We start from the raw sequence: 288,358 nt of genomic DNA on the forward strand, positions 1-288,358 counted from the left end.
TTTTCTGCTGTTTAACAATACTTGTTGTACCTCAGTTGAACAGGAAGTGTCTATCCCTGAAAACCATCAAGAAGCAAGACCTGAAGTTGCAGAACTTCAAGATTTGGGTGAAGACTCTTATTGTCATTCTGAGAGAACAGATGGCAACTGATTGGAAGTCTCAGTGATAGAAGAGAAGCAAGTCAAATGAGGCAAGAATACCAAACTTAGCTCAGACAAGTCAGTGCAATTAAAATGACTTTGGCCCTGTCCTGTTTGATCTTGTTCAGTACTTTCAAAAGTAATGGTTTTGGTGTGTAAACATAAAGAAGACCCCTTGTCCATGAAATAAGGAAGATATTCCCTGGTGGTGGACAATCTAATCCCCCCTTGACCAAAATTTCTTGCACTTTGTGTTGGCAGGGGTTGAAAAAGCTCTACTTCTGGAAAAACCCCAGTTTAGAAATATGCTGTTGAGGACTCATGAATCCAACTCCCATTTGTAATTTTGAGAGAAGTAACTGCTGAGGTCATCAGCTGTGGTGTTCTGTATACCTGGGAGTTAAGAAGCTGAGATGACTATCTGGTTGCATATGTACCAGTTCCATAGTTTTATCGCTTTGGCACAAAGTAAGGGGTGGGGGGGGCACATACTGCCCTGAGAGTTGAGGCAGAACATGTAGATCACATTGTCTATCAAGATATCTACAGATTTGGCTCTGATCAGGTGAAGGAAGTGAATGCAAGCATTTCTGACTGCTGTCAACTCTAAAAGATTGGTAGACAACCATTTGCCCTGGGTAGTATGCAACTCTAGATGCGCCTCCCTCACCCTAAGAGAGATGTGTCTCCTGTTATAACAATGGTAGGAAGAACTTGAACAAAAGGGGCTCCTGCACAGACCTTGGATGGGTCCTTCCATCAGCTGAGTGAGTCCAGAATCCAATGGGTAACAGACATCTGCTTGTTCAGATTGTGCTTGTTTGGTAAATAAACTGTCCTGAGCCATCCCTGGAAGCATTAAAAATGTAATCTGGCATAATGTTGGATTATGAAGACATAAACTTCCATATGATCTAATAGCTGGAGACAATTTCTTGCTGAGGTTTGAGGTCTTATCTGAATCCCTGAAATGAGATTTTTTTTAGGATCACAAACTTGCCCATTGGTAGGCTTCATGGCTTCCAGAGACACTCCTATGAAATCTATCCACTTTACTGGTTTCAAAGCAGACTTTTTAACGTTGAATTGGAGTTCTAAAATGTGGAATAGAGACATTGTAATTTATACTGCTAACAGAACCTCGTGGTAAGATCAGCCACTAAGTCAAGATATGGGAAGAGGTTTATCCCTAGTTGGTGTGGGTGGATGGCTACAACTCCCATGATCTTTGACAATACCCTTGGAGCAGAGGACAGGCCAAAGGGGAGCACATGGAGCTGGAAGGGGTTGTGGTCAACTATGAAATGAAGAAACTTCTTGTGAGAGGGGTGAATTGTGACATGAAAATGTGTGTCCTGCAGGTCAAGAGTTGCAAAGTGAGGGAATTATAGCTGCCAGGATCACAATCCTGAATATCTGCTGTTTCAGGTATTTCTTTAGACACCTGAGAGCTAATGTTGCTCTTCATCACCTGTTTTTTTGTGGGGACCAGAAAGTACTTGGAATAGGATTCCTTTCCTCACTGCTGGACTGGAACTGGTTTTATGGCCCCTGAACATAGAAAAGAGGTGACTTTCTGTCTCAGCAAATGATTGTGAGGTGAGTCTCTGAAAAGGAATGGGGAAGGGGAGTGTGAAGGAGGGATGGAAGGAGGTGAAATGGATTCGATAACTGTATGTTATGACCCCCAAATGGGTGTTATTCTCTACTGTGCAGGCTGGAACTGGGAGAGACAGCATCCAAAGGGCAGGGGAGGCAGATGGGATAGTGCAGCAGTAGATTCCTGTGGAGCAGATTGCTTGCATTCCCAAACACGCTATCTGAACTAGCGTTCAGATTATATGGATAGCTGGGATGAGGTAGCTATGGGAGCAGCTGGCTTCTTTTTTGAGTATCTTAGTCCATTGACAGTTTATGAAAATTAGAGAAATAAGCTGGGTGAGCTCTCTGTGATGTTTGAGGCCTGATAAATTTTCATTTATTTGCAGGTGTATAGATCCCAAGGGATATAAGTATGGCACTGGAATCCTTCAGGGTGTGAAGCAAGTCATCTGAAGACTCTAAAAACAACTTGTGACCAAGTGGACAGTACTCTGTATTTCCTTTGAGAAGCCGGACAGCTGGAGCCAAGATTCTCATTGCATCACAATCGCAGTTCAGGTGTGAATGTAAAAGCCCTGAGTCGTAGGCCAGAAGCAAGTATTTCTTAACAGCACATTTGCAAGCAGGGAGTGCCGTAGCATGAGTCTGCCAGATGACTGTAGCAAGCTCTACTAAAGTCTCATTAACAGGGAGTGCCAGACATGCAGAAGGTGAGATATGTAAAATATCCAGGAGTTTATGATGGCTAAGCTGGACCTCCTCTAGAGTAATTTGAGATGTATTTGTGAGGTGCTTCATCCGTTTCTGGAACTGTATAAAGTCATCTGCCATGGAAGATGGAGACATTACAGCCTGATCCAGCAATGATGGAAGAAATATTAGTGTAAGGTGCTACCTCCTTGTAAGCCTATGCCACCTGCTCCTCAAAGGTCTTCTCTACAGGTTCTGGTTGGTGAGAAGGGAGTGAAGGCACAGGAAAAAGGGACTGTCTGTGCTCAGGGGTCCTTAGAAATTTTTGACAATACAGGGCCCAGGGATCCCAAACAGGCCTCTGAGAGGGTCCATAGAGCATAGGAGGAGGCAGACACCACCGGTCACATGTAGTCTATTCTCCATTTTCTCCGTATATGCAGGAGAGTAATGTCTCACTAAGTAGATAGGGGACGTGTGAACAGAAAACTGTGCTTCAGAGGAGTCCACAACCTGTTCCAAGGGAGGTGATAACTGTCCACCCTGGAGGATAGAAGTCTGTGAAATAGGACATCTCAACCAAAAATGTGGATTGGTGACCCAGAAAATCTTGGTACCGAAAGGGGCACAGTGCCAGTAAGTAAAGGAGGTTCCAGCTCATTTGACACAAAGAGGTTTCCTGAGTACCTAAACTCCTGCAGTACCAGAGGAACATAAGCAATTGAATGCAATCCTGTGTAGGTTGGCGTCAGTACTGAGGTAGGGACCTAGCTAGTATGCATCAGTACTGCAGGCACTGAGCACAGCAAATGAGTATGCCCAGACTCGGACTCAGATGCGGAGGTCCGGGCCACCGGAATAGGTACTGAGGGAATCAAAGTGTCTGTTGGTGCAGACCTCTTTCACATGGAATGTCTACTCAAACAGACATGACCACTTGAAGCAGAAGAGGTTTTCTGTACAGAGTTTCTGTTGGTAGAAGTGTGACTCTTACAAATAGCCTTAGGCATTTTTGTGGTACCAGATCCACTTGGAGTCTCAATATCACTTCCCTTGGGACCTAAGGTCTCTGGTAACAGACTTCTTGAAGAGCTGGCAGTCCTGCTCCCCTTGTCAGTACTCATCAACTTAATATGTGCTGGAAATGGCCCACCCGATGATCACTTTAGATAAGCTATTACCAGCAGGACAGTGGGGTGGGAGGAGGTATTGTTTCATATTCTCTGTGTATATATAAAGTCTGCTGCAGTTTCCACGGTATGCATCCGATGAAGTGAGCTGTAGCTCACGAAAGCTTATGCTCAAATAAATTGGTTAGTCTCTAAGGTGCCACAAGTACTCCTTTTCTTTTTGCGAATACAGACTAACACGGCTGTTACTCTGAAACCTGTTAATATGAGAGGCTCTCAGAATCACAGACATGGATGCAGATGCTGCATTCCCTGAAGCTTTTGGTGACCAAGATCCAGAGGTGGATGGGATAGCAACAGTCTTACCCTTGGACGCTCTTAGCAATCAGGGTCTGGAGGTAGACAGGGCACTAAGTGTACTCTGAAGGTGGTGTACAGGGGGGTTCTTGGAGCCTGGGTCAGAAGCTGATCTTAGTGCTTTCCCATCATCAAGAGCTTGAACTTTATTTCCCTGTTTTTTTAAGATTTGCTCTTGAATGAGACCAGATCTTACGCTTTGCTGGTATATGGGTATCCCCCAAACACCAAAGACACCAAGAGCGTACATCACAAACCTGGATAGTTTCCTGACAGGAAAGACAACGTTTAAAGCCTGGAGATCCTGGCATATCCCAGATAACGAAGTCCAAAATAACCCCTGAGATGGGAAAACACAAAATCCAAACTAAACAAAACTACAGCCATCTAATTATCTAATAACTCTGAATAAAGCAAAGAAGGCACGTTGGACATTCCATCTCAGGCTAAAGGCGGTTGAGACAGAACTGAGAGCGGTTCAACCATGCAGCCCCAAATATCCTCACTACAGTGCGCGAGGATGTGTAGAGTGCATGAGCAGGTTGACTACTGAAAAGCTCCAATCTAAAGCTCAAGGACACATGTGCATCTGAAGTGGAGCACCCACAGGGACATTACTTGAAGAATGAACAGTTCCTTAGAAACCAAAAAAAGACATAGAACAAAATGTGACACATGGTGGTATCCACAACAAACATGTCATTAATATTCACTCTCATTACGATCATTCTTATTTAGTGTAAACATAGGAATAAAACCTATTAAACAGAACAAGTTAGAGGCACACAAGCCTTAATCAAGTAACTTATTGTACTGCTGTAATATATCCTCTTCCTACAATTCTGTCATGTTCACATGTGTTGTGTAAAACCTTGATTGTAAACTCTTCTGGGCAGGGACCATATCTTTCATTTAAGTGCCTAGCACACTTTTGAGTGATGTAAAATATATAGTAAATTATAACAAATCCTGACTCTACTCTTCCTTCACCCCACCTCCCCAACCTCCTGTTACACCCCGCTTTCTCTGGTCTGTTTTAGATTTGAAGTCCTTGTGGCAAAGACCTGTTTTTAAATTGTCTGATCTATGCAGATCTATGAAACTATAGAAATAATCAAGTTGCTTCCTGTAGATGTTTTATGCATACTCGCTAGACATTTTATGTCTGATACTTCCACACTTTCCCCCTCCCCCCGCAACTTATTTTTTTATGGCATGTCTTCACTACTTTGGCGGAAAAGTTTGAGATTGATTAGGGCTTCCTTTCTTAATACACCTTTCAGTCCATGTTTTTATTTTATTATTCAATTTAAATTTCCACACACCAAAGAATGTCTAGCTACAGCTCTGGCCAGAGATTAGAAAGAGGAGAAAAAAAAAGTTTACAGAACAAAAACAATCAAAGTGGCACCACCCTGTTCTCTCCAGAACCTCTTATACAAATTGTGTTGTTCATTGTCTCTTATATAGTAAAATATTTTACCTCAAAAGCTTCACTCATTTTTGAAATCTCATTGTTAAACTGAAATTGCTCTACTGCCAAGTCAGTTTATTAAAATAAGTAAGGTTTCAATAGATTAAATAACATACAATGTATTGTTTTAACATCCATCATCTTCCACAGGCAAATAAACATCAATAGTACAAAGAATGGCTAAAATGAGGAGGGATGTTTATTAACTACTGGAAAGCTATGTAGATACTTGAAAATAGGCTTTATAACAATTTTTCATATCTAAAAATCTATCAGATCAAATGCATGCGTCTGCAGAAAGATTTGACTGCTTAGTAAAGCATATTTCAGTAAAACAGACATACAGAAATAGCCTTCCTATGGATACATTTCATGCTCTTTAAAAAGCAGATAGTGACATTAAGCTATAGTTTCAAGCTCTAGCAAAATTTTGTTAAAACGATCCATCACCAAACTTTGGGTCTTTGGCTGTGAGTGACAATTCATAGGAGCACTGGACAAGGACTTTTGTAACCCATTTTAATGTGCTGTTCGCACTCCACTTTACCTAGCAATATATTGTGACAGTTTTGCTCTCCAGTGGGTAGGTACCCGTGCTGAGAACATATGCACTAGTACTATTGCCAGTTACTGGAAATGCCCTTACAGCTCAAGAAATAGAGCTACTGCTTTTAATCCAATCTTCAGATTACAGCAAGATGATTTTCTTGTGCTTTAAGGGACTGATTTAATATTGCCTTGTGGATCACAGTGGTGCTGCAAAGAAACTCAAAATATATGCTGAGGTGTGCTTGAAGTTCCAAGAAAAACAAAACTCCTGTGTTGGTGTGTCTCTAAAAGAGATGACTCTGAAGCAAAACCCAACAGTAATTGAGTTCTCATCTAGAACCAAACTTTCTTCTCAGTTGTTCTTTAAAATGCCCAGCGATGTGTTCCCACCCCAGTTTCATTAGCCTGAAAGGCACCTGAACGTATTTAGCATTATCCTATTTGATTAAATAAACCCTGAGTGTTAATTTTTTAGCACCATTTGTTTTGCCTACCTACTATGGGATGAGTAATTATAAATGCATACATCTCTCAGAGACAATTCAGCTTGGGATGTCTTTGAGGCTTTGTAATGCATCAGGGTTAGGGGCCCCAGTCATGGACAATGCCCATTGCATTAAGCATTGATGAAAGTATACTGTTAAGGGCACTCCTGATTGGTGAAGCTTGCTGCCAGTTTTCATTCAAAGTTAAATAATGAACAGAAAAAAGATTGTATTTTAATACAGTCATAATCAACTGCTTCGTCATCACAGTGAATGGTTTGATAATGTATTTCCATTTGCCTTAACCAGGATTGTTTTTTCTAGATTTGACTATTTCACCTAGTATAGAATAAGTTTTCCTCTTTTGCTTATTTTTTGGTTTGCATTAATACCTTATTTTCAATCATGTTTAATAATTCATTACAAAACCAGATTTCAGTCAACTTCAGATAGACTATTTTCAGATCAATAAGGACTACCTTTTGTGCCTCACTATATTGGTGTTATCCTAGGGAGACAAGGAGTTTGAGAAGATTTTTGTTTAGAATCTAGAATATAAAATGCAGTCCAAGCATGATCTTCAAGGGGTGTATATGCTGTAGCAAGTTGTAGCCTTGAACTGTCTCTTCAGTTATACTTAATGAGGACCAGAATTCTCTGCTGAGCAGAGATCACACTTGCTGCAACTGAGGAAAGGGGTCTTTCCTTTCCTGGGCTTGTAAAAACCCACAGAATAATTTAAGGTAGTCTGAAGGCTGCCTTAAACTATTCCAACTCCAGTAGTCTCCTGTTAACTGCAATTGCAGAAGATCCTCTGGAATATTGTACACCCTGGCCCTGCACCTTCCTATCCCTTATGGAGCAAGAATGTGTGTCACAGAGCTGGCTATGATGACTGATTCATCTCAGGGATTCCATTTCACTATGTCAGTCTGCAGCTGTCCTGTGGGTAAGTCTTCTGGCCTTTTTGGACAGCTCAGGTAGCCCAAAAACCAGAACAGAGGCAAACATGTGGCCCTAAAAACTCCCAATTGCCATAGCAATGGAGGGGTATGGAAGCGGATACATCCTTAGCAAGATATTTCTTGCTAAGCTGTTACCTCCATCTTTTGGAAACTACAAAGAGTGAGCATCTTTATATAGGCAACATCTAGGAAATAAAAAAAAGGGAGGGAAAATTACAAATAGATAAAAAATTAAAATAGCCTAAAATTTTAAAAATGAACAGTGATGTGTTATGATACAGCTGCTATAAGGGACGGGGGGTTGGGAGAGAACTGGGTCCTTACCTCTGCAGAAAGCTAGATTTCTAAATGGAAGATTGTCACACTTGCACTGTTCTCTTTTCTGGACGACTGACGTGAAGCATACAGAGGTATCCAAAAACAAGAAAAGCCCTCTCCCTCCTGAAAGCAAAACAAAGAATAGTTAAATGTATTTAAAAAAAACTACAAAATCAGTCCAATTGCTACAGAAAGAAGTTTGTATAATACTGTGTATGTATAGCAGCAATTAACACAGACATTCCATGTGTCTTAATTAATTTAGGAGTAATCAGAAAGAGATTAGCCCTTTACATGAATAGCAGACTATAGAGTTATATTTGCTAGGACAGACAGTTGTTATACAGTACAGCCACATGGGGATAAAAGCCCAGGGCACAGCTCTGGCTAGCCCATGTCTGCTGACTTGGGCTCACAGGGCTCAGGCTGCAGGACTAAAAATTTCTTTGTAGATGTTCAGGCTCAAGCTGGAGCCTGAGCTCCAGGACCTTCCACTCTCACAGGATCCCCGAGCTCAGGCTTCAGCCCGAGCCTGAACGTCTACACAAATTTTTCAGCCCTAGAGTCTGAACCCTGCAAGCCTGAGTTAGCTGACGCGGGCTAGCTGCGGGTTTATCATCACCATGTAGACATGCCCTTAAGTGGTGCAGATAGGGCCACCTATTATTAAAGTTGCCTGAGACTTTCTATTTTAAGACCCTGATTTCAGTTACTTATAACATTATCACACTAACTGTTTGGGCTGAAATTTTTTGATGCGGAGTGTATGCACCAGGCTGGTGTTTTCTTTTCTTTTTTATTTCAGGCACAGCAGTTCAACCACTTCTCAGAACAAGGTTAGAGAAACACATTGTTTTCCTCATGTTAAAATATTCTTATAGCCAATATTTCCAAAATTAATTTTGTTATGTGCACTAATATCAAGGTAATGAATGGATGTGTACCACCAGCAGAAACAAAAAACCTAGATATGATATATATTTTTAAAAAGTTACCATCGGAATAATTACTTCAGTCAGGACAGGTTAGGCATTTTAGAATTTGCTACTCAAAGAATTAAATTTAAGCATGAGAGAAATAAAAATGATGAAATGCACAGACCAGTCAAAAAACTAAAATAATATTTTGAAAGAATACAATTACGGAGAATATATGTATATTGCTGGAAATATCAAGTAGTAACAATACAAGTACGTGTTGGGAAGTGAGTGAGACACACACACTATGGGCATGTGCAAGACAGAAACAGACACACTGTGTGTGAGAGAGATGTGCTACCCTTTAAGTAGAGCCCCACTCAGCAGTCTGAAACCTACTTGCTCAGACAGCAGCAGTAGCCAGCAAGCTCCAGCCCACTCCTGAGCGCTGTTGTGTCCCTCTCAGTGGAGATGGGGTACTGGGGGGAAGGGGAGGGAAGGAGGACATCCTGGCATAAGCACCCTCTCTCCCTGCTGCTCAGCAAGCAGGAAGGGTCTGTGAGCAGTTGACCAGGGCCCAGGGGCTCCAAGGCAGAGGAGCGCGGCAGTGGGGGGAGGGGCACCTGAAGTGTGCAGTACTTGATAGCCTGCTGGGTGGCTGCGCAGCTTAAAGAGAACGTAGGTTATAGTTATCATTGAGAAACTTCAGCACCTCCGTGCTTTGTGGCACTGATGTGAAATTTGGCCAGGAGGAAGGTGGGATTGTACTGTTATAAGGGATGTGTCTTTTGCCTTTCCTGTGAAAACCTGCTCAAATGTGGCAAAGTTATGAGCCTCTGAAAAATCTTTTTAGCACATGCTCAGTAGAGAGAGTTTGACAGCTAAGTTCTCCTAAGATACTGTTTTCACTTAGCACAGCCCAAGCCAGGAATGCAGAGGCTGAATAGGACTGACCATGTGGTTGCAACTCCTTGCAGGCAGCAGTCACTATGAGCACAGGAGAACAGGAGCTGATGCAGGGAAACCAGGAGTGGAACAGCCTGGAGAAGCCAGCAGTAAAAGTGTATAACCACGAGAATGTTTTCCCCTCAGAACCTGGATTAGAATCCAGGCTTGCGGAGTCAGCACTCATCTGCTGTCAACAAATGTCTGTGAAACCCACTGGCAAAATGTGTGCCTTATCTCCCTCTAGTACTTGGCCCACACAGAGGAGGACAACCTTTTATTGCTATTACTCCATTAGCTTGAGTGGCAGAGGTCCATGCTCCGGATCTAAATGTTCCACTGGTGAACAATATGGAAGTCAGTAGGGTTCACTATGACAGAACTGGTTTTTTTCAGTTTGCTTTTTTTAAAACCTAGGAAATTACAGGCAAAAAACAGTATCTTGAAAGAACATTAAGTTTGCAAAGTCAAATATCCAATAGTTACAAAATGCCAGAACTAAGGTTGCATGTGCAAGCTTAATTCGCTCCCCTTGTGTGTACACATAAGTCTTTAATCACATACTCATATGCTACTTCTGTTGCTAGCGCATGGAACTCTACATCTTTCAGTGTACAGGATGAACACTGCCCACTTAATGAGCAGACATTCAACATTTTAATTTTATTCTCATTGTTTCTATTTGTGGCCCCAGGCCTTATTCACTGCATACTATTCAAACCCTGCTCTGAAGAGAGAATTAATTTCCACATGTACTTTTCTAAGGTGCTCATCCCTGCAGCAACTTAGTGCTTCATAAGAAATGACAGGTTTCAGAGTAGCAGCCGTGTTAGTCTGTATTCGCAAAAAGAAAAGGAGGACTTGTGGCACCTTAGAGACTAACCAATTTATTAGAGCATAAGCTTATGCTCTAATAAATTGGTTAGTCTCTAAGGTGCCACAAGTCCTCCTTTTCTTCATAAGAAATGAGTAATCTTCACAACACCTGTGTGAAACAAGGAGATGGTATTATTCCCATTTTACAAATGAGAAAATGAGGCACAGGTATCTTATGTCAAAAGTAAAAGGGAAAGCTGACAGGTGCGGAGGAGCATGTGGTTCAGACAGAGATATCCCTTAGGGGAGGATCTATTAATGGAGATTTTCTATGCCCTAGTGAGGAGGAGAGGATGGAAGATAAAATACAGCTAGGATCTGATGAGAAACAGTCAAATGTAAAAAGTCCTATTCCATTACATTTACATTCAATTACAGACAGATTTAAAGTTTTTAAAGTGCTTATATACCACTGATAGATGTCTAAATAATAAGATGAGTGAGCTAGAGTACCTCATATTAAATGAGGATATTGATATAATAGGCATCATAGAAACTTGGTGGAATGAGGATAAGCAGTGGGACACAGTAATACCAGGGTACAAAATATATCAGAAGGACAGAACAGGTTGTGCTGGTAGGGGAGTGGCATGATATGTGAAAGAAAGCGTAGAATCAAATGAAGTAAAAATCTTAAATGAGGAGAGGCAATTCTTGATTTAGTCCTAAGTGGAGCACAGGATCTGGTCCAAGAGGTGAATATATCCGGACTGCTTGGTAATAGTGACCATAACATAATTAAATTTAACATCCCTGTGGTGGGGAAAACACCACAGGAGCCAAACACTGTAGCATTTAATTTCAGAAAGGGTACAACCCCAAAATGAGGAAGTTAGAGAAACAAAAATTAAAAGGTACATGCCCAAAGTGAAATCCCTGCAAGCTGCACGGGAACTTTTTAAAGACACCATAATAGAGGCCCAACTCAAACGAATACACCAAATTAAAAAACATTAAGAGAACCAAAAAAGTGCCACCATGGCTAAACAAAGTAAAAGAAGCAGTGACAGGCAAAAAGGAATCCTTTAAAAAGTAGAAGTTAAATCCTAGTGAGGAAAATAGAAAGGAGCACAAACTCTGGCAAATTAAGTGTAAAAATATAATTAGGAAGACCAAAAAGAATTTGAAGAAAGCTAGCCAAAGACTCAAAAAGTAATAGGAATTTTTTTTTAAAAGTACATCTGAAGCAGGAAGCCTGCTAAACAACCAGTGGAGCCACTGGACGATCGAGGTGCTAAAGGAGCACTCAAGGATGATAAGGCCATTGCGGAGAAACTAAATGAATTCTTTGCCTTGGTCTTCAGGGCTGTGGATGCAAGGGAGATTCCCAAACCTCAGCCATTCTTTTTAGGTGACAAGTCTGAGGAACTGTCCCAGATTGAGGTGTGACTAGAGGAGGTTTTGGAACCAATTGATGAACTAAACAGTAATAAGTCACCAGGACCAGATGGTATTCACTCAAGAGTTCTGAAAGAACTCAAATGAAATATAAGAACTACTACTAACTGTCATCTGTAACCTATCATTTAAATTAACTTCTGTACCAAATGACTGGAGGTTAGCTAATATGACACCAATTTTTAAAAAGGGCTCCAGACGTGACCCCGGCAATTACAGGTCCTGACTTCAGTAGCGGGCAAACTGGTTGAAACTATAGTAAAGAACAAAATTGTCAGACACATAGATGAACATAATTTGTTGGGGAAGAGTCAACATGGTTTTAGTAAAGGGAAATCGTGCCCCACCAGAATTTTTTGACAGGGTCAGCAAACATGTGGACCAAGGGGATCCAGTGGATATAGTGTATTTAGATTTTCAGAAAGCCTTTGACAAAGTCCCTCACCAAAGGGTCTTAAGCAAAGTAAGCTGTCAAGGGATAAGAGGGAAGGTCCTCTCATGAATTGGTAACTGATTAAAAGATAGGAAACAAAGGGTAGGAATAAATGGTCAATTTTCAGCATGGAGAGAGGTAAATAGTGGTGTCCCCCAGGGGTGTGTACTGGGACTGGTCTTATTCAACATATTCATAAATGATCTGGAAAAAGGGGTAAACAGTGAGGTGGCAAAATTTGCAGATGATACAAAATTGCTCAAGAAAGTTAAGTCCCAGGCAGACTGCAAAGAGCTACAAACAGATCTCTCAAAACTAGGTGACTAGGCAACAAAATGGCAGATGAAATTCAATGTTGATCAATGCAAAGTAATGTACACTGGAAAACTATACATATAAAATGATGGGACCTAAATTAGCTGTTAACACTCAAGAAAGATCTTGGCTTCATTGTGGATAGTTTTCTGAAAACATCCACTCGTGCAGGGGCAGTCAAAAAGCAAACAGGATGTTAGGCATCATTAAGAAAGGGATCAATAATAAGACATAAAATATCATATTGCCCCTATATAAATCCATGGGACACCCACATCTTGAATATTGTGTGTAGATGTGGTCGCTTCATCTCAAAAAAGATATATTGGAATTGGAAAAGGTTCAGAAAGGGCAACAAAAATGATTAGGGGTATGGAACAGCTGCCATAAGAGGAGAGATTAGTAAGACTGGGATTTTTCAGCTTGGAAAAGAGACGACTAAGGGGGGAATATGATTGAGATCTAAAATCATGAGTAGTGTGGAGAAAGTAAATAAGGAAGTGTTATTTACTCCTTCTCATAACAAGAACTAGGGGTCACCAAACGAAATTAATAGGCAGCAGGTTTAAAACAAACAAAAGGAAGTGTTTCTTCACACAGTTCAGAGTCAACCGATGGAACTCTTTGTCAGAGGATGTTGTGAAGGCCAAGACTATTTAACAGAGTTCAAAAAAGAACTAGATACATTCTTGGATAGGTCCATCAATGGTTATTAGCCAGGATGGGCAGACATGGTGTCCCTAACCTCGGTTTGCCAGCTGGGAATGAGCAACAGGGAATGGATCACTTGATTACCTGCTCTATTCATTCCCTCTAGGGCACCTGGCATTGGCCACTGTTGGAAGACAGGATACTGGGCTAGATGGACCTTTGGTCTGACCCAGTATGGCCATTCTTATGTTCTGTTCTAAGTATCTACTTATTTTTGATACTCAATTTGATATATCTACAACCTGATTTTTCAGAATACTTACCAATATACAGCATATTATTTCTTCAGAGCACAGGCCTCACTGAGTTCAAGTGTAGCTGTGAGTGCTCATCATTGTGGAAGTCATATTCCAGGTTTCTTAATTTGGGCACCCAGAAAACGAGGAACACAATTTAGTGACCGCCTGTTAATTTCGGTTAAGTGACTTATTGAGCATCACAACAGAACTCTGTGGCAAAGACAGGGATAGAATCTCCAAGTGACTGATCTAAAATTATTTTGGTTGGTTCAATTTTAAGTGACTTGCAAGGGTGACCATTCTAAAATAGAATTTTAATTTGGATTTCCCCTGCCATTGTATGTTACGATCAATGCAAAACTAAAGAACTGTAGTCTACTCTAGCAGGAAGTCATCACAACCACAGAGAAGCAGTTTGATACCACACTTACATGAACATCTGTAGACCACCATGTATTTTTCTGAGGCTCCTGAACACAGGGAATATTTAGTTAAATGTACTTGATTAAATTAAAAACAGCATGAAATGAACTTGGGGAAGATTTAGAGCATTAAATCGTGAACACGCTGAACTAGATCAGAACTAAGTGTTTACACAATTTAATGAGAACTTTGCAGATTATGTTTTGTACTATTGGAGATATCCCTGAACAAACAGGAATCAGAACATTTTTGTTCTCCAATATTTCCTGTTCACTCTTCATGCCAGTGGCTACTGAAATATCTTTCACCACCTGAGTCTTGTGCTGAGAAATCTTGACTTCTGCTTTAAAAAGGGACAGTTTAAAAAAACAAAAAAACAAAACAATTAAGCATTTTCATTTTGAAAGCTGGTGCAGAAATTATACCCTCTTCCCAATATAAATAGAAGCAAACTACATTTTAGACACTTACAAAGATAGAAAGGTTTATTAAACAAATCCAGAATTGACAGATATTACATAAATTAAACAGCAGTAAAATTTTACTAAAGTTTATGTACAGATCACAGTGATTTTAATTGTGCAATGAGGGCTGACTTATGACTTTGAACAGTACTTATACATTGGATTTAGGACAAGCAACCAACAACATATAAGATTTGTCTAAGTTAACCTTGGCAGTCTAGCAGTTCAAATTGGTTAAGTAGTACACGGATGCCTGCTGCAACTACCACTACTTACTATGCAAGTATTTATCAAGCAGTTAGGTTTGCCACAGAAAAGTGCAATACATGGAAAAGTCTGTACACAGTACAGTACAAAAGGAATCATGCTATAGTTCTTGAAAGCTGAAAAATAATTGTATAGCAGAGGAAGCACTGCATCACAAGTCTTCTGAATGGCAAGCAGATGGACTGAATAGTAGGCATATTTTAATTGCTTTCAAAATCCACAAAATCCCTGTTCATCCATTTAAACATAGTTTAGTACCTATATTTTGATCAATTAACAATGACTTTTCTACAGTGGAAGATCACATTAGTTAAAGCTCAGTAGCACAAGTATTCATCAATTAAGCTAATTTACAGGAAAATCTACAGCATGTTCTCCATCTAAATCATGAAGCATTTTAATCATTTGGTTACAAGGCAATTTAGTTTACAATGCAAGTTCATTCACTTAAAAGCTCATATTGAGCAGTTTAAAAACAAATATATAAACACAAAAATAAAGATAATTTTAACGTTTCTTTTTAACGTTCTTGTTCACTGAAGCTGAAGAAATAGAAAGGTCTTATAGACTGTTGTGGGAAACAGCACTAGTTTATATGCAAAATACTTGTTAACAAAAGCAACCATTATAAAAAGAACTTTAGAGAATAACACTTCAGTCAAATAAAAAAAAATGAAAAAAAATGTTTTAAATTACTGAAGAAATCAGAGTCATTCATGCAGCGTCTGTCTGCGAACTTCTGGTTAAGCACTGATATATAGTTGCAACAGTGTGGTGTGAAATCCCAATGAGCAAAGAGGTAAAATGAAACTGACCCAGCTATGCAAATAAATAAAATGGGTAGGCAGTGGTGCCTCTTAAATTCTATATTGTACAGGAAAAAACTGCTCATAATTACAAAACCGTTTTCATTTAAATAATGTTCTGAAAGTGGTCTATGGTTAATTATAAGTTACCAAAATGTGAAATAAGTTTTATACTAGAAAGCACATAAAGAGATTATTAGTCTGTAATAATTAGAGATCAGCTATACATGCACACACAGTTCCAGAAAGAATGTAAAGTCAATCTATCAACTTAATTTACCTGCCTGATTAGATTTCTTTACTCTCTGGCACAGAGTTTCAGTGCATCCATTGCCAACAATGGATAAATTTCACGGACAAAAATCTAACTTCTGGTGTGAAAACATTCAAGATCAATTACCTCCAATGTGATACGTGTGTTCAAATGTAATGTTATTCCCCTCTTCTGGCTTTGAAGATGTAAATGAGGTCTTAGGCAGTTCAGTTTTTAAATCTGCAAACCTAGTTCTTGAAATTCAGCACGTTCGTTGCAATATGTATATTTTGTAATAAAAAATGGGTTTTATAGTTCTCCATGGAATACTGTAAGCTTACACATTAGAAAGAACTGTACTCTTTTGAAAATACAAGCTCTGTGTGCTGTGTACTTAATTATTCTATCAAATCAGCAAGAGAAAGCTATCTCACTGCATATAAATACATGCCAGACCAAACATTTTACAGAGATTGATATATTTTTACCAAGTAAAATGACTGTTTCTTATGCCAGTTCTGTATCTTTTTATTTATTACCAATTTCTACACAGTATTTAATGGGAGTGGCATGTGGGGCCTATTAATAATCAGCGATATGTGGCACTTGCATAAAGGTATCAAGTTGTCAATAGCAACACAGAATTTCCCCTTCAGTGTCCTCAGTTTACTACCAGATAAACACTGTCTGCATTTCCGCAAGACACTTATGTAATCAGTCACACTCCGGTATATAGGTCCAGGGATATATGCCATTAATTTTTCAATATAAAGCAGAAATTGGAGTTTGACGTATGATTAATCATATCTGTCAGCTCACTGCACTTGTGAACTGATGAGAACTAGGTGGGTACAGATGTCAGCAGCTTTTTACTGCTAGAGACTCCTGGCTGAAATTTGACTGAAGTCAGAAGCAGAATTATTTTACTAACTTGGTTTATGAGCCAAGTGACCATTTGAATATCACACACTGTACTATATTGCATTTAGCATGCAGTTCAGAACAATTACCCAACTTAGGCCTAGATTTCAACAATACCTAGGGCACTGCAGGTTATGACTGAGGTGCAGAGATCTGTGGAGAAGTGTCCACATCATCTGTTTTGGTATTCTTAAACTCTACTTAGAGCCATCAGTATAAGTAGTAAGACTCCAGGGCACAAATGTGCCTTTTAAAAAAATACTTTTGGCCTAACTACAAATTTATCTACAACACAATCATTGGAAGCATGTATTTTTGTTTTGTTTTTAAACCCTGATACTTCAAAATCAATTCCTTATGTTAGCGCAAATATCACAGTGTGAAACATGAAATCAAATATTCTTAAATTATATCTAAATCTACCTCTGCATATATGTGTATACACACATCACCTGCTAGTATTTGGTATTACTTAAAATGAAGCATTATTGCAAATATTCCTTAAATACAGTGCGCTCCACTTATAAACGGATGTGGTCCACCTAGAAAACTGATCAGAGTAGATAAAAAACAGATTAGGTTTAAACCTGAAGTCCAATCCTGCACATGTTTAAAGTCCTAATGGTGAGGACTTATAAAACAAGACCCGCATAAATTTAGCCCTGGATTTTCAAATATAGGAGCACAAAGTTAGGCATCTAAACGCATATTTAGGCACCTGTCTGATTTTCAAAAGTACTGAGCACCCAACAGCTCCTACTTAGGTCAATAACAAAAATAATTTCAACTATGATCAAAGTATGCCTGACACTGCTTGTACTCAACTTGGGGAAAATAGAGCTGCTAGGGAGAGCCAGGAAGTTTTAAAAAAATGGAGCTATTGTACAGATAATTTCCACAAAGTTAAGAAATTCCATGATTTTTAGGAAAAATATTCAAAGATAATTCCATATTTTGCAGCATAACCAAACAACAACGTTTAGTAGTTTTTGGTTGATTTTTTAAAATCTAGATTTTTTGTTAGGGAGGATTGTGTACTCTTCACTAACACGTTCACACTGTTTATACTACTGTTCACATCTTTTAGATTACACATTTCTCATATTTTCTTTGAGTAACTCATTCTCCTACTTAAATATCAGAAATTGGATAAAGCAGAAACACAGTGAGAGCAACAATAGATCTACCCCCGCCCCTCATTAGCAGCATGCACTGCTTTATTTGCCCTACAGTGATTTCACATATAAGGGAAACCCACTATACACAGCGTGTAGTCACCAAATATCATGTCATGTAAAAACACAATGCATTGTTTTAACCAAAGTTACTTATGAAGTTAATATGTTTTTGAAATGAACAACAAAACATGTCCTTTTTCTTTCTGCTTTCAAGTATTATGGTTGCAAATGTGAAGCACTGGAAATTTTAGGTACAAATCTTTTTAAACTTAATTATTTTTATTTTTTACAAAGAATTATAAAATGCATATAAGATGATGAAAAACTCATTTATCCTTTTACGATTTTCCCCCAGAGAACTTCTTGAAAAACATTATTTGAAAAATAAAAATCATAGACTCTGCAAAGTACAAAAATTTACATCTTTGCACAGTTCCTGTGCTTTAGTTGTATTGTATTCATTATATACATATATACTAATTTGTGCTTTTAATTACACAAGTTTAGTATAAACTTATAAAATTAAGACTATGAGTTAACTATGCAAAAAGGATCTGGGCATAGCAGGAAACTAACACTAAAACAAGTTAAAAAACTACAACATAGAATTTTTCATGAGTCTACTACAGAGTAGACTTTCAGTATCATAATTTGCTAAACTAATGCCAATTCTATACAGTTAAAATGAGTCTCACCTGCCTGCCAATTGTTAAATATTTATCTACTAATGTGCACATATGAATGTGATAACACTCTCCTATATGTCAAAGAATGTCTTCATGTATGTACTTAGTTCTTCTTTGCAAACCTGCGAATATCACGTCAATCTTCTTCCAGTTTCCACCATAAAACTAAAAGAAAAAAAAACGTTTTAAAAGAATGCCAAGTTCCAGACTATTATAGTTAAGATTACAATGCTGTGAAAATAGGGACACACAAATGCTTGGACCACCTCATCTGTAAACTTAGCTAGTATCTCTTCATCTAGTATACTTCATATTATTAATATATTTACTATACATTACCCTTCTCCATTTTTCTCACCCTAACTGAATCTTAAAAAGAGCATGGTGAATTATATAGCAATGTGATTAAATAATCAGAAGCTGTTGTTACCCGTCAGCTCTGTGTTCTTGGGGAACCAGGGAACAGTATCCAGCCTGTCTGTCTCACGAAAAGACCTTCCCATCCCCAGCCTCTGCTTGAACCAAAACCGATCAGAAGAAAGACTTACGAAAAGGCAGTGGAAGACACACCTAAACCCCTGGGATAAGGGTGACAGGATAAAGGAAACTCCCCTAACCTCATTTGCATCAAGGATGGGACAGGGAGGCACCCTCATTAGCATACTGAATGGAGAACAGAGATTCCAAGGGAAGAACTGCACTGAATCCTGGGACCAGAAAAGCAGGGAAGCACTGCATGATGGGGGATCTCTGCTCCAGATGTTAATGAACCCACGCCTGCACACATCCAGCGCAGTAGTTATCAGACCAATTCTAGTAATAAATCCTTTATTGGTATCCAAAGTACTGAAGCTGCCTAATTGTATTGTGAGCTCCCTCGAAGGAACATCACCCATGGCCAGGAATGATCAGTTCCTATTGTTTAGCCTGAACAATACAACTTTCGTATACTCCCTTGAGCCATCAGTTTAGCCATAAACAAATCTAGTGTTCTCCCTTGAACCACTGTTCTGTCCCTACAAAAACCCCACCCATGCTCAAGTAAGTGTTCTAATGCTTGGTTCAAAAATCTGCATCAGTTCCACTGGGACTTCATCTTCTCCTGACTGATCATGCTGAGGGCTCTGCCTGTCTCCAGCACTCCGGACCCTCAGCTACCACCACCACCTGGAACCCGATTGAGTCCAGCTTCACGGAGTGGTGAGAACCCAGCTCTCTCTCTCTCTCTCTCTCTCTATAGGTATAGCCTTCTGACCCTGACTTGTGTGATCAGTTATAGTTTTCTAAACCTGACTTTCATAATCAAATTTAAGTTAGATTTAATATTATAACTGTTTTGTTTGGCTTCCCTACGGTCATTACATGGCAATACATAACTTTCATGGTTAAGCTGGTTGCTCCTCTCTTGCCCCCTCCATCGTAGTTGTTTTTTGGCTCTCTCATTCGCTCTGCAGCAACATTCCTCGTTCCTAAGCTAAAGATCCCTGCAGCACCCAAAAATCCTGTGGAGTTTGTTCACCAAGTGGGTTACTACCAAAGCAACTGTAATGTAAAAGTGGGGATAGGGATGTTCTGAACCTGGGACATAGGAGGGTGGCAGCTTAAAAGTGCTGCTCAATCCAGCCTGCTCAGGCGTACTCTATTCCGGTGCAGTGCCCATGGCATATCAGGGTGACAGTTTGGAGGTGCTGTTTGACCCAACCTGCTGAGTCCAAGGGCCTATGAGGGTGACAGCTTAGAAGTGCTGCTCGATCCAGCCTACTGAGTCCAGGGACATATAAGGGGTCAGCTTGGGAGTGCTGATTGTCCCAGTCCTCTCAAATACGTGTGTGTTCGTTTGCCTGATTCCGGGGCTGGAAGAATCCAGCCCTGGGGAACCTAGGTCCTGTAGGATAGCTCCATTGGGAGGGAACTTGCAGAAGTAGAGCTCTGTACGAGAACACAAGTGACACAAACAGTACATTGATAGAATTACAAACCCCACCCCAGAAGAGTAACTCTAATAAATGAGCATACCCCACAGTAACAGGCAAATCTGGTAGCACTGTTTCTTCTGCACAAGGCTCTGTTGTACAAACCGACATTTCCTACAGAATTTCAACATACATATTACATGCTGCTATTTTACTAAGGTTACAACTGACAAAGATGAAGGTCAAATACCTTGCCGAGTTTGGCTGTCCCCCCTCAGAAGTTCTGGAAAATTTCTAGATCTTTAGGGGCTACAGGAGGGGTTTTGTTCCAGTCATCTTCAGGATAAGCTTCAAAATTAGACGTATCTCCATCATTGGATACCTTCGGCACTATTGGAGGCTGACCAGAAATAAACAATACAAAAATGAAATAGATGTTTTCATACCACAGTAATTATCTCTTCATCATCATCTTTTTGAACACATACTGTAGTAGTGCCTAGAGGCCAATCAGGTTGGTTCCCACATTGTAAACGTTGTACAAACAGCAAGTGACAGTCCCTGCTCAAAGAGCTTGCAGTCTAAAATACCAGGCAACAGGAGGACAAGAGAAAAAAGCAGGTTAGTGGGGCGGGGAGGGGTGATGAGGGGAACAGGATAACAAAAATAAGATTGTGTAATTTTTAGCAAATCAGGGGCACTATTTACAATTCCCACCTGCATACTGTTATCAGGGTGCAATTTGCTCTATGCATTATGGAAGAAGTGATTTTTGAGTAGAAATTTGCAGGACAAGATTTATGGATTTAACTAGGAGTTTTTCTCCCATTCATGAAGAGTTGGGATGCGAGTGGGTGAGGGAGAAGCAAGTGCTCTAGGCTGCTATTACTGGTAGAAGGAAGGCAGGAATCAATGGCTCAACAACGTAGTAGGCCTAATAGGTCCAGGCTAAATGCTGAAGGACCTTAAAGACGACGACCAGGAGTTTGTCTAGGACAACGGGACAGACAAGAGGGTGGAGGGGGGCTTATGTGGTCTGTGCGATAGACAGGAAGAGGTTCCTGACAGCAGTACTTGGAATGATTTTAGTGGGGGCATTCATATTTTCAGATATGATGGCTCTATTAAGACATAGAATAAAATTTCTGTGATTTAATTTTTGATACAAGGATGAGCAGAGCTAAGAAAAAGGCTTTGGAATAATGTTGACTCTGGATTAAACACAAAAGAGAGTACAAAGATTACATCAAGGCTGAAGCTCCATCCTTAACTCATCTGTTTTTTCCTAGAGATTTGACCATCATCAATAGTCACATCTTAACTCTCTCTAAGGGTCAATGGACATCTTAGCACTGACTCTATGCTGGGCAATATCCATAAATAAAGTAGGACCAATTATTACACATGGCACAAGGACGTGCCCCGTGGTGGTAGTTCCTTAACATTAATGGGGTAACAGGGAAGGAAAAGCAGGAGACAAGAAGAAATTAATAAACACCATGAGAGAAAGGATGAGGTAAAGAAAGTAGTAAGAAAGGATAAAAATAAATAAATACTCTCCCGTACCCCATTTTATAAAATCATCTCCCCTAATTATTTTATCATTTGTAGGCATGCTTAAGGCTTCTCAGTTGTTGCACAGTGCTTACATACTGTGGTGAATGGCACTGTAGTAATACAGTAAAGATATGAGATTGAAATTTTAATCACTAAGCAATTAGTCAGAAGCTTCAAGAATGTTCTGTTACAGAGAGTTAAATATAATCAGCAAATGACTTTTTCCTGCTGAGCATCAAGAAGTAATTTGGTCACATTAAATATTAATGTCTTTTTAATAGTCTTTGCCATGATGACATCAGTAGGTCCTTTTGCTGGCAACAAAAGTGTCTCTTTCCAACCCCTCCTCAATAGTGATTTGCATACTTTGTTTTTTGGCTCAGAAAACACCCCAAACCTATCAAACTGATTGCTTGTAAGTGCATTAAAATGTTTCACTCAGATACTTCACGTCGTTAATATCCTATGTTTTTTCTAGTCTGGCAATAAACCCATGCAGGAGAAAAGCATTCAGCACTTAAAATAAAAAGTAATTTGAACTGCTGTAATTTGAAGAAAAAGTAGCCACATCATAAAATGCTGATTTTACAATGTTATATTAATAAAAGTATTTCTTTCACCCCAGTAGATCTTTTAAAGCAAATGTGGAGATATTGTGAGGAACCATCTGTTCTTGGCTTCCCCTGAAGGTCCTTTGCATTTCTAATATTGTCCTGGGGATTCCCAGTCTCCATAGCCTTCCCTGTCTTACATCTAGCACATAAATCACCAGTCTACTCTCCCTCTGGGCCTGAAGTACAGAATAGGGTTCCCTTTGTATCTTTCTTTCATTAGCCAGTTTGGTTTGCCTTCTCTCACACAACCTCCATGCCCTACTACCTAGACAGTAAATTTAGCATTGTGAATCAAACCTGCACCGTCTGCTTGGTATTGCAAAGGCACTGGAATATCAAATTGCCTAATCTAAAGCTTTATTCATATAATTTGCTATAAGCCATTAACAGATCAGAACATTACTATTAATTCCTTCAGGAAAAGTATTGAAAACATTTTGAAATTAAGATTATTCCTGTTAGGTATGGGATATAGATGGTTTTCCTTAGTTATTTTAGTTACACGTCCAAAGTCATGTGATCAATATGGAACTGGGGGAAAAAAACGGTGGTACTCTCATAAGTAAGGCTACGTTTTATTCACAAGTATTTTTAGTAAAAGTCATGGACAGGTCACGGGTAGGGTGACCGGGTGTCTGGTTTTTGACCGGAACACCCGGTCAAAAAGGGATCCTGGCAGCTCCAGTCAGCATTGCTGACCGGGCCATTGACTCTCCTCATGGTGGTGCTGCGTGGTGGTGCTGGCAGGCTCCCTGCTAGCCTCCATGCCATACAGCTGCCAGGAAGCAGACAGCAAATCTCCCCTCCGGCTCCTACACATAAGGGCAGCCAGGCGACTCTGCACACTGCCCATGCCCTAATGCCACCCCCACAGCTCCCATTGGTCGGGAACCATGACCAATGGGAGCTGAGGGGGCGGCGCCTGAGAACAGGGCAACACGCAGAGCCACCTGGCTGCGCCTCCGTGTAGGAGCCAGAGGAGGGTGTGACAGGTTCGGTCACAGAGACCCCATTAGGACTGTCACCTGCTATGCTGAATTTGCCTCTGAGCCCATTTTCCCTGCCAGCTTGGGACTCCAGAACCCTGCCTGGTTGAGCCAGACACGCTAGCCAGCTGCAAACACAGATCCAGGTCTGACACGTCCCCCAGAGCTGCAGAATTTAACCAAAAACTGCTCGGCAGGTCACCTATCTCCAGCACCCAGACACCCAGTTCTCAATGGGATTCAAACCCCAAATAAATCCGTTTTACTCTGTATAAAGCTTATTCAGGGTACACTCAAATTGTCCACCCTCTATAACACTGATAGAGAGATATGCACAGCTGTTTGCTCCCCCAGGTATTAATCACTTACTCTGGGTTAATTAATAAACAAAAAATGATTTTATTAAGTATAAAAAGTAGGATTTAAGTGGTTTCCAGTAATAACAGACAGAACAAAGTAAGTTACGAAGCAAAATAAAACAAAACATGCAAGTCTAAGCCTAACACATTAAGAAACTCATTACAGATAAATCACACCCTCAGAGATGTTCCATTTTACAGACTAGACCTCTTCCTAGTCTGGGCCTAATCCTTTCCCCTGGTGCAATCCTTGTACAGCTCAGGTGGTAACTAGGGGATTTCTCATGACTGGCAGCCCCCTTTGTTCTGTTCCCCCCCTTTCATAGCTTTGGCACAAGACGGGAATCCTTTGTCTCTTTGGGTCCCCACCCCTCCTTCTAAATGGAAAAACACCAGGTCAAGATTCCAAACCACCATTAATGGCCCACACTTTGCATAATTACAATAGGACCTCAGAGTTATAGTTCATATTTCTAGTTTTAGATACAAGAATGATACATTCATACAAATAGGATGACCACATTTAGTAGATTATAATCTTTGTAATGATACCTTACAAGAGACCTTTTGCATAAAGCATATTCCTGTTGCACCATATTCACACTTATGAACATATTCTATAAAACATATGGAGTGCAACGTCACAGGGGAACATGCTGCTGCTTCTGGGACCACCCGAGCCTGAACCCCTCACCCGTCCTGTGCCCCAACCCCCTGGCCCATCCCTGATCCCCCCTGCCACCCTCCAAAGCCCTCAGTCCCAGCCCGGAGCACCCTCCTACAGTTCAAACCCCTCACCGCAAGCCCGGAGCATCCTCCTGCTCCCCAAATGCCTCATCCCCAGCCCGACCCCAGGGCCCGCATCCTCAGCCAGAGCCCTCCCACCCCTGCACTCCAACCCCCGGCCCCACATTGGAGGCCCTTTCTGTAACCCAAACTCCTTGGTCCCAGCCCGGAGCACTCTCCTGCACCCCAAATCTTTCATGCCAGGCTTCTCCCCAGAGCCTGCACCCCCCAGCCAGAGCCCTCACACCCCCCCTGTACCCCAAACCCCTGCCCCAGCCCAGAGCCCCCTCCCACACTCCAACCCTTCGGTTCCACCCCGGAGCACCCTCCTGCTCCCCAAATCTCTCATCCCCAGACACACGTCAGAGCCCACACCCCCAGTCCAGAGCCCCTCCCATACTCCACCCCCTGGCAATGAACTCCCTCCTGCACCCCAAACCCCTCATCCCTGGCCCCACCCCAGAGCCCGCACCCCCAGCGGGAGCCCTCACCGCCTCCCGCACTGGAGCCCAATGAAAATGAGCGAGTGAGTGAGGGTGGGGAGAGAAAGTGAAAGAGGAAGGGGGGATGGGACCTCAGAGAAGGGGCAGGGCATGGGCGGGGACCTTGGAGGAGGGGCAGGGCAAGGGTGTTTGGTTTTGTGCAAGTAGAAAGTTGGCAACCCTGGGCATGTAAACAAAAATTCATGGGCTGTGACCTGTCCATGACTTTTACTATATAGCCCTGAGTAAAACCCGGGAGGAGGGGAAGAACGGTGGCTCAGGGGGGGCATCCCATGGGGATGCCACGGGTGTGGCTAGGGGGACGCTGCAGGTATCTAGGGAGGAGGGGCGGCCCCGGGTGCTGGGTACACATTGTAAGGAGAATGATCACTTTAGATAAGCTATTACCAACAGGAAAGTGGGTTTGTGGGGAGGGGGGTGGGGTGGAGAGAAAACCTGGATTTATGCTGGAAATGGCCCAACTTGATTATCATACACATTGTAAGGAGAGTGATCACTTTAGATAAGCTATTACCAGCAGGAGAGTGGGGTGGGGGGAGAGAAAACCTTTTGTAGTGGTAAACACCCATTTTTTCATGGTTTGTATGTATAGGAACATCTTCTGTATTTTCCACATTATGCATCCGATGAAGTGAGCTGTAGCTCATGAAAGCTTATGCTCAAATAAATTGGTTAGTCTCTAAGGTGCCACAAGTACTCCTTTTCTTTCTTCAAATATTGGTATCTCTTATATACATTTGCTCCTCTATACTGGCTGAATTTAGTGCTGCTGTATCTGTTACAATTTTAATAATAAATTCATTTTCCCCCAGATGCTTCAAATTTTATTTAAAGATTTCTCTGCACTGAAACTTAGCAGCGAGACTCAAAGCCAGAATAAAATATTTCTAATTATTTTTGAAAAACAGCTATTAACTAGCTCTTGTGAAATGAGAAATATGTATGTAATACAGGATATCATTTTCAGATTATTTTAGGGATTTTGTAATGTAAACCCACACCAATTTGGCAGATGTTAAATTGGACTAGTGAAAAGCATATCTTTTTAAAGAATCAATATTTGTAAATGCATCATATGACTATACATTTCAAATTATTCTGCAATAGATCTTAACTGAATACACATGCAACATTATACCCCTATATAGTATGAGAAGAAATTTTGCATGGATGATTTTTGGTTACCATAGTCTACATAAGATTTTTGTACAAAATACCTTTAGTTTTCTTTGAGGTACAGCATCCCAGTCTATAGACCTGAACCACCGATGCCTTTTCACATCATCTGCTCCATTCTTTAATAAAACCAAAAAACAAACAGAAGATAAGATAATGTATACGCAATAAAACCTTAACCTATGTATTTCATTACAGCTGTTCTCCTGCCCTCCTCAATTTCAAACTTTATATTAAAAAAAGTCACAGAAGTCCAGAGGTCATCCATAACCCTATAATATGAAGGGGGAGAGAGAGAGAAATATGAAAAACATTTCAAAGCTTTCATAAGGGCATTAAATAACCAGTGAGCATAAAAAATTAGATACTACACAAATTCACTCTCATTTATAACATAAGCATCTATTTTATTTCTGAAAAGCTTTTAACCCCAGTTATACACCTTGGACAAGATTTCTCAGTGGCATGAAGGGCCAATGAAAAGCCCTCTGGACCACATAAGCCACCTCCTTGGTCTGCAAAGGACAGTGGTGAGAGACAGATGGAGTGGTGTCTGTACCCACAGAAACGGTCATGGCCTGGCTCTACATAGAGTATTAAGGTAGTCCAGAGAAGGGATGAGGGGATCTGCATTGTCACAGATCCAGTGACACCCAAGATCTCATACATGTGGTACAAGGACATGAGAGAGTGTGGAGCATCCCCATACCCAGGTTTTGGTTGAGTGCGTATATTCTCTCCAATATCCTCTCCCACCTGGCACTTTACCACTTGTGAAAGGCTAACAGAGAAAAGTGAAGTAATGTTGCTGAAAACCCCCACAAAACAGGATGGATAAAAATCAATCAGATTTTGTTTTTATTTAAATCTGATTTTTTGATAAAATGCTTTTGAAGAAAAAAACCCATCTAAAAATAGTTGTAATTAAACTACCTTTGAGCTACAATGTATCTCATCACGGAATAGGGATTATAAATTCTAATTCTAGTATGAGACAATTTATTCATGTAATGTTTAAGAAAAGTTTTGTAAATGAGTTCCAATAGTTCATGGATTAGGGAACCAATCTTATGGGGTTCCAGGGGCTTCTGTATAGATTATTTAGCTTAATCTTTCTATCTACCCAATGTGACTCAGTGCTCAGTCTAGAAGATACCATCAGAGATGCTTAGTTTTGCAGTTCTCAAACTGTGGATTTGTGTCTCCAGAGGTAACATGCTTGTTAACAGCAAAAATGTTTTAAAATAAATAAATATATAGAGGTGAGAAATAAGACCTCGACTCTATTGTCCCTCTGCAAATTTGTGTACACAGAGTTAATCCCTTACCTCTCTCTAAAAGTGCAAAGTTTCAAAAAGTTTAATGAAAAGATGATTGTTGGGGACAGAATAGATATGGATAAGGAGAAGAAGTCTGGAGATAAATGTGCAAAACAAGGGACATATGCTTGTTTTGTTAAAATATTATATGTTTGCTCTTGAAGAAAAAAAAATCCAGAATACTTAACGTTGTTGTTTTAGTTAAATAAAACAATTTAAATGTCTGTCTGGTGATGTTCTCCTCCTAATACAGCATGGCAAGAAAATCTTCCAAATATTAATGATTAACCTGTTGAATTGGAGATAGTTCACCTCCCAATGACTTCATAAATATCTGCTTCAATTACCTTTGGTAAATGAAATAATCAAACAATCATTCGTTTTCTGATATAGCTGTAAAATTAATCTGAAAAGTCTTCAAAATAAATCACTATTTAAAAAGGTATAGTGTGTACCTTCTAAAAATGAAACCTTCATCTATCTGAGTTGTGAAGAATATGTATTAAGCTTATAACAACCAACAAGAATGCACTTTTATGTAGAAAACCATGATTAAATTGAGTCTTCCTGAGTATGATTTAAATCATGATTTACATCAATTTGATTTAAATCAAATCCACCCTGAAAAAAATCATTAAGAAACAAACATTAAGAACTCTGAAAATATTTTTTTCAGATATACAGTAAAGAGATAGCTATGCAAATGATTTTAATGAGGGGTATGTACTTCACCAATCAGCAACCCTCACACTCTGGCCTGCTAACCCACTGGTGGTCTAATGATCTGATAGTCTATGGAGAGCTGTCTGGTGACATAGAGCCAGCCCTCATTTCCAGTTGCTAAACTGCAATAACAGCAGCTAAAAACACATTAAATACTGTCCTAATATGACTTTTTCCTACAGGCAATTGCAACATGTGTTTTGTGACTGTGACCTGAAGGGGATATAATCCACAAGAAAATTATTCTAATAAATGCCTCACTATGGAAAAGTCAAAATCTAATTGCAGTGGGCATTAGTCTTCTTTATATTAGCACCTTGAGTTTCATGTATCTATGGCAATTTCATTAGAGAGAAGAAAGAAAATAAATCTGTTAGTATATACCAAGACAGAATTGTAGAAGACAAGACAACAGGCTCACTAATGTGCAAGAGTACTAAATGAATATTTAAAAGTGCTGATTTTTCATTTTTGTCTTAAAGTCCTTTAAGCTTTACACAGGAAGATGAGTTATTAGCGGAGCACAATCCTTAACATTTTTCTGGTTTTAGGTTTTGTCTCTAACCATCTTCCTTTACCAATAGTTTGCCCTAAACACTGCAAAAGAAACACACACACACACACACACACATCCCCACACACCATTTTCACAATTATGGTGAAATTAGTCCTAAATTAATTAAAATTACAGAAGTAGAAAATAATCCTCAAGTCAGGCATTTCTTGCAAGCTAGGATTTGGGGGAACCATAAGAATCCACTCAACCGTACATGGAATCAAACCAGTGTGGGAGTGGCCCATCTCTTGGATGAAAGATCATTGTCAGGTGAAAGCTCATCATTCTCCAAATTTCGTATTTTTTCTAAACTACATGGAAGAATCTCTTTGCTTGGTTCCTAACTGCACCAGAATTTGGAGACCACAAGACCTCACACACTGTTGGTCTAAATTTCAATCCGTCTATCTAAACTTCTTCCAAGAATTATCCACCCCTAGCAGGTTGCTTCTTTGACACTGCTGACCTTATATCAGTGACAACCTTACCCTTTCCAGAGTCTGATTTGTCTTGTGTACCCCCAAGTTTCACCTCACTTAAAAAATCAGACATAAAATACAGTGTCACAGCACACTATTACTGAAAAATTGCTTACTTTCTCATTTTTACTGTATGATTATAAATCAATTGGAATATAAATATTGTACTTAAATTTCAGTGTATAATATATACAGCAGTATAAACAAATCATTGTCTGTGAAATTTTAGTTCGTACTGACTTTGTTAGTGCTTTTTACATAGTCTGTTGTAAAACTAGGCAAATAACTAGATGAGTTGACGTATCCCCCTAGAAGACCTCTACGTACCCCCAATGGTACACAAACCCCTGGTTGAGAACCGCTACCTTATACCACTATCCAAACAATTCAAGCTGAAAGTGCATTTCCAAGACAAATATTCAAACATCAAAAGGAGCAAGTTATCCAGCCACAATTACACTGGGCAGTCGTAACAAACTTCATGTTTTCTCCAGAGAAAACCTTGTTGAACCCATGAGGTCCCTTCCCATTGGACCGTTAACATCTAATATTGCATCTAATCACAGGAACTGGGGGCTAGAGATCTGAGGAGGTACTTTGATTGGCTTAGACCAATGGTCCATATAGCTCAGTATCCTGTCTTCTGACAGTGGTCAGTGCCAGATAACACATAGGGAATGAACAGAACAGGGAAATTATCAAGGGATCCATCCCCTGTCATCGGGTCCCAGCTTCTGGTAGTTAGAGGTGTAGGGACACCCAGAGCATGGAGTTCCGTCCCTGACCACCTTCGCTAATAGCCATTGATGGATCTATACTCCATGAACTTACATAATACTTTTTTTAACTCTATTTTTACCTTCACAACATAAGAACGGCCATACTGGGTCAGACCAAAGCTCCTTCTAGGCCTGTAGTCTGTCTTCCAACAGTGGCCAATGCCCGGTGCCCCAGAGGGAATGAACAGAACTGGTAACATCAAGTGATCCATCCAGTTGTCCATTCCCAGCTTTTGGCAAACAGAGGCTAGGAAAACTATCCCTGTTCATTATGGTTAATAGCCATTGATGGACCTATTCTCCATGAACTTATCTAGTTCTTTTCTGAACCCTGTTATAGACTTGGCCTTCACAACATTCTCTGGCAAGGAGTTCCACAGGTTGACTGTGCGTTGTGTGAAAAAATACTTCCTTTAGTTTGTTCTAAACATGCTGCCTATTAATTTTGTTTGGTGACCCCCAGTTCTTGTGTTATGAGGAGCAAATAACACTTCCTTATTTACTTTCTCCACAGCCGTCATGATTTTATAGACCTCCATCATATTCTCCCTTAGTCATCTCTTTTCCAAGCTGAAAAGTCCCAGTTTTATTAATCTCTCCTCATATAGCAGCCACTCCATAACCCTAATAATTTTTGTTGCCCTTTCCTGAACCTTTTCCAATTCCAATATATCTTTTTTGAGATAGGGAGACTACATTTGCACACAATTTTCAAGATGAGGGCATGCCATGGATTTATATAGAGGCAATATATGTTCTATCCCTTTCTTAATGATTCCCAACATTCTACTTGCTTTTTTGACTGCTGCTGTGCATTGAGTGAATGTTTTCAGAGAACTATCCACAATGATGCCAAGATCTCTTTCTTGAGTGGTAAAAACCAATTTAGACCCCATCATTTTATACATACAGCTTGGAAAACATAATCCCATGTGCATTACTCTGCATTTATCAACACTGAATTTCATCTGCCATTTTGTTGCCCAGTCACCCACTTTTGAGAGATCCTTTTGTAGCTCTTTGCAGTCAGCCTGGGACTTAACTATCTTGAGCAATTTTGTATCATCTGCAAATTTTGCCATCTCACCATTTACCCTTTTTTCCAGATCATTTATGAATATGTTGAATGGGCCTGGTCCCAGTACAGACCCCTGGGGGACACCACTATTTACCTCTCTCCATGCTGAAAATTGACCATTTATTCCTACCCTTTGTTTCCTATCTTTTAACCAGTTACCAATCCATGAGAGGACCTTCTTTCTTATCCCACGACAGCTTACTTTGCTTAAGACCCTTTGGCGAGGGACCTTATCAAAGGCTTTCTGAAAAATCTAAGTCCAATCTATCCACTGGATCTCCCTTGTCCACATCCTTGTTGAACCCCTCAAAGAAGTAGATTGGTGAGGAATGTTTTCCCTTTACAAAATCCATGTTGACTCTTCCCCAACAAATTATGTTCATCTATGTGTCTCACAATTTTGTTCTTTACTATAGTTGCAACCGGTTTTCCTGGTACTGAAGTCAGGGCCTGTACGTCACGTCTGGAGCCCTTTTTAAAAATTGGTGTCAGATTAGCTATCCTCCAGTCATTTGGTACATAAGCTGATTTAAATGGTAGGTTACAGACAACAGTTAGTAGTTCTTACATTTCACATTTGAGTTCCTTCAGAACTCTTGGGTGAATACCATCTGGTCCTGGTGACTTATTACTGTTTAGTTTATCAATTTGTTCCAAAACCTCCTCTAGTCACACCTCAATCTGGGACAGTTCCTCAGATTTGTCACCTAAAAAGAATGGCTCAGGTTTGGGAATCTCCCTCACATCCTCAGCCATGAAGACCGATGCAAAGAATGTATTTAGTTTCTTTGCAATAGCCTTATCGTCCTTGAGTGCTCCTTTAGCATCTCAATCATCCAGTGGCTACACCAGCTGTTCAGCAGGATTCCTGCTTCTTATGTACTTAAATTAAAAAAAAAAAAAATTTTTTTTGCTATTACTTTGAGTCTTTGGGTCACTTGTTCTTCGAATTCTTTTTTGGCCTTCCTAATTATATTTTTACATTTCATTTGTCAGAGTTTATGCTCCTTTCTATTTTCCTCACTAGGATTTAACTTCCACTTTTTAAAGGATGCCTTTTCCCCTCTCAATGCTTTTTTTCACTTTTGTTGTTTAGCCAGGGTAGCACTTTTTTGGTGGTCTAGCATCCCCTTGCAATGAGCTCCAAGGGTGAATCATGCATTGTGTGAAGAAGTACTTCCTTTTGTTTGTTTTAAACCTGCTGTCTAATAATTGAGTTACCCCTAGTTCTTGTGTTATGTGAAGGGGTAAATAACAAAGTATTCACTTTCTCTACACCATTCATGATTTTACAGACCTCTTTATATCCCTCCTTAGTCATCTTTTTTCCAAGATGATGAGTCCCAATCTTTTTAATATCTCCTTGCATAGAAACTGTTCCATATCCCTAATCACTTTTGTTGCCCTTCTCTATACCTTTTCCAATTCAAATATATTTTTTGAGATCAGGGGACAAGAACTACATGCAGTATTCAAGGTGTGCCCACACCATGGATTTATACAGTATCATTATGATATTTTCTGTATTATCTATCCCCTTCCTAACAATTCCTAACATTGTTCGCTTGTTTGACTACTGCTGCACATTGAGAAGATGTTTTCAGACAACTATCCATGATTCCTCCAAGATCTTTCTTGAGCAGTAACTAATTTAGACCCCACCATTTTGTATGTATAGTTGGGATTTTTTTTTCCATTGTGTAGTACATTCTGAAAAGTCAATGTTTACCCCCTTGTCAAAATCATTTCTGAATATGCTGAACAAACAGGTTCCATACTGATCCTTCTGGGACCACGCTATTTACCTCTTTCCACTGTGAAAACTGATAATTTATTCCTACCCTTTGGTTTCCTATCTTTTAACCAGTTAGTGATCTATGAAAGAACCTTCCCTATTCTTCCACGACTGCTTACTATATTAACTGATCATCCTTGTCCACGTGCTTGTTGACACCCTCAAAGAATCTAGTAGACCAATGAGGTACGAGTTCCCTTTACAAAAGCTGTGTTGACTCTTCCCTAATATATTGTGTTCATCTATGTGTCTGATTGGTTGAAACTATTTGTCTAGTACTGAAGTTAGGCTAATCAGCCTTTAATTGCCAGGGTCACCTCTGGAGCCTCTTGGGAAAAAAAAAAATCACTGTTACATTATCTATCCTCTGGTCATCTGGTACAGAGGCAGATTTAAACAATAGGTTACATACCACAGTTCAGAGTGGCAGCCGTGTTAGTCTGTATCCGCAAAAAGTGATGAAGTGAGCTGTAGCTCACGAAAGCTTATGCTCAAATAAATGTGTTCGTCTCTAAGGTGCCACAAGTACTCCTTTTCTTTATACCACAGTTAGCAGTTCTACAGTTTCATAGTTAAGTTCCTTCAGAACTCTTGGGTGAATATCTGGTCCTCATGACTTATTTCTCTTTAATTTATCAAATTGCTCCAAAACCTCATCTATTGATACCTCAATCTGGGACTGTTCCTCATATCTGTCATCTAGAAAGAATGACTCGGGTGTGGGAATCTCCCTCGCATCCTCTTCTTTGCAATGGCCTTGTCTTCCTTGAGTGCTCCTTTAGTAATTTGTTCATCCAGCGGCCTACTGATTGTTTGGCAGACTTCCTGCTTCTGATGTACTTAGATTTTTTTTTTAATTTTGTTTTGCACTTCTGTGGTTTTTTTGCTAGTTGCTCTTCAATTTCTTTTTTAGTCTGCCAAAAGGAGACAAAACTAAAATCTTCCAGCGCTTAACTCTCCCTATGAACACCAGTCTTCCAGTCTCTGTAGCTTGAATTTGACGGAAACTGATTGGTGTAAATCCCTGAGACCTGACACTGCAATAACCATTTCTGAAAAGTGAAACTACAGAATTTTGCAGTTTTATGTAAGGAGCATTAGTGAGGTTTCCAGCATACTATGCAAAAAAACAGAACATTTCCCTTTCTCCAATTACCACAGCAATTCTACCAGGCTGGATCTTCACTGCTCGCCCCGAGAAACTGTGGTAACCTTATACTATATCCAAAGCTTCTCAATTTCACAATGCAGTACTGTTCAAACTGTAACTTGTGACATTTATGAAAATGAACTGAACTTCAGATGTACTTTATATCCTAATAAAGAAAATGATTGTAATTGTCTTGCCCAGGACTGATTTTACTTGGCCCAATCTCAGTACCCACTCACATGCTCATTCCCAGCAATGGCTAAAGCAGAGATTTAGTGCTGACCGCAACAAACTGTCAGTTTTAAGTGTCTGGCCTTATAAATGTATACAATTTTAAATCAATTAAGCTAGAATTATAATAGACTATTGCATCTGCAGTTTCAAACCTTTATACTTTTTCCATCACAGATAAATTATATTAAAATGCAAATATATGGCATTATTTCTTACACCTACACATTGGCACCAAAGAGATTTCTAGCCTACTTTATATCCTGGACATGAAAACTCAGCCTATAAATATATAGTACTTGATGGACTGAAGAGTTGTCTTCATTCCTCCCTGAAGGCTAAAAGGAATGCAGTGTTCCAAAATGTTTTTAGCTCTAACTTCTTCCATCTTTTGCTATTAAAACAAAATCTTATTTGAGGTTTTCAAGACATCTTATATTGGACATGCTTACTTTCCTAAGTATTACCTTCCACTGGGTCACTCCCACTGCCACCCTCAGCTCAAGTGCTCTATCAGATCAGTCCCTTGGGTCTCTATAGATGTCCTGATTTGTTTCTGTGTACTCTATGTACCTGATTTGTTTCTTTTACTTGCAGATATGTCTCTATTTTTAGAGCATATACACCATATAACTTGCTTAATTTATCACACTACTAAATAATTTCCTTCTGGGGAAATACGGTGCAAAACAAGGTTTGAAATATTGTTAACTTACAAGGACTTCTTCAGTTTTGAAGCCCTAGGACACTGCTCTTTATTATTCTTACTTGATGTCATGCTAGGCCTCTTTGGCCTTTTACACTAAAAGATTGTGCTGTGAATAAAAGGCAATACGTACCATGTACAACAGTGTTGTTTTGTTAATGCACTTGCACAGATGTCCATGGTTTCCCCATCAACAGTTGGAAACCAGATGGTCAATTTTCTAATGTAGACTGGAGACTTCTTATTTAGAAAATAATTGCTCTTAAAATGACCTTTTAAAATGTTTTTAGAGCTGCGTTTCTCAAGCTTTTAATGTATGTTATATTCTACTTACACAAAATTATTACTCTTTCCTGTAAATAGACTTATTACAGATTAACTCTTTTGGTTGTGTGTACAAAAACAGAAGTGTCACTTTCTCTCTTTAGAATAGTAGTTTGTTTTTACACAGATTTCATTTTCTTTTTAAGTAAATATCATGAGCAATAAGTATGGGGAAAAAAACCCAGCTTCTCTCTATCTTGAAGCTGATCCAGCAAAACATGGATCTATATGCTTAACTTTAATCCTCTGAGTAAACCCACAAATGTGGATTTGGGATTGGTACTGATATTACTGGTACCGTGAGCTGATAAAATTATTTAAATGGGACTATTCACATGTAAGAAGTTAAGCACAGGGTAAGGACTAGGGTTAGGATCAGAGCCTTTTACAAAAGAAGAGTTATTTATCCTAGAGTAACTGTGGTTCTTTGAGATGTTCTAGTCAGTGTGGATTCCACTGTAGGTGACTGATAACTAGCATCCTCCCTGGACAACGACAGTGAGGAACTGCAGCAGGATTAATCAACTGACGATTGAAATTCTGCTGTCCTGACCTTGGCATCAGATCTATCTGGCACATCAACTGCATAAAATTTGACAAATGTCTGCGGGTTTGTTCCACATTGGTACTTTGCAAATCTTAGATAGGGGCACATTTCTGAAGCAGGACAAAGATGGTGCCCGTGTCCTACTAGAGTATGCTTTGATGTTCAGAAGAGGCAATATGAAGAAGCTGGGTGGAAGACTGTTTCCTTTTGAAAAAAGGGATCCATATCCATGAGATTTAGAATAGTAGAAAAATGGCAACAAAGGACATTTTATTGGAGGGATACTATATGTCTGAATGAAACTTGCTGCTAGTTACCTGTGTGGGCAGCTGACAGTACATATTTAAATCTACAGGAATTTCTAGGATGCTCACATCTCAATATATGATTTTTATTCCACTTAAACACAAAACAGGATATGAAGTTATTAGGATCACACCGTGATGTTATTTTCTATTCTTGTTCTATATTTAGAGGGTACTCTGTACAAGGTGTACACACCCACCCACCCACACACACCTTCTTCTGAAAAGCTGCACATTCACCTCTTTATGGACATGGTATTACATTCATTCCACAACAGATTGGTGACAAGCAGGGGGATCTAAGATCTCCTGCTTGTGAATTATCACTGTAACAAGAATGCTGACACCATTTCCTTTGGCTGTGGAGGACCCACAACATTACGGGAGAATCAATTTAAACTGGGGGGGGAGGGGACACACTTTCTAAATGAAGCCAATTTAGTATTGGGTACCTTTGCCTCCAAAGAAAACCTCTTTTTAACATGTAGTAGTAGTAGTAGTAGTAATTTTCCAAATTTTCGTAACATTAGAACAAAACAACTTGAAAATATTTTAACGTTCAGTCATTTGTACGCTTACATATACAGTTATAGGATGAGGTTGTTCCCTTCAGGGGGGGGGAAATCATTAAAACCGTCCAAGGAAATAGAACCACAGAGGAAAGGAGTGCATCTGGACAAAGTGTCAGATGGCAGCCCATTGCAGTAGGTCACCCCATCACATACATACACACACCCCCTCTCCTTCCTCACTACTACTTTCTCTTTTGCTTACATTGAACTGAAAGTATGGTGCAATTATATATTCAACACCAGTAACAGCAATCAAGTGTAACAGAGGTACTTTTGTAAAGTTTAGGACAAAAATCAACTACAGCATTCATCGAACTAGTACAAGAATGAAAAAATTCAGAACACAAAAATGTAATATTTTTCATATACTAATTTAGATGTTCAGTCCTAAGTAACAGAACAGAAGCACAAGTGGACCTCAAAATTCATGTGTACATTTTTTAACATATTTAACACAAACCTTCATATTTCCCAATCGTCTTGTCCTGTCAACCACTAGAAGCTTCTTAATAAGGTCCCTGTAACAGAGGAAAAAAATGTCATTGTTTTATTTCATTAGGATATGCATAGTACAGACCACTGGAAGCACTTTTATTTTACCAGCATAAACATTTTGTGCATTTTAACAATTCACGTTTTCCATATTTCAGAACGTTTTACATTCAAACAGTTCAAGACTGGTATGAAAACAGATAACCGGTCTCAGAAGAACACAGGGGAACAGAGGTGGGCAAACTACGGCCCGCAGGCCACATCCTGCCCACAGGACCCTCCTGTCCGGCCCCTGAGCTCCTGGCCCGTGAGGCTAGCCCCTAGCCCCTACCCTGCTGTCCCTCCTCCCCCACAGACTCAGCTCACTGCGCCACCGGCACAATGCTCTGGGGGGCAGCGCAGCTGCAGAGCGGTGGCCTGACCCGGTGCTCTGTGCTGTGCGGTGGCGCGGCTGGCTCCAGCCGGGTGGCGCGGCTGCCTGTCCTGGTGCTCTGGGTGATGCGGCTGTAGCGCAGCCAGCCACCAGTGCTCCAGGCAGCACGGTAAGGGGGCAGGGAGCAGGAGGGGTTGGATAGAGGGCAGGGGAGTTTGGGGTGGTGGTCAGAGGTGTGGATAGGGGTCAGGGCGGTCAGAGGGTGGGGAACAGGAGGGTTGAATGGGGGTAGGGGTTCCGGGAGGGGGCAGGAATGAGGGGGAAGTTGGAGGGGCAGGAGTCCCGGGGGGCCCATCAGGGGGTGAGAAGCAGGGGGAGTCAGATAGGGGGTAGGGGCCGGGCCATGCCTAGCTGTTTGGGGAGGCACAGCCTCCCCTAACCGGCCGTTCATACAATTTCGGAAGCCTGATGTGACCCTCAAGACAAAAAGTTTGCCCGCCCCTGCTATAGAGTGTCGTTTCTTAAGAAAAGATTTGGGATACAAGTTCCTTGCTCTCCTGAAGTGTCTAACCTTCCTTTTCATGTTGTTAGGCATTCCAAATCTTAAGTCAAAACTGAACTTCCTTCAGAGCATGGTTTCAGACTAGACCTCATAGCAAATTAAAAAAGATACATAACTTTCAATCGTTAGGTTTCAGCCAATAATATATTGAATTCTACCTCAGTTAAAAATAGAGAAAATGTGGAACAGCAAGTTCTCTATTTAAAATATAGTGGGGACTAGCTCGCATTCATAAGTCCTCCATAGAAAATGAAATGTATACTTTGAGACCCTAACAATGTTTTATGACTTTTGTATAAAGCTAAATTAAACTTTTTAAAAGCTGAGACAACGCTTAGAAAATCAAAAGTATTACATAAATACATTTGTAATACTATGTTAACAACAAAATCAAGGATCACATTTTGTTTGGCTTTCTAGTGTAAATCCAGAATAACTCCATTAAGGCCTGGTCTACACAAATCATCTTATGTTGACCTAAGTATGTCAGTGTACACACTACAACCTTGTTGCGCCAATATTAGTGCCCTGCTACACCTACATAACTACTCCACCTCCATGAGAGGCATATGGCTTATGTTGGTGTAGTTAGGGAGATGCAGTGTCTGCGTAAACACTGCATTACTTATGTCTTCTGTTGGCTGTCTTAATTTCACGGGTCCATGCTGGAGCCGTGAAATTGACAAGAAAGCCAGGCATCTAAAGCCTGGCTGCCCCTAGGTATCTGCTCCCAGCCGGGCTGCTGCCTGGAGGTTCTTCTCTTCGTGAGATGAGGAGCCCAGGAGGCTGCCCCCCACTCCCAGCCAGGAGCGGGGCGCCAAGAGCCGGGGGTGGGACGGAGGGAAGCTGTGTTCCCAGCAGAGAGCTGCATGGAGGGCTCAGCACCTCACACTGCCTCTCTTCCATCGGTGAAAGCGCTTCTGGTGAGGACGTGCACTGCCGACAGGAGGAGGGTAGTAATTACTGTGGTGGCTGTAAGTCGACCTAATATAGGTTGACTTAGGGCATGTCTACACTAGAGCCCTAAGGCAGTGAAATTACCCTGGACATGCACTGGTATCACAGAGACTAAATTCAGCAACAAATTTCTACAGTTCTCTCAATGGCTATATTCTTAATTATCTACAACTTAACCTCTTCAATGAAAGCAAAGTAACAGTTTTGTATGTTCCACAATAATCAATGTCCAAGACAAAACATACAGCTTAGCCATCTTCGCTGTTCTGCAGCCTAAAGAAGAAAGAGGTGCTATTGCAATCTTCCTCAGATGAATCTCCAAGGGACTTCAAAACAGGAGTTTCTCACAGAAAACTTGTAAAAAAAATAATCATATCTATATTTATCTAACCCAGCAAATAAATATTTTTTTCCTTTGAGAAACCAGGTTTCATTACAGCAAGAAGGCAAATACAAGGGTCAGGGACAGGATGAAATAAATCATAGCTCAAAAGACCAGAGAAGATTATATCAAGTGTCCTAGAAATCTTAGTCTGGCATATTGAGAATAGTGAACTGAATAATAAATTTGCTAAACAGCTTCAAAACTGTCATATGGGCAGAGCAAATATTTCTAAAACTCAGTGGAAAAAAATACTAAGCTGCCAGCTATACGGGAATACAAACGTGAAATTGGAAGGAGATTTCCTAATCTCCCATAAACATTTCAGCCAGTAAGTGGCAAGATTTAGATTCAGTCCTGTGATTCAGTCATTTGTAGTCATTCCTGAAGGAATTTCTCCACCTCCAAGGGCATCCCAGAGGACACTTAAGGAAGGGTGTGTGTGTGTGGGGGGGAGGCGAGGGGGGAATCCAACGTTTCTTGTTCTAAACAAATAGATACCCTTTCAAATAGAATAGTGAAAAGTAATTCATATTAGAAATGAAGAGCCAGATCTATTGCTGGATCCCACTGGGTTAGAAACAAGCTGTGTAGCCGCTTACTGTGTCATTTAAACCAGCATTGTGCTATTTAATTGATGACTCTTAAAAGTTGTAGAGCTCTTCCTTTGACTGCTCCTCAAACTAGCCTTGGAAATGCAGAAAATACACAGCTGAGACACGAACTGACTCAATGATGTTGAGTTGTCACTGAAGCTGTGAATGTGTGTTGCATTCAAAGAGAAGGAGTATCCAAATTAACATCTGCATCAAGAGAAAGCGTAGTGCCTCCTTAATGTCCTTTATACACAGGATTAAAAAGTCAAGTGTTCTAACAGTTCATTACATATAGTGTTGAATTCAAGTAGGTGCCGACATCCTAGATCAAACCTGCTCAATAATAATTATTTAGACTGCAGTGGCATTGTTATGCATTATCCCCATTGTTATGCATTTCCAAAACACAAAAGATGACATCTTTGCCCTGGAAGAGTTTACTCAAAAAACAAAACCACACATCATGCACACTTCAAAACAGAGTGGTCAGGGAGGTGGCTGACACACCTATTAGTAGTTCTACTTTTCGAGGGGGAATGGGGTGTGGGGGTACAGCTACTGACAAATATCTTCAAACCAAGGGATTATTAGATGGCTAAATTCTCTTAACTTTTGTCAGAAGTGGGTCTTGAATATAGATTTGAATTAGAAAAGGATAATAGTCAGGGCATGCAAGTTCAGGAAAAACATTTCAAATGTAGGGGATGGGAAGGAATGAAGCACAGAGACTGTGGCAGGAAAGTCAGATAAACTGGCAACAAAGATGACATCAGAGGCAGAGTGAAGGGCGATGTGAAAAAAAGACTAGGTTAGAAGTAAATAGAAAAGGCAGAGAGTAATGCAGAGCCTTACTGGCAGTAACAAGAAACTTGAACTTGAAACAGTGGAAGAGGAGAAGGTGGTGTGACAGAGTCAGATCAACAGTCTACAAAAGCAGCTGTTTTCTCTATGGATTATAAGGAATGGTATGGGCATCAAGTGGGACAGATAGAAAGAAGCTGTGGTATGAAATGGTATGGGCATCTGCGGTGACAGATCAAGGCCTTGCCAAGAGTCTTTACTGGCTAGACATTATGGAAATGTTGTGGAGAAAGAGTTATTCAGGCACAACCTGGATGAGAGAGGGGGTAATGAAGGGAGGTGTCAAAAATGAAAGAATAGGGGTTGAGTTCATAGAAAAAAAAAAAAAAAAAACTGTGCCAATATCTCAGTTCAGTAGGTTTAATGAACTGAATTCTGGACTCCATGCACTTCCTGGAATTCCGGACATCCACCTTTCTAAAAGTTACGCAGGGGAATATTTTTACCAAAAAAAAAAAAAAAAAAAAAAAGAGTTCTGTTTAAACTGATGGTGAGAAGTCAAGGAAGAGATGTCAAAGAGGTAGGATGAAATACAGAATTGGATAGCGGGAAACAGGTTAGGAGTGAAGTGATAGATTGGTGAGTCAATAGTATAAAGCAGCACTGGATGAGCTCATCCAAAAAGGTGTAAAAGGAAAAAAGTGAGGGGTGAAGAATACCGCTCAAGAAAGACACTACAAAAATACCTAAAGAAGTAAGAGGAGAACCAGGAAAAGACAGTACTCAAAGGGTATGATACCTAAAGTAGCCTAACTGCTCATTGATGGCCATCTTTCTCGACTTACAATGGAACCTGGAGACACTTGCCGAGTGCAGTGACTAGAACGTCTTTCATGGCATGAGAAATTTACTGGATGATACAAGTCAATGATTACTGTGTGACTGAGAAATACAAACAGATGTTGACAGTACCCTAAGTTTAACTGCTTTTCATCATGATGGCCTAGTCATCAATGACAAAAAACAACTTTGTACTGTTCACCTTCTGGCCATGTGCCCAGAAATTACTGCAGACAGTACATGTGGAGATGTATACTCTTTGTTGAGAAAGATTGTATTAAATACAATAGACAAGAAGAAGAAACTACAGGAAACTGGTAGCAAAGCAGCATTTCGAGGGCAGCCAATGTTCAGAATATGTACAGGTATGGGATACCAGGATCAGTCAGCATAAGCACATATATTAAGCTGGAGCACACTCATGAAATCTGCTGATACAGCTTTAATAATGGTCTTGTGAGAAGCCTTGTGCCTGAAGAGGCATTCGAGAGAGAGAGAGAGAGATTTAAATTATATTAAGTATGTTTTCACTTTGATTTCAAGACTAAATTTAGTCCAAAATATTTTCCAACAAAGCATTTTAGAATACTGCAAGAAGGTATCCTCCTATGCAGATCCTTTCAAACTATGCTAAAGAGGTAATTAAAAATAAACATGTCAGTGATGAAAGCCAGTATACTTACTTCACATACAAATCCAAATGTCTGGGGAAATCTATTTTGCCAGCAAGAATCTTCTGATATATACCAAATGGGTTGTCATCAAAAAATGGAGGAAACCTATTTGAATAAAACAACCAAAACACAGCTTTCCTTAGCAATCTGCAAAAATGTATAATGGTATTATACTGAAGTAATTTATCTGCTGACCAGACTGTTAGGTACATAGTTATTCTCTATGCACCGAGGCACTGCGTACTGAAGTCAGGGTTAACCACACCTGTGTAACCAAATTAAGGTAGCTATTCTCCAAAACACAGAATGTACTGTGCACAGAACAAATTCAGAATATATTAAAAACAAAATACTGAAAACTATTTTTAATATTAAAACAGAAAGATCAGTCACATATAGTGAGGGAAGATTTCCCTTAGAAAGTCTGTGATTTGGCTTGTTCCCTATTGGTGAAATCTGAGAGGCATTCACCAAAACCAGCTCTTCCCTTCTAGTCTGGACACTACTGACTGTCCCTTCACCTTGGCTGCTAATTCCACAATTAAGCAGGTGTAGTTCCTTACCTTTAAAAGACAATATAAAAATAAGGAGCCAGTTGCCTCTATCATTTTTTTGGGAGGGGGGAGGGGGCTACACCCTCTTGCAACAACTAAGAATTTGTATCCTCTCTTGGGCTTCTCTTTCTACAGGCTGACATATTTGCTCACCAGAAAGGCGACATGTATCACTGTGCCAATATCTCAGTTCAGTAGCTTTAATGAACTGAATTCTGGACTCCATGCACTTCCTGGAATTCCGGACATCCACCTTTCTAAAAGTTACGCAGGGGAATATTTTTACCAAAAGAAGCTACTGTGCAGCTACTGCTCTCACGACCACCACCCTTGGCCTCCGTACATGGCACGTGAAGTCACTGTTAGCAATGCTTATGACTCAAACTGAAAAGGGTTGCAGCTCCTCCTCTTAACTGGAGTCAAGGCTACTGGGGGAAAAAAGCCACCACTAATTTTTACTTCACATCGAGTCTTTCGTAGTGTAAGGCCTGTGTAGGCTAGGAAGAAGGCTGGCGTTTTTAATGTATTAGCTAAAATATTTTAAAGAAGTGCTGAATAAAACCTTGTTAAATCCTATCTACATTAGGTTCTAACACCCTTAAAAGCTAGCTTCCTCCCTACTGTTTTAACACGCTTAGCTCCTTTTTTAAAAAATGTGTTGAACTCTGTATACATTAGGTGCTAATACTTTGCAAACCCTTGCTGGTCTAGACAAGACCTTAGTGCCAGAACAATAAATATTTTCCTCCTGTGTGATTTTTCTTTCTGCAGCCTTGTGTTTTTGTTTTTTTAAATTTAGTCTCTTGTTCCACAATTACTGTCTATCAGGTAGATACTAACAGGACAATTGTTTCAATATACCAGATTCTTCATGAAAGAGGCACAGTAACTGGATTAACATTCCTCTTACACTGTAGTTACCAAACCACAGTCACAGGCAACAACCGAGTTCAGAGTTTCCCTAGATGCTGTTTGAGTGTCCAAGAAAAAAAACAAACAAAAACAAAACAGCCATACGTTCACCAAAGAAACGAATAACAACAAATATTTTTGGTAGGAGCAGACAAGGGGATGGAACTTTATTTTTGTTCATAAAGGTAAAAGTAACAATGAACCTTGTTTGGATGATCTCACATGAAACAGCGGAGCTATTCACCCAGGAAAACAGGGGGAGGGATAGCTCAGTGGTTTGAGCACAACTTCTTAAACCCAGGGTTGTGAGCTCAATCCTTTAGGGGGCCATTTAGGGATCTGGGGCAAAAATTGGGGATTGGTCCTGCTTTGAGCAGAGGGTTGGACTAGATGATCTCCTGAGATCCCTTCCAACCTTGATATTCTATGAAACTTCAGAACATACAATCAACGTGTTTTTCTGAAGTCTAAGGCACAGATTTTTAAAGGTATTTAGTCACGGCTATACTCATTGAGTTAGGAACCTAAGTCTCATTTTCAAAAGTGATTTAAGTACTTCAGAGTCCAGATGTCAGTGGGCTTTAGGCTTCAAAGTGCCTAACTGGCTTTTAAAAATGTGCCTAAATATCTTTAAAAATCTGGGCCTAAATTCCTATCTCGGACAACTGCAAGAAAGAACAAGAAAGGTAGCGAGAGAGGGTATTAAATTTTGGATGTGCTCAATTTATTCCCCCTTATATAGCAGAGAGACTGAATGGATGTCCTGTTGCTTATTTAGGACAGTCTATAGAACTGTGTTGCATCTGTATAATATTTTTATTCATCCAAAGGATATTAAACATGAAACTTTCAATTTTGTATTTATGATTAAGATTCAATCCTATTTTTGACTTGGTGCACGCATTACAAATAGGACTGTTAGGTGCCTGAGAAATCTATCAGGAAATAATGTAAAAGGCAAGTTAAATGAATTTTATACAAGAAGATTTTTTTGATGGAAGTTATTTCCATCTTATTTCTCTCAAAAACATTTTTTTTTTTAAAATGACTGGATTCTCTCCCAGGGAAAAGCCCAGGTGAAACCTTGAGAAATATGATAGACTCATTCATTCCCTAACAATCAATACAAGTTATTACACTGCCACAAATTAAAAATGCAGTTTCTTTCTGCAAAAGTATGCCATTCAAGTCCAATTGTAATTGTTACATAGGACAGATATGGGCTCCATCAGTTGCTTAGAGAGCTTCTGGAGCAGGAAGCAATGCTGACATCTGGATTCCATTCAGTAAAATGATGGTATTGGAATGCAAGTTTGTGCTTCAAGAGTTCTCTGCTGTTGACAATTGCAGAGACATTTTACAAGCAGTACACTATTGCTGGAGTATACATTTGTTTTCTCTTCCAAGACTTAATTGCTTAACACAGCTTTGACCTTTAACATTAATCTCAGAGAAAAACCAAAATGGCAGCATCTTGGAAAACTGGTCCTATTTATAAACTGCTAAATGCTCAGTCAGGGTTATAAAGCACTCCACTGTATTGTGTTCATTTTATAGGATACTACTTTGATCAGACTTTCCACTCATATGCACTAGTGATGTGAATAATCCCCATGACTAGCAGTGGAGCAGGGATTTTGTTTGTGACTATATATCCACTTTTATTCAACTCCTACATATCAAATACATTCCCAGAGGCAGAGTTCTTCATCCATTCTTGAGACTATTGACATCTCAGAGCAATTGACATGGGGACTATTAAATGCAACCATATTCTGCATAAGAGGAAAATCTGATAGCACCCAAGTGGAACTATTAAAAGAAAACAAAAGAAAGACTAAGCAACATATGATAGGACAGCAACTGTTAAGGTGGTTAGCATGTTCTCCTTGAAAAGCTGGTTAGCCTTTAAAAAAAACTGCAAAACAAAAAAGTTAATATTATAGTTATCTGATGAATGTCCCTAATAAGTTTAAAAGGAGCAGACAGTAAAGTTAAATTGGACCACACCAACTTGAAATTAGTCATTTTAAAAAAAAGATGGAGATACCAAACCTGCCCCTGAGTGTTCATCAAATTTGTGATTTTACAAATATCTCCCCCTCTTCATTTTTTTTTTAAAGTTTCTCTCCCCTGTTGCTGTGTTAAAGACTCAAAGGTAAGAAAAATCAGTGAAATTGATGATATAGTTATGAAACGTACAAAATGAAAGAAACAACAACTCTCTTCTTTTTCAGCTACGTAATCTAGGTGTGACCTGTAACAATAATAGATTTAAATAAATCTCTCTCCAGACTTTTTATTAATTATTAAAGTTGACCGTGTCCCTTCACAGTGTAGGCCTGGCCAGAATTTGAACCCACTGCAGATCACTGTTCACCTGAAGTTCTCAATGCTTCTGGATACCCCAGCAGCCACAGACATGGTAGGCACCTTTTCCATGTATGTCTGGCAAGCAGGCTGTGTCCCTTCTATTGTGTTCAGACTTTGTTATGATGATTCACATATTCATGTTCTCCAGGCTTGACCACTCTAATAATCCTCTAACTATTAATGAAGCCGACAATCTTAAATAAATATATAAATAAAAAGCGACAGTTGACTTAGCACTGTCTGCTTAAGAATGAAGGCTGACAAAAGTACATCCCCTGGAGTGCTCTCCTCACAGCCTCCCTGCAAAATACCACGTTTCCGTCTTAAACTTCAAAGCCACATAAGGGGTAGGTCACATTTCCCGGGGACTGCCTGACCCTGCTTCATGATGACTTCACATGGTTTCTGTGTTCCACTATATGCAGGAGTCAGAACTTTCTGCACAACTGCTTCACACATCTGGAGTTAACTCCCAGAAGATATTAAAATGACTACAAACCACACTGATTTCAGATGAAAATTCCCAGTCCACTTTAAATCATCAGCCTTTCCAACTTAATGTAAGAAAAAGAAAAAAAGGATTCAAAGTAAAGTCTCTTTCAGTCAGCTAGGCATAGAAGAAACATTTGTGTGTTTGGAGAGGCACTCGTATCTCAGCAATGGGGGCCATTTAAGAACCTAGATGAACAGATGAAGCCAGTGACCACAGGCTCTGACAGACATGCACTTGCAGGTACTGTGGTAGGACATCACATCCTTTGTGTAAGTCTGCCTATGCCAGTATAAGAAATACGTACATCTTCCTTACATGAATAGTTTTTGTAAAATCGTGTGTGTGTGTGTATATGTGTTTCTTTTGCTTAAGTTTTTCACATTTTCAGGTCATTAGAGCTGGTTGGGAATTTACTGTTATAATATTTTTCTGATGGAAAAAATAGATTGCTACTGAAGCAGTTTCCCAGCCTCTAGTTCACTACTGGAAAACAGAGATGTACCTTTCTTCTTTCCTCTTCCTGTATCTGTGGTAACGTAAATGAGCCAACTATACCAATTACTTATGTTGTAGAAGATCATTTTTATAACTTTGTCATCATTTACACTATAGTGTTAAAGATTTGCATGGAAAATGAACATCCTAGCTATATAGCATATATATAAAAATCAGGACAATTATGATGGAAATTACATTCTTATTTTAGGAGGTTAACCTCTCCTCTTGCAGTATTCAATTCAATTCTAGGAAAGGAATCAAAGTGAGTTTGCCAAAAATTCTCTATGTTTTTTTTTTATGAAGTGGTAACTTTCATAACCTGCACTTCCCACCTTAAATCCATCTAAATTAGAAAAATGTGATGTTAAAATAGTTATGGAATATTTTCCCCACTTTAAATTACATTAAATCAAGTGTTAACAGATTTTCAAAATGTATGAATTTTGATATACAAACAAGGGCTTTTAGAATTTTATTTTTAATACGATAAACAAAACAGACACCAAATTATGTCTAAGAGCATGTCTACCCTACAGGTGCTGCAGCTATACTGCTGTAGTAACATAGTGTAAACACTTCCTACTTCATAGTTTCATTCAAACAGTGTTTTGGAGCTTATTTAGATCATATCACTAAAGGGGTGGTGGAGACAGTTGCTTTGAGACCCGTATTCTATCCTTTCATTCATGAAATATTACATTCAGACCTGGCTTGAGGCACATATTAAAGAGTTTGATGACCCTAGCTGTATAAAACTGTGCAGTGATTTTGCAGAGTGAACAGACTTTATGCAAGAGAACAAAGGTTTTGTGCTAGGAAACACCTTATAAATTTACATTTTAGACTGTGTTTAGCACGAACACAAATGAAAACACAACTGCCTCCTTCCCAGCTTATAGATTATAGGTAAGGCTATGATTTTGTCACAGAGGTTGCCGAAGTCACGGAATCCATGACTTACAAAGACCTCCAGGACTTCAGCTCTGGCAGCTGGGAGCTGCAGGGCCCTACCGCCTCCCGCAGCAGCAGGGAGCGGTAAGGTACCCCTGCCGTCATGGGCAGTGGGTGTACCCCAGGAGCTCCCCGGCTGCTGCCGCAGGGAGTAAGGGGGACCCCGGCAGCACCTTCAGCTGCCGCCGCATTTCATCATTGATATTTTTAGTAAGTGAGAGACAGGTTATGGGCTTCTGTGAATTTTTCTTTATTGCCCGTGACCTGTCCGTGACTTTTACTAAAAATATCCATGACAAAATATTAGCCTTAATCATAGGCATGTTGTGGTGCTGAAAATTTCTGTAGAAAGACAGTGGTGAACCACTCGCTTTGTTGACTGATCCATTGGATGGCATTGAAATCAATCTCATAGGATTAAATATGGATTTTGTCACTAAAAAGGTACTATAGACACATCTGCCTCTCCCCCCCATAAAAAAAAAGGATAACAAATCCAAGTGCTGACAGCTGTAGGAAAAAAGAATGGTAGATAACCTACTGCCCTGTCTATTTAGGTAAGCTCCAGTATCATGTCGAGCTACCCAATAAAAACAACTCAAAATTCATGCCAATATCCCTTCATTAAAAGGGAATTTTCATTTGGCAACATAACTGATGAAATGACTACAGATTGACACATCTAACTTGTTAAAGTAACCAATATTTGACATTAGGCAGAAGAGGTATCACCTATGTCTGTTCCTGAAGGGGATCAATCCATCGCAGGATAGGCAGGGTTTGAATCCTGAAGTTTTAGATTCCACCATGAAGGCAAGGCAGTTGGTGTGACGTGCCTCGCCCTGCTAGAATACCAGGTTGTGTCTTAGTTTGGATTTTCTTTATTTTTTTTTTTTCATGGGGGAGCTGTGGAATGGAAGTATGAGAAGATTTTGTCTCCTAAAAGGTTGAAAAAGAACCTGTTTAAAGTCTCGGAAGACAGTGGTAGGTCTGATGCTCGCTGGGTTCAGTCCTGCTGCCACAGGTGGTAAATGGGAAATAAGGGTGGGTTACAGCCATTCTACTCTTCATACCCTTGTACAGGAGCACAAAGAGGCACAAGACACATGTGCGGCCCAAAGAGAGACCCTTTTATACTGCTGTATGGCAGCATTAGTCATAAAATTCCATCAGTCCTCACTTTTTTTTCCTAGTACACTTTCAGCAGACATGCAGCGCACATACCAGGAAAGGTATAGTTTTTAAAAACATTTTTAAAGTCTTTACATATAATATACAAGAAATACTCAATTGGGCTTTTATTTTCAGTGTAATCAAATAGCTGTAACAGGAAGAACTATATTCATTTTCCTTTTTTATTTTTCATTTTAAAAATTCCATTGATTAAAAACCCGACAACATAAGAGTTTTAATTTTTCTAGTTAATATTTAACTCAAATACTTAAATGAATGTATTTGAAATGCCAAGAAATCTTTCTTTAGTGGCAAAGATTTTAAGTTTGTCTACTGAGAACACTGCCATCTAGTGAATCCCAAAATATTGCTGGAAATAAAGTTGATAAGCATATGAACTCAAGAAATAATCCCGATGGCTTTTGCTTTTTTACCCCTCTTCTTATTCCCCTGCACCTTTTTGGAATTTACTGTGCTTGTAATAAACATTTCATCCAGAGAAATAAAGAACCATAACAGAGTGAACAAAATAAAATAATGCAGAATCTGCTTTCCATTCTCCATGTTCAAACTTCAATAAGATAGGAGAGGTTTTTGATATAGTAGTTAAAGTCTCAGTCTTAAAGTTATACCAGGCTCTTTAGAGCAAACTAGTAGCCTCTCTCTGCGCAAGAACAGTCCATGCACAAAATCTAAACTTCTGTCAAAAAAACTAAGCCTCCAACTGAAATATAAGTTGGAGTGAGAGGGTAGAAAATAATTAAGTTTGATCATACCACTGTTTTTTTTTTTTTTTTAAGGAAAAAAGAGAAACATGTTTAAATATATACATATATTTTCTTAATTCTTGAACTGTGAATCAGGTGAGTTACCCTTTATGAAGCTTGCTCACTTCTCTTCAAAGAATTGCCAAACAGACAAGTTACAGTGCTAGTTTGCAGGATGCTCAACCTTTGAGAAAGGTATAACAGATTATTAATATTTTACAGAGGTTCAAACTGAACTCCATGATGGGAGAATATATAATTGCAGAATTTTGAGCAGAATATTTTCATAACTGTAAACTGGGATTTTGCTGCAGAATCTCCAGTCAGGTTACTGGGAGTTGTATGGCTAAATTATTTTGCCTTCCTAATTGGGTACATCTTTGCGGTCTCTCTCATAGGCTCTCAATTCTTTTCTTCACAGAAAGACAAGATAATCTAATTAGTAATAGACATAACATATACCCAAGATATTTCAAACTTGTTATTCGGAATACTGAAATAGAGTGAAAGTTATGTACTTAGTATCACTAGAGAAACACTTACCCCGACAGCATCTCAAATATCAGAATTCCTAGAGCCCACCAGTCCACGGCTCTTCCATGACCTTTACTCTGTATCACTTCTGGTGCAAGGTATTCTGGTGTGCCACACAAAGTCCATGTTCTAAGAGAAATGAACCAACAAAAACATAACATCTAAACTTTCACTTACTGTTTTAAAGGGCTGGATTGCAACTATAATTAAAATTAATACTGTAGGCAAACTAACGTTTGGAACAGTCAAGTTCACAAAGCTCTAAATGTATATTACAAGTGGCAAGTCAAGAATACTGCTGTTCTTAATCATTTCATACAAAGTCAGGAAAGGCCACTGTAAATTATCTACTCTGAACTCCCATAACAGAGGCATCGGAAAGTGAAATGACTTTCTCAGGGTCAAACAGGAACAGGAAAATGAAATGTCTTTCTCAGGGTCAAACAGGAGGTTAGTGATAAAGATAGGAATAGAAACCAGGTTTCCTGATTCCCAGCACAGTGCTCTATTCACTAGACCAGTGGTCACGAACCCATCGATTGCAATCGACTGGTTGATCCTGGAGCCTCAGACAGTCGATCGCGATCTCCGGGGCTAAAAGTCCAGCGGCGCAGCGGGCTCAGGCCGTCAGGCTGCCTGCCATGGCCCCATGCTGCTCCCGAAAGTGCCTGGCTGCGGGCATGTTTCTGCGCCCTGGGGAAAGGGAGTGGGGGGGGGGGTGCGGTGGCTTTGCACACTGCCCCCACCCCTGTAGCTCCCATTGGCTGGCTCCCGGCCAATGAGAGCAGTGGGACGGTTCTTGCAGGCACAGGCAGTGCACAGATACCCGCTACTCCCCTCACCCCCGGGGGCCGCATGCAGAGACGTGTCAGCAGCCAGCCACTTCTGGGAGCAGCATTGGGCCATGGCAGGCAGTCTGTCTGAGCCCTCTGAGCTGCAGACCAGGAGCCGCCTGTGGTAAATGCCTCCAAGCTGGAGCCTGCACCTTGCACCCCTGCCTGCACCCAAACACCCAGCCCAGAGCTGAAGATTTTTAGAATCATGTTGTTCATTCTATCTATCCATTCACATTCCTATGTATGCATCTTATTTTCATGCTAGGACATTTCCAATATTTATAATTAGAATTTAACATATTTTGTAAGAAAAAAAGAGAGAAATAGGCAAAAAAAAAAAAATCAGTAAAGTACACAGCTTTCATCTACTCCTGAAGACTGCATCCACCATGCCAACCCACAAAGCTTGCAGCTCATATAGAAATGCATCTTTTGTAGTTTTCTCAAAAGCCAAAGTTCTCCAAATTAGCTTAAATATGCAGTAAATAAATAACTTTTTAGACAATTTAAAATTATGTTCCTTATAGTGTGCTGTAGTCCTGAGTCCGAGTCACCTGTACAATCATAGAATATCAGGGTTGGAAGGGACCTCAGGGAGGTCACCTAGTCCAACTCCCTGCTCAAAGCAGGGTCAATCCCCAACGAAATCATCCCAGCCAGGGCTTTGTCAAGCCTGACCTTAAAAACCTCTAAAATGCAGGCACTTTTGGTCAGTCAAGAATAGTATTAGTAATACTAAGAATAGCAATAGTAGTAACTTCAGCATTGTGCATGGCGGCAATGAGTTGTTTGTGTAATACTGCTAAAACCTCCAGTAAGCTCCAGCCATTGACAAAACCCATCTTGAATCTTCTGATTCAGTATTTAATTTTGTACTCTGATCTCTGCTAGTCATCAGTGTGCTACAACCCTACCCCTGAGGCTATTTAAGGCTCCCCGTGTGTCTGGAAATGACAACTTTCAGCAGAATCCCAGCCCTCCCTTTTAAACACATCTGAAGGACTCGTGCCAGAGCTCCCTCCCATACCCTGCACCCCCTCCCACACCACAACACCGTGCCCCAGCCTGGAACCCCCTCCTGCACACAAACTCCCCCCAGAGCCCACACCCCTCATCTGATCTTGCACCCCAATACCCTGCACCAGCCCGGAGCCTGCTCCTGCAGCCAAACTCCCTCCTAGGGCTTGCACCCCTCACTCCTGTACCCCAGCTCCCTACCCCAGGCTCAGCCAATGCACACCCCACAGTTGAGAATGTTACACTGATTTGCAACAATCCCGAAATCCGAAAGGGTTTTGGATCTATAAACCATAAATGGCACTAATAAAAAGTAAAACTCATGAATTGTCCAGTGGATTCTATGAGATTAGGTGCAGTGTGACCATACGATGCCAGCACCCAAAGCCCCTCCTAGAGCTTGCACCCCTCACTCCTGCACCCCAACCCCCTGCCCCAGACTCAGCCCAGAGACCCCTCCCACACTCCGAACCCCTCGGCTCCAGCCCAGAGCCTGCACCTCCTCCTGCACCCCAATGCCCTGCCCCAGCCTGGTAAAAGCGAGTGAGGATGTGGGAGACAGAGTGACGGAGGTTGGGGGGAATGGAGTGAGCAGGGGCGGGGCCTCGGGGCAGCGGCAGGGTAGATAGATCCTGGGTTGATCTTAAGTTCGAAAAGTGATCTTGTTCGTAAAAAGATTGGAAACCACTGCACTAAACTATACTGCTTTGAACTTTGTTCCAGTCTAAAAATCAATAGGGATCCATCAAACTTGTGTTTGATTACTTTTTAAAGCTCAGTTTACTTAGAAATATTTATTGTCGCAAGAATTATTGGAATATCCTCTCTCCGCAGATACACAGGTCTGCTAAAATTTAAACGCTCTGCAATGTAATTCAAGCAAACACTTATATTATAGTATATTACATATACACACACATTTAACTTTCTGCTTTGACTCAGGGCTCATTTATTGTTTTGTTAGGATACATTTCTAGCCATTCAAAATGTATCTTTACTATCCAAGGTTACGCACTATTATTAAGGAATGTTATTAAGTGGTAATTCAGCTGTCTATGTTATATACAATAGATAACTAATTGTTGTAATGAACTAGAACGCCGAACTGTTCTCTGTGAAACATCGTTGCCGCATCTCTTTCAGAGTTTCACTGGCTTTACTATCTTGAGATTCTTTTTAAGTGTGAAAATAAAAATCCTGTTTTCATTTTTGAAGACCTGCACTTCCCTCAAATGAAGGAGTCAAAAGATAAAGCCTTAAAGAATATTCTTGAGTTGAAATGGGAATAAGGGGCATCTGCATCACAGAAGAGGTATGTAGTCTTACTCCTTGTCAAATTTTGACAAAAAGTACTCCTAGAATTAATGAGAAAAATCATTTCAAAGCTTTGTATCCCACCACTATAGCTGCATTTGATATAAAAAAACATATCTCCCCCCCCAAAAAAACAAAACAAAACAAAACAAAACAAAACTATACATTGGCTATATCTCGGGGCCGGGGAGTGTTTTAAGAGTCAGGCCTGAGATTTTAAATTGGGTGTTTATGAGAAAGGAAAAAACTGTTGAGGCAATCCTTTAAAAGCAGGCTCCTACTGTAGGAGTTTAAGTTTGATATTTTTTTAAATGTGGCAAAAGTTAAAGATGTTTTGCTCCAACAGAACTGTCAGAATACATTTTCAAACACACTCCTCTACATGCCCAGCATTTCTTGAAACTGTTCATTAGCCTGAAGGTACTCCTTCAGTTTTTACCATAAGAAGCTTGGGGTATTATTTTTAAAATTTGGAAAATGTCTGATGATTAGAAAATACAATCTAATACATACAAATACCCAGACACAACCCTGCTTTACACACTAGTGCCATCTAGCAGTAGCCTGAAAGAGGACTATAAATGCATTACAAGGTATGCAATCAGTCTTAAAAAATGAAAATTTCAAAACAAATAAAAAACAGAACCATATCATTTTAGGGTTTGATTTTTCATTCACATTAATTTGTCAAGTGCTACTGAGCCAGATTCTAGCCTCTGGCTATGGACTTTATGGACAGAAAACAACGCATGCAGCACAGAAGGGAGCTGGAATCTTCTTGGATTCTGACCTTCACAACTTATTTGTGGCCAGATTTTTCAGATAGAAGAGGCCTTATGAAATATTAGAGCATTGCTTCCAGTGCACAAAAGATTACATATCTTACTGCTAACAATAAGATTAAAATGAGCTGTTTCCTTAACTACTTGACAGTTTAGTAATGGATAAAATTACTCAACTTGCGAAAGGAAAATGACAAGTGTAGGGAAATATAATTAGGGAGTACCTGGTCAAACAGGACTATTGGGTTTTACTACTACCTAACAGGCCACCTGTTTTGACTGCTAATTTTATCACAAACTACTTATGTTAACTGATTGCCCACACACATTTGCAGGCGAGTGTGTTAACTCTTCGTCCCACTGGAATCATTAGCGTATCTATTTTTCTCACACGGCATTCTTCTGGATATACTTGTGCTTTTACCTTTTTATTTTTCTAGATTTATAAAATACATTCATTCCATGTTTCAGGAACGTAAATAATTTGATAATTTTTAAAAAAAACTCAAGTTGCTCTGCTGAGATCAATAATAAAGTTCACCAAGTTCATAAATGGAAAGCCCCTCCCCCACACAAAAGTTCTGGGAAAAGTGACCAGCCTTACAGAATATTTATTGACTGCATGCTTCTGTTTTCTCTGAAAATATAACTGAAGCAGAAAGGCAATTAATCTTTAATGGAGTAGACAAATTATTTTAAAACACTACAAGATTTTTTATATCTTAGGTTCACAAGGTAGGAATTAAAATAAAGCAGGAAACCGAAGGGCATGGAAATTGTCTTGTGTAGGATTGTAGCTTAAATTCCCACTAAGCTGTGCAGTGGCGCAGCAGGCTATCAGGGGGCCCTGCAGACTTGCCCTGGGGCTATGGTAGGGAGAGAGGATTTCCCCCAACCCTCTCTTACCCCAGTAGCCCAGGGCTGGGGGGAGAGGCACCTCTTTCTCTCTCTCCCCCATTCATCCCTCTTCTCTCTCTCCTGCCATTGCTGGGGGGGGGGGGGGGGAAGGAGGGAGGGGTTGGGGAAGAGAAGAGAGAGAAAGTGGTGCCACTCCCCCAGCCCTGGGCTACTGGGGCAAGAGAAGGTTGGGGGGAATCCTCTCCCCCCTACCACAGCCCTGGGGCAGCCTGCACCCCAAACCCTGCCTCAGAGCCTGCACTCGCAGCCAAAACGCTCACCCCCTGACCCTGCAACCCTCTGCCCCAGCTCTGAGCCCCCTCCTGCATCCCAGCACCCCCAGCCAGAGCACTCAACACCCCACACACACCGCAACCCTCTGCCCCAGCCCTGAGCCCCCACCCACACTCCAAAGCCCTCAGCCCCACCCCCGCCACACATCACCTCCCTATTGGTGCACATAGCAAAATTAATTCTGCACACGGATATAAAAAGTTAGAGGGAACATTGATTGCAGCTGTATTTTCATAACAATGTGCATCTAGTCTTGTTCTTAAAACTTTAAGCTATCAGAAAAGGCTTTGCCCAGCTTGTCTAAGCAAAATGTATTCAACTAGAACTAGGGCCGACAAGTGATTAAAAAAAAATCACAATTAAACACACTATTAATAGAATACCATTTATTTAAATATTTTTGGATGTTTTCTACATTTTCAAATATATTGATTTCAATTATAACAGAATACGAAGCGTACAGGGCTCACTTGATATTTATTTATTACAAATATTTGCACTGTTAAAAACAAAAGAAATAGTATTTTTCAATTCATCTAACACAAGTACTGTAGTGCAACCTCGATCATGAAAGTTGAACTTACAAATATAGAATTATGTACCAAAAACAACTGCATTCAAAAATAAAACAATGTAAAACTTTAGAGCCTACAGGTCCATTCAGTCCTATTTCTTGTTCAGCCAATCGCTCAGACAAATAAGTTTGTTTACATTTGCGGGAGATAATGCTGCCTGCTTCTTGTTCACGTCACCTAAAAGTAAGAACTGGTTTTCGCATGGCACTGTTGTAGCCAGCGATGCAAGATATTTACATGCCAGATGCGCTAAACATTTGTATGTCCCTTCATGCTTCAACCACCATTCCAGAGGACATATGTCCATGCTGCTGATGGGTTCTGCTGTATAACAATCCAAAGCAGTGCAGATCAACGCATGTTCATTTTCATCATCTGAGTCAGATGTCACCAGCAAAAGGTTGATTTTCTTTTTTGGTGGTTCGGGTTCTGTAGTTTTCGCATAAGAGAGTGTTGCTCTTTTAATACTTCTGAAACCATGCTCGACACCTCATCCCTCAGATTTTGGAAGGCACTTCAGATTCTTAAACCTTGGGTCAAGTGCTATTGCTATCTTTAGAAATCTCACATTGGTAAAAATGTAAAACCCTTCTTTACATTTTGTCAAATATGCAGCGAAAGTGTTCTTAAAATGAACAATATGTGCTGAGTCATCATCTGAGACTGCTGTAACATGAAATATGTGGCAGAATGCGCTTGAGAGAGAGCCAGAGACATACAATTCTCCTCCAGTTCTCCCCTAAGTTAGTCACAAATTTAATTAACACATTATTTCTTTAATGAGCATCATCAGCATGGAAAAGTGTACTCTGGAATGGTGGCCGAAGCATGAAGGGGCATACAAATGTTTAGCATATCTGGCACGTAAATACCATGCAATGCCGGCTACAAAAGTCCCATGTGAATGCCTGTTCTAACTTTCTGGTGCCATTATAAATGAGAAGTGGGCAGTATTATCTTCTGTAAATGTAAATAAACTTGTTTGTTTTAGCGATTGACTGTATACGTAGGAGGACTGAATGGACTTGTAGGCCCTAAGGTTTTGTATTGTTTTGTTTTGAGTGCAGTTATTTAACAAAAAAATCTGCATTTGTAAGTTGCACTTTCACAATAAAGAGATTGTACTAGAGTACATTTATGAGGTGAATTGAAAAATACTATTTCTTTTGTTTTTTACAGTGCAAATATTTGTAATAAAAAATAATAAAGTGAGCAGTGTACACTTATTCTGTGTTGTAATTGAAATGAATATATTTGAAAATGTAGAACAACATCCAAAAATATTTAATACATTTCAATTGGTATTCTATTGTTTAATAGTGCGATTAAAACTGCAATAAATTGACAGCCCTAACTATAACTAAACAAGTCAAAATATTAGATAATTAAGATTGTAGGGTTTTATGCTGGCTCCCATCACCGTAGTATCCGAATGTGTTTACTGAAAGTCAGCAGAGGAATAGCCAAGTCCTCAGTGGATGTCAAGGTTTACTTGGGTGGGGCTGTATAGGAGGAAGGGGTTTGGTTTATTTTATTTTTGGGGGGGAGGGAGGGTCGGGTGCCTAGGTGGGGTATCTATATTGTTAGTATCATTCTTGCAACAACGTAAAGGATTTTTCAAACCCTTCAAAAAGAATTTAATAGTGTTTCCTGAAGATGGTCAGACACTGGATTTACCGAATGTCCTTTGGAAGTTCATTCCATACCCAGATTCCCTCAGCTGACAATGCTTTATCCCCAGCTCTTATATACTTTGCCCTGTAAGACACTCATTTCTACAGTGAGAGAGCAAGAGCACTCATTTCTACAGTGAGAGAGCAAGAGCACTTTACAGATAGGTAGAATAGTAGTCCCTAACCCAATGAATTTAGAATTCAGTTAATTTCATGATGAAGTCAATGGGAATCTATCCATTGATTTAAATGGAAGTTTGATTGGGTCCTTTAGAGGATTGGGGTCCTGAGTTATAACTGTTCTGCACAGGCAAATCATGTCCATGTAGAATTTCATTGGTCTGTATTTGTAGCAGGATCAAGGTATGTGCAAACAATAATGATTGAGATATATTAAACATATCCTTCACCTCAACTCAGGCAGATACATTATTCTTATTGTGGTGCTTCCATCAACTGAGAAACAAACTGCTAATTGTAATCTACAAAATAATAACTTAATTTTGCACAGAAGTATTGTGTGGGTGTCTCCAAAAACATCTTAGTAGTATTAATATTATTTTCACCGGTTTCAAACAGTATTGGAAATTAAAGTTGTTACAAAAGTTCTGCTCAAATAAATCACATTCTATGGGCCAGTTGTGGCTTGGGATTAAACATCTATTGTGCTGGAGCAAGAATACTCCAAAAACTTTAATGATGCTGACTTCACCACACTAACTGAAGTACCTTGACTTCCCTGAACGCTTTCCTCACCTTTAACTTAGGTTAAAACACTAGAAGGAAACAAATAGCTAAATTATCTAAAATTTCTACCATGTAAAACATTTCCCTACACCTTGAAATGTTGTGATGGCTTGCTCCAAAGCCATTTCTTAAAATCTTGAGTGAAACCCTGCATTGGATGGAGTATTAGCAGTCTTTTCCAAAACTTAAGCTCATTTTCTCCATGTTTTCAGGGAAGGCATCTGAGGGAGAGCAGTACAGAAAGGAGTGAGACAGCAAGAGAAATAGGAAAATGGTGTATAGAAGTAATAGCTTAAAATAGGTGTTGTGTCCACTAAAAACCGCACATGAATGAAATTAAAACCAATATGGGACTTTTATATGCTCATTCTCTTCTTCAGGCTATTGCTGATGCTTCTGTATCTTCCTCTCTTTTCTCCTTTTATCTCTTCCCATTTTCCCACTCTTGCTTTTGAGGTAATTGGAATATATGTTCCTAATCACATGCCTGTTGATATCTAGGCACTTAATCTCAAAAGTACGTTTAGTCCTGGGTGAGAGAACAAGAGCGAAAAAAAGATAATCAGGAAGTGAAGTGAGGACACACTACTTTGGAGGAAGCCACCCACATGAAGCGGAAAATTGGAAGAAAACAGTGAGTGATAGAGAAGGAAGAAAAGAGGACAAGTAAACATAAAAGAAGCAGAAAAGAGATAGCTCCTTGTTTTCTAAGGACGGTTGGAGAAAAGAAGCAGGAGAAAATAGAAAACTAAAGAAAAATCTTACCTGTCAGAAACCACCACCTTATCATTCACAGACTGAAAAATTGCTATTTTAGGGAGAAAGCGTAATATGGAGCTGCCTCGCTCCATGGAAAGCTCAGGTAGACCCGAGAAGCTATGCGTACAGGAAGGACAGTGCAGATTGCGCAATCACGGAGACTGGCACAATTTGCTCCCTTACACGTTGTGACCTGACAATCAGTGAGAGGATTTGGGAGGGTTTAACCTGGCCCACGTCTTCTTGTTATTTCCTGGGATGACATTCTCCACCCTTTTCGGCTTACCAAAGCAGCAGACCTTGTGCTCATTTGAATATAGAAACTGCAACTGTTTAAACCAAGGCACGGTGGGGAACTCTGTGTGGGCTCATTTATCTTCTGTATGCTGCACATGGGCTTGTTACGACCTGGCCTGTGGCAGCCAACTCATTCGGCCAAAGGTAGGAATGACGGGGAAAAAAAAAAAAATGAAGTAACCCACAAACTAAAGGGAACAGAAGAGTGAGAAATCGTCACATTTCATGTTAAAATGATACCCTCCTGAACCATTAATCTTAATTACTCCTTTTTTAGAATACTTTGACAGCAATTTACTTCAGGCATTTAAGAGGAAATATCAATAAACTGACATTTTTGCCATTTTTGAAAGGGAATAATCTTTACATGCAAACATTATGAAGTGTGAACCAGTGATACACAAGCTTGTCATGTTTTATAAGGCATTCTAATCCTTAGAAAGATGTCAATGTAAGTAATAGAATAATCTAAAGGCCAGGGTACAAGCACTAGGAATGGTATAATTCTGTTTAATTCCTTTTTGAGGGAGGAGAGAAACACCACAGATAATCTTGAGGTACTTCTGCTTTGATGTATAACCTGGCCTGGGCAGTTTCTTTGTAGCAGCTGTGTTAGTTTTCAGAGTTTTGAATGGTTGTATTTATATTTTTGTACAGCTCCTACCTTAGGGTAAGTGCTCTATAAATTTAAAATATTATAGCTATGTAGCCACTACGTCTCTGCAATTGTATTAGGAAAGCTCTCCCTTTTTATAGATGCACAATAATACATAATACATTATATAGCTATAAAGCCACTACTTCTCTGCAATCAACTGTGTTACGATAGCTCTGGTTTTATAGATGCACACTAATATATAGCAGTGGTGGGCAAACATTTTGGCCGGAGGGCCGTATCTGGGTAGGGAAATTTCATGCAGGGCCATGAATGTAGGGCTGCGGTTGGGGTGCGGCAGGAGGCTCAGGTCAGGGGGTTGGGGTGCAGGAAGGGTGCAGTGGGGGCTCACAGCAGGGAGTTGGGGTCCGGGAGGGGTGCGGCAGGGGCTCAGGACAGCGGGCTGGGGTGCAAGAGGGAGTGCGGTGTGCGAGAAGGGGCTCAGGGCAGGGGGCTGGGGTGTGGGAAGAGGCTCAGCGCAGGGGTACAGGAGGAGAGGTGTGGGGTGTGGCAGGGGGCTCAAGGCATGGGGTTGGGGTGCGGAGTGCAGGAGGGATTGGGGTGCAGGCTCTGGCCTGGCGCCGCTTACCTTGAATGGCTCTGGGGTGGCTGTGGCGCGCAGCGGGGCTAAGGCAGGCTCCCTGCCTGCCCTGGCCCCTTGCTGCTCCTGGAAGCTGCCGGCACCATGTCCCTGCAGCCCCGGTGGGTGGGGGGGCAGAGGGCTCCACGTGCTGCCCATGCCTGCAGGTACCTCCCCCGAAGCTCCCATTGGCCGCAGTTCCCCATTCCCGGCCAATGGGAGCTGCAGGGGGCGGTTCCTGCAGGCGAGGGCAGTGCACAGAGCCTTCTCTCTCCCCCCCCAACCCCCCAGGGCTGCGGTGCCAGCCACTTCCAGGAGCAGCGCAGGGCTGGTAATCCCACAGGCTGTATCCAAAGCCCTGTCGGGCCAGATCCAGCCCATGGGCCATAGTTTGCCCACCCCGATATATAGTAAAAGAAATTGTAGTCATTTTAAATTCACAATAATACGAAGGGAGAATAATATTTAACCACCAGAAGGAGATTACAACTAGCAGCATGGGTATGATAAATTACTATTTGTGGCTGGTAAATACCATCCCCCATTGCTGAAGAGCGTACTTTTTATTACTCTCCTTATCTCTTTTACAGTTGGAGTAGCTATAAATTACACACCACTCTACCATACTCAAGTCCAACCTAATGCAAGGTGCCAGACTATAATCTTATCAACTACTTTTCTGAAATAGGACAGAAAATGTAAACAGTATACAAAATACAGGAGAGGTATTACAGTATAATATTACAGAATATATTTAAATTAACCCACTTTCCCTTTGTTCTGGATTTTAAATTGCTAAAATCAATGTATATTGTTCAGTCACACTGTTGATGCTGAGTTATATCCATTATACTTAACCACCCCAAACACCAAATTTAGATCAGTCACTAAGTGGCAGTATCTACATTTATAAACAAAATCATGGGAATTAGTGCCAAATACAATAGTGCCAAATAATTTACTACATGCAATAAAGGTTTGTTTCTGGTTAGTTAACAGAATTCAGTGAATTGAAGTTTTATGAGTTTCTGAAATAAGAATCGCCACCGGGTTATAATCACTTGTGTAAATCAGGTACTGTCTCCATAATGTCTATTAAGACAGTCATTAAAGATCTTCCATTCAAAACAATGTTTAAGTTAAATTTATTCAGGCAGGAAAGGAGCAATCATTTCTATATTATTAATGTAAAACAAATCCAGACAATCCAGTGAAATGTGGTGCTCAGAAATTAAAATTAACCTCACTTTATCACAAACCTGACCTCCAATGTTTAAGAACCTTTACTATTTCAGGACAACCTCAACACATGAGATTCATTCATTTTTTACAAATAAGAGCTACTAGATTTCATATATGCCCAGCTTTAACTGAATTAAGACAGAATCAAACACATATTTGATCTTTAGCCTCAATGTGTTTTAGGTGTTCACAAGAGTTGGAAGAATCTTTTATAAATAACAAAACACCAGTCAACTGAGGTTATGCCCAACCAGCATCATCTTTAGTCAGCACACGATTGGAAAGATGCAAGCAAAAGTTTGTTTCCCAAGTGACCTTGCTGTTTTGATTCAGCCTGCCATGTCCTGTTTTTGTCACTTTAAAGGTATATGTTAGGGTAGCTGCAGCTGAGCCACTTCCATTTGGGTCCCCTTTGTAAAATCCCCACATATGCTAAAGTAGAAGAAAAGTGATCATAGAGATCAGCATAATCTCTCATCAAGTTTGTGTAATATTGTTAGCATTAGTATATGATCCAGTCTAGTTTTTAGCATCCAAATCAAATGGGGTTTCCCTTACCCTGCAGGCCAACAGAGTCCTCATTGTCATGGATTTTTCTCTAATATTCAGTTTAAGTTGTTCCTTCTTAAATTCATCCTCACATGGCTAACAACCACCTCCCCTTTCCTCCCAAATAACACCTAAATATATTCTTTTACACTGTGCCCATTACCATCTTTCCAAGGTTTATGGATAGACCAAGAGATACAAGATACACTATTCAGACTTCACCCTTACATGATCAGCAAACAACTACCCCTTTCTACCAGAGAAAGGCAATAGATGTGTTTCACGAAACATATACAGCAGCATATCTACAGGGGAGATGGTATGGGCCATAAGATTTTTCAATGAAACTGTCATTATGCCTTCAGTCTAAGCTTTTTCGTAATTGTATTTCAATAATACAATATGCTAATGAATTACCAAATTTTCTTTAATCCAAACTGAAATGCACTCTGACCCCTCTACTTTCAAAAAGTCTCTCAAAATGTAACAGTAACAAGAAAATAAATTATAATGCATTCCAAAGTTAAACAACTTTTACTTCTAAATCTGAATGGTTAATATCACATTTTAACAATGATGTTCATATATTAAGGTTTGCTCATTTCACATGAGTCACTTGGCATTTTGCAGTGCAAGTACTGAAATATCAAGTGCACAAAAACATCCATAATGTTTTGTAGAAAACTATTCCTTAGCCACAGTGGAGCTACTTGCTATAAATATTGCTGAATACTATCTACTGTACAGTAGTTTGTTTCAGTATTACTTTCCTCCTGGTAGTAAGGGTGTAATGTGGTTCTCTTAAATGTCAACAACGCTAAGAGTGAATGCAAAACTGAGCACTGAAAGTAAACATTACTTCTCACCCGAACTTGTTTTACTTTTTAAGTGTGATTTTAAAAATCTTACCTATCCACCAGCTTTTTAGCAAATCCAAAATCTGTAAGCTTGATATGCCCTTCTTTATCTAATAATATATTTTCAGGTTTTAAGTCTCTGTAAACGATTTCTTTGGAGTGCAAATATTCTATTGCACAAATAATCTCTGCAGAGTAAAACAGTCCTGTGCTGTTGTTGAAACGCCCCATGTTGCGCAGATAACTAAAAAGTTCTCCTCCAGGTACATATTCCATTAACATGTATAAAAAGCGTTCATCATGGTAGGTCCAAAATCTGTAACAAAAAAGTCTTTATTAAATATTGAGCCAATAAATCATTTGTAAAACAAATAAAATATTCTGTAAGATGGTGTTGTTCCATAGTCTCAAGGAAGGAAGCGTTCTAAAATAATGCATAGTTAACTTGTGGATTTCATTGCACAAGATATCTCCAAGACCAAGAGCTCAGTAGGATTTTTAGGTGCATTTGACTGGTATATGGATAAGATTTCCCAGAGTTAAATCAGGTAGGGGAGAGACACCCACCCCTGCCTTAGACAAGATATAAACTTTCACTCTTCAGGGCACAAGCCAACAACTAACTGGCCAAGCTTAGAAATAAAGCTTCACTTTGTAGGTAGGTTTTCCCCATAATTGTCTGTAATAGGGGTTCTTGTGCATTCCTCTGAAGCATCTGATACTGGCCACTATTACAGATTCAGCGAGCCACTGTTCTTTATCTTTATCAGGACAATTCCTGTGTTCCTATTTTGTATTCAACATAGTGCAGTCCAAATGAAAAATAAACAGTGATCTAAATTTGGAAAACTGCTTATGACGAAGTGTCTAAATGAAGAAAAATACACTATAGTCAAACCATTTTTTTCATTATTTAAGTCATGTCTTAATAGAAGTTTCATATCTCATCATCTTGCACTTCTATAGTGTCTTCCATTCAAGGTTCTCAAAAGGATATTTCACAAACTGGAATGTGAGCTTGTAAAGGATTATCGTCCTAATTTTAACTTTAGGGAAAGTTGGGAAGAGAAGTTTAGTGTCTTGCCAGAAGTTTGTGCCATAGCCAGAAACAGAACTCACATCTTTTGACACCCAGTCCTATGACTTAACCATAAGACCATCCTGACTTGCACAACAAAATTATGATGTGGATGTTGGTAGCTGCTGCACCAATGACAAAGGGACTAGCTTTAACGAGACCCTCAGTCTTGACTAGGGCCTCTAAGCACTACTATAAAGAAACATCTGCTCCCAAATATTAATCTGACAATAAATACACCCATCCTACCGATACTCTTTCCTCTTTCAATTGAGAAATACTGCTTTTTCAGTAGTACTACTACACCCAGCAGTCAAAAACAAGCTATGCAACATGAGGAAATACATTCCAGCTCATTTAAGTCAGAAGGAAGAGAGAGGTTGATCAAAACATGCTGGTACTATTAAGTACAAGTCAACAACAAATAATAAAGGCCGAGAGACAGAGAGTTTGTGTACATTTGTGTGTGTCACACACATACATAAGCATGCTTAGCACAATGGGGCCACAATCCTCAATCATGGGCTCATGGCATTAGACTAACGGTAGTAATAATTAATAAAATAGCAAGTATAAATTAGAAATACTGTCTCACAAAAAGTTTTGTACTGAACACAAGATCATTATCTAGCATATCCTAGAAAGTGAAGATACATTTGTTTCCACCCATAGTGAGCAGACCAAATACCATACTGGTATCCAACCTGTGGGCCTAAAGAGCAAATGTGTTAAAAAGAAAGTTTGTATTGGAGTATCAACTGAACATGTGTTCCGAGAGACATCCTGCAATTTCTAAATGGAATCATTCCCTTACTGCTTCTGCTGCATCAATACCACCCTACCCCCTGCCCACTGCATTGTAGGGAAAGGGGGAGAAAAGCAGAGTTGGATGGAAAATGGAGATCCCTACCCACAAAAAAATTCAGAGACAGCTCCGCCTCTTAGCCTCCACACCCTAGCTCCGGGGCCAGAGAGGCAGAGAGCTTGGGCACTCAGCCTCCCTGGCTTTAAAACTGGGGAGGGGTGGGGGGAGAAGGAGGAGGGTGCACAAGAAGTGGAGGGCTAAGAGGCAGAACCAGGGTGCACCACCACATCAGCCCTCCAAGAAAAAGAGCTTTTGTCAAATTCACAGGCAGAAAGTAAAATTGACAAATGCCTTCTAGACAGGCAGCAAAGAAGCCCTCATTTCATTATTCCCTATGGGAAAAAAACATTTCAGTTATGTGAAAAGGGTATTCTCCTGTCATAAATATTCTAATTTTTTAACTCTAAAAAAATAGCTTTTGCTGCTCCATTACATCTGCTTTTCAGACGGGCTGCGGGAGCCCCAGGAAGAGTAGGATAGTAGCTCATCTAGTTCTTCCTAAGTCTGTGGGAGACTTGAGCAAAGTAAGGCTTCATTCCCTGACACAGGAACCTGAGAAAGCCTAGCAGAAGGAAAAATTGAGACAATGAGAACTAAACCAGTACAGCTCCCAGTTCTCAGTCCCAGCACAAGTTAGCCTGGGTGAACAGGGCACAGAACTCTGGGCCATGCTTGATGATGTTAATGTCTTTTTCTAACAAGGATGTGAAGGGCTGCCATTGACATCTTTTCTCCCAAACAAAGTAAATCCTAATGCCATTGTTCTACCAATAAAAATCCCTGATAAACCCTTTCCACACCCAGTCAAAGAAGAACTGTGCTATGGAACATTGTGAATAAGTCAAACATGTATAGTCCGGAGTTGAGAGATGCATTTTAAACAGGGCTGTTAATTATTTGCTCTTAACTCACTTGATTAACTCAAAAATATTTAATCACACGGTTTAATAAATTTCAATTGATATTCTATTGTTTAATATTTTGGATGCTTTTCTACAATTTCAAATACATCAATTTCAATTACAAGACAGAATACAATGTGTACAGTGATCACTTCATATTATTTGATTACAAAGATTTGCACTGAAAAAACGATAAACAAAAGAAATAGTATTTTTTAATTCACCTCATACAAGTACCGTAATGCAATCTCTTTCTCATGAAAGAACAACTTACAAATGTAGGGGTTTTTTGGTTACATAACTGCACTCAAAAACAAAACATAAAACTTTGTAGCCTATAAGTCCACTCAGTCCTACTTCTTTTCTTGTTCAGACAATTGCTTAGAGAAACAAGTTTGTTTACATTTACAGGAAACAATGCAGCCCACTTCTTAATTACGTCACCTGAAAGTGAGAACAGGCGTTCACATGGCACTGTTGTTGCTGGCGGTGCATGATATTTACGTGCCAGATGTGCTAAAAAGTCATATGACTCTTCATGCTTCAGCCATCGTTCCAGAAGACATGCTTCCATGCTGATCATTATACCAATAAAATAAAAACCAGCAGGATCTTATTAAAGGGGAAAAGGCAAAATACCACATTTATTGTGAATACAGAAAGAATCATAGTAAGCAGTTATAGCTATAATATTCCATTCAATTTCATATTTATTCACACATTCATTCATACACACACAGGTTCTGCAAAGTTGTTATCATAGTTACCAGCCTTTAGAGTTGTTCAGGCTAAGCCACTGGCCAGGTGGCCTGGACATGAGGAGGGAGCAGTGTCCTGTCAGATGCTCATCTGATGCTCCTGGAAGTTGGTTTGCAGAATCAGACCCAAAAGTTCTCACTTTCTAGAGTCCATTTTTATAGGAATTTCTTCCTATGCCAGTCTATGGGAATTGCTTCATCATGGTGTTGCTGAATCAATCAGCAGACAGCACATTCCTGATGGCTCCGTGCTGCCAGATGTTATCTTCTTCTTTGGTTCTCCCATCCTTGAGGCTGTTGGGTGGATTCTAGTCTGCCCTCCAGAGGTCCTCTGGTTATTTCCACTTGACGTCTTCTTCAGCCGATGGACACTGGATTCTTAGGCTGGCACCTCCCTGATCATTCAGTTATTATCCACACCAAGCATCCATCCACATACATCCTCTATCTCTATTTTAATTACAATTGTTAAAGTGAGATGAATACAACAAAAGGGCAGGGAGTCTCTGGGTGCTGTTTCTGTTATTACAGAGTATTGCTTTGAGTCTCTCTCTGTGTGAGTAGTAGTTGTTACAAAGAATTGCTTTGAGAACAGACTCTGACTTAGAATGTACTAACACAATTAGCAGCTTGCAAGTTTCACACACAGAGGGAAGAGAAACAGTACCAAAAACCAAGAGACCTCTTAATTAGTAATACCCTAGAATTTAAACTATGGGGAATTAAACTCATTTGTGATTTTAATACAGAATTACTTTAATATGATTCAACATGATGACACCAGTTCAAAAAAAATAATGTGTTAATTAAATTTGTGACAACTCCTCGGGGAAGAATTGCATGTCCCCTGCTCTATTTTACCTGCATTCTGCCATATATTTCATGTTATAGCAGTCTCGGATGATGACCCAGCACATGTTGTTAGTTTTAACAACACTTTCACTGCAAATTTGACAAAATGCAAAGAAGGTACCAATGTGAAATTTCTAAAGATAGCAACAGCACTCAACCCAAGATTTAAGAATCTGAAGTGCCTTCCAAAATCTGAGAGGGATGAGGTGTGGAGCATGCTTTCAGAAGTCTTAAAAGAGCAACATTCTGATGTGGAAGCTACAGAACCCGAACCACCAAAAAAGAAAATCACCCTTCTGCTAGTGGCATCTGACTCAGATGATGAAAATGAACATGCCTCGGATCTCACTGCTTTTGATAGTTATCGAGCAGAACCCGTCATCTGCATGGATGCATGTTCTCCGGAATGCTGGTTGAAGCATCAAGGGATATATGAATCATTAGAGCATCTGGCATGTAAATATCTTGCGATGCCGGCTACAACAGTGCCATGCAAATGCCTGTTCTGACTTTCAGGTGACATTATAAACAAGAATCAGGAAGCATTATCTTCTGCAAATGTAAACAAACTTATTTCTCTTAGCGATTGGCTGAACAAGAAGTAGGATTGATTGGACTTGTAGGCTCTAAAGATTTATATTGCTTTATTTTTATTGCAGGTTTTTTGTACATAATTCTACATTTATAAGTTCAACTTTCATGATAAAGTGATTGCATTACAGAATTGTATTAGGGGAATTGAAAAATACTATTTCTTTTGTTTTTTTACAGTGAAAATATTTGTAATCAAAAATATAAAGTGAGCACCATACACTTTGTATTCTGTGTTGTAACTGAAATCGGTATATATGAATATGTAGAAAACATCCACAAATATTTAAATAAATGGTATTTATTTTTTTTAACAGTGTGATTAATCGCACAATTAATTTTTTTAATCACTTGACAGCCCTAATTTTAAGAAATTAAGCAAAACAGCAGCCATATAGACAAGAGTAGCAGCTCAGCAGTAGGAAATCGTCAAACCAGACAACTCATCTTTAAAGAAATTACTGGTGATGTGAGGCAAAATGTGGCCAAAAATGGAAGACCGGGATGATCTGAATGTGAACACCAGTTTGTTTTTTGTAGGCATCTCTTAAATAATTTAGCAAAAATTAAAATAAGTGCTAACAACTAATCCATAAACTAGTGAGGCTGGGAGTGTTCTTTATTAGTTCTTAAACTAAGGTGCCACTGACTATGAAAAAACAGTACATACTGTAAGACTTAAAGAAGTTTATTTTCACTTAAAAGTTATTTTTTCTTTAAACGAATGCAGCATCAATAACTTAATTGGCTTACAAAAGTTGAGGCCAAGACAACATGCACTATTTTAATATGAAGTTAGCTCTTGGATCTTATTGCGGTTACTGAACCAACTTAAAGACGCCTATTCTGCATTCTTATAACCAAGCAACTAGTTGATATTAATGGGACGATCAAACATAGGGCTCAATTTTATTCCTAATAATTATTTTTCTGAAAGCCATAAATACATAAAGTTACAGTCAAATTCACTTAGCACACATTCTTGTTTCTATAAGATTAATTTTTATCTTAATATGCCCGCTGAAGGTAGCATACAAGACTACACTGTCTGGCTGTTGCAACAGTATAAAACAAGCATTTCCTAAACAAATGTCATATTTGAGCATGTAAATGGAGACTCAGAAGCACAAATTGTTAATTGTGCACTCAAGTACCTATCCAGGTGAAATTTTAGACACACTCTACAAGTTGAATTCAGGTACAAGAAGGAACAACAAAAGTAGATGTGGTATTCTTTTTCATTCAACACACCTCTTTCATCCATCAAGTAAACATCTTGCAAGTGCACAAGCGCGCGCACACACACACACACACACACCCTCCATTTTTCTCTCCATAATTAAATTGGCTATTAAAAATTATTTTGCTTCTGAGAATGATTATTCAAGAAGCATATTTAAATGTATATCCACACCAAGTTCTAATACATTTCGGATCTGAGAGATGATACAGCCAGTCGTCACTGTACAGTATTTATTTTGTGTAAATAACCAATATTCAGATCCCATTCCACCATATTACCAATGTGAGGGCTGTAAGTTTTACCTGTTTTTTAAAGAGAGAAGAAGATCAAATTCTGCTCTCTCCCTATGGTTAAACACATTTGCTCACATTCATTCCCTAGTACAGTGGTTCCCAAACTTGTTTCGCCACTTGTGCAGGGAAAGGCCCTGGCGGGCCGGGCTAGTTTGTTTATCTGCTGCGCCCACAGGTTCAGCCGATCGCAGCTCCCAGTGGCCGTGGTTCACTCCTCCAGGCCAATGGGGGCTGCTGGAAGTGGTGCGGGTCGATGGACGTACTGGCCACCACTTCCAGCAGCCCCCATTGGCCTGGAGCAGCGAACCGCTGCCACTAGGAGCTGCGATTGGCCGAACCTGCGGACACAGCAGGTAAACAAACCGGCCCAGCCCGCCAAGGGCTTTCCCTACACAAGCGGCGGAACAAGTTTGGGAACCACTGCCCTAGTACAAGGGTTGGTGTATTCTCTCTCCAAACTACCATGGGATATTCCTACTAACTTTATATATTGCAGGAACATTCAGCGATCCCAATCAAGATTAGGTCCCTTATGTTCTAGACACTGTGCAAACATATACTACTGCTGGGGGAATTCTGTGCCAAAAAATTAAGAATTCTTCACACAGTATTTTAAAATTCTGCAAAATTCAGCATACTTTGTCAAAACAACAATATAATCATGCCTGGGGCTGACAGCAGGAGTCCCAGTGACCATGCTAGGCATGGGCAGGAGTGCTGGGGGTGGGGGAGAAAAGGGATTACCAAATTCTGTGCGGAAAAATAAAATTCTGCAGGGAACATGAATTCTGCATTGTGCAATGGTGCAGAATTCCAGAAGGAAGAACATACAAGTACCTCCTCACCTCATAGTATACATTTTAAGACAAGTGACATTCAAAGGGGGAGGGGGAAGAGAGAGACAGGGACACATTTTAATGTACAAACTGCTTTTTAAATTATTAAATAAAATGTCCGCTATCCTCATCTGCTCCTCAAACTCTAGTCACCATTAGCATTTCCAGTCTCATTTTAAAACTTTAGCTCCCTCAACCTCTCTAAAAGCAGAAGAGAATAATTTACCTGTTAACAGTAGCACAAGTTTGATTTCACCCCATAGAGACCAGATGCATTAGCTCTGCCACACTTATTTTCCATCTGATGCAAAAAGTCCTGGCATCGCACCATGCTAATGAGCCAGCCGTAACACTTTAATGAATCATTTTTTCCCTGTTTGAAAATTTCTCTAGAGCAAAGAGTATTGGTGTAAAAGCAAGAGAGACTTATTTCAGCTGCAATCATCCATGATCAATTAGTGGCTGAATGTTTAAATTATGCTCTTTGACCTCAAATGTCTAATGCTTTTAAAAGTAAATAATTGAGCCCATATGTCACTAGCAGACCTGGTTTCTGGAAAACTAAATTTTGGTTCTGCTTATGGATTCAAAGAATTCCAGTCAGCCCCTGCACCTGATTTGGATTCATTGCTTTGCTCGCATCATATATATCAAAGGAAGCCAAGAAGTGGTCTAGTTTGACTGGAAGTGTGTAGAATTAGTACAGCAATGCTGAATTATATTATGCTTTCAGAAAGAGGCAGATATGGATGGCAAACAAATACAGATTAATGAGGACTTCAGCTGCATTCATGTGTACACTCACTGGGAGCAGCCTGGCTATACATGTGATTTTGCAAACCTGCAGTTTAAACAAAAATCCATCATTCAGACATTATGTATTTGCACTATTCCTGGAGGACTTGAGGTCCATAAATCAATTTAAAATAACAGTGATAATCATTATGCTGTGAAAGATGGCAAATTTAGTCTCCCATATGTGCTTTCTCCACAGTAAAGGTATATTAAAGGCAGTAATGCAAATTTATTCTATCCCATGCCTGTTCTGAGGAAGTTACTACTGGATGTGTAGTAACTTATTGTGGCAATGTAAACTGAAGGGACATAAATTGTAGAGTGCTCTAAAGAGTTGTGCTTTTACAGCCCTTGGTGGACCCTGCTGACATGCTCCAGAAGGTAGAATCATCTAATTTCACAGATAATGGAAATGCAATACAATGGGAACAGCTTGTAAACCTCATACCTTAAAGCAGGGGTGGGCAAAATATGGCCTCCGGGCCGGATCCAGCCCAACTAACATTTCTGTCCGGCCCACCAGGCTCTTTCGCTGCCCCCTCACGACCTCCAGGCCGCTAAAAGTCCCAAGACGCTGCGGGGCGTTCAGGCAGGCTGCCTGCCATGGCCCCACGCCACTCCCGGAAGCAGCCGGCTGCTGCTGGCATGTCTCTGCATGCCCCTGGCGGAGTGTGGCGGGCAGAGGCGGCTTTGTGCATTGCCCCCACCCCCAGCACCATCCTCACAGTTCCCACTGGCCAGAAACCAGCCAATGGGCGCTCTGTGGGTGGTGCTTGAGGGTGCAGGCGTCGCTCGGAGACCTGCTGACTCCCTCCCCATAAGGGGCACACAGATCCGCGCCAGCAGCAGCTGGCCACAGCCACTTCCGGGAGCGGCGTGGAGTCACGGCAGGCAGCCTGCCTGAGCCCTTCTGTGCTGGCAGCCGGGAGCCACCTGTGGTAAGTACCTCCCAGCCAGAGCCTGCACCTCGCACCACCTCCCGCATCTCAACTCACTGCCCCAGTCCAGAGCCCCCTCCTGCACTCAAACTCCCTCCCAGACCCCGCACCCCTCCATTAATATAGTAGAAACATGCGGCCTGAAACCCCAACGCGGGCAGAAACCTTGAGCCCGCGGGCAGAATTGAGAGGACACAAGGATGTTGGGCCCCCAAACTACAGTGTCTTACCCACAGTGGGGCCATCCTGCAGGCAGCTCCACCCCCCCCCCCGCCACATACACACACCACCTCCTCTCCCCCAGCCCCTCCCTCCCACCCACTATCCAGGTCCTAGACAGGAAGTTGGAGCCAGGAGGTGTGGGGCAGCTGCTCCTCTGGCTGGTGGTTCCATGTAGTGGGCAGCCATGGCATTCCCCTGTCTGCTGCTGGTTCCCAGTGTTTGGCTGCTCCTCAGCTCCCAGCCCCCTTTGACTGCTCACGCAGCCGGTCAGAGCTGCCTGGGCAGCTCCAGGCCCAGCAGAGCCCTCGGGGAGTAGCCACCAGCACGCAGCCCCAGACTTGTGGGTGGCTTGCTGAGGTGAGTCAGGGGTGGAAGTGGTGCTCCCTCCCTGTACCCTGCTGTGCAGAGTTGGCCAGAGCCCCGCCAGCCCTTGCTGCTCCCTCCCTGCAAAATAGAAGTCAAACTACACCTATGCCCAACAGTTCCCACCCCTGGCCTGGAGTGCTGAGACCCTCCTCCCCAGGGAGCCCTGGAGTTTTCTAGCATGTTGAGGGGGGCCTCAGAAAGAGAAAGGTTGAGAACTCCTGACTTAAAGGACACTATTTAAGCTAATTTAAAGTTTGTTGTTACTGAATATCTGATCCAAAAAATAATCACATCAAAGAAAAAGCGAAGGCAGAAGGAAAACTTACAATCTGATCAGAAATGGGTGATTGACCTCTTTCAAGACTGACTTCTCATTGTGTACATGTTGTTCTTGTTTTAGCCGAATGACATCCGGAATGCTCATTACTTTCAGGGCAAAGTAACGTTTGGCCATTTTTTCTTTCACCAGATGAACCCGCCCAAAAGTACCTGTGCCTGAAAATTAAACAACAAACGTCAAATGAACCAAACTTTTCTACAATTGTACATATAAGAAATGCACAAATGCAATAAGTTTGTCAAAGTAACAGTTCCTGCCCATTGAACTGGGTAACTGAATTCCAACTTATCAGTATTATTTTTTACTTCTTCCCAAACAAATTGTTTCCTTAAGCATATCGATTTACAGTCAAATTTAAAAGAAATAATAATAAATAATAATAATAAAGATAATGAAGTCTTGGCCTGTTTAAAATCCACTCATCCTTGATTGTAGAAGTACTTCAATTTACTTCAGTGTCTTGTTTTCTGTAGGTAACTGAAGAAGGGAAAAGTAAGCACTAAAGGGAGCCAAGAAAAGGTGGTCTATACTATTAAGGACATAAATAAAGTGATATGAAAAATAAAATGAGACAAAAGAAGTACTAAATCTGAATTTAAAATATGGTACAACCGTGTGTGGAAAAATTCTCCCAAATTTCAGAAAACAGTATTTATTTTGGGTTAGAAGCAAGTAATATTGCATATTTTATTTAAAAGCAAGACCCTTCTTGTTGTCTTACTTCCATTCCATCAGGTACGGCACATGACCCTGATTGGGAATTCTGTTTGCAATTGCAACACAGCCCGTCCCTCACAGATTTAATGACATCTTCAAAGCAATTTCTTATCACCCAAATATCATCAGTTCAACTAACTTGCTTGCTATGTATAAACAAACACTTCAGTTGTATATTTTGTTCCAAAATCCTATTGAGGTCTCTTCCAGACCTACGCTTCTATGATTCTACAAAAATAAATGTTTTTAGATAAATGTCATCCAGTAAAGGTGATTTTTTCTTGGTTTCTCCCTTTCAGCATCATTACATTTTAGCACATTAGAAAAAGTATATAAAATGAAATATGTTTTACACAAACAAAATAGGGGTAAAAAAAGAAAAGGAGAAAATCAAATCTCAAAACATTGGCAGAATTGCATAGTGCAGGTAAAATATAAAACATGGTCAAACTCAACAGATTTAATACTAAATTGTTTGTGGTCTTGTGTCTCCAGATCACACACCAAAAAAGACCAACTTTTCAGTGGCATGTCCTCTTTTACAGACAGTGTATGCTAGCAATGAATCAGGGGTGAGAAGGAAGGACTCCTGTAGAAACACCCTCCAAAATAGGCTGCACTTATCATAGAATCATAGAATATCAGGGTTGGAAGGGACCTCAGGAGGTCATCTAGTCCAACCCCCTGCTCAAAGCAGGACCAATCCCCAATTTTTGCCCCAGATCCCTAAATGGCCCCCTCAAGGATTGAACTCACAACCCTGGGTTTAGCAGGCCAATGCTCAAACCACTGAGCTATGCATTGACCTCTGTTATTTACTGTATACCTTCCATTACTTCCTTATTAAAATTCATAGCATAAAAAGTAAATCCATCATGAAGTGATTTACATCCACAGATCTTTTTGCCATTACACACTTCAAATACACCTTACGCAGTATTACAACAACATTCTTAAAAAAAATTATAAGGTTAACACCAATGTACGCAGATGAAGAGCTTTACTTTGCTTATGAGAGGAAGTTATAATTACTACACAATACTTGTGCTTGTACTGTCTGTTCAACCATTTTACAGCATTGATTAATTAAAGTTAACTTAGGACCTAAGTGAAATGACAAGTAAATATCTTAACATCGCAAATTATTTTAAAGAAATCAAGTTAAAAGGTAAAGGCATTTGCAAAAATATTCAGTCACATGCCAATCTTGCAAACCTCTCTCCATAACTCCAATCTCCCTTTGACAAATTATAGTTACGGGAGAAATTAAGAAAGAACAAGGCAAAATGACCAAAGTTAACACTTCAAACTAGTGTACTAAAATTAGTAATGACAAAATTCATTTTTCCCAAAGCTGCTCAAACCAAAGAATGGCTTCAGAGTATTACCTGTCAAATATACTAATTGTTGATTCATGTTTATGTACACTGTACCAAAATTTGAAAAGGCCATGATTTTGCATGGGCACGTCTTTAGATAAGGCTATAGTTAGAATTCAAGGATTCGATTTTTGTTGGCAAGCATCCATTATACCATATACGCACAAACTGTAACTAAATATCTCCATCGATAACTGAAATGCAGAGATAGGGAAAGTAAGAAAGACACTACATGAGAACTTATTGGAGTTTGATTTAAGGCTTTTTACTTTTGGGAAAAGAGGAACCTATACAAGAAGGATGGACTCCACCTAAACCAAAATGGAAACAGATGTCTGGTGTATGTAAAATTAAAAAGGCTGCAGACGATGTAAGGGCTGGTGGAAAGCAGAAAGGTGCGCAGGAGCACATGATTCAGGAGAAGACAACCCTTAGGGATGAATTCATTATAGACTAGTAAAGAAGTTAGGAAAGACATTAGTAAACTACAGGTAGGAGATAGTGAGAAACAGTCAAACATAAAAAAGAGTCCCATTTAAATAGTACAGATAAAGGCAAGCAACTGAACATTGACAAAATACAACTCCCACAAGTCTAAATACTAAGAGGGTAAACTAGAGTGCCTGGCATTAAATGAGGATATTGATATAACAGGCATCAAGGAAACTTGGTAGAATGAGGATAATCAATGGGACGTGCTAACAACAGAGTACAAAATATATAGGAATGAGAGTAGGTTGTGCCGGTGGGAGGAGCGACACTACATGTGAAAGAAGGTAGAGTCAAAGTAAAAATCTTAAATGCATCAAACTTTACGATAGAATCTATGGATAGAAATTCAATGCTTGAACAATGAGCTTATACCAGTATAAATATATTACCGAGCACCTGACCAGGGTGGTGACTGAAATGCTCAGGGAGACTAGAGAGACTACAAAGGCAGAGCATGCAATAATAATGGGGGATTTCAACTATCCTCATAAGTGACTTGGTATGTGTCACCTTAAGAAGGGACGCAGAGAAGATTTCTAGACTGCTTGTCCTGGAACACAAGGCAGAGGCAATTCTTTTTTAAGTCCCAAGTGGAATGCAGGATCTGGTACAAGATGTAAACATAAGTGAACTGTTCAGTAATAGCCATCCTAACGTAATAAATTTAACATCCTTGTAGAGGTTAAAATGGAAAAAAAAAAAATAAAAGCCCACCACCATATTAGCACTTAACTTCAAAAGGGGAACTAGACAAAAATGAGGAAGCTAGTTAAACAGACATTAAAAGGAACAGTCACAGGGTGAAAAAGTCTGCAAACTGCATGAAGACTATTTTAAAAGACCATAATACAGACTCAAACTAAATGTGAACCCCCAACCAAAAACAGTAGAAAGACCAAAAAACCTTACCTTGGCTAAACAGCACAGTAAAAGAGGTGATTAGAAGCAAAAAAAGCATTCTTTTAAAAGTAGAAATCAAATTCTAGTGAGGAAAATGGAAAGGAGCATAAACTCTAGCAAGTCAAATGTAAAAATACACTAAGGCAGGCCAAGAGAGAATCTGAACAGCAACTAGCTAAGGACACAAAAACTAAGAGCACAAAAAACAACCCAAGGGGATGAATCACTCAAAATTGCTGTGTTCTGTTCATTTCCTCTGAAGCATCACTAGTCACTGCCAGAAGACATACTGGGATACTGGGGTAGATGGACCGTTGATATGACCCACTATGACCGTTCTTATGTTCATGTGATGTTGACAAAGTATTTTAACTGTTCAAACAAATTAACTTTTTGAATCTCATTGTCACTAAATTATAGTCCAATCCTCCCCATTGTCTGCATGACCTCCACAAAATAATTTCTTGCAACCATGAAAATTTAAAACAAAAATTTAAAAATGTTTAAAACTAATTGATATTATCCATCAAAATTATAAAAAGTAACAAAAACCAAAATCTTCCATGACTAGCTACAGTTCATAGAGACAGGTTTCAGAGTAACAGCCGTGTTAGTCTGTATTCGCAAAAGGAAAAGGAGTACTTGTGGCACCTTAGAGACTAACCAATTTATTTGAGCATGAGCTTTCGTGAGCTACAGCTCACTTCATCGGATGCATACCGTGGAAACTGCAGCAGACTTTATATATAAACAGAGAATATGAAACAATACCTCCTCCCACCCCACTGTCCTGCTGGTAATAGCTTATCTAAAGTGATCATCAGGTTGGGCCATTTCCAGCACAAATCCAGGTTTTCTCACCCTCCACCCCCCCACACACAAATTCACTCTCCTGCTGGTGATACCCCATCCAAAGTGACAACTCTTTACAAATTCCAAGACCGGAAGGACCACTGATCATTAGTCTGATCTCCTTTGTAACACAGGCCATAAATTTTCCCTGATATAATTCTTAGAGCATATCTTTTACAAAAAAATGGCAATTTAAAAATGGTCTGTGACGGAGAATCCACAATGACCCTTGGTAAACTGTTCCAATGATTAATTATTCTCGCCATTAAAAAGTTGCACCTTATCTCCAGTCTGAATTTGTCTAACATAGACTTCAATCCATTGGATCATGTTTACCTATCTCGGTTAGATTGAAGAGCCCATTGTTAAATATATGCTCCCCATGCAGATATTTATACACTAATCAAGACATCCCTTAGCCTTCCCTTTGTTAAGCAAAATAGATTGAACTCTATCATTATAATGAATGTTTTCTAATCATTTACGCATTCTAGCACAAGTTGATAAGAAAATGGCTAATTGTGTGATTAGCAAAATGCGTGTTTTGTGCATGCACCAAAACCGAAGCTCATTTATATATTTCAGTACTATCAGCAAGTTGAACTGAACTTGCACTACACTGATCTCCCATGAATGGCCCACTGAAGACAGTTGCCTACAAATGCAAAAGAGCCTTTATGGGATAAGAACTGAGTTGTCTGTGCAGCTTACCAGCAACAAATGGTAAAATAAAATGCAGAATACTTTGGCCTTTTGTTTGAGCTAGAAGCCCCAGTTTACCTTCCACACCACGAATGCAAGTCATTTTCAAAAATAATTAAGTATTCTCTGTGTGTTTACATACTTAACATATTTTTCTGATTCATTTAGCTATTTTTTCAAGTGTTTCTAACTGAGAACAATAGAGACAAAGCATTTGCTAAAACAAGCAACAATCTGTAAGTATTCAGTTTGTTTTTAAAATTATCTTCAAGAACATGAAGTGCAAGTCACTAACCCAGTTTATAGCACCATAGGGGAGTTCAGCTGTACTCAGATACAAGTTTCAGAAATATGCAGACAAATTCTGTAGCAGAGTAAACCCATGAAAGGCTTTTGTGTCCAAACATTAAAGATTTTAACAAAACAAAACAATTTGTGGTCACACCTAACCTGAGTTACAGTGCTTTCATTTAACCACCAAAACTGTAAACAGAGCTCAGAGAAAGCGCCGTAACATATTGCAGTAGGTCACCAAGTTACCCTGGGAAATTTATCATGTGATTAAATCCCTTAATGCGGTCACATTACATGACTATACCTGTAAACAACCTTGTTTTCAGGTGGGCTTATGCAAGTAAAATATGATTCTAATCAAAGCACCATTATCCCCAATATATTTGAAATATTAATGATCTGTGTAGTATTAGATACCTTAGACAGATCTAAAAGCAATGTGTTTGTTTTTTTTTAATATAGCAGCATGTAGTTTTAAATATATGCATTGGGAGCTCAAAGAGACACAAAAACTAAAGTTACAAATGCCCAGAGAACTGTTGACCAAAAGTTTTCATATTAGGTTTCTAAATTAGGTCAGTGACAACTAGAAAAAGCTATTAGAAATTAATCTGAAACAGACATTTACATTTCCAAATATGAACTCAGCATAAATAAATAAAAAATGGCATTAATACAATACAAGTGAAGGCTATTGTGTGTGTAAGTTAGAAAAATTTGTATTCATTTGGTAAGAGAAGGGAAGGGAACTTGAACCCGGTGGCATTTCTGATCTCATGTTTCACAAAACTGTCATAGTTACTGTGTTGAATCTTTTATTTTGGATTTTATGATTTTCCATACTCCTGCTAGTTTAACTTTACAGATGATGGGACTCAAAACAAAATCAATCAGTTTCAAGACATGGTCTCATGGACTCAGGAAGAAGCTCACTCAAGTAGCATTGCCTCAGTTGTAAAAACTGGCAGGTTATTCCAGACCTGTGGCAAGTATCTAATCTACAGTGCCCCAGGGGAGAAACAAAAAAGAAAGAAAAAAAAAAGAAAAGAAAAAGAGATGCACCCACAGATAGGCAAGAATGCACAACCTCCCTAACCAGTTTTATTGTTCGACAAATGATCTCAATCAAGGTCTTTGTGTAAACTAATCCATCAACTGTTGCAAGAAAGAAGTTATGATCCAATCAATGATCCTTCCTCTTTACTCAATCAGGGAAACATCTAATGTTTGTTTTTGAAAAGCAGAAGTCTTTTTTTACGGTATTAATTTTCTTCTATTAGAATTCCTCCAATTATGTTCAAGGCTTCTCTGTCAGAAAATACCGAAGAAAGTGAAAATGCCTAAGGCAACTACCAATGACAAATGGAAGTACACACACTTTCCAGGCAGGACTTGTGATGAATAATATTCTGTTCTGGATACTCCAAACGAAAATATTCACTGTTTTGAATTTGAACTGAAGTTTTAGTTGCACATTTTAGATTATTCAACATTCCTTAAATTAGTTTGCTTTCTTCTAATAATTTTGCAGTCAAGAGCAATGATCATGGTGAAATTTCATGTAATAAGCAGTAAATATTTAGTATTTAGCAAATACACTGCTATACGTAGTACAGTGTGCATATACAAAGTGATATAGCTTAAAAGCATTGCTCAAGTCCTATGCTTTCAATTTTAGTTCATACGTTGGCCTCTCCATTATAGGGTACTGAAGGTCTTCCCCTCCAACTATCGAGAATTTTTGTAAGCATTAATTTCTCCATAACACAGTATTAAACATGAGAATTAATGCTGATTATTAAAATAGTCCTCATGCTAATTGCACTCAATGCAGACATATGAAACACTCTGGCTTGACTGCTGATTGCCAGGCCACCCTCTCAACCCTCTCCAGGCCATCAAGGACTAGAAGACCCCCACCCAAACTGTAGAGAGCAGAGATGTACCGTAAATAAAGTCTCCTTCAGGCCTATTCAGCCAAGGAGGATTAATGCAATATGCGGGAGGGAAGGAACGTCCTCTGTCACCATTGATAATTTTTAAAATGATTGTTAGTCTCTTGTGCACACATTATTGAGAAAGACTATTGTTTAATTTGTGCATGTGCACATGCATTTAGAGGAGTCTATTCTATATTTTCCTACTTACAGCATTCTTCAGGAGACATGACAAAGTGTATACACAAGTTGAGATACAAGTATTTGTTATTGCAGCTCAAACTTTTCATACTGTTCACCTTGTTAATTCTTTTCACACCTGTATCGACTATACATTTAAATCTGATCACACTCCTAACGGGCTCTTCCAAAGTCAAGAACTGTCATTTAGTTGTTGCTTAGCATAAGCTAAACAGGAGAGATAAAATTATGGTTGTAAATAATTCTCTTGTAAGTACATTTTGGCATTGTAATATTTACTTGGAGAGAAATTCTGGCCGTAGCTTCGAGGTGCTGAGAATCCCACAAGCTGAAACAGCAGGCTGTGCTGCATTGAGGAGAGGTAGGGGGTGGGATCGAGAAGGGACTGTGCATGGTATGCTTATACCGCATGCATCATGGAGAAATTGCACAGGCTCTCACTGCAGCAGAACACAGGAGTCGGGACCAGACTGCCAACAGATTGACTGGCTCTTGCTCTCTAAGAGGTTCTTGGAAGATACTGGAGGGTGTCTTTCTTTCATGTTAAGGATGATTCACCCCTTCCCGTTATCACCTCGGTGTCCAGCTACCCAGGCTGGTACAGGTTAGTAGACTTGGCCCTTAGCAATGTGTGCTTTACGTACTATTTTGATAAGTACAAAGCTAGGATTACTTTAAAATAATGCAAAAAGAAAAAGGAGTACTTGTGGCACCTTAGAGACTAACCAATTTATTTGAGCATAAGCTTTCGTGAGCTACAGCTCACTTCATCCGATGAAGTGAGCTGTAGCTCACGGAAGCTTATGCTCAAATAAATTGGTTAGTCTCTAAGGTGCCACAAGTACTCCTTTTTCTTTTTGCGAATACAGACTAACACGGCTGTTACTCTGAAACCTTTAAAATAATGGACTCTGGTCCTGTCCATGATAAATGCATTCACTTAGATCATGCAGTATTTGGAGATCTGCAGCCAATATCATTAAAATACCATATTTAGTTTGTACAGGACAACTTTAGTAGTCCCAAGTACTGTTCTCGATGAATCTTGGGAATGTTACAATGAGGTAATAATGTTGCTTCAGCAGGATAGTGACTATGCATGTATGTTGCTTGGTTACTGCAACTAAGTGTTGAATTTTTAGAATAACCAAAGGAGTTTATATATCATAAAAATGGTACTCAACTGAACAGTTTTTCTTGGAAGTCCCCCCGTTTTTGAACAAAAACATGAACCCATCAAAATAACGTACGGTAAATGAAGGCCCACAGATTCATGTAGGCGGAGAAGTGTGTTTCTTCAGGGAGTAAAGAGAATTTCTGCTGTTTGGGAAGTGGGGCAAGACAATTCCAGACTTTCAAAGCTGAAAGGGCAAATATGTGTACTCTAAGTACAGAAAATGCTAACCATTAATCCATTATCATTTGTTTCCATGAGAAGAACACACTCCTGGAGCCTTCTGCAAATTTAGTCAGATTGCAGAACTCTGAAGAATCTCAACTATTTCCTTGATCAGATAACCTTAATATATTAGAATCCACAGTACGAGTGAGTCCACAGGAAAGAGTGTAGAAATACTAGACCACCTTGGCTGAAGTGTCACAAATTGAGGAAAGGAAAGGATTATGTATACCTATTTGTACAAACTCCAAACCAGGCTGCCTTGGCCCAGGCCAGAATTACCAAATTTTGCCATCCTAAAAGTCTTCCTAGGAGAAAACAGTAAAGGAAGTGGGGGTATTTCTTTCTTTGTGCAATTTTATATAATTGTAGTGTAAAAAGTCTATATTACAGCTGTTGATCAGACAAGATGTTTACGTGAACAGTTTCCTACATTAATAGCAGGAGACAATATATTCGAGGCAGGGGTCATTGCCAGTAGCCTTTGCTTCCCCTTTCTGTTCACCAGAGCCAGTTGGCATTCAGATCACGTTTTAAAGTCTGGGAGCAGGAGGTTGAGTGTGGGTAAAAAAGAGCCATATTTTTGAGCTGCAAGGATTTGGGAGGTTCCATGTTTCAGAGAATTTGTGTTATATATTGTGTATTCAGAGATTCTGTACATGCACCAAAAGCATTAGGTGAGTAATTCTAAGAAAAAATAATAATGCAAGTGTATTTAAATATCCAGGTACAACAGAACAGATTTAAGAATGGATTCTCAGTTTATAGAGATTGGTATTTCGGGCTTTTACTGATTAAACGGTATACTCTGTGTTAATGTATTTACTTTCCAAAAATAGTTAGGAAAAAAAAAAAAAGTATTTTTCTCTACAAAAAACTGACAGGAAAAATTTTAGTTTTTGTGGTTGTAAATTTTTCCACAAGAGTTCCATGTAGTCAAAAAAACATCTTCAGTCAAAGTTCCAATGGAAATTTTTTCACCATCTGTTATATTATGTTAAAACTTTTACTTGGCTTAGCCAAAAGTCTCATGGAAAGACATATGTTATAAACTACATTTGTGTTTTACATGTGTATTTTTTTCACAGCAGCCCAAGAATTGTTTAGAATAGAATGCAGACAAACTACTGAAACAAAAGCTAACACTAAACATATATACATAAAACTTGTCTTCAGAAGTGTTTTTTCAAGGCAATTTCTGTGACATACAGAAAAATCAGGGTGGTGAGTTTGTTTTTTTAAGCCTCAATCACTCCACTAGCTCCTCCTCCACTATATCAAGTGTTAACTTCTTACCCCATCTTATGGCACTGAATAGCTGCATTACTTTATTCTTAGTTTACCTTGAGCTTGATGATCTGACTCATACTGTACCAGGTTGACTCTAATCTAACATTGACTTTGGTGGAGATACTTCTGATTTACTATAGTATGAGTGAGATTCAGACCCCCGTCTCTTGAAAGTCCCTCACACCGTTACTTCTCTAATGGCACCTCAGAGCTCCATCGTCCACTCATCAAGTTACCATCAGTACTTTTTCTCCCCACAAATCTCACTATACACTTTTTCTAAGCTGGTCTACAAAGTCATGCCCCTCAAGACCCACTTTGTCATAATAGGACCCAGTTCCAGAACCACATTCAAAACACACCAAGAGATAATCTATTTACAGGACAATGAAAAACCTTCATGGGGCAGCAGGGAGAAGAGAGGTCAGTTTAATAACAAAGCAAATACCCAATAAAACCCTCCCAAAAAAAGACCCTAAAAATTCACAGAATTAAAAAACAAACAAACTTCCTGGAAAGTGGAGAGATGCTGTTCTTTAGAGAAGCAGCCACCTACCTGTTCCGACTGCCATGACTGGGTCCAGCCCCTTCAGCTTCCTATGCTCTCAATCCTTGAGGGAACTACTCTTCTGGATATCAAGCTCCCCCAACTCAGACAGACATTGCCTGTTTTTAAATATGGGAAACTAGGACAAGCAACAGGACCCTGAGGGCTCCCGTATCACAGAAGCCTACACAAAGCAAGTCAGACATGGGCTTTATTTATGCTTTTTAAAAAAGCGTTCCCTACTGTGCTATGCGCTAGGCTTTGCAGAGCGGCTACATGCACTATTAGTGTAACTACACTCTACTATTTGGTTAACCCATTTGGACAAGAGGCAAATGTCTTCTCATTGTGAGGTGCTGTCAAATCAATACATACTTTTAAAGGATAATGCTCTCCTATTTTTTAAGTTATATATGAAAATGTACACACAGTGTGAGACACTCTGTACTGTGGGGGAGCACCCTGGAACCCCCATATTCCTCATTTTTATATAATTGTGATCTTACATATAAAGCATTCCTTGTAAGGTGTCAGGGGAAAGGTCATGATCTGCTGAAAGTCATTTTTCTACCCATATATGTATATCATTAATGCACATGAAGTTATGAGAATTGTGTTGTATGGTGGTCACTAAAACATGCTGTAAGTTCGGGAATCAGCCAGATATTAGCTCCCAAGAGGGAACAGCAAGGAAAGTAGCCAACGTCCAGGCGGGGTGTCAATCAATCCATCATCAACAACCATTGTCCAGCAAGGGAGCTACAATGCAATGACTCATCTGCATGAGGACACACCAGGGGAATTTCTCTACCTTGCCTGGAGACTCAGCAATGCACCCAGACATGCCTGGACTTCTGGTTTCCCAAGCACATGGACTGAAGGTATAAAACTGAAGACAAGGGGCCCATGCTGGGCCTTTCTTCTTCACCCACCTACGCTGCAAGCAACAAGGACACTCTGAAGACTCCAAACTCAGCAAACTGGCCCAGATTTCAAGGGTGAAATCTGTATACTATGGACTGCAATATCCAGTGGGGTGAGAAAAATTTCTTAATCTAGATTTGCCCAGTCTAATAGGGTTGAGAGTTTAGACTGCGTGGTTATATTTTCTTTTGGTAACTAACTCTGACTTTGCCTATCACTTGATATCTCTTAAAATCTACCTTCTGTAGTCAAATTTGTTTAACCTTTAATCTCTACCAGTGAGTTTGTATGAAGTGTGTGACAAATCTGGTCAGGTTTTGCAAAGGCTGGGGTATGTCCACTTTCCATTGATGAAGAGGTGAACCAATTAATAAATCTGCATTGCTCATCTTGAGCAGTACAAGACGGTATAATTCCTGAGGTACAGTGCTGGGAACTGGAGGGATTTGGCTCTGGTGCCTTTCTCTATGTTATTCATGAGTGGCTCTGGGAGAATTCATGCAATCTAGTTGGGTGTTGGTTCTCCACATGCTGTGATCACTCGCACAACTGCACCTGGAGGGGTTTGCTGCTCATCACTACCAAGGCATTGTAAGAGACAGCCTAGGCTGGAGAGAGTTCAGGGAGCACAGCGGCTCCCCAGTCCCAGGTTGCACCCCAGGGATCCCATCACACAGTAAATAACCTTACACTGGCTCTCTCTCTTTGCCTAAGCATTATCTACCATTCCCAGTTAATACTGTAGGTATTTTGGTGCAATAGTCATTTCATTTCTAGAAACGTAGAAGTGCAAAAAAGCATAGAATCATAGAATATCAGGGTTGGAAGGGACCTCCGGAGGTCATCTAGTCCAACCCCCTGCCCAAAGCAGGACCAATCCCCAATTAAATCATCCCAGCCAGGGCTTTGTCAAGCCTGACCTTAAAAACTTCTAAGGAAAGAGATTCCACCACCTCCCTAGGTAATGCATTCCAGTGTTTCACCACCCTCCTAGTGAAAAAGTTTTTCCTAATATCCAACCTAAACCTCCCCCACTGTAACTTGAGACCATTACTCCTTGTTCTGTCATCTGCTATCACTGAGAACAGTCTAGATCCATCCTCTTTGGAACCCCCTTTCAGGTAGATGAAAGCAGCTATCAAATCCCTCCTCATTCTTCTCTTCCGCAGACTAAATCCCAGTTCCCTCAGCCTCTCCTCATAAATCATGTGTTCCAGTCCCATAATCATTTTTGTTGCCCTCCGCTGGTCTCTTTCCAATTTTTCCACATCCTTCTTGTAGTGTGGGGCACAAAACTGGACACAGTACTCCAGATGAGGCCTCACCAATAGAGGGGAACGATCACGTCCCTTGATCTGCTGGCAATACCCCTACTTATACATCCCAAAATGCCATTGGCGTTCTTGGCAACAAGGGCACACTGTTGACTCATATCCAGCTTCTTGTCCACTGTAACTCCTACGTCCTTTTATGCAGAACTGCTGCCTAACGATTCGGTCCCTAGTCTGTAGTGGTGCATGGGATTCTTCCTTCCTACATGCAGAACTCTGCACTTGTCCTTGTTGAACCTCATCAGTTTCTTTTGGCCCAATCCTCCAATTTGTCTAGGGCCCTCTGTATCCTATCCCTGTCCTCCAGCATATCTACGTCTCCTTCCAGTTTAGTGTCATCTGCAAACTTGCTGAGGGTGCAATCCATACCATCCTCCAGATCATTAATGAAGATATTGAACAAAACCGGCCTGAGGACTGACCCTTGGGGCACTCCACTTGATACCGGCTGCCAACTAGAGATGAAGCCATTGATCACTACCCGTTGAGCCCAACAATCTAGCCAGCTTTCTATCCATCTTATTGTCCATTCATCCAGCCCATACTTCTTTAACTTACTGGTAAGAATACTGTGGGAGACCATGTCAAAAGCTTTGCTAAAGTCAAGGAACAACATGTCCACTGATTTCCCCTCATCCACAGAGCCAGTTATCTCGTCATAGAAGTCAATTAGGTTAGTCAGGCATGACTTGCCCTTGGTGAATCCATGCATCTTATTAATTTTTAAGTTCAAGTTATGTTTAGAAACGAAAAAAGAATGTAAAAAACCCTCTCATGAATGCAAGACCATTTATGCCAAGCTTCAACTTGAAGAATATTTTTCTGGAAAAAAGGAATGACTTTAAACACCCAATTGCTTTATGAGATACTCTGTCCCATTATACAAGTAAATGCTTTATGTGTTTTTGTTTTCCTTTTGGAAAACTGACAGTGCAATTATTTCCCCAAAAGTAAATTTGAGACCTAAAGACACTACTTTTTCTGCAACCCACTCAGATTTTGAGCATTAGCGATTTCCTAGTTTTCTAAAACCTAAAAGATTTAATTGACAAGAGAAGCAATTATGTTGATTTTTCTATAATTTTGCCTTTTACTTCCCACAACAGCTTTTAGTCTGGCACACAGCTCTGCTCACATAGATGGCTCCAGCTTTCACCAAAAACTATTTAACTGATTGTTACACTGTTCTTGTAAGCAGGCCACTTCGCAGGAACACAAGAGCTCCCAATGACTCAAACTCTTATGACCAGCAGCACTCACTTATTAGCCATCTTTATTTGCTTTCTTTTGTATATTGGGATCATCATCAGAATCCTTATCTGTCTAGCCTGCAAGTCTCCCATAACGAATGATGTCTATCATTCGCCTCAACTGACAGTGACAACAGGTAGTACAGTACTTGCATCTACAGTTCAGCTTTCCTAGCAGTCCTCTGACAGGTCCTTGAAGGTCAGCTCCAGTTTAGCCACAAGCCTTCACCTTTATGCAGTCCCCAGTTTCCAAAGACTTTGGAAATGAGGTCAATTTCTGCTCAGTTCCTTCTTGTCTCATTCAGCAAAGGATGTCTTTTCAGCCTTCAAGACAACTTGAATTGTCTAGGCTCTGCCCATTTCACATGCAAAACTTCACATGCCAGAAAAATGTAAAGCTTTTTTTTTTTTTTTTTTTTTTTTTTTTTAATTCCACCACCACTTATTCTCACATTGCAATTTTTAGGAATAAAGAGCATAAGACTACCAGACTAATCAGGCCAACTGTACATTCTAGTGCAACAGTCTTTCATTTGGTTCAAAGGAAGGTTATAGACTTCCATAATGGAAAGTGAGGTAACAAAAAGCCCACATGAGAAGTTTCTTCATAACCTGAAGTAATTAGTAGTTGGCTTATGACCTGAAGCATGATCTTTGTCACCTCTAGTGCTCCTTTAACAAAGCACCTTAAAAAAAACACAACATTATTTCTCCCTGTCAATTTTAGTTCAATGTCCTTGAAACGCCTCTCCAGCTTCCCCACCTATTTGTAACTCCTCTATGGAGATGACAGATCACAGCAGCCAGCTGAGGAAATTTTCCATCAAACTGCTTGTAGAAGCCCTTATTTACTTTCCATCACCAACATTTTCAGTGGTGCTTAGAATTTGAGCATGCACTTAAGTAACAATTTTACTGCATTATGAACACCCAGGTGCTACAAAACAACATGCATTGCAGAATTCCACTTAAACATTGAAGGGGCATATCTTGGCTTGAGTAGTACTTTAAGGACTCTTTCCCTCTCCCCTCCTGCCCCCTTCAATAGGGACTCAGTACATACATACACACATATACACACACAGTACAGTTTAAAAGAAAGGTTTCATCCACAATGGAAATAGGACACCCCAAAAAAACCCAAACAAACGAAAAACCCAAAACCTTACTGATCTGTTATTCTTACTTCAGCCATTTTACAGTTTATATAAAGTTTTGGTAGGCCTCCACTATACTTTAAATGTAAATTATAATTGCAAAATCTTGTAGAAATATGTAGTTAAATTAATACTTTAATATATAATTAGTAAGCTACTACTGCTTTACCTAGCAAATAAGCTCTGGACTACCTTATCTGAACTAAAAGGTAACTGTAAAAACAAAGGTGTTTTAAAGGATGCTAAGCTCAGGTTAATAATAAAATAAAATAAATAATAATAAAAGAATGTGTTACCTTAACATCAGGCAGACAAATACAAACTCAGCCTGCCACACACTAGAACCAAGGAAAATTAAACAGAGTAAACTAACAGTAATACAGGATGGTGCCTGGCTGGTTGGCAGTCCATCATTTAGCTATCTCAATTTAAAAATAATATCCAAAAGTAGCAATGGTATTTTTAGTTTGGACAGGTTTCAGAGTAGCAGCTGTGTTAGTCTGTATTCGCAAAAAGAAAAGGAGTAGTAGTGGCACCTTAGAGACTAAACTATTTATTTGAGCATGAGCTTTCATGAGCTACAGCTCACTTCATCGGATGCATTATTATTATGGACAGTTATTCTAAGAGTTTAAAAATATACAGGCAAAGCTTACACAAATTCCTTCTGAACATTTTCATGATTATTCCATATCCACAATTGAAATGAAATTTTACGTCTTCAGAATCACATAATTACTTTAAAATTAGTACTTGAATATTTCTCTCTATACACAGAAGCCAACAAGTTACTCAAGAACCATGTTACAGTGCAAGCCTCAAACGGATGTTTTCAAAAGACCCTACATCTAGACACCTATTTCCCATCAATTGGAAGTCCAACTCTGAAAATATCAGGCTCCGTATTTAAATGTATTTTGTGCTCAGTGATATGTTCAAGTGATAAAAAAGGACAATACTATCAGAATCGGACTTCTACATAATCAACCTCACACCTTCACTGCTATGAAGCCTGACATTTACCTCCATCAAAACATATGCTGGTCTCACAAATATACCTCAATCAAAAAAGTGTCCTAATCTATGGGAATTGTTATACAAAAGTGTACCACCACAGTACTCCTACACTGTACGCAAAATAAAGATGACAATGTGGGGGGACAGGAGAGATCAGGGAAGTTAGTTTTCCACTCTAGTCTGGTTGTAATTAGTCCCCAAATTTTAATGCCATGAAGTTATGTTTGGTTCTGGTATGCCGGATAATACTATGAGAAAAAGCAGCGTCTTAGAATACGACGCAAAGAAAGACTCCTTTGAAGTCTCAAGTCTTTGTCTCCTACACACTCAAGTCTGTCTGCTTTGGATTAACAAAATGGCCAATGGTTATAATTGCTGTTCAGGTTTCCCAGTGTATCCTTTGTAAATCAGAACTAGAACTTAGATTTGGATCTGGTAATGCACAAGGAACCAATGCAGGTTGCAGCATTGTGCAACAATAAGTTATTTTGTTTTTTTCCACTTAGGAAATGAGTACAGAGGTTTATGATTTTTTCCCCTCTAGGCTGACAGATAGGATATTGCTGTAGTCTACTCCAGAGGAAGCAAGTGGATGAACTGCCATGACTAGGGTCTGCACCCAAGTGGATGGTATAGCCTTCTTGCTTTGTTTTGTTTTATATTTATAGTTATTTTGTTGATATTTGTATGGCATATCTGTACTTTTGTCCCCTTGTCCCCACTGACAGGAGACATGGACTACTACTTTTATGTAGCTTAAGGAAAGAACTTTTCTTTATAGCAGTTAGCATTTTAATGATCACTAGGTATTCCTTTATGAGACAACCTTAAAAATTCAGTAAGTCACCCAGGATATTATTTGTTCCTATTTGTGGCAAGTGAAGTAAGTCATATGAACTTGCATATATGTACGATATAGTGTACATATAAACAAGCCTAGAATTCTTTTTTTAAAACCAATTCAGCACTTGGAAGATTTTTTTTTTTTTATTTTTAAAAAGGACTATCTGATGTGAATCATTAAGGTAAGGAAAGTATTTGGCCTACCATCCCTGACTCCTTTTAAAAAGCAAACATAAAAAAGTCTTATTGAAGTACAAAGGTTTATTATTGCTCGCTGAGTGCAATAAAAGCTACACTGTTTGTACTTGACTGATTTTCTCCTTCACCACCATTATACAGACACCTTCAAGGGACTGGTACTTCTTGCAATATAGTGCCTTACAATTACCTCTCATTTCCATCTTCATTTAATAACATACTGAAGGAGGAAGAAAATGGTGGTGGGAATCCACTTAGTGCAAAAAGAGCATTTACTGAAAAGACACAGATTACCTGTTAACTTCTTGATTAAATCTGTAGCACTTAAATTGTCCTAAAGCACAAAATTGAACAACAAAATATACTCAAGAGCATATAAACTACTGGATGAACACTCTTTGATGGTATGTAATGATCTAATTTTAGCTGTAGTTGAAACTTTCCTCATCCCCATCCAAATGTTTCACATACTTAAGAAACAGGCATGGTTATATGAAAATGTTCAACAGTAACTCCTTCCCAGAGTTCTATGTGCTGCCTTGGAAATATGACTGAAAGGGACAGAGACCCCAATCCTACAAACACAGATGCATGTGTCTGAAGTTGAAGACATGAGTTAAGTGTTAGCAGAATTGGGATGTAATTGAGCAAGACAAACCTAAATCCAAAGCTTTTCATGCCCATAAAGAACAAAACATATGGGAAAAAAAAAAAAACAGCCCTAAGTGTAGGACTAAAAAACCCACTTTCAATAAAGCAAAACAAAGGACCATGATAAATGATCCTGCAGGTTCCCAAATAATCAGATAAGTACATGGCAATATTTCTACTGATTTCCAACAGGAACAGAGTGAGGCCAATGCTGAGTACAGTACTTCTGAAAATCCCACCTTCAGGAAAAACAGTTCAGACTGCCAGACCAGACTTCTATCCTTCCACAGCATACAGCTCAATTTTTTACAGTTCACCAACATAGCCAGAGTAGATGGCCAAAAACAGATCTGATGAATTTCACGTATAACAAATTGCAGGACAGCAATAGTGTTCAGGATCAGCTTTAAGTTTACTATAATTCACAAAATATAAGAGCCAACAATAAATAATTAAAAGACTACTTCAATAACTTGAATTTAGGATTGCACCTATGTATTGAGACCAAGGGAAGAGACATTAAAAAAAAAAAAAAAAAGCACTGAGAAAGTTGAATTCCATCCTAATACAGGAGAATGGATAAGCTTTCAAATACACACATTCAGATACTTGATCTTCCTCTTATATACTTCTGTATTGCAAATATAGACCACAGTTTCAAATTATATTGCATATATTACACAATGAAAGAAACTGAGCAACTTTTTAACTACCAGTCACAATAAAGCGGAAAAAAGTTACCAAAAGTACTACTGTAACATACAAGCCTCTTTCAGTGAATACAATCGCACATCTGGAGCAGCAAATTGTACTGCAAAGAAAAATATTTTCAAAATTGATTAAATTGGGCAGGTAAGAACAATACACCAACTAATTCAGTTAATCACTGAAAATACATTTTAGACAATCATAACCCCAGTACAGCTCCGAAAAGTAGTGGGGTTGGAGGGAGGGAAGGGATGTTCACATTGTCCTTGTTGATGAAATAGTAATTCCTAAGAAGTGTTTCCACTTCCATTTTTATCCTTAAAAATTTTGGCATCAACTCACAAACAAATATTATGAACTTGGTTTGTTTTTTTCCTACAGCAAGTTAATCTGTAATTAAAAATATAAATCAGAAGTCTCCAATCTTAATTCATAGACCCATCAAACATAATTCAATGCTAACAAAAACCACAGAGAAAGACGTAAGCTAGAAACGGAAGAGGTTAACAGCTCACTGTAAGGGAGTACAGTCAGTGAGTTGGAGCAAGTGACCTCAGAGAAGCAGTCTGGGGCTGTGAATGAAGCCCATTCTGCAGACTGTGGTTTCAGGGGGCCCAACGACCTTTTGGAAAAAGCTGAATTGATTTCCCTCGTCCCACCGTGGTACAAAGGCTGTATATGTTAAATTCATGGTGGCTTCCAACCATCTTTGTACGGATGCATGTAGAAAGGCATGGTGGGAAGTTCAGTGGGTACATTCGTGGTCCTGTTGCAAGGCATAATTAGAAACTTTATAAAAACCAATCCTCTTTTCACAATACCAGGGAAGAGAGTTGGGGGAGAGAGAGAAGAGGTTGCAGGCAAAATTTATGGGAGTAGTAAGGGTGGGGCTCTCAAAAATCCATTTCTGTTCTTCTATTGCAGCTCTACTCTGTAACTGTACAGAATGTGGTATACATACAAAGAAAACAATCAGAAAATTATAGTCTTTCTAAGGCCTGGTCTACCCTTAAAATTTGTCAGCATAGCTACAGTGCTCAGGGGTGTGAAATATTCATACCCTTGAGCTACATAACTATGCCAAGCTAACCCCCAGTGTAGAGGCAACTAGGTCGACAGAAAAATGCTTCCATCTACCTAGCTACCATCACTCAGAGGGGTGGTGTTTCCACAGCCGGCGGGGAGGAGGGAGAAGGGTTGCTGTAGGCTGCATCTAAATGATAGGAATATAGTGACATAGCTATGATGTCAAAGTTATGTCACTCCAGTCCCTATAGTTTAGACATGCTAGAACTTTCAGATGACATTAGTAAGCCGTGCCAGTAGTCACTCTGAATGCTGTTTCTTGTACACCATTACTTCATCTCCCCCCCACCCCATATCAGTTTTAATCTCTTTGGGTCAGGGATGGTCTCATCCTATATATTTCTATAGTGCCTACCACATTTTGGGCACCAACACAATAATAATTAAATATAGTGTTATATACGCTCATGTTTGGTCTAGTCTAGTTTTAAGTGTCCCAAGCCACAGTATTTCCATCATGACAATTTCTATTCTGTGGCCTAAAATTCTCACTATAAAGGAAGATTGTTTTTTTGGACCTGTGGGCTTCTCTTAATTTCATCCCAGTACCCTTTAAAAAACCCAATTTAAACCTCCATCCTTAGTTTGTATCCTTCAAATATTTGTATCGCTTTTCAAACAGTTTTCAGAGTAACAGCCGTGTCAGTCTGTATTCGCAAAAAGAAAAGGAGTACTTGTGGCACCTTAGAGACTAACCAATTTTTTTGAGCATAAGCTTTTGTGAGCTACAGCTCACTTCCTCAGATGCATACTGTGAAAAGTGTAGAAGATCTTTTTATACACACAAAGCATGAAAAAATACCTCCCCCCACCCCACTCTCCTGCTGATAATAGCTTATCTAAAGTGATCACTCTCCTTACAATGCATATGATAATCAAGGTGGGCCATTTCCAGCACAAATCCAGGGTTTAACAAGAACGTCTGAACGGCTGAAGGTGACGGCTAGTGGCGTTCTGACATGCCTCCAGCTTTCACCCTGACCACACCACACGATCCATTATCTACAGCCAAGCTCTGCGATACAACCGCATTTGCTCCAACCCCTCAGACAGAGGCAAACACCTACAAGATCTCTATCAAGCATTCTTATAACTACAATACCCACCTGCGGAAGTGAAGAAACGGATTGATAGAGCCAGAAGAGTTCCCAGAAGTCACCTACTACAGGACAGGCCTAACAAAGAAAATAACAGAATGCCACTAGCCGTCACCTTCAGCCCCCAACTAAAACCCCTCCAACGCATTATTAAGGATCTACAACCTATCCTGAAGGATGACCCAACGCTCTCACAAATCTTGGGAGATAGGCCAGTCCTTGCCTACAGACAGCCCCCCAACCTGAAGCAAATATTCACCAACTACCACATAACACACAACAGAAGCACTAACCCAGGAACCTATCCTTGCAATAAAGCCCGTTGCCAACTGTGCCCACATATCTATTCAGGGGACACCATCACAGGGCCTAATAACATCAGCCACACTATCAGAGGCTCGTTCACCTGCACATCCACCAATGTGATATATGCCATCATGTGCCAGCAATGCCCCTCTGCCACGTACATTGGTCAAACTGGACAGTCTCTAAGTAAAAGAATAAATGGACACAAATCTGATGTCAAGAACTATAAGATTCATAAACCAGTCGGAGAACACTTCAATCTCTCTGGTCACGCGATTACAGACATGAAAGTTGTGATATTACAACAAAAAAACTTCAAAATCAGACTCCAATGAGAGACTGTTGAATTGGAATTAATTTGCAAATTGGATACAATTAACTTAGGCTTGAATAGAGACTGGAAGTGGCTAAGTCATTATGCAAGGTAACCTATTTCCCCTTGTTTTTACCTACGCCTCCCCCCCCCCCCCCCGACGTTCTTGTTAAACCCTGAATTTGTGCTGGAAATGGCCCACCTTGATTATCATACACATTGTAAGGAGAGTGATCACTTTAGATAAGCTATTACCAGCAGGAGAGTGAGGTGAGGGGAGGTATTTTTTCATGCTTTGTGTGTATAAGAAGTTCTTCTACACTTTCCACAGTATGCATCCGATGAAGTGAGCTGTAGCTCACGAAAGCTTATGCTCAAATAAATTGGTTAGTCTCTAAGGTGCCACAAGTACTCCTTTTCTTTTTGCGAATACAGACTAACACGGCTGTTACTCTGAAACCTGAAACAGTTCTGTTAACGCACAAGAAAGAATTCTACTCACTCTCTTAGCAGGGCTAGAAAGAGTAAAACATAGCACAAACTGCAATCATTAATAGAAGCAGACATACTACAAAGAAGAAGAAGATCTACACTTCAGAGTAGAAAATGCTAATTTTATTTCCTGATAAGCATTTAGTTATGGCCTTAATGCTCCATACATCACAACTTTATATAACACAAAGAAGCCTTAAACCTATAGAATCATGGGTACGTTCTAATATCTGATGTATTATGTTTGTGTGACTGAAAGCTTAGTTGTAGGCAGCTAAAGAGAAGCCATTAGAAAACGAGAAACTGGAAAACTACATGGTTAATCCCTACTTTCATAACTGAGCTCTTTTCCTTTAAATTTATTTAGTTTGATCTGTGTTATTGTTATTAGTATGGAGCATATGGAGAATAATACAAAGTCCTAGTTGAAAATTTCTGCATGACCTTTCAACCTCAATTAAAAAGCCCTTTATAACATGAAAAGTCTGTCATTGGCAAAGTGCACATGTAGAGAAAAATTCCTTAATCTTGTGTGCAAGTAGAATGGATGTATGTCCAGGAATTCTAAATGGCCTGTCTTTATTGTATGTATTGTAAATTAAATTCTACAAAACAAAGCAAAGGAAGGTGAACAGCTATCACAATCCTCTCCTAACAAGCTATTTTAATCTGGAACTCTAACTGCAAATGGGTTTATTTATTTTGGTTAACTGTTAACGAGACCACTGACAATTAGCCGATGGGACAAAGTATTCCTCAAAGGGAGGTTTTGTTTATGTTCATATGATAATATTATCAGATATTCCTTTGAGAATTTTGAGAGAGATATCAAGTGTCTAAAGTTTATTTCAGGTGCCCATTGCATTTCCTAGATTCCTCGTTAACCCTGCCACACAGAAGGATGTGAAATATTCTCCCAAGGCAAGTGATGGCAGCCACATTATTTAGAAGTTAAAATTAGAATCGACAACATCAATAATTTTATGATGTATGGAACAAAATCTGCAGGGGAAGAACAAGAAAAGATCTTTTTATTCTGTGTTTGTACACAGACTAGGCACAATGAGGTCCCGGGGGTTCTAGGCAATATAGTAATACAAATAAATAATCCCATTCTCCATTGAACTGGAATAAGTGCATGAACAAAAATAAAAAGGGTTCGGGAGGAGGCTTGGGACAGGGGGTTAGGGTATGGGAGACAGCTCCCCATCCCTGCTGCTCCTGGCGGAGGCGCGGCCAAGCGGCTCTGCAAGCAGGCACCTTCCTCCATCTGCAGGCGCCACCCCCTGCAGCTCCCATTGGCCGCGGTTCCTGGCCAACGGGCTGGGAGCCACAGAGTCATTGCCCGGGGGGGGGGGGGGGGGGGAGACGGGGGACGGACAGAAGCAGCGTGCCTGCAGAGAGCCGCCTGGCTGCGCCTCTGCCAGCAACAGTAGGGATGGGGAGCGGCTTGCGGGGACCCACTGGAGGTGAGCACCCCGCTCCCAATCCAGCACCCTAAGCCCCCTCCCACACCCCAACCTCCTGCCCCAAGCCTTCTCCCAGAGCTGTGCCCCACAGCTCCTCCCACACCCCAGCCCTGCACTATCAACCAGACTTTCAGTGCAGATCAGAAATGCTGGTTTATAAAGCTTGCCAGTTGGTGAAGTGTTGGATAAAAGAGCTTTTACTGTATAAATAAACAACAGTTAGAAAGAAACACTCAGAATACTTGGCTTAAGGAGTCGTTCCAAAAAGGTGCAGTAAATATCTACTATAACATAACTAAATCGTTTTGAGACAAATGATCTGATGAATGCGAAGTCTTTAAAAAAAAGATTTATAGATTCCAAGGCCAGAAGGGACAACTGCAGTCATCCAGTTTGATCTCCAATACAACACAGGCCATAAAACTTCCCCAAATGATTCCTAAAAGCATATCTTTTAGGAAAAAAAGTCCAATCTTGATTTAAAAATTGTCAGAGACTGAGAATCCACCATGATGCTTGGTAAACTGTTCCAGTGGTTAATTACTCTTACCATTATAAATTTATGCTTTATTTCCACTCTGAATTTGTCTAGCTACAACTTCCAGACATGTATTTTTTTTCTGCTAGATATAAGAGCCCATTATCAAATATCTGTGCCTCATTTATACTTACAGGTTGTAATCAAGTCACACTATAAACTTCTCTTTGTTAAGCTAAATAGACAGGGATCTATCACTAAAAGGAATATTTTCTAACCCTTTATTAGTTTTCCTGGATCTTCTCCGAATCCTCTCCAATTTATCAACATCCTTCTTGAATTATGGGCACCAGAACTGGACACAGAATTTCAGCAGCAATCGCACCAGTGCCAAATACAGAGCTAAAATAACCTCTGCTCCTACTTGAGATTCCTCCGTTTATGCATCCCAGGATCGGATTAGCTCTTTTGGCCAGTGTCACATTGGGAGCTTAGGTTCAGCTGATTATCCACCACAAACTCCCAATCTTTTTCCAAAGTCACTCCTTCAGAATAGAGTCCTGCAACCTGTAAGTATCGCCTACTTTCTTTGTTCACAAATGTATACATTTATCTGTATTTAAAAAACACATTGTTTGCACCCACTTTAGCAAGTGATCCAGATCACTCTGAAACAGTGACCTGCCCTCTTCATCATTTACCTCCCCCAACTTGTGTCATCTGCAAACTATCAGTAATGATTTTATGTTTGCTTCCAGGTAATTGATTAAAATGTTAAATAGTGTAGCACCAAGAACCAATCTCTTCAAGACCCCACTGGAAGATATCTGCTCCATGATGATTCCCTGTTTACAAATTACATTTTGAGACGTATCACTTCACTAGTTTTTAATCCATTTATGTCCCATGTTAATTTTACATAATTCTAGTTTAAACAAAATGTTGCGCAGTACCAAGTCAAATGCCTTACAGAATTTTAAGTACACTACGTCAACACACGATTACCTGTAAACTCATCCAAAAAGAGATATCAAAGTTAGTCTAACAGGATCTATTTTCCATAAACCAATATTGATTTGTATTAATTACATTTCTCTCCTTGAGTTCTTTATTAATCAAGTCCTGTATCAGCTGCTCTATTATCTCGCCCAGGACCAATGTCAGGCTGCCAGGCCTATAAATACCTGGGTCATACCATTTACCCTTTTTAAGAATTGGTGCACTAGCTGTCTTCTGCCTCACTGCCTTTAGCAAGACACTCATCAAGGCTTCCAGGGCTGACTTAGGGACCCACAACCCAGTTCTGCAGTCTATACAGAGAGAACGAATAAACCGACCGTCAAACAAAACTCAGACAGACCAAAAGCACTTGTCAAGGTTCCTCCCCCACTCTGAACTCTAGGGTACAGATGTGGGGACCTGCATGAAAAACCTCCTAAGCTTATCTTTACCAGCTTAGGTCAAAACTTCCCCAAGGTACAAAATATTACACCCGTTATCCTTGGACTGGCCGCTACCACCACCAAACTAATACCGGTTACTGGGGAAGAGCTGTTTGGACGCGTCCTTCCCCCCAAAATACTTCCCAAAACCTTGCACCCCACTTCCTGGGCAAGGTTTGGTAAAAAGCCTCACCAATTTGCCTAGGTGACTACAGACCCAGACCCTTGGATCTTAAGAACAATGAACAATCCTCCCAACACTTGCACCCCCCCTTTCCTGGGAAATGTTGGATAAAAAGCCTCACCAATTTGCATAGGTGACCACAGACCCAAACCCTTGGATCTGAGAACAATGGAAAAGCATTCAGTGTTTTACAAGAAGACTTTTAATAAAAAATAGAAGTAAATAGAAATAAAGAAATCCCCCCTGTAAAATCAGGATGGTAGATATCTTACAGGGTAATTAGATTCAAAAACATAGAGAACCCCTCTAGGCAAAACCTTAAGTTACAAAAAAGATACACAGACAGAAATAGTTATTCTATTCAGCACAATTCTTTTCTCAGCCATTTAAAGAAATCATAATCTAACACATACCTAGCTAGATTACTTACTAAAAGTTCTAAGACTCCATTCCTGTTCTGTCCCTGGCCAAGACGACTACAGACAGACACAGACCCTTTGTTTCTCTCCCTCCTCCCAGCTTTTGAAAGTATCTTGTCTCCTCATTGGTCATTTTGGTCAGGTGCCAGCGAGGTTACCTTTAGCTTCTTAACCCTTTACAGGTGAGAGGAGCTTTCCCCTGGCCAGGAGGGATTTCAAAGGGGTTTACCCTTCCCTTTATATTTATGACAGCACTGCTCACCAATTCCTACTATGTCCAAGCACTGAGTCTGCAGCTGGAGCTTCTCCCTCTTAAACTTTCCTGTTAGCTGCATCTGTTTGTGGCTCTGGAGTTCACCTAGCAAGTGACTTTTACAACAAGTCTTCCCTGCTTAGCTCAGCCCTGCCCCTCACCTCCAGGAACGGATTTACCGCTCAGAAACTTCAAACACCTGAACTGATTAATGCTCCAAGGGCAAGAACCCAGGAGAAAGAGAGGGAGGGAAGAAGGGAATCACTTCTTGACAATAACAACTTCTTCAGAAATTTCCTTGAGGATTATTTCCCATAAAGGCAATCTAGACACACAATAACTACACACAAATTTCCTTTTAAAAGAAGTAATTACATTCATTTTAAGGACCAGATTAAGCTCAGGAGTGTGTTTCAAGTCTTAAGGAATACTGCACACCCACCAAGTCAGCTTACTTAGCGATTAGCCAATCGTGCATAGCGGGTCTGATCCTATTCAAATGATTCTCTAGAATCAAACTGTTCTCAAGGAAAGACAGCTCAAAAGATGAATAAGCCATTGTGTTAACGTTAATATACATTTTAGAAACACCTGTATTTACTCTATAAATACTCGGATTCCCAATTACATTGAATCCTTTCACAACAGTACTGAGATTCCCTAACCCGTGGCTCACATGGGACTGTGAGAGTTTAAGTATGCTGTATCTATATAGTTTCTTCATTGTGGTTATAGGACAGTCAGTTTGGTTTTATACACAGCATTCTAGCACACAAATGGCAAGAAACAAGTGTACACAAAGTCATTTTATCATTAGTGTCAGACAATGCATTTGGTTTCTGAAAGGAAACTCTATTTTAATAAGGCAGATATAAAAATATGCAACTTTTATGTATGTGAGCAAAAATCACAATACTGAATATTTTCAATGAAGATATTGTTTCAGTAAACCTACAGCTAGATTTAAGCTCAATAAATTGCCAAAGTCAAGCTATTTTACAGTGAAATGAAACACGCTGTAAGAAGAAAGGCAACATTCTAGGTGAACCCACTCCCAACTCCAAAATGATTTCCTATAATAAATTATCCCTCAAGAACTCAAAACAAAAAAAAAGTCTTAATGCTAACAAGAATATGGCAACAAATCCCATTTTGGATAACTGAGCTGGTTTAAAGTAACTAGACATCTTAAAAAAAAAAAAAAAACCCTTTATTTAAAAATAGATTATAATCTATTAATTTAGCCAAGTGGAAAATATGGACAAAAGTCACAAACCAACAGAGAACTTTGGATGCTGTGAAACAGAGAATTCCCCAGATTGTTATGCAGCGGGGAAGAACAGAGGACTAGGCCTGGCACTAAATGTCAGAGAAATCTCATAGCCTTTAATCTTTCCATGAGTAGACCAAAACAGCTTTTAAAGTCTTTAAAAGGCAGTACCTATTGTGACAAATGAGCACAGTTTATCTTGCCTAGGTTAAAAATAACCTTCAACAGTGGAGTACCTCTGTACTCCAAGCTAGTATTGCGGAAAAGCTCACCTTTTGATTGTTCAGGTTTACCTAGGTAATTTACTTTTTAAACAAATTTAAAATCCATGATTACGCTACTTGTTACTAGCTCCACAGATAATACACCAGCTGTTCCTTCACCACAAAGACGCAGTGCTCAAAGTGAAAGGCATTAAATTAGATTTTATCCTCAAGCTTGTGTCTCAGATTCTAACCCTATACCGTAAACAAAGGATTACTAAAGGGGCACAGTAAATGCTCTTGGTCTCTTGTATAATCCTCCAAAATAATACAGATCTCAGGAGTCACTCAATGGCTACTTTTGACAAGATATTCCATCATTTCTAGACACTATAAGTTCTGCTTTTGGACGATGTGGAATTATTCAAGAAAATGTACTCTGCCACCTCCAAAGTAATAATATGAGATTTGGATCATACTATAGACATGCAGAGTCCTTCTTCTAGAAGGCGGTAAATTGGCATTTTGATTAATCAAGACAAAAACACTGATTAATGCAATTAAAAAAATAAAAACCCTATTGCATTTCTAACTTCCTTGGCAGAGTTTATAGTTTGAGTTCCCAGATTTCTTAAGTATTTTTAAATGAAGATTCTAATTGTTTTGTAAATGTGTTCACAGATGATTAGGCTTACAAACTTTGGGACAACGTAAGGGTAACTATCAAAGCTCTTTTGATTTAATGGGAGTCACAGGAGGTTTAAACACTAGATTTTTGGGATCCACGCCCAGTGTTCAGACCTTCACTCATCTGACAGAGCAGAGGGCGGCAGTAAGTGGCAATCTCAGGGCAGACTATGCTTACCGCCTGATAGACACAGAGGAGAAAGGACAGCTGAAACACACTTCAATACCATCCCCTTAGGTCAAGTAAACTTGTGATCCCCAGAGAAAGCAGAAGGAGCGGCAAGCAAAGGGTCTACCAGACAACTGCTGAGCTCCTAGAGCTGCAGTCAGGCTAAAAGGAATAGTGTACCATCACCATCCTCCCATCGGCCACATGATAGTATTATATGACCCGCAAAGGACTGGGTGGCAGAGCGAGCAAAAGCTGACACATGGTTTCTGCATCAGCAGCTTAGCCTCATGATCGAGTTATCATACTGAACGCACTGCTTTGACTGGGGGAGCATGGACTGGCTGACAGTTAAATAACCAGCACGAAGAATGACCATTCTACCAGCATCCAAGGACATGACTATCAAAGGCAATGTTTTTAAATTCCATTTCATGCTGAATAGTCAGAATCAAGGTGAGACCATCCTTGGGGACCTCAGGAACTAGTCTGTTCAGGGTGGGATGGATGGGAGAAAGTGGTTGGGCTGAAAGGTTATATTCAGGGTGTTTTTAGTCAGGGAAAAGAAATATATCTGTTGCAAGTGTCCAGGGGTCTCCAAACTCTTTGTATGGATCCAGGCCTTGATTAACCTTAATCAGCCCCTGATTAGAGTTGTTTGGCTACAATTGCACAATCCCCCCTCCCCGCCCCGATTTAAGGTTAGTGTTTTATATATGGGCAATTTACAAATGGATTCCATTAAAGTCAGTCAGACATTAGAGACTGATCATTTACTCCGTCCTTCTGGCCATGCAGGATTGTTCTCCACAGTACTTTGTGCAGTCTAGGTTTCAGAGTCCCAGGCAACAGGGTTTCCACAACTTCCTCTATTTGACAGCTTATTAAAGCTCATTGCCATGAATATAATTTTGACAGTCACCATCTTTCATATTTTGCATTACTACTTTCACCCTATTACTTTTAGTTACACCCCACAAGGCAACCATTTTCTTTCTCCTTTGCGTTAATTGTCTACAGTACTTGAAGAGTGTGATGTTATACCTGAACATTCCAAGCTTGAGAAGAATTTACTACTTCTGCAAAGACCCTAAAAACAACAAAAAACAATCCGTGTTTTCAGCGTTGTAATCACTTTTACTGATCTCCTATAAATTCCTTCAAATTTGACAACTTTCTTTCACAGAGGTGCTAGAACCAAAACATAGTATTTCAGATTCTGACTCCCCAGAGCCATAAGTAAGAACTAGTGCCCCCTCTGATGCCTGCAATGCTTCAAATATGCAGTTCAAAAGTTTTACATAACAAACCACAAGCTCACTTAGTTTGTTGTTCATTATCACTCAGATTTTCATAAATACTAATTCCTCCCAAACAAAACACAATTATCTGGCTTTATGTTTTTCACCCTATTAAAATAATGTCCAGAATGTGAAGTAAAATGAGGTTGGTGACCAATGTTCCCTAATTTTTTTTGCCCATCCATGTGCAGAAATAATTGTATGTGCACTAAAATTAAAGCTGGCTCCAACTCCCGGACTGCAACCATCATCATCTGGCACAATTTTGCTATTTGTTCTTGTAAACATGAATACGTTATCAGAGACCGCATCATCATTTTATTGATGAAGGGTGTGGTCACTGAATATTAAAGCTGATGTATTAATGCCTATAGCATTAGTTTTGTTTAACATCAAAACTACATGCAAAAATGAATATTATGTGGATAAGTTTAACATAAAACACAAATATTATAAATTTAAGGATTTCATTTTACAGCATGATTGTTTTACAAGCAAGCATAGTAGACTGGGGAAATGGTGGCTAAGAGGATAGGCAATGGAACATGGAGCCTATACACCCTAGGACAGGTCACTGGTTCAAACTCAGCCCAGATCAGCAGTGACTGAAAAAGGGATTAATGCTATTCTTATAATAGTTGACGTATGCTAAGTGTCCCACAGAATATATAAAGGACATGTTTTTTCTCTCTCTTTAGGGCAGAAGACGTGAGGCTCGTTCTAGACTATTCTCAGTGGTAGAAGATGACAGGACAAGGAGTAATGGTCTCAAGTTGCAGTGGGGGAGGTTTAGGTTGGATATTAGGAAAAACTTTTTCACTAGGAGGGTGATGAAACACTGGAATGCGTTACCTAGGGAGGTGGTAGAATCTCCTTCCTTAGAAGTTTTTAAGGTCAGGCTTGACAAAGCCCTGGCTGGGATGATTTAATTGGGGATTGGTCCTGCTTTGAGCAGGGGACTAGATGACCTCCTGAGGTCCCTTCCAACCCTGATATTCTATGATTCTATGAGAAGAGGCTACAACACAAAAGTCAAATAGGTGACGTGCTGTTAGATACATAAGATACTTTCAAGTATCTTAAGTGATTTTGTGTTCCGTTATAGTTCCTTGGAGACAGATGTCAATGAAGTACCCTTAGAAGACAGGACGGATTGAGAGAGATCAAAATGTTGTTTCATCCCTAAAAGTTGTCCTTCAATTTCACACACCGACAAGGCAGCATGAGGAAGCTAAATTCTGCTACTACGTGAGTGGTAAATCTTCTGTGGCTATATACGGAAAGGAATTCAACCACAAAGCACTATAATCACTTAAATTCATTTTATTCTTTGTATAGAACTATTTACATATTACAAAGAAGTTATTTTTAAGTGAACTGAGTTCTCAATTTGGATGAATGTCTGACTAGGGTGTTTTGTGTATTGTTATTTGGGGGGTGGAGGGATTTAAAGATGGACATTTAAGATTCCTTATGCCACAATCCCATCAGTACTGCTCCATAAATTCAAGACTTGAGTGAGAAGGGCAACTTAATCTTCACAACAGACAAACAAAACCTGTACCCAGATTGTAAAGTCCCCAGGGGGAAGACTATTTTTTTGTTTGGACAGCATCTAGCACTACAGGGCCCTGATCCTGCTTGGGAGCCTATGGGCATTAAAACAATACCAATAAGGTTTTCCATTTAAAAGAACTTTTGAAGCATGATGCTCAAAAACTGTAGTGACACAATATGGGAGGGGAGTTAGCATTTCCAGATTTTTGCATTATTATGTCAGTATCCAAATTAGCCTATGCCAGGAAATATATTTCAGAGAACCAATGAAGCAGGTTAGCAATAAGTGGAATAATGGAAATGTTCACAGACATTCTCCTCCGCCCCCCAATCCAGAAAAAGCAAGAAGTAGGAACAAATAATTTAGAAAAAACACTACCAGTCTGCTACAGGACCGAAGAGGTTTAGGTTAATCTGGATTTCTGAAAAAAGAAAAAAAGAGTACTTGTGGCACCTGAATATCTCACCGAAGATACTAGCTAGCTGCAACTAGGGACTTTCATTTTTCTACCGAATACTACTTAATGCCCGAACACATGACGATCAGAGAGTTTTATCAATAGACTTCATTATGGCATATAGATTGGCAACATTCCATATATCACTGCCAAGCTTTCCGATTATCGGGGAACCAATAGCTGGCTTATTTCCAGATGAAGCATTAATATAAAGCACTGACCCAACTCCCAATTAATACTAGCTAGCGGTCAATACAGGTTTGAATATTCCTACCAAGTCAAGTAATTGCAAAAATATAAGCCCTTTTCAAAAGTAACCTCTAACCACCACCACCACCACACTCTGCTACTTGCCCAAAACGCCATCTGCTACTCTTTACTACTATAGTTTGCCTTAAATCCAAAGGACCGAGTTAAAGTTTGTAGTCTCGCAACATGTTACTAGGAATGTACTCAGGACCAAGAGTTCTACATGTCCCAGTTAACGTTGTTTCATTGCTGACCAATTAGGGAACATTGGTCTATTAAAGTTGTGCAATGCTGCCTTCTAACTTCCTTTAGCAGCCCCCTTTAGCTGCTTTGTCCACTGCTTGCAGGAAGAGCAGCCCGTTGCACCTAGCTGGTGGGGGCCTGGAAACAGGGTGGACCGGCAGCCCCCTTTCAGCTCCCCGCTCCCCTAAGTTCCCTGTGCAGCAGCTGCCCAGCAAGCTATCAATTGCCCGCAGTTCAGCTGTCCCTCCCCCCACTGCCATGTGCTGCTCCTGCCCTCTGCCTTGGAGCTGCTTCCCAAGACTCCTGCTTGCTGGGAGGGGGGGTAAGAGGGGGCTAATATCAGGGTGTCCCCCTCCCCCCTGCTCCTGCACACCACTTACCCCATCTTCCATAGAGCAGGGGGACACAAGGACCACAGCCTGCTGATCTAATTAACAAGGCAGTGTACTTCTGACCTCACTCTTCATACTTAAAGGGAAAATGCGCATCTCTCTCTCAAAAAAAAAAAAAAAAACAACACAGAGTGTATGTCTGTCTGCCCTCCCTCCTTTCCCGCTGCCTTGTAGAGTATGAGAGTTAACCCGTGAGGGCTCAGCCAATCGCTAGTTCATCATTTAGCAGTACTGTAAGCCATTCCCTGGGAAATATCCCACCCTCTGACTCCTCCACCTCAACAAAGCTTCACAATCATCATCACTGTGTACCAGTATTAAGTTATTGGTTTAAAACTTATACGCTGTGTGTGCACGTGTAGTCTTTTGTCTGGTGAAAAAGATTTCCCTGGAACCTAACCCCCTCATTTACATTAAGTTTTATGGGGAAATTGGATTTGCTTAATATCGTTTCACTTAAAGTCGCATTTTTCAGGAATATAACTACAACGTTAAGTGAAGAGTTCCTGTATGCACTACTATGGAATGTTTTACCAGATACAAAACAAAATTGTGTAACAGGATTTTTGAGAGGCCTTTTGTTTCTCAATTCTTCTTGGCCTTGCATCAGGCTTAGCTCCCAGAGAATTACATCTCAGTTCCTTATGTATTCTTAGATACAATACTAAACCCTCACTTTGTGCGTGCAGAAAGAAGGTGTAGTGAACTTTTTTGGTTTCAAGGCCCCAACCATAGGCATTACAGGTCTTGGTCTTAGGACAAGAACAGATTTCTGAGGAGTAAGTGACATCAAAATAGGTTTTACAGCTTGTATGAGCAAAAGAACTTGTGGAAATGCTGCTACTCTATAGAACGTAGTATGTAATCCATCAGATTTTAATTTCACCCACTGCATCTTGAACTGCAGATTACTTAAAATTCTTCAAAATATACTTCCTACAATCCAAAAGTCTTTGTACTGCTACATTCTGTCAGCCTATTTCTTATACTGGTCAATAATGTCATTATTCTTTTATATTTACTCAGTTCTGCTGCACCAGCAAGTAGAGAAGTCAGGATGCCTTAACCACTTCATCATAAAGTCCACTTAATTTAGAAAATTCATTGTTACACATTTGGGCACGTGTTAACCATCCTACTCTGGGTAGTAAAAATGCCCCCTATAAACAGGGTGCCCCGTGAACGCAAGTTTCTTGAGAATAGGTCCATTGGTTTTTCATTACCACTATCCTTCAGTCCAGGTGATCAGCAGCAGATGTCCAGAATATTTTTTTTACATTGTTTCTTCCATTCTTTATACCTTTACAGTGATATGTGGTAGTGAAATTCTTTGGGTTGGCACTTTTGACATATTTCTCTTTATCATTAAGCAGACTGTACCTTTCTATTGATATTTATAAGAATGATTCCACTAAGCCTTAATGGGCATTATGACCTACTAAGCATTACTTTCACTTTTTCCCCTTTACTCCTTGTGTTTCATAAAAACTAATCTTATGTTTGTGTGTGTGTTCTGGAAGTACATCCTTTTATTTGAGCTAAGAGAAAGATTCATATCTCCAACTTTCCTGTTTTATGTAGAGCTTGCCTAACAAGTCATACCAACACAGGTTTTCATCATTTCATCTAAAGAGGAGACCCTCTACTTCAAAATCTCCTAATCACAGGGGACATTTCAATTCTTAGCAATCCCCAAATCCTTTTCACTACACCACTAGAGCAACCATCAGTTAATTTCACACATAAGTTTTTCACTCATGCTAGGAAACAGAAGAGACTCTGGGATCACCTTATCACTCCAGTCTTTTTTTCAGTTTCCAGATCCCTGAAGTCTGAGCCTAAAACTCAAACTTCTCTTCACTCGTATCATTTATTCCAATGTACAGAAGAATACTATTAATATTATAATCCATCTTTTCACCTGTTCATCCTGACACTCAAGAAAGCATAATATTCTGCTCTCTTCAGTTGAGTTCCAACTCTCCGGACAGGTTTTTCACTATAGAGATCGAGATTTCAGGAGTTTCCTTGTAGAGTAAATCTATAAGACCCTGTGTCATAAATATAAAGGGAAGGGTAAACCCCTTTAAAATCCCTCCTGGCCAGGGGAAAGCTCCTCTCACCTGTAAAGGGTTAAGAAGCTAAAGGTAACCTCACTGGCACCTGACCAAAATGACCAATGAGGAGACAAGATACTTTCAAAAGCTGGGAGGAGGGAGAGAAACAAAGGGTCTGTGTGTCTGTCTATATGTTGTTTCTGCTGGGGATAGACCAGGAATGGAGCCTTAGAACTTTTAGTAAGTAATCTAGCTAGGTATGTGTTAGATTATGATTTCTTTAAATGGCTGAGAAAAGAATTGTGCTGAATAGAATAACTATTTCTGTCTGTGGATCTTTTTTGTAACTTAAGGTTTTGCCTAGAGGGGTTCTCTATGTTTTTGAATCTAATTACCCTGTAAGATATCTACCATCCTGATTTTACAGGGGGGGATTTCTATTAAAAGTCTTCTTGTAAGAAAACTGAATGCTTTTTCATTGTTCTCATATCCAAGGGTTTGGGTCTGTGGTCACCTATGCAAATTGGTGAGGCTTTTTATCCAACATTTCCCTGGAAAGGGGGGGTGCAAGTATTGGGAGGATTGTTCATTGTTCTTAAGATCCAAGGGTCTGGGTCTGTAGTCACCTAGGCAAATTGGTGAGGCTTTTTACCAAACCTTGTCCAGAAAGTGGGGTGCAAGGTTTTGGGAAGTATTTTGGGGGGAAAGACGTTTCCAAACAGCTCTTCCCCAGTAACCAGTATCTGTTTGGTGGTGGTAGCGGCCAATCCAAGGACAAAGGGTGGAATATTTTGTACCTTGGGGAAGTTTTGACCTAAGCTGGTAAAGATAAGCTTAGGAGGTTTTTCATGCAGGTCCCCACATCTGTACCCTAGAGTTCAGAGTGGGGGAGGAATCTTGACACCCTGCTAATGATTCCAGGCTTAATTGTCCATTTTTTGTGTGTTCTGAGCCTTATGAACAGCAAGATATACCTGTTTGGGTAAACATGTTGAAATGGTGCACAATTATTCTGTTATGGAATAAGGTCAGTGAAAGTGCTCTTTCTGACATAATCTGGAGCCTCCTTCATGAAATTTGGAGGAAGGAGCATAGGCTGCAGGAGAGCAGAATTTGGAGACAACATCAGGAAGCCAGTCTGTGTTCATATGCCCTTGCAGAACCTCTGCAAGCAGTTCATAATAAAGAGCCAGTTTACAGGTTTAGAAAAACATGGAGTCCTCTCATGTAACTCCCCAGCATATGGTACATGAAACATGTTTCAAATCAAAGTGCTGCATACAGCTGATATGTATTTAGGTTTTAAAGCAGTAGAGTTTTTGTATGATATAAAGTTACAGTCTTCCACACAAATTCAAGCTACAGGTACCATGACATGCAAGACTCATTATCAGACTGCGCCCCAAAGGCTGGTGCATCACAAAGTAAAGGCATATGAGACAGGAGCTGAAACGTTGTGCCTGGCGATCTTTGCAGAAGCTTGGAAAAAACATGGGGGTAAAAAGACAGATCCTTGTTCTGTGCCCAAAACGGATGTAACGGAAGATCCCACAGAGTTAAGTTTTATACCATTTAAGCTTCACTTAAAATTTCACTTTCTGTCCAGTTTTAAGTGCTAAAAACGCTGATATAATGAAAATTCATCCCATGTTCTGGTATTGTCCTGTGGGGGTCCCCCCGCCCAAGTACAGTAGAACCTCAGTTATGAGCACCAGAGTCACAAACTGACCGGTCAATCACACACCTTATTTGGAACTGGAAGTACACAATCAGGCAGCAGAGACCAAAAAAGCAAACAAACTACTTAAAAAAGGGGAAGGTTTAAAAAAAGATTTGACAAGGTAAGAAAATTGTTCCTGTGCTTGTTTCATTTAAATTAAGATGGTTAAAAGCAGCATTTTTCTTCTGCATAGTAAAGTTTCAAAACTGTGTTAAATCAATATTATCTTTCAAAAGTTTACAACTGAACATTTTGTTCAGAGTTATGAACAACCTCCATTCCCGTGGTGTTTGTAACTGAGGTTCTCCTGTATACTTAAAGAGTTCCCATTTTATAAATCTTTGTGAAATCCTTCTCTCAAATGTCCTTTAAGTTTTGCTACTCTATACAGTGGTTCTACACACACACACAAAAAATTCCTTACTACTTAAAATTTATAACTCGTAAAGGAAAATTCCTAAAGCGTATCTATTCAGGAAAGCATTGTATTAGCATTATAGGGCTATCCACAAATTGCAATTTAGTCAATTTCAAAAACTGACTTGGAAATGGTAGTGGTGCCTGAAACCACCTCCAAAGTAATCCTGTTAATTTTATGTTTTTACAGTCATGTTTTGCTTTTAAACAAATAACCACACACAGACAAATGGGAACCAGCTAAGGGTCTAAATCTGCACTCATAGATGTTTACAGTATAATTTCCAATAGGTGACTGCCATAACTCACAAAAATAAATGGGGAGATACAAATAAAAAAATCCTCTCCCTTCCGCAATCAGAACAAAGGGTGTTAAGTGGAGAGTGTTCTTTTAAGATAATTTTTATATGCAAATATTAAACAAATGCATGAGAAGTAGATAAATTCCCAAGCAAGGAAAAAAAAAAAAGCTTAGCAAGCAGAAGAAGGTCTTTCAGTTAAAAGAAAAAAAAAAACCTTCATTACTTTAGTTCTCAAAGACCCTGAATTTTAACATTTGGGGGGAGGAGGGAAGCGTTACATTTACATTTTAAATGGCAATGCACAAGAGCCTACTTTAGCTTTCAGAGTGACCATATTGCTCTGGCTCAGATGTCCCCAAAATGTGGGCTGTGCCCCCCCTGGGAGGGCACAGAGGAACATCCGGGGGGTGTGAGGGGCCCAGGCCAGCCCCCACATTTCTTAGCACTGCAGTAAACTGGGAAAATCTATTGATTCTTTCCTAGTGAACTGTGGGAGAGTTTGCCTGTCCTTTTGGGCACACAGCAGGTAGTGGCAATTGTGGGAAGACACTGGAAAACTAGCAGCACTCAAGTGGAGCTAGCCTGCATCCACACTGGTCATATGAACAGCTGACAATTTGCGTTAACTCAGATGTAGCTTTACTCTCCTGATAGACCAGCCAACGCAAGTTAAGAGCGCCATCATGCACAATTGAAGGGACTCGAGTTAGGAGCAACAGTCAAATTAAAATTAGAATTAACTTTGCAGGAAAACAAGATCCTGGACTCCTTTCCTAACCAGATTGTTTCCCGTGTAGTAGTTCTCTCTCATGGTCCCACGTGGTTGGTCTTCCTGTCCCCCATGTACCTTCTTGCCATCTGTTCCCTATCAGTGCCATGGGCACTTGGGTACATAAGCCCATAAAGTCTACAGAAACTGTTTTTAGCAGCAAAATAATTCCACAAATTGTCAAATCCTTGTCATGATCAATGTAGTAAAATAAATTTAGACGTTTGAACTGTTTGACCTGAGCAAAAATCAAGCTGCAAGATAATGAGTTTAAGGGTGATCTTCCAAATGTTTTTATTTACTTGCAAGACGAATCTACATTAGATCAAGTTCACAATAATAAAATTCTTAGCAGGTATGTTTAGTGTTAATTAACAGAGGACAAGGGAACTTGCAGATACTTTTCTCAGAAATCACCACCTGCAGATTGTGCAGAGTAATAACTGTATGCATTACCATTTACTGCATACAAGTCATTATAAAAAGGAAGTCACCAAATCAAAAGAAGCCTGAAAAGAATTAAAAAACAGTACATACAGGTGGCTAGAGAACATATAACCATGGCAGTTTGCAGGAATTTTACAAGAATTTAATATGATTCAGTCTCCCACTTCTATTTTCAACAGCTGCAGAATGGTGGAAACAACTCCTTATAAGCAGATGGCAGCAAAGATCTCTAGAATCAGGATCTTCAAAAAGAGGCTTCAGTTGTGACGATCAGCAAGGGCAGCTCTTATTCCCACAACGCCCACTTACATAACCCAGAAGATGTCAGCTACACTGCGAGTCCACCAACAGATACAATGTAATGTGCATTACAGTTCCTGACTGACACTGTACCTCATGCACAGCCATGTTGCTAATGACAAGAGTCATAATTCCAAGTCTGCTGCCTCACAGAAAATTCTAACCAGATTCTTTGTTTTAAACACTGCAGCTTTGACACCTCCAACAATGACACTAGGGCCACTAAAGTCTCAGGTGGCTCTCCCCACAAATTGGGGAGATGTCAAAGCTAATGCCACAATTAGCTATATGAGAAATGATGTTTCTACTGAGCACTGGGTCAAACCAAAATGAAATCCCAGGTCAAACACTGTGCAGCAGTAACTGGGGACTAACTACCCAAACATCTGTTGGAAAAGTCATATGGCAAAACACAATCTCTAATAAATTCTTGGAACATACTGAGGGCAACTTTTTTGTTGTTGCAGAAAGCACAGTAAGTAACATGTGGACAGCCATTTCAGACTTGATTCTGAGCAACAGGGAGGAATTGCTTTAGGAATCTGAAGGTGGAAAGCAATTTGGGTGGAAGTTATCATGAAATGATTTCATTATTCTATGGAAAGAAAGGAGGAGTGAAAGTAGCAGAATAAGGACAATGGACTTCAAAAAAGTAGACTAAGTCAAATCTGGTAGGTAAGGGCCTATGGAAGAAAATGTAAGGGATAAAAGGCATTTAGGAGAGCTGGCAGTTTCTCAGAGAATATTAAAAGCATAACTGCAAACTATCCCAAAGTGAAGGAAACCTAGGAAGAAAAGTAAGAGGCCAACACAACTCCAACAGGAGCTCTTTAATGACCTGGAAATCAAAAAGGAATCCTTAAAAAAAAGTAGTACTAGAATAACTGCTAAGGAGTACAAAGAGAGAAGGTGAGTGAGGTAACAGTTTACTGGACCAACTTCTGATGGTGAGAGAAACAAGACTGAGCTACACAGAGCTCTTCCTCAGGTCTGGGAAAGGTACTCCCAGTTTCACAGCTAAATACAAGATCGAACAGACAGTTAAGCAAAAGTAGTTAGCACATGTGCTAAGGGAGCATTCAAGATCATGTGGCCTGTTAAAACCTCTGTAGTCATCAGACAAAAAAGGAGGGTTAGTGGGTTACAGATTGTTGTAATAAGCCATAAATCTTGTGTCTTTATTAGACCATGATTTTTAGTTTCTAGCAAATATGAATTTAAGATCCCAGGCTCGTCTTTCTAAAACTATCAAAAAATCTGACGACAACCATCCAATACAAGAACAAAAAGTTAAACCAACTACTCCACAACCACAGATCACCACATCCGGGAGAAACCATGGCAGCAGTACCCACCATACAGGCACTATACGACATCTGAACATCATCAGTTTATCAAAACTACCTCTCACTGGAGCTGAATTATCCATGTTCTCTAAGGAACGGAACTTCTGCCCTACCACAGAAACTGATACCATACTAACATGTGGAGAACTAGAAGAGGTTCTCTAAATACATATGGAGTGGGGGAAAGCATAGGGCCCTCTACTTTGTGGGGATGGAGAGATAACCGACGACATCAAAAAAGCTGAAGTGTTTAATATCTATATTGATTCAGTCTTTATTAAATATTCAACACTAGATAGCGCAATATTAACAACCAGGAGGAAGAAGCACAAGCTAAAATAGGGGAAGAACAGATTAAAGAATATTCAAGTAAGTTAGATGTATTCAATTAGGCAGGGCTGGAGGAAATTCGTTTTAGTGGACTTAAATTTGTTAACAGTTCTAAGATTGTTTAGGTTATTTTCGAGAATTCTTGAAGGGGTGGGGTCCCAGAGGACTGGACAAGGGAAAATCAGGGCAAAACCTTTGCCCTTGTACCTATCTTTAAAAGGGGGAAAGAACGAGGACTCAGGAAATTACAGACCAGTCAGTCTAACTTTGACCTTATGTGGAAAGATACTGTACTGGACCAAATTATTAAACAATCAATTTGTAAGCACCTAGAGAATAACAGGATTATAAACAACAGCCAGCATGAATTTGTCAAGAACGAGTCATGTCAAATCAGTTTAGTTTCCTCATTTAACATGGTTACTGGTGTAGTGGATACAGGGAAGCAGCAAGTGTGGTATATCTTGATTTTAGTAAAGACTTTTGACACAGTCCCACGTGACTGTCGCATAAGCAAACTAGGGAAATGTCTAGATGAAATTCCTGTAAAGCAGGTTGAAAGACTATTCCCAATGCTGTTAAAATGGGAGGCCTTATCTATGGGTCAAACAAGGGTCAATCCTGGGTCTGGTTCTATTAGTTATTTCCATTAATTACTTGTATAGTAGAGCAGCAACTACGCTTATGAAATCTACAGTTCACACCAAGCTGCACTGTGGGGCTGCAAGCACTTTGGAGGACAGTATTAGAATTCAAAATCTTGATAAACTGGAGGATTGGTCTGAAATCAAGATAAAATTCGATAAAGACAAGCGCAAAGTACTACACTTACTAAGGAAAGAAAAATCAAAAGCACAACTACAAAATGGCTCAATGATAGTATACTTCTGAAAAGGATCTGAGGATTACAGTGGATCACAAATTGAGTATGAATCAATAAGGCTGTTGTGAAAAAAGCTAATATTCTGGGATGTATTAACAGGAGTGTTGTATGTAAAACAGGAGGTAACTGTCCCGGTCCACTCAGCACTGATGAGGCCACAGCTAGAGTACTGTATCCAATTCTGGGCACCATACTTTTGGAAAATGTGGACAAACTGGAAAGAGTCCAGGGCAGAACAACAAAAATAAGGTCAGATTTTCTAAACTCGTCATACAAGGTGTCAAATATAAAGGGAAGGGTAAACCTCTTTAAAATCCCTCCTGGCCAGAGGAAAAACCCTTTCAACTGTAAAGGGTTAAGAACCTAGGATAACCTCACTGGCATCTGACCAAAATGACCAATGAGAAGACAAGATACTTTCAAAGCTGGAGGGGGGGGAGAAACAAAGGTACTCTCGGTCTGTGTGTTGTTTTTGCCAGGAACAGAAAAGGAATGGAGTCTTAGAACTTAGTAAGTAATCTAGATAGATATGCATTAGATTTGGTTTTGTTTAAATGGCTGATAAAATAAGCTGTGCTGAATGGAATGGATATTCCTGTTTGTGTGTCTTTTTGTAACTTAAGGTTTTGCCTAGAGGGAATCTCTATGTTTTGAATCTGATTACCTTGTAAGGTATTTACCACGCTGATTTTACAGAGGTGATTTTTATTTTTTCTTCAATTAAACTTCTTCTTTTAAGAACCTGATTGCTTTTTCATTGTTCTTAAGATCCAAGGGTTTGGGTCTGTGTTCACCTATGCAAATTGGTGAGGATTTTTAATCAAGCCTTCCCCAGAGAAGGGGGTGTAGGGTTTGGGAGGATTTTGGGGGAAAGACGTTTCCAAGCGGGCTCTTTCCCAGTTATATATTTGTTAGACGCTTGGTGGTGGCAGCAATAAAGTCCAAGGGCAAAATGTAAAATAGTTTGTACCTTGGGGAAGTTTTAACCTAAGCTGGTAAAAATAAGCTTAGGGGTTTTTTCATGCAGGTCCCCACATCTGTACCCTAGAGTTCAGAGTGGGGAAGGAACCTTGACACAAGGAAAGTTTTAAATTAGTCTTGAGAGAAGACGGAGTGGAGCCTCAATCTTCAGGTATGCAAAGGGCTGTGATAAAGAGGACAGTAATCAATTGTTCTCTATACCCACTGAAAGTAGAACAAGAATTAAGTGCCTTAATCTACAGCAGTGGTTTTCAACTTGGGGTCCGCAGACTAGGTCTAAGATTTCCAAAGGGGTACACACCTCCATTTAAAAATTTTTAGGAGCCTGCAAATGAAAAAAGGTTGAAAACGATTGATCCTATAGCAAGGGCGAATTAGGTTACATATTAAGAAATGGGGGGTGGGGAAGAGAACTATAATTAAGCCCCAGAATTGGCTTCCAAGTGAGGTTGTGGAATCCCCAGCATTGGAGGTTTTTAAGAATGGGTTGGACAAATACTTGAGAGATGCTCTAAGTTTACTTGGTCCTGCCTCAGCTAAAGGTGCTGGGAAGGTCCCATCCAGCCCTACATTTCTATGATTTGATAATGGTATCCAGACTCCCACATCACTGGCATGTTATGTTTTTATAGTAAAACTACCTCAGTGCTCTGCAGCCATTAGTCAGAAGATAGTTGTTTCACATAAGAATGTGTATAAACAAAAAAATTTCTTTAAAGATTCCACTGAAAGATTTTGGATTTTGAATTCAGTGACATTTTCTATTAACACTGTAAATTATTTCCTTACACACACTTTTAATACGTATCAGTTGTGCAAGATAAAAATACAGACTAAGTTACAAGTTACACTTATGCAGGTTAAATATATTTACTAACAACTATAAAATAGATCTATTCACTCCAACCAGTTCCAATATCAGATTAACTAGGCTACTCGAGGAAAGTTGGAGGAAGTAAGTTGTTCCATTTCTCTCATTCTTTGTCAGTTACAGTGTAGCATCTAAATACAGATTAGATACGTCCCTTGCAAGCAAAGAGAGTTCCAACATTACACTGCAGGAAGCATTTGTGTTTCATTACCAAGCAAATGGCCTACTTATTTCTGCAGCACACAGTGAAACTGATGAACCAGTAATTCCTTGTTTCTGCAAAGAAGTGTTCTAGACAACCAATTAGGAAATCCTACAAATGATCTGATAGATAAGTCTTATCTAATGCTTTTTTCCTTTACCTTCTTTTAAGTTGCAGAACCCAAGAAGTTACATATAAAGTACACGCACAACAACAGAGGCTAACTTTGTTGTTTTACTTCTATTACAGGTTGCAGAAGAAAAATCCCAAAAGGAATATTGCAGCAAATACAGTAATTCCTCACTTATCGTTGTAGTTATGTTCCTGAAAAATGCGACTTTAAGCAAAATGATGTTAAGTGAATCCAATTTAAATGCGGGGGGGGGGGGGTTAGGTGCCAGGAAGCTTCCTCCGTCCTGAGCCCTGTTGGGTGTCCTCCCTGCTCTATGGAGATGGGGTAAGCGAGGTGCAGGAGCAGGGGGAGGGGGACACCCTGACATTAGCCCCCTTCTCCTCTCTTCACCCACCCCACGAGGCTCTGGAGAGCAGCTCCAAGGCAGAGGGCAGGAGCAGCACATGGCAGTGGGGGGAGGGACAGTTGAATTGCGGGCAATTGATAGCCCGCTGGCCGGCTGCTGTACAGGGAACTTAGGGGAGCGGGGAGCTGATTAGGGGGGCTGCTGGTCCACTCTACCAGCTAGCTGCAACAGGCTGCTCTTCCTACAAGCAGTGGACAAAGCAGGCGGCTGCCAAACGACATTATAAAAGGAGCATTGCACAACTTCAAACGACCATGTTCCCTAATTGATCAGCAACGAAACAACATTAACCGGGACGACTTTAAGTGAGGAGTTACTGTACGCAGACCTCGAATTCAAAACAGTGACAAAGTCTGGAAAGGGACAGAAGGACATTTTGTACTGTTTATAAAACAGACATCTTATGACAGGCAAATTGTACTGCTGAACATGTGAATAGTAAGGTTCAGGATATTAAAAATGGCAAGAAAAAAAATAAAAGCCAGGCTTTGACAGAAACCTGTCAGGGAAGAATGAGATAAAAGAACCAAGAAGCTACAGATTTTCATCCAGTCTGGTACTCATGTTGTGCTTTGAGGCAATCTGAGTGAATTCAGTCCATTGTTTGAGCTTTTTATTAACTATATTTCACAAAGACCCACTGGGAGCACACACTTGCCCAGATCATCATCAGCTGGAAAAAAATACCTGCCTGAAGTTTTCACTCACCAAGCTGTAACTAGAGATCTTTTGAGTGGTGGAAATTCTCTTTAGTAACTGATGCAACTCTAGAGCTTGCTGGACACCCAGCAATTAACATCCTGGCAGTGTTCTTCAGTGACAAATATAAATCAATAAATACCATTTAAATCCTCTGTTGCTCCTCAGCACAATGCAGGGGTCATTTCAATTTGGATTCAAGACATGCTGGAGAGTAGACACACACACAGGAAAACTGTGTCAATCCACAACACTCCATGATGCAAATGTAATGCTTAGTGAAAGACCTGAAAGAAATGTATCCACATCTGCTGCACATTCCATGTATTGTGCATCATCTCCATGTAGGCTTTGATAATGCAATCAGAACTGATGAGTTCCACGACATCACTGAATTTGCAATACATTTTCTAGCAATATTTAAACATACCAACAGGCAAAGGTGAGCATTTGATAAAGTCTGTCAACCAAAAAGAGCCCATCAAATGTGTCCCTGCCCTCCCCGCATTGTACAATCGCACTGGTTTTCCTGGCTCAAGGCAATACAATTCATTCATGCGCACTGGGACAGAGTGACAGATTCTCATTAAAGGTGAGGATACAGTCAGTTCAAAGAAGACAATGAAACTCTGCTGGATTGTTGAGGACGATCTTTTCTTTTTGTCTTTTGAAAGGAAATAAATGGGGTTCTTTTTCAAATGGAAACAAATGCACCCCAATACATCACTCTGATCTGTAGCTTAACCACTATTTATAAGTTGCGACTGACATAGATAATGCCTTAAGAAATAGAAGGCAAGTCAATATGCTCCAAAAGTGATCCCTTTCCATCTGCACTGTGTACTTTCACACCAGAATTTCAAAGCCAACTGAAGGCAACCATATCACACACTGTACTCAGACTCTATGGATCGGGATTTCTCTTTAATCCATTTGTCAAGGCCCAGATGTCACACAATTTTAGCAACTACAAAAATATTCTGTGTATTTCCCTTACTAGGCAGAAGAGTTAAAGCATGATTTTGACTTGCATATGGTGTGCAAAGTGCCATGTGATGATTTGAACACTAGAGAAGGGAAACCCAGCCATTGTGTGTCATGTCCAGTGCATCACCTGAACTCACAATGCCAGCAACTTCAATGTTTATGGAAAAATCATTCTGCCTGTTGAAAAGTTCAAAGCAAACATTGCATATGCCTCTCTGAAGACCAAATTGGACAGCTCAACCTTTTGTACTGTAAGAGATTTGGAGATCTTCTGAAATCTAGAATAATCTGCTGACTACCAAATAACTAAGCATTCCAGTAACTGTAATAAAAGGCCTGAGGTGGGTGAGTGTGTGCACATGCATACACATTTTTTGGTGGAGGGGGAGTGTCTGGGGGCTGGGGAAGGAGTCTCACTTAAACCTCCTAGTCATAGAAACCTTATGGGCAAAAATCCAGTAATTTAGACTTTTCAATTAGGCCTGGACTAGCACACGACTAGTAAAACCAAGTATGATGAGTTGACGTAAGGATATTTACTTTTGTATACTTTGATATATAATGCTGACATATTTGTTGACATAAAACAAATGTGTGTTTTAACAGTCTATAAAAGCTTTAACGTTTTCAATATGAATGTGGCTTTACTAGAGATGCTCCAGTTGAGGAACCTCATATTAATGAAGAAGCCTGGATAACACATTTTGGCCAGGTCTTTAATGACTACCCCCAAATGGCTTTTTAATCTAATTCAACCATAGTTGGTGCAATGAGGAATCCTCTCTTTAATTTACCACTCTGGCCTTCAGAAATAGACGGTGAACTCTAGTCATTTATTTTAGCCCAATGATAGAAAAAAGTTCCAGGGGAAGTTTTTTCTCCCCACTGAAGTTTTTCAGAAGAATCTTGCCTGGTGTCTCCAGTTTTAGCTAAATGATTTACCCTCATTAGTCATGCTGGAAGTGCATTATCAGAGCGGGTTTTTTTTTTGGTTTGTTTGTTTTTTAAGAGGAACCAAAAAAAATCCTGATTCATATAGACCTATTAGTATGTTAGACGTGGGAGGGAAAATTTATTCTAGATTTTTAATATCCAAATTTGAAATGCGGACTTGAAAGGCTAATTTACTACACAAAGAGCAAACTGGCTTTAGGGCTAGTAGAGCCACAACTGACAATTGTTTATTTTATCCTATATGATTTATAAATATACTGCAGTTAAGGGTACTAGATTGTATGTGGCTTTCATAGATCTTAAGATAGCATTTGACTTTATTAACAGAGAAACTGTGTGTGAAATTAAGAATTGGGTATCAAATTAAGACTTCTGTATATTTTGGAGGATTACACTCGGGCAACACTTCAAGGGTAAGAACTAAAAATCAACCAAGACACTATTTTCTCTACTTCTAAGGGAGTATGTCAGAGATGACTTCTAGCACCTTTTTTTAATTAATTTATTAATGACATGGTGTATGTTTAAAAAGAAGGTAAGGCCTCTCTGCCACAAATGAAGGATAGCTCTATCCTGTTACATGCCAGTGAGATGGTTGTTTTATCTCAAACTCCAAGAAGCCTCTGAAAGTTATGTCATTTTTCTTCATACTATAATTCTTAAGACCTGGTTCTCAATTATGATTTTGGGAAGAACCCTCTGCAAATTGAGTGGAAGAAAGGAGGCTACCTTGTAGAAGAAGTCTCTGCTTGTACGTATTTAGGGATGAAGTTTCACCATTTGGGCCGTTGGTCCCCTTATCATAAAGGTTTAAAACAAAAGGCCCTTAGCTTTGCTCAGTGAGTGCCCTGTTTTATCCACTCAGATGGTGGGAACACAGCTTCTGTAACACTAAGTTTTTTATGCTACAATAATATCACAGATGCTTTAGGGGGGTCAAAGTTTAGTTTAGAGACCAAATTTTAGCCACAGAGATGGCTCAAAATAATTTTGAGGAGCCAATTCTCCCAAATTGTAAGCTTGCCTCATCTTTACATACTGAGGTGGGTTGCGGTGGGTTTTTTTGTGGGGTTCCCCCCGCCATAAGTAAATGACCTTGAATTGCTTTTTTAAAATTTTGGTCTAAAACCTGTACTCCTCCAGATTATAGATTGTTCCTCCATCTCCTGAAGGCAAAGCTAGGGCAATCTGAGCACTCCTTATTTCCATGGTATAAGACCTTCCAATCGATTATAGTTAGAAAAACCTAACCTATTATTGACTTATTGTCGGTACTGTTTGATCAACTCAATCAATTACTCAAACGGAAAGCCACAGATATTACCCAGCAAGATGATGTGGCTGTGATTCATGATTCCAAGTTTGCCTTTTGGTTCTCTACTTTGAGGACAACCTGTATTTTTGAATTGTATATGAATGAGTTATCAATTCCTCATTTATGTAAGGCATATACTCAATTAAAATTCCAAATCACGGTAACTGCAGTCCTCAAAAGTTAGATATGGAAAAGTTCCTTCAGATCTTTTTTGCCCATGTGAATCTGGAGCACTGGAAGATATACCTCATTATCTTTTGGATTATTCAATTTTCCAGTTTCTGAGAGCATGGTTGATTTTACCTCTTTTGTATAAAAAGAATCTTTATCAGCTCAAAAGAATGGATTTTTTTTTAGTATTTTCTCAGTGTCTGGTAGGAATTAAATTGATTGCAATTTTTGTCCTTTTAGCATTATGGCTTAGAAGAGAGTTAAGTTCTGACTGACATTTTAATGTATTACATGGATGTTGGTACAGTTTTAGATTGTGTATGTTTTTCTCTGTGTGTTTGCATGAGACATGTTATAGGTTATCGAATAAAATCAAATAAATCGAATAAAATCGAATTTCAGCATCTGTCATTAAATAATTGCCTGGCCCCCTTCATTAATTTCATAGAACTGTAAACATTTAAATAAAAAAAAGCTTAAAAATAAAGATTAATTTGTCGGAGTTATGAAAAATAAAGATCAGGTTCCACCGGTCTTCAGTATAAGGGGTCAACAGCCAAACTGTCAGTCACGTAAACTCCTCCATGCAGGACATACAATTGGAAAACATTTTTTTAAATTGTTTTGCAGCATCCTGCATTACTGGCTCTGTTGTGCAATGGGAAAACAAGAGCAGGTGAGACTCTCAGCAGGTACGGCTGATATATTGCAACATTTCTCTCAAACCCCATTTCCCCTGCTGCCAAGTTTCTTTCAGCACTGCAGTGAAGCAGCCCTTTTCAAGCATTTAGGACAGGGGTCTCAAACTCAGTTTACCTTAGGGCCAGTGCCAGTCCTCAAATCCTCCCAGCGAGCCAATAAGGTCACTCATGCCACCCAGAACCCACCCCCCCAAAACTCCCCCAAAAAGCCCAAGGCTCTGAGAGGGAGTTTGGGTGGGGGAGGACGACTGGGGTAGGAGATTGGGGTGCGAGAAACATGTGGACAAGGGGGATCCAGTGGACATAGTGTACTTAGATTTCCAGAAAGTCTTTGACAAGATCCCTCACCAAAGGCTCTTACGTAAGGTTCTGGGCTGGGCAGGAGGTGGGGGTGCAGGCTCTGGGACGGAGGAGGGGTGAAGGCTCTGGGATGGAGTTTGGGGGACGGAAGGGGTATATGGGAAGGGGGTGCAGGCTTTGGGAGAGGGTCGAGGGGGTACGGTGCTTACCTGGAGCTCCAAGGCGGGGCAGGCCAGGGGACCTCTGCGCACTGCGGCCCCCAGGCACTGCCCCCACAGCTTCCCATTGGCTGCAGGGGTGCTCAGGGCAGGGGGCAGTGCATGGAAGCACAGCCCCTCCCCACCCCAGGGTTGCAGGGAGGGGCCAGCGGCCACATGGAATGAGCACACAGAAAGCCACCCAGCTCCAGGGAGAAACCTGGCCCCAAAACTGCTGGAGCCCCAAGGGCCACATTGGGAGGTTCTCGGGCCGCAGATGGCCAGCGGGCCAGAACTCTGAGATCCCTGATTTAGGGAGAAGTAACCACATGGCCTCTCCTCACTTGAAAACTAACCACAAAAATCCAGATTTTACATAGTCTGAGAGCCACAATTTTAGTTATAAGCTATACCGATCCTGAATTGTTTCTTACAATTGTGAAATTATTATTGTTGCTCTTTAAGAGAGCTCTCTAGAGTGGAAATGTAAGGTGTTCTTTTCTTCATGTTCAAAGAATCTTTCTGAAATGATGATCTATTTATAGAATGTCAGATGCAGTACATGAATTTTTGATCTCTTGAGTTATATAAAGGTAGAACAAAAATGCATTCATTTCACACACACACAGCTGCCTCCACCTTTCACACAAAACAAAAATGCCACAATCTTCTCTTTCAGAATTGACCATAGCATTTTAGAGTGGGAATATGAATATTTTCACCACTCATTTTACCCAGTTGTAATTACACCAAGCACAGACTGACCTCAAGATTTTGGAAAAAGTCTTCACAATTATTTTGTCTCCTCTCCACCCCTCACTACCTGGGGGGGGGGGGAAAGATGAAGCGGGGGGGGCGGAAGAATCACTATCAGTAGAGATTGCTATTGATCCAGGAGCCCAGCTGCTCAGGATAGTGACAGCTATGCATGGATCCTACTTAAATATATAAATTGGCATATTTCCTTTTAAGCCATAAGGAATTGGACTCCCTTTATCAGTCAGAGGTTTGCCTAGAGAATCTAGTTAAGTGCCAGGTTATTTACTATCTACTCTTTCCTCCCTCCTCACCATTATTTACCTACAGAAAGAAGAGTAGTCAACAACCTTGATATAAAATAAGGACATAAACTCATCACTTTACCTACTTAAAAAAAAAAAAAGACCAAAGATGCAGAAAGTTTCCAGGTAAACGCAATAAAAATAAAGGGGCAAATGTTTAATAAAATTCACTGTCCTAAGAGTTGTGTGCATATTTTCCTGTTTATTCCTTTCTTCCAGTTACGTATCCACATCTCGCCTTCCAGCCATCTCCATAACACTCCCACTCTTATTCCCACTGTTGTCGTCTTTCTCTGAAAGACAGCATCGCCTTTCTTCTCCTACCAACTTTCATAATCACATCCACTTCCCTGCTCTTTCGTATTACTGTTTCACCCTCTAGTCTTCTATTTATGTAGTTTCTGCTCCCCAGTGTCTCATGTGATCTTTGTTCCCTTCTATATTTCAGTCTTCAGGGTCCACCCAACCTTTCCCCTTTGTGTGCTCCATGCACACACTTTGCATTTATAAAATGTAATACCTTCCATCTGATCTCTATACATTTTAAGAACTAGTTTAGTCTGAGCTCCCCAGAGACATTACATCTAGAATCATAGAATATGAGGGTTGGAAGGGACCTCAGGAGGTCCTCTAGTCCAATCCCCTGCTCAAAGCAGGACCAATCCCCAATTTTTGCCACAGATCCCTAAATGGCCCTCTTAAGGACTGAACTCACAACCCTGGGTTTAGCAGGCCAATGCTCAAACCACTGAGCTATCCCTCCCCAGTGTTCTTACTCTCATTATAATAAAGAAAGATTATGGGCCTGATTTGCAGAGGTCCTATACACCCGAAGCTCCATATGAAGTCAATGGGAGCTTCAGGTGTTTGGTGCTTTGAAAAGTCAGGCCATAACAGAGGATTTGGTAAGTGAAATGAATGGGATTTAGGTGCCTAAATACCTTTTAAAAATCTGGGCTGAAGTGACTTGCCAAAGGTAACACAGGGCTTGTCTTCACTACCATGCTTCAGCACACATGGTGAAGACATGCTATGATAATGGGAGAGCGCTCTCCTATTGACGTAATTACTCCACCTCAACAAGAAGCAGAAGCTAAGTCAGTGGGAGAGCATCTCCTGCTGATGTAGTATGGTGTAGACACTACTGTAAGTTGATGTAACTTGCATCATTCAAGGGGGTATTTTTTCACATCCCTGAGCAATGTAAATTACATTGACTTAAGCAGTAGTCTAGACAAGCCCCCAGAAAACTCATTCTCATTTCCATTCCTTAAGTCGGAGGCCACTATTTCTCTCCTTTCATTGCTCCTCCTTAAAAGATTATGAGAAAGTAGTAACTATCCCATTGCACTTAGCTATCAAATAAACAGTTTTGTTCATAATATGAGCCTCCTGATTGAGCCACACAAGGAATACCCCTCAGATGCACCCCTAATCCTTTGGATCAGTTCCCTCAGCACTTTAAAGGAGATTTCAATGTCCTCAAAGCTACAAAAGAGGTTCTGCCAGAACGGGCACAATGATTTCTGATGTGCTCCTGGTATGCAAGAAGGATCAGTTGAGACAATTACTTTTTTTTCCCCAAATCAAGCTAAGCAACTCCTATAGAGCGGGAGCCCAGATACAAGCACTAGCTGGTTAAAATGAACTTTGAGCATTAAAGTAAGGGCATCAATCTTTCAATTCACTTGAAAGATACTACTTTTCCCCCTCAGGAAAACTGAAATTTATTTCAATCTTGTAACTAAAAAAAAGGAACTCTCACGCTTCCTTCCCATTTGAAAAGCTTTTGTGAAATAATACACCTTACTAGGTAGAATTTTACATACAGACCTTGTTTTTGGAAAAGAAATACCACCTTAGGTCAAGTCTACAATTCATAGGGGGTGGTTTTTTTAGCCATATAAACTATTTTGATTAGGGATATGATATTTTTAAAAAAACAAAACAGTTACAACAAAGCCATAATGTGAACGCAGTTATACTAGTATAACTATACACCAGTATAACTGCATCCACAATAGGGGGTCGAATAGCTTTAGTTATATCTGTACAGTGAATGCTGTGCTACTTTCTAGGGTAGACAACTCCTTACAGTAGGAACACAAATTTCCTGTCTTTCGTTTCATGAAAGTTAATTCTTGGTGGCTTTTTCTGGCTTACCACTCCAACAGCCAATGAAACGTGCATAAATTGTACTGTCCATCCCCCCTTCCACTCCAGACATGCTGTATTTCACAACCAGCCTTGAAAGACAATCCGCTTGTTCTCACATCTTATTGCTCTGAAGGGAAGACTCAGAGCTCTGGGGAAGTAGAAGGGTAGGTTAGATGGGGCTCTCTGTCTCCCCATACTTGCTAGTAATCAATAGGTTTGAGTCAACAACTTCCTTGGTGCTCAATTTTTTTACAAAGTTCTCTGTTCCAACTGAACGCCATCTCTCTATCTCCACAGGTTAAGCATAAACTTTCCAATTGTGACTTACCATTTTATTCTGGAGAAATCCTGTAATGATACATCTCCCTGTTATGCTTATGTTTTATTTGTAAAGGGAAGGAGTTATCCTACCTTTTATACAATTCATCTGTCTGCAGCACTAGTATGAGCTGGATCTGAGATTATTCAAGCATTCACACCACAATTGACACTTTTGGGAAGCTTTGCTGACAACCATAGACAGGCCTAACTGCAGAAATTAAAAAGACACTATATCCATTTCCCTGGCAATGCAGGATTATTCCCTATTAGGGCTGTTGATTAATCGCAGTTAACTCATGCAATTAACTAAAAAATTAATAGTGATTAATCACAGTTTTAATCACAATGTTAAACAACAGAATACCAATTGAAATATATTAAATATTTGTGAATGTTTTTCTATCTTTTCATATATATTGTATTGTGTAGTAATTGACAAAGTGTATGATTTTTATTATAAATATTTGCACTGTAAAAATGATAAACAAAAGAAATAGTATTTTGCAATTCACCTCATACAAGTACTGTGGTGCAATCTGTCATGAAAGTGCAACTTACAAATGTAGATTTTTTTGTTACATAACCACACTAAAAACAAAACAATGTAAAACTTCAGACCCTACAAGTCTACTCAGTGCTACTTCTTGTTCAACCAGTCGTTCAGACAGACAAGTCTGTTTACATTCCCAGGAGATAATGCTGCCCTCTTCTTATTTACAGTGTCACCAGAAAGTGAGAACAAACATTTGAATGGCACTGTTGTAGCCAGCATCGCAAGATATTTATGTGCCAGATGCGCGAAAGATTCATATGCCCCTTCATGCTTCGGCCACTATTCCAGAAGACATGCTTCCACGCTGATGACGCTTCTTAAAAAAAAATACGTTAATTAAATTTGTGACTGAATTCCTTGAGGGAGAATTGTATGTCCCCCTGCTCTGTTTTACCTGCATTCTGCCATGTATTTTATGTTATGGCAATCACGGATGATGACCCAGCACATGTTGTTCATTTTAAGAACACTTTCACTGCAGATTTGACAAAATGCAAAAAAGGTACCACTGAGATTTCTAAAGATAGCTACAGCACTTGATCCAAGATTTAAGAATCTGAAGTGCCTTCCAAAATCTGAGAGGGACAAGAAGTGGAGCATCCTTTCAGAAGTCTTAAAAGAGCAAGACTCCGATGCAGAAACTACAGAACCCAAACCACCAAAAAAGAAAATCAGCCTTCTGCTGCTGGCATCTAACTCAGGAGGATGAAAATGAACACATCAGTCCACACTGCTCTGGACTGTTATCAAGCAGAACCCGCCATCAGCATGGATGCACATCCCCTGGAATGTTTTTTGAAGCATGAAGGGACATATGAATCATTAGCGCATCTGGCATATAAATATCTTGCAACACCAGCTACAACAGTGCCACCAGAACGCCTGTTCTCACTTTCAGGTGACACTGTAAACAAGCAGCATGCAGCAGCATCACCTGCAAATGTAAACAAACATGTTTGTCTGAGTGATTGGCTTAACAAGAAATAGGGCTGAGTGGACTTGCAGGCTCTAAAGTTTTACATGGTTTTATTTTTGAATGCAGGGTTTTTTGCACATAATTCTACATTTGTACATTCAACTTCCATAATAAACAGATTGCACTACAGTACTTATGTTAGGTGAATTGAAAAATACTATTTATTTTGTTTTTTTACATTGCAAATACATTTAATCAAAAATAAAGTGAGCACTGTACACTTCGTATTCTGGGTTGTAATGGAAATCAATGTATTTTAAAATGTAGAAAACACCCAAAAATACTTAAATAGTATTCTATTATTAACAGTGTGATTAATCATGCGATTAATTGAGATTAATTTTTCTAATTGCTTGCCAGCCCTCTTCCCTAGCGTATTCTTCAGTGCTTTTCCTTGCGTGACTATTCACTAGATCTCACTGTGAGGAAGTCTTCCCCAATATTCCACCTACATTTTCATCCATTCCAGGACATGGAGATTGGATTAGCCTTGCAATGATGCTCTCTAGCATAAATTTTGAAGAGTAACTGTTATGGGGATTAATTTCATTTTGTTTTATATCAAGGGAACTTCCCTACCCACACACATTTTCAAATACAGTCAAGTCCATAGCAGGAGCAGGGAGTCTGAGCTTGCCACATACCAATTAACTACTTTAATAAGATTAGTAGTCAAAGGAAATTTAACATTAGGGGGTAACACTGTACTGAACCAATACACATTTCTTTTCTTCACCAGTTTATCAGATTTTACAAATCTTTCTTTCCCACAAACATTTCTGTTACTCTGTCTGTATCCTGAACAACCAGTCTGTGCATGTTTTAGTCATCTCATACTCCTGGTTTGGAGGAGGAATCTTTCCTTTTGTGTCCTATTTTCCTTTTGAGAAGAGAAGGGTTGTTCATTTCTCCCTTTTATTATTCACTTACCAACCCATTAAGAACAAGAACCCTCATGGAAGAAGCCCTTCTTCTGGCCATGTAGGGTTTGATTTCTCTCTCTCCATAATCTACCAATGCTGCTTCTTCAATTACCTGTGGAACAATCCCACCTAAAGTACTGAAGGAGCAACAGAGAAACTGACACACACCTAGTCATTTTCACTCAAACTGCTGCTGGGTCATAGCAGATTATTCAAGGACAGGTGTGAACTTGTGTGAGAAGGAGGAGAGAAGAGGAAGAGGAACAAAGGACAAAACAAGAAAAAAAAAACCTAAGGGCTTGTCTACACTAACACTTTACAGCGCTGCAACTTGCCTTGTTTAGGGGTGTGAAAAAACACACCCGAGTGCTGCAAGTTTCAGCACTGTAAAGTGCCAGTGTAGACAGTGTACCAGCACTGGTAGCTACTCCCCTCATGGAGGTGTTTTTGTTTTTTAAACTACCCCCCACCCCACCCCCTTCCTGAGCACCATGCCTTCTGCTATCAGAGGGCAAATAGAAATTTTGCCATGGCAGCCCTTTAACGTTGTTAGTGAAGACATGCCCTAAGTCACTTAACTTAAATACAGAGGCTTTGTCTTGAAGATGTGAGAATGCAACAATGAATTCAACTCTCTAAAACAACATTATACGATTTTTTTTCCTTCTGAAACCTACAGAGCTAAAATTTGTTTGCAAAGTAAAAGCATGGAAGAAACTATCAATTTTCCTTGAGATTGGGCAGAAAATTTAAAAACAAAAGTCACTCTAAAAATTCATTATACAAAGTGATGTTATGTTTGGATTGTTGAGCAGCCAGCTCATATCATCTTATTGTTTTCATTAACTATTCAAGAGAGACTTCAAAAGTTTGATTTCTTTTCTTTTCTTTTTTTTTAAAATGGCTGTTACAAGTTTTGGTTCCTGTGGAAAAAAGCTTCCACTAGTATTAACCAAAAAAATTGTACACTTACATACTAAATCAGAACAATAGCTGTTACTGAACAGACTATACCTATAGAAGAAATTACTAGACTTACTTGTATAGAAGCAGAAGAATTCCTACAGTAGTAAAACAAAAGATTTTGCCAGTGATTTTTTCCCCCCCATTTTTCCATGCTCATGCAATTAAATAAAAGTCTGGGGTTATTTATAACATGCAGTTTCATCATACCACAAAATTTTAGTTTAGAACACTTCATAGGGATGTGTGTTTAAAAGCAACTCTGTTCATTGTAATTGTTAAATATTGTGGGAAGGTTTCCATTGCTCTTAAGGTTTTACAAAAATGGTTTACAAGTTTTAAAGTTAAGCAGTGTCCCTTTAATAAAGGCTCTGAAATTCATTACACAGTGTCAAGTTTTTTGTTTTGGTTTGTTCTTTCAATAGAAATTTTCTTCTTTCATTTCATCCCTCCTCTTCCCCACCTCTCCTTACATTCTCTTTTTTTCCTCTGTATCCTATTTCCTTGGCCATATGTTATACTCTTTGGAAAGAAAGTATTTCCTTTCCCCTACCCCTCGAGGAATGAAGCAATCATTCCTTTCCCTTCATTCTGTTGTCTTATTCTACCTCTTTATCTGACTTTTTCATCCCTTTGATAAGGCTTGGAAAAATTTGGCATATGCTATAGAAATGACAACACAGAAAAAGCTAGATAGCTCCACTGCAGAAGTTCAAGGAACAATCTCCAAGCAACTCCAGCTGCTGGGAAAAGGAGAAGATGCTGCAATTCCTCCCTGATTGATTTCTCTATATTCTCCTTAGGAGCTCCAGCTTTTGTATCAAACAATGATTCATTAGTGTTAGAAAAGGATGAAGAAGGATGATCCAGCAATTCGGACACGAGCCTAGGACTTAGAAAACTGGGGTTCAGGTCCTCGCTATGTCACATACTTTCTATGTGACCTTAGGCAAGTCACAGTTTAGTTTCCCTATCTATAAATGGGAATAACTACTTAACTCATGGGGGACAAACACATTAAAGATTGTGAGGTGCTCAAATAGCCACTGAAATGGGCCACATGATTGTAGTAAGACAGTCCAAAGGACCCCAGATGCTCGTCTCTTCCCCTTTCTTTCTTTCCCATACACACACCCCAACAAAGTCAGAACTTCCTGGCTCTCCTCCCACACAAATGACTCCCACGTTCGCCTCCGATACCAGGCATAGCTTTCAATAACATCAGCAGACTAAAACTGACAATTCTTGACACAATTTTACTGAGGTTCTAAATTGCAGTGGTGAAATTAACCCTAGTATTGTTAATTTCACGCTGATGATGGGGAGGGGGAGAAGAGGTAGGACTTAAAAATCTATCTAGTTAAAGCAGTGTAAAAGACTGTATGAATACACAAAACAATATGAACCTGGATTATATTACTTTAACAACATAAGGAACAGGTTTAAACTAAACACCCATGTTTAACAAAATCAGTTTTAAAACCGATTTAAGTCAAATCACCTCAACTTCCATTTTTAAACAAGGCCCTAGGGGTCTTTACACCAACAGATTTGTACAATCTTCTCGCCTTCCTCTCAAGTTTTGTTGTTTCTGCTGTAGCACTTCAGTGAAGATGTTACTATGCCAACAGCAGAGTTTCTTCCATCAGTGTAGTTAATCCACCTCCACAAGAGGCATTGTAGCTATGCTGACCGCAGAAGTTCTCCTGTCAACATAGTACAGTCTACACCAGGGGTTAAGTCAGTATAACTGTCACTCAGGAGTGTGGATTTTTCACACCTCTGAGCAACATATTACAGTGATGTAAATTTATAGCATAGATCTGGCCACAGATGAGAGTTGGCAAACTGGCTATGAATACCCAAGCAACAGCAAAAGGAGGGCAACAGGAAAAAGATAGAAGTGCATTGTCAGTGCATTGCTAAACAGTAGGCTGCTGCTCCTACACTCTTCTCCCCACCCCACCCCCTTCCTGAGCACTGTGCCTTCTGCTATCAGAGAGCAAATAGAAATTTTTAAAGGCAACCCCCTCCCCTCACACCTCCATTCCATCAGCATTCTTTTCAGAATCCCAATTTTCCATTTTCTTAAGCGTTCAGAATCACCTTATAAAAGTCTCTGAAAAGATATGTTTAGAAATAATTCTTGTGCCATTTTTTGCTTTCCTTGTTATTTCTAGGGATATTTGCATGACAATTATATCTTTGTGTCTTAAGAGTTAGCCTTTTCCTGCAGTTTGTGCCCCACTTGGGGGAATAATCCTCTGTGATGACAACTGTTTCCACAGCACTAGTTGTGATGTCACAAATGAGATTAATCATTTCCAAGGGAGTGCAGCAGGGTGTTGTATGCAAATATATCTCTATTAATAAGACTTGTTCACACTTCAACTTTTAAATATTAAAGAAAGCAATACATCTTAGGATTGGCTAACGTGGTTCATATCAACTTAAGTCTTAAGCCATTCTACAACCATTTTTAAAGAACCATGTTTAAACCACAATGTTGATTAAGAATAGTTTTAAACCTCAAGTGAGTTTTGGCTGAACACTATTTATTTCTATACAGATGAGGGGGTTTGCAGCATTTGCTAGAGAGTAAGTCCATCCAAGAAATCAGACTTTTTGGCATTCTGTTGGCAAGTATAAATAAAGGTTGGCAAGTATAAATAAAGCATACACAACCATTTGAACCTAGTACAAGAACATACAGATTTACACATGCACACACTCTCGGAGTATTGATATTAGACTAGATGCAAATACCATTCAAATTACTGTAGATGTATACGGAGTGTCAAATGTTGAAATAAATGCTACTATTTAACACACACTGGAATGGCAGTTCTCATAAAAATGGAGATCTAGATAAGGTGTGCTAGAAATCAAAAGATGCTACTTTACCTTCTTCCACAATTCCATTCAGCACAAAGCTTTTTTGCACTAGTTACCAAGAGGGCAGTGTGGATTTAGGTTGTGAAATATATTTAACTGGGTCAGTCAGCCTGCCCTCCACAGTGTCCCACAAACTGCATTTAAAACTATGAATTTGTATTTTAACATGTTTCAGAGTAGCAGCTGTGTTCGTCAGTATCCGTAAAAAGAAAAGGAGTACTTGTTTAAGGAATTTATTAGAGCATAAGCTTTCGTGAGCTACAGCTCACTTCATCAGATGATTTTGGTGAATGGGCTAAGGCTAAACCATATAAAACAGTATTACAAAAAGAATGTACAGTGTGCCATTGAACGCTGATTGTCTCATCCCCACACACAGGCCCAAAATCACGTTATTGACTGGTTCCATTGTGACTCACACATGATTATGCAGACAGCAATATCCAGCTCATCTCACTTCTGTTTTTAAACCATGCCCAAAACCCTTTTCAGTCTGAACATAGTTTGTATCCACACTACTGTGATGCCTACTGAGCTCAACTGGAGCGTGTGTAGTGGAGTAGGAATGCTGCAATCTTAAGGCTATGACAAACTGAAAAAAAGAACATCCACAGTAATGCACCAATTCATGCTAACTATAACTTTCATTCAAAAAAATGGGTCTAGTGAAAACCGCTTTCAAAAGGTGGCTGAAGTTCAAAGCAATATACTGTTCTGAGATGAACAGCTTGTGGTCTTGTCAAAAAACAAAAACAAACAAAAAAAAAAGGCTTAACTCTATGCTTAAGATAGACGCCGAGCAAAATACTTGTTATAGGCACATAAAATATCACAATTTCCCAGTGTCAGTAGGTTTTTCAGTGGGTGGCACCTGCCAGCCATTACACCGACATTTACAGAGCTCAACTCTGCTGCCTCAGACACGGCCCCTCCAACGCTCAGGAAATACCCAGCAGGCACTGAAGTCTTCAGAAAGCCGCGGGAGAGGAGCCGGGCAAGGCTGGAGCCGGCACGGAAGATGCCCCCCGGGGACCAGCCAGGGAGATGGGACTGGGCGGAGGGGAGGGCACAGGAAAGAAGCGGGCCAGAGCTCTGGCTTTGGAAAAGGGCAAAGCGGTGCCCCTGGCGGCTGCGGAGCCAACAGCTGGTCCCCGGGGCGCGCCAAGCGGCATGGCCGGAGCCCAGCGCCCGCAGCCCGGGCTAGCTGGCGGGTACCCGGGCAGAGGACGGGGCAGGGGGACGCGGCTCCTTTGTTCGCCCCGAGGGCGCAGTGGCTGCGCCCCAGGTCCCCCCGCCCCCACTCACCCACAGTCGCCAGGGTCTCCAAATCCTCCAGCTTGCCGGCGTGGGGCTCGGGCGGCGCCGGGGAGCCGAAGCCCGCGGGGCTGGAGGAAGGGGCGGGCTGGGGCTCGCCCGCCCCCGCCGCCTCGCAGCCGCCGGCGCTTTTCGGCCCCACTTTGGCCTTCACGGCGCTGAGCGCCTCCATGGGGTCGGGGGCGCGAAGTTCGCGTCTCCGGAGCCGGCGCGGCGGCTCCCCCTTCAGCAGCAGCAGCAGGAGCAGGGGCGGCTGCCCCGCCGGGCCAGTTCCTGGTTCAGCCTCTCAGCGGCTGCCGGGCTGCCCAGCATCGCGCCCCCGCCGCCTTCCTGCCCCGCACCACGAGCAGCAGCGGCAGCAGCCCCGGCTGCGCGCCCTGCCCTGCTCCCCGCGCCGCCTCTCCCGCCTCCCGGAGCCGCCGCGTAGACAATGGGCAGCCCGGGCGGGCGAGGCGAGCGCGGAGCCGCACGCGGGGCGGGAGGAGGCGGGGCGAGGTTGGGCTTCCTGCAGCTGCGGCACAGACAGTCCCGGCGGGCGGGCGAGCGAGGGAGGGAGGGAGGGAGGCGCCCGCGGCACCAGAGCGTGGTCTCGGCTCATCCCCGCCGCCCTGCGCAGAGCCCGCCCGCCTGCCTGGCCCCACCGGGGGGGGGGGGAGACACAAGGCGCCCTCGCTGCGCTTCCCCCACCTGGGGGCGGCAGTAGTAGCAGCGGGCTGGTGCTTTCAAAATCCAGATGCCCGCCCCGCCCACACGTTTCAAACTGCGGCTCTTCCTCCCAGCCGGCGAGCCCCACCCCCGGGGACACCTGAGGCCGCCGCTCAGCCTCTCACCTCCCGCGCCACCTGGTAAACCAGGCAGGACTGGGCAGGTTCGGGGGGCTCCCCCTGCGGCGCCTCGGCTGCGAGTTGGCGTCTCAGCCCCGCGCGCACCCCGGCTTCCACCCCGCCTCCAGCCCAGAGAAGTGTCTGGGAAGAGAAAAAGTTCTGATCGTGTAAAAGCGTGGCAAGGCGGAAAAGAGCTAGAGAGGGGCAAATCTGGCCCTGTCACCCCAGTAGCAGTGCCCCTCATAGACGGCACCAAGAAGGATCGCTGTCATATCTGCCACATTGGGACAGCAATCAGTCCTGCTAGGCACTGCTATCCCCACTTTCTTTGCTTCGCAAGTTTGCATATGGTGTTAAACGATTGTATAGTGTTCAGTGGCAGACATATTTAACCCCTAACATGCTTTACGTAGGCGGGGGGAGGGGGGAGGTATTTCAATAAATGTTCTCAGACATGGACTGGAAAGGGCCCTCTCCTCTCTGGATGGCACAGGGTTAAAATAAAAGGAGTACTTGTGGCACCTTAGAGACTAACCAATTTATTTGAGCATGAGCTTTCGTGAGCTACAGCTCACTTCATCGGTTAAAATGTTTGCCTGCAGTGGGTACTATCAAAGGTACAAACATTTCCTGTTACAATTGTGTTAAAGCATTATGAAAAATTAACAAATTCATCCACATTCGAATACACTATAATGTATGTGTAAACTAACTACTATATAATAGTACTTGAATTGGATGTAGGTGACTACACAAGGTGTAAGGCAAAGGCAGTGAAGAATTAGGCCCATTGCCTTTCTGTAGGGGTAGACCTCAACATTGATGCAAAAATGGTTACTAATTATAATAAAAGTAACTTTAGTTCATTACAAACTTTTCTGCAGGTTTGCTGAATTTATGTTGTTATTTTTATAGACATGATGCTGCTTATTAATGTAATAAGCCACTTTCTTATACAAATATTGATATTAATTTGTAATTAATTAGCTACCTGCCAATGCTTAAGCAACTCCTTACTATAAGAAGAACTTCTACAAGGATTAGTGGGGGCGGAGGGGATACAATATCTTCTTTGATGACCATTTAAGTTTAAAGACTCTCTTAAACAATAATTTGTTTTAAAAAGATTATTTTGAAAGCTGAAAAACCTTTACATGGAAAATAGGCATGTTTGGACTCATTTAAAAAAGAATTTCAACTCGTATTAAACCCAATAGAACTAAAGGGATCTCAAAGTGAACTGAATAAAAGAGTTAAAAATCTAACTTTAAATATGTCCTGAGAAATTCCCACCACAGACAAAGTCATTTACAACTCTGCTACATATGTATTACCAGACACCATCTTCAGCTTATGAATATGCAATCAAGACCTTTCCATGAAGGTGATGAGGTAATCAAAAGGTAACAGCAGTTGATATTTGAGCCCAGTCTTCCACCCTCAGTGAGACTAGAGAAAAAGAGCAATATAAAACTCTGAATTGAGAGACCAATAGAACAGCCCTTTCATCTGAGTACACGCTTCTCAACTTAGCCTGTTCATCTCATCTCTACAGGCAAGCAAAATAGCAACAAGGCAACTAAATAAAGAAGGTGACAACACAGCATCAAGATGAAGCAACCACCCAGCCCAGTGTTGTTTCTATGAAGTGATGACATCACCCAGACTTCTGAGATGCAGTTTGCAAAACCACTGCCAAGGGATTAGATGTATTTTTTTCTTGAAGTGGTTTTAATGGAATATTGAAATGCCATTGTAATTTAAGATATTAAGAGTTTCTCCTTTTAAACACTGGACTGTACTCCTGAAAAGGAGAAATAAGTGAGTCTTGGTAAACAAAGAGAAATAACATTTGATTTGAGTTTAAGATTCTTAATATTAATTAGTTGACCCCTCAAATGGCTTTAAAACACATCCAGTACTCACACATCTGTCACTAACTGGCTGACCCCAGGCAAGCACACATAAGCCACAAGACCCCCAAAATGGTGAGTAGCTACGGGGGCAGGGTAAATCAATGTTCCTGGACCCTGCTGTACACTGGGCATGTGGCTCTTGGGGAGAGCTAGCACTGTAGGGTGGGCCTGATAATCATTCCTGTCCCCACACTTTCCACAGGAGGTGATCATTATGGAAGATATCTCACTGCTGAGGGTGAGCAGGGAATCAAGGGAGGGTCTTCTCCAAGCCTGCGGCTTCCACCTTGGCCCCTATGCAGCTAGCCTGCATGCAGCAATGGTTTTCCTCTGCCCCACCCCCGTGACAGCACAGTGGCACGGGAAAGTTACCGGTAATGGGGCAAGAAACAAAGCAGCTCTGCTAAGGAACCTGCAGGAGCGGATTGTCCAGTATCTCCATGAAAGTTTCCTGGAGATCTCTGAGGGAGATTCCCAAGAACTGAGGGAATGTATCAACAGCCTGTTCCGCCGCTCAAGCTAGGCACGTGGTGGGAGACACGCCTGCTTTCTGCAACCCTCCTGCCCCCAACCACTGGCTTCAGCAATTCCCAAAATCAGATCCAGGGGGCCTCCTCTCCTGTTTGCGCTTCACCAAGATCCGACTGCTTTGTGACTGGCTAGGCTCCTCCGGGGTAGAAAAAAACTCCTGACTGCATGTCTCTCTGGCCTCCAAGTCATCCTCTGCCTCTGGTTCCCCCACCCCCTCTTCATCCAAGATTGCCTCCTCCTGGCTCTTGACTGGCACATGAGCCAACAAAGCATCCACAGGGGCTTACACAGTGGAGGTGGGGTCACCACTGAGTATCACCTCCAGCTCTTTGTAGAACTGGCAGCTCATGGGTGCAGCACCAGAGAGGTGGTTTGCCTCCCATGCCTTGTGGTAGGCATTCTGCAGCTCCTTCACTTTGACCCTGCACTATAGTGTGTCCCAGTCATGGCCCCTTTCTATCGTGCATCTAGAAATCTGTCCATAGGTATCATAATTCCGATGGCTGGAGCACAGCTGTGAATGCACTGCCTCCTCTCCCCAAATGCCAGTGAGGTCCAGCAGCTCGGCATTGCTCTAAGCTGGGGATCTCCTGGTGCGTGGAGCAGGCATGGCCACTGGAAAGATGCGCTGATACCACTGCATGCATCACCGAACAAACGTGAAGGGGACTTTCAAATTTTCAAAGGAATATACGGGGAGGGGCTGACGGTTGGTCACCTGAGGGCAGGGCAGTAGAGGTCAAACCGAAGGCCAGAGAGGTGAGAACAGGCATTGTGAGACATCTCCCGGAGGCCAATCACAGCGCTGTAATCACCACAGTGTCTGCACTGGCACCATAGTGCTTTAGCCCCAGCGCAGAAAGCTCTACGCCTCTCGTTGGGGTGGGTTTTTTTAGAACGCTGCATCTGCGCAGTTTCTGCGCACTAAGTGGCTTGGCAGTGTGTACACCTTGGGAGTTACAGCGCTCAAAGCTGCTTTACTGCGCATAAACTTGCCCCTGTAGACAGGGCCTTACTCTTCAGGGCAGGATCTGTCACCATATTATGTCCTTTAATATCACCTTTTGGCCAGAACTTGCTCCATTGTGGTCTTTCAGCTGCCCCCTGTAAACTGCTTGCTTTCACTTTTTGCAGCTTACCCTTCCCTGGAGTGTGTCCCATAATCATGGCTCTTCTAGCAAGGATAGATGTCATATGTTTTCACTTTTACCTTGCAGGTCCCTACAAGTAACATTTTTATCTCTCCTTGGAGACAGAAGACTTATGTGGTTGGAAAGATTCACCTAACAAATTTCTTAGCAAAACAAGCATTTTTGTTGTTTGTTTGTTTGTTTTTAAAGTATAGAGAAAAATAGATTAAGGAAAAGTAAACAATTCCTCCAACACATGTCAGGTTTTACAATTCCTAAATGCTACCTAGTAGTAGGCTATTTTCAGTTTCAGTTCCACACACAGATGAATACAGTAAACTGACATTCCAAGTAAAGCTCCCTCTGTGACCCATCTGGTCCCAGCTTATTCATGCTGTTCCCCTAACTTGCCTCTCATGTGTGTGTCTCTCTGTCTGTCTCTCTCTTCAGCGAGCCAAACTTCTTGCTGGTTCAGTGACTCTTCAGATGATAAATCGTTAACCTATTTTCTAATCCTCCTTTGTCTCAGGAGACTTCCTGTTAGGTAAGTACCTCCTATCTCCAATCCAGTTTTAACCTGATCTAGGAGAGTCCAGGCTACTCCTAAGGTGCAATGGTACAGAAGATTATTGCTCCATTGTTTTGGTGGATGGGTCTCTTTGGCAGGTGGGGAGAACAAAGTCTTCCACTGTCCACTCCTGTGACATATGGATTTCTTACAAGGAAAAGAGTTTGTTTTACTCACACAACTTGCCTAGGTATGAGTATCCTTACAAAAAACATAAAACTAATAAACAATGCCGTAGCTTCACCTTTTCTCACAGTGCCTGACAATGTGGCCCTACGCTCAGTTGGAATTCCTAGGCACTACAATAATTAATAAATACCACTTATATTATTTTTATGGTTTTTTTTAAGAAAACACGTGACTGGGCAAGTTATGTGAGGTAAACAAACTCTTTTTCTTCTAAGAAATCCACCTGACATAGAAGTGGAAGAATATGTTCCACCCACCTGCCAGAGAGTACCCATGTGCTATGGAAATATGATAGTTACTATGGTGAACAGCCATTTAGATTATGCAAATTGATCTATACATTTCTAAGTCATCCATCATCAACCTAGTATTAAACCATGATGATGTGTAAAATTTTCAAAAGTACTTACGTGGCTTAGGAACCTCCGGGCATGTCTGCATATTGGGGGATAATGTGCATGACAGGTGTCTGATTTCTAAACTGCACTAATGTGTTGCACATTGATTGATTGGTCCATGTAGACCTTGCTGGTGTGAATTAATAGCTCCCTAACATTCATTAATGTAATACTGTTTGAAACACCACTATGTTAAAGCTAGGGTGACCAGATGTCCTGATTTTATACAGGCAGTCCCAATAGTCAGGGCTTTTACTTATATAGGTGCCTATTCCCCTCCACCCTGTCCTGATTTTTCACATTTTCTATCTGGTCACCTTAGTTATAGCACACTAGGGAACTCTTTGTACATACCAACAAGGTCTACATGGACTAATGAATCTACAACTCATAAATGCAGTTTAGAAATCAGTCAGCCATTGTGCACATTACCCCCAACATGTAGACATACCCTAAAAATCATTGGAAGTCTAATGGCTCCTAAGTGCCTAAGTCACTTTTGAAAATGAGATTTAGACTCCTAAATCACATAAGCACTCTTGAAAAAAAATTACTCAGTCTCTGAATTTTCTACATGGGGAAGTTGCTCCAGAATAAAGTAGGCTACAAATTTAAAGCACAATAGCTATTCTGTAATAACTCCTCAGTGTACACTTATTCTGAAATAAGAATAGCCACTGGGAGAACTATTGCAGAATAGCTATTTCAGTCAGTTTCCTTGTGTTGATGAGCTTTAATGAATGAAAAGTATTTTTAAAAGAATGAAAAATAATAGGGTGAAACCAGATACCAGGAAGAGATCAGGGTGTGGTCACCTAAGAGAAGAAATAATAAACATTTTTTTTAAATAAAAATAAAGTCATGGGAATAATTGTACTACTAAACTTTACTGCCCAGTCACCTTGCTTTTGTATTCTTTCCATCAAATACATGTTTGCATATTGTATGATTAGTTTGCATTCTAATAGGGACCTAGAATGTGCGCCTGATTCTCCACTGTCTTGCACTTTGTGTAGTCGTTTACTTCTGTGCAAAGAGTTTGTAATATGTTACCAGCATGATTTGGAGAAATGACTACACCAGGCACCTGAGAATCAGGTCCGGGTCCTCTTACTCTCTGAAAAGTGTTTAGTACACTTCAGTTACTGTATAAAAAATAAATGCTATTGTTTAGCAATGGTCTGATATTTTTTTGCCATGAAAATTTATCTTCTGAAGAAGGAAACCAAACAAAGGGAACAGCTGCAACAGGAGAGATTGAGAGAGCCCCACCCACTATAACCAATAGCCTGGTGGTTAGGGCACTTACTGAAACCCTTAGCGGGGATTCGAGTTCAGATCTCCTACACCCCAGATGAGTTCCCTAACTACTGGGCTATTATGTGTAAGGGGGCCACTACTCCTTCCTTCTTGTATGTTTGAATGGTCTCCTTGTGAATTTAGTCTGAAATCTCAATGTTTTGTTTTGATAAAGGTGAGATGGTACTTTTTGACATTTCAGATCTTTTTTGTTTTGACCAAAACAATTAATCATAATTGACACAAATTTATTAAAATATTTGAGTTGACCCAAATCTGCATATTTTGGTGAAAAAAATTTGCAGTCTATCTATGGAGATACAATTTTCTCTCCGCAATACACAGAAGCTGTAGAACAGGTGGGAAAAACAATGAAAGAAAATAGTGTCAGTGGCAAAACTCCCTTTGAATTCAGCCATGCTGGACCAGGACTCTCCTGTAACCTTCAGGGGTGATATCCACGTCTACTTTCCAAGCCCAAATAGTCAGGCTCTGTGCAGGTGAATAATGGAGGTGAAATGAAAGCCAAGCACAGTGCCTGTGACCTCTATTCTATTCTGTAAAACTGGGACTTCTCATATGAGAAAGGACTACTTGAATAATAGGTTGTAGTTTCAAGCCCTGGGAACATACTGTCTCCCTCCCTTGGTCTTTACATAATACAAACACACTAAACTTGTGTCAAAAACTCTCAACCACTTTCTGAGATTTTTCTTTATTTTAACAACAACAAAAACCTAATTTTGAGCAGGCTGTTTATAAGGGGTTTCACTTATTTATTTCTCTGCATGAACTACTGTCTCAGCTCCTAGTTCCTTAAAGTGCAATGCAAACCTTAGTATCCTTCTGTATTGAAGCTTGTCATAAATATAAAGGGAAGGGTAAACCCCTTTGAAATCCCTCCTGGCCAGGGGAAAGCTCCTCTCACCTGTAAAGGGTTAAGAAGCTAAAGGTAACCTCGCTGGCACCAGACCAAAATGACCAATGAGGAGACAAGATACTTTCAAAAGCTGGGAGGAGGGAGAGAAACAAAGGGTCTTTGTGTCTGTCTATATGCTGGTTTCTGCAGGGGATAGACCGGGAATGGAGTCTTAGAACTTTTAGTAAGTAATCTAGCTAGGTATGTGTTAGATTATGATTTCTTTAAATGGCTGAGAAAAGAATTGTGCTGAATAGAATAACTATTTCTGTCTGTCTATCTTTTTTGTAACTTAAGGTTTTGCCTAGAGGGGTTCTCTATGTTTTTGAATCTAATTACCCTGTAAGATATCTACCATCCTGATTTTACAGGGGGGATTTCTTTATTTCTATTTACTTCTATTTTTATTAAAAGTCTTCTTGTAAGAAACTGAATGCTTTTTCATTGTTCTCAGATCCAAGGGTCTGGATCTGTAGTCACCTAGGCAAATTGGTGAAGCTTTTTACCAAACCTTGCCCAGGAAGTGGGGTGCAGGGTTTTGGGAAGTATTTTGGGGGGAAAGATGCGTCCAAACAGCTCTTCCCCAGTAACCAGTATTAGTTTGGTGGTGGTAGCGGCCAGTCCAAGGACAACGGGTGGGAATATTTTGTACCTTGGGGAAGTTTTGACCTAAGCTGGTAAAGATAAGCTTAGGAGGTTTTTCATGCAGGTCCCCACATCTGTACCCTAGAGTTCAGAGTGGGGGAGGAACCTTGACAAAGCTAATGAGACCTACTTGGTCTTGCTGCTTGACTGAGTCAGCAGGAAAGTATTGTATCTCCCCGTAGTGTCCCAGAACTTGACATCCTGTCACAATCCCCATTTTTTTCCGTTTAGGATACAGTATGGTTATTAACTTAGTAGTAAGACTAGTACTGCTGGATTTAAAATTGTGTTTATATTTTTGAAAGCAACAAAGTTCATAAGCAGAAGAAAACATCTCAGTCATTTAAAACATGAAGAATAACACTTATTTACTAGTTCATTTTTTTAACTTTTAAAATATAGCAGTAGACTCAGTGAAATGCAACCGTGCCATTCAGGAGTTAGGAAAAATAGTTACACCTTGTTATTCTCTTCTTTGATGGATCATGTCACAGGATTCACACGCATGGCTCTCAAACCTCCAGCACAAGACTGGCTTCAATTCCCAAAGATAAAGAGCTTTGAAAGGCTGTGCCTCTCCCATTTATCCTCACCTCCTTCACCTACTCCAACAAGGGGAACATTCTAAACCTGCCACATAAGTGCCATAAACTTCCAGTGCCTTCAACACCCAGGGGTTTTGGTGGTTGCTTTTTCAGGAGGATTTTTAAGCAAAAGGCTAAAGTATTAGCTAATGGTAAAATAACTCCCTTGCTCTGGAGCTATGGTATAAAACAAACACATTTTTGCAGACATACCAAAATATATATACACACAGAGTGCAAATTGAGTGGAAAGGGGTGGGTGGGTAAATGAGAATCCTGTGAGATCAGATCTTCAAAGAACCAGAATTACAAGGTAAGTAATTTTCCCTTCTTTAAAGATATCATCATCACAGGACTCTCCCTCTTTGAGAGACATCAGCTACAGAGATGCCCCCAAGTAAAACAAAGAACAATCTACACTGCAGTAGGTAGCAACTGACAAATTCCTACTCCCCCACCCCCAAAAAAGCAGCAGACATATAGAAAGAATTGGACCCAAGCCAAGCTTTTTCCTTCCAATGACTGTGAGGCATAAACAAGGTCTCCTGAGGATAAATCCTCATGCACCCTCTTCAAAGTGCAGGCTTGCACTATCAAATCCCATTCTCCAGAGTAGGGGATATCACTAACCAGAGTCTAGAGTCAAGAAACCCTTTTTGCCTTAAAGGGAAAATTCAGGATGAATAAAGAAGAAAACATCTCCCAGATCTGGCTAGCTATGGTCATACTAGAAACAGCCAGAGGGATCTCTGTAACCATCAAGTGACAAACTGACTGTCAAGGGCACCAGAGGATGTACCACTCACATGGCAGGACTGGAATGCTCAGAGGAATGTCCAGAGACTGCAGCTTTGGGAGTTTTTGGCCAGACTTAGCCTGCAAGCCTTAAACCCAAAAGTAAGGGTTGTGTGATGGTGTCTTTCACAATTCAGGGCATCTGCACCTGTACTTGTATTCCCCCTCCATTTTTGACCAAGGGCACCCACCCTAGGCTCCTGGCTCCTCAGCTGTCACCTCTCTAAGGCAGAGACCCACATCTCGCTCCCTCCTGACTGCACAGTTGCCTGCCTTTATTGCCTAAGCATGCCTGCATCTGTGCTTTGCTTTCTCCTCAGAGGGTATAAATAGTGTAATTGCCCACAGCTATATTACTGCACAGCCCTTTTGAAGCAAACATGTTTATTTCTAAAGTGAAAGCATTACAGAGGAAACATTACAAACAATAAGAGAACCTCCATGCCTGTGAATAAGCTTACCCCAAATCACTTCCAACTCCAACAAGGATTCTGGCAGGTGATCAGTCCTTCAGACCCAACAAAGGGGTTTTTCTTTGGCTACAAGTTCATAACAGCTGTTAGCTCAGAACAAGCATGCCATTGAATCTGTGAATCCTCTTTTTTGCAGCTAGGGACTTTGATCTTCAGGTAATCAGCAGACAGTGGGTTTGTCCTCCGGGTGTAGCTTCAAAAGGCTGGGTCCAGAGTTGGGAATTTACATTCACATCCTCCCAAGTATTTCCTAGGAAGCCAACTCAGCTTTGTTTGTCCCAAAGGTTCCTTCTTGCCTTGTCTGGCACATTGTTTGAAATAGTCCTCTGAAGCTCGTAACACTTCCCAGGGTTTATGTTGGCCACATCTCCCATCTAGTTACATACAATTCCACAATAATACATAAACTTTCTGGTTTTAATACAATGAACTCCAAGGCTACTTACACTTCATTCAGGAAGGTTGTTAAAAGATATTGCCATATCTGTCAGTGTCTTTAAAGTAACCCTCCTTATCATAGAAGACAATGCAGTCTAGTGGAATGTGGACTGGACTGGGAATCAGCCAAGTATTCCTGGACTATGTCATTGATTTACTCACTGTGTAACCTTGGGCAAATCTCTTCTGTAAAAGGGGGATGATACCCCACTTCTCAAAAGTGCTCCGAAATCTTGAAAGGGCTATGAAAGTGCTAGGTATTCTTATTTATTTTTATTTTATGAAAACAACAATAGTTAAATCTATCATAACTACATCTTAAAATAAAAAAGTAGGGGGGCAGCAAAAAGAAAAAAAATCTGTCAATTGAATATAAAAATGATAATCACATTTTAATTATTTGCCACTGACTTCTGATGCCCTGAAATAATTTATTCTTTGCTTAGTCTGTTCTCTGGTATCAATTAGATTAACCATAAGTGTAAATCTGTAATTACATACTTAACATTGTAACATTCCAAGCTGGTCTGTTTTCTCTTTTCATTTTTCAGCGTCACTTAATTTAATTATGGGAACATCAGACAAGAAAGATGGAAAAATCTTTGAAGTATTTTTCTTGAAATTCTTTTGATTTGGAGGAAGTCAAGAAATTTTTTTAGATCTTTTAGATTTCATTTTTGTGTTCTTAAGTATGATACAAGCTTTTATATTTTTCACAGTTCTTGCAATACTAAAGATCTATATTTCTTCCAGTAAGTGCAATACATGTTATAGCCATCAATATTTTTGGCTCCTGTTTAAAGGCCCCAGTTCAGCAAAGCACTCAGGCATGAGCTTAACTTTAATCATGTGAGTTATCTCAGCCTTATTCAACAAAGTATCTAGGCACATGCTTAAATTTTAACAAGTACTTAAGTCCAAGTGAAATCAATGGCTTAATGCTTTGCTGAATAAGGATGAGATTACTTATGTGCTCAAAATTAAGCATTTGAAGTGCTTTTTCTGAATTGGTGCCTAAAAAAGTGAGGTGATCTCTTAGTTTAAAAATGAGTACATTCCAAATTATTAAATTAAAAGACCAAGTTCAAGTTCCTTTTTGCTTTTAAGAAGGAGAGATTCAGAATCAGGATTTGTAGATTCTCCTCCCCACCCTGCCACTGCTTGGCTATGATCATCAGCAAGTCACTGACATAGTGGTTTGAGTAATATAAAACCCACCATATAAACATAACTGCTACTCTTGGGGGAATTCTGCGCTACAGCGCAAGTGCTGAATTAATATCCCCCATAGACTTTTCCCCCCTGCACAATAATTGATTCTGATGGAGAGGTGAAAGGAAGCTGCAATTACACCTTTCACCCACCAGGGATTATGTGGCACCAGAAGAGAAGGTAGAGCAGCCAGCTCTGGAGAGGGAAGGGGCAGGGGCAGCCTTCCTCACAGCGCCCTGCCTATGGGGCCAGGTGAGGAGGTATGAGATGGGAGGGGGGACAGACAGAGCAGGGCACATGGGGCTCCTCGGGGTGGGTCACAGGAGCTAGTGGGGTGACAACATTGAGTGAGGGGCTGAATAGGTGTGGGGTGCAGGGCCACATGGGGACTGGGAGGAGTGGGGGTGCAGGGCCATATATGCATATGTGCCTGACTGAATGGGACAGGCTAGGGGTCAGCCAAGGTCTGCATGGGAGAGGTTCTCCAACTTCCTAACAATCCCTCCTCAAAAAACCTGTTTCATACTTCTCCCACCCACACCCAAGAAACCTCCAGATTCACTTCCCAGCAATTACTTCCTGCTCCCTTAGCTCCTCCATTACCCCTGACTCCCCCAAGCCTTTGCACTGCTCTGAGCGGTGCGGGAAATAGTATATGTATTTTGGTTAAATGAATTACTCAACATTCTGTATTAGTTTGCCTAGATTCCTTAATCTATTTGTCAAAAAATATTTTCTGTATCTTTTTTGTTGTCAGTATTGTTACAGACATACTTGCTGACAGGTATTTTGAAATAAATTACCAAAATAATTGAAACTGGAGTGATTTTGGCACAGAATTCCCCAACGAGCAAACTGCTTAATCTCTAGACCATGTCCAAGTGCACACCCTACATTAATTGGTCAGATTCTGTCTTGCAGATGGCAGTTGTGCCATTGAGGGACTTAAATGTGAATTGAATTATTATGATGTTTTTGCTAATTTGTTTTGCATTTTGTTAATGGGTCAGAAAATGTTGACAAAATATTAAAGGAAATTTTAACTAATGTTCTTGTTAATTTTTTCCTACAAAATTTTCTGACCAGGTTTAATTTTGTAATGATTTTTGGTCTGATTAGCAAAAAAAAAAAAAAAAAAAATTTCTTTTTTAATCCTCTGCTGAAGAAAGACCAAGTCCTTCTCTCTCTAAGGGCTAGATTCTACCAATTTTACTCCCAATGAGTAGTACTTTACTTCAAAAGTAGTTTTATTAATTGCTGTTTCGGTCAAGAAGTCAGGTACTAATCATTGTGAATAAGGGCTTGTCTACATTATAAAAAGAACTTGTGTTATAGCAAGGAATAATTAACATGAATTAACTAACATAAATATTAAACACTCAGGGCTAGATTCTCTTTTACACTTAGTCCCCTTTACACTGCTCTGGAATAGTTTTAGCATACCATACAACAAGATATATATATATAAAAAAAACTTAAAGAATCCATACTCAGTAAATCAAGATATTAACGTAGACAGTTTCAGCAACATATAAACAGACCAATAGCTGACTGATTTTAAAAAATACCTGGCTATAAAACAATCCTGCTATATTTAATCCCCATTCTCTGGGCTCTGTGATGATCATGTTTTCAGTATTTGTCTTTGTTGTGCGTCAATGGATCATTACTTTGGACAGCTGAAATAAATCACTGTTACGGGACACTTGTAGCAGTGCATTTAAAATGCCTAGGCCTGATACTCCACTTGGTTAAACTGATGATCTGCTGTTGTTACTCTCCAGCTTAGAACCAAAACATTGAATTCATAGGTAGGTGATAGAACCGGGGTCCACATTATCTCAGGAGACAGACAATTGCATACAGTTGTCATTTTCTCATTGCAATTACCTTCAACCCCAGGAAGAATGAAGGTTCATGGATCACCGAAGGAAGGTCTTTATCTCAGAGGAAAGGAAGCGTACAGTCAGCAAAAGATTGAGAATGGTATTTCTAGCTGCACTGACGACTCATCCTGAGCGCCATAATAATCATTAGATACCTTCAGTCAAGGGTGATGCCAGTGTTCTGGCAAGTTTCCCAATATGTTTAACTCTTCCTACCATCATCATCTTCCTTCATCCATGCATTTAGTTCTTCAAGGCACCATGGCATTTTGGTGATGGCAGAGACTTCATAAAAAAGCCTAGATTCACTGTTTTTCCCCTTCTCTCCATTAATTGATAATGATATAAGCTGATCATTAAAAGATACTTTTGTAAGGCCTGATTCAAACCTATTGAATCTTTTACACACATTTTAAAATCTGTACAGATGTCTTTAGAAAAGATGTACTTATTCTGTTGAGCTTCATATTAGGGACAAGATTCTGCTGTTTGCTTTTAACTTCTGTTGTTTCAGTGTTTCTTTCTTTTTTTCATGTTAGGTACATTTTATTATACACTCATTCAAATGGCCTATTAAAATATATCTAAAATATTGTAAACATATCCATTTTATAATGCTTTAAAATATTGTCATTACCTGGAGACTGTTTTAATATCCTGACGTGCATTTAAAATATATGCCTCATCATGAAAGCTAGAAAATTCTGAAATAATTTGTCTGTTTTAGAGATTACTGGGCTATTTTACACATGCCTGGAGATTCTTAGCAGAGAATTCCACTTGTGTATGGGGGAGTCTCAGAAGTCTCCTGCCCCTGGAATAAGGAGGAAGAAAGAACACACTAGGGTGCAAGAGGAGCAGGAGGAGATGTGGAGAAGCAGAGCTCCATGACACCTCAGCCAAAGATGGCATAAGGTCAATTAATCTCCCTAATGCTCTAACTTCTTTCCGCTGGGCCTTGCAGTTGATGGTCATAGAGCCACAACTAGCTCTCTGCAGCTGCCACTCTCCATTATAAGTATAGGGTCCAATCCTGGTCACTTTGAAGTCAAGGGAAGTTTTGCCTTTGATTTCAGAGGGTGCATGATTCAGCCCACGGTGCAGACCACTGAAAATTAATAGCATACCTTAGGAAGGGATCAGGATTTCACTGGTTTCCTATTGCAGTCAGTTAGGATTTCAATCTTGGCTTTGCAGCTCAAGAGGGAGATTGTGCCAAGTGAAATCACAATCGCCCTCAGAGTCCCCTGCTGCTCCAGGAAGAAGTAAACTGTGTCCTGTTGCAGCGTAAGTGCCCTGAAGCAGCACTGTTCATATACCACCAATACATGCAGAGGGCAGAACCAAGGCTATACTCACTGCTCATCCACCCCATGCATCCCCTTTGCAGAACCTGTATCCCCTTTTCCTGTGCTACCTAGTATAGGGGTATAAGTGCTCTGCCTGATCCTGCTTCCTGCTTCCATCTAGTGAGCCTTTGTTCATCTTCATTTACAGGGTTTGTATATGTTACATGATGTGTCTATGACTGATTTTTATCAAATGCATTTACATTTACTCTTTTTTCCATATAAGTGTTGAGAGCTTGCTGCTATACTGTTCTCAGAACTGCCTGGGCCTCCCTGCCTATTAACTAGAGCTGCTGGAAAAAAATAGAGGCTTTGTGAAAATTTTTGAAATAGTTTTATTTCTGCGGGTTTCAGAAATGAACAGTTTTTCATTTATTCAAAATGTTTTGATTTTGAACATTTTTTGTTTGGCTTTCTTTCCCCCCCCCCTCCACCCCCACTGATCCGTGGGAAAAGATAAAGAACTAAGGGAGGAAAAGTTCAGAGAGGAGGAATAAACCAAAATGTTTCCATTTTCAGGTTTCTTGTGGGGAGGGAGATTGTTTTTTTAAGGCAATTTTTCAGGAAGAAGACGAAAAAGGATTTTTTTTAAAACTAGTTTTAGTATTAACTTTAACTTTGCTAAACCAGTAGGTTTCCCCATAAAGGACAGCTTGTGCTGAAGTCCTCTGCAAATCTTTGTCTGCCCAAAGTGTTTTTGTGGCTTTATTCTTTTTCAGACACTTTGCTGCCTTAACTTTTTAACAGTGGTGCTAGTTTCATGCTATTGAGTGGCTATGTTTTTTATGTTGTTTATATATTGTGGGATTCTTATCTGCTTCTGTTTTTACACACCCTTTGATCAGCAACCAAGCTGTCTCCTTGTTCAGAACAAGGGTCATATGTCATGACGATATTAATAGAGCTGAAAAGGTTATTGTATTGGAAGAATCTGAAGAGCTCTCTCATAAAACTATACTGCATGGCTATATTTTGTACAACATCTTTCATAAAAACTGCCTCTCAAGCTATTTTACAGCATGTTATAATATAACCACAAATTTAAATGATAAATAGCAGCAGAGGAAAATTAAAAAGTTATAGGCAAGGGAGAAAAGGAGATATTTTATTTGAAAGTTAGAATGAGATGCAGAGTCAATACAGTGGCATGACAGTAAAGCTGTTCCAGATGGAACTGCAAGGGAGAAGCATTGGTGACGATCACTCCAGCCTGGAGAGATTCTCCCCAGAGAAGGGTTGGCAGTGGAAATACTGCCACCTTCCCTGAGGGCTCCTTCTAAGGAAAACCAACCTTAACTTCTACTAAGGATTTCCCAGGAGCCCTGTCAGCAGAGGCTACTCAGGAGATTAATTGGACCAGTGCATCCCTTGGCCAGTATCACCAGGCCTCTGCACCACACGTTTCCTCCCACATCCAGTCATATTTTCTGTCAATGGGAGTGTTACACCAGGGTTTATATCCGCCTCAGCTGGCTTACATTTTGGAATAAATCAAACCCAAGGTCCATGAGATAGGCTTGAGTGAAACCCATAGAGGATTTTTTTTATAAACAAGGAGGTTTATTTCAATGTAGATCTTCAAATTAATGGGAACCCAGTGGAGTTATTTGGGGACTGGGTGAAGCATTTAGTTCTTTGTAGATGCCAAAGTATCAGCCTGTATGCTGAAATCCGAAGAGCTAGGACTCGGAGATGGCAGAGAATAGTCAAAAGAAGAGGAGAGAAAGGTATGAGCAGGGATTTCTGCAGAGGTAGACTTAAAGCAGTGAGGTACATTACAGAAGTGATTAAATCTAGAGTTGCACATAGAAGGACTGTAGTGGAAGAATGTCTCTGAGTCAAGGATGACACTAAAATATGGACAGTGGAAGTGAATGCAAATGTAATAGTAATGGCCTAATTGTAAGAATGAGGCAATAGTAGATTTATAGTTTCCCTCAAATTCCTTAAGTGTTATAGCCCTGCCACAAAAGTATGATAAAACACTAAAGGCTATCTGTGTGTATTTCTTTCTCAGTAAATATCACACATCAATTTAGTATGCAGTTATACCAGAATTAACCAGTGTAGACATATTTTATTTCCCACACAAATACACATAAACTTTAAAGATGCATCTTACAGTATTTGTTGACTTTCCCTCATCCTTCCCTAAATCCTTACAGAGAAGCTGTGCATCTCAATATAAAGGATAGATTTATAGAATTATTTTCTTAGGATAGCTATAAAAAGTAACTCACAAAAAAGTATGTTGCTATAATCCTCCAGTAATCACAATACCTAGGGCTTGATTCACCACCATGTTATTCCAAATTTACACTTAGGTAACTCCATTAGTGATATAAATGCATTTGATACAGCAACGGAAGTGTCCAAGAAGCTCCAGTTTTGCTCTGGTGTAATTCTATTGAAATCAATGCTGTAGTGAATCAGACTCCTAGTATTTTACAGTTTGAACAAAAAACAGACTTTCTGGGAAGATATGCTACAAAATTTGTATACAGAAGAGGTGAGAAAGAATGGTGAAACAATTAATTACTTGTTATCACTTCACCAATTTATGTATTAGCTGCACTAGTTGTTCCTTTTAAAAAAATTTAATGATCAGTTTTAGGCTTTTCCCATAAATCATCTTTGGCATTTGAAGTTCTTTCAAAGTTATTTCTGACTTTTAAACATTTTAAAGAAATTTAAGAAGCTATATTCTGACCTTTTAGTGCAGAGTCTGATAACCTTCAAGGCAGGTGTGCAGATGTCAGGGCTAAGAATTCCACTAAGGCAGAATATTTCTCTATTTTACAAGGGAAGATAAATTAAGTCAACCTTCTTGTTGGGTGGCAAAGGAGCAATTCATTGATTGATTGATCAGATGGGACCATTGTGATCATCTAGTCTGACCTCCTGCATAACAGAGGCCATAGGACTACCTTGACTTAATTCCTGTTTGAAATAGAACACATCTTTTAGATGAAGTGCTGAAATTGTCTTTCCTGCCATTTCTTTAAAATCCCCTGGGGCCAACCCAGATGAAGGAGAAAAAAAGGCCTAGTGAAGGGAACTGAGGTGATGTCAAGAAGAGGCTGGCAAATAATCAGTTATATTTGAAACACTTACGCTGAATAGGACTTATTCACAACCACTGAACCTACACTATACATTGATAGAGCTGGGGTAAGCACCCAGGCACAAATAGTGGCTTTCCCCCTCTAAATTAGGGGTTTGCACAGGTGCAGCTATGTTGTTGGCCAGCCACCAACAGGCCTAGTTAGGGAAAATCATGAATGTAGAGAAGGCGTAAGTGACTGTAATGGAGCCTAAATTGATGTAAATTAGACATTACACCCCTTACTCATCACTTCTGAATCTGACCCAGAGAACAGGTATATAATATAAGCGTATGATTAGTGTAGGGTCTTATGACTTCAGTATGTAACTTTTTATATCTTCTTCCAGCTCTTCAGTGTGCAAATTTTTGTCAGACTCCCATGCACATTGTTTGAGTGGAGTCTAAATAGGCCTAAGGGAGTCCAGTTGAGTAAGGGAGTATAACTTACATCATCTTACACCTCCCTTCTGAATTTGCTCCAGTATTTTAAATTCAAATTTGACCAACCATGACCAGTACAGGGATCAAGGAAATGATTCTGTAGTATGTTGGGAACCTACTGTAAGGTGCTGATCTCCCTCTGCTCTGCTGAATACAATAAGAATTAGAGGCACTTAACCCCTCTCAGATTTGGCCCTAAATGATGACTTTATATCAATCTGGGAGGTGACTCACAACCAAAGGAAGGCAGAGGAGACTTTTTTGTGGCTCACAATAGTAAGAGGGCTCCTGCAGTTTAGAATGAGTTGAGAAAGAATGTACTTAATATTTGGGTTCAGAAGTGCTCCTTATTCCTAGTTGTGAGAGACTTTGGCAGCTAGTCACCAAGTGTAGTCTAAGGAACTACCAGATTTATTGATAAGATGATAATCATTATGCTCCTCTATCTGATCACAGCACTGATTATTTTAATCCCTAAAAAATCAGCTATATTTGAAGATAATATGGTAATACTGATATTTAAGTTTTTGATATAAGGATTTCAAATACTTTGTTAAATTGCCTTTTTTTAAAAAGCAAAAACAAAACCCGCTATGATTATGTTTGTAGTTTTAATATGAATACATCTTCTCAGTGATAGTTTAGGATTCTGAGCAGAATAGAAGCCTTAATGAAATTTTAATGGAATTAAATTATGGTTTGAAGCTCTTTTGAGTGGCCCATTTTTAAAGCATTGCTCAGTTTGGCCCTGATTCAGGAAAGTATGCAATTAACTTTAAGCTCCTGCTTAAATCCCACTGAAATCAGTGGGAATAAAACATGTGTTTAAATGCTTTGTTGACAAAGGATGGATTTAAGCTCAAGCTTAACTTTAAATGCTCTGCTGAATTACAAGTCTTATAATTTAAACATTTTCTTTCATTTGTAGCAAGTGCAGAGCGAAAGAGAAGGGGTTATAGAACATCTTTGATTCATTGGCTCACTGAATCATTTGAACTTCAGACCTAGGGCTCTAGACCATTAATACCAAATTTAGAGAACTCCATGCACAGATGCTGCATGTTATTACCTGGCATTGGCGGCCACTGTCAGAAGACAAGATACTGGGCTGGATGGCCCATTGATCTGACTCAGCATGGCTGTTCTCATGTTCTTGTGTACTATGTGTTGCATTAATTTGACTGGATGTGAAATTGTTTTTCTGCTAATCTAAAAGCATGAAACCAGTGCTACCAAACAGCAAAACAATGGAAAATAATCTACAAAACTGATTCGTTCGAACAGCAGACTGTTATTAAAAGAGTAAAAAGACCTATTCATGGTATATCTATGAAGGAAATTCTCCTTTGGATGTCTCTCATTTTGATCACTGCTGTATGTTATTTACAAAGATAAATTTAGTTAATTGCATGAAGTTGTCAAAACATCAAATCTAGAATAATTGATTAAAAGGAAATGTGGGTATAGAAAGGTATGGTTCCCACATTTGTGAGTATCTTCTTTCCTTTTGGATATTATCCAAAAACGTGACATTGTCTGTTCTGACTCATTGTATTGTACAAACTCATGGGCTAACAAATTGCACATGGAATCAGGATTAATGAATCACTCTGCCCTGAGACTTTTCAGGGAATTAAAATGTTTTGCAACTGCCTGCTTTTATACTAAGACCTGCTAGTAAACTAAGATTCTCCTTCTTATGTAATATATTGATATAATGCTTTGTAATTAAAATTATTACACAACAGCTATCAAATTAAAAATATAATTGTATAAATATTTCTAAGAAGGCAAGGAAACCATAAAACTGTAAATAAAGCCAACTCCACCAAAGAGAAATAAAAGCAGGACCTTTTCCTATGTAAAATATGATGGGAGAAATCCTGACCTTATTGAATACAGTAGGAGTTTTGCTGTTGACTTAGTTGGGGCAAAGATTTCACCCAGTAACATATCTGTCCTGTGCTCCCAAGAAAGGCCTGTTTATTTTAAAATTATTAACTAACTTAAAATCAACCTGAGAGCAGGTAATACCTAAAAATGGTTATTTTAAAAGTTTTATTAAAGTTCATGTAACAGAGTGTTTTGCCCCTTAAGGGCTGGAGGCTGGGGCTAGCCAACCTGATTACAGAATGAGGCCCATCTATAAAGGTGAGGCACACCTATAAAGGGCAGCAGATGGTTGCACTGAGAAGGGAATAGCTCAGGAGTCAGCGATAGAATCAACAGTGAGTGAGGAAAAGCTTCTGCAGGGAAGACCTGAGATCAGAGGAGTTGTCCCAGGCATGGAGACCTGGGAGAGACCCTTATTAAGCAGGGAAGGGACAGCAAAATTCCAATGGCAAGGAGGCCTAGGAGAAGGCAGAGAAATCTTGTGTTGTGTGGACTTATGAATGGACTTCACAAATGAAACTCAAAATCCCAATTTATTTTATATTAATAAACCCTGTCTCCAAGAAGAGTTGTTTTTGACCAAGGAAAAGCCTGGGTGAAATTCTATTTGAACAGTCCAAGAGGGGACATTAAGCTGTCTGTAGCGTGACTCTAGTCCCTGAGGGAATGCATGGCCCACTCCAGTTATGTATGTTATCTCAGGAGTATTTTCCTCATACTGTTTAATTCCTCACTGTGTGTTTTTGAATCAGACAAACAATGACCTCAAGAAGGCAGTGGGTCCCACTTGTGTAATTATGTTTCAGAGTCACATGCCGTTTCCCAATTAATCCTAAAGCTCTTCTAATGCCAGTTAGAACATTCCTAAGCAGTTCATTAACCTGAAATAAATAAGGAAGTTGAAGTACTGTGAAAGTGTTAAAATCACAGGTTTATGTTTCCAACTATGAAATGTTTCAGTTTTAAACCAAACATTGCTTAAGGGTCTAAAGTCTTCCTGCAGAAGACACTTTTAATAACTGCTTCAGTGTGTCTTTGACAGCTCTATGCCTTATGCTTTCTAAAAAGTATATAATTACCAAAAAAAAAAAACAACCAAAAAAAACAACCCCAAATCCATCAGGCTGGATATTTTGTGTTCTTTTGTCTAGCTCAGAAATAGTTCTTTTCACTGTTCTAATTATGGAAACAGTGAAAGCAAATCTATTCAAGATAAGTTGGATTTTGGATGGGAGGAGGCCATGTGTTCCATCTGTGTGCCCACCTATCTGTCTAACATTTGTACTCTGCAAAGGTTTTTGTTTTCTCCTCTGAGGGCTAGATTGTGACTCTGGCTATAGACCTGTGCAGAGGCATGAGTGGAATAAGATCTACTCTTGTTACCCTGAGTAGCCATGTTAATCAAGCCTAGCTAGAAGTTCTGAGGGCAGAGAATAAGCGTTGCACAGCTGATAGTCTCCTATGAGCAAATGAACGTGAGGGGCAGGAGATAGCAGAGAGTGAGCACAGCCTTGCAGCCATGGCTCTACCCTTGATGTGCTGGTCAGCAGATTGGGCAGAATCAAGGAGGAAGTAAACTGCACCCTGAAAAGAGGGGAAGTAATTTACTCCCTCACCTCCTCTGGAGCAAGAGGGGAGCCCAGGGAGGAATTGTACCCATCTGCTTCCTGACCAGAACAGGGAGTAGTGGATGCACTGTGTTTGCTTCCCTCTATGCACCTGCACCTAGTGCAAGTAGGCTGTACAGGGATACAGAGGGATCTTACTCTGCCTTATGTCCCTTATTTCTCCAGGAGTCCATTAATGCCCTGATCTTTCATAGCTTTAATATGCTCTCTCTCCTTTTTTTTTTTTTTTAATTGTTACCTTCTTAAATATTTTGGGAGAAATCCCCATCACTCTATTCCTAATGATCATATACACCTCAAAGGTGACATTTAAATGTCAAGTTTAATCAGTCAACCTGATTATCTTATCCTCTCATCATAGCTGAAGCTCAATTGCAGATCTCCTTGCTATTATTTATGGATTTCCACAAGCTATGAACAATAGTCCAGCTGCTTTGCTCATCACCCATTATCAGCTCTTCTGTTTTTGCAACTTTTTCCAGTGCTATCTCTATTACTTTAAATCCCACATTTCATGCCCATTACAATCTCCCCTCCCCCTCTTTGTAGCCATTCAGTCTGACAATACTTTACCTTTTATTAAAGATATCAAATTGGAATCTGTAGTTGATAGTGCTTTATGGCTACGCACTGCTACATAACATACAATATTTTTATATAGATTCTTCTCTTTTTTTCTTGTGAAGTGTTTGAAACTTCCACTAATGTTTCCTTCCCCACCATCTTTCATTCCTTTCATAATTCTGCAATGCAAACTGTTTGTTCCTAGAACTTATTCTAGTTTTTGTTGTTTAATTACTTATCTGTACCTCCGTTTCATCAGCTTTTCATTTTCTATCCTGGGAAAAACATAGCTGTTTCTGGCATGTTTCTCATTCTCCCTAATCATTTTCTTACATTCTTTTACCTTAGATTTATATAGATATCTTCTCTTATAGCAGTGTAACTATTGATTTATGTCTTGCATGCACTTGTCTATTTTATTGTTCCCTGATCATTCCATTTCTATTTACTTTCCAAGTGTATAAGTGTTTGTGGTATTTTCTGTCATGTCCTTTTTTTGTCCTTCTCGTCTATTTCAGTTTTCATAGGGTTTTTTTTTCCCCTTCCAGCAATGCCTGCATTTTCCCCAAATCAGTTTTACAAGAGTGCCATTTAACCAAACCTATTAAGCATTCCCAAAGGGGATATGTTGGATATCTTAGGTAATGCCCTGCTTACAAAAACAAGGAAAACAAGTTAGTACAAGAAGGTTCCTTGCAGGTTGGTAATGGACAATTTATTGCTGTTTGTTGTTTTTAACCATTGGTGTTAGAAGGGACTGAAGGAAATGTAGTGACTGAAGGATGACCCCTGCACTCTCTGCATCCCACCTCCCCAAAATGGGAGAGAAACAGGGAAAATTCAGTGTGGAGATTTTAATAGGAAGCAGGAAAAATGTCTGAAGACTATGAGGGAAGGGTAGGTGGGTTGAAGGGGAAAGTGGGTTGACAGACAGAAAAGCATGATAAAGCCTGCAGCATATCCATGTCAGGCCAAGGCCATCCAGACCTGCTCTGATGTGAGTGCGCTCTTTTGACATACCCTGCTCCCTGCCAGAGTGGCGTCATTGGATTTGGGCTACCAAGTATTGTCCTGGCTGCTACTGCCCTCAGAGCCCTCTAGAGGAAGACTGCAGACAATATGAAACAGCCCAAAGCTGAATTATCTCTTCTCACTAAGCAATGTGGGTCTGCAGGGAGGACAGTGTGTTGCCAGCCCTCCACATGGCTGGCAACACACTGTGTGTTTCCATTTCCTCCCCTACTTGGCCCCTTGACCCATGCATCATCCTCTACAGAGTTAAGGAAAGGAGAATGCACCACAGGGTCAGCTAAGCCCCTCGTCCATGTAAGAGGGAAAAGATCCCTGCCTGTAACAAACTGGAGTTTTGTTTCTAATTGCCCTTAGAAAATTATGTTCTACAATTAGGCAATCTTTATGTCAATAGCAATATACTTATATGCTATAATTGTGTCTGATGTTGTCTGTGATCTCCTGGCAAGATGCCTACCCAATGCAGGTTTACCATCAATTTGTGATTTTTGAAGAAAAGATTGTTTGTGGTCCTTTAAACTTTAATACATGCGAGTGTGCTTTAAAAAACAACAGTACCCATAGGAGAAGCAGATCTGACAAGGAACTATGGTTCTGGGGGAGAACTGGGACTGGCTGCGCAAAGACAGGGGTACATCAGCAGGGGAGCTGGAAGGTGTAAATTCCAGCTTGAAGAGACACACCCTCACAAGGTTTGACTGAGCTAGCATGCTAAAAATTGCAGTGTCTCCACAGTGGCATGAAAGGCAGGAGGGGCATGCTGTCCCAAATAGGATCCCATCTGAGGCCAGAGGTACATACTAGGGTGGCTAGCTCCTGCTACCATTTGTGGCATCATCACTACTCCCTATTGTTAGTGTACTAACTCAATCAGAGTTCGTGTAGCTACGTCTCCTCAAGCGGGAATCTGTATCTTCCAGTTCTAGTGCAGAACTTAGAATCTGTTGTGCCTAGTGGCACATGAGGCAATCTACTTTTCATCTTCCAGTGATGTCCCTGTGGGTGCTCCACTCCTGGGGATGGTGCGTGCCTGTGCCTTTGCTTGGAGAGTTGTGCAGCAGTGCCCGTCCGGGTCGTGGGATCATGGCGCCTGCCTCACATCCCTCGGGCACTTGAAGTACTATGTGCGTGGCCCGGATCCCTCAGTTCCTTCTCCACCGTCCCCGGCCTGAGACGGAGCTCAGCAATCCTCCTGAGGACTTTTAGTTTTTCTGTCAGATAAGTCTAGTTCGTCGGTCAGTTTAGAGTTCTTAGATAGTTTTAGATTTCCGTTAGCTTGTCCTGTTTAAAAAAAAAAAAATCAAAATCTTTCTTTCCTGTAGCGAGTTTACTTTCGCTCACAAAAATGCCTGGTTCACCAGGTTTTAAAAGATGTTTGACCTGCAGAGAAGCGATGCCAGTCTCTTACAGACACACTCAATGTGTGTGGTGTCTGGGGGAAATCTCATGTTCCACAGAAATATGCCCATTGTGCTACATTAAAGTCTAGGGCATGAAGAGATAGGGACCTCAGGCTGAAACTTATATTAATGGAAAATTCATTGAGACCAGCCTCCGACCCGGGACCAGAAAGACTTTCCTGACAAACATCCCCAGTCCCTTCATCACCGAGGTCCCCAAAAGCTGAGAAGCCAGTAAAAAGATGGCCAGCTTCACCATATCAAATAGAGCAGACCAGAAAAAAAAAACGGTCATCTACCAAATAGCTCTCAGCAGCGCCGACCGCACCGAGGCTGAGCACTTACGATGCTTCAGGGACCTCCGGTACCGTCCGTGAGGCAGCTGCCACAGGCATCCACTACCCCGGTGCCGATGCTACTGCCTCTAGGCTGCCCACCTCCACCACAGCACCATTGGCACCTCCAACGGGGTTGGCACCGACAACCGCTCCAACCCCCGTGCCGTAGCCTGATGCGGCTAGCGCAAAAGTGCCAACACACTACCCATCGGAGCTGATCCCCACTGCACACAGTCGCTGACGGCTCCTAGACTCTCAGCACCACAACACTTTATTCATCACAGAGACGTACTGGTCTCTTCTACTCCAGAGTCTCCCCTCCTGGGCACCGACCTCTCACCTACTTCAGCGATGCCGCACCAGCAGCTATCTCCCATAGCTTCACGTTACTTGAGTAATGACGATGATGAGGAGGTTGAAGGAGTATTTTCTCCTCACCACTCTTCCCCATTCAGTTCTCATATACCTGAAAGATCATCATGGTCTAGATACACTTATGACCACATGACACCATGGTACGGACACCCACACATGGGACCACCTGCTCCTTTCTCTGGCCCTTGGCCATACTGGAGCCCGTGGGGGTCTTACAGAAGCCATCACGTTAGATACCACAGTCCAGGTAGAGACAACACGAGATCACCACCTCCACCCTCTGAGACAGCAGTAACTGCAGCATGGGAGATACCAATGGCAGATCAGGAAGAGGACACTGCTCCTGACGCCCCAACACCCATCGATAATACATCCTCCTCACCTACCACGGTGGATGACTTTACTCATTTCCAGGATTTGTTCAAAAGGGTGGCTACAGAGCTCAAAATTGCCCTGGAATAGGTGCCAAAAACTCAATATGAGTTAACTGACATGTTACAAGCATCCTCTTAATCAAAGATAGCACTACCAATTAACAGGACTATCATGGAACCTGCAAAAAAGGTGTGGCAAACTCCAGCTACAATCCCACCAACTGGCAAAAAAGCAGACCATAAATATTAAGTCCCCTCGAAGGGTTCAGAATTTCCATTTATGCACCCAACCCCCAACTCATTGGTGGTTGAGGCAGTCAACCAAAGAGGTAAACAGCAGTATTTCCAGTCCACCCGAGCTGATAGGAACAGCAAAAGGTTGGATCTCTTTGGCTGCAAAGTATACTTGTCATCCACATTCCAATTTATAGTGTCAAATTATGTGGCTTTACTCTGCAAATATGACCACAGAAATTATGATAAATTTATGGATTTTATTAATGATATTCCTGATGAAAAGAAACAGCAATTTAAGTCTTTGATATCTGGAGGACAGATGATAGCGCGAACTGTGTTACAGGTCTCCCTTGACAAAACTGATACTGCACCAAGATCTACCGCTACAGCAGTTGTCATGCAGTGAGTCTCATAGTTTAACTCCACAACTTTTCCTAAAGAGATTCAGAATACAGTGGAAGATCTCCCCTTCAACGGCGAGAAGTTGTTCACAGCCAAAACCAATGAGATGCTGTATATCATGAAAGATTCTCAAGCCATGCTCCAATCCCTTGGTATCCACACACCTGCCATAAGAAGAAGACAATCTAGATATCAACCATAACAGAGGAGCAGATACCCCACTTACTCTCCACAGCACCAGAGACCCTATGAGCAACAACAACAACATCAGAGACAACAACCAAAATGACGACGCCCTCCACCATCGTCAGTGCTTCAGCCACCTCCCTCTCACAAGCAAATTTTAAGCCTTGGTTGAGGGTCTAGAAGACCTATCCCAGGCTCTAGCATGTTCAGCAACCACTCAGCTATTTACAGACTGTCTATTACCATTTTACCAAGAATGGCTAATCATCACCTCTGACAAATGGGCCCTGGAAGTCATCAGATAGGGCTATACTTTCCCTTTCATTTCTATACCCCCCCATCCACACCCCCTCCCCATCCCTTTTCAGGGTCCTCTCTCACGAACACTTGTTACACCAAGCGGTAGAGCATCTCCTCCAACTGGGGATGGTAGAACCTGTCCCTGTGCAAAACAAGGGGAAAGGGTTTTATTCCCATTATTTTCTTACACCAAAGAAGAACTGCAGATGGCGGCCTATAGAATATCAGGGTTGGAAGGGACCTCAGGAGGTCATCTAGTCCAACCCCCTGCTCAAAGCAGGACCAACCCCAACTAAATCATCCCAGTCAGGGCTTTGTCAAGCCTGATCTTAAAAAGTTCAAAGGAAGGAGATTCCACCACCTCCCTAGGTAATGCATTCCAGTGCTTCACCACCCTCTTAGTGAAATAGTGTTACCTAAGCCTCCCCCACTGCAACTTGAGACCATTACTCCTTGTTCTGTCATCTGCTACCACTGAGAACAGTCTAGATCCATCCTCTTTGGAACCCCCTTTCAGGTAGTTGAAAGCAGCTATCAAATCCCTCCTCATTCTTCTCTTCCTCAGACTAAACAATCCCAGTTCCCTCAGCTTCTCCTCATAAATCATGTGTTCCAGTCCCCTAATCAATTTTGTTGCCCTCTGCTGGATGCTTTCCAATTTTTCCACATCCTTCTTGTAGTGTGGGGCCCAAAACTGGACACAGTACTCCTCGATCTGCTGGCAATGCTCCTACTTATATAGCCCAAAATGCCATTGGCCTTCTTGGCAACAAGGGCACACTGTTGACTCATATCCAGCTTCTCGTCCACTGTAACCCCTAGGTCCTTTTATGCAGAACTGCTTTTGAGCCGCTCACTCCGTATTCTGTAGCAGTGCATGGGATTCTTCCGTCCTAAGTGCAGGACTCTGCACTTGTCTTTGTTGAACCTCATCAGATTGCTTTTGGCCCAATCCTCTAATTTGTCTAGGGCCCTCTGTATCCTATCCCTACCTTCCAGTGTATCTACCACTCCTCCCAATTTCGTGTCATCTGCAAACTTGCTGAGGGTGCAATCCACACCATTCTCCAGATTGTTAATGAAGATATTGAACAAAACCAGCTCCAGAAGGGGCACTCCGCTTGATACCAGCTGCCAACTAGACATGGAGCTATTAATCATTACCCGTTGAGCCCGATGATCTAGCCAGCTTTCTGTCCACCTTATAGTCCATTCATCCAGCCTATACTTCTTTAACTTGCTGGCAAGAATACTGTGGGAGACCGTATCAAAAGCTTTGCTAAAGACAAGGAATAACATGTCCACCTCTTTCCCCTCATCCACAGAGCCAGTTATCTCATCATAGAAGGCAACTAGATTAGTCAGGCATCTCTTGCCCTTGGTGAATCCATGCTGACTGTTCCTGATCCATGCTGACTGTTCCTCCTCTAAGTACGCCACTAACAATCTTAAACTATTCCAGGTCTCTGCTCTTCGTCCTAACACAGCACATAGACTTGTCATACCAAGCTATTATCAAATTAGAAATCTCTGCTGGAATTCCACAATGTCTCAAGCTCTTCCAGGAGGCTTCTCTGTGGACTCTGCCAAATAATCAAAGAATCATGGACATTGAAAAGAAATCTTCTGCTGGTAGTCTGTGCCTCTGCCAGTAAGTCTTTTCAAGGTGAAAATCTGGTCTGAACACCACCAGATTGAAATCCAGCCAGTTCTTCCCTGAGTACTCTGTCAACAGCAGTTTCCCTCCTATTCAAAATGATAATGAAAATCACCTGTCCGGGTACAGATAACTGTAGAGAGGTGACCATCCTATCACAAATAAGCTGCCCCCCCCCGCTTGGGAATTTTGTAGATAACACCTTTTCTCCAGTCTTCTGGACAGATCTCCTTTTCCCAAACAATTCTGTACACCCTTCCCATGTCAACTGATACTTATTACCTTATCTTGTAGGTTCTTACAAATTGATTACATGCTCCATTATCTTTCCAGGTACTGAAGTTAAGATGACTTGTCTATAATTCCCTGGGCTGTCCTTATTCGCCTTTTTATAGATTGGAACTATATTTGTCCTTTTCCATTTGTCCGGGATCTCTCCTGTCCTCCGTGAGTTGTCAAAGATAATCACTAATGGCTGAATAAATCTCTGAGCCAGTCCCTTAAGTATTCTAGGACATATTTCATCAGGCCCTGCCGAATTGAAGACATCTAGCTCATTTAAGTAATTCTTAAATTGTGCTTTCTCTATTTTAGCTTCAGGTCCTACCCCATTTACACTGATGTTCGCTACGTGGTTTGTCTGATCACTGATGACCTTTTTGATTAAAACAAACACAAAAGGCATTTAACACTTTGGCCATTGCTTTATTTTCTGTTACTGTCTTTCTTTCCTCATCAAGTAATGGACCTACCCTGTTTTTGGTCTTCCTATTGCTTTTAACTTATTTGTAAAATGGTTTCTTGTTACCCTTTATGTCCCCGGATAGTTTAATCTTGTTTTGTGCCTTAGCCTTTCTAACTTTGTCCTGACTTGCCTTTGTCTTTTTAAAAAAATATATTCTTCCTTCATAATTTGACCTAATTTCCACTTTTTGTATGACTTTTTTTGTTTTAATTTCAGGTCATTGAAGATTTCCTGGTTAAGTCATGGTGGTCTCTTACCATACTTCCTATGGATTGAGATAGTTTGCTCATGCCCTTAATGTCTCTTTAAAAAACTGCCAACTCTCCTGATCTTTTCCCCTTACACTTGCTTCCCATGGGATCTTACCTACCAATTCCCTGAGTTTGCTAAAGTCTGCCTTCTTGATGTCCATTATCTTTATTCTGCTGTTTTCCCTCCTACCATTCCTTAGAAACATGAACTCTATCATTTCATGATCACGTTCACCCAATCAGTACTTCCTTATCTGTCAGAGTCAAATTTAGAACAGCCTCTCTCATAGTCATTTTCCCCCACTTTCTGTAATAAAAAACTTGTCTCCAGTGCATTCCAAGAACTTGTTGGATAATCTGTGTCCTGTTGTATTATTTTCCCATCAGATGTCAGAGTAGTTGAATCCCCCGTCACCACCAACTCCTGTGCTTTGGATGACTTTGTTAGATTACAAAATACCTCATCTACCGTTTCTTCCTGGTTAGATGATCTATAGTAGACCTCTAATATGACATAATCTTTGGGGTTTTTACCCCTTTTATCCTTACCCAGGGACTTTAAACAGGTCTGCCTCTCACTTCTATATCAACTTCAGTGCAAGTGTATACATCTTTGATATAAAACACAACACTTCCTTTCTTTTTTCCCCTGCCTGTCATTCCTGAATAAACACTACCCTTCTATATCAATATTTCATTTACGTGAATTAACCCACCAAATCTCTGTGATGCTAATTATGTCATAATTGTTATGATTCACTCTTATTTCTAGTTCTTCCTGTTTGTTCACCATACATCTTGCATTAGTATATAAACAAGATGTTCATTAGATTTCCCTTGTATATTCCCTCTTGTGTCTGCTTTATCCCTGCTATGTTCCCCCTAGATTTTGACCTTCACCCAGACTTCCATGTTCTGGATTTACCTGTGGACTTTTGTTTCCTGCTAAGCCTAATTTAAAGCCCACCTTGCTAGATTAGCCAATCTGTATATGAAGATACTCTTCCCCTTTCTTAGTAGGTGGACCTCATCTGATTTCAGCAGTCCTTCTAGGAACAGCATCTGTCAATGTGAGTGTTAGTGATTCTAGCTGGTTGAACACAGCTTGGAAAATGGTCTATTGAACAGGCTCTCTGTCCTTCCTTTGTGGTTAAAATTGAAACACAGACTGTATCATGAAACAATTGATTGAGAATTGTGATGTCAGTTGTTTAAATATAAAAAAAAAGTTTTTTAGAATGCCCTTTCTTAAATGCTGCCTCAGGTTCTTTTGCATTATTTCCCATCCATTCTCTTCTCTCTTTTAGCTGATCTTTTAACTTTCTTGTCTTTACAGAATAGCTTTTTTACTGCTATCTCATTCTTGCTGAGCTCCCTTCTTTAATTCTTTCCTCTTTTTCAGCAAGCTTCCATGCACTTGGCTGGAGCCATTCTTCCTTCTTAGGTCTTCTCACCTCCACTGTATTCCTGGCTGCATCTATACTTGCTTTTTTGAAAAACTGCCATTGTTCTCCTATGTCATCCATCAGTATCTTTGACTCTTCTGATCTGTTGCTACGTTTCAACTTGAAATGCACCTTCACTGCTGGATTTACTAATTTCCTAGTATTGGACATATCCTACGCCTTATGTAGTGTTCCATTCTTTAATTTTATTTTGATTGTCCCAATAACAAGATTGTGGTCACTTTCGACATCTGCACTCATATATATTATGGCCTCCAATAATGATCTTCTCCAGCACCAGCAACTGGCATCATGATCAAGCTGTTCTGGGGATGAAACCATCCTTTGATCTTCATGTCAGTTTTTGGGAGGAGATGAATTAGATGAGGAGCCTGAGAAGGGAGCCTGAATCTGGGTAGTTGAGAATGAGACTGGGACAAAAAGCTAGGAGTAAAGAAGAGACATGACAGGGAGACATGACAGGAGAGGATGACAGGAGAGGATGTCCACATGGAGGATGACAACCAACTACTGTTATCAGTTACTCTGTTAGCTCAAATATCAGAAATCTGGATTTGGAACTAAAGATTCCAACCCCGCTGATGACCAGTGTGGGTGTCAGATGTTAGAATTTCTGGGTTTTTTTCAGTTTGCTTTTTAGATAAACCTGAGAAAAAACAACTAACACACACACACACACACACACACACCATTAAAAGAACAGTGTGGTTCCAAAGTCAACCATTCAATGTTAGGAAATGTAGAGGCACAGGAAACCTTAATTCTGGCATTTCCTGACTTTTGAGTCCTTGGCTTTGCAACTTTAATATTCTTGTAAAATTATGTGTGTGTGTTCTGTAATATATATATTCTATATTCTTTGTTGATTTTGGGTTTAAGTTCTCCCAGACATGGTCTGGGGAGGTATGAATGAGATTGGGCATGGGTCTCATCAGCTATACTAGTTTTTGTATATCTTGAATATCAAAATTCACTTTTAAAAATTCATTCTCTAATCCCGTTTTTACCATATCTTGGTTCATACATCCCAGTTCTCCTAGTAGCTTAATACATGTATTTTTCATCCTTTTGTGAGTATATCTACAAGCATCCCTTGATCCTTGGCATAGTGGCTCTAGACAGTTTTCATCTGTATGATATATTTTCTGTTCTCTCAGCTTTTCCATTTTCTTTATAAAGTGCATGGCCTCTTGGGTATTCTGAAATGAGAACATTTTTTCTCTAAATGCTAAATAGTGTTAGCTCCCCCCTCCCTTCTACCTCATTCCAAAACACTCTACAGTAAAGCTCTTCCAAGAAAGCCATAAATGCTTGTCTGGCAGAGTCCTATTGTCTCATTGCTTGATATATATTGATCTTTACAGCTTTCTTTGCTGCTGTCCTTTGCTGAGAGCATTTGTATTGGTCACCTTTCAGGATATGAATCTTCAATATCTTTACTGCAACCAGGATAACAGTGGAAAGTTTTTCCCCCATAAACATTTAATGAATTCTAAGCAAGTTTTGATTTAGCTGTGCTCACCAGCCTTTATATCGTCTTGATCCCAGATATTTATGGGAGTGAGAATTCGGGCATCTGAATATTTGCAAAAAGGGAATTTCGGCCCTTAGTCAAAATGTATTTAATGAAGAAATGAAAGAATTTGGGGTGAAATTGGAAGCAGTGCAGTTGCCATCATAGAAGTGTGCTTGCAATGTTTGTAAGACAGGGTAGATGAGAGGGAGAGAATGGAGGAGGAATGAAGGGGCAGAAGAGAGATAGAAGATCAGGAGAGAAGAAGAAAGAAGACCTTGCAGCACTCCCTTCTTCCCGTTTGGAAGGCTCAAGAAATTGCAGGGGGCAAGAACTCTGCCACCTGTGAGAGGCAAGTGAGCTGAGGTATTCATGAAGATGGGGTGGACACCTTTGCACTCTGGGATTATCTGTAGTTCCATTGTAGGGTCTTGCTTCAGGCCCTAATAACAGAAGCTGTTTCTCATCAGACAGTTTTGGTGTCATGCCCAGGAGATCAATATCTGCTCAAGGCAGAGGGACAGTAAGAGAGAGAGAGCAGCTAGTGGTCTTATGGAATGAAAAATTCAGCATCTGTGGTGTGAGAACACCTACTTTCCTTTCTTGAAGACTTTCAGGAGCTGACCTCCTTCCATAGGCTTGCTGTGGAGGAAAGCAGGGCCTGGGTCAAGGCACAAGGAATGAAGGCCCCAGTCAATGAAAAGCAGACCCTGGAAGAAGAGAAATGGACTTTGGAGGGGATGTAAGGATAACCTCTCTCAGGTGGCATCCTCCTCCTCCTGTTAGCAAACCTCCTGTCCTCTGGGAGTGCTGCTGCCACAAAACAGTTGCTATTGCCTCAAGAACCTGCTCCTTTAAGAAGCATTCCCATTCCCTCACCTCGTGTGGCAGGTGCAGCAATTTGAAGACTCACTGGTGCAGCGCCTCCTGCTGGTTGTCTGGGAATTAGCTCTTTTCCAGCCTCGGAACACCATCTGCTGGCCGGTGTCTCGCCTGCCTTGGGCCCCCGTGTCCCTCCCAGACCCCAGTGCCCTTTACCTCAGGGTTCTGCCCCACCACAGTGCCCCACACTCTGGGTCTCCCCTCCCAGGGAACCCCCAACCCTCTAAGCCCACCTTGCCTCAGTGGCTACTGCCAGTCATCATCTAGCCAATGTTCTCTGGGGCAGACTGCAGTCTATAATGGCCACACATCATTGGCAAGGGGGTAGAACCTGCTGCCTTTGCCTATCCCCGGGATGCCCCTCTGCAGCCCCAGTACCTTTTGTAGGCATTCAACAAGGTCTGCAGCCTGGGGGTTTACCAGGCTGGAGCTCCCCAGCTCCCTTTGCCCTTCCCCAGCACTGCTCCACTTCAGGTACCTTGCTCCCAGTAGCTGGCCCTTCCCACTCCAGAACTAAAGTGAGACTCCACTATCTCCTGCGCGCCCCCCCCCAGCATTCTTATCAGGGCCAGCTGGGCCCTGACTGAGCTGGCCACACCTGTGGTCAGCTACTCCCTCAGCTACTTTCACTCCTTTTATCTCGGCCACAGCCCTCTCCAAGGCTGCTTTTACCTCTGTTCTATTGGAGTGGGGCAGTTGCCCCACTACACCAGGTATTAAGCCATTTCTTCTAACTCTTCTGCTGCAGGATTGCAAAGGAAGTGCCGTTCATTGTGCATGAGGATTGCAGAACCACACCCAAAGTTGCCAATGTTCAGAATACAGTGAAGTTTCACACTACAGGTTATACATACTGCAAAATATGAATGTGTAAAAAGTAAGGATGATACATAAATTTTCAGAAGAAAATAGCCCAAAGCAGTACAGAAAACCAAGTGGTGGAAACTCAGTGAAATTAGCAGAGGTCCAAAAAGTAAGTGTGGGAGAAGATCTCTTTAGAAGGGTTAAGGGAAAATACAAATCAATGATGGAATCATATTGCAAGCAAAATTTTAAAATGTACAAATAGCCTGCTTGGTTGAACAAAAGCAAGAGTCTGGTGGTGGAATGAGAATGTTTATGAGGGTGTGAAGGAAAAGAAAAACATCTTTTAAACTTGGACAGGTGACATTCCAATAGTAGAATTTTCAGAAATATATATATATAAAAAAGCCAAAAGATAGCAGAGAAAGAGGGGGCAGCTGCTAAGGATAAAGCCATGGAAGGCTTATATGCCTGTTTTGAAGTGAAAGAGGGTGAGAAAAAATATATAAACTGGCAAAGACCCGTGATTAGAGAACTAAAGACATTGGTGAGATAAAAGTAATTAAAGATGGAAGTGGAAATACGTTAATCCACAAGACCCAGATTAAGGAACAGTGGAGAAGCTATTTTGAAAGGTTTATGAATGAAGACAATCTAAGAGAACCATGCTGTACACTGAAACCAAACCAGTGTTTTGATGGTACCAGTCCTAGAAGAAGTTGCACGAGTATAAAACAACATAAAAAATAAGCAAGTTCTCTGCCCCAATGGTACACCAGAAAAAGTATGGAAATGCCTGGAAAAGTAGGCATGACTTTATTGACACAATTATTTAATTTCATCATGAGGACTGAGAAGATGCCTTGATAAAGAGGACATTCATACCAATATTTAAGAGAAAAAGACACATACAATACTGTGGTAACTACCATGACATTAAACTCATGAGCCACACCTTCACTGAATAGCATATTGAGGCCTGCACTGACTGGCAGAGCCTTTTGGAGGTGTGGGGAAAGACCGAGAGAAAGCCCTGCTTTGGACCTGCCCCTGTGGAACAGTGGTCATCACATTCCATTCAAGTAGATTAAGTATCAGCAATTCTGTACAGGCAGCATTGAAAAAATAGGCCAGGTTCCATGTCCTATTCACCACCTCAGATTTAAACCATGTGGAAGGGACACCAGAACTAAGTGGCTTGGACTCCCCAACTTCTTTCTCCCTCATTACCCAGTCCAATGAGTTTCTGCTATTTCTTTATTTTGATATTAAATTCAATGCATTTTACAGTGCCTGCCAACTTTCAATTCTCAGTAGGGAGCAGTATCAACAACATATAGTCCTTGTAGATATTGTTACAAGAAAATTGGAGGCTTTGATAGCTGTTCAGGAGCAAGGGCTTTGGACACCCAGAAAGACAAGAGAGGTCAGTTGGGTTTTCAGCACCCAGAAGGCAGTCTGAGAGTTTTGGTACTAGGGAGGGGATGCATCTCCTTATTTCCTTCCTTTTTTTTGGGCTAGGCAGGTGGTGGCTTTAAATCTGTGGGGAAGAGAGTTGAATGTCTTGATTCCTATCTCAGCCACCCTCGATAGCAACTAGTTGGCCTGCTGCACCCTATCCCAATAGATGCAACTACATCCAGAGATTGTGGAAGTTTCTGCTAAAATGATCAGTAGTTAAATAGTTAATTTAAATGTCACCATTATCAGACTTAAGCAATAATATTCCACTAAGAGAGATGGGGCAATTTACAGCTCTCCGATTTTCCTGTCCCATATTGTCTGCAGACTCAGGCAGACATCACTGCATCAGTTTACACTCAGATTTGAAGCATATCGTTACAACTGTCAGGGCTAGAGACTTTTCAATGTAAGCTTTGATTCTGGAAAACAATTCTGCAGCAATTTAAAAATAGTCTAAGTTCTTCAGCAATTTACCCAGCTTCATAGTCATATTATACACAGGCCCTGGTGACAGGGTTTAGGGATGTACATAGAATATTTTTGGCATTCACTGCCCTTGGCAAGGGTCTACTAGGTCATAATGACATTAGGCCATTTACGGATAATTGTTAGCATGCTCCTGGCACTTCTGTACTTTTCACAGACACTGCATAGTGTTCTGAAAAACTCCTCTTCACCAGAACCATAATGATGAAACCCAAGGCACTTGGAGGCAATGAAACTTTGAGTACTTGTCAACTGAAAATCAGGCCACTTATACTAAGGCGTCTATGTGTGGATTATGTACCTAATGTTAGATGCACAAGCTTGGAATTTTGCCCAGCTGTGCCAGAGGTGCTGGGCCAGATCCACAGTTGTGGCCAAAGAGCACTCAATTCAGCTGTGTAGTTACCTCTGCACTGCCTCCAATCCTGGGGACCCTATGTGCCAGTCCAGCCCCTGAAAGCTTCTCTAACATGCTTCATGACACCCAAGCATCCCCCCTGCATGGCAGTTACACTATGCTTTAGAACAATTTCATAGTGATGGAGTGGTACAAAGCTTCCCTATTTCTGTCTATTATTTGTATTTTATTACACTAGGACCTAGAGGCCCCCAATGCACAAGCTATATATATCAGAGACTCTCCCTGCTCCAAAGAGCGTACAGTCTAGATAGACAAGACAGAGAAAGGTTGGTAGGTCAAGAGTCACAGAGAAATGAAGTGTGTGTCCACAACGGGTCAGTGGCAAAACCAGGAATAGAATCCTAGTCTCTTGATTTAGAGTCCAGTGCATTATCCACTAAACCACACTGCCTCCCTGGATCTGGCCTGATGTTTTCTATGTGAGACATAAAACCGAGACTCTGACCACTTGTGGTTATTAAAAATACTCTTGGTATGAAGTTATAACTTTTCTCCACATTATACAATACAGAATTATATTACTGTATAAACAGCCTCAGCTGTACAACTGGCAAATTACACACAAAATATAATGAGAGGTTTCAGAGTAGCAGCCGTGTTAGTCTGTATTCGCAAAAAGAACAGGAGTACTTGTGGCACCTTAGAGACTAACAAATTTATTTGAGCAGAAGCTTTCGTGAGCTACAGCTCACTTAATCTCCTCTTCTAATGATACTGCGGCTAAAACACCTTTATTTTAGTCATCTTGGAGTCCCTAGAGGAGGGTAATTTAGCCATGAGGCCATTCAGTCTCTGGCCTCATTGCTGACACTAATAGGAGTACAAAAGATTGCCAGCTCAGGAGGTTGTTATGGGCTGTGGACATGTATCCATTAGGAGCTGAACTGAGACAACCAACTCATTTTACATAGGCCCCTAAAGACTTGTTGGATGGCAATGGGCTGGTTCTGACTTGGGGTCTGTATCAATCTGTAGCTATCCATTCGAATCAGGTTGCTTAGTTTCTAGAAAGACACGCTATTAATTTAAACAATCAATGGGATGTCTTTTTGTATGAGTCTCCCCCAGAAATGTAACATCCTGAGATAATGTTTAATAGATAGAGGTTAAAATATTGAGAGACGTCTAATCCTGATCCACCAGCTGCAGGTGAAAAGGGACAGAGATGTATTAGCTGGATGGCTGTTCTGGACTGTAAGCTCTGTGAAATCGGGAACTGTGCTTTACTCTATGTTTGTGGGCATGGTACAAATACAAAACAAATAGTAATAATACTAGTAATGAATAGGAGGCATTGTGCCTAACTGGGTAGTGTGGGTCACAGTCACCCCTGCTGCACCCTTGGAAAGAACAGAGTGCACTGCCTCCAACTCTTTGCCAACCCAGCTCTTCTGGCAAAGCAAAGGAGGCCCTGGTCATGCTCGTGCTTTTTATCACTTGCTGGAGGATTCTCTGCTCCTTAAAGTCTTTAAACCACGATTTGAGGACTTGGATAGCTCAGACATAGGTGAGAGGTTTTTCGCAGGAGTGGGTGGGTGAGATTCTGTGGCCTGCATTGTGCAGGAGGTCGGACTAGATGATCATAATCGTCCCTTCTGACGTTAGTATCTATGAATCCCTCCCCATTTTTCTGCCTTTGGGGAATCAGTGCCTGAAACAGTTCTTATGCTCAAGGCTGCACTTGTGGGTAGCCCATGGACAGGGTACAAGGGGAGGGGAAAAGGTTAACTTGTTCTATACATCCAATCTAGCCTATGATGTTACGGCTCTGATTCAAACCCAGAAGGACTAGCATATCAGAAGAAAGACAGATACTTTTGTATGCTGTTCACTGAAGTTAAGTTCTCTGCTAAGTGTCAGTATTTACACTGGACCACCTATTGATTTGAGTAGGAGCCCCTTTAAGAATAGAAACCCTAATATTAGCTCTTTAGGGGTGCTGGGATGGAAATGTCTCTTTGATGCTGTTGTTCAAATTGGGAACTAAAGAGGAAAGCATGTGACCAGTCACTGCTTATCTTTCCAGGTGGCCATATCAAGAGAGTATGGAAGTTTCTTGCATCAGTAACAATGAAATAAACTCCAGTCTTTGCCTATTGTAAAGAAGCTGTCAGCACTGTTACATTCTGGCTTCACTATAAAGATTTTTTGAGGGCACTGGCACTAAGGGGTTAATGCAAAGGAAAGGAAGTGTGATTGAAGACAACATTAAAGAAATGAAAGTAATTAGTCAGCGCAAGTGTTCCACAACCCCTCTCCATAAATAGCAGAGTTCACATTTCTTATAAGAAAGAACAGAAGTACCTCTGGGTGACATTGGCTTTGTGGTAGGAGAAATATAAATAGAAGCAAGTAGTTAAGAAAGCCCTTGAAAGGAGAACTACAATGTACATAGAAGACTTTGCAATCATTTAACCCAATTACAAAGAAGAGAAAGTCAGCTGTCATGTTAATGGTCTTAAAATAAGTTAAAAATAAAAAGAATAACAGTAAAAGATGAAATAACCAGCCTTGCTACTCTACTGACATACTGTGGTTTAAAAGGTCTAGGCAAAGTGTACTGGACAGAAGCAGGGAAGTATTCCTTTCCTCTCCTGCCCAAAGTTCACGGGAACCCTCTCTGTCCAGTTGGGCCACCACCGCCTTGTGCAGTAAAGACTTCTGAGAAAGGGTTTTTAAAAGCCCAAGGAAAGGAAGCAGGACACTTTATCACTAGTTTTCTTCGAAAATTAAAAAGAGGGAACAAGAGGGGCAGAGGATAACATGTAGTGCCTTTTGCTGCTAGGTCACAGTTTGAAACTGGCTCAGTGCAGAAGTGACAAAGTCATTACTCTGGATGTAAAATAACTCTTTCAAATTGCTTTGGAGATCCATTATTACTCCCACCCCCAAAAGCCATCCATCCCTTCTCTACTCACTCACCCAAGCCACAAGACCCCCACTTCTCATCATCTGCCTATAGGGCAAATCCAGGGACTTTTTGAGAGGAAGGGGAAGCTGTTACAGTGGTTAGCAAGGGAAATCTGTTGGAGGTTCACTAGCTTCCCAGCTGCGTGAAAAATAGCCCATGTTTGCCAGACTTTCGTGAACATGGTCTGAAGTTTGGAAAAATCATTGAACTTCAGTCACAAGGCAACAAAATACTTTTCCAACTGACTTCCTCTTTTGCTGAGTAGAGAGGCCATGGATTAATCTGGTACACAACAAAATGGCTCAGATCCACAAACTAGGCAGTGCAGGGATGCTTTACATTTTCATGTGTGTGTTTGTATAGTGTTTTTCATTTTGAAAGAACTGTAAAGCATTGTCTAATATGTTATTTAAAAGAAAGAAAGCAAGGACTTCATCTTTCAACGCTAGCAATCTAGCACCTTTTACCAACACTAAATTCACTTTTAAAAGTTTATATAAAATAAAGTTAAAACCCTGAATGTTTAACAATATTTAAGAGAAAAAGGAAATGGAAACTAAATGAGGAACTTTGGAAAACATGCATAAAATGAAACAGTTCTCAAACACCGGCACTATAGTATCTATGCTGGATACAGCTAAGGCAGATCCTGGCAGAGGGGTCCCAGTGGTGGAAGTCCACATGGAAGAAAGTTACAGTCATGTTGACTTCAATTTTTCCTCTAAAGGGAGATCTGCACGCAGGCAAAGCAGGCCCCCAAGAAGAATAGTCCTGGAATCTAGCTGCTGTAGTAGCCGTTACTGTGGTACCCAGGCAGCATCCCATCCCAGGTTGATTAACTGCATTCCCTAAGCAGCCTTCACCATTAAGGCTCCTCTGAATCCGTCAGTAGAGATTAAAGCTACTTCCTCTACAGAAACCCCTGAAGGTGAAAAAACACTTCTTGCTTTTCCCCAGAGTGAATTCCAGCCTGGGTGCAGTAGCTGTCATTTGCACAGGGGGATTGTAGCAGGTTTTGCTTGGGGGCCAGCATGCCTAGTTGTCAGACCATGAACAAATAGCCTATCCAAATCTTGGAACAGCTCTCACAGGCAGTCCTGGGCCTGGAAGCCAATTCACAGTTCATCACCCCACTCCCCCAGAGTCCAGGATCTCTTAGGCAGCTGGGGGAAGAGGGAAGATTAGGAGGACCCAGGACATCTCCCTCCACCAGCTCCTGGCCCAGGGCCCAAAGGGAAAGAGGCGAAGGTTGGCTCAGTCCCTTCTGGTTGCCTCCCTTGGGCTGCTTCCTACCTTTCCTGTTTTCCCTCCAGCTTCGGATGTGGCCCCAACCTTCTCCTTACACAGTCTCAGTAATTCAGAGCCTGAATTACTGGGGATGAGGGGTTTCCCAGCTCTCTCTGAATGCTCATGTTCCAGGGAGCATGCCAGACTCCAGTCAATTTTCACTCACAGTTCCAGTTCTTCCTTTGTAGATCACTCTGCCTCAGTAGCTATAGCCTAGATGTGTTTTCACAGCCACGCTCTCCTTCACTCTCCCTTCTGCATGACTGCCAGAGCTCCCTTTTAAGCTTTGGGGTAAATAAAAGCAGAGAGCACTTCATAATCTATTTTTTAAGGCCTGATTCCACCACCCTTACTCATGTTGACTAGTAGCTTGCACTGTGAGCAGTCACACTGAAATCAATAACACTGCTTGCTAAGTAAGGTACAGACTTTACACATTTATCTTACTGTTGTTGAGCACCTTTCTTTTTGCCATCATTTCAGGGTATGTTGTGCTTTTAGCCAGTCCTATAAAATGGGTTGGGTGTGAACTACTCCACCCCAGAAACATCCCTGAGACGCATTGTGCCTCAGAGACACCCCTGTGAAGCACCAGTCCAGCCAACTTCCTCCTTGCTCATGGAAGCGATAATGTGCTGCTGGCATAGGCCAATCCACTGAGGCAGAGCCAAGGTTCCAGTCATTCCTCGTGTCCTTCCATCCCCTGACCTGCTCTGGCGTGTTGTGGCAAGTAAGTGGGCAAACAACATTTGCTTATTTCTGCATCCCTGAACCCAATATTTGGGTATTGTATGAGAAGATCTTACTTCTTTGTGTGATGTGTAGTCCAAATCACAATATAGCTTTTTTGTGGGGATTTTCATAGGCCCTCAAAACTCCCTATACACTACAAGAATCACTTCCTACACCACTGAAATCCAGCCACCTCAGCAAAGAACATGGAAGATCTAATACAGTAAAAAGCCACACTACATAAAAATCTAGGCCAAGAAGTGAAGAATACCATAACCATTGAGAATGCAGAGGAGATTTGAATAGACAAAATGTAAAAATAATCCTATGTCTTGGCTAAATTCCAGTTCAGATGAACAACCCTAGTATTGAGTAAAGTGCAATGGAATCTCTAATGACTAATAAAAATTCTTGTTTACTTCTTTTTTTTTGTCTGAACATATGATATTTAGTAAAATTGTAGATAGCAACCCCAGTGCTGGGAATTTTCACCTAAAATAGCACAAACAAATCCTGGATTAAATGTAGGTAATTAAAATTACAGGGGTAATGACATTCTATCAAATTGTCCTGCTGCATAATGTATCTGAGCTATTTCTATGGAGTTAGTTCTGGTAAATAGGTTCTAATACTTCAAATCTTCATCTATAGTTAATAAGCAATTTCCAGATCCCTATAATGCAGACATTGCTATGTCGTAAAGGCACTTTCAGGGAAAAGCAAATTATGTTCATTGACATCCTTTGCTTTTGGCTACTTTCTAATACAACTGCAATGCACTATAGTACAGAGTCTCAGGAACACAGCCCATTTATGGCAGTTACCGTACTAATCAAGAGATGCACACTGCATCCAAATGGATTTTTTTTCCCAGAGAAAAGCCTGAAGGGGAAACTGCCTTAGTTTACTCTAAACGGACATGCACTTAAATGTATTAAAGCCTTCTAAGAAAAATAAAAACAGCTTTTGCATTGGACATGTGCCTCATTTTTCCAGTGATATGAAATGTTAGTCACATTAGTTGGGCTTCAGGATTTGAAAAGCCATCTTTGCTTTCAGAGGATTATGGGTTCAAATCCAATTGCAGGTTTCTAAGCCATTTCCTGTTAAAAGGATTGTGGTCATGTAATCGTATTAGTCACTGACTGGCCTCTGTCTGGGCAAGGCAGAATAGCATGAGTGATGCAGAAACCTGGCACATGTAAACTCAGGCCAAAGTGCATTTTTAAAGGGATTATCTCTAGAGCAGCCTTGGCTGCAGGATCACAGAAGAATCCACAGTTATGTTTTCCCATTTCTACATGTAATACTTTTCACAGCTATTCAGAAGATAATTACTGAAAAGCATTTCACATAGATATTCTCCTCGCTTGAGTACTGCTGTGTGCATGTTTCTGTCTTTGTTCAGAGATTATCATTGAGGCAGTTATATCTATGGACACTTCCTTTCCAATTTTTAACCCTCTTTCCACCAGTCAAAACTTGTAAATCCAAGTGATTATATATGTTTAATACTGCAAATATTTTATGCTAAATATGTTCCATGTGTTCACAAAACAGGGCAGAATCAGTCTTCGTACACTGCATCTATTAGTATCTCTCAAAATAAGCATGTAAGAACATGAAATGGACATACTGGGTCAGACCAAAAGTCCATCTAGCCCAGTATCCTGTCTTCCAACAGTGTCCTAGGCCAGGTGCCCCAGAGGAAATGAACAGAACAGGTAATCATCAAGTGATCCCTCCCCTGTCGCTCCTTCTCAGCTTCTGGCAAACAGAGGCTAGGGACACCATCCCTGCCCATCCTGGCTCATAGCCATTGATGGACCTATCCTCCATGAATTTATCTAGTTTTTCTGAACCCTGTTATCGCCTTGGCCTTCACAACATCCTCTGACAGAGTTCCACAGGTTGACTGCATTGTGTGAAGAAATACTTCCTTTTATTTGTTTTAAACCTGCTGCCTATTAATTTCATTGGGTGACCCCTAGTTCTTGTATTATGATAAGGAATAAATAATACTTCCTTATTTACTTTCTCCACGCCACTCATGATTTTATAGACCCCTTTTTATATTCCCCTTTACTGCATATGTACTGTAGTTACATGGCTAACTCCCACCAAAAGCTTAGGGCCAGGTCCTAGGTTCAGTTTATCAGCACTCAGCACAGGATCCTAGTTGGAGAGACAAGGTTACCGATGTATCACTTATGTGTTCCCTTGATTCATGGGGCTCCCTGGGTTCAGTGTGGACCCCAGCATGAGTTAGAATAGCCTCAGGGCTGCTCTGCTTTGTTTGTCTGGCTGCAGTGGATACTAAGGGGATGTTCCACAGTTGAAAATCATCTGAACACAACAGTACTTCTGCCATGCTCATTCCCCAGACCACACCTGTAGATCTGGGACTATAAGGAGAATGGTGCAGAGACGACTACATTAGCTCTGTGACATCAGGGTATTTCTGATATGCAGGAAGCCAGTAAAGGCCTCTTCATGTTGTCCCCTTTGCATCTCCAGAGTGGTTGAAAAGGAGCTGTAGCCAAGACCAGGATCTGGATGATCATATTTTAGAGCCCGACTCTCACCCCCAACCCCACTCCACAGTCTGGAGGGCAGCAAAAATACACGGGATACATACAAAAGAGGCCATGGGGACTTATGGAGGAGAAAACAAGCACACAGTATGCTACCAGTTCCTTAGTACCAACCCTTCATTTCAAGAAGAACATGTGAAAACGGACATTTCTACTTGTTCTCCTCCTGGTTTATCTATTAAAAAAGCCTTCATTATGTTAATGCTGTGATCACTGCCCTCCCAAAAATGACCAGAAGAATGCATTTGGAATTACCCAGCTGAACATTATTCTGTGTTGCCAACATATTTTGTGTGAACTTTATGCATGAACATGCCAATTTCTCAATATAATAGTCTCAGTTTTCCTGTCCTTGTTCTGTAATTGGGCAGCTGCTTGAGAGAGGGATCGTCTGCTGCTCACACTTATGAATTCCTTGTGCAGTCAAAAGGAAAAGAATGCAGTGACAGGCCACTCAAGCTCTGTTTAACACATGCACCTACTTAATCTGACTTTACCCTAACTTGAGCAAAAATAGCAGCAAACCCTGGTGAATCTGTATATATATAAAACACCCCATGATCATTGTATGTATATAACATTCAAATTCTTAATTCAATGTTTGCAAAAGATAAAACAGTTTTTTCTTTACAACATTACAATATTCTGCAATATTTCAGAATTGACATCAGCACCATAAAATCCCAGGATGTCACCAGCTAATGGGCTATAGAATAGCAATTTGATTAAACCCTGGAGTGTGATTCTTTTTCTGGGTTACATAAGAATGTCCCTACTGGGATAGAATGACGGTCCATCTAGCCCAGTATCCTGTCTTCCAACAGTGGCCAGTGCCAGACTTATCAGAGGAAATGAACAGAACAGGGCAATTACCAAGTGATCCATCCCTGTCATCCAGTCCCAGAAGTTTAGGGGCTCCTAGAGCATGGGGTTGCGTCTCTGACCATCTTGGCTAATAGCCATTGATAGATCTACCGTCTATAAATGTATCTAATTCTTTTTTGAAAGCAGTTATAATTTTGGCCTTTACCCCTGGCAATGAGTTCCATAGGCTGACTGTGCACTGTGTGAAGAAGTGCTTCCTCATGTTTGTTTTAAACCTGTTGCTTATTAATTTAATTGGGTGACCTCTAGTTCCTGTGTTATGTGAAGGGGTGAAAAAACTCCCCTCTTCATTTTCTCCACATCATTCATAACTTTATAGACCTCTATCATATCCCCTTCAGCCATCTCTTTCATAAGCTGAACAGTCCCAGTCTTTTAAATTTCTCATCACATAGAAGCTGTTCCAGCCCCCTAATAATTTTTGTTGCCTTTCCCTGTAGTTTTTCCAATTCTAATATATCTTTTTTGATTGGGGCTACCAGAACTGCACACTGTATTCAAGTTGTGGGCGTACCATGGGTTTATGTAGAGGCATTATGATATTTTCTGTCTTATTATCTATCCCTTTCATAATAGTTCCTAACATTCTGTGAGCTTTTTTAACTGCCGCTACACACTGAATAGATGTTTTCAAAGAACTAATGGGTACTATGATAGACAGAATAGGATGAAGTTTGTCCCCTGTCATATTTCAAAAATCTATTTAAATATCTTCTGTGTTTCAGAAGTACCGTGTTCAGTAAAATATGTTTCTAAGTAATTCTAAGCCAGGTATAACTAGACTTAGCTTTGTGAGTGAGGGGCTGTCTAGAATCGTATGGGTTAAAACTTTTACAACCCAACTGGATTAAGCTGATAATAAACATCCATACCAGTTTATCATTGTAATGGATATTTTTGTGTTTGTTTGTGTGTGTCATAAGGGTTTGCAATAAAACAATCAGTGATAAAACTCCAGATGGCTGTTTTGACAACACGCTATTTTAAAAATAAATTCTCTTTCATGGTTATCTACAGCCACCTACTCACTGATAGTGAGAAAGAGAGCCAAAAAGAAAACATGAAAGAAAGAGACGTATGTTCTCATGGGTCCCATGAATAAGGACAGGGCAATACAAAGAACATAGTTTTTCTAAATACATTACCTTTCATATAAAGGCAAAAACAAATTGCCTTTTTGTTCAGAATAATCTCTGTTTTATCTCAGCACCCCCCACAGATGCAGACAGTTGGACAGAAAGATCAAAGATAGTTTCTATTTCAGTTGTGAATGTCAATGTGAAGACCCATATTTAAGAGCCAGAGAATTCCAGTGGTTCCTAAAGACATGCGTACTCAGCTGAAATATCGTTACAGTTCAAGGCCCTGATCCTTCTATGAACTTGATGTGAGCATGCCCCAGAATCTCACTGACTTCAAGGTCTATCTGAACAGAACTCTTAGCAGGACTGGAGCCCAAGTACTTCCACTGAATTCCACGTAAGCCAGAGTTAATAAAAACAGCTGACAATGAGCCTTCATTCACATTTCAATACCATGGGGAATTTATTAGCCTAGTCTAATACAGACAGATTCTGCCACACTTAATCACATTAAATAATATCTTATTTCAAAAGTAGTCTTATTTTCTTCGATGGCATGACGTGACGTTAGATTCTTCTCCATATAAATGTAGCAGAATAGGTCTGATAATAGTTAGGATCATAACTGTGATTTGTTGGCATAAGACTGTTATGGAGTAACAACAGCTGAATACAAGGTAAATCCATTGGGAACGTGTACATTCAAGAGCCAGATCCTCAGCTGGTGCCAATAGCTGTAGTAAATTGACTTCAGCGGAGCTACGCCGTTGTACAACAGCTAAGCCATGGGCCCTATACATGTACATCTTACTACACATTCATGTGGCTGCTAATCTTGAAATGGCCAGAGTTCTAAGGGTCAAAATAAGCAGTCCTATTAAACCTTTTTTTGCTCTTTATGGTTTTGCTGGAAGTTATAGTGAAGCCTCTGGTTGATGACTTTAGCTCATTATTTATTAACTGATTTTTATTTTTTCAAATGTGTTCATTAATCACAGTTGTTTGACAAAGACTTTATGCAATCATATGACCACCTATGTACTGTTCTGACTATTGTGTGTTGTTATGGCCTTCAAGGACTATGGTAATACTCTCTGGTTAGGTGGGAATAGTCTTGGCTGCAGAGGCCAAAAGACTACAAAACAATTACAGATGGTGTTGGTTGGAGACTGAATCTAAATACCTTGCAAGCTTGGGCCATCCTAAATATGGGCCTGATTCAGAGCCCACTAATGTAACAGAATATTTCAGTTTACTTTAGTGGACTTTGCATCATCCCCTGTGTCAACTTGATTATTTTGTTGTTAATTTATTCCCATGTTGTTGTTCTGATCCAATTAAGGTCATAGTAGTTATTAAATTAAAAGGTATGATTGGCTGATTGTATTTTTAAGACATAACAAGGAAACCCCTGGCAACTGGAATGAGAACCTTTGCAGCAGCAAATTATCTGTGGAATAGCAGAGAAGGCAGAGGTCTCTGATTAGATGAGAGAAGGATAAAAAGTAAAAAGAGAAATAAAACTTGCCTCAGGCCATGGAGAAACGAACTATTTCCATTTTGATTTAAAAGGTGAAGAAAAAGATTATGTCTCACGAATGAAGCAATATTTTTGTGCAGAGACACTGAAGGCAGTCACAAAGAAAGATACATTTTCTGAAAACTGATCTAAGAGATACATGTGATTCCCTGAAGCACTGGGTCATATGAATTATGAGGAGTTGGTTGAAGTATTTTAAACAAAATTCTTAGCTCAGAGATATGAGGATCACTATGGAAATGAAAGAGAATAAGATTTCCTGTCTAGTCATGAAATGCTGTCCAAGAAACGCCTGAAAAGTTTAGAGAGCACCCTTGCCGATGTGTCACACGAAAGAAGGACGGTCCAATACACAAGCAAGGAAGGTGACAGTAATCAGTACATGCAAGGTGTCCTCAACAAGGTGAAGTGCGCCATATTTCTTTTGTTTGTGACTATCATATTAAACAGAGAAATATGTCTTTAATAAATTGAATTGAAGTGAACAGAGGAGATAAAGCTGGTGCTTATTGTGCATCATAGCAGAAAAAGGAACTCTGTGGAAGGAAATATTTTTTGCCTGATAATATGAAGCATAACTCCCTATATTTGAATCTTAAAGAGACTATTACACTAACTTAATGAGATGGCTTGAGATTTATACCACATACCACAATAAGATGGTTTCAAATGCTGCATATTGGGTTAATGTTAAAAACAAAAACATGTTATTAAAAGAATATTATTAAGGATGCCTAATGAAGTCCAAAGTTAGCAAGTGCCAAAATTAAGGTTGCCCTGTGTAACTTTAATTTGTCCCCATGTGTGTATGCATTGTGACACAGTCTTTAATTACACGATCATATATTATTTTTTACACAGACAAATTATAGTTCTTCTAGATTATATTTTATGATAAATAAAAACTTTAATTTTAAACAGTGAATTGTTTTATTCACATAAACTTGTAAATATTGTAATGTAACAAAGTCTACAAGTAAAGCATGCCTCATGAAATAGAAGACAAGAGTATACAAATACATGCAGGGATTAAGAGCCAGATTTTCAACAGTGCTTAGCGCCCATAACTGGAACTAGACTTTCAGAAGAGCTCAACTGCCACATAGATACCTTAATGAACAGATTTCAAAATGGGGCTGCTGGGTGCTGAGTGTCTTTAGAATTCGGGGACTTCAAATCAGTGGCTAATTATTAGTTGAGGGTCTGATTTTTTAAGGCATTGAGGTACCGAAAGACGCAGATGGGCACTTAGTGGGATTTACAAACATGCCTAGGCACCTAAATACCTTTAAAATTCGGACTCCATTCTTTTGTAAATCTGATCACTTAAGCCCTGATCCAAAGCCTACTAATGTCATTGGGATGGGAGTCTTTCCATTGACTTAATGTTTTGGATCAAGTGCTTATTTAGATTTCTAAATGAGAGCCATTGGGTGCTGATCACTTTTAAAAATCTGACCCTAATTCTAACAAATGTAAAATTGAAATGCCAAAGCACACATAATTGGCATGCATATTAATTTAAATTTTCTTAAATAAATAGCTTTATTCTTCCTCTTGACTGCAAGGAAAATGTAGGGAAACAAACAAACATAATAAAAATGTTGTTAGCTATTAAATAGTTTTTCTATTTCCTTGGGTGTTACTCATATTCATAATGTTAGTAAACTAGAAATATTATTCATACCACTTGGGAAAAAGAATATAATATGACAGTTTATCAGTTGTGTTGACCTAGATGTGCATACACTTGAAAATAACTAAATTATATATTTAAGATTTTAGCTACTGAATAAAAAATAAATATAATTATACATTAGTTTTGGCAGATGAAAACATTTAAATGTACTAGCAGTGTAGAATAAAGTAAAGTCTTTCAAAACAAAAAAGAAAAGAGGAAGATCTTTAAAATCAATCCTCTTCAGGGTGCAGCTAGGGGATTTACACCTGTTCACAAGTTTGAATCTCTGTTACATTAGTAGTACCCACAGTTAGTATCATTTTACAGAAGTAAACTGGCTTTTGTAAATAAGTTGGATGTGAATACAATTTTTAGGGACAGATGCTCAAGTCACAAAATACACCATAGTTTGATATTACTGCTCTGGTGGCGGTGCGTAGGGTAGGTGTAGCTGCACACACTTCAGTGAAAAGCAAGCTGTGTCCACACTGCACTGTGTAGCTACACGCATCAATGAAAGACTCTGGCAAGGGGAGGCAGTGAGCAAAGACTCCGGCAAAACCTCTTCCTGCTGCCAGATCTTTCTCTGTGGTGGTGAAAGACTTGAACAACTATCTGAAGTAGGGAAAGTCTCCAGCTGCCAGAGACTTTCTCCACTGCCTCCCCGTGCTAGAGCCTTTCCCAATGCCAGAGTCTTTCCCTTTCCCAGGGGAGGTTAGGTATAAATAGCAGTGTAGATGGGGAGGCACTGTTTAGGCATGCAGAGGCATGTTTGTTTCCCTACATTTTCCTTGCAGTCCTTGCATGTAGAGAGCTATGAAGGGTTCATTCCCACAGGGTTCAGGCGTGTCTTTACTCACCTATGCAGTGCCTCACCTTCTACACTGCTAGGTCACCTGGAGTGCATATACTCCACATGCCACCATGAACCAAAATCCAGAACCAAACAATCTGCAATTTCACAGACTTTGAAATCTGTGCTTGCATCCAATTATTGTGACTTGAGCTCTTCTCTAATACTGCTGATTTTTTCATAAGACTTCTCTGGGAACCGCTCAAGAACAGAAGGGATGGCAAGAAGGAATGTCCAGTCACGTGTAATGGAAGTGAAACTAACTGTCTGAATACTTGCCCTCATTCCTGCAGTGCTGTTCTGACTAACAACTAACTTGGTGAAGTTCAACTTGGTGAGTTGGAATTGCATGATTCTGGAGAGCATTTGTTAATTTGATCCAGCACAAAAATTGCTCTGCCAGCAAATTCAGATTTTCACAATAAATATAAAAAATTGCACCATAGTAAAAGCAACGTTCCCCCACCCCCACCCCCACCCCCACCGCAAATTTGCTCCAAATGAAATAACTTTTTCACATATTTCACCTTGGAAACATGCAAAAAAAATTGTAACGAAAATGCAAAATGTTTGCCACTGTTGTAAAATTATAAAGAATTATTTGTAACAGTTTTGCGGGTGGTGAATATTATTTCTTCCACATTCCAGTGAGTCTGTTGCTTTAGGCCGTACAAAAAGAGATTTGACCCTGATCAGAGCAGCATGTATTTTTTTATGCTTTTTACTGCCTAATAGATGCTCGTTTAATTAAACCTGTACGCAGTGAATATCCGGCTGGTAATCAAAAGTGGATGTCATACAGCATGTATGTCAGAGCTCATTTCCATTCTGAATTCTCATTTTTTATGGTTTCAGATGTGTTTTAATATGCAGCTCATCAACGTAACAGACCACAACAGCTCCCTCTGGGTTGTTGCAGTCTTTCATGGCAGTGAACACTAGTAGGGACTCTTAATCTGTGGATTATATGAGAGACAGATTATTTTTAAAAGCCTCATATCAACTGTATTTTATAAATTTTGAAAATAAACTCTCTGCTGCAGGTGCAGTAAGTATAAACATGTCGAAAATCTGAATGCAAAGTAGTTACTTTACAGGTATAATGACTGTAGCTTCTTTGAAAACCTGAACAGCTCAGGTGCTTTGTATTTGTATTAGTTGTCTGACAGGTTTTGTATTTTATTCAGAAATCTTTCTGGTCCTTATGGAAAGCCCCTATAGTTTAAACCATGCTGTAAAATTCTATATCAGGGATAGAATTATGTCAAGTTTCACACATACAGAATAAAACTGGATTTTGCTTCTCTAGAACCTTATTGGCTTAATGCCTATTAAATTCCATATGATGTTTCTATAAAGGAGTCTATAAGAGGGTAAGGAAAAGCTGATAGCTAAAATCTGCCAGAAGAATGTAGAGAAAATATTGTAAAATTATTCACTTTCTGACAGTGTACGTGTCTATATTTCTGTTTTATAAGCTATTCACATAGGGCTAGAGGTGGCACAGTCCTGAGTAAGGCACCACACGCATGTGAATTGTCCGAAGAAAAATGTTGAGAGGTTTTGTGTCTCAGAGAGGCACATTGCATCATAGGGCTTCCTGGGTGTGGTGAGAGGAATCATTTGCAACACCACTTCTACAGGGTGTGCCATTCTGGCTGCTTGCCTGTGGGATGGAGCCATAGGTCGGTTTGCTCCCGGCCTACTCCCCACTCCCTTGCTCCTGAGGGAGCCCCTCAGGTGCAGCCCCGTCTACCCTGAGTGCTGTCATCCAGGAAACCCTACGAGATGTCACTCAAAGGGGAAGGCATTCTTACTCCCTAATATATCCCTGCGGTGAGAGCAAAATCTGGCCCATAGAACTTAAACCTGCTCCCTTTGAACACCTTAATTGTAATAGTTGTCGTCTCAGGCCTTACTGACCATAATCTTGATCGTCGGTTATATAACAGAAATGCCAAGACACTTACATTTCGTATTCCCATAGATCTCCAGCCATTTTTCCTTTCTTGGTGGCATCACTGACATCACATGCCTTTGTGATTACACAGGTAGCATTGTTGCAGTACTTTTGCAATCTTGGTCCCCAACAATCCATTTCCCCTGCATTGCTTCAGTGGCCTGGGGTTGATGTAACTGCCTTGTTTCATGAGTCTTGATTTTCTTGATACATTGGCTCTACAGTAACTTTTGACTAGCTGCATGGTGTTTGAGGCTATTTTGTATTCACTTTATCAGCCTCTATAAAATTGCACAGAATATATCATTTCAATCTGAACACGTTTATACTTTCCCCTTCCCAAAGTTTCCCTTGTTTTAATAATGACTGGAAAATTACCAGGAGCTGCACACAACACTAATTCTAATAATAAATAATAATAGTAATAATAATAATAATAATAATAATAATAAAAATAATAAAAGTTATAGTGTAAAATGTTCAAAAATTTAACAGAGTAAGCTCTTTTCAGGCTCTACCGTGTTTCCATTGACTTCACTGAGAGCAGGATGGGGACCTTCATGTTTCACAATAGTATTCAGCTGTCCTACCACCAAATACCAAACTATCTTGTAGCTGTTCAACAGTCTTGGTGCTGGGGTTCAGAGGACAATGTGCAGGTTCACTGAATTTATCACAGAAGATGTTTTTCAAATCATTAATGTGGCAGTGATGGGGAATATCTGCCACACACTGTACAGGAGGAGGTTAACCCTACACTGTGGGCTGAGGAAGCCACACCCCCACACTCCTGCTGGACATGCTCCAGCTGGAACCTCAGTATAAAAGGGAACAGTCTGCCCTGACCAAGGAGGAGAAAGGATGTGTATTATAGGCTCCTGCCCAGGAGCTGGCGGAGCCCCAGACCACAGAGATTGGACACATCATGACCCAGGTGAATACCTGGCTGTCCGGAGAAGCCCTTCAGGGGAAGGAGTTATCGGGAACTATGTCTGCCAACTATCTCGGGAAACCAGAGGACCTGGGACTTCAGAGCAGAAAGACAAGGTAGGAAGAAGTCCAGGGGAAACAGGCATTGATCTGGTTGTGGAACTGTGAGCAGAATCAGCATGTTTTGGATGGATCTCCACTGACCCAGTAGCAGATACACTTGCCACTGATAGGGACCTGGACTAGGACCCTGTGGAGTAGAGGGGGCCTGGTTTCCTTTACCCCGGCTGCCAACCCACCTCTGGGTGGCAACCCACCCCCCTTTGGCCACACTATCCTGTACAGAGGGGAAGTCACATCGGCTTTGACCCCTGGACTGTACTGCCCTGTGCAGAAGGGCAGCACTATTAGCTTAGCTGTAGGGCCATAATGTGCCTCCCCCCGAAAGAGGTGACAGGATATACCTGCCCTGCAACAATGGCCTATCTGTTATTCTGGAACTGGACTCATGGAAGTGTCACAAATGGATTGCCTTAATTTAGGTTATCAGGACATTAATGCAGGTGTCTTGTGCATTGTTAAAATATTTTCTTAGCCAACTGGGCATTTTACAGACAGTGGTCTCACTGACAAGAAATATATCCATGCTATTGTTTAGTATGTAAATGTATTTAGCAACAGATTATTTCTGTTCATTCATCCATGCACTTTCATTGATTTGAAAGATGAAAATAAATTTGCATTTCCTCGACTTGTTGCTGTTATTTACACCTCCTCAAGATATTGGTTCATGTGGAAAGTTAATCCCCAGTGTTACTGTGTTTGCAAAGATTTATTTGATATGTTTTAGGATTAAAAATTGTGGATAACAATGTTGATATGTCAACAGAGAGCTCTTGAAAATTACATGGTCTAAGATAGCAAACTGTTACTGTGTTTCAAAGTGGTATTTCCATGGTATATTTTAAAAAGCTGTGTACCTAATATGTCTCTGCAATACAGAAGGACCATAGTACCATAATTGGTCAGGCAGTAAGTAACAGCATGAATTTCAGAAGTGAGATTAAATTAGTTCTAGCTGATCAGCCAATATAAGCAACTGGCAACAACACTCCAGTGTATTAGCAAAGCATCTATGAAAGATTTTCAATGGCTTTTTTTTTTTTGTAATTCAAGCCAAACCATTTAATGAACAGTTGTTAGCAGCTTACCTTAAATACCACCGGAATAGCCTAGTATCTTACTAAAGAGCAGAATCTGTCATTTTTGGATGGTACATTTGTCCTGATCAGGAAGATAAGAGACAAAAGTTTACAAAAGCCCTCTTGGCTATTTACAAGTACTGCACATTCTATCTGTCTCTGTATCTGTCTCTGTCTCTGTCTCTGTCACACACACACACACTTTGGGCTTGGCTACACTTGCGAGTTACAACACATTAAAGGAGCCCCGGGTGCACTAGCTCACTACTGGCAGGGCACGTAGAGCGCTCTGACTCCGCGGCTAGAGCGCTCCTGGTACTCCACCTCGGCAAGTGGAATAATGTTTGGTGCACCCCCGCTGGAGCACCGCGGCACCAGTGTGGATGCCCTGGTCTGTTAGTGCACTCTGATCGGCCTGCAGAAGTGTCCCACAAGGCCTGTGCTAGCCACTCTAGTCATCACTTGAACTCAACTGCCCTGCCCTCAGGTGACCAACCATCAGACCCGCCCTTTAAATTCTCTGGGAATTTTGCAAATCCCCTTCCTGTTTGTTCAGCTAGGTGTAGAGTGCTCTCAGTGTATATATCCAGGTGACCATGCCTCCACGTGCAAGGTGATCCCCAGTATGGAAGAATGGCGAGGTGCTGGACCTCATCAGTGTTTGGGGGGACGAAACTGTCCAGTCCCAGCTGTGCTCGAGCCATAGGAATTATGATACCTTTGGGCAGATATCAAGGGACATGATGGAAAGGGGCCATGACTGGGACGCTCTGCAGTGCAGGGTTAAAGTGAAGGAGTTCCGGAATGCCTACTGCAAAGCCAGCAAGGCAAACAGCTGCTCCGGTGCTGCCCCTGCGACCTGCCGTTTCTACAAAAAGCTGGACACGATATTTGGGGGCGACCCCACCTCCACTCTGAGTACCACCATGAACACTTCGGAGCCCAGTTCAACAAGGCAGGAGGAAGAGGAGCAAAGCAGGAGTGAGGGTGCTAAGTTGGAGGAAGACAGCCCGGAATCCCTAGATGCATGCAGCCAGGAGCTGTTCTCAAGCCAGAAAGAAGACAGCCAGTCGCGGTGGTTGGTGCTTGAGGAAGGACAAACATGAGAGGAGATTCCCGATAAGTGGCTTTTATTTTGGGAAGGAAGTTTTTTGGTGTGGGCTCTTGGGGAGAGGAGGGTTACGGCTGCATGAATGCCTAGATGAGGAATAGGGCGTTGATGTGCTCTCTCACATCGGGGTAATCGGCCTCAGTGATCTCTTCAAAGGTCTCATCCAGAACTTGGGCAATGCGCTTGTGCAGGTTTCTCGGGAGAGCCACTGTGGACCTTGTCCCAGTAAGGCTAACTTGTCTATGCCACTGTGCCATGGGGGACCCTTGCTGCACACAGGAAAGCTGCATATGGGCCAGTGCGGAAGCCACATTGCAGTAGAAGACCCTCCCTTGCTTCCCAGGTCACCCTCAGCAGCGAGATATCTTCCAGGATGAACTCCTGTGGAAAATGTGGGGACAGTGTTCATTATAGGGGGCCCCCTGCCACTGTTGGCTCTACTCAAGGCACAGAAACCCAGAGGACAGTATAGCCGTGAAACAATCAGTCATGCTTGATCCTGTGTTTACTCCTCATTTTGGGGCTCCTGTGGGTTATATGTGCTCACTTTGGGACAGGCAAATTATGCTATTGTGTAGACTATGCTTGCCCTTAAATACGGGGGAATCATTGCTCTGTCTGGTGTGAACAATGCTGCCTCTGTTAAGTGTTGTTTTTTGCCTTTACAGATGCAACCTTGAGATCTCAGCCGTCCGTTTTATCACTGGCCGAAAGACTCCAAAGAATCAGAAAGAGGCCACATAGAAGCAAGGAAGACATGTTGCATGAAATAATGCAGCATGCAAGTAATGAAAATCAAAAAGTGCAGGAGTGGCGGGACAGTGAAAGGAGGATCCGCCTGCAGAATGAGGAGCACCGGGAACAAAAGCGCAATGCTCTGTCAGCAAAGCACGGATCGGCTAATAAGCACAATGGAACGCCAAGCAGACTCTATCCAGGCGCTCGTAGCCATGCAGGTTGAGCACTACCACACCCGCCCTCCCTGCCCCCCCACAGCCCTTGTCCCAAAACGCTTTCCCTTTTGCCCCCATGTCACCTCCAACCCACTTTCCCCAACATCCAGGTTCTTACCGCTACCAGCTGCATCCAACATCTGTAGCTTCACCACCCAGCCCTGAAAACTACGACCCTTACCCACTGCACTCAACCCCCATCACCATTCAGAATAGCCATCCTGAAGTGCAGCACTCCTTGCACAGCACTCCAGACAGGAAGGCTGAGTATGACAACAAGACATTCACAAATCTGTGATTGTACCGTGCCCCACACCACCCCCTTCCCCTTTCTGTTTCTCAAGCAGTTGTGTTTCTTTTCAATAAATGAATTTTCTTTTCAATAAGTGGATTTTTTGGCTTTGAAAAGATTCTTTATTATTGCATAAAGTAAAAGATACCTTAGCCCAGGAAAGAAACAAGCACTGCAAGTCAGTGTAGCAAACATAGATTCCTACTAACATTGGAACCACTGCACTTCATTGCTGTGCAGGGCACCAGACATTACTGGTGGCTTTCAGCCTCAAATTGCTCCCTCAAGGCATCCCTAATCCTTGCAGCCCCGCACTGGGCCCCTCTAATAGCCCTGCTCTCTGGCTGTTCAAATTCAGCCTCCAGGTGTTGAACCTCTGAGTTCCCTGCCTGAGTGAGTTGTTCACCCTTCCCTTCACAAATGTTATGGAGGGTACAGCATGCAGATATAACTGTGGGGATGCTGTCATCAGTCAGGTCCAGCTTCCCATACAGAGAGCACCAGCGGCCCTTTAAACCACCAAAAGCACACTTCACAGTCATTCTGCACTGGCACAGCCTGTGGTTGAACCGCTCCTTGCTGCTGTCAAGGTTCCCTGTGTAGGGTTTCATGAGCCACAGCATTAAAGGGTAAGCGGGGTCTCCAAGGGTCACAATGGGCATTTCAACTTCCTCTACGGTGATCTTCTGGTTTGGGAAAAAAAGTCCCAGCTCGCAGCTTCCTGAGCAGGCCAGTGTTCTGAAAGATGCATGCGTCATGCACCTTTCCGGGCCAGCCTGCGTTAATGTCAATGAAATGCCCATGGTGATCCACAAGCACCTGGAGAACCATAGAGAAATACCCCTTCCGATTAATGTATTCAGAGGCTAGGTGGGCTGGTGCCAGAATTGGAATATGCGTGCCATCTATCACCCCTCCGAAGTTAGGGAAACCCATTTATGCAAAGCCATCCACAATGTCCTGCACCTTACCCAGAGTTATGGTTCTTCTGAGCAGGATGCGATTAATGGCCCTGCAAACTTGCATCAACATGATTCCAACGGTCAACTTTCTCACTCCAAACTGGTTAGCGACTGATTGGTAGCTGTCTGGAGTTGCCAATTTTCAGATTGCAATAGCCACCCGCTTCTCCACCATCAGGGCAGCTCTCAATCTCGTGCCCTTGCGCCGCAGGGTGGGGGCGAGCTCATCACACAGTCCCATGAAAGTGGCTTTTCTCATCTGAAAGTTCTGCAGCCACTGCTCGTCATCCCAGACTTGCATGACGATATGATCCCACCACTCAGTGCTTGTTTCCTGAGCCCAAAAGCAGCATTCCACAGTGGTGAGCATGTCCGTGAACGCCACAAGCAAACTCTTCTTTTATGCTTTACTTGAGTTGATATCATCATTGGAGCCCTCACTGTCACTTTGGATCATAAGGAATAACTCGACTGCCAAATGTGACGTGCTGGCGAGACTCGTCAGCATATTCCTCAGCAGTTCGGGCTCCATTCCCGCAGACCGAAAGGGAAGACAGAGCGAGTAGTACAAAAAACATTGAAAGATGGGGCCAAATGTGGACGGAAGCACAGGGATTGCTGAGATGCGAACCAATGCATCGCGGGGCATTGGGACAAGACCCAGAATGCCCTGCACTCCCCTGCACACCTTCTCACAAGTCACAGCGCCAGAATGGGAAGAGGTGCTCTGTGGGATAGCTGCCCATAATGCACCGCTCCCAATGCTGATGCAAGTGCCACCAATGTGGCCACACCAGTGCGCTTGCAGCTGTCAGTGTGGACAGACTGCAGCACTTTTCCTACTGTGCGCTCCGAAGGTGGGTTTAACGCACAGCGCTCTACACCTGCAAGTGTAGCCATGGCCCTTTTCTCTATTGCATAACTCCAGCTTTAAGTCAGTGAAACTTCACAGATTTCAATCAAGATACAGCGATGAAAAACTAGTATAGGGCAGTGAAGAGTCAAGCACACTGTAATCAGTGTGGCTGAAATTGGCAAAATGGTTGCCAGTTAGTGCTGATGGTGGTAGTTTGGTGGTCCTCCAACTAATGGATAGCCGAAAGGAGCACCTCTGTGTTCTAGAGTTTTAGGAGGCATTCATTTGTACCCCATCCATCTAGAACTATGGGGTATCCAGATGTGAGGCACTGGGACACAGTGCTTGTTATGTTGGGAACTCAAACACAGGAGTTACACAGTTAACCACAACCAACAACTCTTTTGCTTTTCAAAGAAGCTCAGACAGAAGAGATACTGATAGACAACTGGAAGAATGTTAAAGAATCTCTGAAATACAGAGAGAAGCCATCAATGAGAACGCTTAATCTCCAACTTGATGCAAGCTACACTATTCTTCTATATAAACAAACATGTTTATAGACCAGGTGATCAAAAAAATATTGAATATAATTGCAGATGTAGCACATTGTTTCTTTCACAGATGGTTCTGACTTAGCTAAATACAATGATAGCTTTGTGATCAATTTATATTTGGTTCCTTTCTTGACACAAAGTTTATTGATTAGTACTGACGACAGCTGGGTTTCTACTGCAAAAGCTGTTCTGTGAGTGTTGCTGGAAATTTTCAGTGACTGGCTCACACCCCTTTCTATTTGCTTTCTGTGAATATTTGTGTGATCAAGTTTGGCTGGCATGAAAGTTTGCAGAAAGTTAATGTTAAAATCACTTGCGCAGATGTGTGAGAAAACCAAATTTTAAATTTTTATTCATAAGTGTTCAAGCAGGAAATGCCTAGGAACGCATCCTGTCAGGTCACAGACACAATACAATGTAACTTACTTAGCCAATCACAACTAACTAACAGACTGAATATTGAATACTCACTGAATACTTTTAACAATCAACCCAAACAGTTTTCAACATTGGCAAAAACAATCCTAGAATAATTTGAAGAACAGGTACATTGGAGGAAATCACTACTTCATGAATATTCCACATGCATAAAAAGAACGAGAGTTCATTGGTTAAAGTTATTCATTGAGAGTTATTTTTTCAATACTGTTACTGATCAACTTTATGGCTCTGATGTCTGTGAACTTTTAAATGAATGGTCTTTGCCAATTACCATGAAGTTATTTTTAATTAGGTTAACTATAACTAAAGACACTACATTCTATGGGTGTATATCTAAGCCTGTGCTCTGCACTCTAACTATCTCCTCATTTTTGTAGCAGTTGGAGGGAAAGAGATTATTTTCCCCACAGTTTGTTTAATGTTTGTTGTGCCCCCTCCCTCTGGTTAGGTGATAATTGCTGCTATTATTCCCAAAGTTGTATATAATGGGAAATAACTATTGCATTGCTACAGCAAAATAAGCACATTCATTTCATAATTTGTGAGAGAGGGAGTAATTTGTTATATATTATAACTATCATATGCTCATTAATTTGATATATAATAAGCAACCATCCTTCAATTGCATAGCTGCATTTCTGGATGCATGCAAGTAATAAAGAGCAACAGGAAGGGCCAGCACTAGGGATTATAGTATCAGTTACACAGGGACACATGAATAATGGTGTGCCCTTGAAAAAGCAAGTGGAACACTCACAATAGGTATTTCCCATTAGGCTCATTTTTAGTGCACCTGTATCTATCACAAGTTATTAGAGCCCCTAAATAAATATATGAACTGATACTCTATAAATACTTGGGTTTTATATTCATTTATATTGTTTTTAATAACCGTAATAGTTAATCTCAGTAAATATTGTTTATAGAATGCCATTTATGTGTATGGTGGTTTACAGACACAGAGGACAAGGGTCCTGCCTGGAAGAACTTACAATAATAACTAACATCTATCCTAAGATGATTGAATAAAGATGAGGAAAAAGGATGTACAGTAAAGTCATGTGATCTGGATTGTTTAGGTCTTAAAATTTAACATTTATTTAATATTTTTGTATGATATATTTCATAATTATAGGCATGAGACACCAAGTGGCTTTTGCTGACTCATGAGTGGACTCAGGTGACTCATTATCTCACTTGTAGATAAGGGCACTGGAATAGCTTACAGAGTAAGAGAGATGATCTAGGATGTGAACTGAGCAGCTGTGAGGGAGGAACCCCAGGGAGCAGCCAAGCCACAGAAGGTTTTTGAGCTGACATTTATGATATCTTATTGTTTATTTTCTTAAAGCCAAACACCAAAAAATGGCCATGTTTGAACTTTATGTTGTGTGTGGACTTTGTTTCCACACAAATTTGGAAAGGTTCCTGATAACAGTTCACATCACAGAATTATTGCTGCAGAGATCAGTATCTAAACCTGAATTTCACTGACAGTGAGTACACACATCACTACTATCCCCAAATATATTCATGTGCTCTTATTTTTACCTTATAATTTAAATAAAGATACAATCTTAATACTGGTCTAGATTTCTTGGACAGGAATGTGTCTGCTGCACAGTCCAATCACTGGAACCAAATGTGCTGTGCAAGTTGTAACAGAGCTAAGTACAGGAAATACAATAGGGTTTTCCCCTCCCAAAATGTCTTCCGAGAAATGCCTTTCCACCCAATAAATTTCAGCCACCTGAGAATTTCCTACCTAAAGTAATTATCATTCATGGTTTACATTTTCAATAGTTTGCTTTCACTTACTGACAATTTTCATGCTGTCTGAGCTACCCTTGAACTCTAATTAATTGCATTTCACTGAAGAAAGGGCAGGAGTCCTTTAATATTGAAATCACTGAACTGAAGTGTTACTGATAGAGACATATTGTAAACTCTCTCTTCGTATTGATTATTGTTGATTACAGATGTAGCATTACCATTTGTGGACTGTACTTGTGGTATCTCCAGCATTAAGTCTGTCAATGCTATCAACATACAAACCTACTTTTGAGGTATGATAAACCAGGGCCATATAGTCTTTTTTTCAGTAGTATATTGTGATTATAACTCATAGTTGAGGTTGATTTCTGGGTTCTACAAGCAGGGATTCGACCTCTTTATTATGTATAAAAAATACAGCATATCCTTTCCAAACTTGAAACAGCTTTTCTTTGAGTTTAGAATGAACTTTGTGAGAATTTATAAATAAATCTGTTAATTAGGTTAGGAATTAAATTAATCAAAACTTGGGTGCTTTGAGAAATATAGCATCTATATCAGTCTTTTCTTTGAAAAATGTGTTATTCTGTTGTTAAGATCATTTGGGACAAACTCCCCATACAGATACAATTCAGTGAAACCTTGTGGGTATGCTATTTTTGATTAAATTAGGCTGTACCTAATTGTTATGGTTAAGTAGGCTACAACAAGGTCAAACCAAAAGCTAAGGTAATTCTTAAGTGGGATACTGTGACATCAGAGCGAACAAAACCAATCAACTTTGCACTCCAGCTAATTCATGTGCAACACTCATTAGTTGTAATTCCTCAGTGGTATGAGCAGCACTTTCCACAGGTGTCAAGAGTTTTCTTTGGTTTTCTTTGGCCCAAATGTCACTTCTCTTTAAAGGTCCTGGGAAGTCCCCACTGTACAGATCAGCAGCAGTGCTGTGAAGGCTGTCTCAGTCTTTAGAGCCCTGATTGGCTAAAGGGTGAGCAGACTGGAGAGGTTAGCCGCTGGGGCTACCCCACCCCTGAGAGTCTTTTCTGGCTAGACAGCTGAAATCCTTCTCCCACATTCTGCTGCAGCTATCCTCTGATGAGAGGATGGGGCCGCAAGTGGAGAAGGGAATGCATGGGCTGAAAGAGAGAGCATCTGCTTCTTTGCCCAGCCAACCCAAACAGAACCTGAGCTCAGGGTTGGGAGACAGCCCCAGGGAGCAGCCTGAGTATGGGGCCCCTATGAGCCTGCAATGCTAGTAGAAATCAGTCACTGCCCAAAGGAAAGGAGGTGTTGTAGTCTGGGGCTGAGGAGCTGAAACTAGAGGGATGGAGATATCGTTCCTTCTAGATGTCATGGATTTATGTTGTACTCCAGTTGACTGGCTGATCCTTTCAGTAACTCTGAGGTTCTGTACATGCTAATAAAGGTGTTGGGACAGACCTCTGCATTTTAGCAATTCCTCTGTGAATCCTGTCTCCCCAGAGGCTATAGGAGTTTGGAGCAACCTACCATAGCTAGCTTCTGGACCAGTGCATGGAATTACTGCCTCAGGTCCACTGAGGCACCATTGCTGGGGGAAACTGAAACAGGAGAGAAGAGGGAGCCCATTAATCACAGAGAAGTTGGTACTTTGGGACCGGGATCCCCCCAAACATTGTAACTCCAGGCAATTCAGAGTTAAAGGTACACTTAAGAGAAATCCAAATGTATTAAGGTATGGAAATGCAGAGTTAAGGCACTCAAGCAACAGTAACTCTGCCCTGTAGTGACACTACGAGGGGGCAGCGGGGGAGAGGAACACGACAAAAAAAATCAAATGTCTTTAAAATCATTATAATCTAATTTGGGGCCACAGACACTAAACTGCCTTAAATATAATGCTATGGTTATTACACAGCATCAGTACAGGACAGAAATAAGGATGTTTGGGTGTCATAACTGAATTTCCAAACCTTAACACGTTTGGATTTCTTTTAAGTATATTAATGCTGAATTGCCTGGTTTATAATCCTTGGTTTGGGGATAATTAGAACATCCCTGTAATGTTTGTTTTTATCCTTAAGTTACTGACATGTGTGCTCACCCACAACCCCATTTTAACATGGCTTTGTGTCTTGGAATATAGTATATGGTATATTCTAATATAAAGTACATTCTAATGTTTCATATAATTTTCATAAGGAATATATTGTGGAGGGCTATGCCATATAAATGACAGAGGCAGAATTCTGCTAATCACAGAATCATGTACATCTACATTTTTTTCTAGTGACATAAAAAGTATATTCCTCCTCTTTGTAGAATACATAGTAAATAAGGGCAGGAAAGGAGTAAACAAGAAAGGGGCAGATCCTCAGCTGATATAAATGGTCAGAGCTTCATTGAAGGAGATGGAACTATGATGACTTACACCAGCTGAGGATCTGTCACAAAATCGTCTCTTGTGAAAAGCCGGAAAACAAAACAGATTCAGGAACACAATTTAGATAACGACGACATTGCAAATGGAAGACCAACCCTGCCTAAATCCCCTTTGCACTGTTCCAGAAATACAAAGGGCATTTAAAGCTCACTTAAATCATGAAGCAGGCAGCTGATGATTTTCCCCAGTACAAGCAAATTCTTGTACTTTCCTGATACCCACTTCGGGCACTGAGGCAGAGAAGGGCCATGTCTGGGGCAAGACTGGGAGTGGCTAGAGCACACAGCTCTCTGGCCAGCTCTCAGTCAGGGGAACAGTGATCTGCTGGCTTTGTAGCTGCATTACACCACCGTAGTGATACACAGTGATCATAGTGGGACTGAAGATTTGGCTCATGTTGCATAAATATTATTGCCTACAACTGGAACTGCTTATCACGGTGAAGGTATTAGATTTAGTAACATGGATTCCAGAATTTCTCCCCATACCACAACTTTCCATCCTTGTGTTTGTAGGCTTATGTTTTAGGAAGGCTGTATAGACTGGCAATTTTCAGTTGAGACCTAGCTCCGTAGATATCAGAGAGAAGACAATGGTTGAAATCTTGGCCCCTTTTAGTTGGAAGTTTGCTATTGACATCACTGCGGCCAGAATTTCACCCCATGTGTTAGGATTCAGAGCAAGAAAAGTTAGTATAGCTCACTGTGAATAACAAAGCCTAGAGCAGGTCCTGATTATTTTGAGTGTATTCCCTTGAATGGGAGGAGGTGTCATGCTTCAGAAATAGAGTGAAGTCTGTGCAAGGTATCATGTACAGAGTGAATGGCTAATGTCTAGTGGTGTGAGGTTAAACCTCCTATAGGGTACGGCCCAACAAGCTGTTAATTAGGTAGCAGGTGAATATCAATAAGGAGCACAGATGGTGTGCACAGGGGTGATTGGGAACCAAGGGACAGTACATATTCTGTGTCCTATAATCAAAATAAAAGAAAGGGGCCTGATTCTTCCGCACCTGGCACAGTCACTTACACCTGTGCAAAGTGAGTCCAAAGGCCCGATTGGACTGTATGTCTTGTATCAGCAGTCACCATCTGGATGGGGAATTCTGTGAACGCTTTCCAGACTAGAGAGCAAGAAACAGAGGAAAAACCCTGAGCCCTGACTACTTACACACCCATATGTCTAATAACAAAGAGCCTCAGACTTTGGAACCTGCTATGGGAGAGGGAATGCTGACAAAGACACAGGAGTTATTCTTCTAAAGTTACGCAATAGGCTCTTTAAGCATAAACTGTTTGAATGCCAGCTGCTGTCCGGTGGGCCTCAGATAATCTATCGTTTGTGTGGGTTAAACTCTGCACTGTTTGTTGTGCAAGGGGGGAGATGGAGGAAACAGGTTATAGGGAGGGCAGAGTCCCTTCCAGCATTTAAAAGAAAGCTAGGAGTGCTGTCTGGCTAAGTAGCTGCATGGTATCATCTTACTGCTAGGGCTACGTCCAGTCCCACAACCAGGTAACACACATGGGGGGGGGAGGGGCAGTAGCAAGCTTTGGCTAAATGTTCTTACTATTCCAAAATGGCGTTCTGGACATCCACACTGCTGATATAGCTCCACATGCCCTGGATATGGGCAGGATTTTATTCATGATTACCACTAACTATATCAGATATAACTTCAAGTAGTTTGACAAATTACAATAAAATTGAACAGTGACTGGGCAAAGACCATTAGGGGATTAGTGACAGAGAAGACAGGGTTAAATTCAAAGTTTATATGTAAGGTAATGCTCTCATAGCAATTAACCTAGACTCCTCTGCCTGCTCATCTACTTCATAAGAACTTAGACTTCTTTAGACACATACATGTACTGATGTGTGAGGCTAATGTAGCATAATTTACATGCTGAGGAGCCAGAGGAAGCTGTAGGTGTAAGTTAAAGTATAAGGTTGTCTTCTTACATCTTGCTAGTTGCTTCACTCCTCCGTTGTGGCTGCTTGGTATTTGAGTTTCATCAATTGATAATTCCATACATTTAGCTAGACACAGTGAAACCAGTTCAGAGCTGACTAGCCAAATCATTGGCCCCCATATAGCCCGTTTGTGCCACTCTGGAGGCACACATGGTCTATAATGCCAGATTAATTGTCTATCTGGGAATTGTATCTAATTTATTTGGAGTGATTGATATTGGTTGTGTGGGAAGCAGGAACAATTGATAATGGGTTACATTTTCACTACCGGTCGTTATGCTACCTCCGGGGCAGCCTGGGATGCAGATTGTGACTCAGAAGATCACAATCTGCCTCTGTCTCCCCTTTGTTACAGGTCAGAAACAAATTGCACTGAACCTATACCCAGTGCAGCACATGTCACTCAGCACACCGGCACAGCTAGGTTAGCCAGTGTATTTGGGGGAGGAAGAAGATCTAAGAGCCAAGATTCCACAAATTCCCCTCCCCCTCCTACTGTAAGATAGGAAGAGGCTACATGGGGAACAACTCACTGAGGGATAAATTGATTCCACGAAAAGTTCCATTAGATGCCTCCAAGGATGACCTGTCACCACAAATCCAGGCATGACTGAGAGGTGGGTAGGGAAGGTAGCTCCACAAGATTACTGCCAAGTGGTGGTCCACATTATGAAAACATTCAGGAACCCCTGTTTTGTGAGTGAGAATCTTATGATTAGGTTTTAGATCCACATAAACCTATTTACTTGAAGGAGACAATAGTGGTCCTAGTACTACATCTCCTGTTGCTACCAAAACAGCTGTTCTATCTTTAATAGTTTTGGTATGATTATTTATGGTGTCAGTATTCCCCGGAGTACTTATGAAAGGCATTGTTGGCTACCTGCCACATATAAGAACCCTTTTAAACCAAAACACCTAAATGCCAGCTCTTGAAGACCTTGCAGTATTGATTTAATATCAGCACAGTGCACATCTTCAGTGACATTTCCAGTTTGCTTGTTTTTGTTGCCTGCTGTAGCATCAGGGGTTCTGAATGAGTGAGGAGAGACCACGTTGCCTTCAAACTCCTATTCTGTAATGCAGCCAGAATCCTCTTCTTGCAGTGCCTGTACTTGCTTCAGAGCTGGCTACAGTCAATGTCCACACCTCCCCACTCCAGAGAACACTTTGTTTCACTTTCCATTTCCCCCAGCCTCTCTTAAACCACACCTTTCTGCAACACAGTCAGTGGAGAAACTGAAGATCATTACAATATTGGAAAAATGTCTGATGCTGTTTCAATATATTAGCGAGTCTGAATTAGAGACACTGGAGACTGTTCCTCCTTCAGTGTATATCAGTAACTGCCAGTGTTAATAATCATGTCAGTTATGCATCATGTCCATATAAGGAAGACTAGACCTCTATGTGCATGAAATGTTGGTACACAAGTTCACTGCTTCATCTAGAACAGTTAACATTCAGTGACAGCTGTGCTAGTTACATATAGCTAGGCTTAGATGGATTTGATTTTTGTTGGTAAGTGTCAGTCAATGCCGATTTTGCTGTACACACAAGCTGACGAAAAAACATTTCCTTTGATAATAATTGAAATTTACAGATAGAGAAAGTAAGAAAAATGCTGCCTGATAACTTCTCAGAGTTTGATTTAAAGCCATCTACTTAGTATATTTTGAATCGACTTGAAGCATACTTAGTTTATGCTTAAAGAGCCTAGTGATTTTCACAATTTGTGTTTTTACAGTTATAAAGCTTTAACTTTTTGAATCTCAGCAACTATTATCATTAAATAATGATTGCCTGACCCCTCCCATAATTTTACACAAGTGTGAAAATTTCAATTGATAATAAAAGTTTAAAAAGAAACATATCAGTTGAAATTATAAAAAAAATCTTGAATTCTGACAAGCTTACATATAGATCTATCTCGAAATAAATGATATTATGCTGCTTAGATGAGAAAAGTATGTGTAGTATATTATATATGTAGTGTGTTTACACTCAACTTACATAGTAATCATTAAAACCACTGTTTAACTCTATAGGTTCCTAAAGTTGCTTGGCATCTAAATATTTTCAGTACAAGTTCCCTAGGTGCCTGTGCGTCTGTCTCTGAACATGAACACTGTTGCCTCTCTCTAGGCATGTGGGCACCTATTTCTCAACTAAGCCCCAGAGTGCTTCACAAACTAGGGAGGACAGGTGTTGGTTGCCTAAGTTGCATGCGTGGCCTGACTGGTAGGTGCATTCAGAGGCCATCTAATTCAACACAGAACAGAGATGCTGTCTAATCTCCTTTGGCCTAGTGGCTAGGGTACTCACCTACAATATGAGATATGCCTGGTTCAAGTCTCACCCTGCCTGAGAGGGGGAAGGGATATGAACATGTGATATGAAGTGTGCTAACCACTAGACTATGGAATATGTGGGTTGCCTGCAGTTTCTCCTATTGAAGTAGTGTTCCACTTTAATCAAATAATTGAATATTAGCTGAGCCGTGGGAGATAGAACTCTATAGCTTAGGGATCTTGCAGATGACAGAGCCTTGTTCAAATCCCTTCTACTCATCAGATGGAGGAAGGACTTGAATAGGGGTCTCCTAAATGCTGGGTGCGTATCCTAATCATATGGCTAAATATTATAAGGAAAGTATGCCTCCTTCCTCCACCCCCAGCTACATTGTGTGCAGTTAAGTGCTCTGACCTCACTTGCTGGATTGGGCCCCACACACAACTTAGGTAGCCAAACACCAATCTTTCCTCAGTTTATGAATCACAGGCAGATATAGGCACTGCACTGCAGCTTGGACTTAGGCACCAAACTCTAAGAGAGGGGCAGGGCTTATCACACACTCCTGTCAACAGCATCTCCTTTTGGCTAGTTTATGCAGCTCCCCATGTAGCGTGCTGGCTTTGTGGATTGCACTGTAATGTTCCTATCTCTCCTCATTCATCCTCTAGGGAGTGTTGCTGCCTAACTCAAGCTTCGTGGACCACAGTGTTGTTCCAGGTGATTTTCTAGGTGCCTAAAAGTTAGGCATTTTGTGACTCTGAGCATCAAAGCCTGTGCCTCTTTTGTGGGTTCAGGCCTAAACGTCTTGCCCAAGATCACACAGGAAGTATTTGGCACAGCAGGGAATTAAATCCCCATCTTGAGTCCCAGACTTGCTCCCTAACAACCGGACAATCCTTCCTCTCTCATATAAGCCCACAGCATATGTTCCCTGATTGGAGGGGCATGCAAGCATTTCTAGCATCAATATTTACAAGTATTTGCTGAAATTAAATTTAAAATATGTATGTGAGAATATGAAATTTGCTCTCTGAATGTTTGTAATGTATAGGCCCGCTCACGTTTGTTGAAATAGAATGCAAAAGATGCCCAAACATGGCTGAAGCAAATTCATCTAAACACTCTGCATCTATTTTTGTATTATTTGCCCAGCTCTCATAATAATAAAATAATAGAACTTTGTATTTATACGGAAATTTCTACCAGATTATCTCAAAACACTTTACAAATATTAATAAAATTAGCTTAACAATAATCCTGATCAATAGGCAAGTGGGTTATTATACCCAATTTACAAAAATAAAATTAAACACGATTGCCAAATGCTATTCTTAGTTACAACCATTGTAATCCCATTGTATATGGGAGCAGAGTTTAGATTGGAGAAATTAAGGGCCCAATCTAACTCCCACTGAAGATAGTGGAAAAGCTACCATTGACTACCAAGTTTTTTCATTGACTTCTGTGGGAGTCAGTTCAGGCCCTGACTTGCAATAGGTCACACAAAAAGTCGGTGGCAGAGCTAGGAATAGAATTTAGGTTCCTTCTGCACAAGACCATCCTTCTCCCCCTCTCTACTCTAATACAGTAGTTGGAAATAATTGAATTATATGGATACTGTTTTTTCCTGTATGGGCAGCATGAATACAATTACATTCTCTCAGGTGCTTGGCTGCTCAGGATCTAACAGATCACCATCTGTGGAGTCAGGAAGGAACTTTCCGCAGGTCAGATTGGCAGTGACCGTGTGTGGGTCACTTGCCAGGATTATCTGGGTGTATCTTGCTTAATCGTTTCCTCGCCATTGCAGGGACCTCAGGCACTGTTGCACCTCAATCCCCCCTATTCTCCCCCGTGGCACAAAATAGTCTAGTCTCCTGTGGGCGAAAACACTCTGGTCTAATTTTGGTTGTTGCGTTTAGTGTGTGGGTGTTGGATGGTGTGGGTGGCCTGTGATCTTCAGGACATCAGACTACAGGATCTGGTAGTGTCTTCTGTCCTTAATTCTGTGCCATCAGTCTTTTTTTATATATATTCTCTTTTTTTATTAAAAAAAAAATCCTTCCTCACAGTATTTAAAACAATACTATTTTCTGCCCCCTACAATTATAACCCACAAGCACAAAAGGCATGATCCAGAGAGGTACTGAGCACACACAACACTCCCTGAAATCAGTGGCAGTTGTGCATTCTGACTGTCTCAGGATTAGGCCAATAATGTGGGGCCTGATCCAAAGCCCATTGATGTAAATGGAAAGACACCAATGTGTTGCAATGTGTTGGGGATTAAGGATCTTTGGATCAGGTCCTTACTCCCCAAAACAAAGAAGACTCTTCTCCTCTAAGTCCAGTGTAGTTTCTTCTCATCTTACACATTTAAAAGAAAACAGTTCAGCTGCTCAATACACAACCACTCTGACAATCAGTCTGAGAAACAGCCCAATGGAATTTCATCCTGCAGCGGTTTCCTAGGTAATTAAAACATAATAACTGAAACAATCTGCTCCCGAAGCAAGGAAACCTAAACCATCAAAAGCAATCGTAGCCCTTTGCACTTTCTCTCCCTCCCAATACCTTTGAATAAAATTTTAAACAGGCAGACGCAGTTAGAAAAAAAAATCATTGCAGTATAAGGGATATACATAACAGGTGGCAGATAAATAGCTCATGTATCCTCTGTGGTTCATTTGTGAAGGGAGGGACTACATACTGTAACTCACTTGAGGCTTTCACTCTTTGGAGCCATGGTTCCTCCCTTCTTTCATGAACCAGCAGGGACTAACGAACAGTAATCCATGGCCATTTGTTATGTATATTATACCTAACATTTTATATATGGAGCTTGTGCACATGCCCAAAAGTGTTGCGTTCTTAATCCCCACTCATACATTCAACATCTTGAATCATTTTATGGTCTCTAACAGCTGTCTGAGTTCTGCTCCATTCTCAGCCTTTCAAAGACGTCTGCACAGCGATGTTTTGCCTTTGAGATGGCTTCAGTGCAAGACTGCAAGATGCCTGCTTTTCTATATGCCAGAAATTGCAGAGATACGACACAGCAAGACAGCGCTCATGAGGGGAGGTTGCTGATTAGTTGTGAGGTTTGTGAGAAGCAGATTGCTTTGTGACGTGGAGGTGCCATTTGGATGATAGCACAGATACAATATAGCCCTACTCTGAGCTAGGATTAGAAGCTTGTAACTCTAATGTTCACTTTTTTAGAAGTAATGTAGCATGTAACAGAGCATTTGGTTAGGATAGTAATAAAAAGAAACCTACTTAGAAATTCTCGAGAACTTTCATGTACTGGTGTAGGCCATTCTCTCCTCCACTGGTTCTGTGACTGATAGGATACATTTAAATTCTGCAGTCTCTGCAGTGGTAACTAGAGGGCTATCATATTTTCCTGATATTTTCCTCAATAACCTTGCACTTGTTGCTGGCTCAAGTAACACAGGCTGATGTAACAATCTGCTGTGTATTGCTTGAAACTGCTTCTATTGTCTCTAACCAGGTTGGCTGCCAGTTCCAATGGATTTGTTGAAACAGCATGCTTTTAACCAGGCTATGCTTACTCCCTTCTCTTAGCAACGAGAGGTTCTGACGTTAGCAGGCTTATTTTGGAAAGCTATGTTCTGCTCAGGGCGGGATCAGAGCACCCGGGCACCCCAAGGACTTGAAGTCGAACTTTTTAAACTTACAAACTAATTGACTAGATGCAGAAACAAGACAAAACATAGGTTCGATTCCCAGTTTAAAAAAATAGTGAATATTTGATTTGGGCCAGTAATTAAAATGTGCTAATGGGTAGAATATTCAATTGGCTGTTGATTGACAATAGCACATGAGTGATATTTTTTTTTAAATTAAAGCTATAAGAAGGCTCAATAACATCAGACAAGATAACATTATAAACTGAAATCAAGCACTGCTCATTCACAAAACCAACATCACCTTCTGGGAAGAAAAATATTCTAACATACTACTCATAGGGGAAAGAGGAGAATTGAGTTGGATGAATATAGAAAAAAAAAAAGTCCAACTTGACAGTTTACTTTCCTGGGTATGTCTGACCCATCATTCTGCAAACAATTAGGTAAACAAGATTTTACTTGCAAGAATGTTCATGGAAAACCAAAAGCTTCTAGCATAAATAAAAATGCCTGAGAGTTCTCATCTTAGGAATCCCCCCATAGCCTTTTGGAAATTGTTTTATAAGTCGGAAGGGAAGCATGGCTAATGGGGATGAAAGAAAAATAAATCTCAGTCAAAATGAGCAGTACTTGCAACAGCAGTTGTCACTGGGACTACTCACCCGCTTAAAGTTGAGCACACACTTCAGTACTTTGCTGAATCTTAGCCTAAGTAAATAGAAGGGTCGTAAATAACAACGAAAAGAACTGGAAGTTGATTGGCAACTTATTCACACATATATTTTTGCTGCATTCCCAGCTTTACTAAACACTTTTCAGGATCAGATCCTTAACAACCAGGCTGACTCTGGGTGAATCTGCACACCCAAACAAACAAAACACAACATTGAGTCTCAGACCCAGGGTCAACTGACTCTGTTGCTGTGAAGCTAAAAATAGCAATGTAGACATCTGGGCTCAGGCAGGAGCCTGGGCTCTGAAACTTGGTGTGGTGGGAGGGTCTCAGAGCCTGGGCTCCAGTCCGAACGGCTATGCGGCTATTTTTAGCCCGGAAGGCTAAGTCAGTTGAACCGGGTTCTGAGTCTCACTGCTGCAAGTCTTTTTTTCGGCTGTGTGGACATACGCCGAGTAACCGTTTAGGGCTCAATCCGGGAAGGTTCTGAACATTTCTGTAGGGTGAGGAGCAATTCAGTTCCCATTGACTTTAACAGGAGATGAAAGCATGAAGCAGCTCACAGGTGTGCTCCGCGCTTTGTCTACACAGCAATTAAATACCCATGGCTGGTCCCCGCTGGCTGGCTTGGGCTCAAGGGTCTTAGGCTGTGGGGCTGCAAAACTGCGGTGTAGCTGTTCAGTCTCAGGCTGAATCCCAGGCTCTGGGACACTCCCAGTCACAGGGTCCAGAGTTAGGGTTCCAGCCCAAGCCTGAATATCTACCCGGAAATTTTACAGCCCCCACAGCCAGCGCTCCATGAGCCCGAGCCAGCTGACCCAGGCCGTCTGCAGATGGGGGAAGGGATAGCTCAGTGGTTTGAGCATTGGCCTGTTAAACCCAGGGTTGTGAAATCAATCCTTGAGGGGGCCATTTAGGGATCTGGGGCAAAAATTGGGGATTGATCCTGCTTCAAGCAGGGGGTTGGACTAGATGATCTCCTGAGGTCCCTTCCAACCCTGATATTCTATGATTCTGATTCTATGTTTAATTGCTGTGTGGACATACCCTGAAAGATCAAGTCCTTAGTGCCTTCACTGCTTACAGAAGAGGAGTTTCTTAGTGTCAGAGAGGGATAGTTGCCCTTTGGGATGAAGATGCTGAAACAACCAGGTGGAGACTCTGATGTGCAGGTGTATGTGTCTGTGTCTCCCTCTTTGTCTCCAGATCCTATATATGACTCATCACTGAATGGAAAATAGATATGACAAGCCCTTGGGAAACCTATTCTCACAGGACATGGATATATTGCTACGGAGGAGCCATGCAGTTAGTATACGCAAACAAAGCAAAACAAAACCCATTCTAGTTCAAACAAATCTGGTCTATACATAATTTAACACTGTTCCTATTTTAAACATAGGGGCTCCTAGTACTGACAATTTCCTTTTAGAATAAAATAGTTTTGATGCATCTTCACGGCAACATCTATTTCCAGTGATTTTAATAAATAAATAGTAGCATAAAACTGGTAGTATATTTGCCTGCAATTCCTTGACCACAAGCATGGAGCAAAAATCTTCATAAGAGAAGCTATTAAGAGAAATAACGTCTCTGGGGAAAAATATGGTAAAAATCAAAACAAAAAGCTCCAAAAGATGCATTCTTTATTTTTTTCCATGTCCCTTGTTTAGTTCATGTAGCCACCGGTAGTGGGGCAACTGCCCCACTCCTGCAGAACAGGGGATGAAAGCAGCCCTGGAGACAGCTACCGATGGGAAAAGCTAGGCTGATTGGGGAGGCTGACCACAGGTGTAGCCAGCTCAATCAGGGCCCAGGTGACCCTTATAAAAGGGCTGTGGGCCAGGAGCCTTAAGAGTCTCTCTTTAGCTCTTGAGAGAGAAGGGTATCTGAGACAGAGCAATGCTGGGGAGCTCCAGCCTGGCAGCTCCCCAGGCTGCAGGCCTTGATAGAGGCCTATGCAGGTAAGGAGACTAGGAGGAGCAGCCCAGGGTTAGGCAGAGGCATCTGGTCCAACCTCCTTGCCAATGATGAGTGGTTTACAGACTGCAGTCTGCCCCAGTGAGTGGGAGCTAGATGATGACTGGCAGTAGCCACTGAGGCAAGGTGGGGATAGAGGGTTGGGGGTTCCCCTGGGAGGGGAGACCCAGGGTGTGGGGATACTGCTGGGGCAGAACCCCAAGTTAAAGGCACTGGGATCCTGGAGGACAAAGGGACAGTGGCAGGCAAGACACTGGCCAGGAGGAGGCGCTCCAAATGCTGGAAAAGAGCTAATTCCCAAGATGATCAGCAGGAGGTGCCGTGGCAGTGAGTCATCACCTCACTACACCACCAAATTTGTTTTTCAAGCGGGCCAGCCCCAAATGATTTAGCCTAAGAGGCAGCCCCTCAGCTGGTGTAAATCAGTGTGGCTTCATAAGTCATGCTGATTTACACTAGCTGTGGATCTGACCCAGATATCATTAAACGGTCCTGATTCATCCTTATGCCTGCATATCCAAAGGATAACACTTATTTAGACAGCAATTATATTGTTGCTTCTTCTGACACAGTATCAACTGTCTGTCAAGCAATAGCAGATATCCACTGCCGTGCAAATCAGTTTCTCCATGGAGGAGAAATCAGTGACATGGAGTGGAGGTGTATTATACATGTAATTTGTTTTCCTGTGCTTCCTGAAATAGGGATGGTCAAAGAGCAGGCAGGGCCATCCCATTTTCCAGGAACCTCAGCCGAACACCAATGTTTGGTTTCCAGGAAGCATCTCTGCCCTAAGAACTGACTAAGCAGGAAGAGAGCAAACTCTCCTGGTGCGGGCACAGCTCCATCTCCAAAGAACCTGCCTCTGCTAGAAACTTGAATAATCCAAAAACTACCACCACTATAGAAGCTCTTCCCAAAGCTGAACATTTACTCACACACTAAGGAATATGTGGAATAACACCACCTCATGATGCCTACAGTATCAGGACTGTTTATATGGTAACATAGATGTGCATGGTGTCTTGCAGATAAAAATAAAGACAGTAGGGCCAATTATCCATGGTCCTAAGGTCCTTTTTATGGTGCTTTGGTGACACAAGGCAGCTGTAAAGGCCTTGGATTGCCTAACTTCCCATGGGAATATCTCTGGTGTGAGGGCTCCCCAGTTAGCACCGACTGGGTAGAGTGGCTCCATGTCAGCCTCCTTCACAACCCCAAGCTTATGGGACATACTGAGGAAGTTCCAAGGGAAGGACGCAGGTCCAAATTGCCACTGAACACTGGCTATTCTCATCTTCCTATGACTCCTAGTGGTTTAGGGATAGCTGAATCATAAGATAGGGCAGCCCTAAGCCCCAGCCATGTGTGGGATGGTAAAGCCTACTGAGACAAGTGCGGGCCCTTTGGGGTGTCACCTGATGTGCTGGGATGCCACTGAGTCAGCCTATTCTGCCAGTCTCGGTCCCCTTTACCTGGCCTTGCTGGGCTAGGCTCACAAGCCTCTTCCAGCCAAGCACACAGGCAGGGCCACACCCAGCTGCACAGAGAGACAGAGCTCTGCTCTGGAAAGATTCAGCCTTAGGGGCTTGTCCCAACACACTGGTGCCCACTCCCTTTAAGGGGTACAAACCCAAAGGGTTTATGAAATTCGCCCCCTCCCTCAATGTGGCGGGAGATATGCACAACTTCTTGCACCTCCCCCCATAGTTACATAAACGGGGTTATATTATAAACAAGAAATAAGTTTAACAACTACAAAAGGTGAATTTTAAGTGCATATATGAGATAATAGACAGAACAAAGCAGATTACTGACCAAATAAAGCAAAATATGCAAGCTATGCTCAATATACTTAAGAAACAGGTTACAAAATGTAAATTATCACCTTAAACGTTATTTTAGGCAGGTTGAAAAGTTTCTGTGGTTCAGAGTTCCAATAATATTTCTTTTCAGAGTGTACCCCTGTCTCAGTCTGGACTCCCCCTTTGCCTTTCCTTCAGAAGGCTTTTGCAGTCTCTCTTCTTGGGCAGGCAGGCCATGGAGAGGAGGAATCCTGTTTGCCTTCCTCCCCACCATTAAATAGGATTTACATAAGGTGGGAATCCTTTGTTTCCCAAACTTGACGCCCCTTCCCTTCCAGTGGAAAGTAAAAGGAAGTCCCAGGTAATGTTTAATATCAGGTGACAAGACCACCTGACTCTGTAGTATCACAGCGTCCATGAGTCAGTGGCAGTATGGAGCGGCCACAGGAAGGCCAAGCCTTTTCATAGTCCATTGTTCTCGCTGATGTGCCATCAGCCCTGTCTGGCTTTTCCAATGTTGTACCTGAAGTGTTAGCAGTGGGCATCACCCAAAGTAGCATAGCTGAAATACAGATACATAGTCAATATTCCTAACTTCAGATACAGAAATGATACAGGCATACGAATTGGATAATTGCATGCAGTAAATTATAACCTTTCCAATGATATCTTACAAGACCCATTGTGAATAAAAAGAAAAGGAGGACTTGTGGCACCTTAGAGACTAACAAATTTGAGAATAAACTTTCATGAGCTAGAGCTCACTTCATCTGATGCATGCAGTGGAAAATACAGTAGAGGGATTTTATATACACAGAAAACATGAAACAATGGGTGTTACCATACACACTGTAATGAGAGTGATCAGGTAGGGTGAGCTATTACCAACAGGAGAGAAAAAAAAAAAACTTTTGTAGTGATATTCAAGATGGGCCATTTCCAGGAGTTGACAAGAACATGTAACGAACAGTAGGGGGAAAAAATAAACATGGGGAAATAATTTTACTTTGTGTAATGACACACGCACTCCCAGTCTTTATTTCAGCCTAATTGAATGGTGTCCAGTTTGCAAATTAATTCCACTTCAGCAGTCTCTCGTTGGAGTCTGTTTTTGAAGTTTTTTGGTCATAATATTGCCATTTTTCGGTCTGTAATCGAGTAACCAGAGAGAGTGAAGTGTTCTCCGACTGGTTTTTGAATGTTATAATTCTTGATGTCTGGATTGTGTCCATTTATTCTTTTACATAGAGACTGTCCAGTTTGGCCAATGTACATGGCAGAGGGGCATCACATATATATGCCATCATATGCCAGGAATGCCCCTCTGCCATGTACATTGGCCAAACCTGGAATGGGGGAAGACTGGGTCTGGGACTGGGGGTTGGGGAATTGCAACAGGTTGGGCAAGGAGATTGGAATTGGTAGCTAGAGAGGAAAGGGAGATGTGTGAAATTGGGAACCACTAGGTGGGGAGAATCAGATGAGGAGTGGGATGAGAGACAAGAAACAGTGCAAGAAAACATGCTGAGAACCAGTGGGATGGGAGACAGATCTGATGAAGAGCAAGGGAAGAATGGGAACTTCCTGGGCAAAGAGACTGGGACAAGTTGCTGAGGTGGGTGACACTGAAATTGAACAAGGAGCCCAGGAAGGGAGACTGGGAGCCAGTGGGATGGGTTACATGGTCTTGGGGGGCAACTACAGGCTAGGGTGGGGGAAAGACACATTACATGAGGGGATATGAGGGGGAAACTGGTATTGGCTGGGCATGGAGACTGGGCTGGGGAGTCCAGAAGGGTGAGAGTAGATGTCATGGTTAGCAGGCTAGACCCCCTTCTTGGGTCTCTGAAGGCAATCCCTCATGTCTTAGGGCTCGTGTCTCCATCTATCTCAGAGGGAATCCTGCAACTCTTCCACTCTGAGACCAGGCCCTGAGCTACAGCACTTTGTGTATCAGCCATGCTTACTCTGGTCGGTACCTGCATTTTTTTCCTTCAGAAGTCTATGACCAGTAGATTACAGTGACTCAAAGCAGTGTTCTTAAAACAAAAATATTGTTTGTTTAACCATAGGAACAAACCACAGTATAAGAGAAAAAAGGATTTTTAAAGCAACAAAAGACCTGCATATATGTCTATCTCCCCTAGAGTCCTAGGCAGGCCAGCCTTACCCCAAATTCTTACTGTCTGGGTCTGAGTCTGTTCTCATTGTAACCCTTCTGCCAGGCCAAGTTGATAGCAGCAAGGGCCGGGTTCAGTACACAGGGGTTCCCTCTCATCAAAGCAAATGCAAAACTGGCTCGAGCCCCCACCCAATGACCTGGGAAAATCTTACACACCCCCTGGGTGCCTCAAAGAGGCAATACTTCCCCTCTCGCAAGCACAGAGTCTCAGTGTAGCAGAGAATCTTTAATAACATGAGGTAAATGACATCAGCATTAAATTGGGGAAATACCACAACTAGTGTTCATTAACCAAACCATGAGCAAAGACCCACCCCAGAAAATTGGGCCACATCCTTTCCCTTGGGTTCTTGAGTCCCAGAACCCAAACGTCTCTTGAGTCCAGCAATCTACAAATCACCCAAAGTTCAAAAAGTCCAGCCCCAGAGTTCAAAAGTTCATCTGCAGAGTGTTGCTCCCCAGTCTGGCTAAAATGTGCCTGTGTGTAGGGGGAAAGAGGTAAGGGGCACCTTACGTGTCCTGAAGCTGACTGCCCCACAGGTCTCTGCTCCGCTGTCTCACGAATGGCTCCGCTCCACCATGACCAGCTCCGCTCTACACAGCTTGCTGTCTCACGAACAGCTCTGCTCAGCTCGCCGTCTCACGAACACGCCGCTGTCTCACAAACGGCTCCACCCTGCACAGCTCGCCTCGCCGTCTCACGAACACTCCGCCAGCCTATCCACGAACAGCACGACTGCACTCTAGTTCTTCCGGCTCCCCACTACTTGACACAGTGCTCAGTGATTTCAGCTCATAGTAGGGGAAGCCTTAGTGCTGGTGCACCATAAGGCCAAAGTGAATTCAGCACAGTACCTGTAGCAAGACTCTTAATAGACCCAAAATTAGCTCTGACATTCTACAGTGGAGAGAGACAGAGGTGCAATTGGTGTTTCAGGCCCTCACAATGGGGTCCACACCACCAGGTACAAATACCTCTCTCAATTCACAGAGTTTTTGAACCCATGTCCCTTGCCTAGCAAGTGCTACTTAGTTGATGGTGAGTCCCTCCATCATAACAAAAGGCCAAGTACAGTTCCAAGCACAGTTCCCATTATCAGGGTAATAACAATTTATTCTTTCCGCCCCAATAACAGAGACACTGGGGATCCCACAACAGCCAAAGTGACCATTTGGGCAGTTATGGCCTCATTCTAGGCGGGGTGGGTGTGCTTATGCAAATGAGATCAGCCCCTGAAGTTATTTTCCACAACTTGCCACACCTCACCACCAGATGTCAGGGTGGAGCTCATCCTGACTCTGCTTACATCATTAATCCCTGGATGGAGTAGGTGTCTTTTTTGATTTCCATCTCCCTTCACAGGGGCCAAGTTGCTCCTGAGAAAACCTGTCTGGCAGGTCCAGCAGAGGGACTGAGCCAGGGCTTTGAAGTCAATGAATATTGCATTACTGAAAAAGGTATATCTGGATCCATGCCCACCTTCCCTTGGTGCATTTTCTGACAATCTTGCTATTGAATTATCTCATTTTATGCCTAGAACAAACATTACAATAACTGAATCAAGATACTGTTTTCATAAATTATTACAAGCAGCTCCAAATCTGTCAGACTAGGACTCACAAAGCAAGGAGTCTGGGATTGGAATGACAAGCCTGAGGAGCAGTGACAAGCTGTGGGAGAACAGAACTGTTATAAGGAACCATGGGAGGTGAAGAGATAGGACAGGGGCAGGATGGAGAAGATGGGACAGAATGGGGAGGGTGGAATGTGCAGAAAAGTCTGTGCCCACTAGCAAACATTCCCCTCCAGAGTCTGGAATGGAACCCAGATTCCCGAGCCTCACAATTCCTTGGCTGTCAGCAAATATCTGTGAAACCAACTGGCACAATGTGTGTCTCATCCCCCTCTAGTGCTGGTCCACACAGAGGATGACAACCTAACTATTTCTATCAGTTACTCCATTAGCTAAAGTAGCAGTTTATGTGGTAAACATTTAGGTTCCAACCATGCAGATGACCCATATCGGTGTCAGTATTATGTTGTTGTTTTTTTAAACCTAGGAAATTATACACAAAAACTACATTAAAAGACCATTATAAGGGTTACAAAAGAGAGCAAGCAAAAGTCAGGAAAGACCAGTCTTATGCTGTGCCGACATTCACTGTAATTGCAGTGGTTTGCCTCATCCTGGGATTCAGCCACATTACTTTTAGCCCTACCCCTTCCAGGGTAAAACAAGTCCCACATACCAATAGTCTGGCAGCATCACACAGGAGCTTCACTCAACTTCAGGCTTTGTGGGCCTTCCAGTTCTTGGCTCTGTGGTCTTTGCACCATGACCCTAGCTGAGCAAGCAGGGGAATGCCGACCACCTGGTACTTTGAGTTCCAACCCAGACACCCTGTATACCAAAGATAAGGTCTGTTTGTTTAGACTCTCTGCTTTATTCCTGGGTTTCTTCCTGCCATGGCCTTCAGCTAGGCCTTTCTCACCGTCTTTACCAGGCCCACTCTGCTGCAGATCCCCCAAAAGAGGAACCTAACTAGTAATGGAGAATACAAGAAACAAAGGCCACATCAGGCCCACCAGCTCAAAGAAGACTCTGGCATTTAGGTACCTCTGTTTAGGGTCTGGGTCCAGCAAGGCCTTTCTTCAGGGGCTTACTGAATAGATCTTCTCCTAATCAGCCTCTACTGACCTGAGCTTTTCCTCTTTATCTCCTTCCTCCAGGCTTGACGCCTTGCATAAATGTAAAAGGGTGGGGCTGATTGGGCCCAGAGGTGCCCATAAATGCACAAGTCTGTGTCCCATAGACTTGGGTTTGCAATGTAGTGTAGAGATACCCTAAGAAACTCCAATGAAAATCCAAAAGCACTGCAGTAATGTGCTCAGAGCAAGATATGCCCCACACAAATTAACTGTCAAATCCTGCATCAGTTGATGTTTTTTCAGTTGGATTTCAAGTGTAGTCCCTATAAGGCATGGACTATAGTCATGAGGGGACTATCTGGAAGAAATAGAGTCACAAACTCTTAGCCATACATAGATAGCTATAGATGCTGTGTGATCAAATAGCAGTTGGGAGTCAGTCCAGACTCCTAGATTGCACATCTCCACCACAAATGGCAGCCAATCACTATATAAGATTCAGTTGTGAATCTTGAACCTGATTCTTTAAGAGAAAGCATATGAAACATTTAAAGAGACAGTGTCAATTTAAACATTTAAATTCTGCCTATTGTTTTAACTTGGGTTAGCGTTACAAGTAACACCTAAAATGACTATTTTTGAAAGACTACAGGGTAAACAAATCTCTGGGTTTTTTTTCAGTTTGTTTCTTCTGTACATGTGATGGCACTTTGTGTATAGTCAGTTTCACTGTTTTCCTCTGCAGAGTCAATTATTTTTTCCCTATTGTTTGTCTGGGTCTTTCAAAGAACAACAGCTGGGAGATTTTTTTTAAAAAAATAATATGGGATTATAAAACCACAGAACTTGCAGGGTGGAATAGCACCTGAAATTACTTTAAACCCATTTGAAAAAAAAATTTAAACTAGATTTCAGGTTGATGGCTTTTACAAAGAGGAACTCTCCTTGCCTTCCATACTTCACTCATAGGGCTAGATCATAGTCTTACAATCTGCCCTGAGTAAGGGGTAGTGTGTTTCTCCAGCATCTCAGGAGTAGATGGAGAATAAATTATGACTTCAAGTCACAATTCCTCTCTGGCTCCTGTTTGCTCTGAGGGAAGGATGGGTAAGTTACTTCCCCTCTTTCTTACCTGTGTGCTCAGCAAGCTATTCTGGCTGGCAAGCAGGGGAGACAGACCCACGGCTACTCCCACTTCACACTCTTCTCTGGCCCCTCCTCTCCCACTTGCTTGCAGGAGGGAGTACCAGCTGAACAACTCCTCTTTCCGCTGGTCCCTCCTGTGCTGGAGTCACAATCTGAGCAGCAGAGTAAGGATTGTACTTTCCTTTTCTGCCCTGTGTGGTTGAACATGCAGAGGCAAAGCTCAGCTATTTTAGCTATGTTCCCCAATTTCTCCCTCCCATTTGAGTTCTGCTTTTAGGCTTCAAAGCTCTATTGATAAGACAGAAGGAAAGGAGAAAAAAACAAACAAACAGTGAAATCTTCTTCATCCAAAAGATAACATTGGGTGAGGTACATTGAAGTTTTACTTCTGTTCTATTGTGTTGAAACACAGCAGTAAACAGAAATACCATTATTTTGCTGGGTATCATATGTTGGGGTGGACATCACACTCTGGTGCAGCAAGTGGTTTGCCAGAAATAATGCAGGCATCTCTGATGATGGGGAACATACCTGCTAACCTGTCTGAAGCATTTCCATGCTTGCTGCAGCCTCTCAATCTAGTTCAGGAAAAGAATCAGGCCTGATCCTTGAGATCTAAGCCACACATTTGGAGGATTTATCAGTGGATCAAAAGCAGAGCAGCAGATGGAAACATAGGGCATAGTAGATATAAGTAGATTTAAGGGAATCCAACTAAGTTTAAGTGAATCTAAATGAGTGTAAGTGGCGTTCTAACTTGCACCACTTTACAAATTCCCTCTGATCTGCCCTCTCCCCACTGTATTTCAGTTCCTTTTTTGCTATGTATGTATAAAACTGAATAGCTCCATCACTGCAAATGACATTCACATTGTGATGTCCTTATTGCAATAAATGTACAGGGCTGTGAAATTTGGCTTTAGCTATGATTATTTAATATTATTAAATTAAAAGAATACTGAGTGCATATTAATTTTCTTCACTTCATCAAATAGTCAATTAACTCAAATTAGTTCCAATCCTAAATGTGCCATCCCCAGGGCTTCCACAGCCTCCTTCCCCCTGCCTCTCTTTGGGTTCTTTCTTCAATCTTTTTTCCTGCTTTCATATCCTGGAGAAGAAAAGCCCATGCACACTAGTATCACTAGGCAGGACTAGACTCTGTCACCATTCTGGGATTGGCTGTGTCTCATCTAGATAGATGAGAGAAAAAGAAGGAGAAACCAGATGAGCGTGTGGGGGGGTGCACTTTCAGCTTTCTTACTCACATGAAGAAGGCTCTGCAAACAAAGGGATGCTTGAGGGGGTGTGGCTTGAGAGATTGGGAATGGGACACAGTGCTAAATCCTGCTTGCCCTATTCATGGGAGAAGTCCCACTGATTTCACCATGACTACCAGGGTGAGAAAGCCAAGCAGGATTTGGCTCTCAGCACAATAGCCCCCAACAGCTTTTGTTGGAGCTCCTTCCTCCTTGTGATAATTGGCAGATGGGCTTCCCCCCAGCCCCATGTCCTGTCACACTATGTCCTGGCACAGTTCCGCTGTTTCTCCTCCTTTCTCTCTCATTTATCTCCCCCCCCACCCCATTGCTCTCTTTTCCCTATCCATTTTCCATTTCTCTTATTTTGTTTATTTGCTCTCCCTATTTAGTATTCCCTTTGCTATTCATCTTTCCAATTTCCCCACTTTCCAGGGTCCCCATCCAACTGCCAGTGAAGTCAACAGAAAAACTCATAGGCCCAAATCCTCAAAAAATATTCAGGCTCCTAATTTCACTGATTGCAGTGAAGTTAGGATCTAATATACCTTTGAGAATCTGGGCCTTATAAGACTTTAGTGGGAGTTGGATCGGGTCTCAGAAGACTATGCTTTTGGAGGTGGATAAAAATTGTAGGATAATTTAAAGACACTTTCCCCAGTCCTTTCAAAAGAGAGAGTGCCCACACTAGCTTTCCACAGCTGCTCAGAGTTGGTTATAAAGCAGCCATTACTAGTTAGTTCAGTTCACTATATCTGTATCTTTGCTGGCAGTTAGTGGGTGGTTCTAACTCCGAGCAGTAAAACACATAAGAGTGAACATTTGTAATCAGATACATCTCTTCTCCTAATAGCAATTTCTTCCCCCATAGCCAAAGGTGTTCCTTTTAAAATGCATTTTTCCAGTGAATGGTAAAGTGTCAGTCTTCAAAGGCATCAGATATGAAAATTACTTCGTAGAAATTCAGTGACAAGCAAGATTAACAGAAAACACAGTGAGCAAGGTTCTGACTGCAGATTTAATGAAACAAAAAATAAACTCAACATTTCTTAAATGCTGGAATTAGAGTAACAGACAATCAGTTCAAGAGCGTGTTCAGATGTAGAGGTGAGCAAATAGGAAAAGAGTGATGGAATAATTTATGAAAAATACAGCAACATTTTCTCAAATAAATTATTTGGAAGCATATTTATCAAGTTACCATCCCTGCTGTCTGGTGGGTGAATAAAAGAATTTAAAATTTATTTTAAAAACAATGTGATATTCAGCCAATAAATTATTTGATAAATATTATTCCACCAACTATATTCTGGGGTTAATAAGAATTCTGGTACTGGATTTTTTGCTCAGTTCCTAAGGTACATGGGTTTTTTTCATTGTCTTTTCTGCCTCTGCCCTGTAAGAGATGTATCAAAATGGACAGTTGCCCCAGTGTTTCCTTTTAAAAAAAGGAAGTTTTTTTCCCAATGGCTACTGGGGGACAGAAGGTCAGTGAAGTTTGGAAGATTCTTCTGAGAAAGTGTGGAATGTAGAGGGAGCTGCAGGACAGATGGAGGAGAGGTTGCTGCAGAAGCAGCAGGAGAGGGAATGCACCAGGAGTTATTGCTCTACCATGTGGTAGCATTTTGGTGTGGTAGCAGGGAAACTTATGCAGGTGACTTGTCATCTCTGCAGGAGGCTCTAGTGTGCAGATGACAAGAAGGGCACTTTGGGACCTACAGAACCACCTCTATGACAGGCAGTTGTGGGATATTGTCTGTGCTGCATCACCCACCCGTTGCCCATCACCCCAGCAGCTACTGGCTCCAAAGAACTGCTGAGATGTGCTTTGCCTTCAGCATCCGTTTCCTCTGCATGAGGAGGAGGAAAAGGAGCAACTATAGCTGCAGCTGCTTCTTCCTGGTTCCTTTTCCAGGGAACAGGACCAATTGCTGATATTGAGAAGGTGCCAGTCTGCAACAAAGAGGAGCACAGAACTGTAGAGTAAGAAAAAGTGTCCCCCCAGGGACAAGGGAAGGACAAGGAGACGATGGTGGCAGAGAGGAAGAGGATGGTGGCCTAGAAGGAGAAGGATTTGGGTCTTCAGTAACAGGCTTTCTTCTGCTGGATCGAGAGAACTAGTTCTCTCCCCTCTAGATCCTGCAGGACCAAACATAATCAAGTCCTGATTTGTAGCAAATTAGCACCACTAAGAGCTCTCTCTCATCTTCCTCCTGGCACATGGGTTGTTGGATTGCATTGAGCCCAGGAATAATCACTCTTTCACCATCCCCTTCTAATCATATACTGGGAACTTAATGCTTGACTTGATGCCAGTTACCCCCTGAAGCACTACGAGCGTAGCCACTTTCCAAATGAGTTGACCAACTGCTTCTGCAGAGAAGCTTCTGGAAGCCTTGCTCTTCACCAGCCACCTCTCTGCAGCCAGCCTTCAGTTCCTGTCTGTTCTGCACTGAATGATCCCAGTTCTCTCAAAGTATATAACTTTCAATGTATGTGACTTGAGATGCCTAGTGAGCCACAGCAGCTGGGATGGTCAGTTGGCTAGTGAGAGGATCTGGAAACTGATTTGGGGTCTGAGTCAAGCTATCTTTGTTTTTGTTGAGGGATGTGCAGGAGCATTTGGCTGCTAACTATGGATCAGTGGACTTTTTTTGCTATTGAGGGTTACCATTTTGAAGTTTTTATCATGGTGAGCATGTAAAGAGCTGGGCTTGAACCTTTCTGCCTATTTCAATTTGCACAGTTTCACATCCCCTGAATTTTCGAAACCACCAAGTTTATCTGGTTGCACACTTCATTCAAAACTGCACCCAAGTTTCACAACCTCCGTGAACATTTCAACAAAGCTGGGCTGCATTTCATTTTGTAAGGAAACTCGAAACCAAGTGAATTGCACAGGATTTCATAACAAAGGCTCTACATTTGCACAGATCCCATAATAATCTTGTTGGCTTCCTGTACATTCAGCAACTGCGGTATTTTCATAGTGAATCCTGTAATTGACATGCTATATCAAGTCCTGTTACAAGAAAAATAAATCATTGCAATGTTTTTAAAAGGACCTATTTTAAAGGTTGTGGGAACTTGATTTCTGCTTTTTTAGACTTGGATTCAAAATACAGGGAAGAGATTTCACTTGTAATTTAAAAATTTGTTTATTTCACAGATGGACTAATTTGCAAGATTGACCTGTACCACCAGGGGATTCATAAAGGAAAATTACACCTTCTTCCTTTTGGAGAACAAGTGTCACTGTTCCCAGATGTAAATAGGTTTCCCGTGAGAATTAATTATCAGAGTCATCTATAGTATATTAGCCTCCAGAACACTGGTGCTACACAATTCAAGCTGACAAATACCAGCTGACATTAGCTTATGGTTTTAATTTTTTTTATCTGACACAGTTCAAAGCAGCTCCAAAGTAAATCTTTTCCTTCAGTAACAAAGCAGTATGCCACTCTGCCTCAGCTCTTCTTGTCCAGAATAGGATAGGAGATATTTCTGCATGTCTTTTCTCTTCATGTGCAAAGGAACACCAACACAAAGGGCTCTTGGGAAAGCTTTATACTCAGCTACCTGAAATAATGTAAATGCCACTTAATATAATGGAAAGGAAATATTAAAAATTCACTGCAGAGTGCTAGAAAGACAATGATCTTTTCTTGTCACAGCTTTTTCATCCTTTGCTACTGGTTCTACTTTGATTCCAGTATAGTGTAGAAGAGAAGCCCCAGGCTATAGCAGTTTTCACATTAGGGATTATATGTTGTGTCCATGACAGGTCACACTTTTGATGTGTTAAATTGAGTTCCAGCCTCAAACGTACAACACAGTCACATAGGAACTGCCACAGTGAAAAAGAACAATAGCCCATCATCTACTCTGACAGGTTTCAGAGTAACAGCCGTGTTAGTCTGTATCCGCAAAAAGAAAAGGAGGACTTGTGGCACCTTAGAGACTAACCAATTCATTTGAGCATAAGCTTCCGTGAGCTACAGCTCACTTCATCAGACTCTGTTATTCTGTCTCTGACAGTAGTTAACGCTAGATATTTCACAAGAAGGCAGATCACAGAAAAATAAACAAAACTCCCTACCCGTAGTGCATCTGACCAGCTGTGCCACATTATGACTTGGGGAAAAATTTTTTCCTAACCGCAGATGGTTACCAGTGTAAAGTCTGAGTCTGAAAAAGATAATTCAATTCAGCGTGATATGTGGTGTGATATGATTAAAAATAAATAAAGTTTGAACCTACTTTGCTATCACATGGCAAGAGAAATTGTCCTGATGGAGTGTTTATGTGAATTTGTGCAATAATCAAAAACCAGGCTTCTCTTTCAGATACAGTAGCTCTCCGAACAGACCCCCTCCTTCTGCCCACGTTATGAAAAGGTACCACTCATTCTAGTAAGTAGAAAAAGAATTAGATCTAGTGTATATCATTACAATGTCCACCTTGAATTAGGGAGACAAAGTGCAAAGGAGTCCTTGTAGCACCTTAGAGAGTGTGCCACAAGTACTCCTTTTCTTTTTGCGAATACAGACTAACACGGCTGCTCCTCTGAAACCGGAGACAAAGTGGGTGAGGTAATATCCTTTATTGGACCAACTTCTGTCGGTGAGAGAGATACGCTTCGCATCTATACAGAGCTCCTCTTGGGCACTGCACAGTTGTGCTGCCCCAGGGCTAAACCAGGAAAAGACCTGTGATACAATTCGCTTTCTGGTTTCCCCATTGCTCCAGCTCTGTTGGCTGGTGGGTTGGGGGTGGATCCAAGGGCGGAACAAAGGCTCTGTTCATTCCCCTACATGGCAGGGGGAGTAGCGGCCCTACAAAAGCTACACTCATCACCTTGCCCCCACTATGACCTATCATGAAGGTAGACCATGCAGGGCAGTAAAATGGCACCTGGAACCCCCTTACTCTTCTACTTGATGTAAAGGAAAGTCACAGTCCTACTCTGAGCATTTTTGTTTTAAATTGAACAATGTTCTAAAACATGTATTAAAATATTTCTATTAAGCTTGTGTTCAAAATGTGTGTGTAATGAAACATGTCTTTAATAAAACCAACTCCTTTCCTTGGTTTACATGTACCAAGGTAAAACAGTGTTATTTAAAAAGGACAATGCTTTGTATTGCGCTAGTCTGGCCACCTTCTCTGGTTAGCCTTGTGGAGTGAGCACTAACCTCGGCCTCAGGAGACCTAGAGTCTATTCCCAGCTCTGCTGCTGCCATGCTTAGTGACCTTAGCCAAGTCACTTTACCTCTCTGTTGTAAAAATGTGGGAAAAGATACTGACCTCCTTTGTAAAGTGCTTTGAGATCAACTGACAAAAATGCTATATAAGAGCTAGGTAATATGATTAGGTCTGGGTGTACTATTTGCAGTGAGCTAGTTTAGACTCTTTATTTTGGGTGGAATGCACGCATGTATAGAGAAGGCCAGAACAAGGCCCAATGCTCCACTTAAAACCCTTCCAAGCCCATGCTGAGTTGTTTTAGTTCTAACAAATATTCACAGCTCTTTTATTTGAGTATTCATTCACTGTTGCTTATATCCATTGTACAGAGTTTACACAAATATAGTGCATGTAGCTGATCAAACTACACTTGGGCACAGACTTCAAGATCAGAAGGGACCATCATGATCATCTAGTCAGTCCTCCTGCACATTGCAGGCCACAGAACCTCACCCACCCACTATATTTGTTCCTTAAATCGTTTTCCTTTTTAATTTTCCATTTAAACTCTGGAATACCTTCTTTATTTTTTGTCATTTTCTTTTTCCTAACTCACTTTTCCCTGTCGCTGTTTTATTTTTCTTTTACTGCTCTCTGCTAATTTGGCCTCAACTTTGTTCTCTGATTGTCTCATCTTGAGGCAGTCTTATTGCTGGAATTTCACAGTGGTGTATTGCTAAACCCTTTAGCAGTCTGAGTCTCTGTTGCATATCGGTTTGATTCAAGTCATCATCAAAGTGCTACTAGCAGCCTATGCTGCACTGCACTGAACTTTTTGTCCGCTAGCTCTTTAGGAGCAATAGCACCCTCTACTGGCATAATGGTCTATTTGGAATTTTTGTACCAGATAGAGAAAATGTTTGGAGTTGACTTTTTCATACAAGAATGCCACTTCCCTGCAATTAGCTCTGCCAGGGAGTCAAGGACTGGGAAGGAAAATCCTTTTCACTTTCTTTGGGAGGGCGGGGAAGGCGCAGCTGGAGTTTAAGCAGGGACACTGAATAGTTAGGACTCAGTGAACCTTCAGGGTTAGTGTATCAATGTCCACAGAAAGGAAAGTTTTGGACACAGAATCTGAGTTTCCATGGTAGACTCAGAGGAAGAGGAGTCTGCCTCAAAGGAGGAGGAAGAAGAGGAATCCATTTTAGAGGTTTTCATTAGCTTATTTTAGAAATCTTCCTCTTTCTAAGGGTATGTTGGAGGTATAATTTCTCCCTCGACGAGACATACCTGTGCTGGCTCTGATGGAGTTAGCACACTAAAAACAGAAGCATAGCCATGATGCTGCAAGTGCTGGGAGGGGTTAGCTATCCAATGTGATATATGCCATCATGTGCCAGCAATGCCCCTCTGACATGTACATTGGCCAAATCGGACAGTATCTACGCAAAAGAATAAAAGGACACAAATCTGATATCTGCAAAAAGAAAAGGAGTACTTGTGGCACCTTAGAAACTAACAAATTTATTTGAGCATAAGCTTTCGTGAGCTATAGCTCACTTCATCGGATGCATACCTACCTTCAGCCCTTTTGGTATGATGCCCATCTGTTTGCATTTGGAAAGGAAGATGATGTCTGTCTGGTATGCATCTGATGAAGTGAGCTGTAGCTCATGAAAGCTTATGCTCAAATAAATTTGTTAGTCTCTGGAATGTATCCAATGAAGTGAGCTGTAGCTCACGAAAGCTTATGCTCAAATAAATCTGTTAGTCTCCAAGGTGCCACAAGTACTCCTTTTCTTTTTGCGGATACAGACTAACACAGCTGCTACTCTGAAATCTGACATCAGGAATCATAACATTCAAAAACCAGTAGGAGAACACTTCAATCTCTCTGGCCACTCAGTAAAAGATTTAAGGGTAGCAATTTTGCAACAGAAAAGTTTCAAAAACAGACTGCAACGAGAAACTGCTGAGCTTGAATTAATATGCAAACTCTATACCATTAACTTGGGTTTGAATAGAGACTGGGAGTGACTGGGTCATTACACATATTGAATCTATTTCCTTAAGTATCCTCACACCTTCTTGTCAGCTGTCTAAATGAGCCATCTTGATTATCACTACAAAAGTTTTTTCTCCTGCTGATAATAGCTCATCTTAACTAATTAGCCTCTCACAGTTTGTATGGTAACTTCCAACTTATATATATATATATATGTATATATATATATCTTACTATCTTACTATATGTTCCATTCTATGCATCCAATGAAGTGGGCTGTAGCCCACGAAAGCTTATGCTCTAATAAATTTGTTAGTCTCTAAGGTGCCACAAGTACTCCTGTTCTTTTTGTGGATACAGACTAACATGGCTGCTACTCTGAAACCTGTCATTAAAAAAACAGTAGGAGAACACTTCAATCTCCCTGGACATTCAATAACATACTTAAAAGTGGCAATTCTTCAACAAAAATCTTCAAAAACAGACTCCAACAAGAAACTGCAGAACTGGAATTAGTTTGCAAACTGGACACCATCAAATTAGGCCTGAATAAAGACTAGGAGTGAATGGTCACTACAAAAACTAATTTCCCCCTGCTGATACTCACATCTTCTTGTTAACTGATTGAAATGGGCCAGCTTGTTTACACTGGCCTCATTAGCACTACAAAAGTGATTTCCACCCCTTCTTGTCAACTGTTGAGAATAGCCCACTTCCACCATAGTTGAATTGGCTTGTTAGCACTGACCCCCCACTTGGTAAGGCAACTCCCATCTTTTCATATGCTGTGTATTATACCTCTTTCCTGTATTTTCCACTCCATGCATCTGATGAAGTGGGTTTTAGCCCATGAAAGCTTATGCCCAAATAAATTTGTTAGGCTCTAAGGTGCCACAAGGATGCTTCATTGTTTTTGCTACCCAAGTATGTATCTATTGTCTTGGCCAGATCTGCCTTCCAGCCTCCATCCCACATCAGTTCAGCCTCCCTTCTGCTTCTCCTGGGGCTCTTCACTCCCTTCTCCCAGGCTTAGGTGGAGGCAGCAGTGAGGTCCCCTCTCCCCCTTCCAGGCTGGGTGCTGCAGGAAGAAGGCAAGAGCAGAGGCACTGTCCTGTCATGCTCATCACAGAAGGGGAGGGGAGAGTACTGCCATCCTGAGCTGCTGAGCAATTTCTGTTGTCCCCTCCCCTCCTGTGAGAATAGCTTCAGGATGCTCTAGGGAAAGGAAGGGGAAGAGACCCCTTGCTGTAGCAGTTGTGATTGGTTGCTCAGGCCCGGGATATGGACCTGGGTGGTGGGCAGCCAATCAGATGGTTCTAGTTCACTAAAGGGCTGAAGCTCCTTGTGTCATGGAGAGACTAGCTCCGATCCCAACCAAAATCCAATTGCTCACTAAAAAAATCCTGAGAGTTGGCAACACTGCAAATTACAAAGCAGAGTTTTCTGCCCCCCGGGGGTACTGAGAGATCTACTCCCTGTCAGCCATCATCTCCGCCAAGGGGACCAGAAACTTAGCATTTAATTAGGGGCGTGCTATTGTCCAAGCAGACAACAGGGCATGTGCCACAACCCTTATACCCTGTGTTCAGACCCAGTGCTGGGCTGCTAGTGAGAGGAAGGAGCTGGAGGGGAGTAAGAGAGGTGAAGAGGAGAAGATGAGTCAAAGAAGGAGAAGCAGATCAACTGCTGCATGAAAACTAGTAGCCTAAAATCCCTCTTGCAGAACACAGCTTCCTGTGGTGGCTACAGAAGCAGCAAACAGGGGATGGGGATACAGTGCCCAGTCTTATAAGGGAGTTCAGATGTCAACATTTTATCAAGTGGGTGCCAGATGTGCTGAGCACGTACAGTTCCCCTTGACTTCAGCAGGAGTTTTGGGTGCTCAGCGCTTCTGAAAATCAGGCCTGAAAAGCGCTGTGTGGAATTTCTTAGGAAGTTAAAAGTATATATTCTGTAAAGCTGAAATTTCTTGAGGGTGTGTTGTGTGTGGCTACACCAGCTGTGAGAAATATGCTCAGACTAAGCATGAAGATCTTGTGTAGGTCCCCTGAAAAGGATGAAGAGGAGACTCCATGAGTTCAGAACGTTAATCCAGCCACAAACAAGAACTATACAGAAAACTCAGAAGGAGTTGTGGAGTACTGTTAAATAGGAAGCAGAGGAGGGCAGATTTTCCAGAGGCTGGTGAAATCCAAATTGTCACATGAAAATTAAGTCAAATGTATACCTGTAATAAAAAGTGTTAAATAATGTATCATAGCAAATGTTGAATAAGAAATGAAGGCAGCTGCTAGTGTGAGTTTTTAATATATACGGGATTTGGAATTTGGTGATTTGGCTATAGTCTGTCTACCAGCTATCTACCGGCAAATTTGTTAAGATGCTGTGGTTCCTGATTTAGTGCCTGATATAAAGCCTACTGAAGTCAATGCATCCAGATTATATATTGTATATGTAAGTCTACCTGTAAGTGGTATTAATGCTAAAGAATAACTGCCTCAAGTAATAGTAATATTAAAGAAAGTGAATAGCTATTCATTCACAGCAGACATGTAGAGCCAAAATACTTAGCTCAGTTTTATCTTGGTCATGCTGTACATTTCAAAAGAGCTGTCATATTTTCGCTGGCCAAAATATATCCCAAAAATGTAAATAAATATTGTGGGAAATAGGACAGAAAACTGAGAATGGAGAGAACTAAGATTTAGAGGGGAAAGAAGAAAAAGATATCTGCAGGAAAAACACAGACACAGGGAAAACAGAAAGGCTATGTCTACACTACCATGGTAAGTCAATTTATGCTACGCAACTCCAGCTACAAGAATAACGTAGCTGGAGTTGATCTACCTTAGGTCAAGTTACCGCGGGGTCTACACAGTGGGGAGTTGATGGGAGAAAAATCTCCCATTGACTTACTTTACTCTTTTCATCGGGGGTAGAGTACAGGGATTGATTGGAGAGCGATTTGCAGGCAATTTGGTGGGTCTTTACTAGACCTGCTAAATTGACCGCCGGTGGATCAATCTCAGAGCATCGATCCTTGCTGTAGTGTAGACCTGTCCTTAGACATAGATAGAAAAGCTGAGTAAAAGAATAGAACAGCCAAAGAAATTAGTGCATTTAAAATAGTTTAGTTGTTCAACAAAATTGGTAGCCAAGTATTATATACAACTTACATAAAACCCAATTTATGTGTGCTAATTATTTTTTAATTAACTTCAAACACTGGGACCAGTAATCTGCCAGGACACTTAATTACTATGAGCTTATATGCTATTTGCCATATAGCTACTGAACAGTTAGGATGGTCTAATTTGTGCCCTGGAAATATTGTCCAACTGCACTTCAGAATTTGAAGTATCAGAGTTTGAGCAAGCTAGAGATAAACTACCAAAGCAACTGTCATATTTTAGTCTTAAAATGAAGACTAAGATTGACAGTGATAATTTATTTCATGGAAGCTTTATGGATGAGAACTACTTAAAATCAGATTGTGAATCCCTTATTTATATTTGTGAGGGACAACTGTAATCAATGGCACTACTTAGGGAAGTATTCACTGACACGAGTAAGGGCTGCACAAGCTAGAGCTAAACTACAAGGGGCCCTCTGTTCTTTGGCAAGTTGGTAGTAGGTGAGGTGTGCGTACAGGCGGGAAAAGACAACTCAACATTTGCAAGACTCCAGTTTGCCTGTAACAAGGTTGTTGGACAGTTGACAGCTATACATGTATGTTTTCAAGGATTCCAAGGTGCTCTTTTTGGTAATTGTGTCTACTGTGGTGCTTAGCCAGATGTTATGGATATTTGACTGAAATGGTAGACAGTAGAGCTGATTAGGAATTTTCCATCAAAATGAGTTTTTGATTGAAAGATGCAGTTTCTGCAAAATTGAAATTTTGTGCCGGAAAGTTTCATTTCTGGTGTCATTTTCAGTTTTGGGTGAGGAAGCTCAAAATGAATATTTTGGGTTTGGCTATGTCTGACCATTTCACTTAACTAGAGGAAGAGGTAGAGACTCTATCTGCAATGATTCCTGGCCGTGCAACCGACTGTAAACCATCCCCGCTGCAGAGTGTTGTGAGGGCTGTGGCACACCAATCTCCTCTGATATCTGGAAGCACGCTAGTCCAGTTGTTTGAAGATAAGAGTCCCAGTATAATTCCTCCACACTATCCTGCTACCTGCAGGCAACAGTCCAACCCTGGGACATTTTCTACAGATACTGCTGGTCCCTGACAGCAACAGGATGTATGTCACCCAGGTTCTCAGGTCCTACTATCTAGCATTCCCTCTGCAGCCAAGTCCCATGCTGCTGTCTTCAGCCTGCTGTTCCAGCTCTTATTCAGCCTTTGGTTCTCTTCTGAGCTTGGTCCCCCTCTGACCTCAGGCTGTACCTCCCTTTCCTGTACTCTGGAGGTTATGAAACCTCAGCTGGCAAGGGGGATTAGCAAAGGATAAAATAATGAACCAAAAGGTTCATTACAACAGCAGTTCTGAACCAGAGGTCCGGGGTTCCCAGGGGATGAGGGACGCAGGCAGGTTTCAGGTCCACCAAAATAAATCAGAGAACAGGGCCAGCATTAGACTTACTGGGGCCCAGGGCAGAAAGCTGGATCCTGAGCACTGCTGCCCGGGGCTGAAGCTGAAGCCCGAGCCCCTCCTCCCTGGGCTGAAGCCAAAGTCTGAACAACATAGCTTCATGGGGCCCTCTGTGGCGTGGGGCCCTGGGCAATTGCTTTGCTTGCCACCCCCTAAAGCCAGCCCTGGCTTTTAATTTACTGAAAAACGGTTGTTGTGGCATGGGTGGGACGTGAAATTTTTACAGCATGTTGGGGAGGGAGGGAAAAGGTTGAGAATCCCGGTATTACAATACGAACACCTGGTGTACGTCTCCATATTCTGCTGTTCATTCATATATATGGTCCGTTTGATGAAAACCCTGATTATTTGTGCCACTACTGATTGCATGGAGGAGCAGCTCACCGTAAGCAGCATCCACTTTATCAAGAAAGGATTTAAACAAGTGGTGCTGGAGGGCTCTTGCTCAAATCGAGTTTGCGGTTCTGACAACAATTTTCATTACATGTGAGAAGTCCATAACTTTACTCACCAGTGCTTGCTAGTGGGTTATACAGTGGTAATTCACAAATGAAGAAAAATCTGGATCACTTCTGCAAAATGCAACACAGCCTACATGTGCGCCAAGCATGGCGGGTGCACTCTCCGGTGTGATCGAAAGAAGTTTCTTGATTGGAATGATTTTCTCAAGCACATACTTTTTGAATTTGTTCTCTCTTTAAGGGGCAAAACAGTCAGAAGGCCCTCTTTAATTGTCACTTCCTTAAAAACCATTTGAACAAAAACAATTACCTGGGCTTGTCAGTCATGTCAACTGATTCACTGAACTGCAGTGAAAAGCATTTGCAGTCATTCAAAATCCTGCTGTAGCTGCTGAAAGACATCTTCGGACAAAGATTCCACCTGTCTTGCTACTGTGGAAGCACCAAGTGATATGCTCCGGATGGCCCTCATTATTTCCTCTTTGTTTTTAAAGTCTTTAAATAAGGAGTCCGTTGCCACAGTCATTGCCTCTTTAAATATTCTCCATCCGTAAACGATTTCTTGTGTTTTGTCAGCAGATGGCAAACATGAAATGATGCTTCAGTGGAGGCCTTCTCTTTTGCTGCTGGTTTAGTAAAACTTGACTGTTGAGCTTTCAAAACTGCCTTCAGTTCATTAACTTTCTTTGCACGGAGCGCGCTATTCAAGGGGAAACTGTCCTTGAATTTGCTATGCATTGTTTTGTGGTGTCTTTCTAATTTCCCTTTTTACTTATCGATATACTTGTGTGACATAGAAGACATACCCACTTATCTTTCACTGTTGCAAATAGAAATTCACTTTCCCATTCCGAATGGAAGTTGTAGGTTTTTGGTTTCTTTTTAGATGGCCCGGGTTTGTCACTCATCGTTAATGCTAACTAGCTAGCTAGGTATGTATTTTTTATTATAAAAAGAGAAAACAGGAGAGCACTAGCTACAACTGTAGTCTACAGGAAACACTTCTGAGTGGTAGACATGCACACCACACACTATATGCTTTTTTTCTTTTCTTTTTTTTTCAGTTCTGCACTTGCAATCAATAGTAAGTGTCGTTTTAAATGAGCAGCAATGAAGCAATGAGTTATGGCGCCTCCTGGTTATTAGGAAAGATGAAGAGAGCAGCACTCCTGTACGTTGTGGGGATAAGATTGGTCATGCTGGAGCCTGTTGTTGGTGACACTGGGCATCATACTAGGTAACTCGGGAGGGTGGAAGGCCACGAGTGCTGAGGAAGCCCCCCGTGCTAGGCCCAGACAAACCAAAGCCTCTCCATTCCATGAACTTTCTGTAATCCTGACAGACTATGAGGAAGCTAGTATAAAAACAGAGACAGAAAGCTGCAAAAACAGTTTAGAGCAGACAGTCTGCTCTCAGAGACAGCCTTCAGACAGCTCCGGCCAGGGTAAGCGTGTAGATAAGAAAGGAATGTTTTGCACGAGCTTTCTGCAACACAGGAACGGATACAACCAAATAAGGCAGGGCTTACATAATGCTAATGAGGAAACATCTAATTGGCCGCTTTGGCTGTATTATTGTACAGGGCAATAGGTAATTGGTTGTATATGCTTCTGTAGCTAAGTTGGAAAAAAGGTATAAATTGTATGATGTAATCTGCAGTCAGGACTGCAGGATTTGAGACAGCTGTGTCTCCCTGGGCCTGTTTGCAGCTGCAAATAAACTCTCTGCTTCTCCACCCCGCTGTGATTATTGGGTGACGCACACCGGGCAATGAACCCCTACTGTTGCTTGCCTTGGGCACTCTGTGCCGGCAACAGCTTTTGGCGTCCCTGGGTGGGCCACGAGGCTGCTATTTAGCCTTGCCCGGACCCCTCCTGGCGGTCGAGGATTGTGGCGACAACCGACGCCCAGTGTACACCGGTGAGTTCATCAGTGGCCTCCGAGGAGACGCGATTCGATCGACCCCGGAGGGCACAATGGTGCAACGCACTCTTATAGTGGAGAAGCAACTGCGGGCGACGGTGGGGAACCGATCCGGTGGATAAGGTAGGAACAGTCCAGTGGTCTGGATTTTCTCTGTTAAGACCTGGGGACGCCCAGTGTTTTCCTGTAGGTATGGGACAGGGACAGAGTACCACAGGCAGGGTGCAGTGTATGCCCCTAGAATGCATTCTAGAAAACTGGAAAGAGTTTGGGTCAAATCCAAGGATTAAAAGCAAACTAGAAAGGTTCTGTACAGTCGACCGGCCTCCATATCAGCTAGAGGACCAGGAATGGTGGCCACCGGGAGGGTCAATCAATTATAGTACGATCCTCCAATTACTCCTGTTTTGTCAGCGAATGGGTAAATGGAATGAACATCTGTATGTGCAATTGTTTATGGCTTTAAGAAATAGAATAGATATTTTACAGAGGTGTAATTTGACTCCAACAGAATTGGGAGTAATCAGTGTTAGTCCCCAGACCCCTCCTGCAGTTGTAATGCCAGATCTGGTGTCCCCTTCAGTCCTAACACCCCCACCTTATAAAGATAGGACGCCCCGGGCTCCAGAGATTGCCCCCTCGGAGGGACTCTATCCTTTGATTACCGAGACTGTTTTGGCCCACCCAGGAGCGGACAGACGCCAGGCCACTATTATGCAAGTTTACACCCATATGCCTTTTAATCCAGTAGACTTGGCAGCTTTTAAAACACAGGCTGGGGAATTCTAAATGAACCCAAGCCGATTTATTTCGGTCTTTGAGGGGTGCTTCACTAGCCACAAGCCATACTGGGACAACTGTAATATCCTCCTGAGGACCCTATTTTCTGAGGTAGAATGGAATCAGGTTATAGCTAAGGCAAGGGAGGGGGCACAGGTGAAGCTAGAAGGGAACCCCGGGGGACCCAGTATCGCCCAAATGGTCCCCCTGGCAGAACCCTAATGATACCGAGGACATGGCCAGTCTCACCTCCTATAAGGAGTTACTTTTGCATGGACTCCGACACTCGGCTGTCTGACACAACAATTGGGCCAAACTGTATGAAGTAATACAGGAACCAAAAGAGAGTCTGGTTGCCTTTCTACAGTGTATTCAGGACACAGTCCGGCAGAATACCAATGCAGACCTTGATGATCTGCAATCCGAGGCAATCATAAAGAGGGTATTTTTACCAGCCAGGCAGCCCCCGATATTAAGAGAAAGTTGCAGAAGAAGGAGGACTTAACGGGCATGACTATGGCACAGATCTTAGAGACTGCAAACCGAGCTTACAGCCTGAGAGAGGGAGAAAAGGAGAAGAGACAATGCAGGATGATGGTAGCAGCCGTGTAGGCTGGCACAAAGAGAAGTGGCCGGGGAGGAAGGGGCCGTGGACGTGGATGTTCGGGCTCGCAGGAGAGACGGCTAGGCCGCAATCAATGTGCTTTTTGCAGGAAGGAAGGACACTGGAAAAATGAATGCCCAGAGAAGAAATGTGCCCCTGTGATGGCGGCGGAGGAACAGGAATAGGGGTGTCAGGGGAGACGGATCACCCTTCCCCTGGAACCCCAAGTAAAGATGTGGGTGGGAAGTTCCCAGACTTAAAGGATGTACCCCTCCCAAATGCAGATCATGAGTGGTACACTGATGTAGCAGTACTGTGATGGATGGGCAAAGGAGGGCGGGTTATGCTGTCGTGACCCTCCATGATACTGTGGAGGCCGAGAGGTTGCCTGCTGGGACCTCTGCCCAGCTTGCCGAACTAGTAGCCCTGACCCGTGCACTCGACCTGTCAAAAGAAAAGTGGGTCAACATTTTTACTGATTCAAAATATGCTTTTGGAGTGCTGCATGCTCATGCTGGCCTGTAAAAGCAAAGGGGAATGCTGACAGCTCAAGGCTCTCCAGTAAAATACAGGCCCCAAATTCTCCGGCTTTTAGAAGCAGTGCAACTCCCCTCAAAAGTGGCGGTGGTGCATTGTAGAGCCCATCAAAGGGAAGATCAGGATGTGGCCAGAGGTAACGCCAGGGCAGATAGGGAAGCTAAGCATGCGGCCCTGAAATCCCTACAGACTGAGAATGCTTATATGCATGCCCTTATCCCATCAGTGGGGGAGCTTCTGACTCCTCAGTACTCTAGTGAAGAAAAAAAACTAGCTGACAAACTCGGTCTTCAGGAAAAGAAGGGATGGCTCTATTCTCCAGAAGGGAAGATCCTTCTACCGAAGGGTCTGATCTGGCCAGTGCTGCAGAAACTGCACCAGACCACTCATGCTGGCAGAGAAGCTCTTATCCAGCTAATGGGAAAATACTTTTTGACCTCTGGACTCCAACCCCTGGCTACTCAGGTAACTGTGTAGTCTGCCAAAAGAATAACCCTCAACCAGGACATCCAGTACCACCAGCTACCCTGGAACCCACTCCAGGCCCCGGACTGGTTTGGCAAATAGACTTTACTGAGTTTCTTCGGACCCAAGGGTTCAAATATCTCCTTGTCTTGGTGGATTATTCAGCGGATGGTCCGATTCTCTGCTCCTTGTCCTGCTCCGCATCCGCGCTCTCCCAAGGGGTAGATTAGGACTTAGTCCCTTTGAAATTATGTTTGGAAGGGCATGGCCTATGAATGGAACACCGGTTCTGGCAGGGGAGTGGGAAATGGGGTGTGGCTTTTTGTCTCAGGATATGTGCTCTCTATCTGCTGTTCTCTTTTCTCCCTGTACTTTCTTTGGAGCTTCAAATAAACTTTTCTGCTTCTCCACCCTGTTGTGTTTATTGGGTGATGCATACCGGGCAATGAACCCCTGCTGTTGCTTACCTCTGGCATTGGGTGCCGGCAACACTGTCTCTACCCCTGGCTCACCTGCAGAGAAGAAATAAAGTTTCAGTAAGTTTAATAAAGAAATTCAAGGAGAGAACTAAAACCCAACAATCTTCAATGAAAAGGCCCTGGAGCTTTGGTTGTTTCTTTGCATTTGTCTGTCAGGTCCAAGTGCTCAGGTCTGACCAGCACTTCATACAGGCTCCCCGCCTGTGGAGGGAGAAAGAAGTCAGCACTTTCTGCTCCCACCGCTAGCCTTCCCAAGCAAGCACCCAGGCCTAGGAGAACCCTGTTTCAGGGCTTGTGGGAAGCAGGGCTTTGCATTTTTCCCCTCAGCACTCCCTCGCGTGCAGGAGCGGTGCCCCATGGGCTGGAGGCCCAGGGGAAAATCCTGTGTGGGTGGGCATGCTGTGAGGCTTGGTGGAGGTTGTTTGCTTGCCCACAACCCCTGTCACAGAGAGGTGGTTTGGGCTGTCACCTAACTCCATCTGCACTCCTAGCCAAGGCAGCACCTTCTCTGCAACGCTCACAGGCACCAACTCCCCTTGGCAGCTAGTTAGCTGATTGTTTTAATTCCCCACCAGGGAGCCCCTTGCTGAACGTGCATGGGCAATTTGTGCCAGGGCCTCCTGAGCCTGGGGGGGGTCATACTCAGAGAAATACCTTCTTGTAGGCCAGATCCACCACTTTCCACAGCAGCTGGACCAGCTCTTTCTCATCGGATCACAGCTTAGCCCCCTGAGCACCAGCTGGGGAGCTGTGGGGGATTTCCCTGCCTGTGGCCCGCAGTGACTGGGGAGCAGCAGGGGATTCTATTCCCACCTGCAGGGTGACTGGGGAGCTGTGGGGCAACTGGGGAGCTCTGGGGGTCCCCCGCACTCACAGGGACTGGGGAGCCTCAGGGGATTCCCTCCTTGCCAGAGGCAACTGATGTTCCCTGCAGCCACCCCGGCAGCATTGCAGCGTGTGGTTCAGGTAGAGACCCACATCTTAGTTGTGATGTGAGTTCAGCGGGTGTACCTGGCCTCTGGGCTATCATGTCCCTGCAGCGTGCGAAAAAAACACCTATTGGCTGAGAGCGCAGTAGGGCAGGTGGGATGTACTCCTCTAGCTGGATACGATCCTGAAGGGGGTGGCGGGACAAGATGGGGGACTGAGACCGGGATTGACTGTCAGAGGCTCCAGGGTCAATCAGTTGATTGCTATCTACCGGTTGGTGACCACTGACTTAGACAATTAGCATATGCCATTCTGTCTGGACTCAGCACCCTTAGCAGAATGGATGGTGATTAATGCACAGTTGCATGCAATAAAATTATGAGGTAAGCCACCCATATCTTTGTTGGGCTGATTTAACTTTTTCTCATTGAAGTCAGTGGAATTATTCAAGTAAAGGATGCAGGACAAGGGTCTGAGAGACCTTTATATTTGTTTCAGAGTGGTAGCCGTGTTAGTCTGTATCAGCAAAAAGAACGAGGAGTACTTGTGGCACCGTAGAGACTAACAAATTTATTTGAGCATAAGCTTTTGTGGGCTATCATCAGATGGATGAAGTGGGCTTTAGCCCACAAAAACTTATGCTCAAATAAATTTCTTAGTCTCTAAGGTGCCACAAGTACTACTTGTCCTTTATATTTGTGCATCACTGTTTTGGATCGAAAGGAGGAGTCCAGACCTGTTAAGTTTCCCCTTTTGCTCAGGAGACTCCTAATTTTAGATGCCTTCTTCTGGGCTCCCAAGTAGCCTCTTGAATCTCCCATATTGTAGAAGCCATGAGTGCTGCCTAGAGGGCCCCAGTGGAGCCCCTGCCCATCTGCAGTTCTTAACCGGATCTGGGCTGCTCTTCTCCCATTTCACCAACAGATGGCAATAGAGGGATCCCTTCCATCTAAGGCAGGGGTGGCCATCCTAAGCCTGAGAAGGAGACAGAATGTACCAATGTACATTGCCAAAGAGCCACAGTAATACGTCAGCAGCCCCCCATCAGCTCCCTGCTCACCGATACCAGCACCTCCCACTCGCCAGCAGCCCCGCCGATCAGTGCCTCTCCCTCCCTCCCTGCACCTCCTGATCAGCTGTTTTGTGGCATGCAGGAGGCTCTGAGGGGGAGGAGGGAGGTGCGAGGGCACGGCAGGCTCAGGGGAGGGGGCGAGAAGGGGTGGAGTGGGGGCAGAGCCTGTGGAGGGGTTGAGCAGTGAGCACCCCCCGGCACATTGGAAAGTTGGCGCCTGTAGCTCCAGCCCCGGAGTCGGTGCCTATAAAAGGAGCCGCATATTAACTTCTGAAGAGCCGCAAGTGACTCCGGAGCCACATGTTGGCCACCCGTGGTCTAAGGCTTTAGGCCACAGGGCTTACACACAATAACGATAATTTTGGAAGGGATATTAAACCTCCAGCTTCAGGCTTAAGTCTTTCTCTAACTATTAGAGATCAGGATGAAATCTAATATAGGAGCAGATTTCCCTGCCCCCCTCATCTGCCCATTGGAGGGTTATTACATCTTCCTCTCAAGCATCTGGTGCTGGCCGTTGTCAGAGACAGGATACTGGACTAGATGGATGTCGGATCTCATCCAGTCTGGCAATTCCTATGTTCCTATAAATACCAAGGTGGATAACTAGACACATGGACTACTAGTTAAATTGCACAATTTCCACATCGTTACCAACCAAGTAGATTGCATACAACAACTGTGCAGCATTCTTTCCCCATTTGAGACAGCCACAAGGAAACGTATGCTGAGTAAGCCTCCATGAATCAAATACTGTAATACCGTTCTACAAGATGAAATAGTCCTTACAAAAGAACATTTTGATCAGTGAAGTGTGCATGAAGATAAGTGGTATCGTGGCAGGCCAGAAGTCTAGCTCATTAAAAAAAGAAAAAAAAAAGGACTAATTGTGGGATGATTCAGTGTTACTAGGGATGATAAAATTGACAGGTAACATGCTTGCAACAGTGATAGATCCAAATTTAAATTCTCTGCAGCTTTCACACACCGTGGCAGAAGACATACATCATGACAGGGTAGTTAGGAAACCTTGAACACATGAGAGAGACACAAGCAATTGGTATGGCAGAAACATCTGTTCAGTTGGGCACAGGATGGATGGCAGCTGCTGCAATAACTTCTATTTCCTCACTCCACGGGAAGTTTTCAGTGGGAGGAGCAACAGCAGTTCTGTGATTCAAAATATCAAAGACATCACCTTTTAGAAAAATCTGGTGCAGGCTGTTTGAGTGCAAGTCTAACTAAAACCAGTTATAAACTCTATACCTCAAATACACAGCTACCTCAATGAAGTGTTTACGGATTACTAGATTTGACTGCATGCCTAGTGTAAAACACAAAACATTTTCTTCTGCCCTAGCATGGGTAGCTCTCGGATTGTTGTTCATCAGTGAAGTGTATGTTCTGAATGGACACAGAGCATGTAAGAGACCACTGGATCAGAGATCCAGTTTGTAAACAGAAAAGGCAGAAGATCAGAATCTGCCAAGATTTAGGCGTAACTGTTTTGTTGTCACTCTCTAACAAATTGCATGATGACTAAGATGCTGTGTGTTGGGATGAACTTCTTGTACCCTCTCTTACCTTGGAGCTACCCTTTCTACTTTATCATGGGGCTAATATAACTTTGAGGAAAGTGGAGGAATTGGTTGATCCACTATGATGCTACTACCTCCCTCCACTCTTTTTCCAGGCTCTATAATGCTAACTTAACAGAATTAGGATTTATGATTATTTGACTACTACCTATCAAGACAGAGTGATACTTTTTCTTACAACGAGTTAAAAATCCTAATTGCACATGAGCCAACTATTAGGATCCTCTCTAGCAACTACTATAACCCATTACAATGTAGAAAAATATAGACCTTCCACTCAAAAAGTCTGTTAAGACAGCAGGACCATGGTTGGGAACAAGATATTTTACTTTACATCGAATGATGATGGCGTCCATCATAAATTAGTGCATTGTTTCATGGCATTATATACTCTGCCTCCTTGTTTTCACACAAGCAGAGGTAACTTACTTTGGTAGATCCAAGGTTGGAGCATGGATGAGGGGAGTTTCCCTTCATGGCATACACCCAGCGATGAGCTGCCAAAATCTGAAGAACCAGTTCCTTCAGTCGCTCCGGGTCTTCAGTGGCACTTCGGCAGCACGTCCTTCACTCACTTTGGCGGCACTGAGGGACCCGCCGCCGAAGTGCCGCCAAAGACCCAGAGCGACTGAAGGACCCGCCACCAAAGACCCAGAGCACCGCCGGGTGAGTAAAAAGGGATTTTCAAGGGGAGTCTTCCCAGCCGGGAGCTCAGGCGGGCTGGACAGGACGGTCCTGCGGGCCAGATGTGGCCGGCGGGCTGGAGTTTGCCCAACCCTTTAACAACCGGTTCTAAACCGGCTTCTAAATTTAACAATCGGTTCGCGCGAACCTGTGTGAACCGGCTCCAGCTCACCACTGCATAAACACCCACCTCTTTCCTAAGACCATGGAGGAACCTTCTTTGTAGTTTTGGAGACTGAGCCTTTAAGGGCTGGCCTGCCCAGACATAGTCTGGGTGAGACACTGTGAAACTCTTTTATGCACGCAGCCATTTGGAACTGAATATGGAATGAGAGCTCTTGCAAGTGGCTTAAGCACTGAGTGATCACTGAAAACCACACAGTGCAGATGTTCAGTGCATTGGGAGAGACCTGGGATGGGATGAAGGTCTTCTTCTCTAGGACACAGGGGGAAACCTCACAAGAGTGCAAAGCAAACTCCAGGAGTTTCCATTCCCCTACCACACTGGCAAGAATAGTACATATATTTCCTGTTGCATTTGCCCCAACTCACAGAGAAGCCTTCTCTAGGATGCAGGAGGAAAAACCCACACTCCCTAGCCATGATTCTCAAATGCAGCCATGGTGGCTACATCTGGCCTCCAGGGACATGATGCACGGCCACTGGCCACCAGAACTTTTGGGATTCCAGAGCCTCTTCCCCAAGCTGCCCACCATGTCCACCAGCTCTGCTCCTTGCAAAAGCAGGCCAAACCCAAGGTGGGCCCAGTGGTGTTTCATTATTAGTATAGAAGGGCTGCTGCCTCTGGCTGTAAGAGGGAATCTGTCTTCTTTCCCCACTCCTTTCACCTTCATTGACAAGGGGGCACCGACAGGGCCCTAATTGGCAAGATCACTTTGTTTCCTTGCTCAGCTTCCATTGGAAGAGTGGAGTGCCACTCAGCAAGGGGCCACCTGGCTGGCTGTAGGCTAATCAGGTTGCAGAGGGAGGAGTCAGGCAGAAGTCACCTGTTTTAGAGAGGCTGTGTGCTGCTGCTGGGGCTAGGGAGCTGGGTCCCAAAAGCAGCTCTAGGGCTGGCAGTGTCAGCCAGGGAGTGCAGGTGCAGGATAGCTCATGAGCTGCAGTGACTGTAGGGGCCCCTGACAGGGAGAGTGCGGAGGCTGCAGTTTTGTTTTTAAATTGATAGAGTTCATAATAACCATGTACCTTTTGTGATATTAATAGTACATATTATTTTTTACACTGAAAAGATATTATTTTATTTACATGAAGCTTCCAAATAACCACAGGACTAGACTGTCACTAGTATAATATTTTAACTGTCAAAACTGCAGCTACCCATGAATTTGTTGTGGCCACAACAAACATTTGTTTTAGAATCTCTCAAATCTCCCATGAGATTCCAGTCTCCTACCCACTAGCAAGAATGGTTCATTTATTTCTGTTGCATATACCCCAAACTCAAAGACAACGGTTTACTAGCCAAGTCTTATTTATGTCCCTGGATAAAAACAACAGTTTGTAAAGCTATCACTCATGGTTTTCATTATTTTTTATATATCATGGACTTTGCTTGCTTGAAAATTTTGTTTTTTAAGTTGAATTTCCCTTGACTACAGTGAGGGTTACCGTACTAGGGGAGAAAATAGTTTCACAAAACTGGAATAATTTGTGCAAATTTGCAGGCTACTACAAAAATTAAAAAATAAACCCTCCAAAGCCTCTCACTCCACAGGGTTCACCCATCCTTCACTTCTTCCTAGTAAAGTGTAGGAATTAAAGAAATGAGACAGAATATGCTTTGTAAATGAGCTTTTGTGACCGAGAGAGAGAGAGAGAGAGAGAGAGAGAGAAACGTGAGTGTGCTGTGAAGGTTCAGTGAATAGAAAAAGGAGGTACTGTAAATGTTGTGTTTTGTTTTTTAATGTGGCTTGAATTATTTTTGGTCAATATTATTGTTACAGATACTTTGTTATGGTTTTGTTCTTTCACAATGTATGAACACCCCCTCTTTTGCTACCTTTGTTTGTATTCACTCTGTATTTTGCACTTCTAAGGCATATGCTAATTTTTAGGAATAGTTAGATTTTTGGCTCAGACTACCACAATTTTTAAATTCTCTTTTGAATTGACAAGTGTGACTGTACATGGAGAATAGTAAGACTAGTTCATTTAGATGACTTGTCAGTTAAATTGTATCCACTAGAGGGCACCAAGTACTGCAAGATTTTATAACATCAGCAATGGTATTAAACACACACACACATTTATTCTTTATGTTCTTCTCCCATAAGCAGCAAGAAGCAACTGATAATATCTAAAGGTGAGATTTAACTCAGTGTAACTATGCCCAAAGAAAATGCTTCCCTGGGTTATTTCTGATCTGCATTTTAGGTTGAAACAATTCAGCTCTATGCACTTTAAAGCTGAAACTTGGTGGCTTCAATCAGTTTCTTACATTTGCAAGAATGACAGAGGAGGTTGATACATGCAAAAATTACTTGTTCTGTCTGCTTGGATTACTTTCAGGAGATATTTTACACTGTAGGATGCAGCTGGTACACATGTTTTAAAAAGGGAGATGTCAAATATACACAGGTGTATGGTGGTATGGGGCCAGCTCTCACAAAAGAGCACAGTTGGCATTAGAGATGGGGCCACAGTGAAACTCTTTTTAGCCACAGAAAGACTGATCAGATGAGCAACAGCTGGAAACCATATGGCTCTTTATTGAATTAGTGATATAACAGTTACCTTGTGTTTCCAAGCCAACAAAATGGTGGCTCCAAAGAGAACTGTCAGAAGTGATCTGTTATCCATCTTTTCTGATGCCAGCTTTTTTTCTTTTTTAATGGGAAAAAATACAAGAAAAAAAAGAGAGGAAATGAGCTAATATTTTGCAGGAAAAGATCTCTGCACAAGAAGCTCTGTATAATGCTGTAAATTCAAGATCATAATTAATGAATGCAGGGTTAATTAGTCCTTGCAACTTATATTGAGATGTTGGTAACATCTGTGTATTTTGAATAATGTTTCCCTGCCGTTCATGTTACTTATATATACTCATTTAGTTAAAAATGTCTAAAATAATTATGTTAACAGCAAGCATTGACTTTTGGCTTTAAATCTGAGATGGGGGCAACATTTGGGCTCCAAACCTGGAGAAAAAAAGGTGGTATATTTTGCTGTATTTCTTGATGTGTTTATCTGTGTGAATTTTGAAACATGGTGATTGCTCCATGAGCTGTAATCAGGAAGCCATTTGAAGTGCATAATAAATGTTATTGGCTCTACAAACCCCATGTATAGTGTTACATATGCTTAAGCAACAGCGACTTGAACATCCTCTATGAATTATTTATACATCTACAGACATCTCCCTTTTACAGAGGATTTCTGTAAGTGTGTTTGTTTTCCTGTACTGGGTCCAATGGGCCCATCGGTATTACGAGCAAAGGGTATGGTTTAGACACACCATATTTCAGATGTTCCTACATCTATGATAAAGTATGTATCATGTGCCTCACTGTTGCCTGTGTAGTTCTTCAGTGTATAATGTTTTAAAATGGGTTATTTCCATACTGTAGTCACCTTTCTTAATACGTAGTGGTAGGCCACCTCCGGTCTTGAGAGACCATGGGTATGCATTCCTGAGAGGTAAAGAATTTACTCAATTGCTTTTATGGTAGCCAGGGTTGTGGCTGAAGAGACCCGCTCGAGAGAGACAATCTCTGCCACATATTGATTTGCCAAGTGTGGTGGTTACAGTCCACTTGTCAAATTATAAAACTCTCAGCTCCAAGCACCCACTGAAGCAGGTAGACTGTGACAGGACAGCCAGGACTGGCTCTAGGCATCAGCAAAGCAGCACAATTCCAGGGGTGGCATTCCGGCCATCCCTTTTTTTTTTTTCTTGGGCAGTTGCGTTCTCGGAGCTTGGGGCGGCAAAAAACCTAGAGATGGCCCTGGGGACAACACCCTATTTTCTGGGGGCTGCCCAGTTTTATGGAAGGCGATGGCTGTCCAGTGAGATACAATGCTCTCTCCCACCGTCGGAGACAGCCCCTGGCGCTCAGCTCCACACCAAATCGAGTAAGAGCTTAGAACCAGTGACTGCTGCCTCCTGTGTTGTGTCGAGTCAGGGCTGGAGTACCTCTCCAGAGCACAAGCCTGGGACGATGATACGGAGGCCCTGAGTTGCTCATGCATCAGGACCAGGACCGCCCCAAGCAGTCGCCGCCAAATTGCCACCCCCGCAACAGCGGCGGAGCTCTCGCCGAATTGCTGTCGTGCCTGGAAGAGCGGCGAAGCTGCCGCCCAAAAGCCGCCACGGCGGGAACAGCAGCGGAGCTGCCGCCGAATTGCCGCCGTGGGACACGGACGGCCGCCCCATTCTGAATGCCGCCCCAAGCACCTGCTTGGAAAGCTGTTGCCTGGAACCGGCCCCTATCAGGACTCCCCTCTTGGTATCACTGGTAAAATCCGGAAGAGAGGAAGAATGAATATATCTGGTACCCGATCTGCTGCAGGAGTTGCCGGAAAGATACTAAAATGTTAGTACTTGACTGCCTTAGGGGCTCCACTCTGGATTTTCTGTCTGAGTTTACTCTCAGAGCTTTACATTCTGCTGAATTCTCCCACAAGGCAATGGGGCTTTTCTGTCAGGGGTTGCTTCCTTAGCCTTACACCCTCATGAGCTACCCACAATGTAGTGGGTTTGACGAGCCACAGGTAGTACCATGTACTTTCATTTCATTTCATAAATATACACAGGGCTTTTCAACCCAGAGTAAGATACAAGTGCTTTTGTGCCTTTCTGTAATCGCTGAAGTAAACACATATTCTAGCTGCAGAAGTGAGAGCTTTTTATTTCTTTGACTTTAGTGAAAGCATGTACAATGCAACTCAAGCTGCGAGAAAAGGAACAGAGCTGCACAAACCCCACATCTGATAACACTTATTTTAGATTGGAACCATTGTTGGCAACAATATAAACTAACACTCTAAAGCTTCCCTCAGCTCTGCTCATCCTGGATGTTGCCTGAAGTGTGATTTAGAGAGGAATACTGCATTAGGAGGGAAGCTAGTTTACAGGGATTTTTGCAGTATCCGATTTGATCAAGACCCAGTACAGTGTACTGTTGAAGACGGAAAAAGTTCCAGCTGACAGGTAATGCAGATATCTGTGGTCAGCAGAGCAGCAATGGATCGTCAGGCTGAGAAACAGAATGCCTCATTTATGCTTCAGATACATTTATATGTGACAAATATTTTCTAAATGTTACAGACAATGGTGCTGTAGAGCCCCATAGTTCAAAACCCTTTGGGAACTGGTGTATTTTACTTTCCTATAGGACTTTCAGTTAGTAGTCGTAGTATTATAGTTGCGCCTGGAGGCCCCAAGTGAAATCAAACCCCTTTGTGTTAGGACCTGCACATACACATAGTAAGAGACAGTCCTTTTCCTGAAGAGCTTACAGTCTAAACAGACTTGTGTCACAGATCCACAGGACTGGTGCTTTGGAACAGTCTCTGGGAAGAACGTCTTAGGTGTGCCAGGCACCCAGGGGTCTCATTTCCTCCAGGGTAAGCCATGTAGCTTCACTGCCTCTTTAGACTGGACTTACGGGTCTTCAGCATTCCTGCTTCACATTGTGTGCTGTGTTCAGTGAATCTAGCCAAGACAGACTCCTGACAGAGACTTGTACACTCTTCAGTGATTAATGCACCTCATGAAGCATTTGCAGTGACACCAAACAGCGTTGTCAGAACAGCTGGGTTTATTAGTCAACTGGAACACATCATAGGAAGTCCTTAGGTTAGCATAGAGAAAGGAAGATTGATGCATAGATAATTTCTTCCTAGAACCCGGATAAGCTATTGCGAAGCCCAGTGTTCAGGATCTCTGTCTCTATCTGTGATCTCCATAGTCAGGCTCCTTCCAGCAGCCCACTCTTATTCCCCTCACCTCACATCTTCCTACTCCTTTGTTCTCCACCTGGGGAATGTTCCTCTGGTCCTGGTGACTGGATTTGACATTGTCTTCTCAGATGCTCCATTAATATGAAGACCAAGACCCAGACAGCTTGGCAACACCCGTACCTATGTCTCTTAGCCCGCCCTGGGAGCAAACAGTCCTTTTCCATCCCCTCTGGGTAACTATGCAGCATATAGGGGAAACTGAGGCACACAGGACTGAAAAATATTGCAAAAATTTCCTACTTGGTCACAACCAGACAGAAAGAGGGTGAGGGAAAGTATTATTATTCCCATTTATAGATGGGAAAATGAGGCAGAGAGAGATTAATTGACCTACTCAGCGTGCGATGAGTCATCCCTAAGTCTGAGTTTGTGAGTCATCAGAGGCAATTACCTATAACCCCTATTATGGGCCCATGCTAATCAACTAGGGCTCAGCCAATCCACAAGCAAAGGGTTAACCAGATGACCTCCCAAGGCAGGTGGACACAAGAACAAATGGATATAAACTGGCCACTAGGAAATTTAGATTAGAAATTAGACGAAGGTTTCTAACCATCAGAGGAGTGAAGTTTTGGAATAGCCTTCCGAGGGAAGTAGTGGGGGCAAAAGATCTATCTGGCTTTAAGATTAAACTCGATAAGTTTATGGAGGAGATGGTATGATGGGATAACATGGTTTTGGTAATTAAATATTCATGGTAAATAGGCCCAATGGCCTGTGATGGGTTTTTAGATGGGGTAAGATCCAAGTTACCCGGGAAAGAATTTTCTGTAGTATCTGGCTGATGAATCTTGCCCATATGCTCAGGGTTTAGCTGATCGCCATATTTGGGGTCGGGAAGGAATTTTCCTCCAGGGCAGATTGGAAGGCCCTGGAGGTTTTTCGCCTTCCTCTGTAGCATGGGGCACGGGTCACTTGCTGGAGGATTCTCTGCTCCTTGAGGTCTTCAAACTACAATTTGAGGACTTCAATAGCACAGATATAGGTGTGAGGTCTTTTTTAGGTGTGGTGGGTGAAATTCTGTGGCCTGCATTGTGCAGGAGGTCAGACTAGATGATCATAATGGTCCCTTCTGACCTAAATATCTATATCTATGTATATAGGCTCCTCAGGGAAGCAGTGACTCTAGTCTACTCTACATCCCTATGTTGAATTCCCAGCTCCCTGGTAGTTCTGACAGACTCCTGCTCCTGCCCCAGCCAAGCCCCCAGCTACCCTACAAAGGAAGCCTGTGGTGGAGCTGAGAATTGGATTCACACAGCTGAGTCCCAGTCTGGTCCAAAATCATCTTTGAAGTCAACATTTGATGAGAACTGCTTGATGATGATTGGCTAGATGTGTGAGGCTTTTTGTGTCCCCTCCCCACATGCCTCTGAAGTGCTGATTTTCTTTTTATTTGATCTCATGTTCTCTCCTAAATCTTGGTACTGTCCATACACTTCCCTACAATTTCCTGGAGCAGTATTTTTGGTAATGCTAGCCGTAGCAAGAATGGTCTTCCAGTCATGAATTTGCAAAAGTGTATGTTTAGTTAGTTTGATTGAGGCAAGAATTTGATACCACCTGAACTTTCACCTGCCATAGCTGGTATTTCTATTCAATAAAGAAATTTTCCAGTGGAACATTTTCCCATCTGAAAATGCTGATTTGTCAGAAGTAAACCATTAGTGTAAATATATCCATTTTGATGAAATAATATCGTGAAAGAAAAATTGAAACTACGTGGGCTTTATTAAGCTTGAAACATTTATTTTGGACCTTTTCAGAATGAAATGTTTCAATTTTTCATTTTGAAGTGACTGTTACAATGTTAAATTTTACATTATGTAATATACCTGTAACAAAGTTCCTGCTCTACCTTGGGGGGTATTGCGCTTATTGGCGGATTTGCTCGCCTTGGAGCTTCATGGCAGCCCTCAGCTTGGCCGTTTTTCTGAACCCACAGACCAGGTCAGCTCTTCCTGTGTCTGACCAGGAGTTGGGAGGATTTGGGGGGAACCCAGGCCTGCCCTCTACTCCGGGTTCCAGCCCAGGGCCCTTTGGAATGCAGCTGTCTAGAGTGCCTCCTGGAACAGCTGTGCGACAGCTACAACTCCCTGGGCTACTTCCCCCTGGCCTCCTCCCAACACCTTCTTTATCCTCCCCATAGGACCTTCCTCCTGGTGTCTGATAATGCTTGTACACCTCAGTCCTCCAACAGTCGACGTTCTCACTCTCAGCTCCTAGCGCCTCTTGCTCCCAGCTCCTCACATGCACACCACAAACTGAAGTGAGCTCCTTTTTAAAACCCAGATGCCCTGATTAACCTGCCTTAATTGATTCTAGCAGCTTCTTGATTGGCTGCAGGTGTTCTAATCAGCCTGTCTTAATTGTCTCCAGAAGGTTCCTGATTGTTCTGGAACCTTCCCTGTTACCTTACCCAGGGAAAAGGGACCTACTGAGCCTGGGGCTAATATATCTGCCGTCTATTACTCTCCTATAGCCATCTGGCCCGACCCTGTCACTCACCGTAAAAGTCAAAATCCCAGCAAAATATTTTGATTGACCCCAAACAAATTTTATGGGATTTTTTGTTTTTGCATTCATTTAATTTTGGAACAGAAAAAGGTTATGAACTCACTGCATTCCCTGTGAAATGAAAAATCTGGTTTCAACCACACTCTAATATTGATCTTTCTCTTCAGTACTAATTCTTTAGTATATCTAGCAGAATGAACATGGGGCTAACCCTCATCAATTCTGAGTCTCTACTGTCTTGCTGTGTGGCTTGCACAAGTCTCTCAGTTTTTTTTGCCTCAGTTTTCCAAGTCTAGTGGTGAGCTCCCTTTTCCATTCTAGTCAGAAGCAGGCAAGAGTAGAGGTATCATTAGTAACCCAGAAATAGTTCTTTTTACTTGCTTCATGGGTCTAAGCTTAGTCCTATCTGGAGCATAGAAGAGGATGTGATGACTCTCTCTGAAGAACCCCTGTGCGGGAAAAGAGGGGAAGTAGTGGCCATTCTCGGGGGTATTACTGTCCCTCTACATTATGCAATGAGGCTCCCCATACTAGTGCAAATTAATGAGACTTTCCTGTCAATGTTTACAAAGCCCTTTGAAGATGAGAAGTGATCAGTACAGATGTGAGGTGCTAAGAGAACTGGCTTCCTGTGTAATTAAAATGTGTGATATGAAGCTATATTTGCAAAGTGTAGTTAAGCAGGTGAGACTTTTGGAACTAAAAAAAAGGCACTGAACATTATATTTGTCCCTTGTTTGAAACTTTGTTTTCCTGACTGTCTCATGATTGATACAGAAATATCACTTGTTAAATTCTCACAGACTCAGAGACTTTAAGGTCAGAAGGGACCATTATGATCACCTAGTCTGACCTCCTGCACCACGCAGGCCACAGAATCTCACCCACCCACTCCTGTAACAAACCCCTGACCTATGTCTGAGCTATTGAAGTCCTCAGATCACAGTTTAAAGATTTCAAGGTGCAGAGAATCCTCCAGCAAGTGACCCATGCCACATGCTGCAGAGGAAGGCAAAAAATCCCCAGGGCCTCTGCCAATCTGCCCTGGAGGAAAATTCCTTCCCGACCCCAAATATGGCGATCAGCTAAACTCTGAACTTGTGGGCAAGACTCACCAGCCAGACACCCAGGAAGAATTCTCTGTAATAACTCAGATCCCACCCTATCTAGTGTCCCATCACAGGCCATTGGGCATATTTACCACTAATAGTCAAAGATCAATTAATTGCCAAAATTAGGCTATCCCATCATACCATCCCCTCAATAAACTTATCAAGCTTAGTCTTGAAGCCAGATATGTCTTTTGCCTCCACTGCTCCCCTTGGAAGGCTATTCCAGAACTTCACTCCTCTGATGATTAGAAACCTTTGTCCTATTTCAAGTCTAAACTTCCTGATTGTCAGTTTATATCCATTTGTTCTTGTGTCCACATTGGTAGTGAGCTTAAATAATTCCTCTCCCTCCCTGGTATTTATCCCTCTGATATATTTATAGAGAGCAATCATATCTCCCCTCAGCCTTCTTTTGGTTACGCTAAACAAGCCAAGCTCTTTGAGTCTCCTTTCATAAGACAGGTTTTCCATTCCTTGGATCATACTAGTAGCCCTTCTCTGTATCTCTTCCAGTTTGAATTCATCCTTCTTCAACATGGGAGAGCAGAACTGCACACAGTATTCCAGGTGAGGTCTCACCAGTGCCTTGTATAATGGTACTAACACCTCCTTATCTCTACTGGAAATACCTCGCCTGATGCATCCCAAGACTGCATTAGCTTTTTTCACGGCCACATCACACTGGCAGCTCATAGTCATCCTGCGATCAACCAATATTCCAAGGCCCTTCTCCTCCTCTGTTACTTCCAAGTGATGCATCCCCAGTTTGTAACAAAAATTCTTGTTATTAATCCCTAGATGCATGACCTTGCACTTTTCACTATTAAATTCCACCCTATTACTATTACTCCAGTTTACAAGGTCATCCAGATCTTCCTGTATGATATCCCGGTCCCTCTATGTATTAGCAATACCTCCCAGATTTGTGTCATCCGCAAATTTTATTAGCACATTCCCACTTTTTGTGCCAAGGTCAGTAATGAAAAGATTAAATAAGATTGGTCCCAAAATCGATCCCTGAGGAACTCCACTAGTAACCTCCTTCCAGCCTGACAATTCACCTTTCAGTATGACCCGTTGTAGTCTCCCCTTTAACCAGTTCCTTATCCACCTTTCAATTTTCATATTGATCCCCATCTTTTCCAATTTAGCTAATAATTCCCCATGTGGAACCGTATCAAATGCCTTACTGAAATCGAGGTAAATTAGATCCACTGCGTTTCCTTTGTCTAATTTCCTTTGTTACCTTCTCAAAGAAGGAGATCAGGTTGGTTTGGCACGATCTACCTTTCGTAAAATCATGTTGTATTTTGTCCCAATTACCATTGACCTCAATATCCTTAACGACTTTCTCCTGCAAAATTTCTGTGTGGAACAAAATGAATGATACATTTGTAGGGTATTTTTCTATTCAGTACTAAAATACATCTACAGACACTCTCTCCCCCCTCCCCGCCCCAGGTTTATATTAAGTTTTCAGTGAATATAGCTTGAGCCTATGATACATATTCCTCCCACAGAGCCTGAAGGCCACAGAAGCCAAGAAAATGTGCTGTGTAGCCCATACAGCTAGCCTGCTATATAATATATCCTGTTTTGTTCTATTGGTTTGATTGATTATATTATTTTGGCTTATATTTTTATATTGAATAATTTTAGTCATGATAAATTGGCTGTAACACAAGGAACCTACAGGCCTGTATCCTGTAGGATTAGCTAAAGCAAGTTAGCATGAGTACTTGTAACCTTTGGCATAGATATGGCCTACCGGTGACCCTTTTAGACTTTGGGGAACTGAATGTGTTTGCCAAAATTCTAGAACATACGGGTAACCAAAAGTACACCACAAAGTAACAGCTCAGACCAAAGGCAATGGTTCTGAGAATGAGCTAATTGGCATTAATATGTATGAATATGTTAGCCAATAGCATAAGTGCACCCAAGATTTATGTGGGTGAGGAAATGAAATTTGGGCACTGACATAAATGTGGGTGAGGAAGTTTGGGGACTGACATGAATAATCGTGATAGTGCCAAGACCCTATAAGAGGGCAAACCACCCTGTGGGGTTAGTTTGTTTAGCTTTCAGTTCTTTAGTTCCTTCTGTTCTTTTCATTTAGTTGCTAGCTTAACTTTTAAATATAATTTAGCTACTCAACATCTAATCCTTATCTCCACCATCCTGGTATTGAGGAACCTGGATCATTGGACTCATTTTGGCATGCCAGAGATGAGGCTGGTCCTTTCTCTCTTATCAACAGATCCCCAAGGAAGGGTATGAGTATGCTCGTCTAAGTAGCTTTTGTAAGGAATGTTATCATGGGTACCCCATAACTATTATTTTTTCCTGATTCTGAGGTTTGAAGCTTTGAGAGCTTTTTCCTTTATTTTAATAAAAATCTCTAAAGCTTGGCTCTGTCATCAGCAGGAGTGTTCTTGCCATACATCCCAAGGGTCCTTACAAGGTATTGAACTCTGCACATTCTCTAATTCTGTAGCCTGATTTTGGGATATGAACCTGAGTATCTTCTGGTCAGATCACTGGAGATCCACAATAAATCTCTGAAAATCAGGTTAACAGCTGCCCATACCCGCTCTTTGGCACAGCAAAGCACCTAGCCCCCATCACAACAGTGTGGTATTGCTGTGTATCATGACTGCCCCACTCAAGTGTACATAGGCCTCTTTCCTTTAACAGAGCTCCATTGTGGTTGTGTGTTGAAGGGTTTGTCTACCCAGTGGAGTAACATGCTCTACAGGGGTGTGATTTCTAAAGTGCATTTATTGCCCCGTGTAGAGCCTGCTGGTGCGTTTTAATGTGGTAGTACTGTTTCAAACAGGCTGTTAAAGTGTATGAATGAACTTTTAGTGCACACCAGTGTGGACCATGAGTGCACTTCAGAAATCACATCCCTATAGGATGCATTACCCAACCATGTAGACAAGCCTCAAGTGTTTTCTCATCTGCATTCCTGTTCTTCTCTTTCTGATGTTTCAAAGTGCTGGAGGACATGGGAATGAGTAGTCTAAGATTTGGTAAATCTTAGTACAGTAAAATGAGTCTACTGAATGCTGTGCACCTATTCCTTTACATCAGGAACTTTTCAGTTTAAATCAGTCATCACTGAATGCACATTTTCCTCTGGATTCTGGACACACACACACACACACACACAGCCCTCTTAGAAATCCTAGGTTTTCACTGAGCATGCTCAGAGTCTGCAGCATTAATCTCAGGATGGAGTGACTTTTGCTTAGTCAGAATAGAGATCAGAAAAACAAAGTGGAGACTGGAGAATTTCTGTAGTAATAAAAGGAGCGATAACTTCTGAAAAATTATACACAAGACCCATGCTATCACAGGACTTATGCTCAAACACCATATTTAGACAGGTTTGGAGAGTTTCATTTAATTCTGCTGTTGGTTTGATGTCCAGCCAGAAGTTTTATATGCTCAATATTATCATTCTTTGCATTAATACTGAATCAAAGGAATATAGATTACTGCAAATCCCCTTCTATCACAAAGTTCACAAATGTTGATCTATATCAGTTAAAAACATTGCCACCACAAATACACAGAGAGAGAGAGAGCGAGAGAGAGAGAGAGAGAGAGGAGGCCCCTTCTGACACCAGTGGTGCCTCCCTGACAACTAGTAGCAGAATTCTAGAGTCTTCTAAGTCAGTGTCCCATTAGAGGAGAAATCAGTGATGCATGGTCTTGGTATATACTCAGTGTAACTCGCTTTATTTATACAAAGACACCAGTCCTGGAACTGAGGTGGTCATAAACAGTATGCAGGCAACCCCCTCATACAGATATCTCAGCCCACACAGCAATGCCTGGTTCCCAGGAAGCTGCTTTTTCTCTCACTAGAGTCAATATTTGGGACAAAGGCACACCTCAAACTCTACCACTCACCACAGATTCTCTCAAAAGAGAGCTGTGTAACAAATACAATGTCAGTAAAGCATTGCTTCCCAGACTAAAAGCTGTTTATATTGTTCATAACTGCCATAGTACTTCTTAGGCATCTGGGTGAACACCTCTAGTGCCTTCCCTGTCACTAAGGGGGGCAGATACCTGACCCAGTCATCATCAGCCACACAACTTAACTCACGAGACCTCTCAAAAGCATTTAAAAACACATCTATGTCATCGCCATTTCTCTAGTGAGGCAACAATTTATCTATGCCGTCTGAGGGACCAAGTAACCAGCGCCTATCTCACCTACTGAATAGTGGTTTTCTTGCCCAGTCTTTCCATTTCAAAAATCATGTTTCTCTCATTCGTCCATTCTCTTCTCCAGCTGTCATTCCTTTTCCTGTCTCTGTCACTCTAGCTCTGTTTGCTCATTCTGATGCTTGGAGCAACCAGCTCCAACTGGGCTCTTTGAAATTTTAATTGCTCTTTCTTGAACTTCAGCCTCTCTCACCGTAGTCTCTGTTGTTCTGTGTCACTTAGCCTCACTGTGTGTGCTCAACTGTCTGGGGAACAGTCTGTGTCACTGTCTCCTTGGTTACCTGCGGGCCCTGATAGAGGAAAAAGGAGCTCTCCATCCAGGTTTGGAGTGAATACTCCATCCTGCTTCAGATCATATGAGCACAGCATGGCCACCAACTCTTATTTCTTCTAATCATCAGCAACCAGACTTGCCACACACACACAAGCCCAGAAGCTGCAATTTCCTGAGCTGTTCATAATTAATGCTTGCTAACTTATACCTGAAACAAACCCAAATATCGGCTCCCTCTTTTGACTTTAAGAGCAAAAGTGTAAGCCTTGGAAAGGTGTTTTAAAAGCTTCATACATTCCCATGTAGATCCCAAATGCTGACACCATTCTATCACAAATCTTAGCAAGTGCTCCCCTTCTGGCTCACTATGACTGCTGTGAGGGGAATCAAAGCCTCCCTGTTGATCTGGATTTTGAGATTTTTAGACCCTGGAGGCTGAATGGAGGCCAGCCATTATCCCAAATGTGGGGTCCCTAGACACACTCTCCAGGTGCAGACTTTTATCTGGCACCCTATTCTGAAATTGGAATTCACTGTTCAGCTACCTACTCGCTCTGGGCACAGTGCTCACCCTTCAGACTACCTTGTACTTATATACATCCTCTCAGAACTCCATCCAAAAGGTGACACTTCTGGTTGTGAAGCAGTTAAAACTCATTCACACGCTCTGCACAAAGTCTAACACATTTATGTTCTACTACTGAATCATATAAAGCACTCCAGAGTACAGATCGTAAGACAGTACATGCATAGCTCCACCTTAGTTTCCTCACTACACCAGAGAGCAATTTGGATGGAGGTCAGAGTCCCTTGGGTTCTCCAGAATCCTGCTGTCATATAGCCCTGGTACACAGTAGATTGTAGGGCTTCTCCTTGCAAGTCAGACTCCTGTGCCAGATATCAACTGGCTACAGAGCTGCCTTCTCAGAAAGATACACCAGAAATCTGTATCGTAAGGACCTGAGAGCCTTTAATATACTGCCAGGAATGGCTGTTGTGAGCTTAAGTTAAACATGTTACACACTGCATTACCTAGTGGCTGAATAGTATAGTTAGTACAATTTAGCCTTCCATCACATCTCCCTCTTTACGTTTCACCTCTTTGCGATTTACAAAACGTACACTGCCATGCTATCTTTAAAGTTCAGTATGGATTAGTCTGTCAAGTGTCTCTGAATCACACTGTTTTTTTAATTACATGAGCCAAACAAATGACAACTTGGTCGTCTGGCTGTCTGTTTGTTGCAACAACTGGCTGGGGCCAATCTGGAATCTTTGAGTCATAAGACTGTAAGAACGTAAGTGTCAGGATCCAGACAAGGACAGTCAAGGCCAAGGGTTAGAACAGGGATGAACCTGAGTCTGGGAGTAGTGGAGGAGTTCATAGTTGTGTTCCAGATCAGGGTCAATATCATGGTTCAGAGTCCGTGTCAGGTTTCTGGGTCCAAGTCAGTAGGCAAAGTCCAAATCAAGCTGAGGTCAAAGCCAGGAATTTCCTCATAGCCTCAAGGCTTTTACGGTAATGGCTTTTCATACTCATGTGTCTGTTGATTAGTAAGCTAGTTTCAAATGTTTCAAGTTTGGCGAGTTGCTGTAGGTTTTGCTGTTTTACTAGCCCAGACCGCAGCTGTTTTTAGGTCTGTGAAAAGGTCTCGTCTCTTCACCCAATAACCAGCCTGTCTCTGATATTTTCATGTTTTGCCGTCCTAAAAATCACCGTTTTCAGTCAATGTATGCAAAGCTCATATAAAAGAGTCAATATTTTCTCTTGGTTTCTGCATTGTCTGATGCGTATGTACCCTTTCATAAACCAAATTTCTCTGGGGTACAAAGTATGCATCAACCACAGCCAAAACATTTGCATAGTCTTCTTTGTGACTGTCTTTAGTAAAGTCCAAGGATTTAAAGATTTGGTCCTTCTGCTTCCCCACAGAATAAATTAAAGAGCATACCTGAATGTCTCCAGTTTCCTTGTGGAGTTTGGTTGCAATATGAAATCTTGCAAAATGTTGTTTCCAGTTTGTCCATTCTGTAAGTCTATCAGAACTGAATCTCTCTGTGGCATTGAAGAGTGACATGTTGATTAGATCCTGCAATTTTTGTTCCCTCTATCTGCAACCTTTGTTGTGGTTTTCCTTCTCTTTCTGCTCTCCTCTGGCACTAGTTAGGCTACCTTTACTCTTGACACCATGTCATGTACACCTTGTACACAATAGGTTGCAGGACTGGTACTAGCAGGTCAGGCTCCTGTACCAGGTATAGACTGGCTACAGAACCTCCTTCCCAGATAGATACACCACAGATGTGTCTTCCATATGATCCTTTCATGGACTGTAAAGAATGGCTGTGGTGAGCTTAAGTTAAATGGGACACATGGTGCCACCTTTTGGCTGAATGGTATGATTCACTTTAACTTTTCATTACACCTGCTTCAGTGCATGACTCATGGGCTGCAACATGCTGAGTTGCTCCTGCTTCATGGACTGGAGGAAAATGGCTTCTGAGTGGAACAGTGTCATCCTTTTTAAAAACTTTCAGCCCTGTGTCAGGTGACATACTTTCCAGCTTCCCCACATGAGTACAATCTCCCGCCAGGTGACTTTGTTGCCAAGCAACCTCCCCCTTGCTAAATCAGTCTTTTATCTAGAGAGTGACTATTTCCAGTGATTGCATACTTAAAGTCAACTATTCAGTTATTATTCTTTTGCCATCAGCCTTTGGAATCTCAACCTAACATGGAGGCAAACAGACTACAGAGAAGGCAAAAAGCCGTACATTTAAATGGAGTTTACAGCCTGAACTAGAGACCTAGGCTTCATAATTTCACACAGAATTAATAAATTATAAAGTCATATTCCAAAATCATCACACAGGCAAAGTAAAAGAACTTGGAAAAATGTTTAACAGTGCCATCTGGTGACACCTTCCATAACAATATGTATACATAGACATAGATAAGATACTGTAAATTTTCAGTAGTCTCTGGGTCTCCATTACTTCTTTACCTGTCTTTTAGGTTCTTATCCTCCAAATGCTTATGCATATGCTTAACTTCATGGGACTGCTCACATGCATAATGTTAAGTATGTGCTCCAGTGTTCCCAGGATCAAGGCCTTAGGGAGTAAGTGCCTCTGAGACAAGACTGTCTTTCTTTGTGATTCGTACAATGCTAGCGATTAACCAATAACCTTAAAAATTAATAATGCATTTAAAAGCCTAAGACACACTGGGTAGTTTGAGTGAAAAACTAACTAATTTGGATGTAGCAGTATGTGGGCTGGTACTGGGAGGTGAGATTTAATAAAAACTTATCAGTGGGTAAATTAGTTAAGTGAAATAATTCACAATGAATAATTTGACAAATATGTACTCTACCTGTGAATTGCCTATCAGTATATTGATTGTCAGATTTATGCACTTTTCACCACATAATTTTGCAAATAACTCTTGAGGCCTGGTTCTGGGCTCACATGAATAAGAATCAGTAACTCCACTGTAGCCAAAGGAGTATACCAGTGTTAACTGGTTTAAGTGGAGGAGAATCCAGCCACTGGGCTGTGGAGTATTCCTTACCAATCTGCTATATTTCAAAATGTTAAGTGTTTTGACTGGACACACAGGTCACGTAGTGTGTTTCTTTCTGCTGATTCAATTTCAAACTGGGATTCCTAAAAGTTAGACATATAAATCTACAACTGAAAATTTGGCCATAACACAGAATCAGGGTCCAGTGCAGATGCTCAAATAATAGATTTAAAATTTCACTTACTTGAATATTATGAAATATTGCTTAAAATATACTATTCTTTGGCAAATATTCCTGTTAATAAATTTGCTTGCTGGAACATGAATAGAACATAAATGCAAAAGGGGTAAAAACTTATTTGAAGAGAGTTTATTAAAGAAATCTGAGCAAATATTCATAGGCTCAGGGTGACTGGGTAATTCAGTCTTTATGGACAATAAATCTTTAGTCTCTGTGTAAAGTCAACAAGGCTAGGCTAGATGATCATAGAAGTCTGTGACAGGCCACAACCCTCCAGCATCCCCCACTGCAGCACAAAGTGGTCCTGCAAGCATCTTGCCTCAGTTTCCTCCCATGTCCTGGAGCCTATCTAGCCATATATGAACCTAGCCATCCAGCCAAGTGACCTCAAACCACCCAACCCCTTCCAGGGTAAAGGAGTATTTCAAAACAAAGTTCCATACAGTACAATAGAAAGAAATCTTCTAGTCAGCCAGACTCTATCTCCAGGCCCCTTTTCGGTAAATAATTGCCAGTCATTACCCCTTGGTCTCATACCCCTCAGTCAGACACATGTGGTGGTAATGGCACCATTACCATTTTAGTCATTTAAATTTACAAATTTAATTTACAATTATTTTAGTCATTTAAATGACTAAAATGACTAAAATAATTGGCAAACTGGTACAGAGCAATATATTTTTCTTGCTGTTTGGATCATTCACAGAGCCCCTGAAATACATGCAAATATGGCATAACTGATATATCCATAAAGCTCTTTGCTCAAGCAACACCTAGTGTTCGATATTTACACACTTCCAGTGAGACAGGAATGCTGAACTGGCTGTTGATGGATCAAAGTTAATAAATAAATTACAAGGAGGGGTGGGGGGAAAGCACTTCCCATTGCTTTAAAGTTCTTTCTATCCCTACCATCCAATCCTACATAAACCCCTGAAATGGCCAAAAGGCCCATGGGACATTAGCTTGGAGTCTGCTGGTTTCAGCAATATTTATGGCTTTTTCTACTCAAGTCACTATTGTTCATGACTGCTGATAAGAGCCATCCATCAGAGGACTATAAAATCGCTGTGAATGATCCTTGTCATGTTGAATTTAGGTATTTATGTATTTAATACACAGACAAATGGCCAATACAGTAAAATGAAATCATAAGCTATAACCTGCATATATATTTTTCTCATCAGGAATCAGGGAACAAAACAGAGCAATAGAGGGAGCTGTTGCCCAATGGAAAAAAAACCCAGCTAACTGTGCTATTTTGGATTCTTTCCCATCCTTTCAAGCAAAATAATAATAAAAACAATGCACACACATATGCACAAAAGGGGAAAAAGGAAAGAAATAAAAAAGAAGACATGTCAGTTATAAAGAGGAAATATGATTATGCTCAGTGACTTGATGAACATGTCCCATAATGTTGAGCTTTGGGATGGCACAGCAGGGCTGTTGTGCTGTAGACAGATCCTGTTAAAAAATGTCAGTGTAGCAGCTACCCTGCAGCCAAGCCACCCAAGTCCTCGACCTAATTAATTTTGCATGGCTCGGTGGGGCATCTTTCAGGTTCATTCATTAGTTTTAAGGATAAAGCTTGCAGTGTTCTTCCATGCTGGGAAGAGAGAGAGAGAATGCAAGAGAAAGAGAGAAAGAAAAAGCTGTTTGGGAAACACCCTTTGGACAATTAACATTCAAAAGCAAAGCGGCGTCATCTGGCAGACATCATTTATCTTTATTGACCTTATATTTTCCAGTGGCTTTTCTTTCTGTGTGCTGCACCACTCTGGGAGATGGAAGTGATTCTAAAGGATGCACCTGCCAGATAGGACAGAGCAGCATTATCCCCACTAATTGGGAAAACTGTGCTTTATTATGATTTACCAGCACGCTATGAAACTGTTTATCTGTTTTTCATTCACATGTGCGCAAAATACAAAGCTCGGAGCTTGGTCCGTTGCAAGAATAATTAATGCTAGTGCACTGCTTCTGTTTGCTCCTTTTGTTCTCCTCAAAGATTCACATCACAATAATGGGAAATGTCTCTTGCTGAAATTGTCATAGTATGACTAAATGTGGCCTGAACACGGCATATGATAATACCAAATGGACCACAATGTGAATTGAATACTTTATGTAAAAATAAAAAAATACAAATGACTAAGAAAACAAATCATGAACGTAATCCATGGTTAGGCTTCAGAATGGTAAACAAATATATTTTATACACAAAGTCAGTTTCCTCTTCAGTTATCTGCCAATACCTAAATCCTGCCTTTCAAATTGGTCTATTTCCCCTGCTACATCACTAACTTCCAAAGCACAGCAGAGACCTTCATTCATTAATTGGTTTTAGGTGTTAGTGACTGTTTCATGGGAAATGACTCCTGAGGTCCTGGTAGGTAAATTATTTTTCATTTAATCTTTTCAGTATATTTGTTTGTGGTCTTTAATGTTATGTTTGTTTTCTTTTAATGATTTGTGATGTCAAACAGTTTTAAAATATATTTGGGTTTTTAATACATCTTTTTAGAAAACTTCTGGTCCCAGTTGGAATACTGCTTGTCAGCTATATCACAAAAACCCTTTCAGTACATATGGTGATTATGAAACAGGGAATAGCTAAGGAAATGGGATGGTAACAATGGCATTACTAGATTGGGAAACTTCAATCCGCATAGAATCTTTGGAAACGCTAAAATATGCAGAGTTACAGTGAGTTCCCTTCAGTTGGAAGGGTCTCTCAGACTCTAAGATCCTTCATTTTGAATCCTATCACAACTCTGTCCTCATAGCATACCGGTAAGGAGATTACTTACATTAGTACACAAACTGGAAAATCATCACTAGCTGCATGCACCACAATGCTGAATCTATCAGTGTGTCTTGTTAATACAAACTAAAAATAGGCATGAGCTAGACAATTCAAATCTGGAGCTAATCTTTCTCAGCATTTAAGGGGAGTCCTTTCAATTCAGGAGCTTCTTCCAGGCATGAGCTAACGCCTTAAAGTTTGGATCCATGAGTGAAATCCTGCCCTACTGAAGTCAATGGCACAACTTGCATTGACTTCTATAGATCCAGGATTTCACTCTAGAACTTCTCCAAAATTAGAGGGGCTTTAGATCTCATGTTCCATTTTGGATCCATGTTTACTTCAAACACTATGATATTTAGCACTCTTTAACACGGTATATTGCTCACTCCTTTACTGTTCAAGAAACAACTGGAATCATGTACAATGTAATATGGGATTAAATCCATTACTGTATGTGCAATAACTTTGAAAGAGGGATTTTGTGTAGCAAACACTTCATACATCGTCCATGGGGGAAATCTGATTAAAAAAAATAAATCTTAAAATGGAACAAATTTTGGCCAAGGTGCTGACTGAATACTCCCCAATAAGTAGGACAAGAAGCACACTTATTATCCATTTTTCTTCTCTTTCCCGCCCTCATTGTCTGTGGTGCCCTGACATTAACTCTTCTGCAGCCATTATTTGCACTGAAGAGGCGGAGAATGGATATTCTTTATGGATAGACTTTTTATGTAATGTCAGAGACTCAGTGCACATATCCCTCAAGTGACAATGCCTTGTGCAATCAGAAAACACTAGGCGAACATGGTCTAGTTCCTTTTGGCCTCACCAAAGGAGTTCATTCTTCTCAGGAAATCAGCTATTTCTGGATAGAGAATCATTTTAGCATCTGAGAACAAACATGTTTGTCTTTGCAGCACTAAGCATTCTCTATACTATGAGTGGCACCTGTGAGGAGAACCATTCTGGATACCTTCTAACTTTTAATCTCTCTTTTTTGGACTTAGCCATTTTCTGATATTTTGAAATGAGAGGCAGAAATACAGGTCTGCATTGACTTGGGAATGTGTGGTGCAATGTCTGACTTGCAGATGAGAACTGCAGTGCATGTATGTATGTGTATGCATGCACGTTCCTTTTATTTCACTGCCCTGATTCTCCCGGCCATCAGGAGGCTTATACAGATCACCATTTAACCCCACAAAGCCACTGCACCCAACTCTTATCAGATTTTTCTGTTTAGAAAACAAAATGTATGTTGTTCCTTCCACTCCCAAGCTTATTGCTTTGGCTGTCATGATGAATCACACGCAAGAACATTATTTTCACATCCCAATATCAATTCCAGTTCCAAGTCCCTAGAGCTTCAGGTTGTCATAATGTAATTTCAGGTAGCACTCTTTGTAGCAAAATACCATGGCAAAAACCACGATGTCAGTCTTATTAATTTGCATTTTGCCCTCAACAAGGTCAGTTGTAATGCTCTGATTTTTTTTATACCCTCTGTTACAATACACCATGTCCTTCTGTCACAGTTTTTAGGTGCTCTTTCCCTTCAATTTCAGGGATGCTTGAAAGCTATTTGTTGTAATTTTCCTGTCTACAGAAGTCATTACCTACTGCAAGGAATGCTTGGTTTTATTTACAGCTTCAATTTTGTGAAGGGATTCCGTACTTTCCCTCCCCCCCCAACATGTTATCCACCACGAGAAAGTAAAGATGCACTTGATTTCCAGCAAAACATTTTCTTTGGTTGAGTCTGGCTGGCAGAAAAGTGCCATTCCTTTGGCATCTTCAGATTAGCTATGCAAAGGGAGAAAGGACAAGAAAGAGTCTAGCCCCATCTCACCTACACTAGAACTGTGGAAATTAGTTTTTAATCTCTGCAATTGGAATGGAATTCCCTGGCAGCAGTAAATGCAGAAGTTCATGTTTTTCAAGCAAAAAACCCAGCTACTCAGGAACATTACCAAAGTGGCAAGATGGGTGATTCAGAAGCAACATGTAGGTATAAAGACTTTTGATGACAACAATGTCTCAAAAAAGCATGTGAACCTGCAAGCAGAAGAGCATGACTACAGGAAAGACAGGCACTGGTTATTTTGGTTCCTGTTTACCAATGCAACATGAAAAGAAAAAAAAAAAAGGCTTGTATTCCCTACAGTAGGGATGAGGAAAAACAAGGAAAAAATTACTCAGAACAAATGAAGTTCCTCTTCCTCACCATGGGTTGTAGGAGGCTCCAATACAGTCCTGTTACACAGAATGTAGTGAATTGTGATCCTGCAATTTGTCATTTCCAGCTGCGGCGACATACCCATGTAAGCTCTGATTGAGCAAGCACACTAAAAAAAGAAGTGTAGCACAAATGGCAGGCACCCCAACTATGTACCTAGGGTCTTGGGTGGGATCATACTCAGGGCAGCTAGCCCTTCTTGTTGCTCATGCTGCCATGGCTGCACTTCTATTTTTAGCTTACTAGCTGGATCAGAGTTAGCATGGATATGTCTACTTGAGCTGGAAATTACAGCTCCTGCTCCAGTGTAGAAATACCCTCAGAAAACAAACACACACAGTCCTTGGACGTATAAGTAGGGGATTATCAAGTATGAGAGGGGATGTGGTATTACTACTGTATATGGCATTAGTGAGAGCATTGCTGGAATATGGTGTCCAGTTCTGGGGTAAAATTTTCAGAGACCTAAGTGTGTGGGGACCCTAATTGAAAGTCAATGGGACTAGGCTCTCAAGTGCCTAAGTCACTTTTGAAATGAAATTTAGGTTTTTAAGTCACTTAACCAAATCTGAAAATTTTACACTTTAAAAGAGATGTTGAGAAATTCTAAAGGCTTCAGGAAAGGGTTACAAGAATGACCTGTTAGGGAAAAAGGGTTCCCCTCCCGTCTAGGGTTAGGAGGGTAGCCTTCCCTGGACTTCTGTATTAGCCAAACAAAACACAGAGTCTTGGCTCTTTGATAAAGTGAGGCACTTTATTGCTAGCGAATACGACAGCTGAAGGGCTCACCAATTCCTTTTCAGAGGAAAATGGTGAAGCCCCGAACAAAGAACAGGGATGAGCTTTTATAGCTTGGTTCAACATACATTGTGATATCTCTTCCAGTTCGAACCGGTTAACCCAGTCTGTTTGAAGTTCTGGGGTAGGTAAGAGCATGGAGGCTTATCTGTATAAGGAATTCTCTCCCCAAAAGCAGGGAGTGCAGGTTACACACAGTTCGCATTCTTTCTATCCATAAACAAAGTAGAAAGGACAGATAAGCATAGAAAAAAGACAGCAGCGTAGCTTTACATGATTATAGGGTCGCTTTCTGGGTTTTTTTCCTATCAGACCTGAGGTCCAGAAAACCTCTGTGACAATGAGAGACTACAAAAGCTCAGTCTATTTATTTTACCCAGACAAGATTTAGAGATGACTTGATCATAGCCTTTAAGTGCCTACAGATGCTGAAGATTTCAGACACTGCAGAGCTATAGTTTTATTTTAACAAACAAAGACATAAAGATTGAATGGCTAGAAGTTGAAGCTAGACAAATTCAGATTAGAAATAAGGTATACAATTTTAACAGGAAGTATAATTAAGCATCGGAACAATGTATCTAAGAATATAGTGGATTTTCCATCATTTGAAGTCTTTAAATAAAGATCTGATGTTTTTCTAAAATTTGCGCTCTAGCTCAATTTGCTTTAGGCTTGATTCAGGAATTACTTTGTAAAATTCTTTGACCTGTGCTATGCTTGAGATCAGACTGGATGATTATAATGGTCCCTTGTGGCCTTAAAATCTGTTAATTTGTTTTTTAAATGCCTTTAGTTAAACTGGTGAAATCCCCTGGCTGGGTACTTTTATTTCAGTTTAAGCGAGGCTTATTTTGGTTTAGCTTAAACCTGTTGCTAATTGACTTAAGCTAAACAAAATAAGCCTGGTATAAACCAAAATAAGAGTGTTCACACAGCTTATTGCAAAATCATAAATCTCATATAGTCGAGTCACTATTCTTCATCTGGGGCAGGGGAAGAGGAGAGAGTGTGCTTAACACATAGTTCCCAAACCAAGGACTGTCGGGAGGTGGTTGCCGAAGCCTGCCCTTATGTGGCCCCTTGAGTAAGGCCCTCTGTGTTGAGCTTTCATACGGAGTACTTTTGTATCAATAAATCATAACTTTTACCTCAATAATACCCTTGGCATAATATTAAGGTATCTTCCCTCACAGTCTATGCTGCAGATATTCATGAGGCAACCTGTGACCATAAGCAGAATTATGGATGTTCAAATTGAACTACATTTCTGCAGTCCCTATCACGGCTTGAAAAGATGGCAAGAAATTGTCATGATGGTGAAACAGTTCTATCCTATCTAATTTATTTTTATAGGTCTAACTTCAGTGTTGTGGAAATACGGGTCTATTTTCACAGGCAAACTGTATGACATGGAAGATCTTGCTAGAGATCTAGCAGTTTAGTGAGACAGGCAACCCAAATGTTGCAGTTCTAAGACAGTATTATATTTCATTAGAGCAGAAGATGAAATTTGAAGTGGAATGTCTAGCAAAGGCAGGAGTTCTGCCACCTGTCATGCAGAATGAATTTGCAACTCTTATTTCCCCATTGTTGAAATCAGATAACACTATCAGAGTTTGTGGGAATTTCAGACTGTAAATCCAGTATTATGTGCAGAACAGTATCCTATTCCTTCTATATAACACTTTTTGCTTCTAACCTGGAAGATTACATTTTTGCAACTTTGACCTACATGAAGCTAGCTTGCAAATGGGAGTGGAGGAAAACTCCAGGATTTGCTAATGATCAGGACTCAGTAGGGAGCATACCAGCTAACTTCAGGATTTTTAGAATAGTTTATATATTTTACAATCAAATTTTAAAACTTCAGAAGTTATAAATGAAGAGATCTGTGTTTTTACAGAGTACGTAACAGTTCCACCACTTATTTTTCTTTAAAAGAAATCACTTTAATCCACTTATTTATAAAAGTGGTCAAGTTGCTTCCCTGTCTATGTCCTCCTGGCTAACTTTAAAAGGTTTAAACCTTACTTTAAATACATAAATGCTTTTCAGCATTCATGCCTACTAATAACCTGCTAATAGTAGGTAGCAGTTTAGTAGGACTATTGCTGTAGTAATATTTTTGTGAGGCGAGGTTCTCATACAATCACTGCTATGTACTGCTCCCTCACAAGCTTGTCCTATTTATTGTAATTGCTGCCTACCTTTGTTCTCTTTATATAATTATCCATTTATGATGCCCTTCCTTTTGCTGAGGGAGGACAACAGGATTATTTGTGCAACTAAAATAAAAATGGTTCAAAATTAGATTCTTGCTGTTGTCTCTTATTTCAAAGAAAGTGGCTTTCTGGACACTTTTCAATTCTGGATTTCTTTTTAAATAGGTTCAGTTAAAAAGTGATCACGATCTGAATGGATGAGAGTAAAATGATTTAAAAATAATGCAACTTGGACTTGATTAGTTTTCTAGAAGACACTGAACTTCAGTTCACCATCAGCATTCAAAAAGCAGTAGAGCAGAGGTGCTGAAAGATGCACTTAATGAGAAGATCTGGCCCTTTCTGAATTCATCTTTGTATTGGTATTCCAGCCTTTGAATATTTGTGTAATGCGATAACATTCATCTTCATAACAACTTCAATGTATTCAAAAATGTATTGACCTTGGGGAGCTAAATGTTTTATGCAGTGCTCCAGCTGAAATTAAAATCCTGTATTTCATATCCTTTAGATCGAGGGACGCATTTTGTCCTGGTATATGCTTCCTCCTTGCCACTCCACTTAATATGTAGTGAAAGTATATACTACACATTTGATGTTTTACTTCATGTCTTATTCTAAATGGATTGGATCATAATTCCATATATTTTACTTTCTAGGCAGAAGATCCTTTTCATAATAACTCTACATAAAAAAAATGTATGGGAATGACAAAAAGTTGCTACTTTGTGGTCTAGATCAGATTAAAAAAAAAACACTTTAAACCAGATACACAAAACACACTGTATTTTGATCTATTTTCTCCCATGACCTTCCTTCTATTTAATGTCTATCTGATGAGTGTACAGGAGAATCCCTTGACTCCTGTTTATTGCGCAAGGCTTGCTGCAAAAGCTCTTGTTAGGTAAATGAAAGAATTCTGTGAAACTTATTAATGGGCAAAAATTTCCCATAAATTCCCTCCAGTGCAAATAATGGATCAAAGCCAAAAATGTTTGTTTTAATAAATAATTTTTAATAGTGAAGACCAACTGAGCTATTGCTGAAGAATTTTAGCTATCTACGAGCCAATCCCACTGCAGTATCCAGCTCCTGTGGGAATTAGTTTTGCTTTGCTAGTACGAGATATGCTATCATGAAATTACAGCTCATATCACTCTTTGGTCTGTTGGCCTGTTATGACTGCATTTCATTTCCAGCTCGTAAAATTTGATGTTTGTAAATGGCAAGCCCATCATTTCTTATCAGAGCATGTACAGCATAACTGCCATTAATTATACAACTCTCTATCATCCCTGGATACTATACTCAAATAACCAGGAGCTGAAATTGCTGCCAGGACTTCTGTCATCAATTGGAAATATATTTTCAACTTGTTCCTTGAAAAATAGTGCCTTGGATTATGCCTCTGGTTATGACTTTGTGAATGTTATTTTAATAATAGATAATGGCTATTGCTGATTCCCTGAGTAATTTTAAAAGATGGTAATAGACATTTTTATCTGGAGGTGAGATAGCTATGTACAAACCACTATTCACCACTGTGCATCACATCCGCCTGCCCTGACATATATCTATTCTTAAAATCAGCCTGTTGGCTTATTTCTTAAAGAAACACATTACAAAGTCACATAAAAATGGTCACAAATTATATAAAACAAACTACAGTAGGACTGTAAACTGGAAAATATAAATGTAATGTTCTGACATGTTTACAGAATGAAAGCCAGATCCGCATTTGGTAAAGATCAGCTTTGCTCTGTTGAAATCAATGGAGCTGGACCCATTTATACCAGCTGAGGATTGATTTCTGAGCAAAAGCAATTCTAAACATTCTTTTTGGAAACACTTATAGGAAAGTTATCAAACCAGCATAATTAAAATAGCCATCATCCCTTTCACAGTCACTCGAACAGTGGTCTCCCACAACATAGATACCGTGCCACTCCAATTTACCCCGCTGTCATTTTCATCCTCCTGGCTTACATTAGCACCATGGTCTGATAACTGGTGTGACAGTGCGTGTGCGTGGCTTTCCTGCTTATCACGTCCTGTTCCTATTTGTTTCCTGGTTCCTGTTCCCTGAACAAAGTTTTCTGGTTTGTGTGTGGGTGTACACATAGTGTTGGGTATGAGCAGTTACTCAGGGCCTGCTGCTACACACCTGCCATTTGGACTATTATGTTTTGTTCAGACTATTGCTGATTTAACTGGTTCATGGTTATTAACACTTTTTAAATACGTTTTGGGATTGCTGTTCTGGGGTGCATCACAGCATAACTTTATGGTGACGAGTGCTTCTATTCTGCAACCTATGCTGCCTGCACATCCTTCAACTGTTGACTGGTGATACTTTATTTAGGATTTTCGGACCTGTGTGCAGATCCTGCAACTCTCAAACAGTGCTAGGTTACCCTTGCTGCAGAACTGCTTAGGTTGTGATGGCATTGATATTTTTATGGACTCCTGGAGCCCAAGTCCTCTTTTGGTGTGGCTGTGCAGCACCTCAACGAGCATTTTGGGACTGGAGAGTCTGTTCTTCTAAAAAGGAAAAGTATTTTTTTTTAAAAAAAAATCTTACCAGCAGACCAATGAAACCATATGCGAATTTGCAGTGGTTGGCCCCGGACTGTGAATGTGGGGACATTATGATGATCATGCTCAGAGATATTTTTGTGATTGGCATAGCCAATGACTCCCCAGGTGAACAGTTACTTGCTGACAATGCTAGAACTCTAAATTTTGATGCTGCCACTGCTAAGCGTAAAGCATTTTAAAGGGCTCGGGCTGAAAAGGGTTCTATATCTCAGACTGCTGCTACCTTTGCGCCTACACTTAAACCTTCAGCTGTTCCTCCTGCTTCCATTGCCCAGAGTCATGCAGTGCTACCTACTCCCACTCCACAGACTCAGCAGCAAAAGTTGTCAGCTCCTCACTGTTTCTGTTGTGGTAATATGGGTCACTTGGCCAATTTCTCTGCCTGCCTGGCTAGAACTGCTATGTGCCAGGCTTGTGGGAAGGAAGGACACTTTAAGTTAGTTTGCTGCGATACACTGGGTCACCATGATGGGCGCCCTGAAGTGCAAAATGTAAATGTGGAACCACAGGAGCCACCCTGATATTTCCTTAGCATGGGCTTCTCATGTGGCAAGGCAGCAGATCTGGTATCCCGTATCAGAGAAATTAATGGTAAACTGCTGAAGTGCATGATGGATGGGGTACTGAAATTAACATTCCCCCCTCTAGGTTAGTTCATAATCTGGACATTTGCCTGACTACAGTGGTTGTGAAAGCCTGGCATCTGTATGCCTTGCAGACAGTGGGTAAAACTGTATGCTCTGTGCTCTACAAAGTCATAACCACAACAACAAAGTGTTAAAGGCACAGCTGCAAATGCTGTTCCATTATTGTCCTACCATCAGGGCTTACAATTTGGTATTATGCATGAACTTGCATCGGACATCTTGGGTGTGATGATGTCAGCTAGAATAGAAGGAGATACCCCAATGTATTATTCAGAGACACCATGATTTATTTAATAGTCATGGTGTTCTGTTCACCAGAGGTGTATACTCTCTGCACTTGGATTCAAGCACCAAGCCCTTTGTTCTACCTGCATGTCATGCATCTCCCACACTTGTGACATGATCAGAACAGAATTGCAGTGTGTGAAAGATAATGGTATCATTCAGTAGGTGGAAGGGCCTACAGATTGGAACTCACCCACAGTGATAGTATACAAGAAGAATGGGGACATTCAGTTGTGCACAGATTTTAGGGCACTTAATAAATATGTGAAATGTGAGCAGTTTCAACTGCCAAACTTCAAAGAGGTGACCTGCTGGGTAAGTGGATCCTGGATCTTCATGTTGGATTACTGATCTGGTGATTGACAAATGCCTGTGGCTGAAAGTTTGCAGTTGTTTTTGATTTTTCAGCACACCATTTTGGAGGTACTGCTATTAACCACTTCCTTTTGGTTTAGTTTCTGCTTCTGAAGATTTCAGAGAGTGGTCTCTCAGCTCCTTAATTATATGCAGAGTGCCTGTTGCTATTTGGATGACATTTTCATCTTTGCTAAGACCTTTCCTGAACATAATGCTATTCTGGACCAGGTACTAACCTGATTCCAACAAAGTTGGAATAAAAGTTGAATGTGGCCAAGTGCAGTTTTGCAGAAGATACTGTTGTGTTTCTAGGGCATTCTTTGTCAATGGTGTGAAACTGACACCTGGACAGCTACAAGCTGTTGCTTTGCTACTGTTACCCACTGATTGTAGTAGTTTATGTTGGTTCTCTTGCCTCGCTCGACACACAGGTGGCTGTGCTGTGCCCAATCTTAGTGTCCTTGTCAAGCTGCTGTAGGATTTAACCCAGGGCCAGGAACAATTGTTTTGGACTAAAGAGGTCCTGTGTCAAGCCTTCTGTCAAATCCAGGCCCATGTTTATTTTGATCCAAGAAAGCCTGTAGTGATTCAGTCTGATGCATACAATGGGGGTCTGGGCACAATTCTGCTCCAGGAGGGATGGCAGGTTATATTTGCATCCTGTACTCTCAGTCTGATGCAAGCAAAGTATTCCCAGACTGAGCTAGAATTCTTGATGATGGTTTTAGCTATTGTATGCCTCAAAGTCCACCATGTGGGAAGACTTTTACATTGGAATCTGTTTGTTTGCCTATTTTGGGCCTTTATCATAAAGCCATTGACCTGCTGAGTGTGAGGATGCAGCGGTGGATTAAGCAGTTGCCATAGTAGGTCTTTAATTTGACTTTAATACATACAAAAAGAGGACTTAATTTATGTCTGATGTTCTTTCAAGAAATTCTGCTCCACTGGCACCCTACTATGCAGAAATGGCAGAGTACCACATATGTTTTTTTTACTGAAAGATATGCCAATTGACTTAAGGTGGACCACTGACATCACGTTTCAAGATGCTGAACTTTGCAAGGTGATGTGCCTGCAAGCAGACTGGACAGACCCAGTCCTTAAGAGAACTTTCTCTACATTCTCCAAAATTCAATCTGAGCTCATCGTGAAGACATGCTACTTAACATATCTTATGCAGAGGAGCCCGGGTGATCATCCCAGTGGTGTTATGACAAATAGTCCTGGATGTGGCTTCTGAAGGACACGTGGGAATGACAAAGGTGAAGGAACTTCTGAGTAGTTATGATTGGTGACCAGGGCTGCACTCAGACTTTTGAGCATCATGTGAAGGCATATTCAGCCTGCACAATGCATAGAACTACTGCTCCTCTGGCCCTTTTGAAACCAGTAGTCATAGCCAGACCATGGCAGAAAATTGGAGAGGATATTACTGGCTCCTCAACTGCACTGTATGGTTACACACTGTTGACAATTATGGATTATTACTCTTGTTGCCCCTTTGCATTAATAACTTAACAATGCACCTCAAAGGAGTTCATTTCTTGCCTAAGCACTTTATGTGTGATGTTTGGCCCACCTGAGAACTTTGTTTTAGACAGTGGGACATTTCGTGTCAAGAAAGTTTGAAAGCTTTCTGACCAGTGTTGGCAAAATACGTTATAAATCTGCCGTGTACCACCCCCTAGGAAATGGGATAGTGGCGAGACAGCATGAGCCTCTGAAGAACTATGCAGCTTGCATACTGGAGGAATGTTGAGATATAAACTACAACTCAATGCAATAGGGAAGTGTGTATGATATTCAGAGTACACCTCATGAAAGTACTGGAGAAACCTATTCTGTCAGCTCTTCAGCTGAAAACCAAGTTGTCTGTGCTGATGGAACAGGTTCATCCCTCCTCTTTGCTATCCTTGAAGTTGACTGATGTTATTAGGAAATATACAAGTTTTAACAAGCATATACCTGGAAGACTCCATGTGTTCTATCCTGGACAAGCAATGTCTGTTAGGAAGCATTTTTGACACTTGTGGCCTGATCTTATGAGCTGCAGGATACAGAGCATGGTGACTGCATTTACCACATGGAGAACATGTTGTTACTGAGTGAGATATACTACCTACTGAAAGGGAACTGGGTAGTGAAGAAGACACTTTTCTGTGTATGATGATGTGATGTTGCACCACAGCAACAGCATCCACCCCCTGAGCTGAATTGGAGAAATAACCTACAGTCCCAGGATCACCTGGTGTCACCTATAAGGAACCACTGTTAATTTTTGGGAGAAAAAAGAGAAGGAAGTTGTGATGGCTGGTGTGTGTGTTGCCTTCCTGATTATTTCTCCCTGCTCCTGTTTGATTCTTGGTTCCTGCTCTCTCAGTTCAGTGTTCCAGTTCCTGTGTGTACGTGCACATAGGGCTAGGTGTGTGCAGTTACTCAGGACCTGCTGCTACACACCTGCCATTTGGACTATGATGATGTTTTGTTCAGACTGTTGCTGACTTAACTAGTTCATGGTTGGTTCATGTTTTGACTACCACCTCCCTGCATGTCTTGCTTCAATTTCCTTGAAATTGTTTTGGGATTGCTGTTCTGGGGTGCATCAGAGTGTAACAAGTGGTTTGGCCTGTTTATCAACTTGCTTCTCAAACCACTCTCATGGTATCGTCCAGTACAAGTGCTATGTGTCACAAAGATGTTCACAGAAGAATGATGCTTTATGGAAGAAAGCAACTCACTCAGAAATCTGAGTCTATGTCCTCCTAAAATATGCCTCTAAGAAATTTATTTCCAGCAGAAAACTTGGAAGTTTTTTCCAGCATTCACTCCATTTTTTCAGAATTCACTCTACACATCATCTTTGCAAAGCCATGCAAAACACACCTGAACTTCTACAATAGTACAGTGACATTCCTTCTCTGACAATACGTTCCAGAAAATAGCCTGAACGTATTGAATCCACACAGCAAGAGGAATGTGTAGGACTAGAACTAAAATTCAAACATAAATGTCTGATAGTAAATTTTCAACTTTTTATGATAAAGATCAAATCCTCATTAACTGCTTCTATGGCCAGTGTGACCACAGTGCTGGGTGAGTTTTAAGAACTGGAAAAGAACAAACTTTTAGCCATCAGCTCGGTTTTTAAAATTATTTTCATAAGACTATATTACATAATTCTATAGGAAACTTATGATTCCAAGGTAAAGTTCCCATTTGTTCCCAGATAACTAATTATAGCGAAGCACTGCAGTCTTTCCAACTCTCACTATTTTCTCATGAGTGACAGGACTTCAGAGGGGTCTGGATCCAGCTTCCTCCTGAAGTTGAGCCCTGCTGGAAGCTGAAAATGTCTTTCCCCTCAACTTGCCATTCTCACAGGAGGAAACGGGGAAAAGGATCAAAGAGCCCAGCAGCTGAGCACAACTTTGTTCTCTTCTCCCTTTCCCTGCCTATGAGGAACATGGGCAGGATGGTACTTCTCCTCCCTTCCTCCCCCTATTCTCCCCAGCCCCCACCACCTGACTTGGGAAGGGACAGCGGGGCTGAAGAGCCCCTGAAGCTGACTATGCAGCTTGGGAAGGGAATGCCACTTCAGCCCTGAAGGTCTAGGGAAGGCGGGTGAAGAACCTCAGGAGGCACAGTGGTAAGGCCGAGAGTGCAGGGGGCTAAATGGGGGTGAAATGAAATTATTTTGGTGTTTTGTTTTAGCAAGAACAAAAACATTCATTTTTGGTTTGAACAGAATGGATTTTTTTTTCTGTTTGAGGGCTGAACCAGTCAATTACTTGCTCAGCTCTAATCCTCAGCACTAAGTACTAAGGCTTAATGAATGGTGCAATGGGCTGGAAGTCAGGAGACCTAAGCTGTGTGGAAGTTTGTGAAAGTTACTTCATCTTGTTATCCTCATCTTTAAACTGGGGATAATGGTACTTACTCTCCTTTGTAAAACATGTGGAGGCCTATCGGTGAAAAGCACAGTAAAATGCTAAACATAATTTTTATTACCTTAACATCCTAAATTGTGCTTGAGCATGTTTTCTTACTCTCAAGAGCAGCAACTGGAGTGTTATTTTGCAGTGTGGTCAGCCTAATTCATGCTAGGCTGACACAAGACACGTAACTTGTGTGTAGATCGCTCGAGTTAACTAACGAAGATGTGCTCCACAGGGCTAAAAAAAGGGATCTGAGTTAGTTGGAGAATGGATGTTCCTGAAGATACACTGATTTGAGTGCAAGGCTCAGCATGTACATGGGACTGGATTTGACAGAAGGCTTGACACAGGCTTGACACTTAGTCCACAAGAATTGTTATGGAAAGATAGTGGGTGGCTGGAGTGGATGAAATGGCAGGTCTGTAAATTGCTGGGCATAACAGAAAGGTGTAGCTAACAGCAGGCTCTGGTTCCTGCGACTGTAGATTTATGTAATGTATGAATAAAAGACTAATTGTTAAATGAGATTTAATGAAAACACTCAGCATGCAAATGAGGCACTAAACCACACACCATACTCCTGCTATTAAGCATGAATAAACTGGCAGTCATACAGCAGCACTCAATGCATGCTCAGGTGCCCTTGTCCTGCTCATTACCTTTCATCTATATGCATGATTGTCCTCAACTACACAGTATAGAATCCAGCCCTTACTGTAGGTGATAGAAGCAGTGAAAGGGGGTCAAGTCAATAGTCTTTTTCTGCTGCTTTTGTGGAAGTAATTACTATAACCAAAGGAAAAGCATGCTTGATTAATTGTTCTTCAGCTGTTTCCTGACAGTGATTTTTAAAATGAATTTCACATTCAAACATTTCTAAAACAATTTTGAAAGTTTTCCTCTTTGCTGAAGATGAAAGTTAATTTTGAATAATCTTTGCCACTTTTACTCTTCATGAATTTCCTGGACAGATTGGGAATTTCTCAAATGCACTTGTCTGAAAATATCTAAAATTCAGTTAAGAATTATTCTTGGTCTGAAGCTCCTTCAACAACCAGTGTATTGCTTATGCTTGATCTTCTGCTTTTGAACTCTTCTGATTAGATGCAGAGGTCAAATGGTGTGCATTTCTATTCTGATTTAATGTGTAACTAGAGAAGCAGGTTCCTGATACTTATGATTAAGAATACAAACTAGGGTCTGTGCAAGTATTCTACATGGTGTACTTTATTAGTTGTGTTGGTTCTGAGAAAATATTAATTGAAAAAGCTCAGTTTAAAATTCCAATTGTATGGAATTGGACTATGAAGACATATTTCAGAGTTTTTCTCCATTAGAAATCAGACATAAAGAGTCTCTTTGCACTAATCTTGTAGATCGGAAAAACAATCTTTTCTACCTTTCATTATAATTAAAAGGAGTATGTTTGTATCCAGCACTCCAACAATAATTGCAGTCACTGTACTCTAAGCTGTGTGCGCGCACACAGATCCTAAACCTCATGCACACAGTGAAACACTGCACGTGCAAACATTTGCGCAGAAGTACAACAATTTGCACAGAAGAAATTTTCTGTGCACACAGCCTGTCAAAAATTAGAGGGAACATTGATTGTAGGGGTGAAGTTTTGCTGCCCATTTTCCTCACACCTCCGTGAGCCAATGGTAGAGCTGATGAATCAGAACAATTTCCTTACAGGAAGGTTATTGTGTATTTCAAGCATGCTGTGTGCTGCCTCATACAAAGTACAGGGAATGAAAAGAGAGGTGTAGCCACTTTGCAAATTTGAAATCCTTTCCGTTCTGAAGCAAAACTGAGTGGACTCCATAGGTCTCAAAAAGTTTGGATGTTTTCCCTCGATAAACATAGCTCCTTCTTGATGCAGCTACTACTATAAATCAAGTGGGGAGCTGAACTGAACAAATTGTTTGGAGAAGCTACTCTCCAATAAGCTAAATTTATTCAGCACTACCAATATTAAATACACTGCAGTTTAATGTTAATAAGTATTTCAGTTTTCACTGGGGAAACTCAGAGTCACTACTTAGCTAAAGCTCTGGAAATACTAATGCAGTCACTTGAGTAAAAGGAGCTACAGATTTCTAAGAGTGCAATGGAAGGCCTAAGAATTTAAACATCTTTGCTTTTGTTGCTAACTTCCGCAGTGGAAATCTAACAAAACTTCCATTGTCAGTTACATGTTCCTCTTCATTTTAATGTTTGCAATAATAAAATAATAATAAATCATAATGTGGCAATTGTCACCCAAGTCTCTCAAAACACTTAGTGTTTCTAATTTTCTTAACTCTATGAGAATGGCTAGGGATATATCTGCAAATCTCTAGCGCTCGTAAGATGTACGTGTATGATCTATCTGTATATACACACGCACACACACATTTTTTATATAGAAAGACAGATTTTACCTTATGGACTATTGGAGGGAAGTTAAATGGAGTTTTATTGCAAAAAATATCAGAATACAAACTGACTTACATCAATGTAAAATAGGAAATAATTCTACTGAATTCAGTGGATGTGTTCCTCATTTACACCAGTGTAAAAAAAAGAATAGCATCTGACCCACTTTTAGGATATCAAGTGATGTTTCCTTGGTTGTATGTCACATATTGCAGAATTACGTCAGAACTCACATTGATGGGTCATACCCTCAGGAAATTGTTTAGGCATTCCTCAGATCTGCTGGGTTCTAAAAAAAAATAACCCTTTCTCAAGTGTTACATACACCACAAGTGCCTCAGAGAACAAAGTTACAGAATTATGAATCAGATAAGCCCCTAAAAATCCTCTTTAGCACAGGAAGTTGCAACTACCTAATCAGACAATTATGCCCACTTTTAAATATAAATTTAATATCATTGTCAGAAATATTCAGTGTAATACATAAACTGATGTATTGTAGTTATAGAAAAACATTGTAAACACATGATATCCATGGGAAGAGTCACAAACTCTCTCTCTCTCTGTATATATATACACACACACACACAGGGACATTCATGCTGTGTTTGTACAGCACCTAGCACAATGGGATCCTAGTCCGTGACTGGGTCTCATAGGCACTGCAGACATACAAATTATAATTATAATTATACCGCAGTAGTGACTAGTATCATAACACTGATTAATTTTTCCTTTGTTGTTCCCTATGTTATATTTTAGGCAGAGCTAGTTTCACTGACTATTAAGGTTACCGGAGACTTCCATTATAAGGCCGAGTTTTCAGTTGCTTATAACTGTGTCAAACTTCAACTCTTTGGGCTGAAAATTTCCAAGCCAGGTATCTGCCTTAAGCTGAAATTTGTTGGGAAATGTCAGCCAAAAGATTCCAACCATTTCTGAGAATAATGTTAGAGAATACATCATTTTGCCCAGGTTAAAATATTCTGATGACTTTTATAGGGCCCCCATGCTTTGAGGATGGGATTTTTAAAATTAAAAGGAGTGGTCTTTTAGTCAAGGATGTTCCTTTTGCTGTCTTCATGAAAATCTGACTAAATTTGGACAAGTTATAAGCTTTTGCAAAAAATCAGTTCCCACATGCTCAGTGGAGACTTCTTAGATTTTAGCAGCTAAATTCTGCAAAGATTCCACTGAGCAGGACTTTCCCTGAACTGAGAGCAGGGAGATTGTCTCCCCTGTGTTCTTACTGATCCCTCTGCTGGGCCCAGGCATAATGGAGGACAAAGCTGCCTGATTTAAATGCAGAAGGGACACTGCCTCCAGATCTCCCAGGGAGCAGGCAGTGAGACACCCATGTCTGCTCTCGGTCCCTTCCCTGGTTGGGTCTTAACTTGACTCACTGAGGCTCCCAACACCAAAGATTTCCTCTTTTCTAGGCTTAGGTGCCCTCTTTTAAAGCTAATTTGGGTCAACTGATGTGGCACAGGTGGACTGGCCTTGCTCCCTCTTAAAGGGCCAGTGCCACCCTGTGACAGGGCAAAAAAGTCTGTGACCACTAGACACACTCCCCTCCAGAGTCTGGAATGGAACCCAAGATCTCCAAGTCTCACTATTCCTCTGCTGTGAGCAAATATCTGTGAAACACACTGGAAAAGTTTGTGTCTCATCCCCATCCAGCACTGGTCCACATAGAGGATAATCTGCAGCTGTTATCAGTTACTCCCTTACCTCAAGAGATAGACATCTGTGTAGTGGATCTAAAGGTTCCAGCTCTACTCAGGAACCATGTGTGTGTCATTATGATGCCATATGGTAGAAATTCTCCTTTTTCAGTTTGCTTTTTATAAAAACTTCGGAAATTACACACACAAAAACTAAATGAAAGAACTTTAAGCAGCTTGTAAAACCAAGCACTCAAAAGCAAGAATTCATCGAGAATCTTTTCAATTGACTTTTATAACGGGGTTCTGGAACAATTTGTACTGTGAGGGTGCTGAGAGCCATTGAACCAAACTGTAAACACTGTTTATAATGGAAACCACTTCAAGCCAGGGGGATGCGGCAGCATCCTCAGCACCCCTAGCTCCAGCACCTATGCTTCCATGGGCTGTGGATCAGGCCTGTTAATGTACCAACCACTACAAGAAACTTCTAAAGCAAATTCATATTAATGGAGTATTCAGAATTGTTCTGGTTTAAACCAGATTATTCAGAAACACGGATTAGGAGCTAAGAAATATATGTATAGGGCATCTAATATTCCCCCCTCCCCCATTTCCCCAAACTCCATTAAAATAACATTATTAATGTTGCAAAGTGAAACATTGAAAAGTTTGGAAATGCCAGAAAAAAGGTGGCCTGTACAACCTTAGTTTGGTCCTCTTACACTTATGTATTATGCTACAGTCTACTCAGTGGAAGCTGCTTGTGGGACAGCGAGCGGAGCGGAGTGGAGCAGTTCGTGGGACAGCTGGTGGAGCGGAGCGGCTCGTGGGGCAGATCGGAGTGAAGCCTTATGGAGCTGCGGGGCAGCCAGCTTCAGATTATGTAAGGTGCCCCTTACCTCTTCCCCCCTCCCCACATTTTCACCCAGACTGGGGAGCAACACTCTGCAGATGAACTTTTGAACTCTGGGGCTGGACTTTTGGATTGTTGGACTTTTTGGACTTTGGGTGATTTTTGGGTTGCTGGACTCAAGAGACGTTTGGGTTGTTGGACTCAAGAACCCGAGAGAAAGGACATGGCACAATTTGCTGGGGTGGGTCGTTGCTCATGGTTTGGTTGATGAACCCTAGTTGTGGTGTTTTCCCAATTTAATGCTGATGTTGTTTACCTCATGTTATTAAAGATTCTCTGCTACACTGAGACTCTGTGCTTCCGAGAGGGGAAGTATTGCCTCTTTGAGGCACGCAGGGGTGTTTGTAAGATTTTCCCAGGTCACTGGGTGGTGGCTTGAGCCAGTTTTGCATTTGCTTTGATGAGAGGGAACCCCTGTGTACTGAACCCAGCCCTTGCTGCTATCAACTCGGCCTGGCAGAAGGGTGACACATACATCTAGCACCATAGCAAAACCCATGAGGAAATCTGTACTGTGGTTAATGTTTACTTTTAACTGGCACCCATTCTATTTGGGCATAGAATTTAGGATTTGAGAGAGGCTCCACAATTAATGATTAAACCTCTACAGCATAGGGTGACACTTGGATATCCTGCTGATATTCATTTCATCTGATTCTGTTTAGGCAATTGGAGTTTTAATCCTTAGCAGTGAATTCCCTTGCTTTCATGGGAATCTTAAATGCAGCTTTTGTTTTAACTTCTATATGCCTGGGACCACAGTGCTATATAATCAGGAGTGTATAAATGTATCTAATATTTTTCCTTAAACACTCCTGGCTTGCTGATGTCTGGCCAGCAATACATGAATCAAACAACTTCTGATCTGGCACAGCTTGAGGAAGTTTCTATTTTAAGAACATGCTAGCTGTAGATTAGAAATCATGTGTCTGGTCGCACCTAAAAATACACACTGACATTCTGACTGCAGCATAATGTAGCCACTGGCTATTGCAATCCTAGGGTCCAGGAACAACTGAGGGTTAAGCTATTCATAAGACCAAAATAAATTAAGGAGAAATACATAGATTGTCAAGAAAAATCTTGCCCTTGAAAAGTTTCTTCTGGATAGGGCAAAGTCAAGAGAAAAGTGCTCAGACATTATATATATATATATATACACACACACACACACAGACACTGCATCTATTTAGTGGAGCCTTAAGCTATCATATTTGATGCTCAATAGAGCCTTCATCTAGGCTACACTGAAAATAAAACAATCAAACAGAAATGAATATGTACTGAGGAGCTTCTTGTTACTCTGCTCCTGTAAGAATCTGATCTTGCCTCCTTGACTAGTAAGCACTTACTTATCTTTCCTTGACATTATTATTCTCTACCTAGCCAGTCGGGATATGTTATAGGTACTGGCAGCCGCACATTGCGGTCCCCTCCCCCCTTCTTTCTTCAAGAAAAGGAGAGTTATGAGGGGCCTTGAGGGTGAGGACAAGAAATTTGAACTTTATATGGAGCAAACCAGGGAAGGCCGTGGAGGGATTGTTTTGGGGGAGGGGTGGGCTAAAGTCAGTGGAGTTTACTCTGATGTAGTGAACAGGGTTTGGCCCCATATATTTAGTCTTCAGTAGAATGAAAGCATCAGTATAATTTGAAGTCATCAAGGCTAGGTGTACACATTTTACAAAGTGCCCGGTGTAGTCCATGTATTGTCAACTTCGTTTTAGTGTCTTTGACTGACTTTAATCCGTCCATAACTTTGGCCAAATAGAATCTACATACATTTTTCCAAGTTTCTTTCCAACAGAAGTTTCTAAACTGATGGTACTTTGGACTTCAATTAATGCATGTTTTTGAGGAACATTTTTTGTTTAGCCTTATTCTTCTTAATGAGTAAAATGACACCTCAAGGGCATGCATTGTAAAAAAAATCATAATCATATGACAGTGGTGAATATGGGAGTTCCAAGGTGTGACTTTGAGGTACACTGTCACTAATGGGACTACTTAAATTGAAGCTCATATAATTCTTTGTAGGATTCAGAGTCCAAGTTATTAACTTGGGTACAAGTTATCTAGTGCTTAGGAAAAATTTAGATTACATTTGGTCAAAGTCAGTGAAGGACGTAAGACTGAAGTTGAAAGTAGTAGATTCTACTGGCCTCCCTCTCTCTCTCTATAGGCCTAGCCTGAGTGATTTCAAGTTAGACTAATGATAATTTCGTTCCGTTGGAGACTAAACATATAAGGCCAAATTTCATATTTTTAAGTTGATTAAGAGACTTGCTTAGGAGAATGCTAAGAAGGCACAAGTGTTTCCTCCAACCCTTTCCTCCCACAAAGGGTCCTCCTACTCATCCTCTCTCCTTTTGCCCCAGTCATTTCTGTAACATTATTTAAAAAAAAAACAAAAAAAAAACATAGCAGACTATTGTGGCTGCTCCTAGCTCCATCAGTAAATCCTCCTTGGGGAATCCATACAACAGCACTTTTCATATGTCCTTGGGACAAGTGTTAGAGCTTGTTTATACAGGGAAATTTACCAGTATACTTATTCCAGTACAGTTATACCCCTATATCTACTCATGTAATACTTACTCATGATGGGTGGCTTTTTTTTTTTAAAAAAAAAAGCTTATGTCAAACTGGAAAAAGTGCCACTCTTATTCTGAATAAAAGTGTCCATATGGGGAGCTATACCACTCTTGTTATACAAGTATGATACTGGTATAGTAATGCTAGTAAACTTCCCTCAGTAGGCAAGCCTTTAGATATACTGTAGGCAGTTTGGAGAGTAGTAACTGCCATGATTTGAGTACTGGAGGGATTGAGATAGTGTCAGAGGAAAGATTAAAAGGGTATGTATAGCTTGGGCAATGGTGAATGTGATTACATTTCAAGGATACACACACCAAGGTAAGAGAGGTTTAGAGAGGTAACTAGGAGTAATGGGATGAAACAGAGAAAAGGAAAATTTTTTTGGGGGGGGGGGGAGGAAGAAGATCAGGGAAAAATTTCCCTTGAGATGTATTAAGCTGCAGCATAGTCTCCCAAGGATAGCACAAAGGTCCCATCACTTGATATATATAAAATGAGAGGTCAAAGCATTAGAAGCTATATTGATACAATCCTGCTGGCACTGGGGAATGCCCGTTTCTTCGTTACACACCCTTGACCAGGTAGATCAATTACGCGCAGAGAGATTCACCTCTTGGGCAAGGCAGCAAACAATGTTTACACCACTGGCTTGGAACTAGGGTTACACAAGAGGAGTCCAGCCAGCAGAAGCCTCTTGTGTTGAGACATCACACCTCCATGACTGACCCAGCTTCAACCCTTCCTTGGCAAGTGCCGCACATATTTAGGGCAGCAATAGCTGGCTCTCAACCACTAGTACTTTGGGGGTTGTGAGTAACACACACTATTATGAATCCCCTACCAAAGGACTTTGCACTACTGCAGCCTGTAGACAGTGTTCAACTGGCTTATGCAGGTGGCAATTTGAGGTTGAATCAAACCTGTCCTATGGTAGGTGAATGGATTAAATGCTTAAGAGAGCTTAGTTCTTTCCTGTCTCATTATTCATTCTCTAATGCATTCACATTTCACTGTAAGATATATATTGTGTGCTTGGGGGGGGGGTGTGTGTGCATACACACACACACTACAGATTGTAGGAAAGCTAGTTCTAAGGCATCCATCACTCATGCTAGAAAGCATAGGACATTTATCCTCACCATATTCACCAATGTCACATGAAAATACAAGTTATTTAAAAGATGTTAGCCTGCACTACTAAATAAAAATGTAGCTGCAGCATAATAAATCCCAGTGCAGACTCTGCAGATTCAGGTACCTGGAACAGTTATTGTTTTGGGAAAAAAATTGTATGCAGTGCTGCCTGTTAGCTGTGTGAGGAACTTCCTGCTGTATAAAGAGCCACAATGCACAATCAGCAATTCATATCATTTTGATTTTCATGACTGGTATTAGTTATTGTTTAACATGTACAGTGCAGTAGCACTCAGAGGCCCCTGTCAAGGTCAGATCTCCACTGTGCTAGGCATGCATACAGCAAGAGACTGCCTCTGCCCCGAGGATCTTTCAATCTAAATTCTTAGTGCAACAACGTGCCGAGTGCTCTGGCTCAATATAGTGAAGCACATTCTTAACTTTAGGACTGTGAATAATGTTAATTCTAGAGCTGCATGGGGAATTTTTCATCAGTGATATTTTTGACAAACAAGGCAGATGCTGCAAAATTGAAATTTTCTGTGGAAAAAATTCCACTGTGTGGAGGTTTTCTACTTTTGTCAAGAAAATCAAAACAAAATGTTTCATTTCAGATCAGCTAGACTTAGATTGGAATATTTCAATTTGTTGAACTTATCTGAAGTGTTTTCTTTGAAGTTAGGAAAAGTTTAATGTTGAACTATTATCATATAATCATAATATTAGGGTTGGAAGAGTGTGGTCATCTCTTCAGGAGGTCATCTATTCCAATCCCCTGCTCAAAGCAGGACCAACCCAACCAAATCGTCTTACCCAGGGCTTTGTCAAGCCGGGCCTTAAAAACCTCTAAGGATGGAGATTCCACCACCTCCTTAGATAACCTATTGTGGCACATTTCCTCATGGTAGCTGTAGTTCTAGCCCCCTGACCAAACTACAGCTCCTACAATGCAACACTGTCTCCCCTCTGACCAGGCTACATGAATTTTCAATCAAAATGAAACATTTCAATTGAAGATTAGATGGAAAATTCCAAAGTGAACTATTCATCCATTTCTGGATCCATTTTCCCCCCAGAATTTCTGTTCCATGAGAAATTTTGATATTTCAACTTTTCCTCCAAATTTCAGACAAAAACAAGTGCTGAAATATGAGAATTTCTCAGGGGATGGAAATCCTGATTTGCACCCAGCTCTAGTTAGTTATTTATAGCGCAATAGTGCTTAGGGCTCCCATCATATAGTAGAACCCCAATATGCTAGGTGCTGTACGAACACATAACCAAAGACAGTTCCTGTCCCAATGAGTTTACAATCCTACTAATAATCCCATTAAAGTTGACAGAGACATCGGATTGGGCCAAATTGCTCAGCACTTTGCAGGACTGCATCCTAAAGCCCTGGTCTCACAAACACACTTGTGCTTTGATTTCGTTGGGACTACTCTCCTTAAGAAGGAAACTTCCATAAATCATGACAGAGCAGGTCTTCAAAAGGGAAAGATTAAGATTAGAAATATGTACAGGTTGCATGTGTGTTATGTACACAGATAGATTACCAAACAGTAATTGAATGAATTTATATAGGTATGGAAGTTACAAGTAATTCCAATTTCTACTGAGTAAAAGCAGAGAGTGTAGCAGGGACTTCACTAGTGTGGTTCAGGCTCATCTGCTGCCTGACTATGCATCACTATTCAGATGGCTGAGCATCATCTTCCCCTCCCCGCCCCCGTTGTCCTGCAGGTCTCTAAACAATTAGGTCATTGAGGTGACTTAGCCTTCCAGCTAAGTCACAGAAGTCCACCCCTCTTCCAAAGTCCAAAGGAAAACACCAAAACCAGCCATCCATCCAAGACTGATTTGTCCCAGCTACAGGGCTCCCTCCACAGATCTGTCCAATTCCCCATCAGTTTCTACTCTTAGGGTATGACTACACTGCAATTAAAAACACCTGCAGCTGGCCCATATCAGCTGACTCAGGCTCACGGGGCTATAAAACTGCAGTGTAGATATCCAGGCTCAGGCTGGAGCCTGGGATCTGAGACCCTGTGAGTTAGGAGGGTCCAAGAGCCTGGGCTCCAAACTGAGCCTGCATGTCTCCACTGCAGTTTTATAGCCCTACAGCTTGAGTCCTATGAGCGTGGGTCAGCTGACATGGTCCAGCTGCGGGTGTTTAATTGCAGTGTAGCCGTACCCTTAGCTGCTCCAACTTTCAGCTGTCTTAGGTTCCAATCAGTCCTTTCTTCCCTTTGTTGACGGGTGGCCATACTGTCTCACAAGGTGGCAGCATAAGGGGAACCCACACCCACACCCTACTAGGTGTTCCCAACTCTGGAACCCTGAACAATTGGGCTGTCGGCCCCACAACACAAGGTGCCCCTTGGTTCTTTCCCAAGGCCTTTTCCTACGTGCTCAGCTTAGGCCTCCTCATGGGCCTTTTCCTAGCTATTCTCCTGTTCTTTGAAGGATCACCCTGGCCCTCACTGAAGTCTCTCAAATTTGCACAGGCTTCCCTTTTAATTCCCAGACATTTTCAATCACATGCTCCCTTTGTCACATGACCCCCAAACTCCTTCCCTCCACCTGAGGAAGTGGGTAATCCTGTCACAGATAAGGCTGAGGCCCAGCCTCCTTAAAGGGTCAGCTCACCCTGTGGCAGAACAAGCATAGGTTGTGCTGAGCATTGACCAGTACTACAGTTCTGTGCTTTTTTCATATACATTCATTCAAATTTATTGTTTTATTCTCTATGTTCTTTCCTATATTACTAATGGTAACCAAGAACATTAGGAACAAATGACACATACAAGTGAATGCCATATACATTCCGGCTCTTTTTCTGCTTCACTTGTTCTTTAAGGCACTTCTCATCTAGACTAATGTGTTCAAAAACTCATTTCAATTATTTTTATTATGCCTGGCTACAGATTCCTGCCATTAAAAATATGAGTGAACAGTTCATTTAAGGATTCAATATCCCTGTTAAACAGTAATTCACGTCAGTTTCCCCATTAAAACTCCAGCAACTCATAGGGTACAGTTGATTTATAGAAGTACTTGGAGTTGAAACCCTTCCTCTGTCCATTGAATACTGTTTTGTATAAGGAATATTTCACACACTGAAGCTTAGCAATTAATAATGAAACATTTTCCATTTTGGTCAGCAGCTAATATTATGTTTTCTGAGGAGCTAAATGCAACTCTTTCTCCTTCCACTTCCACAAATGTTTTTAAATGATTAATTTAGATACTAATCAGTGCCATTTGCCATCCAAGAAATATTGGCCTTGTTCCCTGATTCTTCCATTCCTGCACTTGGGACAGGAATAGAGGTGGAGATAAAGTGACTTTCAGTCACTTTTGTTCTTCCCATGTTTTGGGGAAATAGAGCACATATTCAGTCCTTGGTGTAAGTTCGAGCAGCCTACAGCCTGTTCTATCAAAGGCTGTGCCTACAAGGTGGGGGGGGGATTCCCCTGCTTGTGTAAAAATACTTGTACTAGATGTAATTGAGCTGGGGCAAACATAAATAGCAGTGTAGATGCATTAGCGTGGGCAGCAGCAGCAGAGGCCCGGCTTGGCTGTGCAGTATACATACCCACTGGTTTCATGCAGGTTTGTACTTGGCACAGCCTCGCTGCACATCAGCTGTTGCTACCTATGCTACCATTCCTACACTGCTATTTATACTTCTGCTAGCTCTATGAGTATTCATCAGCAGGGGAATCACAGGTCTACCTTGTAGTATAGACAGCCTTATACTCTCCTTCCCTTGGCCCACTCTAGGTTCAGAGTAGCAGAGAATAGCTTCAGAATAGTTTGCTCCAGCCTCTGCCCTCCATACCCCCAGCTCATTGCTACACTGGAAGCTGGACTTGCATAGAGCCCTTATCAGTTCTACACCAAAGGAGGAGGCTCCCTGTTCAGGAAGTATTCTCATGAAGCTGCTCCTGACACCTCAGTCATAGATGATCCCATGGAATGGAAATTCAGTCATAGAAGGTTAGGGTTGGAAGGGACCTCAGGAGGTCATCTAGTCCAACCCCCTGCTTGAAGCAGGACCAATCCCCAATTTTTGCCCCAGATCCCTAAATGGCCCCTTCAAGGATTGAACTCACAACCCTGGGTTTAGCAGGCCAATGCTCAAACCACTGAGCTATCCCTCCCACCTCTGAGGCCTATTTACACGGCCAGAGTAACATAAAGGGAGAATCACTGAATACAAATCAGGATTCTTATAGTCTCTGTTGAGGGTTGGCTGTGTGCTCCACACTGGCAGTATTGCCTAATGGCAATACTCCTGGGCATAATTTAACAGTGAAAGTCCCAGGGTCAGTTTCCCTGGCAGTCATAGATTGGGGTAGTGTCACCCCATGTGAGAGTCCAAAGGCCACTTTGCCTAGCAGTGATAGCTCAGGGTAACGTCACCCACTGGCAAGAGTGGGGGGCGTTAGGGGAACCCAGGTCCATGCTACTCAGCTGGGTTCCGACCCTGGGCCCTTCAAAGCAGGAGCTCTTGTACAGGGCCTGATCTCCCTAAACACATACCCTGGGTCACTTCTTACCCTTGTTCCAATCCCTCCAACATCATCTGGGGCTGGACTTGGGGTCTCTCCTGCGTTCCTTGCTGATCCGTCTCCTGAGTTTCCTCCTCTGGCAATGGCAAGTCATTACCTTCAGCTCCTGTGGTTGATGGGCTCCCAGCATCTTGGCTATGAGGCTCTGTCCTGGCGATGTGGAGCCCTGGCTGCTTCCTGGCAGGAGGCTGCTGCACCCAACTATTCCTCCACGGTCAGCCCAGACAGAGCAGAGTCACTCTTTTTAATGCTCCCTCCACTAGGAACATGCCCAGAATTGATGAGAGGTGTTTGGCCTCTTTAGCTCAGAGCAGCTCTTTAACCCTCCCTTCACCAGTGCAGGGTTGATACACCTGTCACAACCCCTTTGTAGGGAGGGAGCCAAGCAGCAGTGAGAAAGGGTTTGGGATACTGCTGCCTTGGGTAAAGGGTGATGGAGACATTCCACCATGCTAAGGAGCAACTAGAAGTCTGGTGAGTTGTTCAGGATGGAACAACTGGAGGACATAACATACAGGCTATTCATTAGAGATGAACAAAGTTCATAATAAATAATGTGTTTGGAAAATATCACCTCCTCTCCGGTTTGTGAAATGTTAACAAGCAGTTCATAAATTCTCACATTTGTTTTTCAAGAATTATTTTCAATTTTTTTCTTGATTTCCCCCTTATAGGAATAGTTTGTAAATTCACATGATATTGGTTAGTTACCTACAAGTCTCATGGCTTTTATTGCTATTCCATGATTGGATGACTTATGTAACTAACCAATGCAGCATGAGTTGGAATTCTAAAATTGTCAATTATGCAATTCTTAATTCACTGTTGGCCAATATTTAAGCATTCCTGCTTAAAATTCAGTTTGGGCTGATTTTCCTCTCAGTCGTACCAATGTAAAATAGGACTAGCTTGACTGAAGTCATGTTAACTAGCATAAGTATGAGGAGAATCAAACCCAGTGTGTGTGCGCATTTGTGCGAATAAAGATGGAGTGTTCATGGAAAGTGATCATAAAAGAGTTCCAAGTTCAACTTGAAATTTGTTTTCAAACACAAATGAATACTCACAAAAGTCACTATTACCTCATCTTATCTAAATATTCCATACTTACTATAAGGGTAGCTATAGTGATAGCAACCTCTACATTAAAATCAAATACTTCCCACTACAACCATCTGTTATCAGTGGTTTATAACTTTGCCAAACCTTACCATTCAAACTGAAATTCTCCATATTTGGTTTCTGCTTCTGGGCAGACTAACTGTTTTTTAATGTGAACTGTAGCTCACAAAAGCTTATGCTCAAATAAATTGGTTAGTCTAAGGTGCCACAAGTACTCCTTTTCTTTTAGCAATAACAGTGCAGCTGTTTTTGAGAATGAGGTTAGGAATACATCAGTAGATTCGCAATGTCTGATTTTTTCCCCCCAAGTGATTTAGTGCTTTAGGAATTTGGAGCAGGAACATGAAATATGACAGTAGTCCTGAGGTCAGAGAGATGCCATTTGCTGTTGCCGTGACAATCCAGCCAGATTTGGCCAAGTTATAAACCACAGAAAATCAGTATTTTTACTTGT

General features: G+C 41.3%; 1 protein-coding gene across 1 annotated transcript; it reads right to left on the reverse strand.

Moving 5' to 3' along the window:
• Positions 1 to 18,252: 18,252 nt before the first annotated feature.
• PRKX (protein kinase cAMP-dependent X-linked catalytic subunit) lies at positions 18,253 to 135,099 on the reverse strand. The gene is made up of 9 exons (XM_084613056.1): positions 134,586 to 135,099; positions 74,073 to 74,241; positions 64,060 to 64,323; positions 50,943 to 51,062; positions 42,688 to 42,783; positions 37,462 to 37,519; positions 26,479 to 26,556; positions 20,707 to 20,856; positions 18,253 to 18,708 (listed from the first exon to the last, which is right to left on the reverse strand). Exons 1-8 carry the CDS (start codon positions 134,764 to 134,766, stop codon positions 20,731 to 20,733), a joined length of 1,092 nt encoding a protein of 363 aa, XP_084469182.1. The 5' UTR covers positions 134,767 to 135,099; the 3' UTR covers positions 18,253 to 18,708; positions 20,707 to 20,730.
• Positions 135,100 to 288,358: the final 153,259 nt, after the last annotated feature.

Source organism: Lepidochelys olivacea (genome assembly GCF_965140295.1).
Source record: "Lepidochelys olivacea isolate rLepOli2 genome assembly, chromosome: 1".
In the NCBI taxonomy this organism is placed as follows: Eukaryota; Metazoa; Chordata; order Testudines; family Cheloniidae; genus Lepidochelys; species Lepidochelys olivacea.

Bases quoted from the DNA above. Each gene is read 5' to 3' on its own strand.
- PRKX (XM_084613056.1), bottom strand. From the start codon at position 134,766: ATGGAGGCGCTCAGCGCCGTGAAGGCCAAAGTGGGGCCGAAAAGCGCC. The intron at 74,242-134,585 runs GTGAGTGGGGGC...TTTAATTTTCAG, and splicing joins GGAGACCCTGGCGACTGTGG to GCACAGGTACTTTTGGGCGG. The intron at 42,784-50,942 runs GTAAGTGTTTCT...TTATTCAAATAG, and splicing joins ATATTTGAGATGCTGTCGGG to GTTTCCTCCATTTTTTGATG.